General features: G+C 40.7%; 5 protein-coding genes and 3 long non-coding RNA genes across 20 annotated transcripts in view; 5 read left to right on the top strand and 3 right to left on the bottom strand.

Moving 5' to 3' along the window:
* LOC120540797 overlaps nucleotides 1–8800 on the top strand; it is a 39718-nt gene extending 30918 nt beyond the window's left edge. The window contains exon 4 of the long non-coding RNA XR_005635870.1: nucleotides 8763–8800. This is a non-coding gene — a long non-coding RNA (uncharacterized LOC120540797). The remainder of the gene's footprint in view (nucleotides 1–8762) is intronic.
* The window catches only part of si:ch211-225b11.4 (thyroid adenoma-associated protein homolog), a 53179-nt gene extending 23570 nt beyond the window's left edge, over nucleotides 1–29609 (bottom strand). The window contains exons 1-22 of one of the 4 annotated variants that reach the window (XR_005635869.1): nucleotides 29328–29608; nucleotides 27400–27580; nucleotides 25973–26056; nucleotides 25820–25847; nucleotides 24098–24252; nucleotides 21873–21995; nucleotides 21151–21271; nucleotides 20848–20990; nucleotides 20066–20150; nucleotides 19589–19725; nucleotides 19307–19504; nucleotides 12501–13230; nucleotides 12136–12288; nucleotides 11642–11751; nucleotides 11389–11549; nucleotides 6207–6382; nucleotides 4667–4852; nucleotides 4277–4425; nucleotides 3209–3352; nucleotides 2367–2471; nucleotides 1707–1907; nucleotides 1241–1391 (exon numbers count right to left, since the gene is read on the bottom strand). Coding sequence is in view for 3 of the 4 variants with exons in the window: in XM_039771855.1 (XP_039627789.1) it covers nucleotides 1241–1391; nucleotides 1707–1907; nucleotides 2367–2471; nucleotides 3209–3352; nucleotides 4277–4425; nucleotides 4667–4852; nucleotides 6207–6382; nucleotides 11389–11549; nucleotides 11642–11751; nucleotides 12136–12288; nucleotides 12501–13230; nucleotides 19307–19504; nucleotides 19589–19725; nucleotides 20066–20150; nucleotides 20848–20990; nucleotides 21151–21271; nucleotides 21873–21995; nucleotides 24098–24252; nucleotides 25820–25847; nucleotides 25973–26056; nucleotides 27400–27580; nucleotides 29328–29449 (3643 nt within the window). In the remaining variant the exon portion in view is untranslated. Of the gene's footprint in view, nucleotides 1–1240; nucleotides 1392–1706; nucleotides 1908–2366; nucleotides 2472–3208; nucleotides 3353–4276; nucleotides 4426–4666; nucleotides 4853–6206; nucleotides 6383–11388; nucleotides 11550–11641; nucleotides 11752–12135; nucleotides 12289–12500; nucleotides 13231–19306; nucleotides 19505–19588; nucleotides 19726–20065; nucleotides 20151–20847; nucleotides 20991–21150; nucleotides 21272–21872; nucleotides 21996–23521; nucleotides 24253–25819; nucleotides 25848–25972; nucleotides 26057–27399; nucleotides 27581–29327 lie in introns of those variants that run through there. The other 3 variants (XM_039771855.1, XM_039771857.1, XM_039771856.1) reach the window with 3 other exon arrangements.
* Nucleotides 29610–35403: 5794 nt separating this feature from the next.
* LOC120540796 (homeobox protein goosecoid-2) lies at nucleotides 35404–42510 on the top strand. Its single transcript, XM_039771860.1, has 3 exons — nucleotides 35404–37435; nucleotides 38853–39100; nucleotides 39209–42510. The coding sequence occupies exons 1-3, from the start codon at nucleotides 37177–37179 to the stop codon at nucleotides 39308–39310; spliced, it is 609 nt and encodes a 202-aa protein (XP_039627794.1). The 5' UTR covers nucleotides 35404–37176; the 3' UTR covers nucleotides 39311–42510.
* Nucleotides 42511–43389: 879 nt separating this feature from the next.
* Nucleotides 43390–55439, top strand: ess2 (ess-2 splicing factor homolog). Of its 2 annotated transcripts, none has more exons than XM_039771862.1 (10): nucleotides 43390–44212; nucleotides 45608–45776; nucleotides 47053–47142; nucleotides 47509–47681; nucleotides 47961–48078; nucleotides 50357–50490; nucleotides 52330–52432; nucleotides 52922–53031; nucleotides 53402–53517; nucleotides 55035–55439. In XM_039771862.1, exons 1-10 carry the CDS (start codon nucleotides 44072–44074, stop codon nucleotides 55309–55311), a joined length of 1431 nt encoding a protein of 476 aa, XP_039627796.1. In that variant the 5' UTR covers nucleotides 43390–44071; the 3' UTR covers nucleotides 55312–55439. The 2 variants fall into 2 exon arrangements, with proteins under 2 accessions (XP_039627796.1, XP_039627797.1); XM_039771863.1 differs by having other exon boundaries at nucleotides 43392–44212; nucleotides 47512–47681.
* A 3235-nt stretch (nucleotides 55440–58674) lies between these two features.
* Nucleotides 58675–93826, top strand: dgcr2 (DiGeorge syndrome critical region gene 2). Of its 2 annotated transcripts, XM_039771864.1 has the most exons (11): nucleotides 58675–59027; nucleotides 77309–77431; nucleotides 81829–81957; nucleotides 82961–83171; nucleotides 85514–85590; nucleotides 85717–85899; nucleotides 86338–86427; nucleotides 87693–87896; nucleotides 88261–88413; nucleotides 89182–89418; nucleotides 90638–93826. In XM_039771864.1, exons 1-11 carry the CDS (start codon nucleotides 58943–58945, stop codon nucleotides 90871–90873), a joined length of 1728 nt encoding a protein of 575 aa, XP_039627798.1. In that variant the 5' UTR covers nucleotides 58675–58942; the 3' UTR covers nucleotides 90874–93826. The 2 variants fall into 2 exon arrangements, with proteins under 2 accessions (XP_039627798.1, XP_039627799.1); XM_039771865.1 differs by lacking the exon at nucleotides 86338–86427 and having other exon boundaries at nucleotides 58676–59027.
* A 2393-nt stretch (nucleotides 93827–96219) lies between these two features.
* LOC120540802 lies at nucleotides 96220–126895 on the bottom strand. 7 transcript variants are annotated; one of them, XR_005635876.1, is made up of 5 exons: nucleotides 126554–126895; nucleotides 116560–116736; nucleotides 100485–100591; nucleotides 99261–100272; nucleotides 96220–99150 (listed from the first exon to the last, which is right to left on the bottom strand). It is a non-coding gene; the product is annotated as an uncharacterized LOC120540802 (long non-coding RNA). The 7 variants fall into 7 exon arrangements; XR_005635872.1 differs by lacking the exons at nucleotides 116560–116736; nucleotides 126554–126895 and adding an exon at nucleotides 102165–104999 and having other exon boundaries at nucleotides 96221–98564; nucleotides 98664–99150; XR_005635874.1 differs by lacking the exons at nucleotides 116560–116736; nucleotides 126554–126895 and adding an exon at nucleotides 102165–104995 and having other exon boundaries at nucleotides 96223–99150; nucleotides 99261–99735; nucleotides 100215–100272.
* On the top strand, nucleotides 125096–154761 carry car15 (carbonic anhydrase 15). Of its 2 annotated transcripts, XM_039771868.1 has the most exons (9): nucleotides 125096–125216; nucleotides 125333–125495; nucleotides 135976–136011; nucleotides 141200–141370; nucleotides 143536–143681; nucleotides 148321–148413; nucleotides 151253–151319; nucleotides 152908–153074; nucleotides 154417–154761. In XM_039771868.1, the coding sequence occupies exons 2-9, from the start codon at nucleotides 125426–125428 to the stop codon at nucleotides 154615–154617; spliced, it is 951 nt and encodes a 316-aa protein (XP_039627802.1). In that variant the 5' UTR covers nucleotides 125096–125216; nucleotides 125333–125425; the 3' UTR covers nucleotides 154618–154761. The 2 variants fall into 2 exon arrangements, with proteins under 2 accessions (XP_039627802.1, XP_039627801.1); XM_039771867.1 differs by having other exon boundaries at nucleotides 125096–125495.
* A 43183-nt stretch (nucleotides 154762–197944) lies between these two features.
* Nucleotides 197945–198764, bottom strand: LOC120540372. Its single transcript, XR_005635797.1, has 3 exons — nucleotides 198753–198764; nucleotides 198470–198637; nucleotides 197945–198004 (listed from the first exon to the last, which is right to left on the bottom strand). It is a non-coding gene; the product is annotated as an uncharacterized LOC120540372 (long non-coding RNA).
* Between the last annotated feature and the right edge of the window lie 43736 nt (nucleotides 198765–242500).

A 242500-nucleotide genomic window follows, 5' to 3' on the forward strand; every position in this document is an offset into this window, starting at 1 on the left:
CACTTAATACTGTGCAAATAAAAGTCAAAATGTTTCATACAGAGCACTATATAAAGACTGGTACAGAAATGTATATAGAGATCTATGCACCCTTATCTGTACTTTATATACAGTATAAATATATTTGAAAGGACGCACGTACACACACACACACACACACACACACACACACAGTGATGAGTGTGTTAGAAAACATCCAGGGGCATACGACTGTGTACAGGTACATAAATAATATCCATTCTTCTATTAATATCAATGTATGTTTTATACACAAAGACCTAGAAAGTCTTAAATAAGATCATGACATTATGTCAATGTCTGTGTCGTGTTGTGTAATGTGGTAAGCATTGTATAAACACAAGCTATATAACTGAAGTAACTGAACAAAGAGAACACTTATTTATGGCAGTCAGCTTAATTTTGCTCTTTCACTTGAACTTTTCCAGACTGTATACTAATAAAATAGTAGCACTTCAGGCTTACATTAAATAACAACAGGATTGATACTGCAAATTAACAGCTTAGCAAGAATTATATGGGCATTTATGTAGTTAAATATTTTAGTTAAAGATCTAAATCAAGGACAGCTATATTAATGTTTTTCTTCTAAGAAATAATTCACAAAGAATTGTATTAAGATATTGTACAGTAGTATTATGTATAAAGCAAAAGGGTATGCAAAGTAGTTTGTTGCCAAGAATTTCAAAGCTTGTAAACTATAATCTTAACATTTTTATAAAGCTACACATCATTTGTTAAAGGGCAATTAAAGAATGTTTCATTAAAAAGCAACTGGTTTCAAAACCCAATGCTGTGAGATATTGCCTGGCCTCCCTTAGTCTCTATGAAGGTTTTACTCACTCAGTAGACAAGGGAAAACAGACCTGCTACCCATGGAAAGTAGTTCCCTCCCCATGGCCGGGAAAATACAGACAGAGTGAAGCTATCACAAAGTGCTCCCACATTCACTTGCATTGACTCTTTCTTTCCAAAATTTGTGCATGAATATGGGCGTAAGAGATTGTTGCAGAATTTAATTTCCTTCCAGGAAAATTAAATGGATAAATAGATTCATAATTAGATGTATAGGATGTAATATGGAGAGTATACTTGCTATTAAAAACACTGTTGTAATAGCGGAAATTAGTATAATTCTGAATTTTTTTTTTTTTTTACAATTGCACATTTTTCTAGTTTTGCACAACATTAGTTAAAAAAAATAAACAATGAATTGACTCACTGAAAAGCTGGAGAGCTGCGTTTCTCATCGCCCAACAAGGAGAACTTAGCGCATTCAAAGAAAGCACCGTCATTGGCGTAGCAAATTGCAGCACAGCCACTCCTAATCCTGAGCCCCGAACCAGAGTCTGCAGCACATGTAAGGAGCAGACCTTAAAAAGAAATGAAAAATTAAAATGGCTTTTAAAACATTCCCAAGGCCTGTTAAAATGCTTACTACAATTGAAAGTTTTAAAAAAGCAACCATATAATTCCGAGACTATTGGTATATAAAAAAAACACCCCCACACACAAAAACTGCAAAACATGCTACATTGGCTTGATGCAGGAAGAATCCAACTTTTTCCTTATTTTGAAAAAATGATGTCGGTGTAATAAAGCCACAATTAAAGCTGCAATAGGTCAAAGTGCTACTTATCAAAGAGAGATGCATTTACAATAACGGGTCTTTACACCATGAAGCTAACCTGAGGCAAGTCCAAGGTTTGGTCCCATTCTTTAGGCAGAGGGGTATTTGCCACTTCTAGTAACATCTTCATGCACAAAGACAACAGTGGACGAGATCTGCTGGGGTCTTCACCAGTAATGACACACATGATAAGCATGGGCAGCCCTGCAGCACGTCGAGTGACAGAGGTGTTGCGAGGCATTTTCAGAACAGAAAGAGCCTAAAAACAGATACACAAAAATGCTTTGTACAAAGTGCAAAAACAAGGTCCAACCAATCAGTAATTCACAATCATATATATTTAAAGATAAAATTGCTATGAATAGTGAGAAAATCGCTATATAAAAAGTAAAGAATTTTTATAATTATAATAAAATAATACATAAATAAGGGCTACTTGGAAGAATGACTACTTTCCATTTTTCTAAAACACAGCTAAATTTTATTATAAATGTATTGGATCAAATTAAATCACTGTTGAAAAGCAAAGGATAAATAAATACAATTTAACTAATAATCAAGTTTCTTTTCTTAAGTTAACATTCTTACACTTGCCATTTGTAACGCTACTAAGAGACCACACTAGTCAAAATACTCAGAGGTGTATAGTCAACTAGCTAGGAGAAGCCATCAGACGTGAAAGGCAGAAACAGACTTCACATTTTTCTGTGAGGCTTACCTGCTCCAGGATTTGTTTTGGGATTGCCTGTATTTCCTGGTTTGAATGATTCAGAAGAACAGAGCAGAATTTAGTGAATCCAATACAACAGCCCTCCACAGCTCCCTGAAAATACAAAATGTTTTGTTAACCCCTAAAGCTATGGTCATATTGCAGTTTAGAATGACACACTTCTGATTTCTTTCAGGCATATGTGATTGTTTTAGAGCAGTGTGTAAAGCAAAAAAAAAACATGAGATATGCAGACCACCTTCACAGAAACCAGTTTTACCAATTAGCATAGCAACAACATGGTGGTCTAAAAAGCTTCACTGCTCTGCCTTTATTTTTGCACAAATTTGGCTACTTTCAGGACATGTAGTTTTTAAAATATACCCAATATGAGGTTTGGCTTTCTTGTAAATATTAGCTTTAATAATCAGAACCTAAACAAAATTGATATCAGCCTAAAATAAGGAACTGAATCAGTTGTAGCATGAATATATGCTAACAGGAAGGTGAAATCTGTATAATCATAGGTATTTCACATTGCACAAGTATTTGTAATTTATCTCAACACAACAGTTTAGCTCACATGTGTTATGGCAGTTTTAGCATTTCAAATTGGCTCTCCAAGCCAATTCATCTACAGCTTTCCTAGCTTACCAAAAAGGAATAATCTTGCATTTTGTGTTCACTGGATCAGTGGAAATGATAAGAACAAATTTTGTGGACATAATTTTCCTTCTACTATTCAGAACCAATGTGCCAACATTTCAAGTTACACAGACAAGGCACAGAATTCCCAAGCTCTCCTACACCAACCCAGAGAGAGAGAGAGAGAGAGAGAACCTTACTCTTACCCAGTGTCGGCACTTTAGAAGCAAATCTTGAAATAAATTAGCAATTTTCTTCAACATGTCCATTGACAGCAACAACTCCAGAGAATTGACAGGAGTCCCTGATAGTGATTTGTCTACCAGTGTACCCAATAAAATTCCAATTTCCTTTAAATTTAAGGTAAAAGGAAAAAAAAAAAGTTATTAGTGTAAATTAATTATAAATGTGTATTTTGACAATTTTTGAACAATGGATAGCAATCATGTATACCCGGTTATAGAATTTCACAATTAGTATTGACAGAATATTTACTATAGTTGATTCCTGATAAATCAAGTGTGTTAATCGTAATATACTTTTTTTTTTTTTTACTGGGGTTAGGAGAGTTAATCCTTAATACCAATTACTCATCTTCATTCAAACAGTTATTCAAACACATGCTCTTGAGGAGCAACGGTTAAGGATGTAGCTACTTATGTGTGATTTGACTAGTGTCGTGTAAAAGGTTAGTTCCAGCCTTGCCTTACAATTTATAAAAACCACACACACACGGAAGAAAATCTGTGCAGACACAGGCAGAATGAGTGAACTTCAGAGACAGCGTGGGACTTGACCGCCTGACATCAGATACAATGCAATTAAAAAAATGTTATTATTAAAACGGATGTGAATGGCTCATTAACAGCTTAATATATTTTACCCGATCCCACTGGCATAATAGGAGAGAACTATATATAAAAAAAAAAATATGTTGAAGATTGTATTAAACAATGGACATACAGAAGTTCACATACAATTAAAATTTCTAAATTCTAGAAAATCCTTAATGCAAGAAAGCTACAAAGTACTTGTAAAAATATATCAATATTAAGCAATAGGCATTTTAAATGCATGTGGCATTTTTCACTTTATACAACAAAAATGTTTTTGAAAACAAACAATATGTTCTTTAATAGTAAGAACGAGACATGTTTTTACAAGTAAACCAGCAGCATTATTTCTCTGGGCGTTTTTTTTTTTTTAATACATCTTTTTAACACAAATTGCCAAATTTTGCTAATGAGTGGTGTTAAGGGTAGTTCTCCAATTACCTTCACAGTCACCCAACAACACGTAAGAATAAGGCTGTGATCCTCTGAGAGTAGCACAGAATCTTCTTCTTGTAGTTGGTCAAGTGGTTTTCCTTCAGCAATCAAGGAATAAATTGCTTTTCCCATATCAGCAAAGGAAGGAGGTGCTTCTGTAAACAGAGCATAACTTACAACTGTCAAGAAACTCTTTCAAAAACATTTACGTTTTCAGTACTTCTGCATTCAAGATAATGTGTTACTAGAATTCTTAACACCATAACTTCAAGAAAATCCATCTACATAAGAATTGCGGCATTACTAAAATATTAAACAAATACGGAGGTTAGGTCATTACTGTAAACCAGGCTAAAAGTTTTTACTTTAAACCAATACCCTCCTCCCCCCTTTTACCTTGAGGATTTTCAAGGTCACATTCTTTTCCATAAAGGACTTTCAAAATGAAAAAAGTTATACTGCAAATGGTCCCAAGTAGTTTGTCAAGAATATCTGGTACATCTGGGGATGTCTGTCTTTTCTGAATGGATACCAGCACATCAGGGACTTTAGCGATGCACCGCTGGAGGGCAGCAATAACACCTTTGGAAAGAGGGAGTTGAGGAGAGAGATAAAATACCATATTATTACACAAATGCCATCCTTTTTCAAAATCTAGTCTCTCAATTAGTTTAGTTTTAGTTGAGGTGAATAATAGAGACTACATAAACTAACTTCGCTTTCCAAATAAACATAATGAATGTATACAAGATAAATTATCACTGGAAATAGACAGAGGAACAAAAAAAGTTGTTTAATTGAGTACCTTACTGAATTGTTATAAAATACAGGTACAATAAAATAGATTTACCCAAACATCACACAAACTAGAAACTGCAGTCAGTTCTTTAAAATTAAAGACTAAAATCAATTGTCATTTATTTCATAAAGCAAGGTAGCCTTTTTAAAGCAGTTTTCAGACATTATAATGGGATGAGCAGGGACTAATAGAAGGGCTGCTCATCACAAGAAGCAATCTGTCCTTTCATGACACAGACATTAACAACAGGCAGCTGCACTCACTAATAAGTTAGTAATAAACCTAACCCAGTCATAATCTACTATAGATATATTACAATTCCCTATCTGGAATTAAGACAAGCAGACAATTCGCTTTACGCTTTGTTCTGGTCACTGGAAGTAAGCAAGATGGTAAAAAGGCTTTGAGACATTATGTAAATTTTTATGCAGTCCTGCTTTACCTTCCATTGCACTGTATGCCGTATTTCCCAGTGTCTTTTCCCAATATTCAGCTGGTGACAGCATTCCTTGGTATATCTGTGTGAACACCTAACTGATAGTATATGGTCTGATGCCTCAGTTAAAATAGTCTGGAGGCAAGGAAAGACTACGTACTGTAAAAATAGTCTCAGTCTTCTTACCATCTAAATCCAATAAAATGAGTGCTGGTACTGTTAACTTTGATTTACCTTACATAACATGAAAACGAGACGGAGGAAACAGAGAATTTACATTTCCATGGATTATGATTCCTTCATTGCTGTGGCAGCATGATGTGGGTCTCTTTGCAGGCCTTTTACGACCCAGAAATCTGTTTGGTATGCCTAATCTTCCAGTTGCTAAAGTTAAGTCAAGTCTTGGTGCCTTAGAGAGCTACATTACAACTGCTCTCTCAAATTCTGTCAGGTTTTTACAGTCCTTATTTAAAAGTATCTGGTAGTTTACACTTTGTAGGTTCACAAAAGAGAATTCCCGGTTTGTGCCTGCCCCCCAAAAGGAGGCACAAAGTACTGGCTGAAATACATCTATGTGCGGTAAACTAAATGATTCTTTCTGCAAAAACGGATGCAGAGTTGTTTGCACTAAAATATTTTTAAATATTCTTGAAATTTAATCCATATCATTCAGCCCTTATCCTTATGTACAATTCAATTACCGTGTAAAGGCTTGCTCCTTGCAGCCAGTAGCATATCTTTTTTGGCCAAATTGTAATGTTCCTCCAGCTCCTTAATGAGGTACAACAGAAAGAAAACAGCTTTGTTCTCAACTGAAGATGAGGCTTCTTTAGTATTTTCAGAGGAGTTCCCAAGGAGGAATTCGAGGCTTCTTGATCTGCAATACAACACGCAATCTGTTACTAAACAACAATGATTTAGTCTCTGAAGATATTGCCTTACATTAATTTATCTCCTTCTGAACTGTAATACTGGAAGCTGTTAAGTGAAACAATTGATGTAGTATTTGTCAATTAAGGATGCTCCGATTGATTGGCTGTTGAAGGAAATCAGCTGATTTTTCACTATTTAAAAATAAATAAATAAATAAAAATAAACAAAACACACACATACTCCGATTGGTAAAAAGGCAGATCACAACAATATTTTCAGCCCCTTCTTTTAGTACTAGGGTGTTGTATCGTGTTGGCCATTATGGATGTAGTAATAAATTAAGCAAAATGACACCTTTTATTGGCGATCTAAAAAGATTACAGTATGCAAGCATTCGAGAAGAAGGGGTCTGAGTTGCCTCAAAAGTTTGCATATTGTAATCTTTTTAGTTCGCCAATAAAAGGTGTCATTTTGCTTAACTTCTCACTAGTCCTTGTTTTACTAAGCTTTACAGTATGTTAGTTGCATTGCTCCTTTACACAAGGTATTACAAACAAACAGCAGTGAGTGGAAGCTTGTTTTAGCAGTGAATGAGAGGCAATTGAAATATTAGCCTTTACGCTAAAGAAACTGGAGTAATAAACTGGAAAGTAAATCGTAGATGTCATCCTGTGCAAATACACAAATGGCAAGAAGAGTTACTTTAAGGAATTAAACCTCTGTTTTTTCCTTTAGATTAAAAACGGGCACTGCTTTAGTTTGGGCATTGAGCTCGTTTAAAATGTAGCAGCTTGCACTGTTAATTGGAAAAAGATAAAGACGATTTTGAAATTGCTACTTAGTAAACAATAGGCTTTTTTTTTTTTTTTTTTTTAAATTTCTACTGTGTATTTGTTGTTGTGTGTCATACATGTGAATTTCCCCTTGGGATTAATAAAGTATCCATTTTTAATTATACCTCAAGAATTATGAATGTCTAGTTCAGCTACTTGGAAAAAAAAAAAAAACCTGTATACATATAGTAAATATATATATTAACATTAAAAAGCTGTACAAAACTGATTTAAAATGATTAAAACATAAGTGAATGTATATTTACATTTAAGTGGTTTTAATTGCCAACATCAAATCGATTGTGTGAGTGTATATATTGTTAGACAAATGGTGGAAACTGCTGTTTTTAATTAAGCCTTATTTTAGATAGGCACACTACAGAAAAAAAACAAATGACAGACTAATTATGAGAAGCATTTTATTTTCTTTTATTCCATATGTATAATGGATAAATATGTTTGTACATAAAGTATGTTTAAGGAAATTTCATTTTAGTAAAATGAATGGTCAATGAATAATAAGCCTACAGAATTCCATTTTGTTAAGCTGCAGTCTATAGTTTAACTTTAAAAAATACACCAATATAGGGCATAAAACATCTATCTAGTTACGTCAGATTTGTCCAATCAATTAACACAAAGTCAGTGATCAGTATTGGCCTTAAAGAAATCTAATGAAGAATCTGCAGATGGAATGGAAGAGACGTCAATTTTAAATACAACCAGCATATGTGCCAAATGAAGAGCACTGCTTTACAATTAGTTTTCACACTTTTCTCTTAATATGTTACACACTATATAAGTGGTGACTTTCAGATGATAAAAGTTTGCTTCTCTTTCTAATCTTACTATTTGAAAACGTACTGTTAGCAAATCCTGAAAACACAGTATCTTCCTCTATTAATAGCATTGAAGTTGCATGCAGTACATTACAGTACCGTAATTGTCTTTCCACTTGAAAACTACTATCAAGCAACTATTTAAGCATTTTTTTTAATTTAATTTAGAATTAACTCTGTCTTAGCCCAAACATGTTAAGTGTTCAGCACCACAACAGAACCTAATTTGAGGGAAATGTTCACATATAGCAAAAAATGTCCTTAATGACATTTCCCATGGCAACATTTGATACTACCCCTATAATACAAGGAACATGGTTTTGCCTACAGACATACGACTTTGTACAAGTTAAAAACAGATTGGCGTTTCTAAAAAAAAAAACCTAATTAGACAGGCATGACTACATGCAGCTAGTGAAACAGAGTAAGCGTATAGGACAGTCAAACAGGAAGAGGATCAACATGGACTTCCTTCTCTAGCCTGAAGCCAAAGTCCCACCACCACAACTCATGAACAGGGCTGTTCTGAGCCAGTGAAGGAAGCGGATGGTGATATCTGCTTCAAACACTACTACACAGGGTAATCCCCAGTGCAGCAAATATTTAAAAACACATGCGCATGGGAGGCAGCTAAAGGGCTTGAGTGAAGGCAGTTCTGAGGCATGCCGGGATGTGGCAGAGTGCACCAACTCTTTCTCTCCCTTTCCTGTAGGCCCTTCCCGGGAGATTCCACCTGGCTCTCTTGCCGTCACTTCCAGGACCGAGCCAATGGAAGGAGACCTTGTCGGCTCTGGCCCCTATGATGTCACGTCCGGGCTCAAACCAATGATTGAAGAACATGGGCCCGATCCTTACTTCCTGTCTTCCCCCTTAAAAGCCTGCCCTTTTTCCCCTTTTCCCTCAATCTCATTCTGAACTCAGTTGTATGCACATCAGTGCAGTGTATTTGATAAAAAAACGACTTTGCAGCCAGGATACCATAATATACCGATTTCTGCCCCAAAACTTTATCTGTTTGTGTCTCATTCTTGTGACACTATATAATTGACTAAGTCGCCCGACCATGGGATATGCACGACAGAGCCCCGCCCGCCAACTCTAACCCTCCTCCTGCGTCCACCCTCACTGTCGAGGCATGCACACTGCCTGCTCATGTGCCCGCCCCCAACACCTCACCAAACACATGTTTACAGGCTGGATACAGTGATTCCCATCTGCAACAAAAGTCTTTTTCTTAGATGGTCCTGCAGGAACAGGAAAAACCTTTGTCTACAAAACCCTGATTGATACCATCAGGGCTAGGAAGCTACAACCATGGTCCTGCTTTAACCTCAAAACCGGTCCCGCCCACACGCAGCCGACACATTTCTCGATTCCTATTTGTCCTCTTCCAAACCCCTCCCCATGCTGCCAGAGGCTCCTCTTCAAAACTGTCTCTGCCCACACGCAGCCGACACGGCATTTCTCGCCAAACTTCTCAAGTACGCTTACAAAATAAAGCGAAAATGTACTTTTCCAGCTAGATTCCATGCTCAGAACCATCAAACGCTTCAATAAATCATACAAACACATGCAGGACATTGCTCAGTCCAATCCAACAGCATCTGTACAAATGCTTTTCGAGGAAAACCCTAGGCAAGATTTACGACGATACAATGCCCCGACATGTCACACCAATGTTGAAGCGATTTTCATTGGAGAAGATGGCGAACCGCCTGCCGAAAGGGACATTTGCATCTGTCCCATAGGCAACTCCTGTAGACAGATTTCCACGCTCAATATGAACTGCGATCCTATGGTTTACCCACTTTTATTCCCTTACGGAGACATTGGCTGGCAGAAAGACTTACAACATGTTCCCGATAAAAGAACCGGCAAGCAAAGAAGGCTTACTCAATGCCAATTTTACGCATACAGATTAGCAATGAGGAATACATTTAGTATTTTGCACTCCAGCGGTGAACTATTCCAACAGTACGTTGTAGATGCGTATGTTAAAACGCAGGGCACGCATCTCAACTATCTCAGATTAGATCAACAAGATTTGCGCGTGGAACAATACAAAGGACTGTCAGACGCACTGCAAGTAAAGGCTGAAAATAATGTACATGTAGACAAAATGATCATATTAACGCCCACATTTCCAGGAAGTCCAAGATACATGCAACAAAACTATCAAGATCCCATGGCCATAGTACGTAAATTTGGACAGCCTCATTTATTTATCACTTTCACATGTAATACTGCTTGGCCGGAAATTCTACATGCACTGTCGGATACCCAAAGACCAGACCACAGACCTTATATTGTAGCACGAGTCTTTTGGATTAAACTGCAGGTATTACTTAGAGACATTCTTAAACAACATCTTTTTGAGTTTGTTATTGATTATATTTGTGTAATCGAATTTCACAAGCGTGGCCTTCCTCATACCCACATGCTGTTTACTCTTCACAATAATTCTAACAACCAGTCTTCAGCCACGGTCAGTTGTACGATGCTATTTCTAGGGTTAGATCTTTCGACTCATTATCGGTCGTCACCACCAAAACACCTATTCACAACTGCATCTTTCAATAAGTATTTATTTCTTCTTGATTGCTGAATTCCTTTCTCACCGTTTTCCATTCCTATTCTTACACCGCCGTATGCTATGCCGGGCTTCAGCTAGTTCACTAGTTTTCTCTTTAATAATAATTTTAAAATGTAAATAAATTTAAATACATACAAAAACTTTAATAACTACTTTTGGAGTAATCTCGCTCTGTCACCCTCTCTATCTGTGCCTATGTATCAAGGTTTCAGGACGCAAGTCTATAGACAGAACTCTAAAACAAACCTCTTGATGCAAATGAAACTTAGTACAATTATAGCATTGTAAAGTGGTAGAATTATACATATTGTAATCACTGTTGGTTAGGGAGATTCCATTCTACACTGAGATTATACCATATATAATATTGCTCTATCAAATAAAGTATTGTGACATGTAGAAGATTTAAAAAGATCTTTCCCAGCATAAAACTGTTATATGCTGGACAATAGATTTTATGCTCTGCTGTCACTTCAGGTAAAGTCGAATCCATGTAAGTGTAATTCATGTAAACCAAGGCTGCGAGATAATGTACTGAGTCAAATTATTCTTCACTCCAGCTTAGTACAGTTCATAAAGAAATTAATGGGAACAAATTTATCTAAAGCAGGCTACATACTGTAAAATAAATAAATAAAATAAAATGGGCATCACCCTGTCCACTGCTACAGGCACAGTCATTAGGAGTCAACAGCAAAAAAAAAAAAAACAAATTTCACAAAATTTACCAAAAATCACCTCTTACTTTTGAAGAACCAACTGCATCATTAATGCTCCTGCTTCAGCATCATGCACCCGGGGACTCAGCAAGGCCCTGTGAGCTTTATCAACAAGTGCTCCCATAAAGGTCTGTGGCAGGTAGCAAGGAAAGAACTTTACAAGTAAATCTGCCGTCATTTCTCTTATCTGGGGAAAGGACAGGAGAAAAATGTCAGTGCTTTAAGGTAACCCAGAATTGTCAGTATAAACTGTATTCAAAAGAGGCACACTCGGTTTACCTCATTTGTACTGTCCTGTAAACAGCCAAAGAAAACCCAAAGGTTTACTTCTGAAAAGAAATCCCAGTAACCCCTTTCCTTTGACCAATTTATGAGGGCTGAAATGTCCACTAAACACAACAAGAAAAAGAAACATCAGAAGCAGTATCCAGCACTTAGTTCCAAACAGATGTATCTGCTGCTATTAAAATTAAATTACTTTAAATGATGTTAATTTTAACCTAAACAGGTAAATCTCACTTCACGGTTGTTTAAGCTGCATATAGATATTCTAATAAGATATCTAGAATTGAGTCAAGAAACAGACCAAATATGGATTCATCTTAATAATACTCCCTTAAATTCTGCAGGTATAACTTTCCTCACAAAAACTAAGATGGCTACATTTAAAAGTGGTCTACAAAGCCAAGGTTTGGACTCAAGTCAGCTCATGCATACAGAAGTAGGTTGAGCACTGAAGAGCAGCCCCAAACAAAATAAAGTGTTATGCTAACCAGGTGGTTGTCCTTTTTTCTTGTCTGGCACCCAGCTATCTGTACACGTCTCCAGCACGGCAGATAGAAGTAGTAGTGCAGTCTTTTTCCGCTGAAAATTAAGGTTGGGAGCCAGAGAGGATATAGATAACTGAACCAGCCAATCAACAAAACCTGGGGAACATAAACCCATATAAACATCACCACCAACCGAGGAAACATTTTTATGATAAAATGGCATGCATTATGTTTGCTTGCATCTTTTGAAATACTATGTAATTATTTTCAGATGACCCAAAAAACATGGGCATTGTCAATGTCATTAACATTGAGAGAGAGAGATTCAACCCTCCTTTGGACAGCCCACATTACCCCTGGGTACTTACCTATTGCCTGAATTAGCTCATTGTCCAATGCACCACTACCTTGTGAGCTCTCCTTTCTTCTGTTTTGTGCTCTTGCTGTGCCGTTTCGAAGATGAACAAGACAGCTGTCTCGGATTCGTACCAACACTTTTTTCACACCCACCTGCAGATGTTGTCGGAAAGGTGAAGATTCACAGTTTAAATTCAATGGGAGAAATTCCTTCAGTAAATCCAGCTCCTGCATGGATACTGGTTGGTTAGTCTTGGGACAGCAAGAAAGGAATCCCAGCACCCCTAGACGCACACTTTCATCCAATGAGTGCAGGCAAAGATGCACTTTTTCCAGTGTGGCACCCTGCAGTATCAGACTGTCAGCTCCCACTGATCTTTGGGTCTTCAATATAGTCATTAAGGCACGCAGGTGGCCAGGGTTTACTAGAGTAAAAGTATTGCACAAAATATCAAAGGTTTCCGGAAAGGTGCGTAGTGTACAGGGAAGAAGATAGTTGGCAGCATTGTTGTGCATTAGGGTGATCTCAGAGGTCAAAGCTTCAGATAGGGTAGACAACCAGGATGCAGCCCAGTGTGCCGCCATTTCAGTTTCAGACAAATTAGCCTCTCCCCGTTTCCTCAGTTCAAGTCTCTGATGATGGATCATTAACTTATAGACTTCAGCTGCACATGATGTCAGGTATGTAGTGGAAAGACTGTTCAAAAGCTGACAAGGCAGTTCTGGGAATATTTGTAGAATCTTACAAAAGAGAACCACAGACACTGGTTATTATTGGATACAATTAAAAGATAGTATACAGAAAACAGTGTTTTACTATTTTTCGGTTGTCATTAAGGAGTTTTTAAGCAGATTGTCAGTACTACCCTGCAACAGTGAACCTGTAAAAACATTTGTACTACAGAATGAACATAATACACTCTCGCATAATATACACAAAGCATGGATTTCCCTTTGGGGACTCAAACTACTATTCACAATATATGAATGTAGCTGTATCTTGTATAGCTTTTGTATACTTCATAGTGTTTGGAAACCGCAGCAATTGCAAATTTTTCCCTTTTTGATATCTACAGGAAAAGCGTAAATGAGAATTCCCTTACACTGGTTTGATATGGATCAAAAAGATGAAGCAGCTTGTGTGAGGAGTGCTGCCTAAACTGGATTTAGCACATAACTTTCTCAAGCTTACAATCAAATTCGGGGTTGTAGGGAGCCAGTCCATGCATGGTTGGTACTAGGCATAATGGCAAATCTGGAAAATGGCCATGAGATTGTAAAACTCAAAGAGTGTGGCATGACCAATTAAAAAAATAAATAAATAATATATACACATACTATATACATACACAGACTATATACACATACACATATATATAGGTCCGGGACGCCCAGGTGGACCGGAGAGCAGCTTGTGCCTCCTCCAGACAGCAAGGGGCGTCCGTCCTGGTTATGTTGGGGCCTCGGGTAGAGGGCTTGGAAGCCCAGCCCTGTAGGGACCCGTGGCCACCGCCAGGCGGCGCCCCGGTGCCTGTAGAAGTCTGGAGCCCAGCACTTCCGCCACACCAGGAAGTGCTGGGGGGAAGAAGACAGGGGACACCCAAAGGGCTTCCAAGTGCGCAGCCGGCACTTCCGCCACACGGGGGTGTGTCTGCAGGAGATTGCCGGGAAGCAGCTGGAGCCCATCCGGGTTACCATATAAGGGGCCGCCTCCCTCCAGTCAGTGGTAGATGTCGGGTGGAAGAGGACAGAGCTGGAGAGAGGATGGGAGGCGGCCAAAAGAAAGGCATAAGGACTGCGAGGCCTGGACAGTTGGGGGAACGGTGCGAGAGGCACTGGGGGTGCACGTGAGCACTATTTGTAAATATTATTATAAATAAACATGTGTGTGGTGGAACTTTGTTGTCCGTCTGCCTGTGTCCGGGTTCAAGTTCACAATATATATATATATATATATATATATATTGTAAAGGATGAGAGAGACAGTAGAAGTGTTGGGGTTTTCCGCCCCGTATATTGTACACACAAAAAACAGGTCAAAATCATAAACAAACAGTTCATAACGACACCGACTCCTGGCGTCGCGCCATTTTATTGGGGAGGAGCCGGAAGTGGAGGAATGTCGGGAAGGACCGCAAGGGAGGATGGGAAGGATGACGTCAGGGCAAGATGGCGGAGGAAGGGCGGAAGTATCGCACTGCGGTCATCCATGCCTATGGTGCAGGACGGTCTTTTTTCCTATGAGGAAGCAGAGGGAGAAAGTTAATACCCCACCATTCCCTGGCGGCGAGTGGTTTCCCAGGTGCTGTCGAATCAATCCGCTGCCTCCTACTGCGTGCGTGACACGATCCCCCTTAGCCCAGGACCGCCAGGTCGGGCGGACCTAACCGAGAGGTCGTGAATACGAGAGGGCATCGGCATTGGCCTGAAGGGTGCCCCGCCGATAAGTGACAGTGAACTTATACGGCTGTAAGTCCAGGAACCACCTGGTGACCCGCGGATTCGACTCTTTGTGCAGGGACATCCACTGAAGTGCAGCGTGATCAGTCACCAGAGCGAACTCGCGACCCAGCAGGTAGTACCGGAGGTGGGTCACTGCCCACTTAATGGCCAAGGCCTCCCTCTCCACTGCCGCGTACCGGGTCTCCCGGTCCATCAGTTTCCGCTAAGGTACATCACAGGGTGCTCGACACCATCGACGCTTTGGCTCAGCACGGCACCCAGGCCTGTGTCCGCGCCGGTCTGGAGAATAAACGGGAGCCCAAAATCGGGCGTCCGTAACACAGGTGCCGACGTTAGGGCCTTCTTTAGGTCACTGAACGCGTGTTCTGCTTTGTCGGTCCACACCACGTATAGGGGAGCGCCCTTTTTTGTCAGGTCAGTCAAGGGTGCTGCTCTTCGAGAAGCGGGAACAAACCGGCGGTAGTAACCCGCAAGCCCCAAGAAAGCCTGCACCTGTTTCTTGGTACTCGGACGGGCCATTCTAAGATGTCTTTCACTTTGGAGCTCTGTGGCCGCACCTGTCCTTGTCCCACGAGGTAGCCTAAATATTTGGCCTCCTTTAATCCAAAAACACTTCCGGGGGTTTATGCGGAGGCCGGCTTTAGCCAGTGTTCGGAGGACAGCTGCGACCTGCAGTAGATGCTCCTCCCAGGTGCCGGAATAGATGACAACGTCATCCAGGTAGGCGGCGCTATAGGACTGGTGAGGCGCAGCACTCTATCTACCAGACGTTGGAAGGTCGCCGGGCCCCGTGCAGCCCAAATGGGAGGACCTTGTACTGCCAGTGCCCGCTAGGGGTGCTAAAGGCCGCTTTCTCCTTTGCGGATGCCGTTAAAGGAATTTGCCAATACCCTTTGTCATGTCAAGGGTAGTCAGATATCGAGCCGCACTCCAGCCGCCAAGGAGGTCGTCAATGCGGGGCATGGGGTAGGCATCGAACTTGGAGATCTGATTCAGACGTCTAAAGTCATTACAGAACCTCCAGGAGCCGCCTGGCTTGGAGACGAGGACAATAGGGCTGGACCAGGGACTATGGCTCTCTTCAATTATGTCCATGTCCAACATACGCTTTCACCTCCAGTTCGACCTCTGCGCGCTTTGCCTCCGGAGTCGGTAGGGCCTCTCCCGGACGATTACCCCGGCCCGTGACTATATCGCGGCTCAATCAGCGCGTCCGCCGGGTGACTCGCCACTACCTCGGGATGGCTCGGAGTGTTTGGGCTAACTCCTGCCGCTGCTTGGGGGTCAGCTCTTCGCCGAGGTTAAGGGCAGTTGTGCTTGTGAAAAGGGAGAGTGACCTACGGGAGCTGGGAAGCTCCTCTCTATCTCTCCAGGGCTTTAACAGGTTGATATGGTAGATCCTCTCACTCGGTCGACGGTTGGGCTGTTTTACCAAATAGTCGACGAGTCCTTTTCTCTCCTTAACCTCGTAAGGCCCTTGCCAGTGAGCGAGCAGCTTCGAGTGGGAGGTCGGGGCGAGCACCATAACTCGGTCCCCGGCGGAACTCCCTGAGGACGGAGTTGCGGTTGTAACACCGGGCCTGCGCTGCTTGCGCACGAGTCACGTGCTCTTTTAGGAGGGGTCTGATCTTTGTGAGTCGGTCGCGCAGTTGCGCCACGCTCAAAATATTAGAGGAGGGAAGAGCCTCGCCTCCCAGCCTCTTTTAGGATGTCGAGGATCCCCCGGGGTTGTCGCCCGTATAGTAATTCAAAAGGGGAGAAGCCCGTAGAGGCCTGGGGTACCTCCCGGTAGGCAAAAAGCACGAGCGGGAGGAGCTGGTCCCAGATCCTGCCGACTACGCCAGTTGTAAAGGATGAGCAGAGACAGTATGAAGTGTTGGGGTTTTTCCGGCCCCGTATATTCTACACACAAAAAAACACAGGTCAAAATCATAAACTTAGAAGTTCATAACGCGACACCGACTCCTGGCGTCGCGGCCATTTTATTGGGGAGGAGCCGGAAGTGGAGGAATGTCGGGAAGGACCGCAAGGGAGGATGGGAAGGATGACGTCAGGGCAAGATGGCGGAGGAAGGGCGGAAGTAACGCACTGCGGTCATCGATGCCTATGGTGCAGGACGGTCTTTTTGCCTATGAGGAAGCAGAGGGAGAAAGTTAATACCCCACCATTCCCTGGCGGCGAGTGGTTTCCCAGGTGTTGTCGAATCAATCCGCGGCCTCCTACTCGCGCGTGCGTGACTATATATATATATATATATATATAGCGCTGGCATATTTATAAGGACAAAAAGTACTAGGCTGAGGTATGCAGTCATATATAGTGGGTACAGAAAGTATTCAGACCTTCTTCAATTTTTCACTCTTTGTTATATTGCAGCCATATAATTTTTTTCCTCATTAATGTACACACAGCACCCCATATTGACAGACAAAAAAAAAAATTTTTGAAATTGTTGCAGATTTATTAAAAAAGAAAAACTGAAATATCACATGGTCCTAAGTATTCAGACCCTTTGCTGTGACACTCATATATTTAACTCCGGTGCTTTCCATTTCTTCTGATCATCCTTGAGATCACCTTCATTTGAGTCCAGCTGTGCTTGATTATACTGGTTGGACTTGATTAGAAAAGCCACACACCTGCCTATATAAGACCTTACAGCTCACAATGCATGTCAGAGCAAATGAGAATCATGAGGTCAAAGGAACTGCCTGAAGAGCTCAGAGACAGAATTGTGGTAAGGCACAGATTTGGCCAAGGTTACAAAAAAATTTATGCTGCACTTAAGGTTCCCAAGAGCACAGTGGCCTCCATAATCCTTAAATGGAAGATGTTTGGGACGACCAGGACCCTTCCTAGAGCTGGCCGTCTGGCCAAGCTGAGCTACCAGGGGAGAAGAGCCTTGGTGAGAGAGGTAAAGAAGAACCCAAAGATCACTTTGGCTGAGCTCCAGAAATGCTGTCAAGAGATGGGAGAAAGATGTAGAAAGTCAACCATCACTGCAGTCCTCCACCAGTCAGGGCTTTATGGCAGAGTGGCCTGTCGGAAGCCTCTCCTCAGTGCAAGACACATGACAGCCCGCATGGAGTTTTCTAAAAGACATGTGAAGGACTCCGAGATGGTGATGAGACCAAGATAGAACTTTTTGGCCTTAATTCTAAGCGGTATGTGTGGAGACAACCAGGCACTGCTCATCACTTGTCCAATACAGTCCCCACAGTGAAGCATAGCGGTGGCAGCATCATGCTATAGGGGTGTTTTTCAGCTGCAGGGACAGGACGACTGGTTGCAATTGAGGGAAAGATGAATGCGGCCAAGTACAGGGATATCCTGGACAAAAACCTTCTCCAGAGTGCTAAGGACCTCAGACTGGGCCAAGGGTTTACCTTCCAGCAAGACAATGACCCTAAGCACACAGCTAAAATAACGAAGGAGTGGCTTCCCAACAACTCTGTGACTGTTCTTGAATGGCCCAGCCAGAGCCCTGACTTAAACCCAATTGAGCATCTCTGGAGAGACCTAAAAATGGCTGTCCACCAACGTTTACCATCCAACCTGACAGAACTGGAGAGGATCTGCAAGGAGGAATGGCAGAGGATCCCCAAATCCAGGTGTGAAAAAACTTGTTGCATCTTTCCCAAGAAGACTCATGGCTGTATTAGCTCAAAAGGGTGCTTCTACTAAATACTGAGTAAAGGGTCTGAATACTTAGGACCATGTGATATTTCAGTTTTTCTTTTTTAATAAATCTGCAACAATTTCAAAAATTATTTTTTTTGTCTGTCAATATGGGGTGCTGTGTGTACATTAATGAGGGATTAAATTAATTTAAATGATTTTAGCAAATGGCTGCAATATAACAAAGACTGAAAAAATTCAAGGGGGGCTGAATACTTTCCATACCCACTGTATAAGAGATACACATCATAGAGGAACCAAAACTGATTAGAGGTGGAAACATCAAAAAAGGTAGAAGGTAGAGTCATTGCAGTTCTTACTTACGCTTGTAGACATTCATGACTATAGTGCATCTAGAACAGCCATTTGCAATGTGGCGATTTTAATACTGTTATTTTTACAAATGTGTTAATTGATTGTTATGGTCCTTAAACCAGATTTTTTTTTTTTGGGTGGGGCACAGGCACTTTAAGTGAATCACTTAAGGTCATATAGGATTTTCATTATGTGCTTCTAACACTCCTGTAATATCTAGTTAATATTCCAAATTTGATCATACATGAAATTCAAGTTTATACTCTATAAGATTCTAGTTACCACCTTTGGTTTTATAAATGCAGTGTGGAAATTTTTATTTGTTTATCTGTAATATACAAGAAGCAGCATTGATACTTGCCTTACTGGTACCCAGATATGGCAGCAGAGCACAAAGTGGAAAGTACTTTGCTTTGTTTTGCCATGGTAGTGCAACTACCCGACAAAGGAAAGAAAAATAAAGTGGTCTTTCTGAGTCAGCAAAATGTTCACATTCTAAGGTGTAGATCTCCAAAAGCAAACGAAAAGAGCTGTGAACAAATTCTGAAACTCCTTCTACCTATCAAACAAAATATAAAACAAATAAAAAAAGACATCAAAAAGTTCTGTTTACACCACAATAAAGTATAATATCATATCTTACTGGGCTTTCTGCATTGTTCCAAACAAGTTCGGTCACAGTCAGCAGCAAAGTAGAATCTTCCGATAAAATGCACACTCCTGTCTCTCGCCAAAGATCAGGCAGGCACTCTTTCAAACGCTTCAGCCAAAGAGATAGTACTTCATATATTCACAAATTAGTTTATCCATGTGCCAGATTAGAAAGAAAAATACATCATTTTTACTTCCTTAGGTAGAAAAGACATTACATTTAATAATTACTGCATGGAGAGCTTACAAAAAGGCTAATGCCTTTATATTTTTATATTGTCCATTATTCAGGATGATGCACTATAAATTATGTGATCCTTGTTTCTAAGATTGATGAATAAGTATTCTAATTTAAGATAATTAAATTAAGCAAAATTTAAAAAAACGAGAGAAAAAGAGACCAATATTACATACAGACACACAGACCTAACACAACCAAGCAGTAACTTGTAATACAACAAATTATTACCTTGAAATGTATAATAATGGCAGTCAAGATTCTGTTTGCACAAGTCAGCCACCATAGGAAACACCATATCCAATAGCAAGCAGCCCTGTAAAGGAATGATATTTGACTAGCATCACTGTTATTAGAAAGACGACATGTACGGAAGATAGATATACAATAACAATTACCCATAATAAAAAAAAAAAAATTATGACTAGTACAGGAGTTTAGTTAACTTATTGAACAATTAAACCCCAAAGATCAGATATAGCCATTCCTTTTGTAGACTAATTTTTGCTTATAAGCGGCATCTAGCAATTTTATTTACCCACTTTTTCTACTATGGGAAAGATAGGCTGTATGAGTTAAACTGGATGAGATGACACAACCAATATATACTTTCCCCAACACAGATTTGCTGAAATCTATACATACACAGCATCACCTTATGGTACATTCACACTCTTATTCACAATTACTGTGTAAAAACAGACAAACTTAACATTGCTTCAGACTGGACAACCAAATCAGGGAACATCCCATAGTAAAAGAATTTTGAGACAGAAATGCTACCTACTGCATCAACATTCTTCCCATGCTTCAAAACAAAATGCTGATTTATAAAGATATCCCAGATAAATCCAAAAATGTAAAAAATGTTTTGGCAAAATGGGAAAAATACACTAAATATATATTATGTGCCTTTTCAATAAATATTTTTTACTGTTAAATAAATTCTAATATTGCTAGTGTACAAATAAGTAGCCCAAGCCATTGAAAACTAAAAGATGGGAGAAGCACACCTGAATTGTGTCTATTCGTCTGACCAAAATATCCTTCCTGCCACAGGTTAAAAACGCCCTTGCAATGGCCAGTCTCTCCACACCATCCCTCTTCTGTGTAGAAATGCTCACCTCGAGGCCTCCCAAATGCAATTCTGTCATTCCTAAAGAAACATTCAAAATCCATCTTGCTATAAAGAGAAGCAACCAAGTACTCTAAGTGGGTCTGACATACCATTTGTTAGCATTAATAATCTTTTTAAACTTAAACTGCAATTATACGCACTCAATAATCCTAAGCATGCCATTACAAAATGCACTTACGTTTTTGTACAAGATTTAAAAGACTGGCAGAAGCTTTTACTCCAGCCTTCTGCTCAGGAGCAGTATTTATTAGCATCACTAAAGCAGTGCCAGCCAGGAGCCTGGTATCTCGATTGGAAGTCTAAACCATAACACATTTCAAAAAGAAATATTAATTCCTAGGTCAACAACAAAAAAAAAAACACTTAAAAACACACAACAGTAAAAGACCTTTTATTGAGCCGTTGACTTTTGAGGAGTTAAAATGTAAAGCAGTAATGTTTTAGCTTATTTTTCTACTTAGGTCTGTTAACTGGAATTTTGCTTAATAGCCCCATCTTAAAACAAGTTCACAATTTAACAAGTCAGTATATAAAAAAAAAAAAAAAAAGTTAAAAAATAAATGTTGGTGGGGCTGTGATAGAAGATTTTATACTTATACTTAAGTATTGGTATGCTTTGGTACAGCATTCAGGACAAAACCAAGCTAAGTAGCTGTTTACCAAGAACAGAATCAGAGACTGTGGGAAAAGGCTATTGAAATAGTTATTAACATTAAAAAGTTTTTATAGTCAACAGATCTCGGTATCTGGAGCCATCCTAATCACAAAAGATGTAAGACACTGCATTTTAGATTTTATACACACACACACACAGTCACAATCATTTATACAACACAAATTTGCATAGAGTTACGAACAGCAGAACTCTGCAAACAGGCTAAAAACCAAAAGGAAAAATACCTTCCCTAAAAGGACTTCGACCAGGCATGTGACAATGCTGTGTATTGTGGTACTATTACTCTTCTCTATCCAGACTTGCCTGCTCACCTCCTCTGAAAGCAGTTGAAATACCTGCAGGCATATCTGTAAGAGATACTAAGAATGTTAGCTCAGTGGAAACTATGCAGAGTATCTAATAAAGAAGTAAATTTAGTAAACAAATTTCCTTTACAGTTTAAGGATTCTGTGATAAAAAGAACATATTCTGCCTTATTTCTGTTAGGAAAAAAACATATTCTAATATCACTTTGGTTAAAACAGAACCACTTTGTTTTTAGTCATGCACAAAAATTTACATCATCACATAAAAATCTACTTGAGCTCCATTTCACTATTATAATCTCATCATACACAATCTCAACTGTGCATTTCTTACTCAAATGGAATTTTGGGAAAGAACAGACAGGGAAGGTTATTTGCTCCTTCTTTCATTTTCTCATTCCTCTTAGTAGTCAGTACATCTGCAAACATGGCTTCACTATGAGCCACAATGTAACAACACAGAGTTCCCAACTACATAGTACCAAGCAGAAAACCAAAAAAAAAAGAATGTGTGCACAATCTTTACAAAATACAACTATCAAACTTAAAAAAAAAAGGATTTACCATATGTTCAAGAACTTTTGACAGGTCCTCTCTGCCTGGGCTATCAGTGACCAACGTTTGACTCACTAAAAATAAATTAAGACCAGGGGCTCAAGTCTGACTCACTCCTTTATGTACCCATAGTGCTTTTCAGTGGTTAACTCACATCACAAAGCGAGTCAACTTAAACCTGAGGAAGCAATTTTTACAGCACTGACAAATTCCCAGAAAGATGAAAAAGAAAGACTATGATGGAGTTCTAGTCTGAATGTACTTTACAATTTGACAAAGTGGTTTATTTTATTTCAGAATTATCTTAATAGGTCATAGTCAGCACTTGAAAAAAACTTATCATACAATTAACTGTAAGATCATAACGGTTTCTCAGAAATGGCAATATTTACTCTTGCAGCACTGAGGATCCCTGGAAGGCAGATGTCATCAATGTAAAGCACATGTAATACAATGTGTCCTGATGGTGCTTTTACGCACCGATAGGCAGATTCTTTTCATTAAAAATGGGATATAGTAATTTATAGTCATTTTTCAACATTTTGAGAGTGTGGAATTTTATTGCATTAACATTAAATAAAATAATTTGTTGCAAATGAACACTTTCAGATAAGCATGTGTAATATATTATCATGTGTTAGTATTCATTAAAAGGAGGATTGCTGGGGCATACTTATCCCATCACGTCTCCTAGAAAGTATCTGTATTTAATAGGCAATTTGTATAGTTTATTTTTATCGTCATTATTTAACACTTTAATTAGTGCAGGTGGCACTAACATTTATCTTCTACCTCACTTTAGCTGAAGTGCTGGTATAATAAATTTAACAGAGAATTTTACATTCACTCAGTAGTTATTGATGTATGGATGGGCATTTCTGAAAAATTCTGTATTTAGATGCTCATATATTGAAGATGAGGGGTAACCAAATAACTCCAGAAAAATAAACATGCTGCAATTTCTGGACCAGCAGTAAGGGTGTAAAATTGAATTCCCAAAATATAAAACTCACATCCATTTTGCTGAATTTAAGGGTGACACGCAGACTGAAGATTCAGTGTGCTTCCCAAGTGAAGACCCACTCATTGAAGAATTACTTTCCAAACTGAACAGATTTTTGCACTTTTGAACTATCACTTTTTAGCAGTAACCTAAAGAGACCATCTGCCGATTACTAGGTCTTCCTTTCAGTGTGGACCTTGATGATGGAAGAAATCAAAAGGGTGAAACCAATGGGGTGATAGTGAAGCCCTTGTACCTTCCAGAGTATTTAATAACAAGACAGTTATGCATTTCAGAATTCACTGGCCTACTACATAAAAGGTATTGTTGAACAACATGTACAGAAATAATTTTTCCACTGCTGCTTAGACAGTAGCTAGCAATTGTTAAAAAAGAAATGTGTACATTAAACTTTACCAAGAGAAGCTTTGACTATTGAAACCTGCATAGCGCAGATGGCAATTATTACCCCCAATCCAATTCAACAGACAGAAGGAAGAACAATATAAACCTTTAAATGTGTGGACACTGTCAAACAAACAAAAATCACTGTGTTTCATTTTCTTATCCTAAATGAGGCAAGTACCTTAACAGAGAAGCAGCACCACTCTTCATCCTGCGTGACCACCTGCTCCTCCTCCAGCACCCATAACAATGTGTTTGATATGCTAGATAGCAGTAGCGGAAGGTTTTCCCTGCATACCTCGCGACCAAAACAGCTCTCTTCCAGATACATGCATGCTTGTAAAATGCAAAAGAAAAAACAATTAAAACGTGCTATTAACATTAACAGAATTTAAAGATCACACATACTGTACAAAATTAAACATCACATACAGTACTATGGCACATACACTCTAAGGTGAGCATTCAATAGAAAGCAAGGTGCACACACAGTGTACTCATTCACCCAAGGCATTATGATAAATGTTACAGCGTACTCTTGGTTGAGGAACATCCATGGCATACAGAGATAAGTATTACAGGGGGTCCTCGGGTTACACGTTTCGACATACGTTTCAAGTTTACAATGCTCACTCCCATAAAAACTTAAAAAAATTGAGACATAAGAAGGAATAAAGGTAAGGATTTTTTTTTAACACTCATTTTTTCTGTTATTACAGTACAGTGTACCAGTACAGTATATTTATGTCAGGCTTAGATTTTGTGTTTTTATGTTCTAGATTATGATTTTGCAAATGTGTTAAGATAGGTAAGTGACTAGGCTAGAGTGTGTTTCGACTTACACCAAAATTCGGGTTACATAACTGTTGTAGGAATGAAACTGTATCGTAACCCGAGGACCCCCTGTATAGAGAAACAGCAATGTAACACTAGCAATTCCAATATTAATTAGATTTTTCACAGTATTTTACAGAACTGAATATAAAATTCTAATACTAACTTATAAAACTTCAAATGGCCTTGCACTACAAACTACATCAAAACTACATCAGTAACCTACTCTGTCACTATGCGCCTGTTTTCCAACTAAGTTCCATAATTTGTGGCCATCGCATTGCGCTGCAAACGAACCTGTTTTTTTATATTTTTTTTTGTTTGTTTGTAAACTACGGGTGACGGAGCATTCTGACTGTGGAATGACCTCCCTAAATTAAAAATCATCAGTGGACTTGATTCATTCTTTTAAAAAACTAAAAACTAATTTGTTCAGGAAGGCATTTAACTTAACCTGACATTCTGGCCCTTCTTTCAGTTCACCTGCCTGTCTGTCCAGATGCCCAGGAAGATGTGCTCGCACCAAAAATTATGTTATTTGTTCAGGGTTTTCTTGTGGTATCTTGTATTTCATTCTGGTTTATTGACTCCTGTTATAATTCAATGCTTTGTTTCTTGTGTTTATATTGTAGTGTTTTATGCAAGTATTATTTGTTTCCAATATCATATATGCCACCCTTTAGCAGTACAACCTGTAGCTACAGATAACCTCTAGTCATGCACCTTGTACTGAAAGCCATTGGTGGCATCTATTCATACATTCTCTGAATCTAGTTTAGGATCATAGGAAGCTGGAGCCTACCTCTGCAACACATGCAAGGCAGAAATCAACCCTGAATGAGACCCTGGCCTACAACAAAGCATATTTGCTCACATTGTTATATCTGGTCAATTTAGACTTAATTAATCCACCAAGTGGACCACTGCTTCTAAACATTTAACCCTAAACCTTCAGTTTCTTTCCATATATTATATGTATGTATTTGTGTCAAGTATAAATTAGAAAAAAAAAAATCTTTCTAAAGGTGCTTAAAAACTGAACACTTGTTCACAAATAATTTTTCCATACCTGTCTGGAGGTCTTTGATCAGCATAATCTGGGGGGAAAAAAAAAAAACAAATAGCCTTAGTTCTGTTAATCTTACAATGGCCAAAAATACAGTCATAGCTTTTAAAACAACCCAAGATACTGTTAAATGATATATGTACTTGTCTGTCTCACTTTGTTAGTTTGGAGAACTGTGCATAGTCTTCTTTTTATGTCCGCTGTCACAACTGGTCTGTCCTCTGAAATTTTCATAAGTAACTGGGTTTTTGGGAAACAGTATAAAACATACAGAAGTTAATTAATTTGGTTCTGTGTTACAAGTTATGCATATATACAATGTAACATTTCCAAGTCTCCAAGTCTTTCATACACACACAAAGGATGAGCCAAAATGTTATTACAACAGAAGAGAGGGTATACAGAATCGATTTTTTTCCACTGTGTTTGAAAAACGATAGCTTCAAGGTGGTGGCTCTCATTAGCGATACACTCTTCGAAACAATGTCTGAATGCCCGCATGAGCCGTTCGGCATCCATGATAACGTGAAGGTTTTAAGGTCGGTGTGTGTATACCTTCGACTTGAGAGCCCCACATGAAGAAATCGCATGGAGCGAGATCAGGCGAACGTGAAGGCCACCCAGAATCGCTGTGCAGGGAGATCAGCTTCCCCGGAAACATCTCCGCGCCATGTGAGCTTTTGCTCCATCCGGTTGGAACCAGGCATCCACCACATCCATTACTTCCAGTCGGGGCCGCTAAAAGTTGTCTAGCATTTCAATGCCACGTTCTGAAGTGACGGTGACTGTTGCATCCCCCTCCTCAAAAATTAGGGTCTAGAATGCCAAATTCTGCAACTGCACACCGAACTGTAACATGCACACTGTGTCAGGATCTCGGATGAGGTTCACGAGGGTTGGTTTCAGCTCAATGGCGAGAGTTTTGCATATTTACGCAACCATTCAAACGGAAAATCAGTATGCCTTATCGCTGCGCATGACGATGGCATCTTGATGAACGGTTTGCAGAATGTTCACTCAACTCTCTCAGCGAGTTCCTGCACTACCATCATTTTGTATAAATGAAAATTGATGTCCTCAGGCAAAATCCTCCTCAAATGCCTGAGGCAGAAGCAGGTTTGCTTGCTGAACGTCTAGGAGACTGCAAAATTGATGTCCTTACAGCTTGGATGTTTTCAGGCGTTCGTACAGTTCGAGGACGGTATGGAGATTTTCTGTTCAATGTTGTATCCATCTGTCTGAATGTAGCCACCCACTGAAGAATCGTTTACCGATTTGGGACGTCACCATTGGGAGGAATGATGAAGTGCGTTCGGAAGGCGCGTTGCGTATTGATGATGGATTCCTGGTTTAGAAGAACGCTTTGACAGAGAAAGCACGGTACACACCGGACCAAGGTATGTTGCCGACTGAAAACTACAATGGATCGCCTATCAAAGGACCCCCATTCCCCCCAAATCTACTCAGCTGCCTCTACCTCGCACAGTGACCTTGACAAATGTGGTACTTCATTTTGGCTTACCCTGTATAATCACACACGCTTTAATTTTAGAAGACAGGAAAGAAACGTTGTATACACACACCTGATTCAGTCTCTGAAAAGCAGCTGAATAACCGACTGTTTCTAACTGCATCGAGACAATAACATGTGCCATTGACAGCATCTGACCGTCATCTAAGGTGTGCCATTCCTCAGTGGAGACAGACTTTACAAGACGCAAAGCTTCATCAAGAATCCTTTCCTTACAACGTTTCACAGAGGCCCTGAAATAGAAATAGTGCAGAATTACAAGTGACCACAAAATACTGTTATGTCACAATTACATTTGAACCTACACTTAGACGATAGCCTACTCTAGAAGACGATACACAGTCTTTAAAAACACTCCGCCATCTACTGGTACTTTAAAATACAGCAGTTCCCACCGTTTAAGACAGTTATTGATACAGTACTGCACTTTCAGTGCTATATTAAGATTAAATTTAATGGGAAACATGAACTAAATGTAATAGTGTAACAACTTTGAAAATGCTTTACAAATACTGTACAACTGTTACACAATACAAAATGCAGTAAAAGGAAATACAAAGTAAACAGACTAAGTATTTCTTGAAAACTAAATAAATAGTCAAATTCAAAACAATGGCACTCCATGCCCAAACATTGAGATTAATAGGTTTTTGGACTTAACTTTACAAACATCTCAAATATCTACAGGATGTAAAAACTACACAGGAGCTATATGCATTGGTATTTCGTCCAGAGATTGTCCCTATTTTGAGCCTAATACCCGTCTTTGGTCCCTTTGTTGAAATAACCAGGAACTAATAATAATGAATATTAAGAAGGAAAGACCCTCCCCTTTACCCCGTGTTAGGATATAACCGGTTGGAGAATGACGAACACTACAAATGAACACAACTCTGCTAATTTCACTACAGACACTGTCACCAATGCAGATGCTTCACCCTTTCACTTACTCAGTCCACTTTATGATTAAACAAACATGATTATATCCATCTATTTTCCAATCCCAATTTATTCCGAGGAGGGTTCTGGTGGAACTGGCACTTTATTCCAGCAAGGAGCTAGGCAGGAACAATCTATAGACTGGGCGCCGGTCCATTAAAGGCTGAACACACGCACACTTGAACCAATATCACCTAACCTGCAGGTCTTTGGACTGTTAGACGAAAACCATGCACATAAGGGGAGAGAACATGCAAGCCAACGCTTGGAGGACCGTGGGCGTGAACCCCGGAATCCTTTTTGCGAGACATCAGCGCTAGCACTTTGTCGCCCGTAGTTACGTACAACAAAATTGAAAATAAAAATTATGCAACTTTCTTTTTAAACAGTTATCAAACTACATGCCTGTGTGTGTGGTACACGAACTGTGTCTACAGTTACACAGGTGTTATTGTATATAGCGCCTTTTACATGCCACACAATTACAGAGCACCTTACAATATTTTAGTCATAAGCGCCCTTCCCGTGCTCAAATACAGCACACATATATAAGGGCAATACAAATTAATTAACATAAGTGGTAACTCGGAAGAACAACGCAAGAAATGCCTCCCCGTCTGATATCTGGCACACATCGTACTGTAAATCACGCTGGAAGGCAGGAGCCTCTCCGGGCAGCACGGCGGAGTGAATACCTGATCGGGAGAAGCTCACGCGAAGCTGCGATACTTTTAAAATGTTGTCTGGTATGGTGAAGAACTCGAAACCCCGCGGTGTTGCAAACACACTAGATATGCTGTCAGCACCACCGAAATGTGGCAAAGTTCAGACTGCAGAAACATAAGCGTCTTGTGTGTTTCTTGCTGAAGCACTCGCACTAAAAAGGTTCTTTTCGTAGTCTGCATAAGCCAACTCCGAGTCACCTGGAGCCGATACTCATATCATCATCACCGAAAAAAGTGCGGTTTAAAATATCAAATCATTATTTAAACGGCAAATCGCCACGTGCATAAGCTGTCAGGTTCATTTATAGCCGTTTACCTTGCAAAGTCTTTTAGCTTCTCTATAAAGCGAACAAGTTTGGACTTGAGTGGTTCGTCCACATCTAGTTTCTCATAAACGCCGTCTACAGTCGGCCACTCTGGAGGAACTCCCAACAACATGGCTCACTTGAGACTGTAACTTTACAAATCAAAACACATTCTAGCCTAATATTTAAGTGTCATTGCAGCTGTTCGAAACATTAACGATTCACTCTGGGGAAAACAAGTAGACACGCGTGAGGAGGGAAGCCTCTTAATGAAATCCAGAGTGGAAAATGAAGCGAAAAGGCGCAACCAGTTTATTCACAGCGCCATCTAGTGAAGCGGCTGGCTTGGATGACTTGCGTGCTCTGCTTTGGAGGTGCGCTCCAGTTTACGCTGCTGCTTTGGGAATGATTTATCACAATCCGTGGTCTTTTTGAAAATTCTGTCGCATCATATTAATTTCTGGCTCATAGAAATATACAAAGAAGGGTATGTTTTGACCCTTGCTCGTTAATTTCTGTACACCCTAGGCAAAAACAGACTCGCAAGAAAGCTGACGCGCTGTTCTTTAAGTTTATTTTAATGTAGTCAACGTCTGTCGATTTCTTATTTTTATTAGTATATAATAAAACACGTAGATCAAGGCTAAGAAATAACTAAGTTTTTAAACCTCTGCTTCACGTTCCACACTGCTGCTGTCTGTACGCTCCCTCCGTGTGTGCTACGTTTTATCTCCACGCATTCCCATTTCCCTCACCATCCAGAAAAGCACAAGCTTGGTTAACTGACCCGTTATGCGTGATACTGATTGCGTGTGTATGTGTGAAAGTGCCCCGCAATGGGCTGACGTCTCGTCTGAGACTGGTTCACACTTAGTATCCTTGCTGCTGGGTTTGGCTCCAGCCAGCTGCGACCCTTATTTGAATTAAGGCGTCTCGATGATACACGGTTTAAAAAAAACAGAGTTTTTGGAGTGTGATCTGTCTGTAAACGTTTGTGCCTCATACTACTTGGGATTTTAGACACGTGTAGCACAGTGGCTCAGTGGTTAGTGCTACTGTGTTATGAATCCTAAATCCTGCGCTCGTGAGTTAACTGAGTGGCGCACGTCCAGCGTGGAGTTTCCTCCCCCACACCCAAAGAGGTTATCATCAAATGAACTGATAATTGTGAATGTGTGCCTGATGAGGCCCTGCATGGAATGCCCCCCTGTCCAGGAGTGTTTCAGATGCAGTCAGTTAATGCTGATGTCGTTCATTTGCCCCTCTGGTTTCCTATCGCTTCACGCGCTCCAGACTACTTCGTGCCCGTGCCAGGGCATACGAACCGCCAGCATCGCCTCAAGCAGCTCACTCTCCCACTTTCTGCGCGCGTTCACCACCACCCCCCTTTGTATAGGATGGCCCAGATCTAATTATGCAAATTTCATTACGCAATAACTTATTAAGGCCCGAAGAAGGGGCCTGAGTTGCCTCGAAAGCTTGCATATTGTAATTTTTTTAGTTAGCCAATAAAATGTGTCATTTTGCTTGGCCTTTCTCTACATTCATAATGGCTAACACGGTACAACACCCTAGAGTATAGAGAATTAAAAAAAATATATATTTTTTTGTTGCCGATAGATGGCAGCACCTGCCCTGCATTCCAAAATGTCGGGGAGACGGTTGTCAGTCGAACAGCGGGTACGATGTATTCGCCTTTTTTATAATTGTATAATTAGATCTGGACCTACCCAGTACATAAACTGTGTACAATACTAAAACAACAGTAGAGAACGTTGTTAAAGACAAGTATTTGATGAGGATTACATAAACACAGACCACCGGACCTATAACTTGAAACTGCATAGCTTCCACGGATTGTAAAGAAGCGACGAAAATAAGGGACCCCATTAATATAAAAGGAGATTAAGAAAATCATACTACCCCTGCAATAAATGCGAAAACTAACGGGACAAATTACCAATAGTCTCTTACAGATTAAAATCATTGAGGTGAAAGAGCGGGAGTGGGAGGAGAATGATTCCTCCAGTCCAGTCCAAGAAGCTTAAAATATATTGAAGAAGAGTCTATACTAATAATGAGGGGTTGGGCGAGCAGACTCTGTGTAAATTCAGAGGCGATATGTTCAATGAACTGGGCATCTTTTATGGCCAAAATAGCAGAGTCATTTCAACCACGAGGTGAAGTTGCTTGTGACGAGTCTGGTATCTCATCAACCCTCCATCCTCCATCCAACAAAGTCCACCTGGATAGTACATGGCATTGTTTCTGATGGCCCTCCTGCAAACCTAGCCTTAACGTTAGTGTAAATTTGCGAAGCTCTGGAGGATTGCCTGTACATTTTATTGGAGCCCCTTAGAGTGAACACCACCTACATGGGGTTCCTGAGAGGAGGTTTCATTCTGGACAGATATTTATTTGTTTGTGAGCCGTGTAACCAAGGACATCAGCGTGTTTGCGCCTTTTCATCTGGTTTTATTCTGGTCATAGGGATTTTTGTATTCGACATTCCCCCAGAAAAGCAAATGGTTAGGTTAATTGGCAGTTTCAAGGGAGACAGCTGTGAACCTGTCTGAGTGAGTTTGTATTGTGACCGACTGTAGCTCTGGATTGGTTTAAGAGTACTATGTTATTATTATTAACAAACAATATAATACATTCTTAATGACCAGCAGTTCACAATATCTAATTTAAAACACATCTATGTATTTAATGCTGGCATTAATAAAGTACACAAACAGTGTTTATTTAATTTGCGTAGAAGTACAGTACCTTCTCACACAAGGTGTTTTACAAAGCAAGATAATAAAATACAAAACAAGATCATTCATCCACATTTTGAACTGACCAGTTGCATTTCAGGGTCACAGGTTAGGGCCAGATTATTTTTAGAAGCATCTTTAAATTGTTGAAAGTTTAAAGATTGCAACAAATTAAAATTAATTGAAGATGTCTGATTAAGTTGATTGTTTTAAATATACTAATTTTAAATCGAGCCAGTGTGGCTATGTGCGTATATGCAGTGGACTTGCATCCTCTCCACACTGGACTGCTGTGTTGCTGCCTGTGCTACCAGGATAGACTCTGACATCCACAACACTGTCTTGAATTAAGAGGGTTGGCAAGTGGATGAAGGGCTCAGTATGATCATCTGACTTGCTATACGGCTCAACCAATCCAGTCTCGACAACATACTAGTCAGTTTTAGATCATCTGCTGGGTGCCTTGTGCACCCTGTGCTGCCAAGGCAGGCCATCAATAAAAATGTGGGTTCCAAAAATGGATGATTGGATTATTGGGTCTTTGTCTATCTAGTTGTGCTAGGACCCTAACCTTTTCACAGACTGTTTAATTTCTTTTCAAAGTGGCTCTTGATCCTGTAATAGTATGCTCTTACATCTGTAGGCCTTTTCAGCCATCTCATCCCATACTGTGACACTCCTGAAGAAGACACTAACTTAAGATAAAGATGATATGGAACAATGGTACAGTGGCTGTGTGTAGATGGTTTGTTCTTTCTGTTTGTGAGGGTATTTTTCATGTTTCACCGATACGTCTCTCATCGCACAAATATTAAGTGTTTGGTGAAACATAATCAGTTGGGTTTACTTAAGTGTGCCTTAAGATGAATACTGGCACACCATGCAGGTTTGCTTTCTGCCACATGCCCAATGTTTCTTCTCCTCTTAACTCAAGCAGCTTCTGAAAACCAGATGGATTGATTCGGCTGCATTACTTCTCATATTTCATACCAAATTTCTTCTTACTAACCTGTTATTAAGTACCCTCCATCTACCCATTTAACGCAGGTCATCCTGGCAGAATGCAGCCCGTCATTCCTGAATGGGGTGCCAGTAAGCTCCACTTCCTGATAAGTCTTTCTTGGTGTATAATGTGACTCCACTTGAACCCTATGGTGTAGGAAGATATGCAGCCAAGCCTGGTGAAATTGCCTTATTATGTATCTCCTTACATCTTTTTCCCCAAGTCAAAGTGCCAAACTGGGAAGTGTTTGATGGGTGATGGGGTCAGGGTGCCGGCCATTTAGTGATCTTGCTTACTCCAAATTCAGGGATATGAGGAGCCAGCATTGAGCTCAGATCAGATGGACGCCATCTATTAAGGATCATCTTCTGGTAAATCACTCTGTTTACACTGTAGCCCTCTGGCTCCACTGTTGAGGTGAATTTCTTTTTATTTTGCACAGGCCTGGGTGCCAATAAGACAAAGGTACACACGTGAGGAGTGCTGGGTGGCTGCTTGAGTTGTGATCCCTCACACCTAACAATTTGTTTAGTCAACCTGTTTAATCCTCGTTTAGGTGCACACCAAGCGTCAGTCCTTCAGAAGGCAGCTAGCTGAAAGTCACCTGGAATGGCCAGTTAATTTTAGGATCATAAGAGGGGAACAACAGAGTCTAAGGATCACTTTAATGACTAGTTTTTTAAATGATGCTCATGAATTTGCCCTATTTTCATTAATAAAGTGTGAGGTTTGTCTCGCGTCGATGGTGCCTTCCTCATTTTGTCTGCATAAACACTTTTGATGTCTGCAGTTGGCCTACTGCACTTCAAGTCTCACTTTAAAACTGTAACTGGAAATCTCTGCACACAAAAGAATGAGCGCATAAAACACTGACTTTCTATAAGCCCTTATAAGTACCAAAAGCAAAAAATAAAATAAAAGAAAGTGAAATGGGCTATTGCTTTACTTTTCTTATGGTAGCGGAAGGATTGCATTTCTTTGGAGCTGAAATATGCCTTTGTGGAGTGCGAAGCCAAAGGAGATTAGTTGATATTAATCCCCTGTAATGGTTTTACCAACATTTGAACCAATACCCAAGTGATAAGAGGTTTTCCTTTATAAATCACAAAGTCTTTAGATAGCATCTACACAGCCTGAGTGACTATTACATCAGGAATCCGTTGGCTATTAAACTTCGTTGAAAGGGGTGAAAAGATATTTATTGTTATCAGGTTTTAGACCCCCTTCTCCTTATCTGAAAGGCTTAGCGCAAGATTTTCTAAATCCAATAATTCTTTGATAAAAAGGAGGTGTATTACATTCTATGAAATAAAAGCCGTGGTACTGAATACACACAATCAGAGTTTACCCTGGAGGACCATATCCTAATAGTCTGAAGAAAATCCCAGGCAATGTGTACATTTGTAAAAAGGAAATATCTTACACGAGCATCACATCTGACAAGATTCACTGCGGATGCCATCGATCGGATACTTGGAGCAGTCAGATTTTGAGATTACTTTTCATTGTGTACTTTGGTTGTTTTCTTCCCTGTCAAAGGAATAAAAGCATCTGCAAGTCCAAGTCCAAGGCAGACAGATGTGCATATAAGAGCTGGATATATTAGAAAGGAATTCAATTGATCAAAATGCCCCATAAAAAGTGTCATCTCTAAGGCCAATGCTGCTGGGAAATTAGAACTGGTTAAAGTTACTTCACCATGCTATTGGGCAAATGAAAATACCCGACCCATAAGAACAGAGCATATCTGCCACATGCACTGACTCTAATACAGAACTGCATAGAACGAGTAATAATTACTCCCATTCGCAGTAAGCAGTTTATTTCAAATTTCACATTGGTGCCACCTTCAGGGCCCCAGGCTGCTACTTTCTGTATGAGTTTCCTTCCAACAATGCAACACCATTAAGTCCATGAGGATCTGTAAACTGCCCAGTGGTGACTGGGCATACCCTCAAGTGTGGGTTTCTATGATTTTTTGCTGCATATATGAACTCTTGACTGCATGCTGTCCTACAACAACTCACAAAAGAAATGTATGGAACATCCTTCCAGAATCCAAATCCAAGCGTTTCGATCATGGGAAAGGTGCTATATAAATAAAATGAATTATTATTAAAGATGGTACTTTTTTTAGACTGTGCACAAACAACATAATTAAATATAACAAACAAATAGTGGAAGTAGTAGAGTGACATAATTTCATACCGAGTACATTGCCATTGTCTGGTAACATATGGACATTATATGTAAATGAAAAATAAATCTGAAATATAATTATAATCTGTGTATAATATTAGCATTTGCTTTGCTGTTTAATTACGTTTAAAGTTAAAAAAAAAAAAAGTAAGCAAGTTCCACAAAGGAATACACATTCATGAAGATCACCCCTGCAAGAAAGATGGGTATCAGCAATCTTGTTTATGGAATTATCTGTAAAAAATTAAATAAACAACTAAAAGTCATAAAAATATTGAAGAGGCAGCTAAAAATCACCTTGAAAATAAAGTCTGGACCTATATATACAATACCTGAAAAATATCCACCAAAATGTTAGTATAATTAATTAATCGGTCAATTGCTATTTATCTGTATCTTTATTTTCTGTGTCTTGTTTACTGTGATAATCATCCTGTATCTCGTAGATTTTTAAGTTCTGTTTCACACCACAAAGGGAGCTGATCATTAGGACATCTGAAGGAATGGCTGCTGAAAATGAGACAGTGCAGTCCTCTTTGAATAATAAATTTAAAATCAGTCATTTCAAGAAGTAAGATCCATTTGCAACACTTAAATCAGTTTGATGGTACCTTGATAAAAAGTAGCAATTTTCCCAAAAACATGAAACCTTCTGTGTAATTCCAATCTTTTGAATGCTAGTGTAAACACACACATGCATTATATACTGTATATATATATATATATAGAGAGAGAGAGAGAGAGAGAGAAGGCCGTGTGTGGCCCCCAGTCACAGTCAATGCAGACTTACTCCACGCTCTGGTGTCCATTCTGTGTGTACATTTCCTGAAAACCTGAAGTCGAGTTTTAGACCCTTACCTTATTTATTGAAAAAGTGAAAAGGGCTCAAAAAATGGAGAAGTGGATATAAAGTAACATTTATCAGCAAGCCACATACTATTTGATTAAATCATGAAAGCTGTAAAACATAGTAACTATAATGTTTTCCTTTATACGATCTGTTCACGCAATTTATGTATTGTATTTAACAATAACAGTTGAACTTCAGATTTCTAGAAAAAAAAAATATTTCAGCTCCGGAGATCTCTCTTCGAAAAGACTTCATTGCGAAGACTGAGAGGACGAGGGTCTTAAAGCTGTACCGTTAATCCTTTTGTCTATTAGCATAAATTATTTCTAATCCTTCCCCGCATTAACACACTTTCGTGGGTCGCCGCTGATCAAACATCCGAGGCGTAGAACTGTGGGCCGCCAATGGCCCATGCTGAGATCGCCGTCTTCCCGCGCCTCAGATGCGGCGCAGATGCGCAGTCGGCCGTCCGCCGTCCGCCGTATCGTTGCGGCCCCGCTTACTTTCCCTCGTGCAGGACGAAGTCTTTAAAACAGTCTACCTGTGAAAATCAGAGGCCGACAGGTCATGTTGGGTTTTCTTTTTCCACCACAGTAAACGCATACCCCCTGCTAACACCTCCACAATGCTGATCTTTATTATAAATCGCTCTTCCTAATTTAAGAGAGAGAAAAAAAATCTGATTTACTTTTGGAAAGCAATGCTACAGGATTAGTGAAATCTCCTATCCTCACTAACCCCTTAACAAAACTGCTGAGATTAGCTGGAATTTATTTTCTCTTGCTTTATGTTTTCTCTTCAAGGGATTATGATTTTTTTTGTCAACTTCACTTATAAAGGGAGTCAGCGATCCAGCGGAGAGTAAAAACATCAGTGTTTCCCAAGGAGAAGAGCTCCTCTGTATTATTTCCGCTTATTACTTGACTTTAAAGACTTGAAATCCGTCAGCATTAGAAAACACGAAAACGTTCACATTTTCTCAGAATGGTTTATTAGTTTTAAATGAGTTCGAAAGACCCTGCAGATCGGATGTTCTTGATGCGGGTATGGCTAAAACGGTCAAAAAGAAGTTCTCGTTCACCATTGAGGAGATTCTTGCCAAACTGCCGGAGTCAGACGGGGGCCAAGGGCATGCTCAACGGCCCCTCTCCCTGCTCTGCTTTTCAGGAGAAGAATCCCGAGAGGAAGTGATTGTGGACGTGCACCCGAGCACCACCCCAGGGGACCTTCGGGACGGGGTCTGCTACTGCTGCTGTTGCTCCCACCGCGGGAGGGCGTCCTCACCCGATTATCCGACTGTGACCGGTGAGTAGCGGCGTTAAGGAGCGGACAGGGGCGCGAAGTGGAGGGTCCGCATGGGGTTATAGTAGCAATACGTGGGTTCAAACCCGCTACGGACACTGTGCGCCCATAAACAGGTCACCTCACCTACTATGCTCTGAAAAGAAATGTAACAAATTGTATCTCACATTCTGTTGATCAACATGGATTAAGGTGTCAGTCAAATAAGTAAAGAATAAAAATAACTTCGAGACGAAGTTGAAAGAAATGTGTTTATAGAGCCTTTTCTTCGATGCACTCGTTTTTTTTTTAATTATTTCAAAAGAACACTTGTTCAGCTAAATCATCCATTTATTTATTGAGCCCACGTTTTCTAATTGTCGGGCCCACCTCGGCGCTGAGCACCCGTCCACACACAGCCGGCGTATTCAGCTCCATACTGGCAATGACCGCTGGGGAGCCGGAGAGTCGAGCACTTGCCGCCGCGTTCCAATACAGCGCCTTACGCTCGAAGTCATCTTGTGCACTGATTCGCAAAAGGCTAGTGTACCAGCGAAAGTTAGATGACGATGTCCGTCAGTCATGATGATCCAGAACAGATCTATGACTGTAAGCCATTCATTCGACTATTTTATTACGCCCTGTAAATTCAGGTGGACAGCATCTGACGTTAAGGCAAAAAGCCGACCAGAACTGGGGGCAGCGCACACTCACACGCCCACCCATAGTGGTTAGATAAAGAAAGCGATAACAAAACTACCAGTAACTTGCGCGGATAGGTGGGTTCAGCTTGAGCTAAGTTTATTTAAAATAACGAAATTACCAACATAAACCGTAAAGCCGAGCAGAATCAAATTCAGACCGAAGCGCCACCTTAACATCACGGCGAGGAGGTCGGAATGGCCATAAGTGAGCGTCTCGAGTCCGTAATGCTTTGAGAAAGTCATTATTTGTTGGTTCCCTTGGTACGTCGAGATCCAGTGACACTTTTAAGAATATGAGCGACACGCACCCCAGGGTATGGAGGGAGTGTGGATGATCATTTTGAAAGGTCTACTGTAGTTTTCCAGTATTTCTCCTTGTCGATGCGAATGATAGCCCATCATTCGCGATGCAGGCGGCAGACCACCAAGGCGAGATGCTGGATGAAAGCCCGGTGTCCTCAGAAAACTTGAACGCATAGATGGGGGACTTGCGAATTTTCCGCCAACTCCGGGGCTGTTTAGGCCCCAACGATCCTTTTGATATTTTATAAGTGTAGGTGGACGGGTGCAAAAGCCCAACAGTCTTCACATTCAAATATGCTTCTTTATTTAATGAATGTACCGCAAGATCTCCAGTGTTAAACCCATTAATCTAGCAATGGCGACTTTGCTGTGCTTGCCAATTCCAGACAGTAAATGCATGAAACCCTACATGGCGCCCCTCTTCCTCCCCACAGCCTGCAAACTGCTGTGGACCAGGCGGCTCTTTCCGAACGCCGGGGTCGCGGACTCCCCCCGAACGGCCGGTCGCATCGAGGAGCTTTTCTTCAGTCACATCCAGCGGAGGACGAGGCGCCACCGGACGATCTTCACGGAGGAGCAGCTGCAGGCACTCGAGGAGCTCTTCGACCAGAACCAGTACCCCGACGTGACGACCCGGGAGCAGCTTGCCATTCGCACGCACCTGCGGGAGGAGCGGGTCGAGGTATGGCGAGAAATTTACCAGGCCAACATGATTCATTTTTAACATTCGCCTTGTCTGTAAATTCGCAATGAAAAGATCGCTCTGAATGATTTTACTCCTGTTTTTCAGGTGTGGTTCAAAAACCGAAGAGCGAAATGGAGACGGCAAAAGCGAGTGTGCTTGGCCCAGGAACACCAAGAACAATGGAAAATGCTGGAAAACTCGGACTGACAACTCATTCGTGTGAATAGGAGGGTCTGCCAGCATATCTATCTGCATCGTTCAGTCTTTGTAAAGTTTTATTTATTATAGCGAGGCAAATAAAGCTACTGGGAAGCCTACATCCTGAAGTCGTTTAAGGAGTGCACTTGCAACCCCATTGATTGTGTTACTTCACCTGTTAAAAGTCTCACCAAGTCAATATGTTGTTAGTTGTGTAGGGTGCGTATGGTGGCGCAGTGGTTAGTTCTATCACTATTCTTTTTTCCACTTTTTTGTTCATCTCCCCATATCTGCTTCTTTCTCATCCAGCTGAGTACACCCTTAAAAATGCCAGTTCTTTAATGCGCTTTACTTGGCTCTGTGGTTCCTCATTGCTTGAGGAAAAACCATTTTATTCTGAGAAGGGAACTTTGCATATGAAATTGGTTCTTTGGGGTTTGAAATTGTGCGGACAAAACCAAAATTCTAAATGTGTATTGAGCTACCAAGCAGGATGGAACAGATCAAGAAAACCTGAACTTAGTTCGTGTGACTGTATACAGAGACAATGCTTTTAAAATCAAGGGCCCTCTGAGGTGGCACAGATCTAGTGTAGGTTATTTATGAAGGCTGTTACAGACCTCTATAATTAAAGGTTCCTTCTGGGTTCTTCATAAGGATAGTTGTTTTGGGAGCTAAAAATAGTTTCCCTGTGTCATCAATCTAAAGAAGCACTTTGGCACTTTTTATTTTAGTAGAGTGTTGGTTAAGTTGAGTGATACCTGCACATTGGCACATATTGAGTAAGCAGATGAACTGTATGTGTATGTGCCTAACACAGGACCAGCACCCAGCCACTGATGGGTCCTGCCTCGCTGTAGTGTTGCTCCAGTTACACAGAACCTTATCAGCTGAAATGAGAAAATGAAAGACCTTAAAATTGGGGGCTATGTGTGAAAGCCTCAGATTTAAGATTCATTAGGAGGCCATGATTTGTTAATAAAACACATGTAAATGTGTAGAGATTAGACCCACAACACCTCAAATGCCAGACCCTCCCATTGCATTGGCAATGTGGTATTCGTATAAATCTATGTGAATAACATTAAAAAATAAGCAACATCCAGCATTTATTAAATCATATCCCATCTATCCATCCATATGTCCTGCTTAGGCCAGCCTAGCAATTACAGTGCACAAAGTGGGATTAATCCCATAGTAATGAAACATCCGTTAATTTTCAAGGTAACAATGTTGGGAGCAACAAGTAACACGGCAGGCGCAAGAGGCTGATCAGTTTCTGAGCTCTTGGTTGTTAAGTGACCCAAAGACACATCCTTAGGAGGAAGTCTGTGTTAAAGTTGGGTCCTCCACTGCACCACTGACCTTTCAGCCTGGCAGCATTCACTTCAGACAGTGGGGAGAAGCCGAAGGAAACACTCAATGGGTACACTGTGGGCCTGCCACCCCACATTTCCAAACACATCTGTAGGGCTAACTCGGGGTCCTTTATGACCCTGACTGCAACACTTGTAACAGAAACAGAGAAATGGGTGTTATAAAGCTCTGGGACATCTTGGGATGCAAGTCACATATTCCTACCATTATACATGCCTATTGTCTCTCTTCTCGCCAGACAAATTAAAATTGTCCAGTTTCTTAGTTCTTATGAGTTTAGTGTCCCCTAACCATCCCAAGTGCTCCAAGTTTCTCGATCTTCAGGCTTTAAATCCCTTAGCTTCCTTTGGGTATCTAACTGCTTCTCAACTCTCCTCCTCAGTGCTTTTATTTTGCCATCTAGTCCAGGCACTAATAGCAGTACCACACATCTTTACTGAACTTTATTTGTCATTTTGTCATATTGGGTCCTAGGGTGACCTAATTCTCCCCTTTATACTCTTTATTATGTAGACCTGACCAAAATGCTTCTGAATCCCTGATAATAGGCCTCACATAATCCAATAACATTTATATATATGACTTGAGGCAACGAGACAGAGTAGCAGAAGAGGCAGGAGATTAACTTACATATTTATTCATGCATTACAGATGATAAGTATTGGTTAAAACAATACAACCTCATAATAAGCTACCAGGTGGCTGTCTGTCTTAATGTCTTTTAGTCTCTGGTCCAATTTGGTCTGGCATGGCCCTTGACCTCATCAGAGAGATTTTGTCAGGTTGCAAAACGTCAGAGAGAGAGCTTCACTTTAAAAAAATCTTCTGGCCGCTTGACATGCCTCTCACATAAGTGGGTATGTAGTTCCCAATGAAACAGCTCTGGTACGATTCAGCCCCCATTCCAGCCCAGACTTTTTTTTCCCGGTGGAGGAAGGGACACTGTACGTTGGTTGTGCCTATCCCTTCCATTCCAGGCCATGCTGGCCTCTTAATGGCCTTTCATCTCAGCCCACCTGTATTGCCCCGTCGGTTTTTTACATTTTTTTTCTGTACTAGTTCTAATCTGTTTGAAGTACAATAATTGGTTTCTGAAGTATTACTTTTTTAAGAACATATTTTTATCATAACATTATTACACCAACCTCATGATAAATGCCAACTCAGCACTGTCCTGCCAACTAGATGTATTTTTTTAAAATCAGTAAGTAGCCTTGGGTAAAAGCATCTGGTCAATAGTGATTGTAATTTTTTTTATATAAAATTATTGGATTAAGTGGAGATGAGAGAGAATGAACATATAGTAGTAACATGCTGGGACTTTCCCAAAAAACAATTCAGGGTGCTGGAGACTATTCTGATCGTACAGGGTGCAAGGCAGGGACCAGCACTAAATGCAATTCCAGGCCATCGCAGGGCAAATTTCTGCAACACTCAAACGTGACCAGTTTAGAAATGCCAATAAACTTAAGACACCCAGGTCTGGGATATGGGAAGAAAACCAGAGCACCTCAGGGGGAGAACTGGCAAACTCCACAAAGACCCCAACCCTGGGTTGGATTTGAATCCAAGATGCTGTGTCCACGGGGCAGCAGAGATAACCAGTGCAGCACCATGTCATTAAACCTGAAAGTTAAGTGTTTTCTTATCTTTAGTGATTCTCAGTGCTAAAAAATGGCATAAATGTTATATTCAATGGCCAAATTAGTCAGTAGCAAATTCAGATGCCAATTGCATTAAAATCTGAACCTGAATTTGGCAAGCATCCATTATCCATCCATCCATCCATCCATTTCCTAACCCGCTGAATCCGAATACAGGGTCACGGGGGTCTGCTGGAGCCAATCCCAGCCAACACAGGGCGCAAGGCAGGAAACAAACCCTGGGCTGGGCCCCAGCTCACCGCAGGGCACACACAAACTCACTTGGGACAATTTAAAATCGCCAATGCACCTAACCGGCATGTCTTTGGACTGTGGGAGGAAACCGGAGCACCCGGAGGGAACCCACACAGACACAGGAAGAACATGCAAACTCCATGCAGGGAGGACACAGGAAGCAAACCCGGGTCTACTTACTGCGAGGCAGCGTGCGCCACCATGCTGCCCATTTGCAAGATGGTAAGAGTATGAAATCATACAGTTTACATTTTGTGGGCATATTAAGTTATACTTTACAGTTATGTATAAATTAAAATTTTGCACAATATTTCTATCATTTAAATCAGTAGTACTAGGGTAATCATATTGTAATCTTTTTAGTTAGCCAATAAAAGGTGTCATTTTACTTGGCTTTTCTCTACATTTAAATCAGTCAAATGGGTTTTTATACCGAAAACATTCATCCACATCCTGAACATTGTTGTAGGGAATGGTCATGCACAGGTTCATGTATTTACGAACAAACAGTGGACACTGCGCCAAGTAACTGGGGGGCACTCACACCACCAGCACTTTGTGCAACAACCTAACCTGCGGAGTCATGACGAAGACTCTTTGAATCGCTGTCCATCACGCTAATGACGGACCTATATAACTTGCTTAATTAGTTGGTGGGTGACATAAATACAATTTAAAAGACTTTATTTCCTATACTTTTCTTGTCCGGGAGGTGGCAGTAGTGGTGTTCAGCTATAATGAAAAATGAAAAAAAAAACTTCAGTTTTTACTCTTCGTAAGAAATTAAGTTAAATAAATGTATTTAAAAATCTAAATCTTTTGGAAAATGCCCTTTAATTAATTTCACTACGGAGTAGACATTTGATTCTTATCTACTACAATAAAATTCTTCATATATCCTGAATAAACGCCAGAAGCGCTCTGGCATAGTGATAACAATAACGATGTATTGAGCCGCAAAGTGGCTCTTTTAACTCCGGCACGTCTCCTATTCCCCCCGGGAATTTAACCCCAAACATCGAGACCAAGCCCTGTAGTATAGAAGCGATCCCTTGTAATTAACGATCACAGAAGGGATGCCTAGCTTCACGTGCTATCGAATTAAAGCTTCCTAGACGTGCGCATGCGTACAAAGAGCTGACTCGCTTAGAGGGCGGAGCCGCTTGCGGTAAACAGCCCATGGTGTCGTTTTCCCAGCTTACGGCAGGTGGCAGTAACGAAGCCTATCATTAACAGAACTACTTTTCCCAAAATGCATTTCGTGGTCGCGTCCCTTCTCCGTGGATTTGGAATACTGTTCTCCTCATTGACATGGGTTGCCGTTATTTGAAAAGGGCTGTACTTAATTTGTCTGCTTGGTATAGGGTGTGGATCTGCTTTTGACTCCGATCGTTCTGTCTTTATATCAGCCACATAGAAGATTTTGACTTCGCTGAAAGAACGCTTGCTACACAAACGAGGCCTGAGTATTTGTGAGAAGCCTGGGGCTTTGGTGATGGCGCTCACCGAAAACAAAGAGCCGTCTGACGGGGCGTTGGTGCTGGTGCGGCCAGGCGGCACTGTCTCTGTTTGTGCATCTGCGAAGGAACAAAGAAAAACGAAAAGAAAAGTGCTCGACGAGAACTCCTATATTGAAGTGAGTAACACTTAACGCAGTAGCAACGAATTGCTGTCAGCTGGAGATGACGGCGCTGTTAGATATAAGAACATCAACATCCTGAGGGGCACACTCGTGTGTTCTGTACACATCGGGCTTTGGACACTTAAATATTTTTTCTTTGCAATGAAATATTTAACAGAAATATTATGTCTAGAAAGGCGTTTAGATGTATTTTACCCCTGAGAGTACCATGGGATCGTGAATAATGTAAGCAAGAGGGCACAATAAGTCCTGTGTGTGTGTTTTAATTTTTGTTTATATACTATAATTTATAGTTTATAGATGTCAGAAAATGTTCAGTTAAGAAAATACAAATGATTATAAAAAGAAAACAAAAAATACATACTTGCATGAGGAGCATCAAATCTGTAACGCGCAGTGTGTATTTGTGAGTTTCTTTCCTCGTTCAATTCCACCCTCTCGGTCCAATCTCGGGAGAAGTTTGTCCACATACACAGGAAGAGACACCAGATTACTGTGGACCCCAGCAGTTTGCCCCTGGGGGTACCTTTTGGGTCCTTTTTACTGCAGTAAGTTTTAAAGACTGCGCCTTTTCCAGGATTTTGAGCCCTGAAATAATCCACTTTTGTCATCTGTGGCTGATGGTCCAGTGGTTGAGGCTGAGGTATTTGGGCAGGAGTTTCTCATCCCACAGGTGAGTTTTAGGCTGGCCGAGTGTGCACTACACCAGACACGTACCAGTCAGCCGGCCTGCCTGCATAGACACTAGCTCATCAAGACTAAGAATTGGAAGAAAGACAGTAGAATATAGATGGATGGATGAATGAATGCAGCTGTTTCTAATGAAACTGAAATAATTTAAAAGGATATCTTAATCCACTATCAAAAAGTAAAATGTGTACTTGTGGGAATTTTAAATATGACAGAATAAGTAAAATAAGCAGAAGATTAGATTAAATTGCATACTTCAATATACGCAAGAATTGAGAAAGTGGATGAAGGGAAAGCTTGTCTAAAATCGGGCCTGAACACTGAAATGGTCTGAGTGGTTAAATGGTTTAAAATGCCATGCACTGTTGTATGACATTGTGTTTTTTTTGTATCACAGTGTTGGGGTCTTAATTGTCAATGTGATTCACAGCAGGGGTTCCTTTGTTTGGTACAGTTGTGTCCTTGCCATATTCACTGGGCATAGTTTGTACGGTTCAAAGACATACTGCCTTGTTGATGGACGATTCCCAGTTGTGTGTCCTGTGATCCATAGTTGGGTCCTGTTTCGGAACAATTTGCTGCATTAAAATATTGATAGATGTTTGTATTAATGCACCTATGCATAGTTGAATAAATGGAGTACATTTTTTGTTAGGTTGTCAGGTTTGTTTAATAAAAATTAACATTTTTCTTTTTAAGAGTTTAGAGAAGATTATTCAGAAGGACTTTTACCCCGATGTTGCAAAACTACGGACTCAAAAGGAATATTTAGAGGCAGAGGAGCATGGGGACCTGGAAAAGATGCGAGAAATTGCAATCAAATTTGGTTCATCCCTTGGCAAAGCTTCTGTACGTTCTTCCGCACCGTGTAAGTTTTTTCTTTCCTTTCTTCTTCATTGCTTTAGTAATAATTCTGCAAAAGGAGTGACATAATAAATTCAACGAGATTAGAAAATCTGGATTAAATGTTGTATAGTGTATTCAGTAATATCCATCTGTTAGTATTTTTGCAAATAAAACCCGTTTTTATGTGATATGAACCATGAGTTCCCAGAGTACAGAAGTCTTTCAAGTGCAAATCCTAGGTGGAGTTTAATTCCTCTCCCTGACAGAGGGAGGCGCTTGATAATCCAGGAGATCCTTGGAGTCAACAAGAAATACAAATTAGCCAGTCGAGGAGACTTGTGTGTCTGTTTGGGTTGCCTGATGATTGTCTTCTACATGACTTGATGGGATGAGACCCTGGGGAGACTACGGGGCTCTGAAGGGGGCTTTATGTCTCATCTGGCTGTGGATAGAAGCTGAAGGACAGGAGGTCCAGGTCCTTCCTGCTCAGCTTGTTGCTGCCATGACAGACTGTTGAAACTGGTACTAACTGTCACTTGGTTATGTTATTTTATTATTATAGCCCCAGTTTTGTAAAAGTAGTGACAATATGGCAAATAAGAACAAAGATGAGTGCTTTGTACATTCTGTTCACCCTAACTATATATTGAAAGCACTGGAGGTTCTGCTTTGTGAGTTTGTTTGTCTTTTAAATATACATTTGTGTCAAATTTGATGACTGTAACATGCTCTAAAAAAGCTGGAGCAGTCGTGTTTACCACTGTGCCAAAGTGACGCAAGCTGGTTAAGTTTAGCAAGTTTTATTATTTAGAATTTTATTCAGCATGACATTTCAGGGGGCACCATAGTCGTTAACACTGTCTTTTTAGCAGCAGTCATTAGAAGGAGAAAACCACAACAGCTGTTGCTGTCACTTAGGAAATCAGTGTGTGAATTCAATTCTGAATTAATTTGGTCATTTTGTAAATGGCAGCAAGCAGAGATTTCATTGTCAAAGTGTGTGAGGCCAGCTGAGGCGAGAGATGGCAGGCCCAGTGATTTGACACTCCCTACTCTTAAAGCACATAATGGCACATCATGAGGCAGGCGCTGTTGTTAGTTTTATAGTTTTAATATCTTCACAGTCCAAGCATTTTGAACCTACAGCTACGTGTTTATTGGGTCACACCTGTATTTTAGTGAGTGAGCGATTTGTCACTTTGTGGGTATGTTTTTCATTAAGTAGTGTATGGACATTTTACAAATCAATGGTCATTTTTTTTTCTTGGTGTCACTCATGGGTTTATCTTCTCTTGCAGACGTCACACCAGCTACATTTGAAACTCCAGAGAGTCACCTAGCGTCCCCAGCGTTAAATGTAAGACGTGGAACGAAACTGCTTGAAGAAGGTACGTCTTTTCATATTTAGTGTTGTAAGGTGTTTATGTCCTCTTTGTAATGTTTTATTATGAACGTTAGTTAACAATATTTTAATATGAAGTTGTGTAAAAGAAATGTGAAATAATGGTCCAAAAGAGTAACATTAAAGCTAAGCCTAATATACATGAAATTAGGATTTTTCAATACATGTCTAAATGCTGGCCACTTTACATGGTCAGTGACATTGCACAGCGTGATGAGTGAAAGAACTACAAATAATAATGGTTTGGGGCACAATATGTTTCTGTATTTATGTCACATTCTTTGTGAAATATATACATTTCATACTTTTAGAAGCCTGTTAGTATATATAGTATTCAAATATTTTTTTTTAGTAGATAAAGAAGGGGAAACTGATGAAGAAAAACAGTTGCCCTCATTAGACTCCTTCTTAGCTCACAACACAAGTGAAGACAATGCCTCCTTTGAGCAAATCCTGGAAATTGCGAAGGATAAGGAGAAAACAAGACATGCATGGCTGTATGAAGCAGAAGCAGAGTACAAACAGGTAGCTCTACTGAAATGATTTAAAGACCTACTTAAAAAAAAAAAAAAAAAATTTAAAAATCTAACTTCGCAGTTTTTGATAAATTAGAGTGTTGTCTTTATTTTGATGTAATCTGTGGTGCTGTTTTACACTTTTGTCATAATTAATTGTAAATTATTATTAGAGACTGATGCTGCATGTTCATTAGAATCCATGTGACTTCAGTATGTAAATCTGTCATATTTATAGATGAGGAGACAGTTAAGCTAATAACTACATTTCTAATCTGTTTGATTTCAGAGACATGATGATAATCTAGCATTACCATCAGCTGAAAAACAAGCAATTGAGTTTAGAAAGGCAGGAATTGAGACTTGGGAGTATAAAGCAAAAAACGCCTTGATGTATTATCCTGAAGGTAAGTAAGGGTGTCTTTGTAAAAATGTTAAAACTTCAAAACAGGGCAATAATCCAACGTCGTTCTTCATTCCTTACATTTATGTCTACTTGAGAGTTTTCCCAAATCCCTTTTACTTTTTAAGGACATGTTGGTCCTCTCCCTAGCAATTCAGTATTCCCAGGGTAGGCTACTGTCCCCAGCAAATGTCCATTAGGGAAAATGGATACCTGGAGAATGACCGTGATCTCTAGCACTGCTATGTCTTCTACTCTGTCTCATGACATAAGTGACTTTGCTGGCCCCAATGCATTTATGTGCAAATTATTTTTCATTTCAATTCATCCATATATTGTACAGATTTACAGATAGAAGTAAAATAAATATCTCTAAAGATACAAAACATTTTAGTGCTCTTAAACCTTCAAGGTAAGTAAGACAAGGTAAGGTTGTTAGGTTGGGGGCAGTGGCTCAGTAATGGAGGATATTTGAGTATTTTAAAATCAGTCTCATTTACACTATCCTAGCATGCATTTATTTGTTTTGGAAACTTGTTTTCTTTAGTGAAATAATGTATTCTAATAATAAAAAAAACTTCTCTTTTAATCCTAAGCGATATTTTATTTATTTAATTTTTTTTGTTGGAAGAGCAGTTTCAAGTGTACGTCAATACAGATTCAAGCACTTGAGCTATACTGTTTTTTTGTTTGTTTTGAAATATTCTAAGCATTTATACAAAATAGCTGTTATTTTAGACCTCGAGAACAATTTACAGCCTGTAGATACAAAGCTCTAAGACTTGTGATTGGTGGTGATAAAGTGGAAAATGTAAAAATATCATCTACCGAGTTTAGTATGGAGAGTTGGACTTACTGCTGCCACTGCTGGAAAATATAAATGGGTTTGGGGACAAGCCCCCTGTGTTACATGAGGATGCCCTTTTTGTTATTGATCAGGACAATTTTTCAGTCATCGGTCTCACATTTCCGGGGACATTGTTCTGAAATTTAAACCAAAAGAAGTAATCAATGTCAAAATGACAAAATGAAGACCGTTTTCTTTTGAGTGAACGAGTTAGTTAATCTTGTGAGTCACTGTGTTGTATTGTGTGGCCTATTATAATATGACCACGCTACTTTTCCACTTCTCAGGTTGTTTACAATTTATTTTCAAAAGATTTTAACTGGAAGGTAGTACTGTGGTGGGCAGCGACAGATGGATGCTTTGCTTTGGGACCCTCTGCTCCAGCACTTCTGATCTCCACTGTAACTTCAGTTTAACTGAGTGCTGTTTACATGAAAACTGCACTCGGGCCATTCACCCTGAACACAGAAGCATATCATTCCCTCAGGAAAAAACAGAAAAGAATCTTAGATAAAAACTAATTGATTTGGTTTATAACTATAAACATATCTCAAGAATTTTTTTGTTTCCTGAAATTGGATACTTTTCCACTTGTAAACAGATGTATTCATCGAGTTTTAAGGGTGGTGTTTCATTGTACCTCTCGTTCCACAAAGACCACAGGCGAAGACTTATTTTTTTTTACCTATAAGTAATGCATCATCTAAACACACAAATAAATGCATGCCATGATTGTGAAAAATGAACGTAAGCCTTTATTTTGAGACGCTATCCAGCCCACATGATTAAAATATAAAACTGTTAACCCAAGTCAGTCAATTTGTGCAGAACAGTGAGAGATTATCCATTAATTGTAAACATTTTCAAGTCCAAATGAGAATTAAATATAGTGCTCCTTCTTGTAATGTATTTATGTGGATGGTTCTAACAAAATTAACAAATTGTCTGATTTGGTTTGCTAGGTTTTTTATTTTGATGGGATGTTTGCTGTCAGTCTTTGTTCTTTCCAGTAGATTTTGTGCAGTTAGTTATGCACAATTTTGCTATTTCTTGGCTACATATGGATGTTGCATTTTGAGTGGTTTAAAAAGGTACAGAATATATGAGGCATGAAATTAAACAAACTACGAAAGAAGCTGTGATTTATATAGCAGCTAATGCACAAGAAATGATCAAACGACAATGTTAAATATAACAAAACACTTAAGAAGTGCAGAAAGCAGTTGGCACCATTGTCTCTTGAAATATCACTTCAGTGCTGCTTAGGTCTTAAATATATGCTGCCTTGCTTTGCTGCTAGTAAATGCAAAATAAATAATTAGGACCATTAGATATTAATTATATTTAAGGTAAAAAGTACAGTGATGAATAGTAAATAGTTGTTAATTATGAAGATAGCTGTAACAAAATGCTGTTGTTTTTTACCTCTATGTAGGTGTTAAAGATGAAGAGAACATTTTCAAGAAACCACGTATAGTCATGCACAAAAATACACGGTTTCAGACGGACCCTTTTAGCAAAGCCTTAAGTAAATCCCAGCTGCAACAGGCCGCAGCTCTTAACGCCCAGGTTTGTTGTCTTTTATTTGATCTTTCTTATATTAAAAAAAAAAAAAAACTTCAAATAAAGTGGTCATGAGTGTGTCTGTGATGAACAGCACCCCATCCTGGTTCTATGCCTGAATTGTCACCGACGCCTTAAGGTTGAGCTTGGCCTGTTTTGGCTGTGCACCCTTCACTTCTTACCTAAGCCCATGTCAAAGAACAACAATGCTTGAATAAGGCCAAAGCAGTATGTTTTATTTAAGACTAATTTTTGTCACTTGAGCTTTTTTTTTTTAATGTTATATATATATAGTATTTTATATTGCCTGTAGCGTTGCGCGATATACCATTACTCTGAAAGTACAGAATTACCCATTTTTTTTAAATTATTTTTTAAACAGTATAATATCAGCATTATGCTACTTTTGGTACGGACACCTGCTCAGCGCCAAAGTGATGTGTATATGGACATGTACTTCATGGTACCTTAGACGTGGGACTGCATGCTGTAGTGAGCTCTATCACCTGTCGCTCCCCTGATAGCAGGTGTAATTTTTTGTTATTGGGATTCATGGACAGGGCTTGAAGTACTTCCAGAGGGGATGGCGCAGCGGCACAATCTCCACTTGAGCTCATAGGGGCAGCGCTTATTATATACTAAAGGTGCTGACCTGATGACTTCTCATAGCCAAGTAGTTCTAATGTGGCAAAGACCATGAATGTGCATTAGTATTCAGGATGACTTAAATTCATGGATACAGCTTTGAAATCTTTAAGATCCCTACTGTATTTATGTTACATTTTTGTGGTTATATTGGCCGTTTCTTTTAAACTGTGTGTGTTCTGATCACTACTGAGATAGCTGGAATAGTTTTGCTATTTTCCATTTGGCTAATCAGCCAAAATTTGAGTGCCCTGTTCAAGTTAAAAATGTCAATCTTAAATTAAGCAGATCTGGTAAACTCTAATCACTGGCAGGTGTACATCTGAGAAAAATAATTATCCTCTAAAGGCCGTGTCACATTACACATCTTATCCGGCATTCAGTCAGACTTAATGTACACAATTAAGCAGTCCTAGTGTGCTCCTGAGACCACCAGTGACTCGTCCCAACATAATCAAACAGGTTTGGTTTTGTCTTATGTCATAAGGGGGACAGGCTTTGTGTGTATGAGAGCTGACAGTCAGTTAGCGCCCACCCGGAAGTAGAATGCTTACAAGGCAGCAAAGAGGAATAAGGAATGCAGGCGTTTTCGACCTCACAAGCCGAAGAGGTGCTCGTTTGTCTGATGTCTCATATTTTATGTACCCCATTATTGGTGGTGGGGGTTGGGGGCAAGTTCACCATACCTACAAACCATTTGTATAGCATTAGTGCTGTCTGAAAAAGGGCATCCTTTGAAAATGTGAAACTGTGGTGAAAAGTTGTTGTGTAATTTCACATGCCCATCCATGCTGTGGTGACGCGATCAGCAGCTGCAGTTGTCAATGTTGGCATCCCCTCTGACCAGAAGTCACGTAATGGTTGGATCCTGCCTTGTGCCCAATGCTGGCAAGATGGGCACCAGTGCTTCATGTTCCTGACCTGCATAAGCATCTTAGAAAATGAATGGATGGATTTTTGAATTAGATAAAATGCTAAAGATAGACAGCACTACTGTATCGTACCTCATGGGCCATCCTAAACAGCCTCTGGAGTGAAGTTGTGCTTCTCATTTAACTGTGTGGTCCCACGTAGTCTGCTTCATATCTTGAAATAGACTCCCTTTCAAATGAATCGATATTTTAGGATATTTGTATAACGTGTAACAGCCACATTGCTAAAGATAACGTCTATTAATTAATGTGATATTTTGTGTTTTAGTTTAAACAGGGCAAGGTTGGTCCAGATGGTAAAGAACTCATTCCTCAGGAATCTCCCAAAGTTAATGGATATGGATTTGTAGCAACACCATCGCCTGCACCAGGTTTTGTATTTGTATTGGATTAAACATTCAGTTTTATTCACCTGATTTAATTTTGCAAGTTAGTGCAGAGTTAACAAATTGCTTGACTACATATAATTTCAGGATTAAAAATGTGTAGCTAGCCCCCTCTAACCAAGAGCGTACCATTCTATTATATGGACAGAAACTGTGCCTTCTGTTGACATTTTAAGTGACTTTTAAACCAAGCCGATTCCTCAAAGTCATGCAGGCATTGCACAGGCTCTATATTGGCTTCCGTAGCCAAGTGCTGTTAGGCAGTCTGACCCAAGATTTGGTCCATGTGTGGATGTGACACACCCTGGTCAAGAAGACTGGCATTCAGTGTAAAAGGCTGATTGAAACAATTTTGAAGAAATTAGGATAATTGATCATAGGAGGCACATGAAAAAAATGTATATGTCAGCAAAGACCCTGTAAATGTTCAAAGAACTCCTCATTAACAAAAAAACTCTCATTGGTGCATTGCAGGAGTGACGGACTCTCCTCTGATGACCTGGGGTGAGATAGAAAGCACCCCCTTCCGACTGGATGGCTCTGACACACCATACGTTGATCGAACTCCTGGTCCATCTTTCAAGGTGAAAATGATTTGTACTCATACTTGTGGAGTGAAGTTCAAATATGTGTCCGTTTACTAGTATAATGAGCAGCAGTCTTCAGTGCCTAATGCTGCACTTCCTGAGTGACTTTATTTTCAAGATGTGTTTGCGGAGTTTTTATATTTGCAGTAACAGCACCTGAGCTTGCCGTCTTTAGCTGTGTGAAGTCATGTAATGAAAAACTACGTAATTAGATTTGATGCATCGCTCTTTCACGTCTGTCTGAGTTTCAATTTAATTTGTTTATGCAGATGTCTTACATATTTTGTTTATTCATTTTTATTGCATCAGTGTTAAAGAGTGGTAGCTAACCACTTGTTTCTCACACTCCTCTTCTCCTAATTCACAGATACCTGAACCTGGCCGCCGAGAGAGGCTGGGACTGAAAATGGCTAATGAAGCTGCTGCCAAAAACAGAGCCAAAAAACAAGAAGCGCTTCGCAAAGTCACAGAAAACTTGGCAAGGTCAGCATCTTATCTTAATGTGAACAGCATACTGAGTTCATTTTTAGTACTTGGGATCTTTCATTCTGTTACTTGATTGTAATTATGAAGTCAATTCAATCGTTTTTATGTAACTGTTTAATAAGTGGCAGCTAACACTGAATTTGGTCATAGTGGGTGCAGGCTACCAGCTAGGACTATGAAAATGAATATTTTTAAGTACAGAATTTTGTTTTTTTTAACTTACTTTTAATCTAGAAATATTCACCATGAGTTTTACACTCCACAATTCGTGTTGAAGGCGGACATCTTGTAAATGTAGTATCCTAGAAATAAATCACAAATGCATTTAATCTTCTTTAAATATCAGCCTCATTTGCAAGTTAAAATAGTGGGACCAACATAAACGGAGTAAACTAAAACCAAAGGTTCAGTATCTACAGTGTAAATTGCAGCATGATTTCCTGAAAACCTCTTCTTTATACGTATGAATACAACATCCATAGAAGACTTGAAGCAATGTGGTGTTCTTCTCGGTAAGGAAGAGCAAAGGCCCAGCTGAACGTTTGCACACCCGTTTCAAAGAGACTGCGAAGATCTTGAGCAAAGCCATTGTGCTCTAGTAGAGTCATGAGCCTATTAATTAATATGAGAGAATTACATAAACTAGTGCACTCTTTAAACAAGCCATCCAGATTTTTCTTATGACTGATTTGTATTTAAATAATTACAATTTATGGTTAAGCAAATGACTTTTAATAAGTGTTGTAATTGTCATGTATATGCTACAATTTGTTCTTATTGACTTTTTTCTGAGTGATATTAAATAAGATTTTAAGTAAATCTCTCTCCATATAGGTTTCTAAAAGTTTTAGTTGTGTACGACACATTGTAGGGTATAAACATTCCAGATATGCTTACAACATTTCTACAATTTGTAGCAGTAAACCTTGACAGGGCCTGAAGCAAGAAGCATGTGGTTGCTTGACAAGTACTGAGAAGTATTTTATGTCCTTTGCATTTTTTTCTAGTGACTGATCAATACTTAGGCATTTTTGAGTTGCATAACAAATGCCTTCTGTATGTGAAGTAGTTGGTTAAAGTAATGGCTTGTGGAAATGCAGCTATGTGACTGATCAAACTGTTAGGAGGCTTGTGAGGAAGTCTGCACTTTAGGCCTTACTTAGAGAAAAGAAACAAACTGTCTGTAGGTTATTTGTCTGTACTACACTTTGAAACATATTTATACTGATCTTTAAAATTCAGCTTTGTGACATGAGAAAGAAATCGGTGCAGAACAATAATTATTTCTGCAATTCTACAAATAAATCTTGCAACTCACCATTTGCCTGTGCCGTAAGGCCCGACAACAGAAATGGCTACAAAGCTGCAGTAAATGTAAATCTCTTAAGATGAAATAAACATGTCATTGTGACTGCTTTAATCAAAGTATTGTTAGTCTAATCTGAAATATATGATTTAATAAGTACATGGCTATAATAAATCATACTTGTGCTTTGCCTCCACCTCTCCAACAGTCTTACACCTAAAGGGTTAAGTCCGGCTCTGTCCCCAGCACTGCAGAGACTCGTGAACAGGACGGCCAGTAAATATACAGACAAAGCCTTGAGAGCGAGCTACACTCCTTCTCCTGCGCACACACCTTGCAAAACCCCAGCAGCGGGCTTACAGACTCCAAGGGGCACGCCGACGCCACGTGGGAGTGATCCAGCAGCCAGCACGCCAGATCCTGCTTCCATCACTGATAATCTGCTGCAGCTTCCTAAAAGGAAAAAGGCCTCGGATTTCTTTTAACCTGTTATTGATAAGGAATTTCAGTTCAAACTCTGAATGACCCCATTTGTTCATTCTGTAGGACGAAAGGGACTCGTCATGGAACACGCAGAATGTATATTGGTGGCAGGCTATTGCGACAACAAAAATTGGTGGAAAAATTGCTTGTGAATATTTTGGCTTTTTCTTTTTTTTTTTCTTCAAAAGACATTCAAATGTGCATATATAAACTTATTGAAGACTGAAAGTTGTTTTATTTTGGATAATATCCATAAAATAAATGTAAAAAAAAATTGTTATTAGCAAATCTCTTTTGGGGACGGGGACATCCAACCTGCTGTCAGTGAGTGGTGATTCTCACTTCCCCCATCGCAATAGTGAAATTTCAAATATTGAAAAATTAAGATGTCAAATGGCCACATAGGAACCAAACAATGCAATGTTCAAAATCACACAGCAAGGTGCATTGTAGACGTTGTGTGCATTTCAGTCATGTGAAAAGAAGCCAGATAGAGCGGGATTCCCATGAGGCTTCAGTGCGACTCACTGTTTCAGATCCTGGATGTGCTTCTGCTGTCCAGTGTGCTTGCTTCATGTTTGTCTAAAATCCTTTATTTTTACAGATTTTGATTCTTTTAACAATGCTTTCCATTTATTTCAACTGTTGCACAGGAGAATCAACACACCTTCTAAAAAGGTAATTCTACTTTTTAAATGTGAGCTATTTGCAGTTATTTAGTATTGATTAACCATGTATGAAATGGTCCTCGCCAGTTTGATCAGTCTGACTGCTTCAGGCATCTTGACGTCTCTGTTTAGCTCTTTGGCTCCAGAACTAGGTTGGGCTGCAGTGACCACTGCCTTCTCTCTACATACCTATAGACAGAGTGTCGGTCTCTGCTTTTGGCACATTTTATAGAGTTTTTAAAGCACAAATGTTACTGCTGTACATTAGTTACAGCTTACTAACAGCAGATAAAGTAAATTCTTATTACCTCAATGTCCACAGAGATGTTTCAGAAGTGAAGTTATTAGGATTCTGTACTGGTGTGCTGGAGGTGTTTCTGCACAAGGCAGAAGATTACCCGATTGCAGTTGTGTTTGATAAATGCCCTCAAGCTGAAACTGCATGATTATATTTGTAGTGAGACGTCAAGCAAAATGACCCCTTTTATTGGCTAACTAAAGAGATTCCAATATGCAGGCTGTCAAAGCAACTCAGGCCCCTTCTTCAGCCGAGATGTCATACAGAAACTGGAATTCAGGCGTTTATATACACACTAGGACAGGAACAGCATCGGAAAACATGGAAGTGAGACGTCTTGGAGGGGGCATGAGTTGCTTTGACAGCCTGCATATTGGAATCTCTTTAGTTAGCCAATAAAAGCGCTCATTTTGCTTGACGTCTCTCGACATCCGTAATGGCTAACCCGGTAAAACACCCTAGTGCTATGATTATATTTGACAGGCTAATATCTGTAAAGCACAGTGTTCATTTTCTATTAAAATATTCATTTACAGTTTCATTTTAATTCCATGCATTGTATTCTAGAAGTTAATTTGTAACCCAGAGACTTTCAAGAATAATTAGTGCAAGGGGAGTTTTGTTATAGCTTAGGAACTCCCTCTGTATGCAGCAGTCGCAAACAAAGTGCTTGTATTTCATAAAATGTGACAAACACACAGTGTTCTTTTTCACTAAGGAAAAAGTTAAGTTGCATGTCCAACCTGAATAGTTGCTAGTGTCCTTTTTTTCTGGTACAAAGCTGCAACACCGTGATTTGTACTGCTCAGTTGGCAAGGCTTGGTAAAAATGACGAGCAAAGAAAACAAAGTACATTGTTGGGGTTTTCAGTGCCAAAGCCACCTTGAGCGTGTGCCTCGGTGTGCCAGTGGCTCAGCGCCTTTTCTTCAGGTGTCAGACAGGAACAGAGTGCTGACAGACCCCATTTATGCAAAGGCTTTCACCCTCTCTACAGTAGTAACGTGGAACGTTTTAGTTCCTATAAAGACAGTTTGCTGTTGATTTACAAATTTAGTTTTATGATTTTTGTTGGAAAAAATACCATCTTGTATTTTCTGCTTTTAGTAACCTACAAGTACAGTTAGGTATTCCCTTTGATGTCATGTTACTGCCTTGCTTTGTTTGATCTTAATTCTTTGTAAAAATGCTTAGAGTTTTGCCCTTTAGCGAAGCCTTACATGTGAGATTAAATACAAGTAGTACACATTTGTAGTTGTAAGGAGGTAATATTCTGAAACGTCAATAGTCCAGTTGGAGCAGTTGCATCTTAAGAGTTAAACATTTTAAAATGCGATTTAGTTTGCAAAATCCTCATGCTATGTATGGTAGGAGATTGTTCCAGAAGGTGGAATGGTTGTGTCAGAGTGGGTGGGCCCCGTTGTGCCCCTCGGCTGCTGTCGTTCCCACACGAGTGTATGCAGTGTGCTCGAGTCGTGTCCTGTTCAGGGTGCGATGGGTCTTGTCTTGCACTTTGCTGTGTTAAGAAAAAGCGTCAATTGTTCTTACTTGCCATCTAGAATAACATTTAGTAGAGTTATCACAGCACTCTATTCGAAAAAGGAATGAATTTCTACGCATCTAATAGAAATTCCTGCGTCAAATTCAACCTTATACCAAAACCAGTTTAATTTCCAGATAGCTGTAACAAAATACAGAAACTGGGAAATAGCAGCTTGTTTATCACAATTAAGAGAAGTGAACCTGCAGCCACAGGGGGTCCTGAGGACCACTGCCCTATATACACTTGTACATTAAGTGAAGGAGGATCTTTGTAGTGCCACTGTCCGTTCCTTTCTAACTTGTTCATACACATGCAGTCATCACTGTGCTTGCCATCGAGATGTTCCCCGATTCCTTTCCATGACGCGGTTGACTTGATGTTAGTTTAAACAAACCTTCATTTGGCTTTTTACAGCAATGCAATAAAGTTATGACAGACAACAAATTCCACCAGGAGGACTAAATAAGAAAGAAAACCCCGTCACCGCGTGGCATTACACTGCATACTGTGAAAGGGTGGCCAGGGGGCTTTCCTTAGAGCACATCTACTGAATGAGTCGCTGGCTGGTAGTCCTATGTTCTGGCGTGTCACAGAGAGGATGTGCAGCATGGCTCATCCTACCCCCGTATCTTTTCTAAACTATTGCAGGAGTCCCAACTTGCAGACACACATCGCTCGTGATGACTAAACCTACAAAGAGTTCTCCCAGCTCACGAGCCTCACCTTGCGCGCTCCAGCCGTCCTCGCACTCATTCCTGGGCGACTACCCTCTGAGGTGCGTTCGGCCGCGCGCACGCCGCGTATGTGAATGACCCGCCTTCTCCTCGTGATCTGATTGGCTTAGCTTCGTGTTTCCAATTGTTGTGAGGGGAGGAGGAAGCCATCTTGTTTTCCCCTTACTCTGGACTATATAGAGGAGTCTTGCAAGACGCCAAGAAGATTGGGGTTCGGGTTTAAAGTTGCAGTCATTTCTGCAGACACCCAGTTAACCTTCACACCAGTAAAGAGAAGACTGGATACGATTCAGGACTACGGGCCACGGAAGCGGAGGCCTAAACTAAAGCCTGGCAGACCATTTACGATGCTTTGATTTACCTCTTGTGTAGAGTATGATGAATGGAGGATAAATGTTGCCCAAAGCTGACAGCAGCAGTTTTGTCCTCCTCCTCTCGCTTCTCTTTACTCCGAGCCTGACGGACCCACCACGCGCAGGTAAGCCTCGGCGAGCGTTTGGTGTCGTGCGGCCTGAGGACGCTGGAGGGTGCGGTGGCTCGTGCTCGCTCTGCGCCGAGGGCCTTTGTCGTGACAGTTAAAGTCGTAGTGACATGTTGCTCGGAGGATGAGCATTTTAGGCTTAGGCCTCGGCTGGGGCCTCTTGTGTAGCTGTGCGGCAGGGGGGCTGCTCGAGAGTCACCCCAAGACGGCCTGGTTGCGGAGGAATGCGGCGGCGGACCGCCTTTTAAAATCTTCGTGAAGTTTGAGTTCTCTGAAGTGTAACCTCGCGTGCTGCTGTTCGGTTAGAAATCGTCGAATTGCAAACACGGCTTCCATCGGGATAAAGTGTTAGAAATATTTACATGTTTTTGCTGATTGGAGTCCGGTAATTTATTCGCAAATAGTCTGATTTGCATAATCGGCCCTGCTGGTGGGTGTGTACGCGGTGGTCTTGTACTTCATCAGATGCCTAAGTCAGTGGCTGTAGCTACAATGTACACCTGGTTTTAAGTTTCAGTTTTTACAAACTAAATGCCTCGGGGGGGGCACTTGCATCATTGTACCCCCACCTGAAAAGTACACGACGTAGTACTGCAGCAGTCTCTTTATATCTTAAAGGATTCGGCGACGTGCAGGTGGTTTGTTTGCAGTGCGTACAATCCTAACGCATTATGACCTTATAGCCGTTTTAATGCAGTCCGTTGTCGTGTGCTTGGGGTTTGGCTACAGATTTCGGGCATCATTGCAGGTTCCCAATTGGCTCCAAAAAGAGTGCAAAGGCCACCCCTTCTCAGTTGTTTTTGTGCTGGCTGGTCAGTGATCTGCACGAGGACCGAACAAACCTGCTGACCTGCGCCATGTTGCTGCCGGGTCGGCTAAAGCCCCCCTAAGCCTCAGTTGGTTTAAGCTCTTTTGTTAATTGCGCTTGTATGTGGGGCTGAACTTTTTAACACCCATTAAATTCTTCCTTTTCATTCATCTGCAGCAGTAGTTTTGGGCTCTGGGGTACATTATGGGGCGTTTGTCTTAATTCTCTTTGTTGCTAAGTGTGTTTGACTCGCTCAGTCATTCTGCACCACTTGATAGTGTGGACATTGTGTTTTGGGATCATGAAGTTGAACATAAGCCCCAGTGCACTTTTATTGAAAGGTGAAAGTTTCTTTAATTCTGCTACAATCATTCATTACATCTTGGTCAAAAAAATATTGTAAAGGAGATGGTCGCAAAGTCGGTTTTAGGGACCCCATATGGTTGAAGTTTTGTTCCTGCCAGTTTTGCCATCCCATTTTACCCCTGATTGATCTTAATTAGCTGGTCTCGTTTTTTCCTCATATTCTTTGCTCAAAAAAGTACAGCAGTGTTTAGAGGTATTTGTATGTTTGCTATAGCTTTAAATGATTTCTTAATTTGCCCTTTTCTTTGTAGTTTTCCCCTCTTTAATTGCATCCTGATAATGATGGCAGCAACCAACTGAGCAGTGCTGAAAGGCTGCAGCTACCTCAGTGTCAGGCCCACCGATGTGTTCATTAGTAAGTAATGGCTGAAATAAGTAGAACACTTCAGAAAAGCACGATTGCAATCATGAGAATGAAAATCCTAAAAATAAAGTTAAAAATAATCACAAAACCATCCACATGCAACGCGACACATTCTAGTAAAGATTAACCAAACTCGGTTTCTTTTGTAACTTGTGCCCTCAACCCACACGATACAAACTGGAAATAACAGCTAGCGGTCCAAGTGACAGCACTGGATTAAAAACCTGCAACCACATGGGGTCCCCAGGGCTGAGCATGGAGTTCAGTGGTTCACAACCTGCAAAGAGTTAGTGGGTGCCACTCGAGGGCACAGACGGCACAAGAAAGAGAGAAGAAGAACTGTTAGGGTAACTTGAGACGCTTCCAGGAGATGACTTGGGACTCAGATTGTTGGTGTCATTTAATAAACGTCTATAATCCTGAGCGTTTTCTTAAGGTTATAGTATTAGTTGTGTAATAAGTGCGTGGCTCTTGTAAGCTTTGCCAGTGTGGTGTTGTGACTGTCACTTGAGTGAGTGGTGAGATTTGCTTGTCAGCCTGGTGCCTTATACGGCTGTGATGGAGGAACAGAAGATTCCTGTTTGTCGTGGCTGCAGTTGTCCATTCAGCCCTCCATTTTTTTGACAGGTGTTTCCTGTAGAGGAGTGCTAGGAGTTGTCTATCCTGTTTCTAAACTGCCACACTGGCCTGGCATTTGTTATTAATATTTTGAAGTGTGTGTCTAGTAATTTAAACATGTTCTCACAGCAGTGCCTAATCTCGGGGACCTGAGTTTGCGCTCCTGTGCCGTGCTTCATATAACAGTGTTACTACTCGACAAGCAGATGCTGCATAGTTTGGCTCATTGTATTGATGTTTCACTGTTCACCCCATTCTGTTAACAATTGTTACTTTGGTCATGTGAAATGCACATTTGTATTTATTTTTTTAAATATGCAAACAGGAGATGTGTACAGACCTTTAATAATACTAGGAGGGTTACATGTGAATATGATGATGGAAGGAAATTGAATTTAACAGCTGCTTGGGTAGACCTGGTCAAGCATTCCTGTTCAGACGCTTCCTTGTACATCTGTCTTATCTGTGCCCGTCACTTTCTAGTGGTTTACAGTGTGATGGGGCAGCATTGGCTTGAAATACGATGCCAAAACGGAGAATCCTTTTAAGTCTGCCCTGTCTGTAAAAGATGATCATTTATTTTGGCCATCCTTAAATCTTGTAAATTATGATATTCATGTCTTTTGAGGCCTCCTATACACACACAGTAGGTTTTCATCTTTTGAACCTTTATCCCTTGGGCTTCTGTTAGTGTAATTCTTTTGAAATATAAATGTTAGAAACTTTGCAAAAAAGATTTTTTATTTAATGTCTGTGGTTGAAACTAGACTGTAATATTTGGAAATGTCTCCTATTGTCTTTAACTTGGATGACGTAAACCAAGCTTGGTTATGGGACAAGTGAATGATCATTTCAGATGATGAGTGCCAATCTGTCATCTTCATGGTTCACACTTCATCAGTTGGTACAAAGCCTGGTCTGATCAGTCCAAAATAATTCATATATAAATCTACCTTGATTAAGATTATCAAAAACTAGGCTGACCCGCCTTTTAAGGTGACCGATGTTTAAGTTGACCACTTCTTAAGGCAATTCAATATGTAGATCAATTTGACATTTTATACAAACTCATTAATTTGGTTATATTGCATTTGAGCGGTATTACTTTAATACTCGTAGTTTCTGTTATTTTTGTGATGAAATTTAAACTTTTTTTCTATATTAAGGTCGCCCTTTTGAACCCCCCTGATATTTACTACACGGTGAGGCATTTGTACTCCATCAACATTAATTATTTCCAGAGACATCATTGTGTCTATTTTTCCAGCGCATCGCGCCCAAAAGCAAGGGAACGATGGGAGCACCAGAACTCTGCTTACATCATGTCGCTTCGTACCGCAAGCTGCAAGTAGTAAGTCTGTGATAAGCGGAATACCACTACGCTTTCCACTCACGGGACGGAAGGACAATCCCAACTGCTTTTATATAGAAGGATAAGTCCAGGGCCAGCTGTGATTTGACGGCTGTCCTTCAGTGCCAGCTTTGGTAGGTCATCTGTGTTGGTGAAGAGAGGAATGTGCCTGCCTTTCAGATGGTCTCAGGTTTACAAATCTCTGACATTATTCAAAATAACAACAGAACTGAGGATGATTTAACGGTGCACTGCTCGGTCATCCTCTCATCTTGCTCTGTTCAGAGAGCTCCTTCCAAATCCCTTTAGCTCTCTGGGAGAATGACATCTTATTTTATATAACATTAGAAACCATCCTTGTTGGAATGTCCTAACGCTTTGTTAGTTTGGTTCTACTTTGGTAGTAATTTAATATTAAGGAAAGAGGAAGGCCCAAGAGAAGGTTTATGGATGTGGTGAGAGAGGGCATGCAGGTAATGGAAGTAACAGAACAAGATGCAGAGGACAGAAAGATATGGAAGAAGATGATCTGCTGTGGCAACCCCTAATGGGAGAAGCCGGAAGAAGAAGAAGTACAAAGTTGCTGTGTTTAAATTTTTGTGATGTTGCAGCACAGTATCTTGATCTTTTTTGCTCTCATGGCTCTCTGGATTGAAGGGGACAGGTGGTGCCATTGATTTGAATGTAAATGTGTGGTCCTCGGATAAACTAAATGTGTGCTGGTGTTGTGTCTGTAATGTGATTAATAAAGTTAATGAAAAGGGGAGAAATCCTCGAAAGGTTTGAAGCCTTTCTGTTTAGTTTCTGCTCGTGAGAGTCTGCAATTCATGGAGGGACACATGTTGCCTGCTGAGTGAGGAGATGACCACTGACTTGGTGGCATTGTCAGAGTCCGCTAAGCTGAAGCCCTCCATGTGTGCTTGCTCTAAGTTGGAGGGCTCCTGTGAACGTTGTGGTTAGGGTCTGAGTGTGAGGTTTGTCCTGCCTCTTGGCCATTCAGGCACCAGTAGCCTTTTGTTTGGTTAGCCAGTCTGTGCTAATTCTAGTGTTCAGGTTCTTGTCTTCTAATTAAACAAATTTAGCCCACTGTTTGTTGTGCTTTCTGCTGGTCACTTTCATTGTGATGTTTGGATGTAACGGAGTGCTAAGTAAATTTTATGATGATGAGTCGTTCACTGGCCGATGTGTTGTGGCCGAAGTGTGGTCTGTCTGATGTGCATGCCAGTAATTTGCACGTAAAGAAAGCCTGGCACCCTCCAGTTTAATCGAGTGTGGTTGTTTGGTAGAAGTGTATATCTTCAGGTCAGCTATTTGGAGGATTTTTAGTGAAGTGTGTTTCTGTTTGCCAGTAAAGCCTGTCTGGAGACCACTCGTGAGGCCTGTGCTGCTAAGACTACGGCAGCCTGCCTGTTCAGACCCGTGTTGCTTGGCTCGCTTTTGGTTTTCAGTTTGCCATCTGTGATGTTGTCACTTTCAGTGCATCTTTGTGATTTCTGAATACATTTTACAAATTAGTTTTTGAAATATAAATCAATGGAGCACAACAATGGAACATTTCTGTTTAATAGCATTAGATTTCTTTATAAGAAGGAAAAAATCTTTAAGCACTTGCATGACTCCCTGCCCAGGAGAAGTTTCATGTTTGAATCCATTGCAGGTCATAGATGTGTTCATATAATAATCGGTGTAAATTACTCTTAGAGTTGTTGGACAATTGCACCATGGTACCTTTTTGTTCAGAATTTCATACTCTTTTAGTTATCCTCTTCTTTTCTAAGCCTTTGTGTGTCTGTAGGCAGAATCCAAAGCTGCTGCCGCCTGAAGTTCAGATCGGACTGTGGAGCTCAAACAGGGTGACCTTGTGCCTTCATTTGAGAGCTCAAACATGGAGGCAGGAAGGACCCTCTTTGGCACTGAAGTGCTTTAGTGTATCAAGGGCAGTAATGGAGAGTGGATATGAACAAGCTGTCAGGAGATGGCAGTCGCTAAAGTCCTGCAGTGGTACGTAGCGAAGTCCTAAGTTAGGCGATGCGTATTGAAGATTTCTAGCTGCCCTCTGTAGAGCCTCTGCGTTTAGTTCCCAGGCAGCGTCTGCACATTCTGCCCTCTCTTGGATCTCCAACAGGCTCCTTGGGTTAATTGGTGCCTCATACTTAGCCAGGTAGGCATCATTGTGCCCTCAGACAAACCAAGTGTAGAAGGTGGAGGCGAACGTGAGCTCAAAGTGCCTCCTGTTTAACTCTGAAATGGCCAGGGGACACTGCAGGTGTTGTGCCATCGTCTGGCAGGGCTTGCTACTCCGATTTATTGTTATGACTTCAGATATGTGTCAGAATCTGTCGGTTAATTTCTACTGCATCTGAAATGTTCTGCTTAAAATAATTTGACAGTTGCATTATCTAAACACTGCGGTGGGCTGGCGCCCTGCCTGGGGTTTGTTTCCTGCCTTGCCCTGTGTTGGTTGGGATTGGCTCCAGCTGACCGCTGCAACCCTGTAGTTAGGATATAGCGGGTTGGATAATTAATGGCTGGGGGGAATATTTAAAAAAAAAATATCAAGGCAGCAACGCCTGCTGAGTAAGTCAGATGATTTTTTTTTTTTTTTTGCCCTTTTGCTATGAAAGGGTAACTTGTGTCGCACCACATATAAGGAAGGAGATGCTGTTGAGCGTTTGCTGTTGCTTTGTGTGTAACTCCTCCTCTTCATTGGCTTGCTTTTTGATGTGGTGGCTCAGGTCCATTTGCCTTTGGTCAGCCTCTCCATGCTAACAAACTGTAGTGTCCTCGTCTGTTTTATTTGGCCGCTGACTTGCGCTTTAGAGTTTTGTAGTGCAGTATTTACTTGTCGCACAGAGTTTACAGCTAATTATGTTTTGTGCATTTGACTGTAGAAGTGTTGTAAATTAAAGGAGAGAACAGTGGACTGCGGCTCCTCTTGGACCAGATACCTGTGCACTGAACAGGAGTTAATGGGCTCAGTAGTTCAGTGGGAGGGTAGAAACCAGAAAGGCTTTGCAGCAGCATGTTGGTCTGATCATAAATCGACTTTGGCTTTGTGGATACACCAGTCTCTCCTCTTTTCTGTAGCACCTTTGTATGTTGGACACCTTACAGGAACATCCTTCAGGCACACGTGCTTTCCGATATACAGCATGTCACATGGGTGTTTTTTTAAAGTACTTGGTGATTATATGGATTACTGTCGCTAGCCAAGACACTGGCAGCGCAGCAGCGAATGGCTAATTATGCAGCTACAATCTTGAAACAAGCCTTAAAGGTGCATCAGGAAACGGGACACCCCATGAGATTTTAACCAAAGATTTCTTACTAAGAGAAAGGCGTTTATTGATGTCAGAAAAGTGTAATGCAACAAAAAAGGAGTTCCTGTTCATTAACTGATGTCATTATTCTTCAGTCTACTGTTTCACTGTAATCTTTGAAGAGTCTTTTAGTGCTTGTAGTATTTAATAATAAAATAAGAAATAAAGCATGTTACGAGTCTCCCTGTGGTAAAGTTCAATGTTTAGGCCAGTCCCCAAACCCAGTTTATACCTAATGATCTAAAGGAGATCTTTGGTTTGCTACGTGAATTTGAAGGTGCTGTTGGTGTCTTGTACTGTTGCAGTTGAGCACAGGAGACCACTCATGCTAATTGCTTTAGAAAATGTTTAAAACGTCTACGAGATTCCAAAAACCAATTATCTTGGGGCAGGTAGTTTACTCTTTGAACACCCCAGTAATCTCTGTCTAGCATTTCAACATCAGTACTGTAATTGATTTAATTAGAGATAATTTGTGCCTTTACTTTGGGCCTCTGCTTAATTTAAATGTGGGGGCCATCAGTGCGGTTTGATCTAACACCAGAGTCAAGGTAGATGGCGCTATCAGCAACTTTCTGAGTGTCTCTTTGTTGTCTCTTCTCTTCTCTCCCAAAGCTTCAGCCTCCATCCTAACAACACTTAACACTCCTCACCCAGCAGACGTTTGTCACACTCCTGATTTTGTAGTCTAACATTTTGTTTTTTTGCCATTCCAAGCCCCGTATTGTGCATCTGTCTGAAAATAGATAAGCATTTTTATTTGTGGCTTCTTTTGTTCGAGACTGTCTCACTAGGCATACCTTCCTGGTTCTGGTAAGGGTGTGCATTAGAATAGCTGACACAATACACTGGTAAAAATGTCAACTGGTAGGAATGTTTCCTCATTTTTATTGTGGTTGTAGATCTTGGAAAGCTGCCTTTGTCGCTTGTCACCAAAGAGATGGCACATGGTGGGGTGTCTGTGTTCCAGTACATTGTGACACAGCCTCCCTGTACCCTCCTGACTTTGAAGAGGACTCCCCTCTCCCAGTCATCAAAACGTTCACTTTGAAAAGGGCCTTTCACCCACCCTGGGGTCTCTGAAGGAACTGATGAGAAGCGGTCATTAGTGCCACTGATGATCGCGATGAACCAATACATATATACATACGTTATTTATCCATTCCTAAATAATTAAATGGGCAGACTATTTCGTATCAGTGCAATACGCTGTTTGTTAAAACGGATGACTCCCAATCTTACGTGCGTGGATATTATGAACTATCGTATCTGTTCAAGTTCTATTTAAATTTTAAATAGAAGGAATTTTTATTTAGTCGACAGAATATTATTCGTGAATAAATCAACTCAAACCTTAAACAACTTATAATATTTTGCTCTCCATAAAAATATATCCTGTCAAAATTATACAAATTCAAATATGAACATGCTGCATAACAAAACCTAGAAATATAAATAAAATGTGTTCTTTTCAGCAATAACAAATCAAATCATTCAGTTGTCTTTGCTCATATGTCATTTTAGAGCTGGACGCCTGGCATCTTTTTTTGGCCACAGGTTTGTTTCTGTTTGGTGTGAGGTTCTGTGTTGTGGAGATTCTCAGGATGGATTGCAGGTGCTCATCAGTGAGGCGACTCCTGTGTGCTGTTTTGTTATTCTTTATCACTGAGAAGAGCTTCTCACACAGATATGTGCTACCAAACATGCACAAGGTTCGAGCCGCATGTAGACGGACTTTTTTTGTTCTTCAAAGTCACCAAAGCGCCGTGCAAACTCAGTGCGCTCAGTTTATCAGCAAAGTGCGTATTTGGGAACACCGTAGTGACGACTTGGTTTAACATTACTTGGTAACAGGGAAAGTGGGGCAAGTTGCACTGGTGCATTTGTGTCTCCCATAAAAGCAGCTTCACTTGAAATCACTTTGTGATTGTGCACGGGTAAAAACGTCCGCTGAAGTGTCAGATTCTTATTTAATTCTTCTGCTTTCTGTATCTTCTGCATTGCATTCAGGTCTTTCAGGTTACCCTGATGTTTTGTCTCATAGTGCCATCTTAGATTAAATTCTGTAATTACAGCCACATTAGCTCCACAAATGAGACACACGGGTTCAGTAAACATATACTCAGCCTCCCATCGCTTTTTAAAGGCTCTATTTTCAGAATCAACTTTTCTCTTCAGCATCGTGTGAGCTAGCTTCACAATAACTTGCAGCATCTTAAGGTAGACTTGATTAACGCGGTAACTGTTCGGCAAGGCAGCTGAAGCGCTGCATTATGGGATCTGTAGTTTATTGTGTTACCAGCGCTTCATATACCCGGGCCATTAATAACAATAATACAGTATATAAAATGATCTCGGGCGGATATAATTACGCCGGGCGGATGTGGCCCGCGCCCTTGAGCTTGACACATATGGACTAAATAGAACTTGAAAATATATATTTTTTAAATGTGATCGCAATTCAGATAGAGTTGACGCAAGACTACAGCCTGCATGCCTCAATAAGTCATCCTCCCCTCGCTCTTACTTTTTACCGTTCATCTAATGAATACACTGAGTATGGCTTTACCAAAACAATCATTGATGGCGAATAAAGTATCCATTATTCATAAAGCTTCAATTGGTGATCTGTTTTTCTATGTTAACCGCATATTTTTTCATGCGTCTCAAACCAAGGGGATGCGAGGCTAAAATGAATCGTAAAGCGCGCGTACACATTCAGTGCACCCCCTCTCGGGAATCGAACCTTGGACGCCGGCGCTAGAGGCCAAGCCTCTACTATTGGCCACGGCGTGGTTTGTCTATTTGAGCGTAGCAGTGTAATTGGTTTTGTTCAGCACTCTTTGGAACTGTTGCTTTTGTCTGCGCACTGCGTCAGTTCACGTGAGCCGCTGAATATGGTTTTATATGTCACTCGCTCGCTTCTAATTGTTTCGCTGCCTTCTTAATTATATAATGTATGTTTTTCTTCAGCGGTTTTTGGAGCTCTTCCTGGTTTTTTACGTAATGCATGATTACGTGAGAGGCGTGATGATGTCACACGAAACTCCGCCCCCCCCACGACTTTCGAGCTCGACTCCATTACAGTAAATGGAGAAAAACAGCTTCTAGTTATGACCCTTACGTGTAGAATTTCAAAATGAAACCTGCCCAATTTTTGTAAGTAAGCTGTAAGGAATGAGTCTGCCAAATTTCAGCCTTCTACCTACATGGGAAGTTGGAGAATTAGTAGTGAGTGAGTGAGTCAGTGAGGGCTTTGCCTTTTATTAGTATAGATGTAGGAGAAATTGTGTATTTTTTAATACATAACAGTAGGCATTATGTTTAAATTTTTTTAAATTTATTTATTGCTGGAGCTTTGAATTTAGAAAGCAAAGTAATGGAAGACTTTGTGTTTCATGCAAGTAGTGATGCTGTGTTTGCTCTCCCTCAAGTTCACAGAAATCACAAAAGTGTTTTTGTAAATCTTGGCAAACTCTGAAGTGCATTGAAGGCAATGGGGAAGGACTAACTGAATTCCATTTGAGTGGACTGTATAAAGGGTCTCTGAGGGCCATCCATACTGGACCAGGTTATTGTGGCCAAAAAGGGGAGCCGAGCTGTGCAGCAGCAGTGCCAACACCTGCACCACCTTTCCTCTGTGAGATCCAAGTAACAATGACCCGGTCAGAGGTGCACACTCATAGACTTCATCAAAACAAGGTGGAAATGCTGAAATTGTAGTCAAAAACAAAAAAATATGTAGGCCTTATAAAGGCAGAACATTCAAAGTGGCGATTCACGATAGAAACCGCTGGCTCGTTCTGTTTGAGTTTGAAGCTCTCCAAACTGTCTGTCTGTTGCTTTGCACTTTTCCTTCTATCAAAACTGGCCGTGTAAGGCTGCAATCCTAGAAACTACTCAAGAAAAAACTGAAACGTAGAGATGTTGGGTAATTGAACAGAACCTCTATGGGTGTCTCTCTCCTAGGAGGATTCATTTGTCGACGTGCTCGCCTCGCCCTTACCCTGACTCCATCTCTCACTTCCAGGGTGGGCACACACATCTATCTATCTATCTATCCTGCTACATAGCTAGGTATAGAGAGAGAGATATAAGAAGATAAAAATATTTTGTAAATAGAAATCTTTTTTTGTTGTTGATTCCTAGTGAGCTCCTGTGTTTTAGATGGGAGTTTGGCTCCTTTAAGGTTTGTTTTTTATCTCCAAGTGTCTCATTACGGGTGCAGAGGGCAGACGCCTCACTAACTTATACTGGCATGGAACTCGATCGACAAGCAGAGAACTTGTTACTTATGTTGTGTAAGTTTCATAAAATTTTAATTGTGAACCTTCATCATTACCTGTTCTACCACACAGTCGGTAAATCAGATGACGAGCGTCGTGTGGCCAGGTCAGCGTAGTCCCGCCAGTGGTGTCTGTTAGAGCTCCTAAAATTCTCAGTAAATCGGCTGCCAGTGATGCTTTATTGAAATTCACTGATCAACACTGTTCATGAATTACTTTTTATTATTTTTATAGTTCACCAGCGTTTATTTCTGTGAAATGTGGATTTTGAAGATCAGTCATGTGAGAGATTGGTCAGTCGGGTCACTTTAGCTGCGCCACTGCTCAGTCCGTGCAGACCTTCTGCATTTCCTTTGGTTTCCTTCATCTTCATAAAGTCCTAATTAGGTCTGCTGGTGTTTTTGGTCAAAGGAGAGTAACTCTCTGCAAAGGTGGTGGTCTTGTGTTTTTATCTTCATTTAGTGTTTTATGCAGATAATATTTTGTTTTCAGTCTTGCATATTTGATCTGTTTTTTTTTTTTTCTTTTCACTGTTCTGAAATTCTGTGAAGCACTTTGATCATGAGAAAGGAGCTATCTGGGTAAAATGTATGACTTATTGGTGGTGGGTGTTAATATTATAAAAAGAAACCTCCCAGTAGAATTACCCACTGCTGAGTCTGCCAACAGAAAACCCTGAACTGGAGTCCACCTGAAAAGCCCTGCGCCTCGACCACTCTGATGGTTTGTGCCCACACCGTCCACCCTGGACTCCGGCCGGTAGTAATGATGTCCGAACTGCACTTTCCTAGTTTGTCTTCTGTTACTGGTTTTCTGGGTGTCCATAACTGAAACTGACCATTCTGTGCTGATTTTATTTTCAAATTGTTCCATTGTTGTTTTTAATTCTGGCCGTCCATTTTACTGGTTCTTCCCGTGTGTGGCTGTGCTTTGAGCCACCTTGTGAAATGCTGTATCGGTTAAAGACTGACAGTTTTTAAATACTTGTACATGCCATTTAGTTGGCCTGGGGCGGTTCTGGGGGTCACTCTTTCACAAACGTCAAGACCTGTTGTCTTATTTTGGTTTGGCTTATCTGTGGCTTGTAAGTAGCTAAACAGAAAGAACACACATTGAAGTCATGGGGAGCACACCTGTGTTGTAAATGTGCCCTAGTGAAGGGTAGGACCCCCTTTACTTGAGTCCTGCTGCACCATAAAGTGGGTGACAAAAAAAAAAAGGAAAACTGAAGCAGAGAAGAGCACAGGGTGTAATGTCAATGTTTAGGCGCAGGTTAGACTTCAATACGAGCTGTTGCTGTCATCAGTGTCTGAGCTGTTCGTTTGTCATTGTCATAAAATGTTATTTAGTAGAAAAACTGACAAGCGTTAACAACTTAAAAGTATGGCAAAAAACAGGAATATATGTGTATTTCCTGTGGATGTTGGTTTTGGTCTACTGCTCTTATCTGAATGGAAAAGGAGAAAAGAGCGGCTCAGTAAACCATGAGATCAGTCCGGTCAGCTCGGGGGGGTTGGGGGGGCAGGCAGGCAGGCAGGCAGGCACTGGTACAGCACGTTCTCACCCACCACATGACGAAACCACTCGGGATCCTGGTTGGCAACCCCCAGGCAGACAAGCGGTCCAGTCATACCCTCTGGAAATGATCTGCCTTAGCCAGGTGTTAACATGGGAGTCTCCTTGGCCTGGTCCAGCTGCTCGGGTCCTCAGTAATGGTGGTCCTGTGAGCTGATCACCATCGGGGATTGCGCCTCATAACAGTAGTGCTGTAACTGACACTTCCTCGCAATGCTGGTCATGTGCCTCATTCAGGACGTTGTGAGCAACACAAAATCAAACCAAAGGTACAAAAGGATTCTCCCAAGAGACCTAGTACTTAAGGAACTCGGTCTTCATCTCAGGTCACTGGATAGCATCCATGTCTCGCAACCATGTAGAAAAACAGGAAGCACCAGGGCTCTGAAGACTTGAGGCTTTGTCATTTTGCAAAGATAAGATATTGGGAGTGCCACACACCCTTTTCCAGTAACCTCATAACCATCCGGCTCTCCCAGTCCGTCTACTGACTTCATAGGAAGAGTCACCAGAGACATGAATGTCACTGCCAAGGTAAGTAAAGAGCTCGACAAGGTCGAAATTCTCTCCACTGCTGGTGGCCGTGCCCAAGAGGTCATTAAAGACCTGACTCTTGTTTTTTATCAGGACACTTGCAAGCCCAAATACGCAGAGCCTCTATTGACTCAGTGAAGATCACAGCATCATCGGAAAAGTCAAGATCAATGAATCTTTCTTCAGCAACAAATGCCCCCCACAATGCACTCTAACAACAGTTTTATTTAATTGGGGGCTATGAATGTGTGGAGTTGAATCAGAGGGCTGTACAGAGGTGTTCATGTAAGCTTTGATTTGAGAGCTCAGGTGTCCGAATATCTGCAGCTAAGTGTGGAAGGTCTGTTTGTGCGAGGATTGAAATGTTCTCATTTGGCACCGAACCCCCTCCAGCTCAGGGGGTCTTGGTTCTCAAATGTTCTTGAATGTCAATGATATGGCGCTGGTGATGCACCAAGTCTGTTTGTCCCTCGTTGGTGTTGTCTGCTCTGTGAGTTCGACTGTTTAAAGAAAACCTAAAATCATGAAAGTGAAACAACAAAAACATTTACTTCTAGAGCACATTTTTATACAAATGATGAACTCAAAGTAATTGACAGGATGAAGAAAGAGAAAAAAATAAGAAAATAGAATTAGGGAACACTAATTAACAGAATAAAAGTAAGTTCATGATGGCCAGGGAGGACAGAAAAAACAGCTGGAGGGGGATAAAAAAAAATCTGCAAGGGTTCTGAGGCCACGAGACCACCCAGCCCCCATAACATAAATGACCTCAATCAGTCTTAATGGTTTTCAGGGTTCACATGGAAGAGCTTGATGAAGATGACGGTCATGTGGACCTCTGGCCTTTAATCCATCAATGTAAGGACATCACGGTGCTTTGATCAGGTGGTGGTGGCGCAGATCACAGAAAACCGGAAAAAGAACAGAAGAGAGAGTAGGGATTATGGAGCCACCAGGAATGATATTGAGAATGAATTGAATATACAGAGCATCAGGATTAAAGTAAGATGAAGCTCTGAGAGAGCCAGTTTTTTAAAGTGCCCCACCGTATCAGCCTGATGAATTTCTCATGGTCTGCTATTCCAGATTTGAGGTGCCTAACAGCAGAAGGCCACCTGCCTTCACATTTTGTCTCTTATTTTGAATGCTTTAGTTTTGCTGTAATATTTCGATTTCTTTGTCTTCTGTACCTTATGGAAGTTTGTTCCTGCCACAAACAAAAATCGTTTTGTTTCACAAAGATATTTCTTGCTTTCATTTGCAATGATATTGTAGGCTACAGCTGGTAATACCTCGGTTCTTCTGTAAAACAGTGCCATAATGTTTTTGGATGACTATAATAAGCTTCTATAATTCCTCTTAACTTGTCCTCCTAATCACATTTTTTTTTTCTTTCTACATTTGTGAAGATTGCTTATTTGAATTTCTATTATCCACAAAAACCCAAATTCACTCTGAAAATGTGCAAAGGGTTGAAATGTAAATTCATTTTTGGTGTGGGTGTGTGGTTGTAAGGTGTATAACATGTACATCCACATACAAAGTAAAGTAGTACTTGATATGCCCCTTCTTTTAAGTTTAGCTCTCGGAATTCTAAGCAGACCCTCATTTGAAGAACTAAGGTTATGATTTGGAGTGTAAGGTGAAAGACATTCTGAAATCTAAGATGAAGTGAGATTATTGAAGGCTTTGTAAACCATAAGCAGTATTTTAAAGTCCACTCTAAATGGCATCGGTCACCAGTGTAGTGACATCAAAACTGGAGAGATGTGCTCGGATTTTCTCTTCCTAGTGAAGATTCTAGCAGCTCCATTCTGCACTCATTGTATGTTGTGTTGTTTTTTTTTTTTTTTATGGGTGGTCCTGAGAGGTGGAAACGTTGTTGTTGGTTTTTCTTCTCTAATCGAGTTCTCACGCTGTTCCAGCTCAGTGCAGCTTTAGGAGTTTGAGCATCAAACATCTCTCTGATATTTATGAGTCCCTCCAACATTCTATATAAAACTTTAGAAAAGTGAAAAATGTGAACCCGTTCACCAGGTCTATGAAGTAAATGCAGTATGCCATCTCTGCTCAAATAGCAGTAAAGGCCTTTTTGTTTTGTCACTCACGAGTATCGTATTTTTAAGGAATGTCCGTCTTTTCCAGGGCCAGGGCTGGGCCTGTTGGCAGTCTTACAATGTGGCAGTGGAATGGCAGTCATCAAGTCTATGGGAGAACATTTGCGCTAGTGGTCTTAATGAAATGCCACCTGCTTGGTGCTTCTACATTCTGCAGACCCCACTTGGCAGCGCTCTGCGCTGGCCGTAGTTCAGCCTGAGAGTTTTTTGGCACGTTTCTAAACTCCTCATTTTCAGTTATTTGGGAAATTTGAAGTCGTGAGTGGACCTGCACTTCAGCTCTCCTACCACACGAGTTCAGGCCGACATCCTAATGCACCGCAGCAGCGTCTTGCCACGTCGATGTTCATTTGAGCCGCTTAACCAGTCTGCGGCCAGCTGTGGAATCCTAAGATGACGGCTGTCTGCTCCTGAGCTTTCCAGCCTGTGCTGCCTTAAATAGGACCAGTGGAATTCAAGGCAGTCCTGCTACTCCATTGAAGGGATTACATTTCACAGCTGACAACCACACAGAGTGGCCTTCTGGGGGGGCATGAAACTGGGCGTGTGATACGGGGTATAAAATCTGAAGCCTTGTTAACATGGTGGCCATTTTCATATCCGAAGTGACCGTGGGCTGTAGGTGAGCCGCTGTATCCTCATCCTTGGTTTACAACTTAAAGTACCCCCACTTAGGGAAGGCCTGTTGGTGGTGTTGGTGTTCTTGATCTCTTTACGCTTTTTATTTCTTTCACTCCTGTCATCTCTGCTGTAAAGATTCATGAGCTTCAGTTTTTGAATGAAAATGCACTCTGAATAGCTGTGTGCCCCTGCCCACCTCACCTGTCTGTGCCCCTCTGGATTGCAGTCTGTTCCCTCTCTGCTCCAGGGTGCGCACACACACACACATATGGGGAACGTCCCTCCATTTTTTTCTGTCACTATGTGGCCACTGGCCAGCTAACTTTTCCTCTATCTCACCCTCTGGGGCTTGGGGTCTTGTTTTAGTTAACCTTTTAATTGCTGACGGTGGGCCGAGTCACTCTTTTACCTGCTGCTAATGTTCTTGAAGCGCCTTCTTAATTCTCCACGACTCTTGTCCGTGAGTCCAGTGCTTGTCGACCTTCACCCCTCTGACCTGCCTGTATGTTCTTCCTAACGCACCCCATGTCCCACTTCTGAGCACAGACACGGCACCAGTGACCTGTTTGACAGCCCAGCCGTGATTCCCATGTGCGATTGTGTGCTTTGCTCACTCCTTTCCTTGTACAAATGCCCACCGTTCTGAGACAGTGTCACTGACTGACAGTTTAAGGGTGCGGAGGAATTCTGCAGTTTGCAAAGAGAGCCCACAATCCCTTCAGCTGCTACTCCATGGCGTGCTTCACATTGCTTCTGTGCAGCTGAGGGGGAAGAAACAAAAAGGGCACACGATTTCTGTTTCGTTCATTTGTTATTCCTTTTTTTTTTTTTTTTTTCCTTTCCCCAAGTGTGGCGCTTTTTAGGAGCCGACACTGCAGGGACCGTCTACATTGGAGTGTCAGTGTGCAGCAGCTAAGGAAGTCAGCGGCCCGCAAAGGCAAAGCCCCTCGGCTTGGAGCCCACAGTTCACTCGAATTGTGGATGAGGTTGTGAGCAGCGCTGCTTGTTGACCAGCCCCAAGTCGGGGGGCCGTCTGCTGTGCTTTCTCCTGCACTTTGTTGTGTTCTGCTCTGAAGGGCCATGGAAGTGAACAGTGGGCCACCAGAGGCCTGGCAGTGCTGCCACCTGAATTCTTCTTTTCCGTACTAGTTTGCCACCTTTATTTGTATATTAAAAATAAAAAGCGATGTACGGTTGATGTGCGATTTCCCAGTTGTATGCAGAGAGTAGTGAGGACCTCTTGACGTATCGTCACCCCTCAGAGGGTTTTCTGCTCCCTGCCGGTAATCTGGTAAAGCAGATGCGAGGTCTGAGGTGCAGAGTACGAGTGTGACCCCCTCGAGCCCACCCAACGTCTCCACTGTCTGGCGCCCACAGATGATAGACTGCAGTTATTGCATTTTGTGTTTGTGTGTTGCTGTCTTGTTTCCAGAACACCCGATTTCATTGATTTTTGCGTGTCTGATGTTTTTGGGGGTGTTCTCTATATAATTGGTGACCTGGGGTCCTGTTGTGGCTGGCGCTGTTCCTTCAGGGCACAGACGTCGAGGTGTGAATGCCACTCTTCTGTGCCATCTGTTTTGGTTTTGCTCGTTTTCTCGGTGTCTGTTGTCAACCCCCATCTCCAAAGATGGCAGAGCTGATCAGCAGAACATTGGCCTCTGTGTCTGTGTGGTGCCCGAGTAGACCTTGCACTGGAGTGGCACTCCAGATGTGCCCATTTTGAAACTGTTGTGTTGCTGTCTCTTTATTATTTGTTTGTTATTTTGGTGAATACGTGTAAACAGGCATGTGGGTTCCTGGTCTTTCTGTAATGTAGCGTCCTCTGTTTAATGTGTGCCCTCTTGCCCAGCAGTCAGCAGTTGTTCCACTGCCATGACATTCGCCAGGTGGGCATCGGGTAGCAGATGTCGTGGGGGCCTCCTGTGTTCTTGTGCAGACTGTTTGAAGCCTGGTGGCAGAGCAGGGATGGAGTGAAGCCCTTTCTGCTGCTGCCCGAGCCTCACTTCATGTGAGCAGACGTCCTCCTGAGACTTTGTTGTCCTCCGTGATTTCTTGGTGCAGTTGTGTCAACTTGTGGAACTGTAAACTGGAGAGTGATAAAGAACATGCTGTGTAGTTCTGAAGTTAAAGGGATCTGCAGGTTTTAAAGAGTGGGGAAGAAGCCAAAACAAAGGGAGTCTGGGGCTTTGGAGCTCTGATTGCTGTGTGCTGACTGTTTGTGCCGTAGTTTTGAGGGTGGGATTCTGCTTTTCCCCCGTAATCTGCTGTGCACTTTCTTGCCCTCTCACTCGTGCTTCCCCCTCTCGTTTCAGATCTCCGGTGTAACCAAGACCAGTTTGCCTGCCGCAGCGGTACCATCCAGTGTATCCCCTTCTCCTGGAAATGTGATGGCTGGCCTACCTGTGAAGATGAGAGCGATGAGATGGACTGTCCCAGTGAGTGACTTTATGACAATTCCTGCTCCGTGTCTCTCACTCCTCTCTTTTAAACTTTGCTCCCCTGCAGCTTCTCACAGGACATTTCAGCCCAAAGTCCCTCTTGTGGTGTTTTGTCATTTAGTGTGCAGTCTGTGAGTAAAGACGACCAGGGAGTCACGAGTAGCTCTTGGAAAGCTTGTAAGTCCTTGAGGTGCTCCTCTGACTGAACTACTTGTTAAAATATCTGAGTGTGTGTGTGTGCGTTTTTTTTTTTAATTTGTTGCTCCAGTTCCTTCTTTAAGAACTTTGTTTTAATGTAATGGCTGACATTCACCTTAATTATTCAGTTTGATATTAAAGCTTTCTGTTTTATCCCCTTTTCAATGAAACGGTGCATCTCCTCCTTCTTTTACCCACCAGTCAGTTTGTTGGCTCTTCTCTGAACTTCATGAGTGCTTTAAATGTTCTGGGCCTGCGTAAGTTCATTCCATCATTGGACAGAAATGTGTGGGTTTTTCTTTTGACACATTTTACTAATTTTATTTGTATGTCTTCATGTTTTCTCACTTTTGTGTGGGGAACCCTGTGTTTGAAGCATCATCAAACAGTTCTCCTGCTCCTACCAAGTTAGTTCCTTTTCCTTCAGATTTTTTTTACTTTATCCATCCATCTCCACTTTGGCCTCCCTCACTTTTTCTTCCCCTGTAGTTCCATTCCCATCACTCTTTTCTCCACATATTCATGGTCCCTCCTCATCACATGTCCATTACACTTCCACCTAATTTTCTGGACTTTAAGACATCTCTCCCACTTTTATTGTACCTCTGATTATCTCATTTCTTATTCTGTCCTTTTGTGTAACTCCACACATCCATCTCAATATTCTCATTTCTGCCACATCTAACATCTTCTCCTGCACTCCCTTTACTACCCACTCCATACATCATTGCAGGTCTTACGACTGTCCTAAAAACATTGCCTTTAACCCTTGCCTCAATTCTTTGATTTCACAATACTCCTCATACCTTCCACCAATTGTTCCATCCGCACTACACTCTATGGGTTATCTCTGCATCCAGTTCTCCATCTTGAGTGACCACTGATCCTAGATATTTAAATTTAAATAGTTTTCCCTGCAGGCTAACTACTTAATTATGATCATTATTACATATCATATACTCTGTCTTCTTCCTGTTTATCTTCAACCCTTTACCGTTCAAAGCCCTTCTCCATACTTCCAACTTCTTCTCTAGTACTACACAACTCAGTGTTATCAGGAAAAATACAAGCAATTTGTCTTTTATCCCATGACTCAGCACATTCATAAGCAGATCAATGAGGTAAGGACTTAAAGACCCCTTTGCAGACCTCCTCTAACTAGGATCTTATCTGTTACCCCAACACTGCTTTTAACTAAAGTCCTCACCCCCTCATATATATCCTGGACAATCCTCACATACTTCTTTAGTACTCCTTTCTCTCTCACGTGCCTCCAGACCACTTGATGTGGCACTTTCTCCAATTCAATAAACACTATACAGTATGCACACCTTTCTGTTTATCTTGATGCTTCTCTATTAGCTGTCTTAATACAAAGACCGAAACACCTGTTCTTCTCACTGGCATAAAAACAAACTGCTCCTTCCTTATAGGGGTCTCTTCCTTAACCGTTTCCTAAATTTCCATTGTGTGTGATGTCCACCTTATTCCTCTATACTTTCCACGGTCCCTGACGTCTCCTCTCCTTTTCAGTTCCTCCACTCCTCTGGTATTCTCTCCTCTTCACAGATGTTGTGCATTTCATCCCACGACTCACCCACTCCCTCTTAGACTCTTCCACACGTCTGCTGGTGTTTCATGTGGTCCTGCTGCCTTTTCAGTGCCTCCTTTTCCTCCTCCTCCTCCTCCGTTCTTGATACTGACCAGGCGTACTGCTGTGTGCCTGTTTCATATTTCCTCTTAAACTCCAGTCCTGCAGAGTGTGTGCGTGTGTGTGCGCGCGCGCACCAAGAAAACCGAGCACCTCCGTAAAAGCCGCTGTTTGTGTGGTTGTTTGATTCCCTTTAGTGCACACTCTTGCAGTCCCCTCATCTGTGGCCATCGCCATCTTAAGGCTCTTGTCAAGTCCAAGAACTGCTGCACAAGGGCCTCAGTAATATCTGCATAAAGTAATATTTCTGCTTGCATCTTCTTAAGAATAATCCATCAAGTCATTGTTCAGAGTTTTAATAGCACATGATGAAGGTCCGACTCTGTCATGGGTGGTTTTCATTTACACCATCAGCCCACAGGAAAGGAGGAGACGGGAGAGTGAAGTCACGAGAGCCCTCAGTATGGCGGTCAGGAGACCAACATGTTAAACTTCACTACAATACTATGACATGTGATGGGACTCCAGTATGAGGTGCTGAGTCCCAGTGGTACAAACTTTAACAAAAGGCCGCCAGCCAGGCCTGTGCTTCGTCATTCCGTATTTTGCACTCTTCTGTAAACGTATGCGTAAACATTGAGGGAGCGAGAAGGTGATTGTGGTCCTTGGTGAACAATTGTTCAGAGAGGTGACCCAAACTGAGCACTGACACAACTAAAGGCTTTACATGAATACGACTGCTCGTTGTGTTTAAATGACTGTCCTGCCGGTGAGCTTCTCGGTGGGCTGCACTGCTTTTAGATGTCCATAATACACACCGCGTTACTTGTTCACACCCAGAGGGGTCCTTCCTGCCACCGTTGATGGTCTGAATAGTTACAGCACCTTGTTTAGCAAATGTGATGAAATACAATTTTAAACTCACTAACAGTCGAGGGTACGAAGGACCTCAGTGCTCCAGAGGAAGGGCACAGAATAAAACTGGCCCACCGGTAAATCTGGAGTGTCAGGGAGGGGGGCAGATTGGCCGTCCTACTTCAGATTTATAAATTAATATTTAACGTTTCCTTTTTTTTTGTGTATCTTGTGGTTTTCCTTCCCATTTTGAGTCTGTTATTTACGTTGCCATCTTGAGTGGCTGGACGGGGGGCTCCAAGTAGATGATGCAGACTGTAGAAGTGATATTGTGATGTTCCCAGAATAAGGTGGTCTTCAGTTCTGATGTAAATGGCAAGCCTGAAAGTGGATGTCTTGTGTTGACAGCTGATTTACTCTCAAGCCCCACATAGGTGTCCTTCACTCATGCGACTTACGCTTAACTTGCGCTGTGCCAATTTCGAGTGTTCCCTTAAGCTTACCTACAAGACCTTGGGATATGGCAGAGAATGGGGTTAGGGGGCCACTTGTGAACAATGACCTGGTGATAGCAGAGTCTGCTCCAGGAGGTTTGCTGTCCAGGTGAAGCTGTAAAGGTCAACCACCCACCCAACAAAACGAGGTCTAAATAAAGTTCTGTACAAAAGAACAAATCCCTGAAATTCGGAGCTGCGCTGGTCTTGTCATGGAGATGCGAGTTTCTAAATTCCGGTCCGCTGCACTCCAAGTGGATCTACAGAGAGCAGCCACGGTTTGTCTGTCGTTTGTGAAGGTGTGTCTTTAGCTGTGCACCGTGCTGCTTCACATTTAAATTACACGACTGGGGGGTAGACTTGGTGCCAAACGGTGCGGTAACTGTGATGCAGCACTGACACCGCCATCTGCTGTCCAAGTGTAGCATTGCTCCTCAGCCTTAAACCTGCTCCATAGAAAGGATTGGGCTGGTGGGGTCAGTGGGGTCAGTGTAGTATTGTAGTCGTCAGCCCGCATGTCCTAACATTCTAGGCATGAGAGTTCGAGGTGGGGATGGTACAGTAATGTCCACACCGACTACGAGTGCTGTCCTAAAGTTGTCCTCCTAGTTAGCAGGCAGGTATTTGCTCATCTTTCTGATGTCTTTTCACAAATCTCTTTTGGGTGTAAAATCTTGAACGCCACCCCAGGTCAGCTGTGAGGTCTGAGATCTGTGGACTTGAGCACCACATTTATATTCTCTACCTCTTTGGCCTAATAACAAGAAAATATGACCGCATCGGCTACCCTGGTATGTCCAAAGATTAAATCTGCATGACTCTAAGCTGCGGGAGTGCCGCGGCCCCTTGGGGTGAGGCCAGCAGTGCGCTCTTTAGAGGAGTCGGTTCTGATGAGTTACCTCTATGCCAGGAGCCATGCTGAGAATGACATGGCACTTCAGGCTTGTCTCTTCTCGTGTGACACAGGGGCCTCCTTCATACTCTCTGAGAACGACCTGAATTTGGTTTTGTTATTGTAGACGTCTGCGGTGTATTTTTACAATTTCACATATAAAATCTCAACTCTGTCTGCCTTATCCTTCATAAGGTGGTCCACTTGATGTCTGTCCAGTGCCGTGTGTGGGCAGCTGCAGGCGAGTCCAAATGAGACCTCTGAATGTGGCCTGTTTTTTTTTTTTTCCCCCCTCCTACTGCAGGTGTAGCAGGGGATCAGCGAATTCACCACGTAAAGGAGAGCGCAGACAGCAGACACCCACATGGCAGGCCTGCGGGGGACGCCACTCGTTTCCACACCGTCAATGTGGCTCAGCCAGTACGATTCAGCCGTGAGTTGATTTAACCGCCGTATTACTGTAGCGCTTCATATGTCGTTCTGATAGCTTGCCAGACTTTTCAAGGTGGGTCAGAACAAAATGGTAAACCTTGGCGCAGGTGTCAGTCCGTAGAGGAATGGTGGGAGAGGGAGTGTTTGAAGTGGTGGGCTTAACAAGTCAACACAATCCGTCAGCCTGGGGAGCCCCAGTAGCTACTGGTATTTGTTCCAACCTGAGTCACAACTAATGACAATAATTGAAACCAATTGTCGTCTTTAGCTGTTGTTGTCTCTCATTCTGCATTCAGAATACAGTTTTTGCTGTAGCTTTAAATGCTTAACTGTCGTGGTTTTTTTTTTTTTCTTATTATTATTTTGCTGTTTTTATGTGGACTCTGAGTTTGGTATCTTTTTATTAAAATGTATCAAATGGAGTGTCTGTGTGTAAATTATTTTTTAACAATATTCTGATTTTCATTCTGCTTTTCTAGGTGCTGTGCTCATTTAATCCATTATTGAAGTAGTTGCAGCCTTTCGTCATTCAGTCCCCGTGTCTGCTTTAATTGTTTTTAACTTTCATTGTTTGAATATTTTGAAGGGAGCAAACTACACAGAAAAAGAGCAAAACAACAGGAAAAAAACAAAAGACAGTTCAGCAGTTGAAGCTGTATTAGAAACAGAAGCATTTCTAGATGTCTCATGCATGCAGAAATCCTACTGAATGATTTTCTGAATGCAAAATGAGAGAAAATAAAGAACAGCTAAAGAAGATAATCTTTTATCAATTATTGTTACCGATTTTGAATCGGGTTGGAAAAAAGACCTACAGCCGCTGTGGGACCCCTGGGCTAAGTTTGGGATCCACTGGTGGTCTTTAAATGTTTTAGTGTCGTCAAAATAAGAGGTGAACGAAAATAGCTGTTTTTATTCAGTAGTGTCACAATTTTGGCTTTCTCCGAGTTTTGTCATCACAAAAGATGAAATGTTAATGGTAATGTTTATGTTGTTTCTTCCAGAAAAGTGTCCCACAGGGTGGCATCACTATGAGGGGACCGCGAGCTGCTACAGGGTTTATTTAAACGCCGAGAACTACTGGGATGCTGTGCAGACTTGTCAGCGAGTCAATGGGTCTCTGGCCACTTTTGCCACAGATCAGGAACTGCGGTTCATTCTCGGAGAGGAGTGGGATCTGGAGGAAAGAACGTTTGGGCGGAGAGACCAGCGCAGGTAGGTGGGCACCTTGACAGGGGTGTAGGAGGCAGGAGGGTCACAGAGTGCTGAATTTGAGGCTCTTGATGTGGGGTGGTGAGTACGAGTAGACCACCTGCACTCTTCATGCTTGTGTCTGTTCCTTTTGTTCTGTTTAGTTCTCCCTCACACTTTACTTTTGGTGTATTTCTAAAATCATTCAGATGGTCACATTTTCAGATCTCTCCATGCTGTAACAGTGCATGTGAGAAGTGAGCACACAGTGGCACTTGAACTCTACGGAAAACGACCCCAGCCAGCCCCCCACCCCAATCCATTCAATTTTTTAAATTGTCAGACATCTGTTTTAATGTTATTTTAAGTGTTATATATCAGTGCATTTTAATAATAGCTACCTACGAGCAGCACCTGGAATTGCACAGGCGAGTCCTTTTGAAGCTCGGCCAGCAGGTGGCACTGTCGCTCAGACTGTAGTGAAAAGGGAAATAAAAGGACCAAAGGCACTGAGAGGACACGGGCCACCGTCCTCTTGTGATCAGACGTGTTTTGGCAGAGATTGGGCCACGCTGTGTGTACACCTGTAGACACACACACACACACAGAGCGCTTCTGTATCCTGCATTTTCAGACAGTGATGGCTAGAGGTTTATGTTCCTTCACCACAGATGTGCGGAGGCAGACAGCCCACTAGAGCACAAAGGATCAAGCACATTTAAAGAGATGGAGACCCTCAAAGCCTCTACTTGATGTGCTTTTACCAAATTCTGTGACGCCAGCTTGATGTGTACTAAGATTATCGGCGCTGAACTAAACTGCTCATGACCCCTTAAAGTGCAGGGACCAGAAGTCCACAAAGAGATTCCGAGTTTACTAATTTTCTGCCAGCTAAAATCCAAAAAGACAGACATTTGGCATAAAGAACCAGAAACCTTTAAATACAATTTAGAACTTTGTCAAATTATAGCAGTTTAGAATTATCAGATTACATTTTCTGCATTTATTTGTGTATTCAGCTGAGCACAGACAGGTCAGCATTTGGAGGGCCAGCTAACAAGACCTGATGCTCCGCCACTTATTTTATTTTGTGTTTTATTCAGAGAGTGCATGGAGTCAACAAACACACCGTCTCCTGAAAAGTAAATGCACAACAGCGAGAGATGCTCACTTTATATTCTTAAAGTCCCTTTATATCACCAAGCTACCCAATGGTGGCTTTTGTGTCCCTTCTTTTGGACATTTAGATTAAGAGCTCTTATTGCACCTCATCATCCACTTGACTGAAGTAATGGCTTTCATCCTCCGGTCTGATAATGGAGCAGTGGTCACTTGTCCATATAGCCAGTAGTAATGGGGGACGAGCCCCACGGCAGCTGAACCCAATAAGTAAAGGGTACGTGGAAACGACACTCTTGTGTGCACAAGTTGTCATTTAAAAACAGAAGAATACTGGAGACGCCATTGCTGTTGGCAGCACTGTGTTGTTCACCGGCCCTTGCTTTGCCTTTGGCTTCACAGATCCAAACTGCAGTGGGTTTTGCCAGAAGATTCTGTGCAGTGTGATGTGACCCGCACCGTCGGTTCCAGAGCCCAGTTCCATTTGTACTTTGGCTTGTCACAAGTGAACACTCTTTTGTTTTACCACACTTGTCACACAGTTTCTAGTCATGTGGCTGGTCTTCACCTGTGTGGCACAATGTATTCTGTCTCAAGGTGTGGCAGGAGAGTTTCTGAACCAGCGTCTTCCACAAGAGATACTGGCTGTTACAATCATTTTTTTACTGTTAATTTCGAATTCACTTTGAGCACCGTCACCCTGGCAGACCTGCAACACGTAAAGCTGTCGGGCATCCTCTGTGAGGAGGCGTTGGTGTGTGTGACCCTGTGCCCACTCCAGAGGCCAGTGCAGCTTGGCAGAGGTTACACTGCACCTCATCCTTATCCATTTTATTTAAAAAGAAATAAATAAACTCCATTCTCCGCAATATCTCAGACTTGCCAAGGTGCAGCCCTGCTGGTGGCCATTTTCTTGCTTCGGCTCAAGAGTGGGGTGGTAGGTCAGTTTGGGGGTGAGGGTGTGCGGGTGTGGGTTTTATTTTTGAATGTAAATTCCTGAGGAGTTTTCATCTACAAATTGAATAAACATTTAAATGTTTTATTAACATCCCTGTGGTTGAGTAAATTGGAGACTTCAATAGGCCAAGAAAATCCTGAAGAGCCAACTGCTCCTGTCGTGTTGGTGTTTACTGTGGTGCTCCATGACTGAAGGTCCCGTGGTCGACACACCACTGCATCCTGGGACCCCTTGACGTGACTGATAATGTCGGAGGGTTTCATGGGTTTCTTTGTGTGGTCTTTTGTAGGCTTTGGGTCGGTTACCTGTATGTAATTACAAACCGGAGTCACTCCTTGGAAGGCCGCTGGGAGGTTGCATATAAAGGTCAGCTGTTGTATCCTCCTTTTGATAGTATTGGCGTTTTTTTAAAGACGATGCATAGATAATAATAAATCTGTTGAGCAGCAGTCTCTGTTTGTAACACCGATGTTAATGTTACTTTTTCAACAGGCTCAACGGAGGTCTTTTTTCCACCTGAGAAGGTTCCAATTTTTGGGACAACTATGCCTGACCATGAAAATGTTTTGTGTGCGCAGCTCCAGTGCTTTCGTTTTCCAACCATTCGTAACAATGGCCTCCACAGCTGGTATGCCGAGTACTGCTATGAAAAATCTGCTTTCCTTTGTAAAAGAAGTAAGTTGTCCGAATACGGAGTCACCGACGCCTTGCGTGACTTGCAGTTGTTTTGTTCTTGCTCGTCGGCATTGGAGAGCTAAGTGTAAAATTGGTGAAATTGGTGCCTCCACATTGACCGCTTTTACAGGTTTTATACTCTCTGATACCAAGACGAAGTAAAGGAACGCGCAGTGAGAATACAGACGGGGAATTCAAATACTGACAAAAGAAACTGTTTTATGCACTCACTTTGCTGCGCTTCCAGATGTTTCACCCAAGTAATTTTATTGCTGGGGGGGACTCCTCAATACGCAGAATAGGAAAAAAAAATGTTGCATATTGTTGTGGTAAAAAAGCACATTTCTTACGTTTGGTCCTGCCAAGTGAATGGGAGATGGTTTATCTGGAGGGGTGAACCTGTCTCGTTGATGATGATGTCCACTTAATCCACTGTAGGAAACATCAGCAACCATGAGGGGAAAAAAGGAAGAGAAAATAAAAATTCTTCAGTGAGGGTGAAAAAAAAATCCAAGCCCATGCAACACAGTAAGTCTGAAAGCAGATGGGTGAAACATTTTATCTTACAGGAGTAAACCAAGGCTGTGTCGAGTGTCACTTCCTTGGGGGCTCAACAAAACTTGATCGCTGTTTGAAGTACTGTTTACATTAAATTCAGCTCTCTCTCTGTCATAATCCAAAACACAAAAACCAACCCTGGTGTGAGTGTCTGAAACTCTATCTCCTCCACGACGACTAACACACGCCGCTCCTTTCTCTGCCTTTTCTCCTCCTCCTCCTCTAGAATCCTTTTATGCAGCAAAGTCCCGTCGGTGTACACGTTTGTGACGTCACTTAAGTGACGATGAGGACTACAACGGGGGCTATGCTGAAGTATAAAATGAATTCTAAAGCTCTTGGTGCTGTAAAGCTTGTTAGTGTGCGGCTCTGTCGGTTTAACGCTTTCAGTAGAACCGCTTGGAGCTTTTTACACAAATGCAGCATTTCTTTCTTTCTTCTGCTTCTGGACCTCCTCTGAATAAGCAAGGAATGTCCTCCTCCCAGGCACACTTCATGCTGAAATGACCTTTTTTTTTTTTTTCCTCCCCAGATGCGATGTTTTAACAGCTGCACCTTTTTGCGATGTGTAGTTCTGCTGTAGACGCATTTCCATGTCATACACTTAACTGTCTGAATGTGCTTCTTGTTTTTCTCTCGCTCGTAATTCTTAACAGATTAACGGTTTTAAATATTTGCGTGAAAGCAGTATGCAACTTTTCTACTCTATTTGCTTTATTTATTCTTTGAATTTTCACAGGGAGCCCAGTGTTAAATACAATATATACTTATTTGTTATTCACGTGTGTGTGTGTATATATATATATATATATATATATATATATATATATATATATATATATATATATATATGTATATATATGTATATGTGTGTGTGTGTGTTTTTTTTAAATCCTGTTTTGCATAAGCTGCTGTTTTATTCCTCCTTACCTCTCATCCAAGTGTCCTTCTCTTCTAGTCTCTGTGAAAAGATTTACACAATTGTGAGGGATCTGTTTTAGTCCAAAGGACAGACCTCTGACTCTGCTCTGTTTTTAGTGCGAACTCCTCTCGTGTTTGTGCAGATGTGAGTGTGAGGACGTCTGATGGCCTTGTTTAGGTCCTGCTCTCCATGTGTCTCTTCAGCACCCTGCTTTTGTATTGCCTTATTTTGTACTTGGTGTTTTTTTTTCCTTCCACCGACACCCTTTTTGAAGTGCAGGCTGCTGTGAGGTTTCCTTCTGTTACTTTTGCAGGCCAGACCTGTGTAGATATTAAAGATAACATTGTGGACGAGGGCTACTACTTCACTCCTAAAGGCGACGATCCCTGCTTGAGCTGCACGTGTCACAATGGCGAGCCAGAGATGTGCGTGGCTGCACTTTGCGAGCGACCCCAGGGATGCCAGCACTACCGGAAGGACCCCAAAGAGTGTTGCAAGTTCACCTGCCTTGACCCAGGTAACAACAAAAAAATCATTTATGTGGATCAGATACTGCATGGCAGTTTACAAAACCCCTTAAAAGTGGAAATGTCGTGCGCATTGGCTCTCCGGGTGTGCAGGGACCCACAAACTCCTACGTCGTGTGGTTTCTTTTCTAGTTGTTTGGTTTAGCAAGTGTTTAATAAGGTGGATTCAGTTTTAGTTTTGCCTTTATTTTTGATATTTATATCAACTATTTTGGTGTGTTACATCATTTTAAAAATGCCTACCTGCACTTTCTTTTAAACAAATGTGTGAGTCACTGTGCATCTTAACTAAATGGGGATAGCAGATGAGCGGCTGTAGAAAGTGCATTGTGTTGTGTGTCTCGTCTCCTTCAGATGGCAACAGCCTGTTTGACTCCATGGCCAGCGGAATGCGCCTCATCGTCAGCTGCATCTCTTCGTTTCTCATCCTCTCGCTGCTGCTCTTCATGGTTCACAGACTTCGCCAGCGGCGCCGCGAGAGAATCGAATCCCTCATCGGAGGAAACTGTAAGGTTTTGGTTTGTTTTTTTCCTTTAATGGAGCTTCTCTGCTCTTGTTCTTCATGTTTTTATACTCTTCAGCATCTCGTGTTCAAACAACAACACCGCCTCTGAAGCTGACGTGTTGAGGTACAAGTCTGCTTGTGGTAGGAGGGAGCAAACAAATGAGATTATCCTGTTCCATGTTCGAGGCAGTCACTCGTGCCTCACTGAGACTTTTCTGTGTGTGTTAAATTTACACAAGGCCACAGTATAATGCTGCTAAAATGTTTTGTGTCCGTGGGTCCTGTTGATGTCCAGGTGGAGTTTGAATGTTGTTCCTTGGGTCTTTGTGGTCATTGATATCCGTTTAGTGAGGACACAGTTGACAGCTCAGCTAAGCATCACTTGTAGAATGCACAATATGGCTTCCTTCATAACTCTGATGGGCACAAATACAAACCTCTGAGCAACATTTAAACTGCTGCAGTACAACAGCTTCTGTAGCTGAACAGGTGAACAGCAGAAAGGTGGTCCGCATTCTAAAAACTGGTCAGAGTGACGCGTTTGTTTGCCATTCAAAGAAACCACCTTAGGAACATCTGCTCCAAAATACTTTGAGCAGCAACCGTAAACGCAGAACCAGACCCTCCCCTCTTGTCATTCACGTGAGAGAGTTGCGTGTTTTCTAATTAAATCTGTATTTAAGGTGGTGTTGTTTTTTTATATATATAAAGAATGTTCTTAGGCCTTCTGTATTGTGTTTGTACATCAGATGCTATTTTCCACTCCACAGTGCATCACTTTAACTTGGGGCGCAGGATGCCAGGTTTTGACTACGGTCCTGATGGGTTTGGCACGGGTTTGACTCCACTGCACCTCTCGGATGATGGAGAAGGGGGAGCGTTTCACTTTCATGACCCTCCTCCTCCGTACACAGCCTTCAAATATCCAGATATTCAGCACCCGGATGACCCCCCTCCTCCTTACGAGGCTTCTATTAACCCCGACCGCATGCTCTGTGTCAGCCCAGGTAATTTCATTTTTAAAAGTTAATAAGCCTGCAGTGCTGTGTGTGTGTGTGTGTTTCTGTGTTTGAACCCAGAAGCTATGATGGTGTGTGCAGAGTTAATCTTGGGGGTCAAAGTATGTAAATGGAATCATTCTTTGTTGGGCCCCAGATATTTGTGATTTTGTGGCACTGAAGTGTTTTGTTAACCGGCACCTGAATACCAGCAGCATGGTTAGTGAGAGTGACAGGCACATGATAAAGATGTGTGATGATTGGAGTTGATCATATGAATGTCAGCACCACCATACGTGGATCAGGAGACAAAGTGAGGCAATAAAAAAAACAGGGACAGCTTGTCAGCCATGTCTTATTAAAAAATCCAATCGGATCTACCCATCTAACCATATACCACAACTGGAATTCCTAGGTGGTCCCTTGTTAACTGACCTGTGGATGACTTGGCAGTACGGCTCTGACCAGATGGTGGAGCTGTGGTCCTTTCGGTCTTCTTTTTTTCTCCTTTTATCTCGACTTCATACTCCTAGAAATGGAAAGGCGACGGCCGTAGGCAGGGCTGTCTTTGTTATGTCCTTTTCACAATTGGCAGCAGAGGTCTGGGATTACGTTTGGACGTTTACTTGACTCAAAAACGAAGCACTGCAAGGGCACGACTGATCTGCAGATGGACTGTGGATGATCAGATTTATAAAACATATATTTGAGAAAGCAGAATGTACTATGAAGAAATGAAAGGAAAACCTTGAAATATATGAAGACGCTTTAAGTAAGCATGCTATCTAAAACTCGTCTGTTTGAATCTTCCTAAAACAGCCCCTTGATTTGTAGAGCAGTAAAAGTTAGCACGGCCAGATGCTTTTGAACCACGTAGCGTTCAGACCCGCTGTATGTGTTCATTTTATATATTCCAACAGGTCGGCGTGCAGTAAACTCCTGACTCCATGGGGTCTAAAGCCACCCCCTTACAGGTATAAAGCAAAGCTTTAATTTTGTGCCTCGTACCGTCTACCCTTGGGATTATAAACCGATGAATATTCCTCATGGCTTTTAGGACACAAACCCCCTGATGGACGCTGCTGTGTTTGCTTGTCCTTAAGTGACGCGTCTTATCTTCTCTCCATTCTGATCCTCCATTAAAATTTACAGCTGTTTTTAGTTATGTGGTTACTTTTTACTTTTGACTGAAATGCAAGTTTGCTTTACAAAACTTTTTCTATTGCAGGTGGCAATGGTTCACAGGTCCATCAAAACATTCAGCCGCCGCCGCTCCCATCAGGCAGTCTGTGCCCGGAGATGGAGGAAAGCGCACCTTTAGAGCAGTCCTCGGAAGAGCATGAAGACTCAATTGACAGCAGCACACTCCTCGTGCCCCCTGATTCACCAAACGATGAACCCACAGTGACAGAGAGTGCAGTAATGAGCTGCACCAGTAACTGCTCGCTGAATACGGTCGTATAAAACCAGGAGACGGTTTCCTTTGTCGTGGAATGGTATAAGCGGAGACGCCTTTTGCACATTGCTCTCCAGAGACCAGGAAAAGCACCGGTTGGAACATCTAATATTTTTTTAAAAAGGTTTTAGTTGCATTTCCAGACTTTTTTTGATTGCAGTACTACTTATCCCCCTCCCATCACTTTTTTTTGTGTGTTGTGTTTTTTGTTTGTTTTGGCTTTTTTTGTCTTGTAAATACAATGAAATCCCTTCCTGTTTCCAGTGAGGAAACAAAGGAGAGTTGTTAAAGACACCACGGAAAAAAACGGAGCCGCTCTTGTGTCAATTCAGGAAAAACAAACTCTGAATTTGAACGTGGAGTCTGTGACTGAAAACACGAGGACCTAACAGTCGAGAGAAGACGTTTACATGTGCTTCATACATCCCTTTCCTGCTGCGAAAAAACACAAGTTAACGAAGGCCTGAATACGCCATTTTTGTTTTTCCGTTTTCCTTTTGCTCTGCGTCCGATGAACTCCTGTAAAGTCCAGCAGAATGTTGGTTTAAAGAAAAAACAACAAACATTAACCCCCCCACACACCCACCATCTTAAGATCCTTCCCATCTAATTCTTTGTGCTGCCCAACGTATGATTTATTTCTCATTATCCCCGTATTTTGGAGGAAAAGAAATACACTCTGTACGTGTCGGAAGGCTGCCTTGTGCTGCAGTTTGTTTTCTCATAATGGACCGCAGATCTGTGACTTTTATCATCACAGCGTAATTGACCTCCTGGATGGAAATGTGTAGAATAAAATGAACGAACGGAACTCCTGGCTGTAAAGATGTCTGTGATGGTGTAAAACTGAGCAGGCCAAGTGCTTCTGGTCAGTTCTGTTGGATTTCAAATGCTTTGTAATATCTGTGACTTTAGAGGCAGACTTGTATTTTTATCCTGTGTGCGTTTTTTTTTCTCCCCAGTCCTGGATTATTCCAAAAGTACCCTTTTATTTATTATGCATTACACTTTGTGGACGTAGGTTTGCTATGTATTAGTTTTAATATGTCACTGAAAATGGGAGAAAAAATTGTAGACTGCAGAAAATGAATGTTTGCCAGGCTGGTAGGAGGGTTAAAAACAAGCCTGTGTCAGTGTTGGGTTTGAATGCGATTGCAGTGCCAGTATCGCTCGCTCTCCCTCCTCTGATTGGCTGGCAGTGCTGTTCTGTATAATGGCTGTCGCCTTCGCTCTACTTGCTGACTGTTTAGAAATGTCAACTTGAGTCAATGGTGAACCCCTCTGGGACAGACATTTGTACCTGCAGCAGTGTGCACTCCCAGCCAGTTGGCATCACTTCGACCTGTTATGTGTGCGGAGGGGGGGACCGGACCGGACCGGACCGACTGTATGGGGAGGCTTTGATGTATTGCAGTGTGTGTAAAGTTTACATGGCAGCACTGCTGGCAAAGGGCAGAAGAGGTCCTGGACCCTGATTGTGTGTGTCATTTTGGCAGATTTCAGGATGTGCAAAAAAAAAAAAAAAACCACAAAGCTTACTGGTTTGTAACAAACACAAAACTGTAAAATGTGACTGTGTGTGTGTCAGCCAGGCACAGCTGACAGGAAGAAAGGTACTTGGGTTTGGTTTTCTTTTGCCGTCCCCCCCCCATGTTACTTGTAGCCCCCTCCCTACTCCAAACCCACTAACGATGCTTGTATTCAAGAGACATTTTCCAAGGCCCAGAGTGGACCAGGACTGTAGGTGTGCTCGTCTGCTGCCGTGTCCAGGGCTCTCTGAGGGGAGTCCAGCAAACCTGTTCTGTTAGTGGTGTGTGTTTTATTTTTTCCTCTGTTTGTTTGTTTGTACATTTTAATATTGGGCACAGTACAGTATTACATGAAGCTGAGTAAACCTTAAAAGTAGCCACACAGAAAAAAGTGAAGTTCTGTATCAGAATGCATTATTAGAGTGAATGAAGCAGTGTATTGATTTTTAATTTGTTGAGCACATGTTTTAAAATGAACTGCAGTAACATTCGCCTGTGAAAATGTCGGCCAACATCTTGTGTGGACTTTCATGTAGCAGTTGTGTTCCCTTCATCCATGTTGGGTTTGTCTGTCTGTTTTTCTGTTCTGGGCTCTGTATAGATAACTGGAATGGAATTATTTTTAAAATATTTGTAATACAGCAGTGTATATAAATGTGTGCATTTATTTATACTGTATATTGTTTATGGTGAGGGGATTTATTTTAAACTGCAGTGGCTTGTGGGTACTGAGGGGTCATGTGACCTGACTGTCTGGCTTCATTAGTGGGCAAGGCCCAGAAATACCTGAGTTGGCTCGTCGCATTTATCCTAAAGATACTTTAATTTTATGGAGGGTGTTTGTATTACAAATATTTATACTGTGTACAGAAGCAGACTGTGAAGATTGTCAAATACTTCTCTCCCACTTGTATTGTTAAATGACAAACGCCCGATTCTCATGTAAGACACCTTATTGAATAAGTGTGTGAAATGTGCAAAAAGGAAAACCAATGAAGAATTAGTCTGGCCTGGTGTACGATGGCGTCGAGAGCCGAGGGTTTTAATGTTGGGATTAATTTCACTTCTCAGAAGTGTTGGGTTCTAGAATTCATTTTGTGTCAATTTTGCAAGATAGGATGTGCTGCTACTCTAATTGCTGATCATTTTATTTCTTTGTAAATTGTCATAATAGTGACTGTACTGACCATCATGTAACATCACAGGAAATATTTTTACATTTATTGTGAAACAAGTTTTTGGCAATCATGCTAGTGGGCAAAAAACAAACCAACCCAGTAGTGCACCCCCTTGACGGGACACGTCGCCACTGCTAACGCCGGCCGCTGGGGTGTAATTAGGGGTGCGAGAGCAATTGAAAGAGGCACTTTTCAGCCCCTAGGGGGGAAGATGTTTATCCTAATGCCAAATAAACCAAATTATGAAGACAAATTAATTTTGCATTTAATATTTGCTTTAAAAAAAAAAAACAAACCCGTGAAAAGATTTTAAAATACAGTTAATGGTTTGATTTCTGAGTATTTCCTCTTGTTGTTACAACTCTTCAATTTGCCAGCACATTCTGTTGGTTTATGTTGTTTGTTTAAAAGCGAACTCTGAAGTCCTGTTAGTCGCTCCTGTTGTGCTCTGCTCTGCCAGCTTTCAAGCCCCTCTGGTCATCGGACACACGGGTGACGAGCAGAACAAGATGCAGTAAGGCCTCCCACTAAACTTATTTCTGTATCTCACAAATTGTTGTTGGATTTGCAACTTCTTTCCAGATGCTGGGGATTTAAAAATGTATTTTAGGATGCAATTGTGTCATTTTTTAAGTCTGAAAACTTTGCCAATTTGCTGTTTGCGTTGGTAGCAGAAGGTTGCAGATGTTTGGCGTTTTTTTCACAGTGGTGCATGTATGTATGTATGTGTTGCCTCCATGCCCAATTCAATGTATGTTTTTCCAGGCAACGCACCAGATGATTTTCCAGATTGTGTTTTGTCTGAAAGTGGCGCCTCGCCTGTAAGGCAGCACTTCAAGTTCAATCTCAAGTCTCTTGTCCGCGGTGTGCTTCTCCTACACTTGGACAAGTTCTCTTTGCTGACCATTGCTATTCCAAATGTAATTGTTGGTGTTTCACTTGTATAAATACTCCATGTTTAACTCTGACTAAAGACCCTCATTTAAGACCAGGAAGTTGCTGAACCCCCATCCGTGTGTATCCACTGTAGCTCAACACCATGGACCTGTAACGCATTCATTCCATTTGCTGTGGTGCTCGTTTTATTGCTGCTGTATGGTTTGGTTCTTCCTCATCTGTTGGAGTGAATTCAGGTGACCCGGACTTTCTCTCTCTAGCATCCATAATGGGTCAGAAGAATGTGGCATAAAGGGCACAGGGGGTTAAACAAACCAAAACCTTTTTTGTTTTTGTATTAGTTGTAAATTTTCAATGTGAGCTGTAGTAATTCATGTTTTGTGGAGCTACATGACCCTCCTTGCTTTTGTTAAGCTCCACCAAGTACCATTTTTGGATCCATCCCACACCTCCAGCCTGCAAGGAGGAAATGGATGTGAATTTGGCAAAGGATTTAAGTATCGGAAGTAGTGTGGCTGTGTTAGTGAACAATTTAGGGGGGGCAGGTGGAGTCCTGTGATGTACAGGAGTGAGCACTTTGAGCAGCAGCAGACCCCTCGCGTGTACAGTCAGTGCCCCCCTTTGCCTGCCTGGGCTCCAGAACTCCTTCAAAGGCTCTTTGCTTCTATTCTCAGTTACAAATGTAATTATTTCTTTCCTTGTGTTTCACACTAATGTCTATTTTTCTATTCTTCCTGATGCTCATTTACTGAGGTGTTGGCTTTCTGGCCTTTGAATGAAATGTTTGCTTAGTATAGCGTCATTAGCTCTGCTGCATCTCTCTTATGCATTATAGCCCAGAGAGAATGTCCCTTCTTAGGTGACTGAAGGCCCAAGTAAGTCACCAATGGCACGACCCCCACCCCAAAGACCACTAGGGTAAGCCCATCTCCTTTCATAGGATGCCTATTGACCTATGACTTCTCGATCCTGATCTGTTCTTATAAAGGAGCTCTAAAGCAGGTGCAGCCGGGAGTGACACCAGCAGTGAGGTTCACCTTCAGATGGTACTTCAACCTGTACAAAGCTCAGCCAACTCCTACAAGACTGACCAGCAAGGTGTGTAGTCACAGTGCAGGTGACACTTCATCAACAGAACACGTTGAGGAATGTTTTAGTGTTTCCAGTGGCTGGAGATGGTCTCAGCAATGGAGAGAAGAGTGCTGATGACCACAGGGTGATAGATGGCAAGTTTAAACCAAGACTAAGTGTCCAGCCAGGGCAGGGCTCCTTTTGATCTTGTCGGCAGTGATGGCAAAGGGAAAAAAAAAAAAAAATGCTACTACGGTAAGGACGTTGTACAGTTTGGTCAAGCCAGGGATTGCAGACATTGATTTTGGCAGCCTGGGTCAGAATGAATGACTGCTCTGTTTTGTGAGAACGGTCATTGTCTTGTCATCCTGTATAATGCATCTTGGTGAATTTCATGGTAGAGTAAGTACAACTGCATGGACACCATTCAGCTACATGCCCAGCTTGAGTGAAGGAACATGCTCCTTGGAAATCTGGAGTGCAGCAAGGAACCGGAGGACCAGCAGTGGCAGGAGGACATACTCTGGATTAGAAAACAAAGTCCATCCATGGAACAGGATTTAACCCTTTAGAGTTTCAGCCAGTTGAAAAACAGAAAGGGACAACATTCTCTGAACCTTGGTTTGATCTGGCACGCAATGAAAGCTGGTGGCAGTTCTTCATTGCCACCATTAGCCCTGCTTCAGATCTGGGAAGAGCTCCTCAGAAGCCAGGACACGTCAGTAGGATCATGTTGAGGATCCTCCCGGCCGTTGAAGGCAAACCGTGAGCATCTGGTTCTGTAGTGGCTACGGTGATAACAGAGTGCAGCCCCCTTGCAGATGGTCTGCTTGTGTGTTTTCTGGGTGTGGTACTTTGTTTTCCATAATGCAGGTGGCAACTTAAGACACTGAGGGCAAAGCATCAGCTTGTGGCTGGAATGGTCACTGTGCCAACTAGGCTTTTGTAAATGCTGAAGCCATCCTACATCCCAGTGAGCAGCACTGCCATGTGTGCTCCTGAAAAGGTAAGAAGGCAACAGACGCAGGCTTCCTGAAATTCTGTTACACGAGCAGAACCTCCAACTCTTAAGGGATGTAGAAATTTTACAGTCCAAGCATCTTGTTTTTAAACATTTTTATTAAAATACAAAGCAAAAGGTCCCACCAACAGAAACATCTCCTAGTACTCGCTAAAAAGGGAAAATATTGATCTGTGATGTTGCAGGTGTTCCAGTACATGCTGAAGTATGTTAGTACAGTCTGTTCACTCACAAAGTAGTGCCAACTGCACTCGGGCCCTCTGCTTCAGTTGGTGTGATCAGGCTCACAGCAAGGGGACTCGGATCGTCCACATTCGCTAGCAGGGGCCAAACCTGAGCTTTCTCTGACCTACAGTCGTCCATCGCTGCAAAGCCAAGTGCTTGTGATTTTACAGATGTGCTAAGAGAAACTCTTACCTGAAATAGATTAAGTTCTACCATCAGGTTCTCCTGGTGTCTTCCTGGTCTATGCCACTTTAAAAGTTTGTGCCCTCATTCATTTGACAGATTCTTGGCTGACATGGTTGGAGATTTCAGCATCGCTGCCGTCTAACCAGACTTGATATACCCAAGGTCCTTGTGAGCAGTCTTTAGTGTGGCATCTTTCAAGATCTGCCAGTGCTTATTACTAGATGTTGAAGGAGCTCCTCTGAGTGCTGACAAGCTGTTGTGCAGAAATGGGTCAACCTTTGTCTAAGAGGAAGAAACCTTGGGTGACACAGCGCTGACTTCAACTAAAGATGATCAAACTGTCAGCTGAGGAATCATGGTGATGTTAAAATCCGATTGATGCAGTCAGCAATAAGATGCTCATATAGGTATTGGGGGAATATTTGGAAGATTTAGACTCTGAGGTAAGCTCAGTGTGCCCAGGCAGCAGCAGTTTGAATTGGTATTGCTGACCACTTTGGACAAACCCCCACTATCTCCTGTTGAATGAAAGCAGATTTGTCAAAAATCTCCCATTTTTTAGTTGATCTTGCCGTTTTAGGGTCCCCTATCCCAAAAGCAATGGTGTGGGTCTGGGTGTGTGTGTGTGTGTGTCACAGTTTAAGGACAGCTGAAGAGAAAAGTCCCAAACTCTGTGCAGTTAGAGATCTAGTGCTACTTCACATCACCAAATGGATTGTCGTCACACTGCCACTGCAAAGGAAGACATTTATCACTGGTCTGTCACACCGCGTCTCCCACCTTCCACCTTCCACCTTATTCCTATTGAAAGGACAGAAGTTCAGGCCCTGTAAGCTTCAGTAGCAATGTTCTCAATTCACAGCACAGATACAATCCACGATGATGAGGAGCACCCATGGCTGCAGAGGAGCTGCTAAGAGTGAAGATGGAGTAGGCTGTCCTTCTCTGCTTTCACGGCTCTTGCTGTCAAGTTGACTCATCTGCCTGTGCCATCTGTGGTGGCCCTACATGTCCACTGCCAGCATCGCTTGGGACTTGAACCACACTAGCCCTTCTGACCCATCAGCAGGTCTGTCCCCGGAGCAGCAGGGTTTTTCCATAGGTTTAGAAACACTAACTGGCCAGGCACAATTCAGTTGCAGATGTCTCCGTGATGCAGAAGAGTGCATTCCTGATGGAGATCACCCGCTGCAGATGGAGTCAAAATGGTGCACTGCTTTCACCTTTAACTGGCACCAGTTTCTAAGAACAGGTACATGTAATACAAACAGCAGCTTCTGCAGTTGTCCCAGAAACAATCCCAACTTCCCATAGACCTGATTTGTTAAAAAGTGGCACACGTTGACAATTTGTCGGCACAGTTTCATTGATGTAGTCTTGAGTGCACTGTATCCATTTTTGAAATTTTAAAAGCCAAGGCCAGTCTGCAATGTGGTAGCACAAAAACAAACTACTTTAAAGTTTACCTGAAGTCGGACAGGTCACTTCACCTTAGAGATGTTCCCGTTTTACTTTTCTGCTGGCACAACAGATCCCAAACACAGGTAGGTGTCTGCGCCAGCTCACTGCTCCTGCCACCTATCTAGGAAGGACTGCAAGAGGAAAGGAATTCTGTAAGCATAGCGGCAACAGGTACGGCTTGTGCTCTACGCCACTGGTGGCACCGCAGCTCCACAATTTATCATTTTTACCTTTAAATCTCCATCAGGTAAGCCTTTCCAAAATGTTGTGTTGAAGTTTGAACCACACTTGGTAAGTAACGTCTGCTCTCGGTTAACAGTGTTAGACTGTGTCTCCATTTGCCAGCTTGTTGCATTTTAGGCCTTTACTGGAAATCACAGCTGCTGTGTTATTTTGTTGTCATTTGTCACTGGACGCCCAGCACTGTGTGCCTGACAAGAAATCCTAAGTTAAAGTAAATGAGAACAGTGACCAGTGTGGGGTTCTTTCTAAAGTGGTTTACCTTCATTTTAGTGCTTCTGCACTCCTGGATGAGAGCCCCTCGCTGCTGTGTGTCCTCACTTGAACTCTTGAGCCTTTGGTGGGCTTACAGCAGGAGCTCTCCGGCTCTAGTGATCAACTGGGCCTGCCTCTTAGTTTCCGACTTGCTCCAGTCTGCTTATTACATGCCTCACTTGGTCACCTTGCTCTGTGTGGCTGTAAAATGGCCAAGGAACACTGCAGATGCAAGAACAAAAATGTTAAGTGAACACCTAAAACACTGCTGAACGTGGCAGAACTGGCATTTGAACCAACAGCACTAACCACTGTGCCACCTTACCACCTACATTTTGCTTAAACTCCTTTGTTTTCCATGCTGAATAAATGAGCCTACGGAAGAAGATTTAATGAGCTGCACCAATGGGCCATTTTTCTTAGGTATGTTGTGTCGTTCTCTAATCAATGAATTGCCTTCACGCTGCAGGGTTTCCTTGGACATGGTGGTGGTCTGCTAATGGGAAGCTGTGCTGTAATTTATACGACTTCAGGCTCAGGCCTCTTTCCCCAGTGTCGTCGCAGTGCTTTGCTGCAGTACATGCTATAAAAATGTCAGCCGTTACCCTGATGTCACAGATATTAGAACAGCCACAATGGTGGGGTGCAGGGAGCAGATGAGGGGGTCTTCTTGTTGAGTCAACGTACACTTCTGGCTGTGGTTTAGCGATGCTCTGTATGCCCATCTTTTGGCTTATCACCCATAACTGATGCTTTATATGGCACACTGTGTGCCCCGAAATGGACTGGCAGCCCGATTGTGGTTTTCTAGAATAATTAAGAAAAAACAGGCCAACGATCATTATGACGGTCTGCTTTTCCAGGGAAAATCTAAGCTGCTGTGCTCTTGTCATAGTTCAAGTAAACGAACAAACCAAATGATCGGGCTGAGCTTATTAAAAAAGAAATGCATTCACACCAGGCCTTGGAGATTGATTCCATTGATTTTTAGGGATGTCTGGATCAGCAGAAGTGTTGCTCATTTCTCAATTAACTTGTTAAAAATACTTTTGCAGGGCTAGCAGGCTATTAAAGATTAAGCATGCCAGTGTAACAGACACCTTCACCCCAGGAAATGTGCTTCTAGAGTCTGGTAACGGTAGCAGGCAGATTGTGCTGAACAATGGGAATTAGCCGACCTGTGACTTTAAGGGACCATTACGGAGATTGATGCAGATTGTTTATTCTAAAGGCTTTAAGATTGTGGTGGCAGAACTTAATCCTTCTCCTTAATGATCAAAACTAACCTCACCCGTTTGAATCTTCGTTTTCTGTCTCTCCTGAAGAGGACCATTATAGTGTTTCCTATTCAATGGAACAAAAATGGAGAGTCCTATAAAGTGAAGCAGCAACCCAAATAACTGATCTCTGCAACATGTCTGACAAACCAGGCAACAAAACGTCTGTGAATGTCCCACAATCATTACGCCAAAGCACTGTCTTCCATTTTACTGTGGTGACAGGTGCCGATTTACTCCGCAGCTCTTTAAAACATTTTCAATGACATGTTGGCCTACCTGTTGGTGCTGTAACTTGAGTCCTGGGGCGTTACTTGTAACTGGGCATGGATTTCCTTCCCCTATGCTGATCGGCTGCTGTGCCCGCTAAGAATGGCTGTAGGTATCTAGCAGAAAAACAGAAGTTCAACAAAGAGGTATAATAATCTGGAAGCGCTCAGAGTAGTGCATGCCAAGGAATTTGTACCATCACACCATGTTCACTGAATAATGTTACGGTGCCTCAAGCTACAACCACTTCATCCTTAAAAGGATTCCTTAAAGGATGAAAGGAGGAAGATGAATTTCAGAAACAAACGTAAGAAGAACTGTAGTGGTGAGTAATGTGCCCTTTTGAATTTTCTTTAACTTGGTACTCGAGAAACAATGCAAAAACTATGGGGAGATCAGCCCCATCTTTCGACTGCTCCCGTTAGGGGTTGCCACAGCAGATCATCTTCTTCCATATCTTTGTCCTCTGCATCTTGTTCTGTTACTTCCATTACCTGCATGTCCTCTCTCACCACATCCATAAACCTTCTCTTATGCCTTCCTCTTTTCCTCTTCCCTGGCAGCTCTGTCCTTAGCATTCTTCTCCCAATATACCCAGCATCTCTCCTCTGCACATGTCCATACCAACACCATCTTGCCTCTCTGACTTTGTCTCCTAACTGTCCCACCTGAGCCGATCCTCTAATGTCCTCATTTCTAATCCTGTCCATCCTCGTCACACCCAATGCAAATCTTAGCATCTTTAACTCTGCCACCTCCAGCTCTGTCTCCTGTGCCAACGTCTCCAGCCCATATAACATAGCTGGTCTCACTACCGTCCTGTAGACCTTCCCTTTCACTCTTGCTGATGTCTGTCTGTCACAAATCACTCCTGACACTCTTCTCCACCCATTCCACCCTGCCTGCACTCTCTTCTTCACCTCTCTTTCACAATCCCCATTACTCTGCACTGTTGATCCCAAGTGTTTAAACTCACTCGCCTTCACCAGCTGCATCCTCACCATTCCACCCTCTCATTCACACACTGCTTTAACAAGCCCACGGCACCAGAGACTACTTGGAAAGTTGGAGCAGGTAGAGAGGGTGAAGGCCCTGCATGTCTCTGTAGAAGCACCAAGGAGAAGTGTGGCACTCGTATTTAGATGACTGGGCCCTGCTGCCAATTGCCTATAGTGTGGCAGGCCTAGGACTGTTTTGGTGAACAGTCACAGTCACTCGCATCAATTTGTAAGGAAAGAACACAAATAGGTTTTAATCTAGTCTAGCACGGGCAGGACGATCAAGGGGCTAAGGCAATGACCCCAAAACCCAACATTGACAGGTCAGTTCCTTTCTCTGCCATGGTGGTAGTTGTTACAGCCTACCAAAAGGCCTAGGGCTATTTAAATAGGCCGCACACAAGTGAGGTGGGTGGGGACAAAACACAGGAAAAAAAAAAAAAAAACTAAACCAGCTCAATAAAAACAGACTCCATTTATTATCAAAAAGAAAAACTCAAAATATAGAGAAAGTTACACAAAACAGAAACAAGGCAGAAGACCACCACCAGCCAAGCTGTGTGGCTTACAGAGTTGACTCAGCTGGATACACACACTCCTCACATTGTTCACACAGAGGGCTAGCATACAACAATTACATTTCTTTAATCAAAAGCACAAAGGCAGGCCATCCCTCCCTAACTCTTCATACCTTGTTCAGTCCAGTCCAGTCCAGTCCAGTCCAGTCCAGTCCAGTCCAGTCCAGTCCAGTCCAGTCCTTCTCCTCTCTTCTCACACTCTCACCTAAACCCCACAGACGCTTCTTTTATATTCAACACCCCACCCACAACTCAACAGGTGGGTAATTAGGGCAGGACTCAATTAAGTCATCAGCCCCAAATTAGAGTTTAACAAGAAGATCCACAGGAGGTCGTAAGCGTGGTATGTTGAGGAAGAGCGCACAAGTAGTCGTTTTAGATGACGCCCAGGATCGACCCATGGACTAGGATAGACAGACCCTGAGACCCAAGGTTGGTTGTTCAAATCCAACCATGGTCCTCTGCCAATGCCTAGATGAGTGGTCCAAGCTGTTCTTCTGTTGAAGTGTTTGAGTACAGAATACAAATAGCAACTTTAGCCTAACACCAAAGGGGCTCTGTGGCCTAGGAGGTAAGGTGATGGACCCTGGAACCCAAGGTTGGTGGTTCAATTCCCAACCAAGGGTCCCCCAGAGGAGCCAGACCCCCCACCCCACCAGGTGAGTGGCTGAATCTACTCTTATGTTGAAGTGTGTGAGTAGAGAATACAAATAGCAACTTTACCTGAACATCAACAGAGACCCATGGTCCAGTGGGTAGGACTGCAGTCCCTGAGACCCAAGGCTGGGGGTTCAATTCCCTGGCCAACCAAAGGTCTCCCCACCAATGTCCAGGTAAGTGGATGAAGTTAACTCTTATGTTGAAGTTTGTGAGTAGAGAACACAAATAGCCATTTCAGCCTAACATCAAAGGGGACCCGTGGCCTAGGAGGTAAGGTGATGGACCCTGGGACCCAAGGTTGGTGGTTCGATTCCCACCCTCAGCCAACCAAGGGTCCCCCAGACCCCCACCCCTCCATGTGAGTGGCTGAATCTACTCTTATGTTGAAGTGTGTGAGTAGAGAATACAAATAGCCACTTTAGCCTAACATCAAAGGGGACCTATGGTCCAGTGGGCAAGACCACAGTCCCTGAAACCCAAAGCTGTGGGTTCAATTCCCACCTCTGGCCACAGCACCAAAGGTCCAGTTATTCTTCTGTTGAAGTGTGTGAGTGGAGAACACAAATAGCAACTTTACCTGAACATCAACAGAGACCCATGGTCCAGTGGGTAGGACTGCAGTCCCTGAGACCCAAGGCTGGGGGTTCAATTCCCACCCCTGGCCAACCAAAGGCCCTACCACCAATGTCCAGGTAAGTGGATGAAGTTACTCTTATGTTGAAGTGTGTGAGTAGAGAATACAAATAGCCATTTCAGCCTAACATCAAAGGGGACCTGTGGCCTAGGAGGTAAGGCGATGGACCCTGGGACCCAAGGTTGGTGGTTCGATTCCCACCCTCAGCCAACCAAGGGTCCCCCAGACCCCCCTCCATGTGAGTGGCTGAATCTACCCTTATGTTGAAGTGTGTGAGTGGAGAATACAAATAGCAACTTTACCTGAACATCAACAGAGACCCATGGTCCAGTGGGCAGGACCGCAGTCCCTGAGACCCAAGGCTGGGGGTTCAATTCCCACCCCTGGCCAACCAAAGGTCTCCCCACCAATGTCCAGGTAAGTGGATGAAGTTAACTCTTATGTTGAAGTGTGTGAGTAGAGAACACAAATAGCCATTTCAGCCTAACATCAAAGGGGACCCGTCCCATGGTCCAGGGGATAAGACCACAGACCACAGTCCCCAGGACCCAAGGTTGGTGGTTCGATTCCCACCTCCAGCCAACCACAGCACCAAGGGTCCCCATAGCTCACCCACCAGGTGAGTGATTGAAGTTACTCTTATGTTTAAGTGTGTGAGTAGAGAACACAAATAGCCACTTTACCTTAACATCAAAAGGGGCCCATCCTGTGGTCCAGGGGATAAGACAGCAGACCCTGAAACCAAAGGTTGGTGGTTCAAATCCCACCTCAGCCAGCCAGCTAGGATAAAGATGTCAGACACAAGATGAGAGATCACCACTCTTTTGCCCCCACTGGTAGAGAACACTAACAGCACACTTACCTTCATTTTCCAGTAGCTAACACAGCCAAGGTGATAAGGCATCGCTCCTCCACCACACCCCACCCCACCCCACACTTCAGCCAATCATTGAAAACATCAAAGTAATCCAAATACACTCAGCCTGGGCTACACTAGTGTTAGTCCCCACTAGGCTGATTCCCATCAAGTACCCATCTGTCACTTACCACCACTGCTCCTTTCTTGTTCCTGGGTCTCTGTGGTAGCCTGGTGTCCATTTACTGTTGTCTGCACATGAACACTCTGCTCCAGTATTTGGTGGGCTGCCACTGATGCGGGTACCTCTAACTGATAAGCTTCTTGCCCCCACAAGACTAAACATCCCACCCAACACCCTCTATCAGCAACTTAGAAAATCACCGCAAAAGGGTTCAAGGCTGAGGACAGGAACAGACAGGAGTGACAAGACAATGAGGGACACTTCAGGTCACGTGTGTGTGTGACCTCCTAATGACAGTGCTACTAATGAAGGGGCACAGATTTAGCAAACAGCAAAACACTTAAACCGACTGCTGAGCAAGGAGGCCAGTGTGACACTGAACAGGAGACACCACATGCACTAAAAGGAAGAAACGTCAAACACAACACTGCTGTCGATGACTGACATGCCATCTATGGCTCGGACTTTGGACCTGGCCAGCCCGGCCATTGTATCTCAGCGTCACTTGTCTAAAGCTCTTCAGAAACTCAAACACTTCCCACTTTGCACCACACGCACATTTAGGCCCAAACTGAATGCCAGCAGAAACACTGTAAACTAATTAGACCGGAGACACCGGATTTTAATAGAGAAAAAAAAAAACAAAGACACATGGGTCTTAAAGAGGGGCCAGGCACTCGTCTGTGAACTCAAGAGCAGCAGCCCATTAGCCACTCAAATGGTGAAACTGATGACAGTGTAACAGTAATGGCAGTCATTGGAGCCCAGCTGACAAGAGATGGTAGTGAAGTGAACATGTGACCAGCTTAAGTGCCCACATACCACTTGTGCATCGATTCATGGGGCACACTCCAACAAGGAGCTTTGCTTTACACAGTTGTAAAACGTAAGCATTTAGACACTGTCACATTACTGTGGACCTACTCGCAAGAAATTAAAAGGACACAAAGGACAAAACCAGAAACAGCCCAAGACCGAGAAGCCTAAAGTCACCTGAGCCTGCACTGCTCTGCCCTATTGAGCTCCCTTTCCTGAACGCAGTATCAGACAATCCAAAGTGACAAAACAAAAACAAAAAAAAAAAACCAACACAATTCACTTACTGCTTCGGACATCTCAATGAACCTTGACAGAAGCAATCTGGAAAAAGAGGTGCAGTGCCATCTGCATACAACACCGTGTAGTGGGCTCCATCCTTAGACACGGCATATCAGTAAAGGACAAGAGGGAATCAGAATGCCCCTATTTGTCCGAATTGTTGGTAACTCTCCTGTCATCGTCCCCATCATCAACTGCTCATTTGCCTATAGTAAGAGCTAACCATGCTACCTGTTGTGTGTTACAAGTTGTGTAAAAATATTTGAGATCTCTTGCCCTACGTGTGTCTTCAGTGCCTTTTGTCTGGATATCCACCTGCATTTCTTTCTGCATCTTTCCAAAAATCCCAATTCTTCTTCACCATCCACTTCTTGTGTATACTCTCCAGTATTTCCTCATTCCACCACCAGGTTTCCTTTTCCTCCTTCCTCTTTCCAGATGTCACACCAAGCACCCTTCTTGCTGTTACCTTTACTACATCTGCTGTAGTTTTCTAGCTGTCTGGTAACTCTTCACTGTCACCAAGTGCCCGCCTTACTTTCTCCGTAAACTCAACCTTGCAGTCTTCCTTTTCAACTACCACCATTTGATCCTTGGCTCTGCCCTCACTCTCTTCCTCTTCTTGATCTCCAACATCATCCTACAGACCACCATCCTATGCTGCTTAACTACACTTTCCCCTGCCACCACTTTGCAGTCTGCAATCTCCTTCAGATCAACTCTTCTGCATAGGATGTAATCTACCTGTGTGCATCTTCCTATACTCTTGTACGTAACTCTATGTTCCTCCCTCTTCTTAAAATACGTATTCACCACAGCCATGTCCATCCTTTTGGCAAAATCCACTATCCTCTGACCTTCATCATTCCTCTCCTTGACACCATACTTACATCCTCGTTTCCACTGTTCCCTTCACCAACATGTCCATTGAAATTCACTCGAATCACCACTTTCTGTTCATCACTTCATCCAACTCACTCCAAAAATCTTCTTTCTCACCTATTGCACACCCAACTTGCAGTGCATATGCACTAACAACATTCATCATCACACCTCCAATTTCCAGCTTCATAATCATTACTCTGCCTAACACTCTTTTCACCTCCAAAACACTCTTGACATACAGTGGTACCTCTGATCATGACCGTAATTCATTCCAAAACTCTGGACGCGACCCGATTTGGTTGTGACCTGAGCGTAATTTCCGCATAAGATTGTATGTAAATACAATTAATCCATTCCAGCCCGTACAAACTGTAAGTAAGTATATATATTTTTTAAGCACAAAAATAGTTAATTGTACCATAGAATGCACAGTATAATAGTAAATTAAATGTAAAAACATTGAATAACACTGAGAAACACTTGAACAACAGAGAAAACTAACATTGTAAGAGTTTGTGCTAGACCCTTATGAACCACTCGCTGTAAACACTTTTTTTTTTTTAGGAGTTTTAAGCACAGGGGAAAAAAAAAAGAAATTGCACGTCTCTTGTGAAACTTTTCAAACCATCCTGTACTGGCTTTAAATGCCTCACCTTCACCACTTGAAGAAGGATTTTTTTTCAGTAAATCGCCATGAATCTTCCTGGCTTTCTCGCATATGATCACCTCGCTTATGCTATCCCCTGCTAGGTGCTTCTCGTTCAACCACACTAGCAACAGTTTTTCCACCTCTTCCAGCACTTGAGGCCTCTGCTTGGTTAACATTGTAACTCCTTTTGCAACATCAGCTGCTTTGTTAGGCCCTGTATATGCAAACAAAAGAAAACTGAGAATGGGAAATCATTGGCACTTACGAATGCGCATAGGGAAACTGGCTGCTAGTGTTTTTATTCGCCACCAGAGCATGTGGTCGTGAACAGATGCAAAATTTTGGCAAACTTTTTGGTCATAACCTGATTTGTACGTGTTCAGAAACATTTGTGACCAGAGGTTCTACTGTACTGTTCCTTCAGAATAACCCCTGCTCCATTTCTCCTCACATCCACACCATGATAGACCAATTTGAATCCACCTCCGATCCACCTGGCCTTACTCCCCTTCCATTTAGTCTCTTGTACGCACAATATATCAACCTTCCTTCTCTCCATCCGTGGATCAGATACTGCCATCATTCAAAGTTCCTACCCTCAGTTCCACTCTCTTTACCATCCTCCCACCTCCAGACACACCTTCCCTTCTTCTTCGGCCAACAGTAGCCCAACTTCACCAGCACCCTGTTGGCTAACAGTACTGGTTGCGGCCATTGTTAACTAAGGCCTTGACCAATCCAGTATGGAAAGTTGTATTGTTGTCTGCATGTTTATCTGGCAAAATTTTACACCGGATGCCCTTCCTGACGTAACCCTCTCCATTTATCCAGCCTTGGGACCGGCGTGAAGAAACACACTGGTTTGTGCATCCCCTGTGGCTAGGTTAGGATGAGGTCAGCACCTACTGGCTAGAAACCCTTCCATTACAGAGTGTTCAGAGGTGCTCTTGAGGTTTGTATGTCACCTCGCAGCTAAAAGACGTTCACATTTATTTACTAAACAGATGGGGTTTTAGCCAAAGCAGCTTATAAAAGCAGTCTGTAAAAATCACGTTAATATCCACCTGGGGGCTGCCTAGCACAAGTGTGGCAGGAATTGATCACAACAAGTGAATAACCTGCAAGTGAGTTACACTTTCCTGGGTTATAAAAACCAAATGGAGATGGGATGCTTGTTCCACCAGCTAGGAGCTGGGCAGAGGTGGTATCACCAGACCCAACTGGTCAAGAGGAGCACAGGATCTCACAAGTCTCCATGTACAGAGGTTTTGCCCCATTGATCAATTTTCTGTCCGCCCTTACCTGCTTGAGCACCAACCGTGTTGCTGCATTTTGAATCATCTGCAGCAGCTTGGTGACAGTTTCCAGTACTCCTACCAACAGAAAGGTGCAGCAGTCCAGATGTCACCAAAGCCTACAGCAGGGGAGGTGTAAGTACTCTGTCAGATAAGGTCTAATCTTGAGGAGAAATCTGCAAGAGAGAGAAGACAGTTAGTGCATGAAGGACAGCAGCTCACCAGCCCAAGACCAAGTACTGACTCGGTGCCCATTAGCTAAGCCAAGCAAAATGGAGAGAGTTATGAATTAACAAGAGCTGGTCCATCTGGATGAGGTTGAGCAAGAGATGGTGTTCATTTATCCAGATTACAGCAGTGGTGAGACTTGTAGAGGTTCTACTTGATAGCCCAGCACTGCTAAGAAAAACAATGGGACTGGATATTAGGGCCAAGTACCAATCCTCATGCCACTCCTGTGCTTTCCTTGACATCGCCCCATGCCAGGCTGCACTGTAGGATCTGTCAAAGACATAAGGACTCCGACCACCTTAGGGCTGTCCCAGTGAGGCTGGGGTCACAGAGGATGGCAAAAAAGATCAGGTGGTTGACTTTGTCGAAGGCAGAAAAAAGATTGAGCAGGAAGAAGGTAGGTGCCATTGAGTTGGCTAACAGCCTGCTGTAAAATGGAAATAATGGTAAGTGGCGCTGTCTCTGAGTAATGGCGCTATCTGAAGCCTAACTGCTTAGGAGCAGGCAATCTGTCCTGGGAGAAGAAGGCGCTTTGTTAGAAACTGGTCTGTACTTAGGAGGCTGAGATGAGTCGTTTTCTTGAAAAGGGGGACCTCTTAGGGACTGTTTCAACAATTCAGGAAAAGTGTCTGTGCTGACAGAGGTGTTGATGAGGTGTGTAGCTCCAGAAATGAGCGAGGGAGAAATAGACCAGAGGAGATGTGAAGGGTTAGGGGCAAGGGGCCAGGCAGTGGGGTGTCTAGAGTGATGGACAGAAGGGAGCAGACTGGCAAATAGGGGTGATGACAACTGACTGCTGCTGACAGCCCCCATTTCCTGAAAAATGGGTTGCAAAGTCATCAACAGTCAAGGACAAGAGTTGAAAGTAGAGGTCAAGTATCAGAAGTGGTGCTCCATCAAAACAGGAAAGTGTCCTTTTCATTTCTTAACTGTATGTCCTCCTTGTCAAGTAACATTCAGAGCAGAGCTGAGTCTGGCGAAGCAGAAAAGTAGACAGACAGACAGAAAGAGAGGAAACCTAGTGGGGTGTGGAGGAAGAAGGAGATTATCCTGACCTCCCCAGGAGCAACGCTGAGTGCTAGCTTGATGATGGCACCGATTTCAAGTGAACAGCTGCAGCAACTGGAAGGGGATTGGTGTCTCCTGGTGGAGCCTTTTTTCTGCCTTGTAGTTGGGGTGTGGAATTGTGTTCAGGAGTAAACGGGGAGCCAAACACTTGCTCACAGTAGAAAATAAAGATGGCACATAGTGACACCTCCAATCTGCTGCCTTTGCAGCCATCTTGGGCAAAAACAGAAATCAGGAATATTAGCCAGCATGAAAGGAACAGGGCCATCACAAAGCACTAAGAGGCCAAAGCCACCCAGATGTCACAGTGGGTCAGATGAATGATGCAGACCATCTCCTAGATAGGGGAGCCCCAGTGATAATCATACAACTTGCAGTTACACTGGCGGACATGTTGCTCCCTGTGATCTTTCTCACAACATGGCAAATACAAGAAACCTCTGCATACTGGAACTGGACTTCACTGAAGGGGTTATTATTTTCTTGGGTAGGAAGGCCCGGCCACTTCTGTGTAACCACGGGCAGAGGCGGCATTAGTTTAGCACACAGCCCAGACAAACCCGTCTGCAAGACCTCTTGTCACAAAGCAGTACACCCAAGTTGCTATTAGCGATGGGGTGTTACAGGAATACCAAGATGGATTTGCCACCGGCACTGAAGATCTGAGGTGAGCTTACCTGGTTTGGCTTGAGGCTGACACACAGATGACCCAGCAACCCCAGTTCAGCCAACGAAACCTTCATTGAATTTCTGTGGCTCCTTGTGCTACCAGAAAGGTCACAATGTAGGAAACTCTGGATGCATGTAATCAACCAGACCAGAGCTCTTCTGTCAGTGATAGTGAGGAAAAATAGTGGCTGCTGCCTTGGGAAGTGAAGAACCTTGTCTTGACAAATCCTTGGCCCTCAATTCAGGTGGCTCTTCTCTTGAGGTGAAAAGTAGACAGGTCCTAGACCATGGAGTAGACAGTGCAGCTGCCACCTTATGGACCATATACTGGCAGGACTTCCCCAGTCACACTGCCCAGGCTGCTTAGATGACTTGCTTGTGTATGGAGAGTCGCTGGTTGCCATGCCAGAGGGATTGAGGCCTGTAAACGTGAAGCCGCACCATGAAAGGTACCTTCAGCTAAAACGAGAACTGACATTCTTAGGCCATTGGGTCAGTTGACAAACCATTTACGCTGAGGGTGCTAAAGGGGCGGTGATCCCCGGGAGTAGCCACTCCAACACAACAAAGGACTGCAGTGTTCTAGGACAGGCTACAATTACAACAAGGTGTCCAGAACATCAAGATGGTATCAGCCCACATGCCACTGTTGGAGATCCTGTGCAAATGAAGTACCACAGAAGCCAAGTGGGTCACGCCTGAGAAGCCCAGTGATTCGCCCTTACCTCAGCAGAAGGGGACCTGAATGTTGGACACTGCATCAGGAAGAAACCAAACTGGGCACAGTGTGGTGACAGCTGGAGTCCCCCGGAATGCTCGCTCTGTCTTTAGTGGTTGGTTTTTGTTCAGTTTCTTTTTCTTCTTTCTTTTACCTTGGGGGTTGAGTGGCTTAAAACATTGTTAGCCACAAGGATGAAGGTAATAAAGAGGAAGGAGCCATGCTGCCACATGTGTCTGGGGACAGCAGCATTTCTTATCATTGTTTCTAAAATTAAAAAACTTAACGGAAGAAGAGGAACCACTTGAAGCATTAAGCGTCTTTGGAGACTGACTGGCGAAATGGAGGAAGATCAGCCCTGAGCATCATTGTCGTCATCGTCTTTGTTGTGTGATGGAGGAAGTTGAGAATGCTGAACACCCCTTTGTTACCCTGGGGCTTTTACAGTCATGGAAAAAACATCTTGGGCACAGCAAGACGACAGGATGGGTGTGAATCGTCTGCAGGTTGTTCCGAGTCCGTCCTCACACCACGCTAGCATTTTTGGACTAGAAGACGACAACATTTACCATTTCCCCATTCAGTTACGTGTCACAGACCTGTTTTTACCAGCTTGGACTTGCTTTCCTAAATTCTCTGAGAGTTATTTTTGGATCTTATTTTGTGTTTTGGACATTCGATTTAAGCTGGGGTTGCTGCCCTTTCTCAACATGTCTGCTGAGAGAAGATAAATGGAAGGGAGGGGTCCACCTCTCGCATTCTCATTTTTCCTTTGGTTGTTTTACTGTAGTTGTTGGTGTCCATAAAAAGATTCAATATAAATCATTTAATTGTATTTCTTGAGTTTCAGTCTGTTTCATTGCTTACACATGCTGTTAAGGGGGCAGGGACATTCACACTGCACGACCCTCTGCCTCAAATATAACTAAAGATGACTATGATCCCATGGGACAACCTGGGCATGTCGTGACAATGGCACAAGCCGGCACATCAAAGAGCCCCAGACATTGTGACATGGGATGGGAATCCCAATGCAGAATATGTTGGGCCACAAAAATGTAATGTGCCAGTGTTGACACGATGGGGAAAAACTTCTGACAGTGCCACAAAGAGTAGATGACCCCTGAGCAATCTGTTGTGCCCCTCCAACAGTGTCAAGTAAGGGTACTCATGGAGTGGCTGAGTAAGGATATGCTGAGCCCATTTACATAATGCACCTGTGGCAACCATTTCACAGAATAGCAGGAGGCTTTGCCACTGCCAGATCAGGAGATGGTGACAGGGGTAGAAGCTTTAAGCGAGGAGATGACTGGCAAGTTTCAGTAACAAAAGTTTAGTTCAGGCCACATGCAACCTCTTCACAGCCAATTTTTCCAAGGTATGTACACAAAACGTGACACCCAGAAACCCACAGCCTGGCACTTCACTCTTAAAGTGATAAACTAGCACAGGATGACCACTGAGCTTGCTTCAGTTAAAGGGCAAGACCTGTGCGACACAGACCAACTTCTCCCTCTGACCATGATGGCACATCACACCCCAGTGCAGGAATCCCGTAACTGCTCACCTGTACTTCTGATGCTTAGACATTTGGGTGGCTTCTGGGCAGCACAATGAAGAACTCTGAATACGCTTGATGGCTACAAGCCAGAATTGATGCCACCCATAACTTTATCAGATTGCCGTTACAGGATGTGGGGCACACCCAAAAAAGACACCATGACTTAATGGATAGGTGCAGGGTCATCCCTTCTCCACTGGTAAGCAGCCTTCAGAGGCGATCAGTTGTTTAAAACTGGAGAGAGGGTGACAGTTCACTGGGTGCAGCTATTGCCCTCAGATCAGAAGGTCTTTCTACAGCAGGAGCGAGTGACTTCCCGTATGGCAGCACCAGCCATGGAAACCAAATGAGACCAGCCAGCTTGAGCCCAACCCCTACAAACGATGATGGAGCAGCACAGCAGCATACAAAGAAGACACCCAGTGCAGCGTGCAGAACTCCTGAACACAGCAGCCCTCTTGTGTAGGCTCCACACCTTACGAGGCATCTCCTGAGGCCGGCAGCAACAGGCAGTCAGTGTCTCCGTCCCAAAAAGAACTGATAAAGGGTTCAGCTAAGGTGCTGCTGGCGTCCATGTCTCAGTCCTTCGTCCACCACATCTCAACTTAAAACAGTACTGCAGCTCTGTGTTAGGGTGACAGTCACTGGGGTGGGCTTGGGGATAATTGACCATCATTTTAAACCGCAGTGCCTATCACTGAAGAAACAATTAAATTAGTAAAAACACACTTTACCATAAACAGTATTGTGTTGACCTGTGGCCTGCTTGTTGGTTCCCCATTACAGACGTATCCTCACTGCCAGTCCTGCCCCGACTCTCTGTTGAATGCCCACTGCAATAACACCCCGTTCACATCCCTCCCACAGCTTCCTCCCAAGAATCCTTGACCTTCTCTTATTGAAATTAATGGTGAAAGATATATATGGAACTTCTCAAATGCAGTCAGACTGATGCCAACATGGTGTTCCTCATTCTTTGCTTTACTCAATAGCCCCCCTTGCCCTAAAATCCACTTCACTAAATCTGATCTGCCTTGTAAATGTTAAGGAGGATTTCCAGATTTACATTCCAGAGTGCAGAGTGCTTTCCTGCAGGTGGCTTCTTTCTCCCACCTGATAGGCACAATGGAAATTCCCAAAGCAGACAAAACCTCTCTCTGTTCAAAGGACAAATCTGACCAAACAACACCAGGGATTGCTAAAAAGGCCAGCTTTGGTGCCAGACGTCCTGGGAACACTAAGCCTAAGCGTGAAGAAGTGATACCAGCGTGTAAGGCAACACCTGCCGGAGTTTTTCGACTTACTGACATATAAATTGGGCTGACGGGGTTTAATCTGAGGTGTAGGTCTCGCCTCTACGATGGGTCACTACCTTGGCATGGAACTGTAGGATTTCCCACAGAATTACATCTGGGGCTTTACCGTAAACTAAAGCCCTTCAAACTTTCTCCATCTATTGCAGTGGGTTTCTACATTCAGGTTTGTTTGTTACAAGATGCCTTTCTTTTGATATCAAAAGTATTGAATACAGTTTGAACACAAGCAATAAGAATGATCTGACATTAAACTCACCGTGCTAAATTATAATCTTGTGTACACCGTGAAACACCATAAAAGGTGCTCTATAAAAATGTGCAGCGTCCACCTATCAAACTAGAACTGTCACCAAAGTGGGCAACTCAAGATGCCCGAACTCAACCCATCTGAAGTGCGCAATTACAGACCCATGTCCCTCTTCACCTTTCTATCGAAAACAGTAGACCGCAGGGTCTCTAAACAAACGTCTTCATTTCTACTAAGGACATACTGCTTGATCCTAATCAGTTGGGCTTCAAGAAGGGCCATTCAACAGAGACGGCTTTACTTACCATTGCCAACACATCGTGGCAGGCTAGAGTCACCAACATATCTTCTATCTGTATGTCCTTTCCATACGGTCAATCACCAGATCCTCCTTCCACTCTAGGACAGATCCTACTGTGGTGTCCTGGCCTGGAGGGGTGTCAAGGGTGCACCAAGAAAACACAGGAGTGGTGCTGGTGCTGGACCCTCTCCTCTTCTCCCTATACACCTCCTCACTGGGCTATGTCATTTGGCCCCATGACGATAACCAACTGTACCTGTCATTCCCTCCATAAGACCACACAGTATTAGCTAGTCTTTACATGGTTGCATTGATATCGAGACCTGGATGAAGGGACGCCATCTCCAGCTCAACCTGGCACAGACTTACCTTCTTGTTATTCCAGCTCATCCATCTATTCAGCATCCCACCTCTGTTCAGTGTGGCTCATTATGGCTAAAACCCACCAAGTCAGTACGCAACCTTGGGCTTGTGATCGATGAATTTCATGGAGCTTGTTGGTAACAGTCTGTCAGCCTTGCAGGTTCCATCTGTACAACATCTGCAAGATCAGAACGTTTTTGGCAGGGTCTGCAGCACAACCCCTGGTCCAAAATTTGGTCTTGTCACATCTGGAGTGCTGCAACTCTGTGCTGGCAGGTACACCAGCATGTGTCACCAAGCTGCTGCACTTCTGGTGTTCAGCCAGGCGGGATGGCACACTCCACTCCTCTTTTTAGGTCACTGCATTGGCTCCCCGTGGCGACACATATCAAGTTCAATGGATCAGCACCCACATATATGGAAACACCTGTGAGGTCTTATGTTCCTTCTCAACCACTCGGATGGATCTGCTGTGAAGGGTCATCTGATGGGAGGGCTGTCCACCTTAATGTGTCTGAAGACTCTTGGTTAGTGAACTTCTGTCTTACTGATTACCTCCTTTATGTTTTTTTTTTAATTCTGGGAAATCTAACTCACTTGCATTTTGTTCTGAACACGTCACTTTGTGGTGGTCAGTTTTGTCACCTTGTTCTGTAACACTTGTTTCCATACAGACCCCAGTACTGATGTTTACTCCATCATGTTGACCTCTAACTAAGTTGCTTTGTATAAAAACATCTGTCAGTAAATAAGTGTAAATGTAATTAATGTAACAAGTTGCCCAAAAGCAAACGTTTTTTCTGATCTTTGCAACTATAAGACATACCTATTACATTACCTTGAAACTGCAGTTCCAATTCTTGGCCAGTCGGGGGTAACCTGGTTTTCATTCCAACTAAGTTATTAGTCAGCCTTGTCTTTAAGTGGTCAGCATGGCAATTTAAAATACAACATTGAATAACATTGTCATGTCCTATAACAAACCATGCAAGGAGTGCTTTATGGCTCACCGCAGGCTTCTAAATCAGCCATGGACCAGCTTCCACGTGCCAGTATGTCAAAGCAGCCAACACAAACAACACAGAAGAGAGGGGCTGGGACAGCAGGCCCACTTGTCTGATGTCGGATCACTGGTTCAGAAGCTGACTAGCCTTGGCAACAGTTCAGGGACCCCACTGTTGTATTCCAAAGTCGCAGTCACCAAGGCTACACTGAAGGTCCAGGTGGGAGTTGGGTGGCACGCTGGCCTTGGTTGCATTGCCTTGCTCTTTTTGTTTAGGCCTCACAGGTGTGGTGACAGGCTCACATTTTGATTTCTGCTGTCTTTGCTAACCATATACGTATGTAAAACCTTTTTTTTTTTATTGCACCCTTATTAGCCTATTAAATAAAAAATTAAAAGTTCACTTGATTGAATGTACATAACCCCTTCATTTGTCTTGTCTTTGAACAATAACCTAAAAACTAAGCACTGTAATCAGATTAAAGGACACCATCCATCTTCTAACTTGCTAGGCCAGTTTAGTGGTGCAGGCAGCCAGTGCCCAGCTGGCAGTAACTGATATAAGGTGTGGGCAGGGCTCTCAGACTTGTGTTCACACACACAAACTGACACTCTCATTTGTGGGGAGATCATGCATACTCCACACAAGAAGAGAACTAGTTGGGATTTGAACCCCAAACACCCAATCCGCCCATACAACGACGATGGCGATTAAATCAGGTTAGTCTTCACATGTAGCCATAACAACTCTTGGAACAAGTAACACTCACCAGGGCAGTGGCGGACTCCCAAACTGCTTCTGCGGTCAACAATTGACTGGTCATGGTGCCATTGGGTGACGGTGTGCGGCATGCTGGTCAGCCACCCCAACTTGAACCTGGAGCTCGAAGGCAGTAGTGGCCCAGTTCTTCTTCGGCCAATCCTATTTTTCTCACATGCATCCATTTCTATGAAGAGAATAATGAAGATTTTTTTTTAAATTTACATTTAAAAAAATATGTCAAGTTAAAAGTCTACTGTACGGCCTCCCCAACTTTGAAGCAGCGCCCTTTGCACTTGTCCCAGACATTTCTAAGTGCCTACTGCATTTGGAGCCTTTCAATCTGAAATGCACTTTACTGCAAATAAACCATTTTGTGTCGCCACATGCAGGGTTACTGCCCTTTGACCCTTGGCTGTCTTAAGTGGGCTTTGTGATGAATGCAGGAGTGAATGTGGCGTCCGTCTCACTTGCTGGTGGTGCAGGGCCTGCAGCAAAGCATTGTGGAGGGCGGAAAAACTGCAACTGCCCGCCTCTGCGGAGAAAGTAAGACATTTGACAGATGAGAGGAGACCATTCACTCCAGCAGGCTTGTTCGTTCAGGTAATAGCTAAGCTGTCCCAATGTCTCAGTTGAAGTTTTATTTAAGGTTCAAAAGGTTTCTGCTTCAGCTACATGTCTTAGTAGAGGGTTCCATGGTTCCCTGCCTTGCCAAGACTGAAGTACATAAAAAGATCTTGCAGCTTCCCACTTAGTGTTACTAGAATTGTGAATTCCTTACATCCATGTCTGACCAACATGAAACACGTCACCAGTCTCCACCCCACGATGAACATGAATGAGTTAAAACATACAACCCCTACACAGCCACTTAGCATCCCACTGGGTGATGTGGGCACTGATAAGAGTGCCAGTCACTGCACGCCTCAACAGGGCTTTTCCTGGCTCCCAGCCTTCACTGCTTGGGCACAACTCCAAAGACGCCATGGGCGCCTTATCTGCTCAGTAATCGGAGCGCCTCATTGGGCAGAGTGCCACGATGCTATCGGCCCACTGCTGGAAGCAGATTCTCTTTATGCAGACGGAATCCAGTGTTTGAAAAGGGCAGCCCAGCAGTTTAGTTCTTGGGAAGAAAAAGAAAAAAAAAATCCTAATAAAGTGACTCCCCCAGGGGAGCTGCAGTGAGCAGATATCCGAGATAGAAACCCCTTCAATGCGCACTTCCATTAGCTTGACTGACTAAATCCGAGCTGCTCTTTCCTTCTCTAATCCATCATTTATTCATTTTAAACACTTGTCTCCCCGCTAAATCCTCCTGTATAAATATACAGAAACTCCTTTAGAATAAATATGAACTTGGTCATACAGCAGACCCCCATTTCACAGCAGGTATTAATTTTCCATTGTTGACCCCTCAGCTGCGAGAATGCCTGGCATTACCTATAATCTCAGAATTGTCCTCCACAGATCAGCAGGCTAAACATATTAAAACTCAACAGACGTACAGCCACATCGAATCTAATGAGCCACTACTGTGACGTGGCCTTCTAAACAATGTCTGTCACCGGTGGGGGGGGCGTTCAAACACAAAACAAAAGAAGGGGGGAAAAAAAAGTCTGTCATAGGTATGGTCATTCATTTTATGACTCCAGATACAGGACAACAGAAGCTATCCTGGGAAGATTGAAGACAAGAAGGAAACCATCCCTGGTGGGACAGTCGCATCAGGTATAAGGTGGAAACCAACCCAGGTTAGGACCAGTCATGGCCAGGGAGCTCGTCTGTTGCAGTGCACACAGGCCTGTCACTGGGCACACTTACACACAACACTCCATCCATGAGGACCACCTAATGCAGGCTGCACAAGTCATGGCCCCCCTGCCAGGTCCAGACCCCTTAGAAGTGCTTCTGTGAATGTTCAATACATTAGCACCATGCCCCATTTCATCGAAGACTTGTGCACTTTTCCTTAAAGTGGCACAAACTGCGCATAAAGCCACAGCCAATACTTTACAAATAACATTTATGACGCCTCTTCATAATTCAACACCCCCTAAAAATAATACCACTAGCTGTGCAAATTTGAGAAGGTTACAACTTTCAGAGTACACTTGCAGGGAGAGAATAAGCAGGCGTGACATGTTACAGAGTTAGTCTGAACTTACAGACCTGAACTGTTAGTAGAAAGTGAAGAAAAGTCTGAGGGGGGTCTGGCATCCTTCTAATAAGTGGACACCAACCCTGCAAAAGGGGTGACACCAGTGACATGCAGTGCCCACTAACATTTGGATTCTGTCCACCCTGGAAATGCAGCTAGGGAGTCTGCCAACATGAAGAGGGCTTGTAACAAACTGCCATTCAGCTAAAGTAAATGGAAGAGGTGACAATATGTTCACCTGTTCCATTTCAGCAGTGACCATCGTGACTGGTGTGGACTCACGAGGTTGGTGGTCACCTCTGAGGCCCTCGCCTCTCTCGTCAGTAGGACACTGGAGACTTTCTTGACACAGTCTTCAGTCAGGACTGACTCAACCCTGATGTGGAAGAAAAGAAGGTCACTTTAGGAGAGGTTGGCCCTCCATGACCCTGAATGTGGGTGGGAGAACTTCATGTGAGTTTATATGCAGAAGTCATTTAAACTTGTGTACGTCCCCCGTTTGTGACCAAGGATCAGCTGTGTTTAATACACCACAACTTGAACTTGGCCTTTTTATGTTTAGCCAAGTCAAAACTTTACTTTCTTTTTAGTTTTCTTTCCTTTTAAACATTCTGGTGTATATTTGAGATGGTTGTTGCTGTTTGTTATAATATAAATATAAAAAGCCAAATTTCACTATAGGGACAAGTAACATACAATCTCTCCATCTGTATTGAGTGCTGGAAAACAGGGAGGGGTCCACGTGGGGGACTTCTGTTTTATCTGCTTTGCCCTCCCCTGTCAGTGCTCTGGTAGGTGTGTGAAGCACAGTCGTTTGGACTTCTCTGAATTCTCATTAACTTTATCCATGCCTTTGGAGCGATGGCTTTGACACAAGCCTATTAGTCAGAGGCAATGGTGGATCTGTAGGTGGGGCTTCTACCTCAATTTGTACCTTCTCCCAGTGTCTGTGTGGTTTTCTTCTGGCTACTCTGCTTCCGTCCATAATCAGTAAGGAATTGTGCTCTGATGGCCTTATAATACTCCATCCAGGGGATCTCTGAGGAGTGAAAGTCAGATTTATAAATGCTGCCGAACATGTCGCATGTTGGTCAGAGATGTAAGTAAGAAGTGCTCAGTGCATGTGACAACACCACTACTGCTACTGTAAAAAAAAAAGAGCATTACCATCCAGACATGCATTTGTACCAGACAAAGAGGTCCTGGTCTACTTTTAGACATCAAATAGTTTAATAAGAAGTAAAGCAAAATAGGAAGTTAAACTGAGGCTAAAAGTGAACACATTGCAACATGGTTTACATAGAAATAAGAGTTTTATGGCCAGATATGAGGACTATTTATATCTCTCTGAGTGACCAAGTCGATTTGATTACAGATCTACATTGTATAGAAAATTTCTCAAAAACTTCAAAAGACTATATTGAACAGTTATCTTATCAAAAGATCTTGACCATTCTCATTCATCCTCTCCCACTAAATGAATCTTAAGCTGGACAGGCCTGGTAATTGTGACACTGAAGATGACCCACTTAAAGTGTTCAAATCCTGTTTCTTTCATAGTGGATATATAAACATACAGACTCCATTTTCTGCACTATAACTTGTTTGAAGAAGGGGCCTGAGCTGTCTCAAAAGTTAGCATACAGTATTGTAATTCAGTTAGCCAATAAAAGGTGTCAATCTGCCGCACATCTCATTTTATCTATAATGGTTAACACAGTACATCACCATACTACTAAAAACATCAAAGAATTAAAACAATATTGCTGTCACACCCCTGAAGGTTGAAGAGAGGCTCTGAATAGATCAAGAGGATGTTAAACAAAGGCACATCCTAACGGATTGTTTCCTCACATCAAAGGGTTAAATTGTTTCATTCTTTTTATAGCTACAGTGGGGATTGTTTTTCCATGACTGGAGACTTTGGTTGTAAAATGATGAAGATGAAACCAAAGAGCCCAAAGTGGACAAGGCTTTCCTTGTCTCAGGCTTTCCTCAGCTAGCAAACATGTCTCATTGTGACCAGAGAAGATAAGTACTTAGACAAAGATAAGAAAAGACCTGCAAGCATACGACCTTAACAATACAGAAGTCAGAAACAATGGTAATGGCAGGAATCAGAATGTTAAAAAAATATGAAGTGACAAAGCCAAAATGCTCCAGTCTACTGGAAGTAGCTAGCATTAACTTTCTGTCATGGTAATTTACTCCATATGCTTGGACAAAGAGAGATGTGTGCTGTTATCTTTATAGCATTTGTATGATACACCATTGATGACAGGTCATGTGACCACTACGACAATATGGCAGTACACATGAATATAACATACAATAACTGCAATGTTGCCTGTGCACAAAATAATAAATTAAATATATTACCCCCAAAAAATCATAGTATAATGAACATTATTGCAGAGCAAGAAAAATTCACAACAAATACAGACCCTGTTACCATGCTAAATCCTCTTTCCAAAATAGGGCTGCCTTTGTTGCACTCACTGGTCTAATTAAATTCTTTTGTGCATCTAGAAATAAAAATAATCATTCCAGCTGAGAAAACAGAATAAGGCCTGAGAATGGCCAACACAAACCTGTCCTGCTGTTGGAATTGGAGCATGGGGGTTTGGGCCTCTTACGTTCTAACCACAAATAAATAAAGTCCACAGTGATCGGACAGACTCACTATGCTCTCTAATATATTCATCCCTCATCCCCCAGGTTTGGACCCTTCAATGGAGATCACCAGCTTCAGTGTTGCTGGTGACTCTTCAGAATTTGAATAGTGCCTTGTGTAAGCTCCCTTCACTTCCAAGTTTTACTACCCATGACACCTGAGAGCAGAGGGAGCGGCAAACCTCCATCCAGAGCAGGCTGAGTATCTCACAGGTCAACAAGGCCACAAGTGAGGGATATGTCTGACCATATTGCTTCTTGATAAATGTATTATAATACAATAACAGACTGGCCCATTGTGCATGCATATTGATGTGGTCAAGAGTGTGGATTTTTGAGACCTAGCATCCCAGACAGGTTTGACCATTATCTTCTGTCTGAAGCTGGTTCAGTAAAGGGAATAGCAGTTTCAGATCCCTTTAACAGCGTTTTGATGAACAGTAAATTGTGAAGTTTGAAACACTGCAACTTAATTAAGACAAGTTTAAATGTTTACAACCAAAACTCAACTTCATAATGAGTGCAACTGAAACGATTAAAGGAGTCCGATCGAGGTCACAGAACGGTTTCCGAGCAATTCTGCCACCAGGGGGCATCTTCTACCAGCGATAACCTGAAGTCGCAGAGCTTCAGCTAAGTAACACCAACGAGGCGAGGATCGCTCAACAAAAGATGCTGCGCACCAGCGGGCAAATCCTGTTGAGGTTCAAAAGGCTGTAGCAGGCAATCCGCATCTGACACCAAGAGTAAACTTAACATGGAAATGAACATTCGGCCACCGCTCTCCTATGCCACAAATGCGCCACCTATCCTCCGAGTTCGTTTTAACAGCCACTTTTCTATTATTTACCTTTCTACTGTAGAACTTCCTATTATAAGGTTACCAGGGACGGACCCGTGTTGTTTGGACGTGTGCCATTTAGCTGAGACCCCCAGGACAAGATAGATTTGTTAAGATCCGCACCGTGCAGTACAGTTCCTTCTCTAAAATGACCCTCTCCCCGTATAGCTACCTTTAGTAAATTTAATCAAATTGACGGCTTTACATAACAGAATCTAACAGCATTAATACAAATGTCACTGGTATCGCTCTAAGGCATTTGATTGACACTGAAGCTGCCTACGAATGTCACTCCAGTAAGCCTTAGTCGTCCTTAGTTTTGCGGATTGTTGACGCTACCACCGAGCTCAAGTTAACGTTCCTCAAAATGAACACTTTTTATACTCGGACAACGGCACAGTTAAATGTATTCAGCTTAACGTTAATACATTTCCAAATTAAACTGCACATTACTGTTTTTTTCCTATTCAGGGGCGACAGCTGTCCAGAATTGTGCCTCTAATTCCCGAGGCAATTTCCTGGCAGTCTAATTTATTTTGCATAAAGCAGTGCACCCATTTATGAGGTAACTGTTACCCCACACCTTTTCAGAGTCACACAGAAAGTTCACGACTAACGCATTTTTTCCGAGCACCACGGCTGCTGTGCGGTGTTGTAGGCTTGTTTATATTCGTTTTGCGTTTCATAAACCTCCCGCACTCGGCCCACCCCGCATCTCAAAGGGTTTTTTGATTTTTTTTTTTTTCAAACACTAAGGTTCTTATAACTAGGGCTACGTTTGAAGTGTAATTATAAAGTAAGTGAAAAGACATGATAGACAACTAAGTTTGTGGTTTTAATGCATAGTATCGATTTGCTACTGTAAATGATGTCTTTGCGGTGTTAATAACAGCCCGCCACTCCACTCACCGCAGTGCAGGGGACTTGGTAGCGGAGTCTGCTCACATAATTGCCTTAAGTTATTTCAATATTTTGTTTTTGCAGGGTGTATGGTGGCGACATGGACAATAGGTTGACTGGTTTATTAGAGGGCAAGGTCGCCATTCACCCCGAGAGCGCGTCTTTGGACAACGCAACCACCCTGCAAAATGCTGATAAAATAACTCGGAGTGGGCCCGTTAATGTGCCACAGGCGGATTACGAGTTCAAAATCAAAAGTGACAAAACAATTCAAGCGTCACAACGCAATCCAGTAAAAGCCCTCACCTGCCATGAATAAAGTGGTCTCGGAAACTGAGGCTTACAGACACAAGGGGACTCGGCAGGCAGCTTCATAAAGTGACCAGTTGAAAACTACATATTATTCCGAAACCCCAGATGATAATGTCAAATAAATTAGCACTGCTTTCTCTCATTCGGTGTATTTAGTGGGCATGTAGCCTTCATCGAAAGCAGATCCTTATTATTAATGCACAATTGCATTACAAGAATTAAACAGAACGAAGAAACGTTACTTAGAGGCTGCCTGGTGTGCTGTTCGCACGTTCTCCCTGATTCCACTCACATACCTGTTTAAGCGACTGACACACCGTTCAAGGTTGATATAATGCCGGGGAAGGTTGCAGTCCCCCTTCACTTTAGTATGTGGCGCTGTCTATATTTTCTGAACTGTTTTAATGACATTACATTCTTACCGCCCCTTAACTGAATTGGGGTCACTGGGGCCTGAGGCATATCTTTGCAGCACACTAATTTTATAATACACATGTATTCGTTTTATTTCCTTGTTAATAGAGACTGTTGTTTGCACTTAGAATTGTGTTGATTTACAGATTGTCCGCAAACTTGCTTAATCAAACTGAGAGGGGGCTGGAGCCTATCCCAGCAGCGCCAATCCCAGACGAGATGGGGGACCAACAATGAGGACTCAGGGCCGATCTGATATACAATACAATAAAATTTATTTTTGTATAGTCCAAAATCACCCAAGAAGTGCCGCAATGGACCTTAACAGGCCTTGCCTTTTGACAGCCTACCCAGCCTTGACTCTCTTAAGAAGACAAGGAAAAACTCCAAAAAAAACCCTTGTTGGGAAAAACTGGAAGAAACCTTGGGAAAGGCAGTTCAAAAAGAGACCCCTTTCCAGGTAGGTTGGGCGTGCAATGGGTGTCAAAAAGAAGTGGGTCAATACAGTACAATACACAGAACAAATCCTCAATACAGTATAAAAATAAAAAAAAATACTACAAGTATGGAGCAGAATTTAATAGTAGATGATATCACATAATATGATTTGGATTTGATATGATATGTGCGTCCATGGGGAGGTCAATGGGTGAATGAGCAGGTTAAACAATGGACAAAGACTTGAAGCAGGGATTTGTTCCAACCGGCTTTTGAGTTTACGAGAATAGGGGATGCCCGGTGGCGCATTATTCAGAGCAGCAAGTGTTGCCAAGTGTTCTGCATGTGATTGGTCATATTCTGCGATGACTTGTGTTCACTTGTTCGCTTAGAATTTATATTCTCACAAAGGCTGTCGCTACATGTTGGACTTCCCCCTCATCCCTTCAGTAATTGAACTTGGAGAAAATGCATAACTGCTGCATAAAAAGCAAACACAATTCATAGTCAAGACACTATATGGAACTGTGTGATTTTTTTTTTGTGCGGACGTTGCTTTCGTTTGTGTTACTATGGTACCATAAATTCCAATTTCTATTCAACATTTTAGGGTGCGCCACATAAATAATTATATCATTCACATAGTTTTTTTTCAAGCACCATTCAACATTTGTACAGAAGAAATCAAAAGAGATCACGTTTAATTAAATAAAAATTTGCATTATACAAGAAGAGCGGGGAGGAGGTGTCTGAAGCCTCAATGCTGGTCCAATGGCCAGCTGTCTGAGTGCCCTTAAGTTTCTCAATAGCCCGAGCATCTGATTACAGAACGACGCTCTGCACGCAGCGGGTCTTCTTAGGTACTCCGGCAAAGGGGGCTCGAAGGTGAATGAAGGAGCGTCAAGGAACAGCGGAAAACACCGAGTTCAAGGTTAATCGTAAACCGCGGACTTTGTTCGGCCGATTTTGCTTCCTCATGAATATTTAACAAGTAACGGTTCTCCCAGCCGTAGTAGTCACTTCTCTATCCTGTCGCTTCTATAAAAGGCTCCTCGTCCAGTATACAGAAGAGCAACGTGGGTGAACCGAGAAGACATCGAGTCCGGGCTCCGAGTCTCGAGGATTTTGTACTAAAGCAAAATGTCAGTAATCGTGACAGCTTCCCTAACTTTTCTCATGCTGCCTTTGATGTGCCAGTCATCTGAAAGTGGTAAGACTTCCGTATAATGTATTTCATTTTTTTTTCACATGCTCGTTTCTCGTTTACTCCTGTACAGCAAGTGGTTTCTTGTCTAGAAAGGTTAAAAAAATAAATAGCGTAAGCAGCCGACAGATCTCTCAATACTGCGGCCGGATTATAAAGCGCGAGTGATTAATGCTACCTTGGTCCTCGTACGAAACAAGCGGAGCGACTATAATACTTCATTTTTAAGATGGTGTTATTGAATCATCATGATATGTTATTAAGTTAATATCTTCATCCATATTTCCATAACCCGAACAAGTCCTATCTCAGTCCAGAGTAATAGGATGCCGGCGCCAACCCTTGTAGTATATGGTCTGAACAAACTCGTGAAGGGACGCCATGCGCTCTTTGGGGGGACGAAAAGCGCAGTGCCACCCTACTTGTATAGGAAATGAAAGCTCAGGCCCCGGGCTAAGGATTATTTTAACAATCCACACCGTTACCCCCTGCCGATTCTTTCATTTGTATCCTTCAAAGAGACTACTCAGTCCTACATTCCCTTTTGTCCCGTCTTCCACTTGTTCTTTTGTTTAACAAATTAAAATATTAATCACAGTCTCCTTTCTCACCATTTCAGTTCACCTGTCATCAATGCTCACTTCATTTCTTTCTTCAGTTCTCACTTTTTTTTGACGCATTCATGAGCAGTATCATCTTACTTGTGTATTCTTTTTTTGAAGCCGGACTTGTCTCACGTTTATTTCTGCATTTCCACAAGAAAATAGGCATACAAAAGCCAATGGTTTAATTATGGGATGGGACAGCTTATTTTTAAAGCGTAAAATCCTAACGTTCTTCATTGACTATTATTTTTATTTGCAGGTTTTCACATAATCCGAAAGTAAACATGCGAGACATATTCTTATAAAGTGCGTTTTGAATGCGCGCGTCTAATTCTGTCTGTGAGTCTTATCGAGTACTGCGATTTAACTGACGGCATCTGCTGGATTGCCCCCCAACACCCTGGGTTATTTCCATTCCTGTAGCCAGTGACGCTAGGATAGGGTTTGCCCAAGACTCACCATTTTATTAAGCGGTTTTCCGGGTATTTTCAAGGGGCGGCAGAGGTTGGCTCTACTTTCTCCAAGCTCGAGGCGCCTGCGTTGGCATGCCGGTTCGATCGGTATGCGCGCAGAATTTTCACTTTCTCCCATTGTCTCTTTCCATCGCTGGGTTTCTCCGGAATCCCCACAGCGGTTTCCACTAACTCCCCAAACCGCTGCGTTAATCGGTGACCCGGTATCAACGGGGTGTGCCTTCTATGGACTGCATGATGCCCGCTTTGCGCATGATGCCTTGAGGGTCAGAAAGTGGGCGGGTGAGTAGATTTCACTGTGTCCTCCTCAGCCAAGCCGAATTGAGAATTTCCGTCCCCCTATTCTCACCGTTTATGATATTTGCTAAAGAAACCTTCCAACATAATCATCTGTGACAATAACAGCTTGTTACTCCTGCAATCTGGACAATCCAAAACATTGTCGGCGCTTAGACTTGCTGCAGTGATTCTCAGTACCGCGCTTATATCAGCATTCTGCACAGAAGACAATAATAACACTATAAACCTGTAATCATAATCTTTACGTAGATGGGGAAGCGCTCAGACTACCACACTATTTTCATACATTTATTATACAGTGAACGTTTTAGAGATTGGCAAAGGAACGACCTTATAACGTTGTTACAGGAATAAAAGCGGCAGCTCCGATTACAAGTTCTGATGGGTCTCTCGTCTTCGTTAAGTTTTCCTTTCGATTATATTCACACTAGTAAATGAACACTCTGTTCATCCCGCTTATATTTTCGTGTAACACCATAAGGTTTGTTAGATATGGCAGCAGAGTGGGTAGAGTTACTGCCTCGTTGCCTTCTGAATGGGGTCGACATGTTCTTCCTTCAGCTTCACGAGCTGTGTATTTTAGATCACCCGGCGCCTCAACATCGCCCCATTCACCGGGCCTGTGCGCGTTCTCCAACTGTATTTTTAACTTCTTTCTGAAGGGATAAGCGTCGGCTCCTCGCGCCCTTGTATTGGACCAGGCGAATTAAGACTATGCATGAACCGAATATCAAAGCTGTCTTTGTTCGTTTGTTCACAGTTAAAACGTTCTTCTGGTTACAGTTACCTACCATACATGAACTTATCTGATCTCTGTATGTTCTCTTCATAAAGTGGGTGTTTTTGCCGTCACTCATACATTTCATTGGACACATAGAAACATGCAAGTAAGTAGCAAAGAAAGATGGATGGGCGGTGGATTGTGTTGCCTCTTTAGGGATCCAACATACTCGGTTCGAATACCACGACCGGTTGTCGTTTGTGTGGAGTCTGCACATTCTTCTCACGTGTTCTTAAAATTTCCTTCCACAGCCCCTCAAGACGTGCAGGCTGTGTTGATTGGCGATTCCAAATTAGCTGAGTGAGTGTGTGCGTGGGCGGATCCAGGGTGGGTCACCTCACATCCCTGAATGGAGTCAAGCTGGTCAGAGAACGTTATGTACGAGGGACGCGCCGGCTGGCGCACAGCCCTATGACTGAGCGTGGAAGGAGTGCTCCACTCCTAATCGGAGACTGGTAGCGCGAAACTCGGAATACAGTTTGAGGCTTCCAAAAATGAAAATGCGGGTTGAAGGCGGAAAGATGAATAATTTAACAGCTCAAGAGTTTCTGCATATGCAGCTCAATATACATCAATCACTTCTGCTTTGTGCAGCGGGATCCTCTGCTAACATCACTCTACTTAACTTATGTACGGATATTTATATCCTCATTAGGCATACAGGAACGCACTTGGTCTAGCCATATGCCCCACTGCCTGCCTGTTTACAGTAATTGCTAACTAGTATTTAACACGTATTCCGATTTGTTTCACCGCCTGGTGTTACTTTAGTGCTTTGACTAATGTGTAGGATGCAGGAGGATGGCGGTGAGTCCATTCATCACTTAAGTAGGCAGCCGCTCTCCCTGGCACAGCACACGACTTTCACATCCCCGTCCCTGATTCAGGAAATACATTTAAAACCACAGCACTCGGAGGGACTGCACGTACACCAACTCGTCAGGATCTTTCCAGCCCTACAGCACATTTTTTAAAAAAAACACCGCTTCTATAAAGCCGAGATCAGACATCCACTTGGGCGGTTAAACTGTGCGGCTTAAGACTCACTGGATCTACTATTTTTATTTTAAATTCCAAAGTCTCTCGAAGTACCGCTTTTTGAAACGAATCACATCATCAACATGCATTTTAACTGAAGGAAACAAAAACAAACTTATTTAGGGTTATTTTATAATGATTAACAAGGGATGATCACAGGGAGACATAAAACAATGTCAACAAGTGATCCTCGATTTTCTTTATTTACCAATTATCTTTTAATTTCATTTTGAGAAGACTTGGATGGATACTAACCACCAATCTCTTTCTCAGTCTTTTGACTCCCAAGACATTACTTTTTAATTACAGTTGTCACTATATTAGTGATAACACGAAGATGCTGTGTCATCCAATCACGAAGGCAAAAGCACAGCTAGTCAACACTACACCTCAAAAAGAGTGAGCAACACATCCGAGTGTTCAGACACTGCTCTGCTTTACACGATAACCAACTTCACCAAATGAGGCAAAAAATAAATAACTAAAATACACCCCTTTATAGAAATCTCATTTTATTTCTGGGTCAGAGAAAGTCAGAGCTGGAAATGTATGTAAAAATTACCTCCTGGACAAATAAAACCTTTTCCACCTTTCTCAGTGGATGTCAAGTCTGCACTTTTATTCAAGTAACACCATTTCCATATTTAAAACCACTTTGTTTTTCTAAGGACTGCACTCTGTGGAATCTGTCTATCCAACTTTGGTGCATCCTTCTTATATTTGGATGTCAGGCCACAATTTTTAATTGAAGCGTGAGAATTCCAATTTAATGGAAGATCACAGGGACACATATATATAAATTGTGAATTTCCCCTTGGGATTAATAAAGTATCTATCTATCTATCTATCTAAATGATACGGCCAAGTAAATAGCTCTTCATAGAAGTCCTGACTGATACAGAGTGAGAGTCTTTCTGGTTTGGTTAAATAATCTGGAATCACAGACTGTCATGACTATTTAGTCTTCATCCTTGATGCTTCCACCATATTAAAAGGTACTGCTAAGCTTCCCTTTTATTCTGGCAGCCTCCGAAGAGTTCAGCTACCTATTCTTTGGATGGAGCTCCTTTACAGTTCCTGCAAGGAGGTATTTATTTCTGTGCCCCATAAATGATAAATTGCCTCCACCTATCCCTCGCCTCACCTGTCACTGAACTTGGAAGGCTAAGGTTGAGCATTTGAAAAAGGTGTTGCCATCTTAACAGTCCTCTTAACATTCTAACCATGCCATATTGCTCTCCTGTGTTGTTTTGAATAACATTATGGTGCCCTGTTCTAAACTGTCTCGTCATCACTCACTCCCTGAATGATGTCCTCCACAGAAATGTGACACTTTGCACTCTAGTCCAGAAGTTTGCAAAGTTCAGTCACACTCATTGATTCATTGTGTGACTATAAATAAATTACAGTACCTGCCTGTGTTCCAGTTTTATTTAGTTGTATTATAATCAGATATTTTGGATGTTATTCACTAAAGAAATGTTTTAGAGTGAATAATGTTTGGTTGTTTTTTGTTCATAAAATTAATATCTATATACATTACTATATAATTAAAGGCAAGAGATATGAGATACTTATATAAGTTTATCTGTTATCCTATCATCCATTGACATCACAATGGATTAAACATTTAAACTTTTCTCCCCAACTTAATTTCTAAGTCTTTTGCCTTCAATTGTATTCTTGCACGCTTATATCAAAAACTTTAAAACCATAGTCATCTGTCCATCCCTCTATTCCCAAGACTGTTTAATCCATAGCTAGGCATATTGGGTGCAAGCTGTGGCCCAAACCCAAACCACATCTACATAATAATTATTCAGACTGTGCCAATATACCATTAGCAATGCAGCCAACACAAAATTCTTGGGAGTAAGTGTAGTAAGTAAAGGAAGCCCATACAAATACAAGGAGGATGTGAACACTCACGGGATGGGTCCATGTAGATGTGATGTACTGTCCTAGAGTTACTTCACCACAACCATGTTGTTGAAAGATAGAGTTGAAGTAGAGGGCGCATTTATCACTTTACCAGATTAGAAATGTCAAACTACAGAACCTTAAAATACCAAGCTAAATAAATGATTTGGAGAAAGTCAAGAATTTAGAAATATGAAATAAGTTCACCTCACCTCCTCATTCCTCCATTTTCAGTACTTGGATTGATCCATCAAGTATCTGAGCCAGTTAATCCAATGTAGGCTTGTAGAGGTCCAGATCCCAACTACACTGGGTACAAAGCAGGATGATAATATACATCATATAATGGTAGTGATGTGTACAGAATACACTCATATTCTTACTTGCATGTCTGACTGACATGACATACATCACCACTCTCCAGCACCATGATAAACAAGAAAGGTTTAAAATGTCAAACTTTAACAGGCAACACCAATTAGCTTACTTCATGTTCCCTTACGTCTGTTGCTATGCTCAACACAGCTGTGTTAAAAATCAACAAGTACAACTCAAGACACACTCAACACATACACACGCATCGAAATGAACACAGTAACATTACATCTACTGCAGCAATGTGCTTATTGCATTTTACAATAAAACAAATTCTCAAAAAAATCTTTTTTTGTAAGCATCTGTTGGACATCATCATGCCAATATCTCTAAAGCCTTAAAGCTTCATCTAACAAATTGCATTTATTGTATATATAAAATGAACGTCTTTTTAGAATTAAACCTTTTTCTTCTCCATTATTTTATATTGATTTTGTTTTTTTAGTATTAAAATCATACTAGAAAAGTCCCTCCACCAGAGATATTCATTATTTAAAAATTCCATCTTATTAAATATGTAAGAAGCTCTTCTTATCTCACATGCAAAGTTGAACTCCCCTAGGGAAGAGGTGGAGGAATTGCAGTTCATTTGGCAAAAGGCTTAAAAATGTATTGAGAAAACTGATTGGCTTTTGTGTTTGACTCTATACAATGTTTTTAATTTAAATATGGCTATACATCAGACAGCATTCCTGAAAACCCTTCAGTGTTAACAAGGGTAGCACAGTGGAGCCACTTGACAATATCAGAAAAGCATGCCAGTCAGTATTTGGTGTTTTTTTTTTATGCACACACATATATATTATGTATTACCTGGTAGGTGACCACCCAAATAATTAGATTGCAATCAGACCTGTAGATGTAATAACCATCGTAAACCTGATGAGCCCCAATTACGGTGAAACATGCGTCATGTACTCTTTGTATTATTTGCAGCTGAGAGGGCATGGAGGATTTCTGCCGATTGGCTGACCAACCAAAACCTTTACCTTGTAGGTTACCACCCACATAATTGGACTGCGATCAGAACTATATACACACACACACTTACAGTATAATTTAATTCTCACTCTAGTCACTCATAATAGAATTGCATTACTGAAACCCTCCAGACATTGAGAGAGAAAAACAGCTCTGTGGTGACATGGGCATGAGCATGGACACAATCCAGAGGACAGCTGTAAAAATAGCATAGGGCTAAAAAAAGAAAAGCAACGGGTAGAGATAACTGGCCTGAGCATCTCATCCTTGTTGCCCTCAACAGATGACTGTTGATGACAGAGTGACAGCTTCAACATGACCGAGCATTTTGTTAGTGTCTTACTACCTTCTGTGTACAGACATACTTGATTTTTTTTGCACTTGCGCTTTACTCAGACTAGTGTCTCCACGCACACATTTTGCTATTTTGCTACAAGACATTTGACAAATCATGTGTGTCAACTGTACAGAGGGACCGGAATATCAATCAGAGTTATAGGTCGCTGTGATATGTCCTTTCTTCAGGAACAAAAAGTCTGAGCTTTTTTTATTTTAGTAACACATGCTGTTTGGTCAGATAGATGCACGCAACTCTTCTATGCACAAATTTTAGTGACAACAGATTTGTTTTGTAGTGTGTTTTTTGTGATGTTAGAAAGACCATGGTGAATGTAATTATTGCATTGCCGAGAATAAAACTATTTTAAAATGATATCACTAGTCTAATGTAACAATATCAAAAACCATGTAAATATCAAATACAAGTATACAAAAAGCATAAAAATTAAAGAGGTCAATTAAGGTAGATTACAACAGCAATTAACACAATTGCCTACACATATAAATCTCTTTCATTTCTGCTCTATAGTTCTGCCTATACAGTTGTAACATTTTAAGAAACATTGTTAACAAAGCCAGTCCAACTGTATTTATAGCTTTCAACAGGGCAATTTAGGAATTGCTGTCACCAGATATTTGCAGATGCACTTCTTCTCCCTGGCACTTGGGGTCCACTGCTGTTGCCAATTTCCTGTCCAGCCAATTTCTTAATTAGGGACCAGTTTATGATATTAAGATAAAGGATTTTTAAACCAACAGCCTATTTCTGACAACCAATGAGTATATTGTGTGTAAACTAATATTGCCTGGTAATGTCTTAATATTTCAAAACATTTTATCCAAATAGCTACAGATAGATAGCTTGCTAAGATGGTATGGAATTAGTCTTTTAATCCCTGTCTAAGTTCTTATAAGTACAGGTGTCTTATCTGACTTCTGCAAGTCATCCATGCCCTCTCAGAAATCACTCCCTGCTCCCAAAGTTTTCTGTTGATGACATCCTTTGCCCCAAAATACCAATGAAACTATTTAATTAAATCTGGACATTTTCAGGATGCCCTCAAGTCTTCAAGTTGTCACAGAATGATCACACAGAATTAAATGCAAAGAGATAATAAATTATGTATAATGAACACATAATATAGCTATGAATTTTTTTTCTATGGGGCATCCACCCTCAAAATCCGTTTTTTCAAAGTTAGGAAGTCTCTATATGCCTCATTGTAGGTTAACAAAATGGAAATGAACTAAAATTAAGTAAAAGTACAATGTAAGTCAATTAAAATCATCCTGCAGAAATACATATTTGATAACTGAAACACAACACGCCCTAACAAACACACTAAATGCATTCATACATACATACACTCCTCTATGACTTAAGGTGTCGGAACTGACTCCTGTGCATCAAAAGAAATGACTAATAAAAGAAGTAAAACTCCCACTGCTGGTAATTTCTAAGTTAATATCCACAAAGCAGACATTTAGCTGGTTATCTAAAGAAGTGATGTAGCAACAGCAGCTGCCTTTTAATGAAGACATTTGTTAAAATGAAAAGCAGGAGCAGTCAAGGGGCCTCAGGACCAGGGTAAACAGGGAGAGACATATTTTCTAACATCCACATTCATTACCACACTTACCAGGGTCTGGGTTGTTATTCATTCTAAGTCTTTGCATTTTGATCATTTTCATTTTTAATCTAATACTACCATTTTTGAAGGTACCCAAAATGTCCTTAAATCTCCTTAATGAACTATAGCAGTTCAGACATTGACACTATGCTCCAACACAGTGTTTTAACAATGAAAATCCAAAAAGAACAAACACCAAGTTTTCCCCAACACAACTTGTCTTCCTGGTGGCTTTATTTCATGGTCATAAGAAGAGGGATGAAGAGGTCTCATTTATTATTGGTCTTAAGGACAGGAAACAAAATTCTCACTTCCAGATAGTATGTTCATATTGGAAGTCATGGTTTCATAGTGCACAATTTTGTGTATATACACATTTAAAATTTGAATAGCTGAAATAATTTATATCATATAAAGAATTGTAGGGGGTACTCATTCTCAAACCCCTATAAGCATCAGAAAAGTCAAAAATGACAAGAAGGAATCAATAAAGATTCAAAGCCTCACAGAACCTACATATAAACTTGTATGTCTCAGACTATCATGTAGGGTGACTGGTTTACTTTCCTACAAGTACCTTACAAACACTCCTGCACCCTTCCCTCCTGCCAGTTTAGCCTTTGCCAATAACTTGCCTCCCAATTCCAATTTTACCTAAAACGATCAAGACCTGTCTGGTGTACCCTAGGAATCAATGTCAAGTTCCCAGATGCCATATAGAAGCCATGGACTCTATGCAGACAGCTACTTCTAGCGCACCACCATGCTTTTAACGGCCATAGACAAAGACAGCTGAAGTCCAGACAGGCTGCCCTGCCCAGCAGTAATTGAAATCCAAAGTGACCTGAAATGATCTGTGGGACTCTCCATATTTTAGTGAATGTTCTCCACTGCCAATTCCTAATAAATCTTTCCAGTAGTGCCCCCTGGAGGATGGGTCACCCTCTTATACAAATGTTATATCAGAATAACAGCAGTTACAGGATGGAGCAGAGTGTGTTGCTAAGCTGTAGTAGATGGGGTTTGACATTGACTTTGCTTCAATCAAGAGAGTGCTGGGATAGCTGAAGCTTTTGAATGGTGCATTTTGAGTATGTGAAAGGGCTGAATATATATCATCGTTAAGACTGGCTGTTTTTCATAACTTAAGTGCACACTCTCGGACGACATACTTCATATCTCTAGCAGATTAGAAACAGTTCTAATGTAATCAGACAGTTATTCTAATCACCACTGACCTCAACTTTTAAAAAGACAGCATAGTTAGGAAGTAATTGTGAGAAGACAAAAAAGCTATGTGGTTTATTTAATTTTCATAAACATACATAAATGTTGTCTTTTACTTATTTTACACTAGGGGGTTTCGCTCGCCAATCCCACAGGCCTACTCTATATGCCAGCCACTTTACATCTCTGCCACTCGCATATGTGGATTTCATTTTCACCAAACAACAAATCTTTTAATTCATTGGGAAGAAACACTACTTTTTCCTGATGGCAACATGAATTAGTCGATCTACAAGTCTCCGACTTAAAGTTTAAATCCGAACAATATATTTGATCTCTTTTCCCTGTTCCGTTATTTCACCAAATAATAATTTCTGCTTGTTTGCACTAATGTGATCTTTACTATCATTTTTTGAGACTTTCAAATTTTAGTACTTTCATTATCTCTAACTTTCTCTGCATGTGTAGCGTGCCAACATTTGTGAATTCTTTACGACATTCTACTTTGTCATCTACTCTTTGTCTTTTATTTTCGGCCCCGGGCACGGTTAAATCTCTTGGCACAAAGTCTTGCGGGACATGAAAGCATCTCTCTGAAAAAGTCATGTCTTGTCCCAGGATTTTTTTTATTATAATAGAGAGATATTCTTTAACAGTATACAGTCACTAATTTCCAAAATAAATATCAAAAGGATCCCTGCATGAAGGAGGTGGGATAACTTGCCAACACAAATGCCAAATGTAATCTTTATCTGTTAGGTTTTGATTTAACTAGGTTTACAACACTTCATTTTGAAATATTTTCTTTTTTTATAGCAAAGTGGTGTTACAACTCACAGAGCAAAGACTGTGGTAAGTAATTTTCAATTAACTCCCTTATTGACTTATTGGTGTATGAAGATTTGATTCAAGTGTGTCATTACTATTGGCTTAGTAAAGACTTGCTATGGAAAAAAACAATAAACTATGCCATATAAAATAATGACAGACTAAACAAAAACTTTCTTAAGCACTAAACTGTCACTCAGGTCCTGTCCCACACTGCTTCACATCTTCATATGGAGCAGCTGTCTTTGAACCAAGGCCTATGAGTCAATAAGCCGCAGTTTATCCAGGTGAGCTATAGGAGATCCCTTTTGTGCAGTGGCAGTGAAGGTCCCAAGTTCAATTCCCATTGCTGGTAACGGTGGCTGACAGGAATCATCACCTTGAGTGAATTCTTGAGCAGACACAAATGGCACCCTGACCCAGATCCTTTCATGAGAGGGACTAGTGTAAAGTGAAAGGCAGGCATACCTGATAGTGTGTGGAACCTGGTGTCACTTACAATCCACCCTCAAAACATGGTAACCGACTGACCACAAGAGTCCTCCTTTAGCTTTTAAACTGGCTACCCTGTTTTTTAATGACTTGGAGGTCCTGGATTTTCAGTTTTCCCCTCCGTGTGTGGATGTGAAACAGAGAGGGCAATTGCCCAGGTGGATTTCTTGCTGGTAACATATAAACAGCTGTAATGGACTGAGCAAACAGTTTAAATTAAAAAGTGATGTAGCAATAAATTGCAGGAAACAGATAATTATGTTGGACATGTTCAAAACAGACCTCTCCACATGTGCAGACAAACAAGATGTATGCCCCTGTACATTGCATCAGGGTCTACCAATTTGTTGTTAATGTTTCATTTTATGAAGCATAAACTTATTTTGCATGTCAACATTGCTCTGAAGGACTTCCGTTTCCTTGGCCTTAGCTCACAAAAGCAGATCGACTGGCATGCATATCCAGATGAACAAGCCATCATGCTGACCTGATGAACAGGAGAAAGGATGAGTGAGATGTCCTGTGCGTCAGAGTCTTTATTAAAAAGAACGTTAGAGCAAAGTCAGGTATTTATTCTTTAGGTTTAAAACATTTGTAGAGGTTATTGCTTCGGATTTACTGATTTTCGGATTTGTGGAGGATGCTCCATTGCAATGATGGGTGCAACAACAGACTGTCACCAAAACTCTGATGCAGACATCCTGGTCTCAAATGACCTGAGGGGACATAAAACTGTAAATGGAACACCCATGAGATTTAAATATATTATAGCAGAGGCAGGTACAATTATACCACTAGACCAGGATTTATTAAATCAGTCCGGTCAGCTCTCATTGAATTCAAAACTGCAGCAAAGGAAGAACTGAGAAAGGGATGACTTTGGGAAAGGGATCTCCAAACTTTTCACTCTAGATCTGCTTTACAAAAATTGAGGGTGTTGCCTTTCATAAGGGTAAATGAACAACCGCTGGAAGAGACTCTGCATTGGATCAGGTCAGTACAACATCAAATTACTTGATGAAGGTTGGGAGCACACACTGATAGCACGTTTCCACACCCACCACATGCTGAACCACGAAGATTGGGACCCGAGTGCAGTGGGTGACACCTCAGCACCACACTGGAACAGTGCATGGTATTTTACGGTAGCTAGAGTGCCAATCCTGCCACCAACCTCCAAGTTTTTACTGTAAGTTAGAGGACCTGCTTGCAGGGCTGGATGCAGATTAACATCATACCCAGAAAGATGGTAGGATAGTCAAAGAACAATGACCAGAACTGAAATATGAGTCATAGGCTGGGAAGTAACTGGCCTTGTGTAGGTCTTCTGTTTCAAACTACTTTACTGTTCAAATTTATTAACCAAATTTTTTTTTATTTGTTTTTTCCTTGTAAATTTTAGACTGGTTAGCATAATTACTATTTGGAATTTGCAATGCTTTATACTGGCATTCCACCCAGGAATATATCTTGCTATACATTCATTGATACCATGATAGGCGCTAACAAATCTGAACTGGATAAGTGTGAAAAGGTTCAGTTACAGTTATACTGTTATGTGTCAGTGAAATGACCTGCTGAGAACTTGGAGAGGTCTCTGGAGGAAAGAGTTAACTGGTTCAACCAATAGAAGAATAAAGAATGTTTTAGATCCTTTTGTACACAGGGGTGTAGTGTTGTTCTGTTGTGGATATTAATTACGGCACTTGCTCTTTCAGCTATTGGTTTTGGTGTTATTTGAGCATTCCTGCCCGAAACTGGAGTCATACCTGGCAGGGCCGGGTTTGTTGTTGTGGACTTATTTAATGTAGATAATAATTTTAAATCCTTCTTCTCATGCAAGGTGCTTTGGGGCTTTTATTTTTGAATTAATAAGCCTGAGATATTTTGGCACCACATCTAGGGCATGGGCTTACCTTGTGCTGCTTAGTTAGGCTCCAGCACTCCTGAGACCTTGAACAACACAAATTATTGAGTAAGTAGAGGGACAGAGAACTTTGGCACAATCAGGACCACTACATTAATAATTATTTTATGCTTATGACAGGATACCACCTACAGTGTAGACCCACTTGGTCAAGGCTGAGGCCCAAAGGTACAAATCAGATAGAGATGAGATATCAGTAATCACACACCAGATCACACTCTCTGTAAAATAAAGCATTAAAGGAGGTGACTACTGTATGAACATCCTATCACGTTAGGTTAAATAGACTTATTATCTCAGTTGGAAATTTGTGATTTATTATTATTACTGAGTGGATGGAAGATGCAAAGTTTTAAATTCAAAGATCTAGGCAATGACATTGGATGCTTGCCTTTTATGATGGGAACTTGAGTAATGAGACAATATTCTCACAAGCAGTGTGTCCTCCTAGCGTCCAAGGATTTACACTGTAAACAGCAATGCCTGCTTACTCTCTACTACTGACTAACTATGTCCCTAAGTGAGTCTTTTAACTTTTTCATATTGAAAGAATTAGGCTACTCCCATAGAGTGCCTTGCCATAAACACTATATAAAATAACCAGGAGGTGGCCAGACTGGCTGACATTTATTTATTTTGCTGGAATGTACACTATATGGTTGCCAGTTGGATCCTATCACTGTGTGACCCTGACCAAAGTATCTTACTTTGCTAATTTGGAAACAATCGTGCTGTCTGTACATGTACTGTACCTTCAGAATACCTTGGCATAGTCTATGTTTTGGAAAGGCAATATATATACTGTATTAGAATATTGCAAGGCTGTAAGCCCCTTAGTAGCCAAGACTTTAAGCCATAAACAATAAAGTTGCTTTTCAGTCCCCACCACTATCTCATAATGTAGTCCTAAGTAAATCACTTAATCTCCTAATATAAAAATATAGTACAGTAACAATAAAGTACCTTTGCAAAGTTTGTCTAATGGAATAGAAGGGGATCGCAGTAGTGTAAGGTGGCAGTGCTTTGAAAGGGTAGAAAAGAGTCTCTGCTAAGCTAAATAAACCAGCACCACAGAGTGAACATAAAACAGGAGGTCCGAGAGCTCAAGAGTCCTGCCTGTGCTTCAGGACAAATACATTTAGAGGCTTTCACATGTTCTGAGGAGTATAAACAAGTGTCAAAAAGCAACTGTGGACATAAAGCAGGCCATCAAACAGTCAGCAGCAGGTGTCCGGACCAAGTCGAAGTGCTGCCTAGTGCATTATAATCAAAGGGCACTGCCAACAATTTCTAACATTGTAAATTGGTGGCAGACGTAGACTTCAGCCAATTGGGGCAGTGGCATTTTTACTGTTGTCTATAGTGTTGGAGTGAAATCTCACTGAGAATGTCTGTAATTAGTCCTAATCTGATTAGCATAGGAGGACACACGCAGAGGAAAGGCAGGGTAAATGATGAAGGGTAACCCTGGAGAATTCTTGGGAGGTCCAGAATGTCAGATCACCTTTCATACAAACATGTAAAATGTATATACAGTAATGTACATTGTTTCTACATATTCCAAAGCCATTCATTAGGGTCCCTCATGAGCTCTCCGAGTATATGGTCTTTAACTAGGAGTAACATGGGAGTGGCTGCAGTGAATTACATCACTGGCAAAACAAAGGGGCCTAAGTTAGGAGAGCCAGTACTTTCTTTTCAAGTTTTCAGTATTCAGTATGAGCATGTTATATAACACAATTGGGAGTGCCCAGAGGTGATGGACTGTTAGTCACATAGATGACCATGTTTCTGAGCTTGGTTGTACCTCTCAGTGCTTGGGCCTTGGGTCAGTTCTTGGCTTGAGTGCCTTCTGACCACAGTTTGCATGCTTTTCCTATGTCCACTTGTATTTTAATTTAACAAAAGTATGTAGAGAGTGCCAGTGCTTAATGTGACAGTGCTGGAGATGGTATTTCTGATTAAGACTGTCTGCGGTTTCTGTCAGGAAGTACAGGATTCAGTTGCATACAGAAGTGTTGTAGCATTTATGACCTAACTTCCTCATGAGCTTCTAAGGGATGATGATGGTAAGTGCTGAACTGAAGTCTATGAACAGCATTAAGTATAAGTGTCTCCTTATCCAGATGGGACAGGCCCAGATGAAGGAGTAGATGATATGTTATCCTGAGTGGAACGATTTGGGCAACAGACACACTAGAGAGAGCCAAGTGATGATGGAAATGTGGCTTTCAGGTGGCCTAAGATTGGCTTCTCGAAGCACTTCATGATAACCAGTGTGAGTGCTACAGTGCGATAGACATTGAGGCAAGAGGCAGAGGACTTCTTCGGCACAGGTGTGATGATGGCGGTTTTGAAACACTTTGGGATGCCTGCCTGACCAAAGAAAATGTTGAAGATGTCTTTCTTTTAGAACAAATCAGTAGGGATGAGCAGTAAGCAGACAGAGGATCAAAACCTATCTTACAGAACAGAAATAATAATGAAAAAATGTATTTCATAGTTCTAAAAGTGTAATCATAATAGTGGTGATGGGTGTAACTGCCAGTCAAACTTAATCATTTGTACAACTGCCCATACTAATTACCTATCCATGTTGAATACATGTTGGCATCAAGATTTTTTCAATACACATAAGATATTATGAAATCTGCTTTAAATTTTTGGCTTTTCAGCCTTTTAGTATAATGTGAATGGTCTCCTGCAGTATATCTCTAACAGGATGGCTGGTCAAAGACAACAATAAATATTTGGCAAATCTCTCTGAAAAGACAACTTTTCCTTTTATTTTAGGTGCTTCTAAATGGAAAGACATAGAGCCCACCTGTGGAGGCATTAAACAATCACCAATCAACATTGTGCGAACAAAAGCACAACGGAATAACAGTCTGGAGGCATTTCAATTTATCGGCTATGACACTGCTCCCTCCGGGAAATGGATAATTGTAAATAATGGTCATGCACGTAAGTTGTTCACATGGAGATGCAATGTTCCAATTAAATCTGAATGAAATGTGTGTGGAATACAAATGGATGCACAGATGAAATTAATTTCAGATTTCTTGTGATTGTGAGCTAAGACATGAGGAAGTTCTTAAAAAAATTCAATTTTGATTCTCCATTGTGTTAGCAAAATGAGTCTAGAAACCACAAAGAGGACAGTTGATTTCCCAAATTAACTTTGATTGTACCAATGACTTTGTAATTATTCTGAGTTATGGATTTTTAGTACTGTAATAATAAATCTTTACATTTATATTGCACTTTTCTCACTACTCCAAAGCACTTCAGCGAGTGGGAAGTCACATCAACCACCACTATTGTGTAGCATCTACCTGGATGATGCAATGGCAGCTATTTTTGCAATAGTACACTTGGCACACCTTAGGTGTTAGGCAGTGAAATGGTGAGAGAGATTAGAGACTGGGAATTATTAGGGAATGAGTAGGCCACGGTGGGTAATTTCACCTGGACATCGGGATACGCCCCACTCTTTATAAAGGATGCCTGGGGAAATTTTATGTTCACAGAGAGTCCAGACCTTGATTTTACATTTCATCCAAAGAAAGGCACCATTTTTACAACTCAGTGTCCCTATCACTACACTGGGGCATTGGGATACACATTCAGAAAAAAAAGGGTAAGTACCCTCTGCTGGCCCCACCACCACCTCTTCCAGCAGCGACCCAAGCTTTTCCTAGATGGTCTGCCATCCAAGCAATGACCAGGCCCGAACATGTGTACCTTAAGATGGATGACCTGTTCTGAAGTGTATGTGGAATGGCTGCTGGAAGAGTTTATTAGTGCTATTTTTGTTTGTGTTTTTCCCATTGTTTATTCATTTTAATACTGTGTTGGTAACACTGCTACAGCACCATCTTGGTACGTTTTCTGCTGCAACTGCTGCCATATTGTGGTGTTTTCATATGGCAGACACCATGCTCTTTATGGATACGACATCCACTATTTGCTTCATGACTGGGTAATTTTGTAATATGTGGCATCATCACTCAGAAACTATTTAAGATGGTATCATGGTACTATCCATTATTTCTGTGTTGGGGTTTTTCAAAAAAAAAAAAAAGTAAATTGGAGTATTTCCACTTGTTTGTGGCTTTGTTATTTTACTTTATGATTTTGTTTCTCATTCTTGTTTTGGTTAACCAGCTTTGTTGTCCTTCTAGTTTAAAAACTCTATCCTCTCACCAACTACAAATCTGCCAATCACTTTTGGCAAGTTCTATTTTTATACATCACTGTAGAATAATTTCCCTCTGAAAACCTGCTAAGTCCTAGTGTTCATAATAGAATTCCTCTGGTGGTGCTTGGTGTTTGCTAGTAGGGGCTGCTGCACCACCATACTGTCCAGCTCAGCTCATTGCATCTTCATCCAAAGGCTGACATTAATTATGACAACACCAAAACATTCTTAACCTGAATAAATTCAAAATAAGTTTGGAACACAGATATTAAAGACTTAAGCATAACAGCAGAATTAAGGAAACCTTCATTTACAAGTACCAGACAAGAGATGGGCCATAAACCCTGGTGCTCCCCTGCTAGTCACAATGGACTGGGGATATGGGGTATATCTGGCCCTTTAAATGGACACTTGGATTTAGGTCTGCAGGGACTTCTGAGGTCACTCGAGGGAGTTCTCTACCTGGATGATATCAGTAATTCCAGAGGTCAGTTTTAACCCCAAAAGCAACTAGGCCAGTCAATCCAGAAATGCTCTCAGGCTTTAAAGTAAAAGCCTCCTCTGGTCAGACCATGAGTGAATATGGAGCTGGATGGAAGAGTCTGGTAAGAGCTTGACTGGTGAAAGGAAGAAAGAAAAGGAGGAGCAAGCTGGAGAACTGAGTTTCAAGCTCTATCAAATACGCAAGTGGGCTGCCACAACAGGGAAAAGCCTGCCATTGTAGGCCCAGAGAGTCAGTTTGTTGAATTATTTTTATTGGCTACTTTTTGGTGACAAATAACCTATTAATAAATACCCTTTTTGTTATTTTGGTGTCTTTTAGCTTTATTTTGGAATCAGTCCCTTCTGCCAGAGGTTTAATAATCTCTGGCGAACTTCCATTATACTTAAATTAATCTGTGGCTTTGTTTTATTTTGTGCTTTGTAGTTCAAGTAAACCTTCAAGGAGAAATCAGCATAAATGGTGGTGGACTACCAGCCCGGTACAATGCACTACAGTTCCATTTTCATTGGGGTGGAGAGAGCAGCAATGGGTCAGAACACACCATTGATGGAAAACAATATCCAATGGAGGTAAGACAGAGGTGCGCACAACCTGCATTTTCAACTTGCTACTTTAGAATATATGATACGTACAGCACAGGTGGCCATTCATGGTCCTGGATGCAGAGTTCCTTAATTTAATAAAAGTCAATTTCTTAACAGAATTTTACATTTAAACCAAAGGCTTTAACCAGTTTGGCTTTGACATGTCTTGATAATTCAGCAAGACCCTTATTTCTGGCCTGTATTTTAATGCACATGAGTCAACTCCATTTGTATTTGTGGCTTCATTTTACTTCACTTGTCTGTTAAGAAGTTTATGTTCTTCATTTTCTGTTGTCCTTACCAGTAGGCTGTTGAGGTTTCAATAGCAAAGTAGTCAACAGATGACCGGCTAAATTTCTACCATTTCAGATGTGTGTGTGTCCACCATTTGACAGCCTCTTTAAAAATATATTTAAAAAATACAAGTTAATAAAATGCAATTGGGGTCTGTTAATCCTCTCCATCCTGCATACATTTTGTTGATTAGCAATGGCCACTGCTGCTTCTTAGTTGGAGAAGTATAAGTAAGGTATACACTTGATTAAGTATGATTAAGCAGGACTATTTAAGAAGATTGTCACCTTTTCATTATTATTAGTGTCATGTTCATCCAAGGCGATGCCAGGGATCAGAGCACAACATAATTATTATAATTTTTTTATTTCCCTTTCATGTGCAATTGAAATCTACTGTGTGTAAAGAAAGTATTATTAGGGTCAAAATTTTATTTTTGGATTTTCATTGGATTTACATATTCCTATGTGTCAGGATGCTAATCTGTAGACATATTTACTGAGATTGAATTGCTCAGTCTACATGATATGTGGTTCACTTATTAATACGGTAAAACTGTACAAGAATCTAGGTGTTAAGCAGAATCACTCCTGGAGATTTTGCTGTACACATATACCTCAATATATAATACTAATATAATAGTAAGTGACTGTATTTTTAGCGAATTTTCACATTGAAAAAATGAGAAACTCTTTTTTATTAAAAATATTTGTTTCTTGATGAGGGCTTTATTTTTCTTTGAATGAACTTGTTTCAATTAAAAGTCAGATTTTCTCATTTTTTCAGTGCAAAATGCTGGTTCTTCAGCAAACTGATTTTTTTCTAACCCTTCTTTCTAATTTTTACAAGTGGTGCCAATAATAGTGGAGAGCACTGTATATATAAATAAAACTGCTTAACATTTTTTGCACACATTGTTGCTGTAATAGTTCCTCATGATCCTGAACTGCATTAAGCAGGCTTGGGATGCTATAAGCATGTATTTAATATTTTCACTGTGACAACTTTCATAGCATTGCGTACATTTTGAAGTACTTTATGACGCCATTCTATATATCTTTATGTTTGTATAGCCGGAAACCAAACCCTACACTATTCTTGTTATGTTTTGCCCAAATCTAGATGGATCAAGATTTACAAATAAGTAGCCTTTTGGCAATTTAGCTATTATGTTTCACATATAATACAAGTATTTTCTCTCATGCTCCTGCCATTATCAAAAGAAGAGCTGTGACGTGAGAAGCTGTCTGGGAAACAAGACCAGGGCGATCTTGTTATGTTAAGTTCTTCAATGGCCCCTCAGTTACCATTAGCACATAAAAAGAGGAGAGCCTGGAATGCTTCTTGGAAAGTGGTCAGTCAAAGGCATCAGTGTTAGGTGTGGAATCGTTAAGAAGTGTAAAGTAATGTAATCATTAACTGGGCGCTACTCTGAAATGACATAATACCTACATGTCATGATTACAAGTTTTGGAGGTGGCAGAAACCATTACCAACACACACTAGTTTGCATGTACTTTGGAGAAGCGGCTTTCTCTTGATGACCTTGTAGTAACCAAACAACAGTCTAAAGCTATTATGCCAGGCAGACTGGTAAAGCATCATTGCTGTAGCGTGAGTGGGGCCAACAGGATCACTGTCTGATCTGTTTTATCCAGTTCTCCTCCAGCTTTTCATGGCCTGGTGGAATTGAGAAATTAACACACAGGTCCTCCAATTTCCCTATATGTGTTAACTCAATTGGCCTTCCTAAATTAGCCTGAGATGGATGTTTACATGAGAGCTCCCTGCAGTCGACTGGTGCACCTTCTTATAATTTGTTTGTAGTTATGTATGCTAAATGTTGTGTATCTTTTGTGTAAAATGATTATAATTTTCTGTTGCTTTCATTTTTATGATATAGTTGTGGCACCATTTTTTTGTCATGACCACTGATATTTTAGGTTGTATTCTTTGAGTACTACCATGGTGTTACTGACAATGATGCTGTTTCGAATCATGAGACCAAGTTCCAAAATACATGTGATATCGTTCCAGACCCCCCCCCGCGATAGGTGAAAATCCGCGAAGTAGAAATCATATGTTTGTATGGTTATTTTTATATATTTTAAGCCCTTGGAAACTCTCCCACACTGTTTATAAATATTCTCTGCACAGTTATACAGTAAACCCTCGTTTATCGTGGTTAATCCGCTCCAGACAGATGAAATTTCCACGAAGTAGGATTCTTTATTTATAAATATTTTCGCAGTTAGAGCATAGAAAACCTGTTTACGACTTTCTAAATACGATTTTAACATTATTAGAGCCCTCTAGACATGAAATAACACCCTTTAGTCAAAGGTTTAAACTGTGCTCCATGACAAGACAGAGATGACAGTTCTTTTTCACAATTAAAAGAATGCAAACATATCTTCTCTTCAAAGGAGCGCCGTCAGGAGCAGAGAATATCAGAGAGAGAGAAAAGTAAACAAAAATCAATAGGGCCGTTGTGCTTTTAAGTAAACGAAGCACCGCGATAAAGCCACCGCAGTGAAGGGATCAATGTGAAGGTAGTCTTTTCAGCATTTTTTACAGGAGCGACCGTATCTTCTAAGCAAACAGCCTCTGTGCAAACAGCCCCTCTGCTCATACCCCCTCCATCAGGCGCAGAGAAAAGCAAACAATCAAAAATCAATACGGGCTGTTAGAGCTTTGAAATGTACAAACGTATATCATTGAGGAGTTTTATTTAATATGTAATACGTGCTCCGATTGGGTAGCTTCTCAGCCATCTGTCAATAGCGTCCTTTGTATGAAATCAACTGGGCAAACAAACTGAAGAAGCGTGTACCATAAATTAAAAGACCCATTGTCCGCAGAAATCCGCGAACCAGCAAAAAATCAGTGATCATTAATTAGATAAAGCCTTCTTAGTAACAGTTTGGAGCTCCTTTATAACTTTTTAAAACAGGTGGTTCCTGAGTAATGTGTTGGTTGTGCATTCCAGGTCATTTGGCTCCTTCCGCTCAGGCCCTTCCTAGTTATTTGAAAATTCTTATTTGTACTCCCTTTGGATTTCTGTTTCCTGATCTGTTTATCTTTTAGTTCTGTTTAGACAGGCATATTTTCAAAATAATTTGTCCACAATATTCTCTGACTTTTGCCTAGTGCTGGATGAATGAACTTTATCACTGTGTGATCCTCTATTGGAAAATATTGGATAAGTATATTTACAAGGCGCACTTGAACAAAAGTGATCCTAATGGACATGGGGGGCCCAGGCAGAAAATCCCATTCTTTTTCTAACTGAAGTTCTTTATCATTATATTACCGAGAACTCATTTTAAATAATCAGACATCAATCAATAAACATTTTACAGAATACATAATTTTTTTGAAAAGGTTTATGTTAATAAACAAAATTGACCCCTGAATATAAAATAATTAAACCAATCTCTAATTAAAATAAAAACTTTTTTAAAACTTCTACATAATTACAACTCAGGCAAGTTATAGCCATTCTGGAGATGCCCATTGTACAGGGTGCATTTAAGGGGTTTGCAGATTATCCACTGGATATTTAGTTGGGTTTCATTGCCATTGCCAATTTATTGGAATGGGTTTAGGATTTCTTTTCCCATGTCACATTATAAAAACAGAAAATACTGAGCTTCCACTTTTCTGCACAACTACAAATGAAGCACCCCAATTCCTGTATTTATATGTATTTGGAGAAGGGTGAGTAGGACACCTGAATATGCTTACAAAATTTATGCCTATGCTAAGGAGTCTTACTATTTTGGAAGTTGTTGAAACTCTTTCATAGTACATGACATTCTCACTCTCAGCACTAAACCTACCAGGATTGTATAACATGGTGATGAGGCCAGTTTAGAAATTAAACAAGCTGTTAAGAATCCATCCAATTTCTCTTCCATCTTTATCTTCTTTAAGCTCCAGAGTCTTCAGCAGCAATGGCCTCTCCACAATATAGTCACAGGCAATTGAGCTTTTCCAGCCATCTAGCCAGCCCTGCTGTCTTTCTTTTCAGTGAGTCAGCCAGCAAGAAAACCATGGAGGAATTCCAGGCAAACTGCTACAGAGCTGAACCTGTGCTCCAAGTGCTGTGACATGGTGTCATCTGTGTTCTCCTCCTGGTCAAAGCATAATTGTCATTTTTCTGTTTTTAATTGGATGGCTTAGGCAATAGCGAAAAGATGCTTTATATAATGGGGATAATTTCAGCTATGATAAATGTGTCCTGCAGCTGAGCCTTAAATGTTAAAAATTTCTATAAAGCAGTGGTGGCAATTCTGTAGAGTTAATTGTTTTGCTTGTTTTCTCACAGCTTCACATTGTCCACATGAATTCTAAATATGATGCTGTACATGATGCAAAAAAACATGAAACTGGCTTAGCAGTACTAGGATTTATGTACAAGGTAAGTTCTTGAAATTCAAACACGCTACTATTGCTGTGTTGTATCTGACATGGCATGCAGCACATACGTTCAACCAAGTCAGCTGTTAAGGTCTTTTATTGTTTCCTTCTATTATATTTTGTTTTTTAATTACACAGCATTCAGTGATTGCTGGAAATTTTACTGTTGGTTGCACATACTTGCTGTCGAAAATGAACAGTTCCAAATCTGGCAGCCAGATCTACATGCATAAGGAAATCATTTACATTGACTTTTAATGTAGGGAATGAAATTCTCTACAATAAGTCCAACCATTTATGGGTATTGGGACCGAGGATCAGAAATCATGCATGTCTGCAACTCCTGATTTACGTATTCATCAAAAAGATGGCACCTGGCAGTTTTCCACATCTGTATCTGTCAGTCAGTCAGTAAATACAATCCCCCTTCTATCCATATTTCACAAACAGAAACCAACTATTTTCAATATTAAATATATGGTTGGCTCATGGGCCTGGTATTCAAAACCTAAATGCTTATCTGGGTGGAGACTGCGTCTATGTAACTTGCATACATGAGCCACACCAAGGTTGAGTAATATGCAAATATGCAATCCATTCTCCTCCTGCACATAGCCTCACTGTTGTATTCCAAGTTTTGGGATCCTGGTTTACCTTTTATTCTTTAGAATATAAAAACTTATTGGGGGTGCCGCTTTCTTCTGCTTGTTTTGCATATCTGCAGCTACTGTATATTGTTTATGCCAATAATATCTGTTGCTAGTTTCATGATTGGAAGTTGCCATTATGTGTGACTTCATTACATACTCCCTTATTACTAAGATAATGCAGCAAGGACTTAATCTTTGTATTTAGCTCTTTTATAGTTTATGACCATTTTACTTGTGTTTCTTCAACTATGTTTCTTGTTTCAGTGTATTGGGTTTTAGATGATTGCTACTTTTGACTTTACTCTGATATTCTGTTCCTTTTGCCTGTCACTGACCTCTTCTCTAGTCTGTTCTGCCTTTTTGCCCTTTTCTTAGGATTAGAGAAATTTAAAAAATTAAAAAAAAGACAATAGTGTATTGACCCTTTCAATTACTACAACTCTGTTAAGTGTTCTGAGACAGTCAGCTTGTGTTCTCTTGCCTATCTCTTTGACTTAAATTATTAACTGCCCTTTTTGGTGCCTTTCCCTGATCACACCACTTCTTTTTTGCATCTCTGAGACTATAATGATGCTTGGGCTGTACACGAGTCAGGGGAGTGCAGTTTTCATTACAGAATGTACAGTTCTTTCCAAATGTCTGTAAAAAATTGTTTGATATTAAATATCTGTTTCTAATATAGTATTTAACACTTCTTCATGTCACTTTCCTTTGTACTATTTTCCTTGAACCTGCCTAAATCATGTCTGCCAAAAAGCAGACAGAGTAAGATGAAACTGCTCTGGCTATTATGGGCCTATGATGCAATAACAGGTGTTCTTTAGAAAGCACCAGTCACCACTTCTAGCAACACAGACTCATGGCGACGTGCACTGGCTTTTCTCTGTGTGTCATGAGTCTAGAACTACTGATCAGTGTTGAATCAAAGCCAAAGTGGACTGAGCTGCAAAGAAGTGTCCAAAACAAATATTAGTGTAGACAAGGCCATCCCAACCCCACCTTCATGCAACTGAGATTTTATTACCTCTTGCATGCTGCTGACTGCAGTGACTTGGCGCTGCATCATTTGGCTAAAGGGTGAGAGCCTGGCTTTCAGGACAAGGCTGTTTCCTGTCTTTCCACCCACTAAAATGAATGACTAGGGAGCAGTAACTTGGGTAATGATAAAAGGATAATAGGAGGAGAAGAAAATTATAAATGGTAAATGGATTAGAACTCATCAAACTTAACTTTATTGTTAAAGAACACTATGTCCCATTTTGTTTTTGAAAATCCAGCTTTCTACCATAAAATGCACACAAAAACAGCAAAACACTTGAGTTTTCAACACTTTCTTTTTAAATTCATAATGTAAATTACTAGTGTAGGCAGAGTTTCCTAGTAAGTGCCAAAAAGAAAACGAGGTCTTATGTTAATCAAACGCCTATAGTGGGAAGCAAAAGGTCATTTTAATACCCAATAATTGGTCTTTTCAGAATAAGGGGTTGTAAAGACCTGGGGGCACATGGCTCCCCAAACACCTGACACAACAGTCACAGGCAGAAGTCTTTACATGCAAATGTTAATTACGTGTAGAAGCACTTTCCCTCACTGCCCCAAGGAATGCACAATACAATTAAGCACCAAAGACACAATGCAGCACTGTACTTTTCTTCTTCTTCCTCCTCATCCTTGTCTCCCTCTGTTCTTGACCTCCACAGGCAAGCTTTGTCCACCTCCTCTTGACTCTGGCTTCTCTCTGTGAGGGAGTTGGCTCCATTTTAAGCCGCACCCAGGAGAATTCCAGGTGGTTCGTTAGGGAGGTCTGGAATGATCTCCAGGTGCAGTGGAAGCCCAGGGTAGGGCTCTGCAGCTCTCACACCTTCCCCTGGCAGCATTCACTGAGCCCAACAAGGTTGTGCAGACAAATAATAATTCCCATACAACCCTGTGGCAATAAGAGGCACTGAGGTGTCCCAGCCAGGTAAAGTTGCTGGCTGTCCTTCACAGAGTAGAAGAAGCCCCAGTGCCAACACAACAGAAACAAATGTACTATGTGCTTGTAATTTGTAAGTTAATTTGAATATAGTAGCTAATTCATAAAGAGAGTGCAAGATGCTGGATTTATACCAGTTGTTTTTATCTCTTGCTATTGCATTTGCATGTTTGCATACAATAACTAAATCAAGTATCCATTGTGTTCTTACACAGATAGATGATAAAAACAACACCAACTACTCCACCATCACTTCAGCTCTGCGAAATGTTTCATATAAAGGTAAGCACAAACTGGTCATGTGCACAGTATCAAGTCGTATAGCTTTGAGGCAGCTGGCTTGGTTTTCGTGATATGAGGACTATAATGCCCTTGACTTACTTCACAACTAACTCGAAGAACATACACCATCTACTAATATGGACGTTTATGATTGCCCAAATAGTTAAGATTATATACTTGACTGGTTATGCAGACTGGAAAAGAAAGCCCATGGGGACATAAATACTGATATCAAGTCTGGCAACCTCTACATCCTTCACATAACCAAACATTGCCTTATTCTGTTGTACAGGACTTACAGGACCTTGCGTTATGTGGCCCTTTTCTGACCTCCAGCAAATCACAATTTGATTGGGTGGGATTGAGAATGTTATGGTACATCTTACAGATGTGTGTGTGGAAATTGGTGTGAGTTAGTGTTAATCTAAGTGTATGTTACAGTGGTCTTGAAGAGAAATGTAAATATTTACACAGAAATGGAAACAGGTACCCCAAGCAAACGTCTTCTGTCTTTGATGGATTCTGTTGGGTTTCTCAAACTGGTTAACCATGTTTTCATTTATGCACATTAGATCTAGTTTTCATCACTTATCTATTCATCTTATTTCAAAACGGTTTCCCCCAAATACTACATTTTTCAAACTACACCCTTAAAACATATCTTTCCTTACTCAGAGTATCTGTATTGGTCCAATGTCAGTCACTTAAAGTGTGAGTGTGAGTGCAACCTGTCATGAAATCACAAATGCCAAAGCTGCTATCTGCCTTGTGCATATTGATGCCATGGCCCCTATTAGGGATGCCCCGGCCGGGATGCCTTGGAGGACCGGAAGAGGATGTGCGCCCACCTTGGACCACTTGGGGGCCACAGGTAGAGGGCTTGGAAGCCCAACCCTGTAGAGGCCCGTGGTCACCGCCGGGGGCACCCCGATGCCTTTGTAACCCTGTACCTCAGCACTTCCGCCCCACCAGGAAGTGCTGGGTGGAAGAGGAGCAGGGACACCCGGAGTGCTTCCAGGGGTACAGCCGGCACTTCCGCCACACGGGGGCGTGTCGGTGGGAGATTGCCGGGAAGCACCTGGAACACATGCGGGTGTGAATAAAAAGGGCTACCTGCCTTCATTCGTGGCTGGAGTCAGGAGAGAAGGAAGGAATGAGCTTGCTGGAAGAGGCAAGGAGGCGGCCTGAAGAGAATAAGGCGTTGTGTGGCCAGGACTTTGGGGGTTTGTGTGCACTTTTGACTCTGTAAATAGTTGTAAATAAACGTGTGGTGGTGGAAAAACAACATGTCTGCCTGTCTGTGCCCGGGTTCCGTTCACACCCCAAATTTGAAAAAGTGGTTCTCATGAATGGAATGAATCTAAGGATGGATGAATAGATGTAGAAATGTTACCGAAAATGTTCAATATCAGCACTGCTTCTCATAGGTCAGAATGCATTGTAATGGATTGCGCCATAAAAGTAACTATGTAAAAGTCAGATTGATTCATCTCGCTTTCATGGTGTACAATACCAGACCTGTTGAAGCCACAGTGGGTGGGACTTGTGCTTTATTACTAACAGCCTTCCTTTTCACTCTCTGTCACAGCTAACCAGGTGGAATTAGCCTCCACATTTCGACTAGACAGCCTTCTTCCTCCATTAGAAACTTTAACCAGATACTACCGCTACTATGGATCTCTCACCACACCTGACTGTTCAGAAGCTGTAATCTGGACGGTTTTTGAAGAACCAATATCTATTAGTAAGAAGCAGGTAAATATGCATCTGTTACTGCCTTATTTAAAGGAGAAGTAGGGAAGGGTGGTACATCTTAGGACTGTTCATTAACCTTTAATTAGTTTTATTTCTCATCAAAAAGAGTTGCTCAGAATGCAACATGCAGTAATGGATTTGCCAAAACATGTACGACAAAGCACAGTAGTTGCAACTGAAAGAAAACGGATGTCTTGCTGATTTAGTTTCGTATTCATGATCAAAGCAAGAACATGTTGTTTGAACACTGGAGAATGGATTGCTTGTAAAAGAGGAAAGCCAGGCAGCTGACTTTAAATGTATATATGGAGACAGTGTCAGACAATTGGTAACACATTTAAATCACTGATGTCACCACTGTGCCTACAGAACATGTGTCAAGAGCATCTGCCCATTTTTAAAATTATATTTTCCATGAATAATGTTTTTCCATTGCTATTTTGTTTCTTATGCGTTGCCCCATTTTCTCATTTATGGCAATGACACTTGAAATGGAATTGAATAAGAAGCGGTGATAGCAATTCACATTTTCTAAGTTTGTTAGCAGGAGTAAATAAAAACAAATAGCTCTGAAACTGTAGACTAAATTAAGACACACAAAAATAAAGTATTTTTCATTAAAGTCAGAAAAGATGTTCAATTATGAAATGAATTCAAAGGAAAACCAGCAATCCCAGGAACAGGGTTGGGAAACACTTTAATGACACCTTTACAGCCCCCAAGTGTGTATAGAGTAAAAAGGTTATCTCAAATTTTTTATACTTAGAGTGGAGCACTATCATCACTCACATTGCTTTACAATTGACCAAACATTAGCTTTATGCTTAGTATTGGTGATTTCATTGGAAATTGGTGAAGGGTACAATCCCACACACAAAAATGTTTGCCCATATGGAGAAGGAGTATTGGCTGAATGGACAGAAAGAAACCAGTTCTAAAATTTTTACTGTTAACTTAAATACAGCAGCCCACCTTTGAGGTTCTAATAGTGCAGGGCAAGGAAGTCCGCCAGTTATTACTTGCTTGTTTTTAAGTCTGAGCGGCTAGTTGTGGGGTCAAAGATGTGTGAATGACCTAAACAAAATTACTACCACCAGGCTGGGAGGTTCATGGACATATAGTGGGAACCAGCGTTCTTTTAAATTTATTATCATGCTTCATGAATGCCAATAATTATTCAATAAAAATAAGGGAAATAAGTAGGTGCAGGAGACTATAAGACTGGAACAGCCACATCTAGTGAGACATGAACTACACTTTATCCAGCTAGTTTTGTTAATTGCATTTGAGTCCCCTCTGTCTTCACATCTTTAACCCTTTGTTGTTTTTCATTTCATTTCAGTATGCTTCATTTGTGAACTCAATATTTTTTTCCTCTGCCACGGAACACCCAGTCAATATGCAAGAAAATTTTCGGCCTGTCCAGGAACTAAACAAGAGGCAAGTCTTTGCATCCAAGGATGCGACTGATAGTAGCTGCAGTGCTCCGTCTGTCAGTCTGCTCTTGACCATTCTGTCAGTATTGGCAATCAGGCTTGTTTGAAACAAAAAGGAAATAGAAAATGAAGAAGGACAGAAGGAGTGGATATCTGCTTATTTGCTAACAATATTGGTAGTAACAATTGATGTTTTATATGTTTAAAAACTTTAAGGAACCAACAATGCCATGCTGTTAAAAAAAAAAAAATAACACACTTTATATATATATATATATATATATATATATATATATATATATATATATATATATATATATATATATATATATATATATATATATGTATGTACACACACATTTATATAAATATATAAATATAAATTGAATATTTGTAAAAAGCAAACCTGTAAAAAGCAAACTGTTTTAATAATAGTATTACATATAAATGAATGTCTATATAATCTTGCACCAACAAAACAAAATATTTTGCCTAACTGCACTGTTTCCTGTTTTATGTGGAAGAGAGATTTGTTTATTTCTCATACTGTTAATGTCAATAGATAACATATTTAGTTCTAAGCCAATCTAGTTGTGCATTTGTGAATTTTGCCTTTTGGTCTTTTATATAACACCTCTAAACAAAACGGCTGTTATTACCTGGATCCAAAATAGGAAGATCAGATAAAAGATTGAAAGAAAGAGGAAAATCTTGTGCTCTTCATACCTGACCTCTTCTTTGAGCCTTGCTATAATGAGTTCCCGGCTCCTTCATTTTTTTGAGATATTCCCTTCTCTGGCAAACACAAAAGATTTGACTGCCCTTTCAAGTGGGAAGAAGTGATTTAAGAGGATAACATTGTTCATCCCCCTAAAACTAATTAACTGTTGTATGTGTATGTGTATCAATATATTTGTTTGCATAGGAAGGCAGCGTGACCTAGTGGTTTAGGAGTGAGAATGGGAATGATTCAAGTACTATCTCCATCACTAAAACAACTTGTGACCCTGATGAATGAATTTAATCTGCAATTGTAAAATAAATTTCAAATTAACAACTATAATTTTATGAATAATACCCTTCTATAACAAACACCATCCCAATACAATTTACAGCAATTATAGATAAACATTACAATTTGTACTAGTGTTATGTACAGATGGAGCACAAGTTGACAAGATGACTTTCTCAGTGTCACATAATGAGTCAGAGGTAGGGTCACTATATACATTATTTATTATATATTACATCTATGCTTAACAGCAACAGTATAAACTACTTGAAAGCAGCACACATCTGCTACTGTTACCTGTGTCTCCAGAATTTGATAAAAGCCTTTTACATCTGCCAGCTTGCTTTGTTAGGGGTTCCTTTCTATTTGCATTTACAGTTACATTTATTTGCCTGATGCCTTTTTACAAGGTGACTTACAACATTTGAGATACAACTGGGTATCTTTTCTTTTTGGCAGGTGAAGCGAAATGCCCATGGTTTAGAAATGCATTTTACTTACAAGTTCAGCTTATCAATGAAAATGTGAAACCACAGACAAATATACCTACTAAACACTGATGTTAAGATGATGCCCAAAGAATTCAGAAACAGAATTAGTGCTTCTGTCATTTCGGAAAATCAAATGGGATGTGTTCAATATTGATTATCAAATCCACAATGTGTTTCAAAAATAATGTGTAAGAGTCTCCTGCAGCTGCCTCTTGATCTAAAAAATGATAGAACTGAGCTACTGCTCTCGGTTTACTACACAATTGTACCACAAGGTCATAAATGTGTGCATTATGAGGTTGTGAAAGAAATAACAAAAATATATGGTGCCGGTTTGCTTAGTCAGGATGGGGGAAAAGCTACCCAAGTTTCTCATTATATACACTGCTCTGGTCACCAGCCTCCATTAAGTGCAGTGAGCAGAGATTTGTATGTGGACAATTAATTTGCATTCTCTGAACATCTTCATCTATCATCCCTGGCTGGAACCTATTCCTATAGTATTGGGCACAGATCCATTGCAGAGTTAGAGTGAAATCAACACACCAGTAATTTCTCGATCAGGTATCATAATTGTATAGTTTCATGTGAATGATAAAGCCACTCAGACATGGAAACAAAGTGCAAACTCCATACAGGCTGCAAGTGGAATTTGAAGTATGAAGCAACAGAACTAACCATGGAGCCATCAGGCCACTCTGCAACAAAAATAAAAAAATAACATTAGTTCCAAACACTACAAATGCTTCAAAAGAATACACCTTTAGATAATCCCAGGCCACTCTGGAAGTAGGACCTTTGAATCAATTGGTCTAACTCAACTCAGAACTTAACATTGTCAACTCTGACTCTCTGTAATGTATCCAGATCAAGACACTACTTGTAACAGAGGCCTTCAGGCTTTGAGAATGTCTCCCCAGCTTAATCCTCAGTCTTTTAGTCACAATAATACGTAAACCTCTATTTGGAATAATACCTGATGGGACATTACAATGAACTTCCTTGATTAAATTCAGGGTCACAGGTAACCAGGGTTGTTAGAGAAAACAACCCCAAGTCAACTGAAACACACATTCAGACTGGGCCAATTAGGAATCACCAATTAAACTAATCTGCATGTCTCTAGGGAATTGACAGAAAACCCCTAGAGAAACATGGAGAACATGCAAACTCGACAAAGATGATGACCAGGCCCCAGATTTGAGCCAAGGACTCTAAATCTGTAAGGCAGCAATGCTAAACACTATACCAATAGTGTTTTCCACATAAACCCATCCTCAAGATAAAGATAAGCAGTGTGATAAATGGATGTTTCAATCTGCTTTGGGCTTGATGCTACCATGTTAGACTCCTTTTGTAACACAGAACTGAATAAGTATATTCAGAAAAAGACCAGATTGATAGAAATGAACATAATCACTGAAAACTTGTTTTGTTTATTGTAGTTTTACAAGCACAAACACCACCACCAGATAATTGATGGCTGATTTGCTATCTCTGCTTTAGACCTCTGGAAATGCCTAAAATTGATCATAAGATCTGATTTAGATTCAGAGGATCAAGGGGTTTTGGGCAAGGAGCCCAATAAAGAGGCCTCTAGTCTTGCTGTGGGACCTCCTGCAACCCTTTCACCATATCCCTGTGTTGTTTTAGCCACTTAGAGTTTAGGACTTTGGTTTCAGTACATGTGTCAATTATCCACTTATAATTTATGTATAAAGAGAGTCCAGAGATTGTGCAACATTATTTTTGGAAGCAAGTTTGTCAACATGTGGCTAACAAACCTTCCATTTTGGGCAAGATTCTGGTTTTAAGAAACCATTGGGAAAAACAAGAGATTCTGCAGGAGGAGCTCCTTTGTCTTTCAATCTGCAGGAATGGCTTTTCTAAAGAGCATTTGAGCTGAGCTGCATAGCTCCTTCTCACAAAAGTGAAATTGTTCTCGGGTCTGCCCTGCTTGCTAACACAATCACAGTCACTTTTGTTATATGCAAATGAGTGCCCCTCTGGAGACTTGAGGATGAGAGAATGGCATTGACGCACTGAAGGAATGCTGTGTTACAGACAGTGCATGTCTCGACACTTACACCAGCACCCACATGCGGAATTCACAGCCATACTGGGCTGGGGTTTGCAGCCATTTTTGCATAGTACACACCTTGTGATCCTGCTCTCCTGAGGAGAGTGAACACCTACCAAGTTAAAAAACAAACCAGAATGAGATGCCACTCCTTCAGAAGGCACATTAACCCTTATGCATATACATGCCAATTAACTTTCAACCTTGGGATTTTGGAGAAGAATATAAGATTCATCTAATTATTTATAAAAACTGCCTCAACCTTGAGGGACCACACTTGCTCTTAGCCAAAATACAATTAGCAATGAACTTAAGACAAATATCTTTTGGGTGGTGGGAGAAAAACACACATTGGGAAAAAAAAAATATGGAGAGAAGAACAAGTAAACCACGCAGACATTTAAACTGTGGCACCTACAGCAGGACTTTGGCAGTATTAACCTAATCCTTGCTCAAAATATAAAAAAGGAAATCATACTAAAAAAAGAAATGGACAAACAAATTAAAATGATAGAATCATGAAACAAAATGTGAAGGGACAGGAAACCTAGCCCACATAGAAAGATAATCAGAGGTTTCTTATGAGTACAAGATGGAGGCGTTCAAATACTAAGAACTGGCCTAAAATTATAAAGTCTAGTCAAATAATATGGAAAAATTATAGATAACATTAGAGGAAATAATCAGGCAGATAAGCTGGCAGCCTAGTGCAAGTGTTCTCCACACGCCACTGGTGATAGCATGATTAAGAGGAAGTGCCCTGCTGCCCCTTTCACTTTAGTCATAGCTTTTTTTTTTCTTTTTTGTTGTTTAACTGTTTTGTAGAGGCATTTTTACCATGGAAATCCTGGTCTTGCCACACATACTTAAGAGAAGGACACTTTCAAAAGTGATGGCATCTCTTTAAAAAGATATGCAGAAGGTATATATGTGAATGAGACACAATGAAGCACTTGCAGCACTTACAACACCTGCTCCATGTTGCAAAAATAAAAAAAACAACCAAATCGACCACTGAATTGCTTAAAAAGGCTCACGTTCAAGGTGGAACTGAAAAGCTGTGGGTGCAAATATATTGTACATAAAGGGGGAAAGTGATGGCAGAACACTGTAGGGTCCAAAGGCCTCCCAAGCAACCCAGAAACAGGAAACCAGTGCCAGTGACAAAGTAAATTTCATATTCCAAAAAGAAATACTTTTCTTAATAAGAAATTGTATCAAGTGTACTATGGAAAATTAGAAAAATAGATAATATGATGACAAAGTTATGTTTGCTACAAACATTTTAGCAATATGCTAAATTATTCAAGGGAGTTATTTTGTTTTTGCAAAACATCATCATCTGCTGAAGGATGAGGCAGTGTGCCCTTAAAGCAAAGATGTCTACTGCTGTTTTAAGAGATTTTAAAGTATTTGTTTTCTTTCCTTTTTTAAATATTTGTTTTAAGGATCTGAATTCAAACCCAATTACTTTGGAGTGCTGATACAAAATTAAACTAATATCAGTCTTCACAATTTACATCCTGTTTATTTATTCTGCAGCACTGATAATCCACACTCAGCAATCACAAAATTGACATTTCCACTGCACCTGAGTTACCATAAAAAAAATCTTCCTCCTTCCTGATTTCTTCTGTTATTGGAAAGGATTGAAACTGAATGTTTTCAGGTCCTCAAACAAAACTTACCATTAGGCAAAAGACATCTGAGTGAACAAATAAGTAAAAAAGTGTTATGTAATTTATTTAATTAACACATGTATCTAACATCAGATGACACTGTGTGAAAAAATAATACATCCTCATTAAATCAACCCATTTTAAAAGGTATACAGTAATTCAAGTCAGCTAACTGAACACAGCCAGCCCTGCCCAATACAAACCTCTCTTATTTTGACCCTTACCATCAGAGTGATGTTGCCAACAGAAAAATTCAACAAATACTTAATGCCACGATCAAAGGAATTTAAAGGAAAGAGGCCAGAAAAATGTTGATTTTATCAGTCTAGAAATGGCTACAAAACAATCTCTAAAACTCTGGGACTCCACCAAACCACAGTGACAACCATAATCTGTAAGTGAAAGCATTTTAAACAGTACAGAATCTTCTCAAGGATGGTCAGCCTTCCAAATTTACTCCAACAGCACAGCATAAGACCATCCAGGAAGACAAAAAATTATCCTTAAAAAACACATCCAGTGAACTGCAGGTTTCTCTGGCCTCAGCAAAAGTCAGCATTCATGACTTAATAATCAGAAAGACATTTTTTGAATGATATGCATATATTATATCCAAATATTATGTCAACAGTCAAACGGTGGTAGTGTGATGGGGGGATACTTTGCTGTCTCAAGTCCTCAGTGTCTTGCCATAACTGATGGAATCATGAATTGTACATGTTATCAAAAACTCTTAAAATGAATGCCTGACCTTTTTCCCATGAGTTGAACTTTAACTGGATCTTGACTGTGATCTAAAAGACAAAAGCAAGTCCACATAGCACTGCCTGAAAAGAAGCAAACTGAAATTTTTGGACCAGACTAGTCAAACTCTAGATTGAAAGCCAATTGAGGTGCTATGAAATTTACCTAGATCTGTGACTAAAAGCAGCTCTGCGAGAAAGAGTGGGCTCAGACCCCTTCACTGCAGGAAAGACCAATGTTGAATAAGAGAAAGTGTTTGAATGCAGTCATTGCAGTTAAAGTGGCACAAGCAGTTATGAAGTGTAATGGGGGCCATATTTTTACACATTGCCAGTTGCTGTTAGATAACCATCACAAAATTACACAAGCAAAAAAATATGTATTTTTTATTTGTTCACTGAGGTACCCTTTATCGTATATTAAATTTTGTTTTAAGACCTGCTAACATTCAATGTCAAAGACACACACACACACAAACACCTACACGCAAGTGTAAAATTTGTAGTAGAGCCTCCCAGTGATTACAGTTTAGGATACAAATCCATTTACACCTTTGGACAAACTCCTTCACATAGAGGAACAGGAGCCCTGGTGAACTTTTCCATATTCTGCCATTTATAAAACCACCAGTAGCAGCCGTAGTTCATGCGGCAGCCTCTAAAAGTTTCCCTTTTGAGTTCTTGTTCCATGTATAGGGGTTATAATTCATTGCAGACACAAACCAAACGCTTTACATTATTTTTATTATTCCTCCCCAGCCCTTCTTCTCACCTATATCAAAGTTAATTAGCCTCTTCTACCTAGACAACCCCATACAAGCAGGTAAAACCATTATGATGCAAGCTACATTATATCACCAGCACACAAAGCATTGTATGTTTTAAAATGTGTGCCACAAACGCAAATTTCCAAAGTTAAAATTTGAGTCTGTTATTAGTACAGAGGACAGGGAAATTCTCACTTGCACATCATATTATTATGTGTGGTTTTTCAAACAGACTTGAGAGTAGATTGAGTGTCCAAGCCATAGTGTGGTTTGGATTTAGGTAAAAAGGGGAGTCAATAAGTGGATAGGGTCTTGTACGTGATAATCACAAGAAGCCTCCTCAGAATTCGCTATTCAGAATTCCTAACCAATAAGGCACAAGTTGTAATTAACACTTTTTCTATTTTTGTTGTAAATCCTTGTAGGTTTCTCTAGCCCAAAGCTATTGCATTCAATGTTTTGGATGATTCAAATGGAGACAAGAGTTTCGGCACACAACTGCCTCCTTTTGAAATGAAGAGATGACATCACATCACAAACAGGCAAGATTCCCATCAACAGTGTGGTGGTGGCAATAAAAAAAATCTCAATATGTTGGTGGCTGCTAAGAAAGCCCCTCAATAATGACATTCGAAAGACATCACAAGCATTAAACATTTAAACTAATATTAAAATAACACGTAAGTTCCAAAATAAAGACGGATCAGGGCATTCTCAGATGATGAAAAAAAAAAACCAGAAATAAGCCTGAAGCAAAACAAATCAGCAAATTAACTACTGAGTCCCTGATATTAAGGAAAATGTCATTACTCTCCATTGTCAGTTTTTAAAATTCAACAGAAGAACTAGTTGGTAACATATTACTTTTTTCTGATTTTTATGAGCAAATATTCTTTTTGCAAAGGACATAGCTCCTCCACCAATCTACCCCTTTACAAGGTCACAGAGTGGTGGAACACTGAAGAAGTAGAAACCAATGCTGGGCAGGGTGCCAGTCCAGCACTGGCGACCCATACAAAGTTAACCTTATTTCTTATTCGTTAGGAAGTGGCAGGAAGAAAGAATGAACGAAAAAAAAAATCTGCCAGCAAGCAGAGAAGACAATCACGAGAGGAGACGTTGTCTTTAAGCAAGCCAAGATCAAATTTAACTTGAACCAAAAATCAGTCAAAAAGACGTGCTTAAAATTCATTAAACAGAAAAACAAACTTTTAATTCAAAGCGCTTAAGTTTACAGAGTTATAAAATAAGGACACAGGCGACAACATTTTATCCCATCTCTCCAATGACTTCACATACCAAAGGATTTAAGGTCATTGCTAGGGAAACATATTAACAAATGGAAGCGGCCATAAAGAAACATAAATTAGCTATGGAACAGCATAACATTATTTTAAAAATGACTGAGAAAAATTGAAATAAGAAAAACAACAAAATAATAAAAAATTCCATGATCAAAGACCCATAATGGATGAGAAAAATCTAAGAGAAATTTGAAAAGGTAATAAAAAATTAAACATAAAATGCCATATTAACACAATTGAACACAAACAGAACATGTAAATATGAGGGAGACAGTGACCAGGCCAAGAATTGAACCGCTAAGTAACAAAGTGATATAAAGGAATGAAATCATTAAATTTTATCTGCAGTGCCTACACTTTCTCTTCTGAGACAATCCATTAAATGATTTCCTTGGGTTTTTATGTTTAAAGTTTGTAAACGGATATGTAGAACATATAGGAGTGTAGAAAGTAAAAGACAGAGATTCCACTCAGTTTGTCATCAGGAGTGTCAGGCAGTCTACCTTGGAGTGACACACTGCAGAAGCTCCAGTCCCCAGAGAATGAGCCCCTCCTCCCCCCCACCCCAACAAAAAACCCTGGGCACTATTCATCTTTTGACTACAGAATAGATCTTTTCTCTCACTGTTCAAACTTTGCCAGTCGTCTCCGGAGAGTATGTTGGCTGCTTTGTGTAGCTTGTTTGTTCCCTATCTTCACTCTTTAGAGAAGAAAAGACAAATCCATTTCTTTTGAAGTGTTAGGTCTACTCCACTTTATACCATCCCTGGTGTGTTTGCAGCACTAGAACTAGACAGCTTTAAGCTGGTATGTTCCTCCTTCACTCAAAACACTATAGGGAGCCCTCAAGAGGACTAAAAAAGAAAGAAAAAAGAACCATTAAAATCCTTTTGATCATCAAGCACCCTTGAAGGGGCTCTAGGACTACATTAGAAAATGGCTTTTAAATTGTAAACATGTTTGATTTGTTTTAAACTGTGGAGAGTAAATGTTACAAAGTTAACAATGACATTATGACATAGAGCCTCGCAGTTAGGAGACCCGGGTTCACTTCCCGGGTCCTCCCTGCGTGAAGTTTGCATGTTCTCCCCGTGTCTGTGTGGGTTTCCTCCGGGCATTCTGAAAGTTGAATTATTTTAGTGTCTTATCTGTGATGTGTTTTTGTTTTTACAGTCTGTTACTTTGTGGAGCAGTTTTTACTTCGTTGCTAGGGTAACAACCCTGTAGTGATTGGCTATAACTTCACAGAGTCAGAAGGTGTGAATACCTTATCAACCACTTTCTATTCAGCCAATACTGTTGGTACATAACAAAGGATTAGCATGTGGTCATTTAGGTAATGATTCCTAGTAAATTAATTTTGCTCCACATATTTTTGACAACAATTTAAGGTTATGATTTTGTCGTGATTAAAGTATTTAATTGACGTTCCTGTTATGATTCTTTGCTTGTCTTATTGCCTCATGTCTCTTCTTCAGGTCCTGTATTTTAACAATCTCCATCACCTTCTCCGTATCAGATTACCAATACAGTTCCTCTGTGTTATGAGACCAGTCCAGCTTGTCAGTGATGTGGACCCCCATAGTAATTGTAGCAGTGCACCACTCTCCACATCCATATCCACGCTCTGAGGTTAACTTAATAACCAGTTCTTTGAGTTGCAGACAATTCTCTTTGCATAAGAAGGAACATGAAGAAACATGCAAATATAACATAATGCTCTTCTGTTTCACAAGGCATAGTAAAATAAATCTTAGTAAGAGAACAGGCATAGGCTAAACATGTAAATGAGATCCAGAAGTCATAGATTGACATAAAAAAAAGGTTCAGAACAAGAGAATAATTTTTTTGTACAGTGAAAAAATGGTTTATCTGTGAAACTCGGCTAACCTGGCACTTCTGAGCAAGATCTATAAAGCCTTTGCTCTGATGATGTCACCTACAGATGCATAGAAGTGAGTTCTGAAAACCATTACCAAGGAAACTGCAAATACAAAATGCTTTAAAATACTGGTGCTAAAAGGGAAAACAAAATGTAAACAAATTACATGCTTCTTAATTAAGTCAGAACACACCATTTCTGACCACATATTCGAAAATATTTTTTGTGCGTGAAATGTCCAGATTCCATAGAAATATAGCCAGGAATAAATTTAGAAAAGATTAAATACATTTCTAAAATTAAAGATTGCAACAATTGTCTTCCTACCATGCTGGCCAGAATTAAACAATAACACAAGAATCGCCTTGCACATTACATGACAACCATCCCAATTTTGGGAAAGATTCAATAATCACAAAAACTGTTCATATTTCAGACAGATCTTAAGCAATTATCTTCCTAAATCATATAAAGTGAGCTATGTAGTGATTAATCTTAACCTCCATGATTTACTCACAGACCAGTCAGAGCCACCTCAATTTTAAATGTTCAGCATTTATGACTCTATATCCTGTAGTATGGGGAAACACTAAGATTTTAATAGGCAATGCACAGGCAGTGAAATACAAACAAAATAAATTTAATAAACATGGTAGCAAAAAATGAAGCCTCTTTAGCCAAAAAAGATGGACGTTTTGTATTTTTCTCTATAAAATAACACAAAGTTTGGAGAGTCAGTATTTCCCAAAATGTCACAGTAAATCTGTTAATTTGAAACGTTCTTTGTGGACATAATTTTCTAGTGTGTGTGGAGTGTCATTTCCAACACCAGACTACAGAACAAAAAAAAAAAAAAGACAAACTGGTGAAGTCTTTTGTTATGCGAGTGGTCTCTCATACTTTCAACCTCACAATTTTGTAGTCTCTACCAGGTATTGCCAGTTGGCTGTATTTCTCCCCAAGGCATCTTGACAATGTGCTTGATAACTCATACCTCATGACATTCGATAGCATGGCCAATTACAACTCTATTCTGTGCCCAGGACATGTGAGGTTCCCATATCTCTTCATCTACCTACTCACTGACTTTCTTTCATGTTCCATCTCACATTGGAAAAACCCACCTACTGCACATTCGCTACTTCCTAATAAGTAAACATCTCTTACTTTCTCCCATTACCTTCAGTTGATTTAGGTCACTTCTCAAATACTGTAACACATTTAATATAAGGCAAGAGGGTCTGGCGTGGGCCATACTTAAAGATGACCTTCACTGTCCAATGGTGGTGTCCATCTAAAGGGCAGGGTGATCAAACTGGAGGCAGCAAATCAAAAAAAAGGGGGAAATAACACATGATACAGTTTAACATGAAGATTACTTAAATGTCCTCCAGGGCCAACACCTTGTCCCACGGTCAATTCTTGTACCTGCTGCTTCTGGAATAAGCAGACCCCTACAGCCAATTAACCTGACCAAGTACATGAAGAAAAATGATGGCTAGGTTACATTTATTCTAATAAGGGAAAATAATCAATAGCGGGATTAATTTACTTCAGAGGAAAATACATGTTATTACACCTTAGATTTAAAACTAACAGACAAAGTAGAAATTATACAGACTCAAATTTGTTTTAATTAAATGTAAAAATAAAGAAAGCCTTTTTATATTTCAAACAAGATTACATTTTGCCTGAAGAAGGGGCCTGAGTTGCCTCGAAAGCTTGCATATTGTAATCTTTTTAATTAGCCAATAAAAGGTTTCATTTCGCTTGACTTTTCTCTACATAAAAAAGAAGTCCAGAGGTCCGGAGAAGAGCGACTAGGCTGATTCCAGGTCTACAGGGGTTGAATTATAAGGAAAGATTAAAAGAGCTGAGCCTTTACAGTTTAAGCAAAAGAAGATTAAGAGGTGACATGATTGAAGTGTTTAAAATTATGAAGGGAATTAGTACAGTGGATCGAGACTTGTATTTTAAAATGAGCTCATCAAGAACACGGGGACACAGTTGGAAACTTGTTAAGGGTAAATTTCGCACAAACATTAGGAAGTTTTTCTTTACACTAAGAACGATAGACACTTGGAATAAGCTACCAAGTAGTGTGGTAGACAGTAAGACGTTAGGGACTTTCAAAACTCGACTTGATGTTTTCTTGGAGGAAACAAGTGGATAGGACTGGCGAGCTTTGTGGGGCTGAATGGCCTGTTCTTGTCTAGATTGTTCCAATGTTCTAATGTTCTAAAGAAACTTGTAACAATTACCTGTCTGGGCAAAAATGTTTATTTTTTCTAACCCCTGTGTATGTACTATAACACCAGACATCACTTCCTGTGTCAAATCAAGAGCCATATTATACTGTATATGAAATATTCTATCAAATTTGGCAATGCGTCGTATGAAAAATGACCCTGCCTGGCACAGGCTCCAGAATTGGACTAAATGGCTGCAAATCATGGATGGATGAATGGTAGCACCATCACTTTCATTTCAAATGTGGAGGTGGGGTGATGTGGTTATTAGGGGCCATGTACAACCAAGTAAAGCCCCACCCCCCCAAAAAAGATCTTTCTTTAATCCAGCTCTAGACTTAAACAATTTGTGATCTAAAGCTTGGTGGCTATGGTTGTGATCTGGAAGATGCAGGCTCACACTTCTGACTCAGACAAGTAAGAAAATTACAAGCTAGTTGCTAGCATACAAAAAAAGTGCATGAATATTCAGAAGATTATAAAGTGCACAAAAATGAAACTTAGAAGATGGAATTGGGGACGGTCTGGTTCAGATTACTCCACTTAAGAATGCAGATAAATAAAAGAAAAATCCCTGTTAATTTAAGGTGCTGAAAGGACGGATTGTTCTCTTGTGTGGTATCTGGGATCTCAAACATTTTGTTTTAAGATTATGAACATTACAAAATTTCAGGGCTTGGGAGGTTTAAAAGATTACCAAATTAATTGTGAACCCAACATGAACTTCCACTGTCCAAGAAGAGTAACATGAACTCTGCAACTTCGGAACAGAACCGCAGAACACACAGCGAGGCAACTTGTTGAAACTGTGCCTAAGAAGAGCAAATGAGGAAGATGAGATGGGGGCAAAATGAAGTGAATGAAAGTGATAACTGCATGAACTATGCTGCCCAAGGCTTAGGGTCCAATTTCTTCTTGTCTACAGGTAATTAGGCTTTTCATATAAGAATGGAATGATTGAAAGACGTGGTGGTATTGCGGCACAGCACTTAGTGATGCTACACCACACTTCAAGCCCTGGGCTGATGTCTGTAAAAGGGGGCTTGGAGAGCTGCTCTCCTTTAACACAATCAGATAAGGCACCTGCGTTTTGCACTGTGAATTCAGTGGTTACATTTCACACCTAGTAACCCAGAGAGAGGAAACACAACTGTGAAGAACACCTCCTGAGCTAACTTTCTGTCAGTGACAATTGTCATTACCAGTTAAAAGGCATGGTCTCACATAACATAAGCCATGAACACATTTAAATAAAGAAATTGCTAAAGGAGGACTATCAACAGGAGGATAAAGCATTGGAAGTACACTAATAATAGTGTATCTATCCAAAAAAAGTAAAATTACAAAGAACAAAAACAATCGGCATTTTTAATGTGGCATAAGGGTATGAGATCATGGGAAAATTTTTTTTTTTTTTTTTTTTACAACTTGTTAATAATTCAGAAAATATCAACGTATCAAAAATAATTAAATTCACTGGAGCTATGCATGCAGTGCACCATTACTGTATACACTTTCATAAGCATGTTTTGTTAAAATCAGTTTATTTTTGTATAGCACTCTTCACCGAGTACAGGTTTAGAATACTGTAACAAGTTCACAGTTAAGATACAAATTTTGCAAATTACACAATAAGCAAACTGAAATTAGGATAAACATGGAGTAAGACAAAACAATTTCTAATTGATTATCACAAACAGATCCTGACAATAAGTGTCTATTAACATTAAATTAGAAATACGGCCAGTTGAAAATGGAGGAAAAGGAAAGAAAATCTTCATTCAGCAGCATTCATGAAGACAAATTATCATGCGGTGGTCCAGGGTTGGTTATAATAAAGACTGACTTCCCAAACTATCATGGACAGTTGACAGTATTAAAGAAGTTTATCAAAACTAGATCCATCTTTTTGTTTATCTAAGACTCAGAGAATATTGAATAAAGCATATAAGTGTGTTTGTCATCAGCATAGCATTCATTTATTGTTGCAAACATATCATAAATCCATACTTTACATAAACACACACACATACATAAACATATGGTAGTCTCAGTCAGGGCAGCAGGAGGTAGGCTTGTGGGCCTACACAATTGCCAATATATACAGTTTAGAGATCAGATAAAATGTCTGTGGATGCCTGAGGCGTACAGCAAATGTTGCTGCCATGCGACCATGTGAATTCAGATTTGATTTTAGATCACTTAAGGTGAATACATTCCCCTCATGCTCACATAAGTATTCCCCAACCACTGCTTTCCTTCAAACATGTAATTCTACCCAACCTCAGACTGGATGGATATCCCCTTCAGGGTTGGTTCCAGGTTTCAATCAGATACTACAACGGAAGGCTGTACCAGTGCAAACACTTGAAATTAAAATTAGGTGAAAATTTTCAGCCAAGCCAAAGCACAGTCCCCTCATATGCTGAAAGTGCACACAGATTTTTCTTCCCTTTATTTACACAAAAGAAAATTTCTCCAAGACTGACACAAATTGAAGTCTGCCAGCACATTTCCCAAAGGAGTCACAGAGACACAGGCAATGTAACAAATGGTTGCTCTGCAAGGAGATCAATAACAGAAATGTTGCCATTTAAAGATAACAAAGACTTTAAAATGATATATACACTGCACAGAAGGAAAAACTGTCACCAATGGAGTAAAACAAAAAAAACAAAAAACAAAAAAGAAACAAGATCACCCAGGCAGAAACAAAACCAACCAACCAAACCAGCCTCAGAACAACAGTACTGGCAATTATAGGATTATTTTACACTTTCCATCTCTTATTCTGTGTTATGTAATGTGGCCCTTGTGTGTTAATAGCAACCGTACACTGTGGATCACCAGTCCTCACTGTGGGCTTTAAGTTCTTTTTGTACCATGAAGCCCACACATCACAGATGCTTTGCAGAGATTACAGTAAAGCACAGCAAATTATTGCCTTCATTAAAACTCTTTCAGAATTCCACTCAGGAATGTGCCAGCTCACTCATTACCAAACAAGAGTTTTTGTAAGCTAAATTTTAACTTGGGATCAAAAGTTTCCGCACCTATTGTCTTAAGCTATCAGATTTTGTTTTGGGGAGGGCCTGTGGCTTTTCAATTTTTTTTTTGTTAACGGAACACTCCCAAGACAGCAACCCAAATCTAGCCTGGCAGTACAGTCCAAAGGCTGGAGGTCTTTCCGAAAATGCCCTTCCCTGTATTTACCCTTTTACTAGTGCCCATGCGAGCACAAGACTGCTGGCTCCATGGTAAGAAAGTAAGGTCATTTCACTTCATTCAAATCTTGCTTACTTTGCAGCTGAATTTGTGGAGGCCTTGCTGTGCTTTCTCGCTGTGCTGCTCCCATGTTTCGGCCCCCCTGGGGACAAGCATCCTGGGATCTTTGGGAGTTTGGTACTCTGGGATGCCAACACTTGAAAGTTGGGGCTGTCCAGCATCACTAGGCTGTTGTTGGTCTCTCTATTGGGCTCCAGGGTCTCGGATTTGGAGCGTGGCCCAAGGTTTGAGGACACAAGCGACTTGGAGGTCAGGCCAGTCATAGTGCGGAAGAGAACTTTGCTTTTACCTGGAACCAACGAAGGCACAGAACGGGACTTCTTGCCGTCATCCAGGCCTTTCTTGATGAACTGCTGTTCCTCTTTAATGTTCATCTTCTGTAAGACATTCTTCCATTGGTCAGGTTTTCTTGTGGCACCTTGCTTTGTCTCAACTCTCTTTCCAGCGCTGTCACAGTATTGGCGCATCTCAGTCCTGAGACGGTCTATTTCCTTTTGAAATTCACACCTTAGACTTGTGATACTAAGCAGAAGTTCTTCTCTCAAAATGGTCATGTCACATTTTTCATTTACATCTTGATTTTGGGCTTGTTCATCCAATTTAGAGTCTTCTGCTTCATCGTGAACACCTTCTCTGGAAGCTCCCTGACTCTGCAGCCTGGTTCTTTCCTGTTCTGCCTGAGTGACTCTTTGCACAACACCCAAAATTCCCTTTTTGTTTATATCCATGCTGACCTGAGCCCTTATTTGCTTTGTTACTTGTGCAAACAGCAGGTTGGTTCTAATAGGACGATTGTCATGACTGGACTCGGAGTCTGCCATGCACTCCTCTTTTTCTGTGCTTTCGATATCAGAACTTTCTTCCAAATTGACACTTTCACTTTCAGCCCCTTGCAAACTCAAAGTCTCCACTGTGGCCTCACTGCCCGATTCTGTGTCCACAACAATGGAGGGCAAAGTCTCAATGCTTCCAATTTCATTTTCTTCTTGGTTCACGTCCATCGCTGTTGTTTTTTTTTCTCAAGTTGCACCAGCTTCTATAAGGTGTGCTGAAGTGATGATCTTTTTATTAGCGTTCTGCATACACCTCCAGTGAAGATTTGTTGATCAGCCAATAAATGCAAGCTTAGGCCTTCTGGGCTTTCTTCTCTGCGTAAAGAGAAGCCAGCACACCTCTAGCTAGAGCAGACAGAACATGGGGAGCCCCTGGGGATATCATTTGCATGGGTCTCATTACTGAACAAAAGAGCTAGAGAGATCGCAAGTTCATCTCTAGTGATTGCAATGGTTACAGAATGTTTTTATACATGGAGGAGGCATCCATGATTGCAGTACTTTAGTCATAACAAGTTGAGCTGAGCTTAACCAGTCTGAAATGAGAGGAACATGCAAGGTGACCCATTTGAAGAAAAAGAAAAAAAGATTTGTGTCCCTTTCCAGGTGATCAGCCTTGGCAAAATAAGGTGATATTTGTGCCAGATACTGAATTAATAATGGTTTGGGTACATTAATGGTATTTTTCCAAGGACTTCCAAAGCCGTCAATCAATCAATACTTCACAGTAAAATATAATCGATGTACCCCACTGAAATGGGTGACATCCATTTGTGATCCCCAGGACAGCCACTCTGGCCAAAGGTTTAACATTTTGGACAATTCAGTACTATGGACAAGCTGCCCACTTTCCTCTTCCTATCTGCTAGGTTGATTTTTAAGGTTTCCATAAGAAATTATATAAGTATTTTACCCTGGGAGATTCTTGGTAAGTTCTTCTATCCTGGTGACCTTGTGATCATGGCAGGGTCAGAGAAAGACTTACAGGGAAAGATGAATGAGTGAAGGGGACCTTGACACAACAAGGACTGAAGATAGATACTGGAAAATGTGATTATTAGCAGGAGGAAATGGGAGAAACACTTGACACAGAGTAGAGCAGAGTTACACCCTAAAATAAGTAGAAGCTGAAATACTAGCGGTCAGTTGAAACCCAGGTGGGGAGCTGTCAAGTGAAAATAGGTGAGACAATTAAGGCAGCATGGAAGAAATGGTAGGAGGTGCCAGGATGATGTATAATAAAATGTAAAGATCTATTTAATTGTAATGAGGCCAGTGTTGATGTACAGAAGAGAGACATAGATAACATAGAAAAGAGAGGAAGAGACCTTCGAAAGACGTGGAATGAGTGCTTAGTTGGGCTTTGGGTGTCTGTCTGTGGGAGAGAATGAAGAATAAAAAAGCAGAAAGTCTTTTAGTGATAACAGCAGTTGCACTGTTCACAGATAATGATAAAATATTGAATATTTTCAGGTTAGAAGCCTTATCGGTATATAGCATTGTTCAGCAGAACCTGAAAATATGCTAAATGGATAAGAATAGAGAATAATCAATACATATAGTATTGGTCAATAGAAAAAGTGTATGCCACTTCTAGAGCCAAGGAGTGTCATGAGAATATATTAGGCCTGTTAGGAGGCTTCAAAGCTAAAAACCTAGTTAGCTCAGATGTGATGTTGACTCTGTATCAGGGAGAATACCTCCTTGTTCCGCTTAAAGAATAGCATGCAATCATCATAGACCCAAATGATGAACTAGGAGTCAATTTCATGTATGAGCTTTAATTCTAAAAAGAACACATTCCCAGGGAGCATGTACACCCTACATAACATGAAACGAACAGTCTGGAGATAAAGATATGAGGATGAGGGAAAGACAGAGGAGACTCATCAAATTAGAAAATTACTAGAAAATTATAATAGTGGCGAAGAATTTTAAACTGGTTACTCTGACTAGACAATTCAGTTACAGGTCCTCAAAGGCCAGTGTCACCTTTCTGACTTTGAATATGAGAGAAGAGCTCCACACTTAACAAAAACAATTGCTGTATTTTGTTGCCTTCAGAACGTTAAATTATATGATTGAGGATGATGGTTTATGCAACTTTCCTGAGACAGTGAAACAAAACACTTTAAAATTTTAATTGGGAACAACAAGATCAACATGGAGCACACCAGTATCAGCATATTACACAAAAGCTAACAAGCAACATGGAGAACAACCATGCAATACAGGGAGTGCAGAATTATTAGGCAAGTGAGTATTTTGACCATATCATCATTTTTAATGCGTATATTCCAACTCCAAGCTGTATTAACTTGAATGCTTATTGGATTTAAGCACGTCAGGTGATGTGTATTTGTGTAATGAGGGAGGGTGTGGCCTAAGGAGATCAACACCCTATATCAAGGTGTGCAGAATTATTAGGCAGCTAGTTTTCCTCGGGCAAAATGGGCCAAAAAAGAGATTTAACTGACTCTGAAAAGTCAAAAATTGTAAAAAGTCTTTCAGAGGGATGCAGCACTTTTGGAATTGCTAAGATATTGGTGTGTGATCACAGAACCATCAAACATTTTGTTGCAAATAGTCAACAGGGTCGCAAGAAACGTGTTGAGAACAAAAGATGCAAATTAGCTGCCAAAGATTTGAGAAGAATCAAACGTGAAGCTACCAGGAACCCATTATCCTCCAGTACTTTCATATTCCAGAGCTGCAACCTACCTGGAGTGCCCAGAAGTACAAGGTGTTCAGTGCTCAAAGACATGGCCAAGGTAAGGAGGGCTGAAACCCAACCACCACTGAACAAGAAACATAAGTTGAAACGTCAAAACTGGGCCAAGAAATATCTGAAGACAGATTTTTTCAAAGGTTTTATGGACCGATGAGATGAGAGTGACTCTTGATGGACCAGATGGATGGACCTGTGGATCAGTAATGGGCACAGAGCTCCACTCCAACGTGGAGGTGGGGTACTGGTATGAGCTGGTATTTTTAAAGATGAGCTAGTTGGACCTTTTGCATTGAAGATGAACTCAAAATCAACTCCCAAACCTACTGCCAGTTTTTCTAAGACACTTTCTTCAAACAGTGATACAGGAAGAAGACCATGATTTTTATGCAGGCCAATGCTCCATCACTTGCATCGAAGTTCTCCACTGCGTGGCCAGCCAGTAAAGGCCTTAAAGATGAAGGAATAATGACATGGCCCCCTTCCTCATCTGACCTAAACCCTATCGAGAACTTGTGGGCACTTCTTAAACGCTAGATTTACGGGGGAGAAAAACAATACACCTCTCTGAAGAGTGTCTGGGAGGCTGTAGTCACTGCTCCACAAAAAGCTGATCGTCAACAGATCAAGAAACTGACAGACTCCATGAATGGAAAGGCTTATGACTGTTATTGGAAAGAAGGGTGGCTATATTGGTCATTGATTGATTGATTTATTTTTTTTTGAAATGTCAGAGATGTTTATTTGTAAATTTTGAGGTGTTTGTTTATTATTCTCACTATAACAGATGAAAATAAACAAGTGAGATGGGAAAATTTTCATTTTTCCTTTAGTTGCATAATAAATCTGCACACTAATAGTTGCCTAATAATTGTGCGCACATATGTATTCCCCTGATGATGTTCACACTCACATTTCCGTTGTGAAACATTCAGGTTTCAGGTTTATTAACATTTTGGATTGACTGATAGCACTGTGTTTGTTCCATATTAAAATTAATCCTCAAAAATACAACTTGCCTAATAATTCTGCACTCCCTGTAGTTGGTGCTGTTGTTGTAAAAGATGAGAATGTCATAAAACCTAGCTAGGGCAACAGTTATTCAGTTGTGGATAACAAAGTTGTTTGAATTGTACCTTCTTCTGAGTGCTCATTGGTTGTAAATTCTCTGTCACACGAGACTTCTGCTAAAATCTGCAACAAAATCAGACAAGGTATGCCACATTTCATAACTTCCAGTCACAGGCACATGCTGCTACTGTTCACAACTGGCCAACAGTATGTAAATGAAGGCTACAGTTTAAAAACCACAGGAACCACTATGCAGAGGGGTCTATTGTTACTGTGCATTGTAGTAATCGTCATATTGTTATGTGTACAGAGTACACAGTATATTGAAATTCTTATGTGCATGTCTAACCAGCATGCAAAATGTCACCATTATCTGACAACAGGATATGGAGTAACATGCTGAATACTGTTTTATTCTTATAATTATTCAGGCAGATCATTACAATGATTGGCATAATTAGTAACACTTTTTTTGTATTTTTGACACATTAACTGTCATTATTAGGAAACAATTATCTTTCATCCGCATTAACACTTTTTACATCTACATTTACTTTGCAGAAATAAAAAGAGCCCAAACAGATTTTCTTATCATGTAGACTGCCTTATTAGTGCACAGCCAAAAATGTGGCATGCATGTCAAACAGACTACAAAAAAAAAAAAAAAAAAACTGTGCCACCTCATAGAACACAAGCTGTTAAACACAAATTACACATCAAAATCAATCAGCAGTGTTACAGCATCATGGGGAGCTGCGCTATAACTTTAAAAATGTACAGAATTTAAGTATCCTTCTTAACCGAAGGTATTTGGCTGCTAAACCTCTGACCAAGGCCTGCATTTTGTGCTTGAAACCATACAATTCAAGCAGGACTACTGCAAGCTCTCTGTACAGGAAACTTCACAATTACAGATTATCCAGTGGGTCCGATTTGGTCGGACTTGAAAAGGACAGATTTGATTGGTGATTAAACCCTGTGGGCTGATGTACCTAAAAAGGTTCCTATGTGTACAGTGCTTGTATAACTTACCACAAGACCATAATCACAAAATTCAGGACAAATTCACATATTTTCTTAAGAATAAGTCATACAGAACCCAGTTTATGGGTGATACACTCATACAAGAATGTTCTGATAATTCTTTATGTATAATATGCTATCGTGGCTGTCCGTATGTCTGTCCAGGATTTTAAATCACCTGTTGCCTGCAACCTGTTTGACCTACTGACCTGAAATTTGGTACACATATACTACATGACGTCTGCTATCTGTCATCCGTCCGTGGTGATTGACCTCCAAGGTTATTTGTCTTTTTATTTTAAATTTCTTTTTTAATCAACTCTTGGCAACGGCCAGCAGGGTGGCCGTGTGGCACATGCATACGAGCATCGTTTTCATCCCTATCACCTTCACCGTCACTACCCCTACCTCTTCATATCTTAAATCATTGCTGAGGCAGATTGAAAAATTAAGGAAAACGTACTAAGTAACTGCAACACAAACAATGCAAAAAGATGCAGACGAAAGAAGAAAAGAAGCGGGGCCCCAAGGGTGGAGAAAAGAAGCTGCAATCGCATCAACTGCTTAACAAACGAATGATAAATGTACAGAGAAATAGTAGGAAAACTATTAATGCTCAAGTCAAGTGTATTCACTGCATGTTATTGTGCAGTGCACCGTTACTGGTATGTGATATTTGGTTACCCTCGAAAATAAGACAGAGTCCAGTTTGCTTGTTTAACAAGCTGGTATTAAGGTGTTTCTAACTCCACCTAAATGAAGAGAGGATCTTGATCCTGTCAACACACTTCAAAAGTTCCAATTTAAGTTCCCCTCATTAGCCATCTTATGCAGATTGCAGTGAGGATTTGGTGTCTTGCTCTAGGTATTCACTTTTAACAGAGAAAACAGTTCCTCACCCAGTCTTGTGCCTTAACATGTCTAGTTCTTTTAACACTCAGACAAACACCTAGTGATCTGACACATCACTTTGTAACCCAAATCTCACACTCACTCTAAATGTGGTACTACAGATATTGAATATGATTTGAATTTCTTTTGGGCAGTTTTAAAATGTATACCAAGGTACTACACATTTCCCTCCCAGATAGCAAAATATATTCCACAAACTTTTTCAAAGTGGCTCACACCTCACTAAAACAATCATTTATCTAATTGTTGTTCATATTCTCTTCAAGATTGTGACAGGAGAGTAGCATTTTTAAAAACAACATGGGGAAAAAACAAACAAACAGTGGAATAAATACACAAAGTATTTCAAATCCTACTAAATATGGCAGTTATTATGCTGAAAATCAGCCTCGAATGATGACCAATAACACTAAGAATAAATTCAAGTCTCATAAAGGGGATAAATTTATCAGGTAGTGAATTTAATATAATATTCCTAGTGACAATAGCATATTGTAAAAGTTACACATGTTCTGGTGTAATCCAATACACAATTTCTTGTAACTTGGGTGAGTAAATGCTAGTTGTCATTGTTTAAAACTGTGCACTTTATATTTTAAATGGAAAATGTTAAAAGCCGGCTTTCCCCACACAAATTCTGCAGTCATAGTTCCTTCACAATATTTATTTAATCCACAACAGTAATTTTTAAACCTGACCTCCATCCATGTGGAACATTTTCTCTACTTTTGAGTAGTTTCTATCTCTTATCTACTTCATGATGCAGTTTCTGATATCTTGATTATCAAAAACTTTGTTCTTGATTTCAGGATTGTGCAAGATGAGGTTAGGCTTCAGGATGTTGAAACAAATTATGCTGGATACTTTACTTTCATCCCTGGTGCCCGTTGCCTATTCCAAAAAGTTTGATAACTCTGTTAAATAGGATTTGTCTTTCCTAAATCCACACTGGCCACCCTTTAAATTAGTATTCTCATCTAATTTACTTCTGACTATAGGTTCCTTTATTTTGCCCTGGACATGGTGCATTGGGGCTTATGGGTCTATAATTACTTAGACCTGGTTTCATCTCATTTTTTGTGGAATTGAGTTACATGGACTTGCTCTCCTGCCATCTAGGCTTGTTCCTGGCACTAAAGCAAAACGGTCAGAGGATTGTGTTTTTTGTTACCATGTAAGTGTGTGCCATACAGTAGATTTATTTTTAATTCTTCTTTCCATTGATTATCACAGGATGGTGTTGTTGGAAACAGTGTAAAGAAGTCAACTGAAAATAAACACATTGATCAGGACTCAAATTAAAAATGTAAAGACTTGTTTACATAATGCTTGATGTTTACTGAAGATTACTTTTTTTAACATAGTATGTAATCAATGAGTACTGCAATCTAAGCTTGTCAATTTAACTAATATCCAAGCATAGTGGCACAATGTTAGTAGTCACATAGGTGTAAAATCCTGGCCTGGAGTGCCGCTCTTGTGGAGTTTATAGGGCCATAGTGAAAGCACTATGAAAAGTTTTCTCCCAGTAAATCAGTTTTCTAAAAGTTGTACGATCAGCCATATGGAATGATTGACAAGTATTAATTGTAGGCGAGTGTGCTTAGTGATGCTTTGACACTAATAGTTCAGAAACAGTTGTTTCCTTGCCAGTGGGTTTAAATGATAAAAGCAATGAGCTCTTCAGCTTTGTCACTGTCTGAATTTCCTAACATGAATGATATCCAGCTGTACATTTGTTTCTTTTATCCATAAACGTATTCCAATGCCAGACTTGTTGCAAGCAACACATTATCCAGTTAGCAAAACATGCAAGGTCAGAAAGGTCAGTCCAACAGTAGACATGCAAGCAATATTTACGGCTTACAACATTGCTTAGAACAAGTATTTGATTTTTTATAGAATGTTATATAATTAATATGAAATAAAAATTACCTTAGGTATAGACCTAAGATTGGATGTTTTCCAATCTCAGCACAAACCCTCCATGTAAAGCCAACTGAGTTACCTAATCTCCATGTAGAAACACAAGAATAACTGTGTTATACACTTCTGACTTATAATTCACTTTACACAAAAGCATAAGTGGTGCTTTACAGTGCTACTTCATGGATTCAAAGTGCCGGGTTCAAGTCATGCACCTGCTTGATGTCAGTGTGAAGTTTGCATGTTCTCCCCTGTGGCATCCGGCCGGGACGCCCAGGAGGACCGGAGGAGGGCTTTTACCTCCTCCAGACCGCGAGGGGGCGACCGCCCTGGTTATGTTGGGGGCCACGGGTAAAGGGCTTGGAAGCCCAGCCCTGTAGGGACCCATGGCCACCGGCAGGCGCCGCCCTGGTGCCTGAACAACCCTGGAGCCCAGCACTTCCGCCACACCAGGAAGTGCTGGGGGGAAGAAGACAAGGGACACCCGGAGGGCTTCGGGCAGCCCGGCACTTCCACCACACTGGGGCGTGTCTGCGGAGGAGTGCCGGGAAGCAGCTGGAGCCCATCCGGGTTCCAATTTAAGGGGCCGCCTCCCTTCAGTCGAGATCGGAAGTCGGGTGGAAGAGAGACGGGCTAGAGAGAGGACTGTAGGCGGCCAGAAAGGCTTAAAGACTGTGTGTGAGAGGCCCGGACTTTGGGGGAATCAGTGCAGGAGGCACTGGGGTTTGAGTGCACATAAATAACATTGTAAATATTGTAAATAAACCGTGTGTTGGGTGAACTTAAGATGTCCGTCTGTCTGTGTCCAGGTTCAAGTCCACACCCCCTGTTCCCAAACATATGCAAATTTGGTTAATCAAGGACTCTAAGTTAACCTAATGTGAACTCTGTAGAGAACTGGTGCCTTTCTAGAGTCACTGAGCACGTTTGAAAATATATGAGGTAAACATTGAATAATGTATTTACGGTGCCAGAGCCTATCCTAGCAGTAGCCAGCACATGCCAGCAACCAGCACTGGATAATGTGCTAGTCCACCACAGGGCTGAACACAAGGAGTACATACTGTAACAGAAAACCAGGGTGTCAAAAACATGTGTCAGCATATCCTTACCTTAAGATAAATATAAAAATTAACAAAGGGCCATGCATCATCTAAGCAGCTGCTGTCCACATGGTACTGCCTCTTATTTCATCAGAATTCTTCCCAACATTGAATCTCATCTGCTGCCAAACATAACCCAGTAACAAAACAGCACTGTGTGGATATTATTACACTTTAAAACAAGTGGCTTTCTTTCAAACCAGTAGTGGTCCTTGGACACGTTAATGAGACCTCTTGATACCTAATCATAACTGCAAAGAGTGTAAAGGGGAAGCCTGAGATTTTGTCCCTGGGGAACTCCTTTGAGTTCAAGTCACCGTACTGAGTGCTTCCTGGCAGGCAAAAGGAGGCAGAACATTTTGTACATTTTGAAGACTGACTGCACTGGACTATGTCATCCAATTGAACCCCTGCTAAAAATCGTTTGCATGCAAGTTTTATTATAATAATAATAATTTTTTATTTATGTAGTGCCTTTCATATACTCAAGGACACTTTACAATTCAATACAAGACAGTAGAAATTAAATACATGAAGAAGAATAATACTCATTGAAGAGATGAGATAATTATAGATTAGCACAACAAGAACTGGAAATTGAAAACAGATTAGCTGGCCGATGAAAGGGCACATCATGTGCAAGGCCTCCTCGTTAGCAGGGGCAGGAAAAATATGATGATATCTTGTAAAAATTTTACAATATAAAAGAAAGGCAATCTGTACAGAAGACTTGAATTAAACCAGGTCAACTAATTTAAATGTGTTAACTGATGGGAAACCTATCAAAAACACACAAAGAATTTCTCAGAGATGTACAGGATCCTCTTCTTTTCGACAAAACTAACATAACTGTCTATAAACCGTTAAATCCCATGCATGGTCATGAAGCCTGGAGCCTATCCCATTAGTCAGCATTAGACATAAGGCAGGAAAAAGACCTAGAGAAAGCACCAATTCATCAGGGGACTCACTCACAGACATACTCATACAGGATACAGGGTGTAAGTACTAATTACTTTAACAAGCAAGTATTTGTAAAAGTACTTAGATCAAAACCAACACAGTCAAAAGGAGAACATACAAAGTCTACATGGACAGAAACTGGATGCGGTGTTCATGTGAGGCTGCGGTACCAACCTTTAGGTGTAAAATAAAATCACTGGTATATGGAGCTCCACTGCAATGAGTATGACCCTATAAAGATTAACTTAGTGGCACCTAAGCTTACAAGAAGATCATTAATAATCATTTCAATACATAACAAATAGTCTGACAAAACTACAAGATGATGTTTCTTTTTGAGAGATAAAAAATAAAATTGTATTGAGAATAGACTAGGCATTTTCTTTTAGCTTTTTAGTTTCACAAGAAGGAAAAGAAGTAAAAAAGAGCCCATTAATTAAAATGTATCATTAGTCAGAAAGCTTATGAAAGTAATATTTGACTGCAGACTATAACAGGGAAAACTTTTGCACAGAGCCACAGTTGCTAGCAATAGGCCAGTTAACATACTGGTAAAGGAAACTGTGAGGAAAGATTTGAACACTGGTCCTTGAGGCTGCAAGGCATCATCATTAACACTGATTGTGTGTGCAGTATATATATTGACATAATTATACATGCACAAACCCCCACATATACAGATATACTAGATATTCCCATACATTCAGGCATAGATCATCTCTTCCAATACTGTATATACACGCACACACCAAACCAATTTGGCATCAACTGTCCTGCGGTGGGTTGGCACCCTGCCCAGGATTGGTTCCTGCCTTGTGCCCTGTGTTGGCTGGGATTGGCTCCAGCAGACCCCCGTGACCCTGTATTCGGATTCAGCGGGTTAGAAAATGGATGGATGGATGGATGGTTGGATGTCTTTAAGATGTGGGAGAAAATACACATAGACACACAACATTCACACAGACAGAAAACAGGCAGGGAATCAAAAGCAGTTCTCGGAAGCTGTGTAGCTACAGTGCCACTCACATATTCAAATTCACTTCCACGAAATGTACACTGATGGTGGGTATCAGTTAATCCCATTGCTAGAAATGATTCGAATTACAGCCAAAGAGAACCCCACATACAAAAACGCCACCCAAATCCTTTAAAGGAATTGGACAGTTTGCAAATCCAATGCTTCACAGCCATAGCCTGTGTATAATTAGCATAAAGTCTGGTCTCAGAATAAACCCTCCCCCCAGTCTTTCTTGCAATGCAGGTCTAAAGACGCCACTGTATTAAATGGATTGCGACTGTAAATTGGTTTGGATTAGGCATGGTACAAGTTAAATAGTTGTTACATTCTTGTAATTTACTGCAAAGTATCATCTGCATGCTTTTCAGCCAGAGCAGATTTCCTTTGTTACACCTACTGCTGATGGAGCCGGAATCAACTCCACACAACCCCAATATTAAAAAAAAAAAAAGGTTTTAGAAAATGTACGAATCACTCATTTTTTCTTAATTTTCTATAGGGCACAGAGGTTATTGTTACTGCCTTACAGCTCTGGAGACCCATTAGGTTCACATAGTTTGTTAAAGTTACAACTTACCCTGGAAAGTGACTGTAGATAGGGAATTAGTTACCTCAAATAATTCATTTTTATTTTAAATTTATCGTTATATAGAGTTCTCCAATTTTATATTCATTTATCTTGAATGTTTGAAATAGATGGAACCTGTGAACTGGAGTACAAGCAGTCTTTTAGGGTAACATGTTTCTAACTAGACAAGGCTGGTGGGAAGCCACAAGGGGGCAGAACTTCTATCGCTAGGATTATGGGTAATCATATGACATTGGGTATTTTCATAGTAGCATTGTCTTGTGTGCAGAATACAGTAAAAGCCTTACCTACATATCCAAAAAAATACAACAATTCACCACTGTCCAGAATAATGATACACAAAAAGGTCATATTAAGAGGACAATCCCAGTCCATATATAGTCAAAAGTATGTGGACACCATTCCAAAACAGTAGCACATATTGTTACCAGGTGTATCAAATCAAGCATACAGCCCTGCAACCTCCATTGACAAATATTGGCAGTAAAATGGGTCATACTGAAGAGCTTAGTAACTTTAAACATGGCACTGTCATAGGATGTCACCTCAGCCACAAGTCAGTATTTGAAATTTATGATCGGCTAGATCTGCCCTAGAGCAACTTTACACAACTTTTTTGTGAAGTGTAAGTGTGAAGGAGCAACAACATCTCAGTCAAAAAATGGTAGACCATGTAAGCTCAGAGTGAGACCAGTAAGTACTGAAGCACATAGAGCATAAAATTAAACTACATCTAGAAGAAACATCAGCAAAAAAAACTGTGCGTTGGGAGCTTCAGAAAATGGGTTTCCTTGCCCAGCAGCTGAGTGCAAGTTTAAGATCACTATATGCAAAGTCAAGCACTGGCTGGAGTGGCATAAAGCATGCCACCGTTGCACTCTAGAGCAGTGGAAACATGTTCTTTGGAATGATGAATCACACTTCAATATCTGGCAGTCAGATGGATAGATGTGGGTTTGATGGATACCAGGAGAACACTGCCTACTGTGCTACATCGTGCTAACTGTAAAGTTTGATGAAGGAGAGATAATGGCAGGGTTTGGGCTAGGCCCCTTTGCTGCCGTGCAGAGTACTATTAATGATACAGCATACAAAGATATTTTTGACAATTGTGCACTTCCAACTTTGAATCAACAGTCTGGAGGAGGCCCTTTTCTGTTCCAGCATGAATGTGTGCAAAGCCAGGTGGTCCATAAAGACATGGAGGAAATTGAGTGGTCTGCACACAGCCCTAACTTAATTCTAGGGTGAATTGGAACAGCGATTGTGGGCCAGGTCAGGTCCAACATCAGTACCCGAAACATAAATGCCCTTTTGACTGAATGCGTGCAAACTTCCAAAGATACTCTCCAAAATCTTCTTGAAAACCTTCCCAGAACAGTGAAGGCTGTTATAGCCAGAAAGGGGAGGTGGGGTAACTTCATATTAATGCCCATGGTTTAGGAATGGGATGTCCAAAAAGAAGATATAGGTGTGATGGTCTGTTGTCCATAAACATATGGCCATATAGTGTACATGGTTAAGTCTGCCATAACCAGATTAACCAACATGAGGAGAAAGTCAAAAGGTTACCTGCTGCTAGGAATAAATAGGGGTAATAGTGAGACACTGTGTTATGTGAAAATACACATAATGGTTCAATATTAAATAAATCCAAAGCAGTTTAGGTTGGGCAATTCTTATTGTGTTCTTTGCCCATCTGTTGAGTTCACGTTGCAAGAGAGGTGCATTGCATTTTGCCCTGAACTCCCTTATACTTATTTGGGAGAAAGGCAGCAGCATGGTGATGTTGTGGTTAGTGCAGCTGCTCTGCAGCTACAGCATCTGGAGCTCAAACCTCACACCCTGTTACTGGCTGTGCAGAGTCTGCATATTCTCCCCATTGTCTGTGTTTGTTTTCTTCTGGGTACTTAGTCAGACTTTTCTCGTAAATCACAAAGAACAGTCACTATGCTTCATTAGTATATTGTCCAAGTCTGTATGTGTGTGTGTGTGTGCACTCTGGGAACCTGTCCAATGTCGGTCCACACTTTGTTCCTAAAGCTACCATGATAACCACTGGCTCCCAGTGACCCTGAACTGGATAAGCAGGAAAGTAAATGAATGGAACTCTGTAGTAAAAGAGGTGGGCACCACTTGATTGACTTAGTGGGTTAAATAAGGTCACTTCTATTTATTTAGGAGCTGAGTAGTTGTCGACCCTGCTAAGGACCTTCTATTTACAAGGTGAATAAAACCCAACATTAAAAAAAAAAAATCTTCCCATCTCAATATTAATAAAATACTGTACATTCTTTTAAATATTTTATACTAGCTGAGTTACCCTGGTGAAAAAGAGGAATGATAGAGAGTAATTAGAAATGATATACAGTACTAGAAAAATGTCTTATCCATAAATTGGTTGCATTCACTACATAACTAGTTTTAAAGTTACAAATTTGTTTGCATCAAAAGGAAAAACTACGGTCATTGTATACAAATAACCTAAAATTGCAATAAATATTATATTGTCACAATTGTGGTGGCTTGGGGACATGAAGGAAATAATGAGAGAAATTATTGAAAGAAAAAAGTGAAATGTAATAGGTAGAAGTTGAACCCAGAATTCTTTTTTTATATATATATATATATATATATATATATATATATATATATATATATATATTTTTTATTAATTTAATTGAAATCCATACAAATCAATCAAGTTTTTACAAAAAGAAAAACTGAGTTAAGGACAAATCGATCCCCTCCCCTGAGAGAGAGAGAGAGAGAGGCAAACAGCATGAAATTTAAGGCTTGTAAACATACCTAAATTCATAAATTCTCTGTGCTTTATGAGCTTATTTTAAAATATTACTGATTAGATCCTGCCATGTTTTGAAAAAAGTCTGTACGGATCCTCTAACTGAGTATTTGATTTTTCCAGTTTCAAATAGTATAACACATCAGTTTTCCACTGACTTAAAAGAGGAGAGTTTGGGTTCTTCCAGTTTATCAGAATAAGTCTGCGTGCCAAAAGTGTAGTGAATGCAATCACAATTTGTTTGTCTTCCTCCACTTTAAACCCCTCTGGAAGAACCCCAAACACAGCTGTTAATGGGTGAGGAGGATTGTGACACCAAGGCTGTCTGAAAGGTAATCAAAAACTTTTTGTCCAGAATAATGTTAATTTGGTGCAGGCCCAGAACATGTGACCCAGTGAGCCTGGGACTTGGTTGCAGCGTTCGCAGGTTGGATCATGCCCTGGAAACATTTTGGAGAGTTTTAGTCGAGACAGATGTGCTCGATATATAATTTTGAGTTGTATAATTGTATGCTTTGTGCATATGGAGCTCGAGTGAATTCTCTGCATTGCTACCTTCCACTCCTTTTCTGATATATTGATTGAGAGATCTTTTTCCCAGCGTCCTCTTGGATCTTTGAAAGGGAGGGATTGTAACATGATTTTATATATTGTAGAGATGGTGTCTAAGTCCTTGAGATTGAGCAATATTTTTTCCAGCATGGATGAGGGTGCAAGATGAGGAAAATCGGGAAGGTTCTGTTTAACAAAGTTCCTGATTTGAAGTAAGTGAAAGAAATGTGTAGCTGGAATGTTAAATTTGGAATGTAATTGCTCATAAGATGCAAAGACGTTGTCTATATAAAGATCTCTAAGCAAGTTAATTCCAAATTTTTTCCAGATAGTAAAAACTGCATATGTTTGCAAAGGTTGAAAGAGGTGGTTCTCTTGCAGAGGTGCCACAGATAGAAGCTTCTGCGTCTTAAAATGTTTTCTACATTGGTTCCATTTTCTAAGTGAGTGAAGCACAATTGGGTTATTTGTATATTGCCGATAACGTGTGTTTATTAGAGTACAGAGAAGGGAATACAAAGAAGTACTGCAGGATTTTACTTCTATTGCGGTCCAAGCCTGTGTATGTTCTTCTATTTGTGTCCAGGTTCTTATTGCTTGTATATTTTCTGCCCAGTAATAAAACTGGAAGTTAGGTAGAGCCATGCCGCCTTCTGCCTTTTGTCTTTGTAGGGTTGCTCTTTGGATGTGTGAACCCAGAATTCTTGCTTAAAAGACATGTGTGTTAACTACCAACACCACCACCACCACCACCATCACAACCTGTATGATGCTGTTTCTCTGTTAACAGATCACACTGCCCTGTAACAGACCCCAGAGCAGGGCAAGGCTGAAATAATATTTCAAAAATCTGACATATGGTAAGAAGTACATGCGTGACAAATTTTAGGTCTGTGGCTTGAAAAACAAGGTTGTGCATGAAGAACATAGTGCTTTATGGATATAAAGATTATGGCACCTAGAAACCTGGCATAGCTAATAGATGGCACTGTGACAACCCCCAGAACATACCATAATAATGCTGTTGTGGTAGGCCAGTCACCTCACGAACAGCTTTTGGCAAAAGCCACACCTTCAAACTAGTAGTTATGTACAGTTGTAGTGGCAAGGCAGACTTTCTGAAGGGTTATCAGACTGCTTGGCTCTCAGTGCAGCTTTGCCACCTCTTTAGAGTACCCAGGGGGCCTGAGCTCCAGGGACAGCACCACCAGAATCTCCCAGTGGAAACCAGGCTTTTGGAGAGACTGTGCGGACAGCACCACCAGAATCTCCCAGTGGAAACCAGGCTTTTGGAGAGACTGTGCCTTAGAACAATTCAGCAATGAAACATGCTGGCATGGAAAAGGTCACCCCATTGGTAGTCATCAGATTCTGAACAGTAGCACTCAGCTGTTTGCATCAGAGTCAAACAGCTGTGCAAGCACAGAAAGAGAGAGAGAGACAGGGAGTGTGTTCTGCAGGCAAAAATTGGTTTCTGTACTTTTGTTCTGTACGGATTGTCATGCGCCAGTCTGAGCCAAGAGCTGTGACAAACACGCCTGCTGCTGGCTTGGAGTTCAAAGCACGCAGTGAAGTCATGGGGCAGCTGTGCATAAGAATTTACAGAACTATTAACACATCCATGTGAGGTGGTGTGTGAGGGGCAATGTTGGGAGTGTAGAGAATAAGGCAACCCACTAGAGTAGTTATTTGGGATCAATTTTTTATTTTGTTTTACTGACAAATCAATAGACTAGCTACAGACTGGTAAGCATTATCTAAATTTGATTACTGAGGCAGTCCTTTTTGCTGTTTTTTTTATTTGCACACCTTTAGCTCTAAAAATAGACAAAGTACAACCAGGATAGAAGGTTCAGGAATCCTAGAAAGTGCTTTAGGCCTCACAGCTCAAACTCTTCTGGCAATGTCCTTCTACATGCTCTTAAAAGAGCGCAAACGGTCAAAATGAGTTCATTGACTACTTGGTGGCTTTACAACACCTCCAGTTGTTGGCCATTGGTGCTGCAAATACACTGCTAATTCTGGATTCAGAAAATGAGCTGCTTATTGGTACAGAGAAAGAAGGAAAACACACACACACATATAAGAGTGAATTTGAGAAGGCACATAGGTGAGTCACTCCACCAGATAATCAGGGACATACAGTATCACCAGTGCTAGAGAGGTCCAGGAAAGAAGATCAGGGTGTTTTATGTTTTGTATTGATGTGAGCCTCAGTTTTTGATGTAAAAATGTGACTTTTCTTATTGTCATTTTTACCAGACTGGCATAAGCTTCATAAACATCATTATTTTGTGATTTTATTTTTATTGATGTTGTTGTTATTTTGACTGTTTTTCAGCTTCAGCACAGCCATATTATTTTGTAGTATTGCCACCCATTGCCAATTACATTATAATAACACCAATAAGTACATCATCTCAAGACACATTTACAAGGAGGTGGTGCCCAGAGATTAGTACCCGAGCATTCTCTTTATTCTAAGGTTCCTTTCATTAGAACCAAGAGAAACATCTATCTAGCCTAAAGAATTTACACACTGAGAATCTCACTAGCAGTACTTTTGTGTTTCATACATTTGTATAACTGATCCATGACTCATAGTGGTGGTGTGGTTGGAATCAGACAGGCCCACCTGATATCTAATGATCCCTTTCAATCATGTGTCCCTATTCACAATTTTTAACCAACACCCAGAACTTCAGGGGTCAGCTATATCAATGGAAGAAATTTGATCTTAAGTGTCACATGAAGGACTCACTTAGACAATCTTGTTTAGTTTTTAAGGGAAATATACGCATATTTTAGGGTTATTTCTTTAGATGATGTTAATGGCTCATTGAAACATGCAATACTGCTATTTGACTATGTATGGATATGTAAGTGTGACAACACTTAAGGCAAAGTAGTTAAGGAAAGAGCCCACTGAAAAGAATATTCAAAGCTAAAACCAAATCTGTGGCGTCTTCTGCCTCTTCATAAAAGACCAGTAGTGAACTTTTCTCCCATCTCATCCCTCAACAGTTGTCCTCCCTTATCTGGTTACCTCAGATAACCACCTACCTACCCCATCAGTTTTCCAAGGTGCTATTCTAGCTTGCTCAGGCTATTTAAAGGTTGCAAAAAATTTTTTGAACAGTTCTGACCTTCACTCCCTGAGGAGTCTGCAGCAGCTTTGTTGCTGGAAGTGGCCCGATTAACCCTTCCACTTCCAGTGACGCAGTTTCTTTTTTTAAAGTCCAAATGATAAGAGCCCTGGAGCAGCAGCAGGGACATGTGCTTGGACCTTTGACTTCCACTTCAAAATGCCAGAGAAAGCTACACTTGCCTGCCCTTTTCAAAAGCTTCATTTCTTGGCACTAGGACAGAAAAGAGCACTGACTGTTGTAAACTGTGCTCCTAACTTAAATGTAATACAACACTCAAAGAGAAAACACACATTACACTATAAATGGTGGTCTTTCTCCTTTTCCTAGCTTAGTATCAAGACAGACTTAAAATCCAGTTCTCTAAGAGAAAGGAGAATACTCCTAATCCCATGAGTGCCATCCAGAAAATTGGAACATTAAAATAAACTGAAAACACCCCACCCAACATTCTTCTCCAGCCCCATTTGCCTGAGAGGCATAAAGTCTTCTAACATGTACCTTCTATCCCTTTAGCCATTCATTTGCAACTAGCCTTTCAGACTTTGACTGGTCCATCTGATTGACATGAGGGTCTGTCCAGGTCATAACTGTCCTACTATAGTAACACAGCAAGAATGAGGCTTTGGGATTGTCATGAATCAGTGTTTAATTTGCCAAGCCCCTGTCTACAGAAGGATTTGGACATTACCAGAAGATAATGAGGTACTAGTATATTTTAGAATATGAACACATAGCTTCTTCTCTAATTTAAAAAAAGCAACCCTCTTTCTTCATATTAACATGCCTTCTTTAATAAAAAAAGGGATGGCACTGGGGCCTGTTTACTGAAATAAAGGATCATATTTAATAAAGGATATATTTAATTGGGGTATGGTGGTGATAGTGGTAGTGGATTGCTTATTTATTACATGTGGAGCCTTGAAGGTACACTTCCAGGACTGACAGTAGGTAATATTACCACTATTCTTGTGACTTTTTGTAAGGAAATGATGCTCCTCTGACAAAATATGCACTCTCAGGCTCCATTATGTTTGCAGCTCTTTCCCCAGCTAGTGGTAAATCCACTAGTTTGCAATGTTAGGATGAGTTATAGGGGCAGGGTGTAAAGCGTTTTTTAATAGTGCATGCAATAAAAATTTCTTCTAAAAAACTTCTAATTTGGAATCCATTATATAATTACAGGCTTATGCAGATTTGTGGTAGATGAAATTTAATGTCAGTAAATGTAAAGTATTACACAAAGGAAGTAAAAATGTTAGGATTGAATACACAATGGGTGGTCGGAAAATCAAGAGTACAGTAATCCCTCCTCGATCATGGGGGTTGCGTTCCAGACTCCCCCGCGATAGGTGAAAATCTGCGAAGTAGAAACCATATGTTTGTATGCTTATTTTTATATATTTTAAGCCCTAATAAACTCTCCCACACTATTTATAAATATTCCCCGTACAGTTATACAGCATAAACCCTTTGTATTCTCTTAGGTATTAGGTAAGATTCATTGAAATTATGTATGTAAACACACTGTTTATATACAGTAAAACCTAAATATTATTTTAAAGATATCGAGTGTCTCCGATATCACGTTACAGCCATTACGATAGACACCAGCAATAAATACGTACAATGCAAGAAAAAATGTATACAGTAAATGTGTGTACAGTGACACTAAACGTACGTACATGTACTAAGTACTGTAAGTAGAAAATTAATTATGGTTACTCACCAACAATGACACGATGACTTGTCCGATAACAATGAGTTTAATTTTACTGCACAAAAAAGGAGAGCGTTACAGCCCTTCTAAAGGAGTCTCTTCAGGCGATTGTGTAGCACTGCCATTGTTCTTCTTCTGGCAGTCTTCAATCCAAATCCCTAAAGCAGATTCCATCCAGACTACTGCCTTATTACATCCACTTACAACTCGTTTTGCACCCTGGTTAAAAGGACACTGCAGCTGTAGATCTTATATTCCTTTCCTACATTTTAAATAAAAAGAATCGTAGCCTCATTGATGCTGTAATGGCGTCCTACAGTGGTGTAGCTTTTCACTTCCTTCAACAAAGCCAAAACATTTAACTTTTCGGCAATCGTTAACATCTTCCGTTGGCGCTTGGGCACGGCCCCTGAAGTAGTAGCAGGAGCAGATCGTTTTGGAGCCATAATGAAGGGCTTGACTATGCACAAAGATAAACACAAAAGAGCACAAAAGTTAACTCTTTACACAGCAAAACACGTTGATGCTGAATGAGCGAGACGAGACTTCCTGGTTAACACCGCATTCAGCACACAGGAACTTAACTGCGTGCTCTGATTGGTTAGCTTCTCCGTCATCCGCCAATAGTGTCACTTGTATGAAATCAACTGGGCAAACCAACTGAGGAAGCATGTACAGGAAGTAAAAAGACCCATTGTCCGCAGAACCCGCGAAGCAACGAAAAATCCGCGTTATATATTTAGTTATGCTTACATATAAAATCCGCGATAGAGTGAAGCCGCGAAAGTCGAAGCGCAATATAGCGAGGGATTACTGTACACCTTATGAGAAGGACTTAGGAGTCATAGTGGACTCTAAGCTATTGACTTCCTGACAGTGTTCAGAAGCCATTAAGAAGGCTAACAGAATGTTAGGTTATATAGCGCCTTGATGTGTGGAGTACAAGTCTCAGAAGATTCTGCTCAGACTTTATTACAAACTGGTGAGACCTCATTTGGACTACTGTGTGTGCAGTTTTGGTCTCCAGGCTACAAAAAGGACATAACAGCGCTAGAAAAGGTCCAGAGAAGAGCGACTAGGCTGATTCCAGGGCTACAGGGGTTGAATTATAAGGAAAGATTAAAAGAGCTGAGCCTTTACAGTTTAAGCTAATGCAGAATAAGAGATGACATGATTGAAGTGTTTAAAGTTATGAAGGGAATTGGTACAGTGAATCAAGACTGTTATTTTAAAATGAGTTCATGAAAAACACGGGGACACAGTTGGAAACTTGTTTAGGGTAAATTTCAAACAAACATTAGGAAGTTTTTCTTTACACAAAGAATGATAAACACTTGGAGTAAGCTACCAAGTAGTGTGGTAGACAGTACAACTTTCAAAACTCAGCTTGATGTTTTGTTTGAGAAGAAATAAATGGATAGGACTGGCGAGCTTTGTTGGGCTTAATGGGATGTTCTTGTCTAGATTGTTCTAATGTACCAGGGCCACCAGGAGACACAATGCACCCTACGATGTCTGTTTTGATCCGAATATCCTGAGATACTTGCAGGGCTAGTTTCAACATAACCCCACAAGTGCATATACCTTGTAAATTACTGCTCTGTGACACTGCTCATCAAGGCTGGAGCTTAGGGATGCTGCTGATGGAGCATGGCCTGCTATGGTGTTAGCTACAGCATAAATCTGCTAGTTACTCAACACAATTGTTTCTGAAACAAGCAATTGATTGGAGAAAACATAAATAAGGCAAAGGTTATAAAACAAAAGTTGTAAGTGAATAAAAAACATTTAAGTCAAAAACCTCTTTTGCAATAGCATATGATTATGTGAGATTTTGCGGTAATCACAAACCCTTTGCTAGATTCTTTTTAAAACTGAACACTTTCCCTCCTTTGAGCACCAGTTGATGAAGTTGTAACAAGTCTGGATTGCATGCAAGAGACAAGAGTCCCACATTAAAGTAAGTCAGAAACATAATGGTGACTAGATTAAAAATATTCTTTCGTATATTAGTCATCATCAATATTGGTCAATCTAGAGGATGCCAGTACTGCTATGTAACAGAAGTTAAGAATGTGTACACAGAGAAGCTGATGTTTATATAGGTCTATAGGGATATTATTGTGTCAGACCTTTTAGTTTTACAACTGCCTTTCACCAGCCACCAAGCCAGAATAATCTCAGCAAGGTGAAAGATATCAAAGAATGAGAGCATACCATTGTGGTGTTATGGGTCCACAGCTCGTGGAGAAAAGGCCATTGATTTTAAATAAATAATCACCGCACCCGAGGCGGCTTCGTGAGGGGTTGTTGTTGTAGCGAGCCGCGGGGCAGTCGTCGATGTGGGCGTTTCTCACCGTGTGCACAGGTGAGGAACTGCCCACATTCGTGATTGCTCCCGTGGCTAATGCTGCAGCTGTGATGGCCCCTCACGTTTTTTAAAAGAAGCGCAAGTCGGTTGGGGAGGGAGAGAATCGATTGGAGAGAAAGGAAAGGAGAGGACGGAGGTTACAGGGAGCGTGGAAGCAAGCGGTGCAGGAGAGAGACGGACACGCGGAGCGTGTGGTGAGCGCGCGATCGGCGCTCGTGGGCAGCTGCGAGGAAGCTGGGTGTTGGGCCGACACCCAGGTGTTTGTGTAGATGTCGCTCCCGCTGAGTGATCTGGTAGCGGGAGTGACAAGGTGAAAGCGACGGGCCGCAGAGAGGCCATGGAAAAGGCAGCGGAAGTCGGGAGACTTGGTGATGGAATCCCCAACGTGGGCGACCTGGCCGTTGAGGGTAATCAAGTCTCGGGGACTGGGATGAGTGCCAGACCGAAGCCAGGGATCGGGAGGTCTCCAGTCTCGAGCGTGTGATGTAGGAGGGCAGCTGCAGAGAGCGTCTTGCCTGCTGCTAAGCCCGTACGGGATAAGCAGGTGAGACGCATACAGAAAAGAAGCACCAAGCTTATTTGTTGTTGTTTTTAAAGACAGCTTCCTGATCATTTTAACCTCTCGATTTTAAGGATTGTTTTTCTATTGAGTTTTAACCCCCACGTGTTCTTTTAATGGATTATTTATTTTATTGAAGATCTGCACTATTTATGGAACACTGTTTTTGTTGACTGTTTTTAATAAAAGCACTTCTGCACTTTTTACCTTCCCCTTGCTAAGATGCTCAATTATTGCCTCCATTGACTAGCTCACTCGGCAACATTATCGACGGTGTTGGGTTCGAGTGCTTCCAATAGCAAAGGGAGTGTGGAGCCAGAACCCACATCGTCACAACCATAAGCGTGTTTGTGTCAAATCATAACACGACAATTCTTCTAACTTAAAATGCTAATAAGTAATATTATAGGTAGAGATATTACTGTCACATGAACACAGAACAGTGAAATTCCGACTTGCATGTGCTAATCAACATAAGGCATAGTGCCACACACCAGCTCCATGATTTTTGATTAAAACTACCTTTCCTACAAACTTCTGTATTTCTTACCTTAAAAATCTACAGACATATTTGTCATATAGCAAATGTGTTTAATAAGGCTGACCTATTATATGGTTTTGCTTTAATCAGATGATATAAAACAATAAATTTCAAATGATCTAAGAACTGGATTTTGAGATTATATTGTATTTTATTAACTTCTAGTATGGTCATGGAATTCAATACCTATTGAATGTCTATTCATTTTTGAGACCTCTCTATTAAAAGAAAATATTTGTGTTTAAATTCAACAATCCTAGCACCGCTGTCAGAACCGGCATTAAATTAAAAAGGTTTAACACCTCTTTTGTGTCAAGTACAATAACGTAATCCATCCCAGAAAATACTTCAGTGTTGCAACTTGAGTAAAGGCTGGCAAAAAGAGATTGAATTATTAGTGCTGTATGTAATAAACAGGAAAGTGGATTAGCTAAACCAACTTCTCAGTTAGGCACAGTGGGCAGCTAGGTTTTTGTTTTGCTTATTGTATTTAAACATTGTACCCTCAAAGCCCATTATTTTGAGACTAGGTTGCTGTTTGCCCCTGTAACAAGCACATCTGAAAAAGCCCTGGGAAAAACTGCAGGGGTCAGGACTGGGCAGCGGACTCTGGTCTACCTGAAATCTGTTTGACTACACCAACCCCTTACCCTCTCTTTCTCTTTAACAGATAGCCCCTAGGATATTTGCTCAGTATAAGAAGTAACTGTGAACCTCACTTAATAAAACAGGCACCTGTTACCTATACACTGTAAACCCGAACAAGTTAGCAAAACAAAAAAAAATTGAGGCAATAAGTTGCCACAAAAAAATTAAGTTAATTAACTTAAAATGTTAATTTTTCAAGCCTATTTTTTTGAGTAAGTGACTTGTAATATTTAACTCGGGTTAAATTAAATTACTGCATATTTATACTCAAATATTTTAGTAATACGTAATAATAATTAAAAATGTTATTCTCAGATCAAATTAAGAAAGTGTAACTTAAAAATTTTTAATTAAAGCATTGCCTATTTCGAGTTATCTAAACACAAAATGTATTAGTTGTACTTACACCTTTAAATAAATAAAACTCAGGCATGTACTGTTATTCAAAAGTTTTATTTGAACATTCACTGCAACATTAATAAATTGCTATTATAAAAATACATAACATACACAGACATAGTGCAACAGGTTACATAAAATAACATATCCTTCTTTAAATTTTAACCCTTTCTAATTCTTATGGCTACCTCTACATCAGTGTCAGATCAAATGTTCTGGATTACAGGATTTTAGTGTTCCCAATTGTGCCAATATGCTACAGATTCTAACAATTTTCAGACTGAAGAACAATTTAATATGTGTACATCTTAGACTTCCTCTCATCTCATTAAGAGTATTAGATTTGAAATTGTCTTTTCAAGTTAAGAAACTTTAAAATGACACCAACAATGGATGAGACTACAGGCAGCCATGAAGTAGTGCATGTTATTTGAATTATATTACATATTAAATGCACATATTGTTTATGAACATATTAAATTCTTCCAAGTTGAACAAAAAAGTGAGCTCAGTACACTGGTTCAAACTCAACATTTGTGGTGAGACGGAGTGAAACAGGCAACATTTAACAACTACTGTGACTCAGTATATTACATATCAAACTAAGTGCCAAAAGTGCACTTTTTCAATTCAATTCTTTTAAGGCTAGACATCACTTTCTCAGATCAGTTTTTAGGTATATATCATCAAATCATTCTTTAGAGTCTGCAGTCTGGGTGACAATTTGCCATCTTCCAAACTAAGCAAAATCTTTTGAAAGAATTCAAAAGTGTTTGTTAGTCCTTTGGGATAACTAAGATGCAGAGCATATCCTCCTGACTACCAGTAGTTCAAATTTGTCCTCTCTGGAGGACATATGTAAACCTGAATATCTCCAACCCACTGCATACTACTGAATTAACTCCTTTTGCCATCTACTGAGGACATTTAGGGCTTTTCAATGATGCCAAATGTGAAGGGGTGGGGCTTTGGTACCTTTCTCTTTTCATTAAGGAAAATGGCGTCCATCACTGCAGGCACATTTTATGGGAAGAGGAAAAGTAAGTGCATTGTACTTTTATTGAGCAAATTCTGGCTTGAAATGTTGGTGGCATATTTAATGTAAGTCTTTAACAACACATTTAAACATTGTCTGAATAATTTTAACTGTATTTTAGTGTAGTATTTATGTTAAAAATGTCCTCTGTAGTGGACATTTGTAGTTATTTCCTCCACTTTGTTCTGAATCCATGACCAGAAATCGGTTTTACAAGCTGAGAAATTCCATTAAGATCGCCAACGACCTTGATGTTCCAGACGATGAAAAAGAAGTGATCTCTTGTGGAGAATCAGGCCCTCTTGACCAAAGTAAGGCAAGGATGTCTAAATCTGCCTAGAACAGGAAAATTGTGCATTGATGAGCAAATGGTTCCATTTACTGGTCGCTGCCCAGTGCGCCAGTATGTACCGGCAAACCATACCCAACTGGACTGAAGGTGTTTGTCTTGGCTGCACCAAATGGTCTGGTCTTGGATTTTGTAGTCTACCAAGGCAAGACTACTTTCAGAGATACAGGAGGAAAAGGCATTGGAGAACAAGCTGTTCTTCATTTGGCAGAGTCTGTTCCCCAAGGAACCCACCTGTTCTTTGACAGGTTCTTTACAACGTCAACCTCCTCGACACCCTGATGACAAAAGGGCTGACAGGAACTGGAACCCTCATGAATAACAGGGTTCCAAAGGAGTGCAAGATCATAGGGATAAGCCCTTCAAAAAGAAAGGAAGAGGGACATCAGAGATGGTAGTTAGACGAAACCCTCCTGAACTTGCTGTCATAAAGTGGTTGGACAACAAGCCAGTTGTCATGGCATCCTCTGCCTATGGCATTGAACCTCAGGACACACGCAGAAGATGGTCCAAGAAAGACAAAGGTTTGTCCAGGTGTCAAGGCCACTGGCAATTGCTGAGAACAACACCAACATGGGTGGTGTGGACTTGGTTGACCGAATGTTGAGTTTCTACAGGATGGCCTCTGCACTCGGAAATGGACAGTGCGTGCAGTATTCCACTTTTTTGACTTGGCAATCACCAACTCGTGGCTTCAGTATAAGAGTGACTGCCAGTTTCTGGGGAAGAAACCACTGAAGTTCCTTGACTTCAAACTGCTCCTTGGTGAGGAGTTGATTACCCGGGCTCAAGCAGGAATCGCAAGTGACAGCGAAGATGACTACACTCCCCACGCCAAAAGTGGAAACGGCAGCCAAATGCAGCTCTGAGACACTATGGCGCCATCCATCTTCCAGAGATGGTGGACGAAACACATGCATCAAGGTGTCGCAGATCTGGCTGCAAGAGCAAAACATATGTGATGTGCACGAAGTGCAAAGTATTCCTTTGTGTTTCCAAGAAGGGAATTGCTTTTGAAGTATCATACCAAATAAGCACAACAAAGCAAAATAAAACAGACAAACAAAAGTTATGATTGACAGTTATGGATGTTAAACTCATTCTTATGTTGACTTTTTTGTATTTTCTTTGGCACTAACTGATTGCCATCAAGATTCAGTTTCACATGTATGGCGTTCCGATGTCCACTGTTGTGGACACATGATATCTGGAAAATAAAAACTTTTTTTTGAAAAAAAATGTTTTCAGTATTCTAATTACCCTACAAAGATTAGAGAATTTAAAAAAAAATGTGATTGGACAATATTTTTTTTCCTGGTAGTCAGGAGGATATATGAGACTGAACATTACCACAAGGGCATCCACAAACCTGGGAAGAGTAATTACAACTTCACTTTCAATAACAATCAAGACATTTTCAGATTGGTAGTGAACTGGACTGCTGGTGTTGTCCCTGTTCAGTGTAATAAGGGCCATAGGTGCATTCACAAGCTCTGCCTCATCAATGTCCTGAAAGAAATGGAAACACAGCTATTTCACAATCAATAACTTAAAAGAATACACCATCACAAGCAGGAAGTTTAAAATCTAAAATGTGTGATATAAGTTTATAACCAACCTTGCATGTCCTCAAAAATCCAGACCAATCCTCTCAGAAACACAGGAAGTGCATGGAGAACAGTTGTACGTTTTGTGTGTATATCATGTAATTCCTAAGGAGAACAGAATTGTAGACAGAATTACATTTTATTGTATAAATTAAGTTCAGAATTTAAACACCAGCTAAGACTGTCTAAAGTGAAAGTATAACATAAACTAAACTGAACTAAATAAGAATTAGGCTTAGTTTTTCATTCAAACTGTGTCCAAAATATGGTGACTAAACCAAACATGAAGCCCTGCATTGTGATCCAAACAATATTACCCTCTTAGCAGCAGCAAATAAAGGTGTGGTCAATGGCCTAACCCCGAAGCATCCTAAGCATTATGTGGGCCATGAAATACACATGTAGTGATATTCTGTAAAAAGACAAGTAGCCAATGATTTAGCACTTTACTCAAAATAAGATACATACTGGAACAGCATTCCACAACAGCAACTAATAACACACATACAAGTTGGCTAATTAAAAAGCTCATATTTCACTTCTGTAACTTTGAAATAGGCAGTGTAGTACCTGTTCGTCATGGACTTTCAAAATGCCAGCCAAAGAATCTGCAATCTTTCCAGTTTTGGATGCCTTCTGCCTAAACAAGGTCATCAAGCGTGGGATGTGACGATCAAGCTCTGCATAGAATATGTTGCGCAAGTTCTGGTTTGTGATCCGCTGGAATTCTGCATACACCTATGTAAACAGTAATAGAACATCAGTACATATTAATTCAATATAAATATTATTTTCACAGAATGGGGCATATAAGCACTGGAGCATCATTGAAACAGCAGATAAACCATTTTACCTCAGACTCTATGCAGAGCAGGCCAGAGGTCCAGAATTTCTTTCACTGGTGGGCTGAATTGGATGATGGTCTGTCGTCTCAGGGCAAATGTGGTCTGCATCATCCTTCCAATCAGAGGTAGATTTCTCTCAGTCTTCTTTAGCTCTTCAATGATCTGTTCCCTCAAGCACTCAAGAGATGTGGAATTTTCTCCCTTGGGAAAGTTGGGCAGAAAGTTAACCTCTGCACGCTTGGGTCTTTTAATACCAGAGTGTGGAGATTCATTGTCAGGATTATTTTGGCTTCTTTTGCCAGCATTTATAGAGACTTCAATGCATCCTGCCCTTCTCATCTTGTTCCTGTAATTGCCCATTTTAAACAGCAGGCTGTTCTTCCAGCCATTCCATCCAGTGTTAGACCCTGCTTCTTTCAAACACGGATGTTTTGTGACAAGTGCTTCAGCTACAAATGCAATCTGTTTGCCACTTGGGTAAGCAGAGAAGCCATAGATAGTAGATGCAAGCTTATCCAAAATATCATGTTTTTGGTCTCTTGTCAGTTTAAGAGGTCTCCCAGTCTTCTCAAACTCTGCATTCCCTTCTCTAAGTTTTAACTCAACATCAAAAGAAAACGTAGGAACTGGAAACAAATCCAAAGGCCATCTAGTTAAACGTTCAGGGCTTGATACATCTGACAGTATTTCAGTAGATGCAACAGAACTAGAAGAACTGAAATCTTCTTCAAATGTTATATGCAAAACTGATTTTTGTGGCAATTCTTTGATGTCAACCAGGGAGGTAAGTCTTCCATCAAAGTCTGGATCTTCATATTGTAAGGTGAACTGAAGATCCAATTCCATTTGTTCTTTTATAATCTTAATCAGTGCATCAACAGAGGCTGGCCGTGAGCTGAGCTTTAATTTGCGTGCATGGTTTTTCTCAACTATCCAAGAATCATCGTTTGTGAGTCTTCGCTGCCATTGTACTATAAATTTATCAAAGAAAAATAAAATAATAATTGAAAGAGAATTTGGTAGTTTTTAAAAAGGCACAAGTTATTATGTACAGTATAGCCAGAAATGGTATAATTTACATTATCATCCACCATGGAATATCTCTCAGTTCTGCATTAGTTTTTCATTATAGTATCAAAAACTAACAAATACCAACACTAAAAAGATAATGTGACAAGGAGCACAGTGTCAGGAAACAAAGATGCATATGGCAGAGCAAGAGCTGGTGAGAAGAATCTGATCAACTCTACATTGGCAAATGCCAGGTTATTGTGTGTTGTATAGTATTTATAGAGTACATTACCAAATAAATATCATGAGCCCCTTCATTAGTGAGGTTAAGGTCAAAAACTGACAAAGTATAGCTTTTAAAGATTAAGATAACTGAAAAAAAAAAACCCAAAAAACTCAAATATAACTCTGTATTACAAAATATGATGCAGTTATATAGAATATACACTGACCACATTAGAACTGACCAAACAAAAGTTGCAATTACTTACTATTTAAGGTTCCTAATCTTGCTTGAGTGGTATGAATCTTTTTGGAGTCAACAGCAGCAAACTTTCAATTCTGTATGCAGAAAAGGTGACTGTATCATTGAGATCAGAGAGCAGGTGAACAGACAAGCCTGTGGGTGTGGCTGACAGCTCATAACAGTGAAAATGTTCTGAATACCATGAATCAAAATCATTACAAAGAAAGCAAACTACGTGGTTCACTATGTAGAGCTCAACAATTTTGGTAAATTTCGCAGTCCCCATTGAATCCAGCAGATACAAACATCCCACAGGAGTAGTCTGTGCCATCAATTGTCACCATTCTGGTACTGTAGACTGTGTCACTATCTGTTACATCCCTTAAATGTAACTGAGCTATCTGGGGTAGTGATGACACCAAAACCGAGTCAACTCTTGATATCTGTATCTTTGGCTTGAAAATGACGGTGCATGAAGATGATATGCCATCATGTTTTGATGTCTAACTGCAAGTGTCTTCAAAATGTTTCTAAAATTGTGCACATCTTGTACAGCTCTTTTAAAAAAGTGATGCTTAGCCTCAAACCTCATGGTCCAAACATGCACAAGTGGTCCAAAGCACTTTATTAGATCTGGATAGTGCTCCAAATAGTGATGTTTAGGAAGCAGCCTACAGTTAGGGAAGGCCTCTTGCAATGCCTGCCTATGATCACTGATTTTGCATTGAAAGTAATCTAACATTTCATTGGTGAATGATGGGCACAATGCTAGTTCCACCACTTCCTTTAGATCCATCAAAACTGCCCATATAGCACTACCTTCTGGCACAGCACTACCTACAAACAGTGGAAGCATTCTTAGTAGAGTGGCATTTTCATGTCCATTACCTCCAATTGTTCTTCGAGAGAAATGTTTTGGGAATTGGATGAGGTTTATCAGATTTATCAGTGTGCTGGTATGGGAAGGATATAATCTTTTGGTTTAAATACTCTAAACTGAAGTACTTCAACTGGATCAACTTTTTTATGCAAAGAGAAAGTTCAAAGGGAACAATTCCTCCAAAAGATCATGTAGTACATCCGGAGGAAACCCTGTGATAGGATGGAAGTACTGTAACGACTCACGCAGGACACATTTTCCTTTCACACCAAAATGGCTTCCTAATCTGTCATTCTGTAACACAGTCTGTACATGAAGGTCATGACTGCCCTTGTTTCTTGCAGTAAACTGACCTTCTCTGACTGCTGTGTTTTGAAACTGTTCATTTGTAGCCATACAAAACCTGCAGACATATTCTGATCTGAATGACTGTAGAAATCCACCTAAACCATGGGCAGCTAGATTGTCAGCACAAACACATAATATGGTGCCCTTTATATTTTGACCAAGAGATTCAATAAAGACACCATCCTCTTCCAAAGTGCGAATATCACGGACCAATGGTGCAAGTGCTGCTGAGTAACCATAATTCTGGAGGTCTAACACTTTTACTAGCAAAGCTAGTTGTATAGTGTGCAATGCTGACCTGTATTTTGGGGGCAAATTGGCTAGGACCCAGTATATTGCACAAAGTTTGTGAATTTTACGAGAAGTCCCAAGAGGGTTAGCAATTTCAAGATCATCAATATAAAGCTGAATGGAAAAGCTGAGCTCTTCTTTTGAAAGTAAGATGTTGTCACAAAAATATGAGCCATCTTGGTATGTCTTATAATGGTTAAGGTCGGTGTTATGTTCTCTGATCTTGCTGAGAATGTCTGTTTGTTTAAACAACTCCTGAAGCATTGGAAGAACTGGAACATACATTATTGTATGACCAGGTTTCTCTAGCTGATACTCAACTGGCCTTACAAATGGGTATCTATTCTCAATAAATGTTCTCCTTCGTTTGGAAGACGACAACTCTGCACCTTCTAAAGTAGAACTAAATAGAATGTTTGAATCCATGACTGCTTTGACTACTTCATTCAGAGTGGATTCTGTAACATTATGACCACACCTCAGCAAAATGTCATTAACTGATGACTTTATCAAGGGCTGGGACAATGAAAAAAATTGATTCAAATGGTCGACTATTTCTTGAGTACCTATGTCTGAGACATGAAGTATAGACTTCATCTTTAAAAATAAAGAAGCTAAATTAAGCTTCAGTTGATTTCTTAGTTTGTCATAATTATCACCCTGTTTGTCATAATCATCCTGTATTTCTGTGCTCTGGGAAGACAACTCCTCCTCCAAAGCACTTGACTCTTTAATGCTGATGATGCCACTGCAGAAATCTGATGGAAGGTTATTTTGATGTACTCTACTTTTATGAGAATTAAATGAAGAGTACACATTTGTACTATAGTTACAGTCCCTGTATGGACATACCACCGTTTCATGGTTTTTTAAATGTCTTCTGTAGTGACAGAGTAATGCAGATTCAGAAAATGGTTGCTGAAATGTGCACATAGGACAGCTGAATACTGCACGCTCATTGTGTGTGTAACTGCTGTGTTCATGATATCTTGACAAATGAGTTTTCAAAGCATTCAGTGTCTGAAATGTGCACATGCAATTATCATACAGGCATGGTAGTGGGCTGACTCTTGAAAAATGACTGTGCTCCAGCCTATAATGTTTAAATAATTGGGTTCTGGAGCTCCAAACATCTGAACACAATTTACAGCCCCAAGCCATTCTAGACACCACAGCATGAAAACAAATTAAAAAAGATTATTTTTGAGTGTACGTTTTTGTTATGACAATAATTGTCAAAATGAAACAAAGATTCTGAAATTTACAATTATTTTTAAAATGTATCAATGTAATCAAATTATCAAACCTGTTCACGTAAGCACTGGCAGCTCTGTGGCTCAGCTGAACACGAGTTGATTCTGTTTTAATGATTTTTAAAACAGTTTTTGCAATGTTTTCAACTGCACCTCACTGAAATACGTAAAATATTGAAACTACCTCAGTAGAGAATTCAATCCATACCTTGTAAATACCATTACTGCTGCAATATACACACCTTCATTTCAGATCTTAAAAATACATAACCGGTTAGCAGGATCCACTTCAGTTCGCTTCGGAGCTTCTCAAAATGCACGCTCCACTTCCAACAAGTATTTAGAAAATGTAGAAGAAAATCAACGAGCTTTCGCGCTTTCAAGAACGACACCACACCACCTCGCCACTAACATCTAATTCATGTCATTAAGTACCACCCTTTGAAAGTCACAGCGTGTTGCTGGTAATAAGCCACTTATCGATAACCATAAAGAAACTTTGAACTAGTTGCATTAGCGTTATAACGTAACTTACGTGATACCGTTAAAATGATAGAATAATTTAGCAAGAGCCAAAAATTAGCGAAGTTTATTGGCTGTTCATCCACACTTCTTCAGCTTGTCTTTTTTCTACCACAGAAATATCACGGAGCTATTGCAACGACAAGGTCGTCAGATAAAAAGACACATACATTCAGTTTTGCACAATGGACTCATACATATCAACAAACTAAAAAGACAATGGTTATTTTTTAGTTTATACAGTATTATATATTATTACAATAAATACTTACTCAGCGTTTTTCCGTCTTTCTTTCCCGCGTCGCAGTGGTGGAGGCGCATACAACAGACGTAATAACGCAGACACATTAACGTCATAACTCGAGAATTCACAGTGAAAGTGGCTTTATAATTCTGAGTATAAGATACTTAATCCAAAACTAAGTTGTACACCATCAAATAAATAAAGTTTACAAAACTCAAAATTATATTGCCAGTTAGAACAACTTTATTTTTTTAAGTTAGTTGAACTTTTAATAAAGATTTAATTTTACACAAGTTAAAAGAACTAAGTTATTTGGACTGCAGGGTTTACAGTGTACCAGAAGACTTTTTATTAATTTTTGCCTTTGATAATCACTTTTTTAAAACTATTAAATAGTCATATGTAAAGCTACATGAGTGACAAGTATTAATAGTATGGTACAAGAAAAGCAATGTATTTTTGAGCTAAACAGAAAAAATATCCTGTCAATTAAAACATCTACAGTATAACAAAGAAAGTAGGAAAAAGATATGTTTTCGAGATGGGGCATTATAGGAGTCGTATACTTCCTCAGACAAAAGCTGATATTATTACTAATTATAGTCCAACAAGCACTGACATTTAAAGCAAATTTTCACTGCAGCATATTTTGGAAGAATAAGTATATAGAAGGATTATTTCTATGAGTTAAGCAAACAGGAAGATTTTCTCTTCAGTGAGAGAGCAGGATTCATTTAGTAGCTATAGTTCCTAAAGGGAATACTGTCTGCTGGAGATAAAAGAAAAGAAAAAAGCTGGATAAACCCACAAGAAGAAAGGTGCAATGGGCTAGCTGAATACTGAAAGGACTTTCTTTTCAATATGCCTATTGCCGCTGATGAGAGTACTAAACTGAGCTTTTCACTGTACAATAGACTTCAACGAATATCTATATATATAATTCACTAAGGGTACGTAAGACAGTGAGTGCAAGCAAGACAGAGAGCCCTGCCCGCCAACTCTAAGACCATGGGATACGCTCGTCAGAGCCCCGCCCACCAACTCTAACCCTCTACCACGTCATGGGGAACGCATGACAGAGCCCCGCCCGCCATCTCTAATCCTCCTTTCGTATCCACCGTCACTCTCGAGGCTAAAGAGAAGGCTAAATCAAACAGCAATAATTAGCAAACAAACAAAGATAACTGGCAGTAACAGTGCAAAATTCACAATTGGTACGCCAGTGTGAAAAGATAAGTTTTGAGGGTAGTTTTAAAATGTATTATTGAATCGAGCTGATGTATATGAGAGAGAAGAGAATTCCCGAGTTGAGGAGCACTATGACAGACACTCGAGCTCCCATAGCACAGAGTTTGATGTGTGATACAGAAAGTACAGCTGCAGATGAGAATCAGAGTGAGCGAGAGGAGTGTCAGTCTGTAGGAGATCAGTGAGGCTGTGGAGAGCTTTAAATGTTAAGAGCGGGTATTTAGTATTGTATTCTGTAGTTAACAGGGAGCTAGTGAAGTTGAGAAAGAATAGGTGTAGTATGTTCATTGGATTTAGAACAGTAGGTAATCATCCTAGCAGCAGAATTTTGAACAAATTGTAAGCAATGGATACGTTTTTGTGGGATGACAGATAGAATAGCATTACAGTAATCTATACGTGAGGTGACTCGGGCATTAACCAATACTTCAGTACCGTGTTGCGTAAGAACAGGACGAAGTCTAGAAATGTTTCAGAGATGGAAGAAAGCAGTCCGAGAAATGTTACTTATACGGGAGGAATTATTTAATAATAATAATAATAATTTAATAATTGCCATTATTAGTGTATAAATGGATATAAATAATTGCATGTAAGCGATTCGCCAAAATCTGTTGTATGTAAATGATAGTTTAAAACGTTATTGTTTTTTCATCAGAAAACCCGGTTTCCACGTCTACCTGTATTAGTTTAAATGGCACTTTTACCACTCGCAATAGTGCGGGCGAGATGACTTATCATGTCGACTGGGCAACACAGTGAATGCGGCACCTATCTATATCTATACTAATAAAAGGCAAAGCCCTCACTGACTGACTCACTCATCACTAATTCTCCAACTTCCCGTGTAGATAGAAGGCTGAAATGTGGCAGGCTTATTCCTTACAGCTTACTTACAAAAGTTAAGTGGGTTTCATTATTGAAATTCTACATGTAACGGTCATAACGGTCGACAACGTCCGCCATGTTGAACTTTCTTATTTATGGCCCCATCTTCATGAAATTTGGTAGACGGCTTCTCTGCGCTAACCAAAACCGATGTATGTACTTATTTTGGTGGTATGACACCACTGTCAGCCGCCATATTGAACCTTGCAACGTCACTAATTCTCCAACTTCCCGTGTAGGTAGAAGACTGATCCCATCTTCACGAAATTTGGTAGGCGGCTACCCTGTGCTAACCGAAACCGATGTACTTACTTATTTCGGTGGTATGATGCCACTGTCGACTGCCATATTGAACTTTCCAACGTTACTAACTCTCCAACTTCCTGTATAGGTAGAAGGCTGAAATTTGGCAGGCTCATTCCTTACAGCTTACTTACAACAGTTAAGCAGGTTTCATTTCGAAATTCTACGCTTAACAGTCATAACGGTCGACAACGTCCGTCATGTTGAACTTTCTTATTTATGGCCCCATCTTTACGAAATTTGGTAGGCGGCTTCCCTGTGCTAACCGAAACCAATGTACATACTTATTTCGGTGGTATGATGCCACTGTCGGCCGCCATATTGAACTTTCCAATGATCTTTGTTACTTATGGGCCCATCTTTAAGAAATTTGGTATGCGGGTTCCCAACACTAACTGAATCCAACTTACGTACATACTGTATATACGTCCATAGCCTGCAACTCGGTCACCGTGTGAGGCGTTGGGTCCCCCATCCCAACGCCTCCCACGTTATTGGCTGCCTGTCTATATAAGGCCGTCCGTCGCTCCGGTCTCTACATTCCCTTCCTTGCTTCGCCATTGGATTCACGTTCCGCTGATAACTACAGCCTTTTTATTTAATCCACGGCTTCTCCGCTGTTTTATTGTTCGTTTATTACGATTATAGTTATTGTGTAGGTGTTTTAGACTTACTTTACATTGTTCTGGTACCCATTTCCTTTATCTTTCCAACCGTACCCCCATTAACATGTCTATCGAGGTGATCACCATCGATCAAAGAACTGTCACTTACCAAGTGGTTTCCATGCCCAGAGATGGTGCCTGCCTTTTCCATTCTCTTTGTTACATATTACACGGCCATATCAGGCTCACTCTTGATATCTGGAGGAACATTGTGTCTTATGTATTGAATGACTGGGACAGGTTCAAGGTGTGGACTGATGACGGTACAGGAGATAATTATACTACACAGGAGCACTATAAGAGTGAAATGCTTAAGCCCTTCACCTATGGTTCTGCATGTGAGTTGATGGCTGCCGCTGAATTGTTCGGTTGTCGCTTCCAAGTGTACCGAAATGACCAAATATTTTACACCTTTTGACAACCGCCAATGCCTCTTAAACATCTTAGATTCACAGGTGACAATTTCAGTAGTGGACACTTTGATGTTTATGGATGTTTAAACTCTCAAAAGCTGGATGCGAAGTTATCGATGAAACTGGTTGTATGCTTACAACACAAGTCCTGCAAATACTGTTGTAATTGAAACAAACCATGAAACTCAAACCGATTATTACAGCAGCAATCCAAGCTGTGAGATTTGAGACAAGATTACTTTTCACATGGCCAACTGTACATTGCATGCTCATGAGTAAGCTCAGCGCACAGCTTGGTCATATTACAACCGGAGGGCCGAACTGACAACGTGGTATACAAAGAGATCCTTAACAAATAATTATTCGTATATTTTCCCTCAGTTTGAAAAGGTTTAATTTTCTTCTTAATAAAAATTTTAAGGCAGTGCTTCGCCACTGCGAAGCGCGGGGATTTTGCTAGTCTATATATATAATTCACTAAGGGCACGCAAGACATATGTCTATGTTTTCCGTAGCCTGCTACAGGAAGGTATACTCTCTCGACCATTGGCATTGGTTTAGCTCCTTGTTATTTTCGTTATACTGCGATGGTGGTTTCCTAAGCCTTTGTTGTACTGAATTACTTTCTCACTGTTTTCCGTTCCTATTCTTACACTGCCGTATGCTACGGCGGGCTTCAGCTAGTATAGTATATGCTGTGTACACGAATTCTAAAAATTACCACACCATTCTACATCAAAAAAAACTAATACGTTAAAATTCTGAATGACTGATTTACCATTTTATGGTATTTTTCATTCTTTTTCTGAATTTAGAAAAAAATGGCTTTTTCTTCCACTGGTTCCACTATTTTGTGCTGTTTTTCCATTATCATGGCTGTTTACTGTTGCTGCCCGAGCTGGTATCATGCGATTCATGTTACACTGTATGTGAAATCACTAATACCAACACCATTTAAGAGGGTGACGGTGAGTTCATGTTACTCAGGAATATTCAAACAAACAAACAAACAAACAAACAATCTAACCTTGGATTTTTTTTTCCTGGTTAAAAACAAAATTTCAAATTTGGATTAGGAGTTTTGTTTCACATTTCAATTTTGATTCCCTTAATTTTTAACATCCCAGTAATAAATTTAGGCCTGTTTTGCTTACACCACTTTCATAGCTTGCTCCTTTCCCTCATCTCATTTTGCCAGCTCCCAGTTTGATGCTGATAATCTACACTGCATATTCTACATTTTCAGCATTAAAGAACTGTTACAGAAATGCTTCTTAAGTATTTTGAATAAAAAAGTCATTAGATACTTCACTAGAGCAAAACCTCTAATTAGTGCATGTTAAAAACAAATGGCCTTAAAAGGGTATAGAAGTTAAAGATAGTACAACAATGTATGCTAGACTGTAATTTATATATGGGAAAAAAATTGCCTCACTAAAGACAAATTCAGCTTTTGCTTTGATTGCCGTGTGTCTTTCTGTAATCCTTGCAAAAAGATAACACAAAAAAACAAAATAAAACAATGACATAAAAAGCAAAAAGATGACTGGACTGATATGAGCTCTGAGGGCAAAAAGGTAGCACTCTTCTAAAGGCTTCTAGTATAAACACAGCAAACACAGCAGGGACAAGCACAACTCCCGGCCCACCACAAAGAGTACAATTCTCCTGCAAACTCCCTCCATTACTTGTGCTGCTCTCATTTGCTAAGCCTTTTGGGTTAGCTTCCCAGGAGACAAAACAAAGCAAGAGCCAGAGTGTGGCTGCAGCATTTGAAACAATTTGCTCTCTGTGTCATTAGAACTAGGAGAGGTAAGTCCCTAAAGATACACCTGGCAAGAGCAAAACTGCACACACCATGCAAAAAATTAGAAATCAGGGGTCAAGGCAGGTAGTGCTACTGTTCCCTGCTCAGTGCAGCTGGCATCTTTAAACTAAGAATGCTAAATTAGAGAACACATAATGCACACTGCTAAAAGTGGACATTTTAATCATGTAATTTTTGCTTTGTTCCACCATAACCTATCGTATAGGGGGAAGTAGCGAAAGCTTTAGATTTATATATATATATATATATATATATATATATATATAAAAAATCCATCTCCAGTTTTCAACGGATCTCGACATTTTAGGATATTTCTGATACTGAAAACACTGATATCTTGATGATGGCTAGACGTCTGTGTGTGTGTGTGTGTGTGTGTGTGTGTCAAGGTTTCTCAGAAATGGTCTATAGTTAAAATGGCTGGACAGGAAAATACCAAACTCGAAACTTAAGCCTGTTATGAGATGACAATGGGCTGATTACTTTTTGAGCGAAATCATGCAAGAGAAAGAGGTACTCTAGAGGAACCCTCAAATACCATCATTCTGCAGTTCATTAGGAATTATTTTCCTCAATTGCTATCGTATTGGCCTATTTTATGATAAGAAAGATCAGCATCAGAGTGGTATATAATTAGAACTTCCAGGACTTGGTTCCTAGAGATCAAAGCCTACTGATGCTCACGTATGAATTTCTTAATTCTCCTACAGTAATATTGTTCTTCCAAGGTGAAAGAGAGCAGATGCAAAAGAAAAAAGCACCAGAAAATGAGGAAAAAATTTTAAGTCAGAAAACCAGTAGGGTTAAAAACGAAAAGCAGCTGTAAAATAACCTAAGAATATTACATAATTCAAAGCTTTTAGTCAAAAATAAAAAAACACCCAAAGGTCGAACTCTAAAGAGCAAAAGGCCAATTAACTAATGCCTCAAAGGTTTGTACAAGTTGTCCATGATGTTAGAAGTCAGCATTATGGTATCATTGAAATAAACAGGGTTGCCATAGTAATGTCACACAATGCCACTTCTGGACACCATATACTAACAATGAAAAAGCTTAAAATGCCAAAAATGGCAATGCCCATGAAAAACCAAAAATGGTGGTATAAAAATAATAACAAAATAAGAATAAAAAAATAACACAAATGTACAAAACCTAAAGAATAATACCAGATGTCAGATATGTACCTACATTTTCATAGATCATCAAGCCCTTACATGGGACATCAAACAGAACTGCTAAGTTTTTGGATTAATAACACATATGTCCATGGCAGCTGTAGGCTGCCAACATTGCATTTTTAGATCACTGCTGCTTCACAGCTTCAAGCTTGTGTTGTGTTTACATGGGGGTTGATGTCGACAGGGTGACCAGCTGTATGGAGTCTGCATACTCTGTACATCCCTAAAACACATTAATTAGGGTCACCGGTGACTCTAAACTGGCCTTATATAAGTAAGTGTGAGAATGTGTGAAGGATGTTGGTTCAAATCCAACTTGTAACCTCCATCAAGCAAGATGAAATGTCAGCATCCTATAATTTGGAATTATTTTAAATGAGATTAAAAATGGATGAATTTTTTTCCTGTCAGTCAGTTTTGCTCTGTGATGCTGCACAGTTAAGTCTCCATCACATTTCACAACTTTTCTAGTGATTTTTAGTTGTATCTTTCACTTAGATAATCTTAGTGAGTCATGGACGCTGTAGCATGCACCTGGAAGTCACAGTCATGTAGTGTGACATCCCCAGCTATGAGACTAGGCACAAGAAAATTGAACAGGTGTGACTTTGTTGCAGACTGCAGGGTTGGGCTAATGTGTATTTCTGTGACAGATGACAACCATTTCACACTTAGCTGGAAGTACCACACAATGCATATGGTGCCCACAGATAGAAAACAACCAAATAGCATATTTAAGAAGAAGAGGAACAGAGAAGAGGAAGAGCGGTCTCAATAAACACACACATAAGGTAGGTGTTCTGGACTGCATAAGCAGAAAAAAGGTTTGTGGAGTCAGCACAAATCTGAATTAGGCATCTTATCTTTATCAGACCATGACAGAGTGGAAAAGGAATGAAAGAAAAAATGTTCCACATCAATTGGCTACCAAAATGGGTCAGCCTTATGATACTTTCACAGTGGACCTTGAAAGCTATGAGGAAGCTGTATAATCCAGCATTTCCTGCAATTCATAGCCATGCTATCAGACATCCTCAAGGCAACAAGATCCAGTAAGTGCAGATATTAAGTATGATATGCTCTCTTACTTTAGACTGTGTAGTGTGACATCAGCTTTAAGCTTCTGTTGCAGTTTAATGGGTTAAAATGGCAGCACCAGCCTACAGGCAAGGAGAGATGGACCAGTATTATAAATTTTCAAACCTAAAGGAAACATCCTGAACTACACAAATAGCTGCTGCTCTTCCAGAACATTATTTCATTCTTTTTTCAATTTTTACACATAAGCTGCATGAATAGCATGTGTCTTTTGTTAGAATAATTGTTTTTGGGTGACTTAGCAGAATTTTAATTACCAGTTTCTGATCAATTGCTTGAATACCCTAATCACATTATCCAATAAATTTAATTAAGTTTCTCTAACTGAGGGGACCACAAAAAGATATAACAAAATAATTCCTTTGGGTCACTTTAGAAGGGTCTGTGCCATGCTTGGATGCTGAGGCAAACGACCAAAAATCTCTAGGAAAAAAACCCAATTACAGGATGCAAAGTAAATTAGCCACAGTAGTTGAGGGGGCTCATATAGTAATAATTGATCAAAGTGTTTTGGTTATGTGCGCTCTGAGGCCCTAAGGCCAGCACTTAGCAAAACATTGCTGGTAAAGGAACTTCTAAATTGCTTCATGTTATTGACTGACTTTTTAAGGTTGTGTTGCACATCTAATGAAGTCAATTCTTGTCTGTGCCCAATGAGCTTTAAACGGTTTCTGAACAGCTTGGGCTATTAGGCCCATTTAACAGGCCACATGATGAGAATGGGTAGTTAATGATCAGCTGCCCTACACACGGTCACTTGCAATTTTTCCTGGTGTTAAATTTACCTTTCTATTTACTTCTTAGCTGTAGGCATTTTTTGGAAGAACAGCCCAGTTACAATACTTTAAGCAAATGACAATTTTCTCTGGGAGTAGATAGTAAATGTATAATTAAAAACAAAAAAGCTAAAATAATAATACTAGGCATCATGAAGGTCATCTGAGCTAATAAAGATTCTATGTGTTGGTTTAACCCCTCCTCGAACCGCCGCCTTATCGTGGTGAAGGGGTTTACGTGTCCCAATGATCCTAGGAGCTCTGTTTTCCAGGGCTTTATGCCCCTGGTAGGGCCACCCAAGGCAAACTGGTCCTAGGCGAGGGATGAGACAAAGAGTGGTTTAATAGACCTTCTATGATGAATAAAAAATTTGGACGCCGTTTTCCCTCGCCCGGACGTGGGTCACCGGGGTCCCTCTCTGGAGCCAGGCCTGGAGGTGAGGCTCGATGGCGAGCGTCTGGTGACCGGGCCTGACCCATGGGGCTCGGACGGGCACAGCCCGAAGAGGCAACGTGGGTCCCCTTCCCATGGGCTCACCACTTATGGGAGGGGCTAAGGAGGTTGGGTGCAGTGTGAGTTGGGTGGTGGCCGAAGGCGGGGACCTTAGCAGTCTACAGAAGCTGGCTCTTGGGACATGGAATGTCACCTCTCTGAAGGGGAAGGAGCCTGAGCTAGTGCGCGAGGTCGAGAGGTTCCAGATAGATATAGTCAGGCTCACCTCAATGTACAGCTTGGATTCTGGAACCAATCTCCTTGAGTGGGGCTGGACTCTCTACCACTCTGGAGTTGCCACCGGTGAGAGGCGCCGAGCAGGTGTGGGCATACTTATTGCCCATCAACTTGGAGCCTGCACATTGGGGTTTACCCCAGTGGACAAGAGGGTAGCCTCCCTCCGCCTTCGGGTGGGGGGACGGGTCCTAACTGTTGTTTGTGCGTATGCGCTGAACAGCAGTTTGGAGTACCCACCCTTTTTGGAGACCCTGAAGGGGGTGCTAGAGGGCATACCTTCTGGGGACATCCTCGTACTGCTAGGAGACTTCAATGCTCACGTGGGCAATGACAGGGAGACCTGGAAGGGCGTGATTGGGAGGAATGGCCCCCCCGATCTGAACCCGAGTGGTGTTTTGTTATTGGACTTCTGTGCTCATCACGGATTGTCCATAACGAACACCATGTTCAAGCATAAGGGTGTTCATATGTGCACTTGGCTCCAGGACACCCTAGGTCTCAGTTCGGCAGAACTTCGACCATGTCCCGAGGGAGGTGGGGGACATTGAGTCCGAAAGGGCCATGTTTCGTGCCTCTATTGTTGAGGCGGCTGACTGGAGCTGTGGCCGTAAGGTGGTCGGTGCCCTTCGTGGCGGCAATCCCCGAACCCGTTGGTGGACAACGGCGGTGAGGGATGCTGCCAAGCTGAAGAAGGAGTCCTATAGGACCTTTGTGTCCTGTGGGTCTCTGGAGGCAGCTGATAGGTACCGGCAGGCCAAGCGGAATGCGGCTTCGGTGGTTGCTGAGGCAAAAACTCGGTCATGGGAGGAGTTTAAGGAGGCAATGGAGAAAGACTTTCGGACGGCTTCGAGGAGATTCTGGTCCACCGTCCGGCATCTCAGGTGGGGGAAGCAGTGCAATGTCAACACCATATATGGTGGGGATGGTGCGCTGCTGACCTCGACTCGGGATGTTGTGGGTCAGTGGGGGGTGTACTTCGAAGACCTCCTCAATCACACGAACATGCCTTCCAATGAGGAAGCAGAGCCTGGGGACTCGGAGGTGGCCATCCCATCTCTGGGACTGAAGTCACCGAGGTGGTCAAAAAACTCCTTGGTCGCAGGGCCCCGGGGGTGGATGAGATACGCCTGGAGTTCCTCAAGGCTCTGGATGTTGTAGGACTGTCTTGGTTGACACGTCTCTGCAACATTGCATGGACATCGGGGACAGTGCCTCTGGATTGGCAGACCGGGGTGGTGGTCCCCCTCTTTAAAAAGGGGGACCGGAGGGTGTTTTCCAACTACAGAGGGATCACAATCCTCAGCCTCCCTGGAAAAGTCTATTCGGGGATATTGGAGAGGAGGGTCTGTCAGATAGTTGAACCTCGGATTCAGGAGGAACAGTGTGGTTTTTGTCCTGGTTGCGGAACACTGGACCAGCTCTACACCCTTAGCAGGGTCCTGGAGGGTGCATGGGAGTTTGCCCAACCAGTCTACATGTGTTTTGTGGACTTGGAAAAGGCGTTCGACCATGTCCCTCGGGGAATCCTGTGGGGGGTGCTCCGGGAGTATGGGTTATCAGACCCCCTGATAAGAGCTGTTCGGTCCCTGTACAACCAGTGTCAGAGCTTGGTCCGCATTGCCGGCAGTAAGTCGAGCCCATTTCCAGCGAGAGTTGGACTCTGCCAGGGTTGCCCTTTGTCACCGATTCTGTTCATAACTTTTATGGATAGAATTTCTAGGCGCAGCCAGGGTGTTGAGGGGGTCTGGGTTTGGTGGACTCAGGATTGAGTCACTGCTTTTTGCAGATGATGTTGTCCTGTTTGCTTCATCAGGCCGTGATCTTCAGCTCTCTCTGAAACGGTTCGCAGCTGAGTGTGAAGCGGCTGGGATGAGAATCAGCACCTCCAAATCCGAGACCATGGTCCTCAGCTGGAAAAGGGTGGAGTGCTTTCTCAGGGTTGGGAGCGAGATCCTGTCCCAAGTGGAGGAGTTCAAGTATCTTGGGGTCTTGTTCATGAGTGAGGGAAGAATGGAGCGTGAGATCGACAGGCGGATTGGTGCGGCATCCACAGTGATGCAGGCTCTGCATCAGTCTGTCATGGTGTAAAAGGAGCTGAGCCGTAAGGCAAAGCTCTCAATTTATCAGTCGATCTACGCTCCTACCCTCACCTAGGGTCATGAGCTATGGGTACTGACCGAAAGAACGTGATCGCGAATACAAGCGGCAAAAATGACTTTCCTCCGCAGGGTGTCTGGGCTTTCCCTTAAAGGTAAAGTGAGAAGCTCAGTCATCTTAGAGCTTAGAGTAGAGCTGCCGCTCCTCCGCATCGAGAGGAGTCAGATGAGGTGGCTCAGGCAGCTGATCAGGAGGCATCCTGGACGCCTCCCTGGTGTGGTGTTCTGGGCACGTCCAGCTGGGAGGAGGCCCCGGGGAAGAATCTGGACATGCTGGAGGGGCTATGTCTCACGGCTGGCCTGGGAACGCCTCAAGATTCTCCCGGAAAAGCTGGAAGAGGTGGCCAGAGAGAGGGAAGTCTGGGCCTCTCTGCTCGGGCTGCTGCCCCCCGACCCGAACTCAGATAAGCGGAAGAGGATGGATGGATGGTGTTGGTTTAAGCTGCCATTTCTGCCAAATTCTTTCTTGTGGAAACTGCAAACATTAATTTATTTTAAACTCACCCAAAATAATCCCTTGACGTTTTCTTCTCACTAGAGGCCTGCAAAGCTTATTGCTATACTTTAAACTCAGTTCTCTAGAGTACACTGGAATATTTGTTGGAAGGATGTTACAAATATCATCTTCTTCTTGCACTGCCTCTAACTCATATGTAAGTATAACATGCCTTACCCATAGAGTAATTCAGAATACAAGAGGGTTAGGCAGAACAGTTCAAAATTAGTGACACAAAGGAAGTCAAGATAAAATTAAAATCTCGATTGAACTGAATGGGAGGTAGGGAATGGGAAATGAAACATTCAGGAATTAGAAAAATAAGCATAGGTTAACAAAACATAAGAGCCAAAAGTACCAAAAGAGCAAACCAGAAAGGCTAACCAAAACTCAAAGTCAGAATACAATGCCAGAAAATATCACTAAAATCTTCTATAAGAGTCTTAGGCTTTCTCTAACACTAACACAAAACGCGTTCAGATTCAACAGGGACTATGTGTCTCCATCTATTATGGGTGGGACTTTGTTGACCATGCAAACAGCAGAAATGACTTGTGTTTGTCATAGCATGGCATTTGTACAGCACTGTTATGGTCAGGCAGAATGTTAGTGGCTGTGAGAATGCAGCTAGCTTGTAATACTTTGGAACTCTGAAATGGTGCTGAATATCTGTTAACGACTTGTTTACTTTGCCATTCTCTGTGATTCCTAGTCATGTAATCTGACGAGATCAGGAACTGTAGTTGTCAAGTATAGCACCCCCTTTGAACAGAAGTCACGTAATGTGTCAACATCTTAACTGGCATAGTGATATTTAACAATATCGGCTGCAGCCATGTAAAGAAAGACACCAAAAGGCAGTAGCCGCCCAAATTTCAGAATCAGAAGATTGCATTTTAGAGTAAAAATTAAAAAAAAATTACCAAAACAATTTTAAAAAGTCAAAAGCTAAGAAGATTAAAACCAATAATACAGCTCAAAGTACAAAACTGAACATAACTGAACCTGAAAATAACTGAACTCCAGAGAGAGAGAACAGAGACCAACCTGACTGTTCTAATGATTATGAAGAATAGATCAGGAAAACTTAAAACTTTGGAGGCACCCAGTTTCAATCACACTCTCCTCAAATGATCACAAATGAAGAACAAGGAGGCTTTGTTACATGACCTGTATTGTCAAATCAGGGTGTCCAGAACTTAATTGAGAGGTTCTGGTTTCAACGTTGCTATTTACTGGGTAACATAATAGTCACTTGTAAATATGAACAGTTAATACGTAAACCGAAAACCAATGAGACCAAACTCTTTAAGGTTAAACTAAACACAAGGCTTACATACTAAGGGAAGAAATGGAGTTTTGAGCAATCCTCTACACAGTGGGCTGAGTCAGAGTCAGTCATAGGGTCAGCATCTGAAAGACGATATGAAGAGGTTTCCAGCACTTTACTAAATAAGCTATATAGCTTATTTTGAATGAACCACATTTTTACTGCCTAAGCAAATAAGAACATCTTGTCTCAATGGGGATTTCAATATTGAACCACTGATTCTAGCCCCTTTAACCCCTTAAATACAGAGGCTCAAGTAAAAGAAGCAAGTGGGTGCAATGACTTAGTTCACTGGGTATAAAGAATAAGAGTCTGAGTTTGAGTTTCATTTTAAATGTCTTAGAAGAGCACTATTACCAGAGGTGTTCTCTGAAAATCAATGGTCCCAAGGCAGAGTCTGGCAAAAAGATGAATAGTCTTTCATTAAACTGGAAGCAGAATGCAGGGAAAAAATATACAAGTGTGTCAGGGATGCATTAAAAATTAAACTTTGGCAACACACAGCGCTCCAAACACTCCTGCCCCCAAGTGAAAACAATACAGGATGATTCACCAATTACACTAGAGTCCATTTGTAACTTTAAAAAGATGCACGAAAATGCTACCGACTGCAAGCAGAAATGAAGCTAAGTAACAAACCTCTGGCACAAAAGCTTAGCCCATTGTTCACTGTAATGGTAAGCAAGAGAGTAGAAACCTTTCCACATGGCATGCTATGGTTGGTCAAGACAGCTGGAAGGATAGGCGGAAGACAGACAAATAAGGCTGTGCTATACTTTTCAAATCCCATCCAGCAAGTCTGGCTTATACAATGTACATAAATTATTTAAAAAATGTTACTGCATATTAAAAAAATAAAAAATACAACATTATATGCTACTGTGTGAAGTAAGGTGTAACATAACAGATACCCATAAAAGGTATTTTTCCAATTTGAAATAATAGATATTTAAAGCCACTGTACAATAGACAGAAAATATGAGAGGCACTGTACTGTATTAATGATAGAACATGAAAGGCATTAGAAAGGTTGATTCAAAAAGAACTGAACACTTTCAAAAATACATTGCTCAATAATTAAGCGTCACATGAACATGACCACAACAACAACAGCAACATTTATTTATATAGCACATTTTCATACAAAAAAATGTAGCTCAAAGTGCTTTACAAAATGAAGAATAGAAAAATAGGAGACACAATAAAAAATAAAAATAAGTCAACATTAATTAACATAGAATAAGTAAGGTCCGATGGCCAGGGTGGACAGAAAAAACAAAAAAAAAAACTCCAGACGGCTGGAGAAAAAATTAAAATCTGCAGGCATTCCAGACCAAGAGACCGCCCAGTCCCTTCTGGGCACAACATAACATAAATGAAATAACCATTTAGTAAAGAAAGCCTCAAGGTTTTCTTAACATTACAAATACCCAACGTATACTATACGTCACCCATGCAGTCTATTTCAACCCTGAGTCTTTGCAGCATAGCACTGTTGATGGTTGACACTTCAAATACAATGTATTCTATTAGTTTCTCATATGCAATTACCTGGAACAAAATTAAAAGTAACTCTACAATTTGGTAGGAGACGAGACGTGATTTTCTTGGAGACACTTTAATGTCCCGCGAGACAAAAGGACAGTTGCTGTACAGGCTTTTAAATGTTCAAAGTGCTGCACAACATGCAGATCATGCAGCACGGCAGCAGCAAGCCAGCAACTGATCAAGCAAAGAGGAGGTTAAAAAAATGTATTTGTTTTCCATTGTATCAATGTTTAAGAGGGGGTTTTGGCAGAGCAACCACAACTCCTTAGCATGCATTCAGCCCCCCTCTTCACAACATGAGCAACAAAGATGCGAAGTGGCTGGCGCATAGCGCGCCCTGGTTGGGGGGCTAAGGGGTTGGTGAGCAAAGCATGCAGGGGGGCAAAGTCCCCTAGTCTATATAAAAATGAAGTGCAATAGATAGATAGATATTAAAGGCAAGATGCAGACAGATAGACATGAAAGGAAACGTAAAGATGATGAAAGTTGATAGATGGACAGATATGTAAAGCACTATACAATTTCACAACCAGTCATTTTTCTTTATTTTTTTTTATTTATATCTGTCAAACTATTAAACAGTGCCTTTCATATCCTTGTAATCAACAGTTTGTTATTTTTTTTTTTTTTCCAATCCAAAACCTCCATTCATCTCCTTTTCCTAATGCATTGTCAATGGGCACCAATTAACGCATGGTCAAAGCTCCATTGTTAAGCCACTGAGCAGCACCAAATGCTTCTGAGTGTTTTTTAAAATAAGGTACACTCTTTAGGGATTGCTGGAGAAATCAGGTTGATGGCTGAAGAGAAGCCACAGACACAAGGCAGTCTTAAAAGATAAGACAGGTGGTGTGAAAGAGCTGTTGGTCAGGGATGGTCACTTGTTTGAGTTAATTTCTCCATAGGATTGGTTTTAGTTTATTTACTACCACCAACCCCCCCTTCTATTCAAAAGTTGTTCACATGCATTCCTTAAAAAATTGCAGCCTTTGAGACCCAGCTTTAAATTGTGCATGGCACCCTCTGACCCCATAATTATATTCAAACAGAAACTGGCATGCTTGCCGAAAAACAGGAAACTCCCTGAGCCAGACAAAAACATTGGTATCCCATAAAAATAAAAAAAAAACACTTGTGCATACAGCCTTTGGACTATGCCAGCAAGAGGTGTATGCCGAGATGCTGCAAAGGAAATATCAAAAATGGCAACTCAAATCCCAGCACTGACTCTGAACAAACTACTTTACTCACATGTTCACAAACAAATCAACTCTCTGAGTATAATATGCAGTATGAGTAATTTCATCATGAAAGGTGCTGAAGTCCCCAACCATCTGTATGACTCACTAGTAATTAATGGCTCAGTTTGCTGCACTGAAGCATTTTGCTCAACTGGGGCTTCAGAATTCTAAGCCTGGTAATCTTGTTTCAGTTTCTAAGAGGTCAACATAAAAAACAAAAACAGACTAATCCCAGGACCTTATCACGCACAATCTTGCAGTATGAATTATAAATAGCATGGATAATGTGGCGTCCCTCTGCATCCTGGTTCATTCCACTGAGGTATGGTGAAAGAGGGAATTATCTTAAAAAGTAAATCCTATTGATTTCCATTGGACAAGATAAAATTGTGTCATGATGGAGCACAACCAAGAAAAGGGTACACAAGTGCCACCTACAGACCCTGCCACACTTGTCCAGATTGTCATTTTGATACAATGACATGGAGTTACACTCCAAAACCTGAATTATAATAGAGGGAAACACACAGAAGATGAAAAGAAAATAATGAAATGACGGGAGATCTTACTCGCTAAATTTGGACCAAGGATTATCCATTCATTAATTATTAAACAGTATTGGGCACAAATAAGAAACCACTCTGAAAATGGTGTCTCTCCATCAATCAATCAATCAACATTTATTTATATAGCACATTTTCATACAAAAAAATGTAGCTCAAAGTGCTTTACAAAATGAAGAATAGAAAAATAGAAGACACAATAAAAAATAAACATAAGTCAACATTAATTAACATAGAATAAGTAAGGTCCGATGGCCAGGGTGGACAGAAAAAAAAAAAAACCTCCAAAGGCTGGAGAAAAAAAACAAAACAATCTCTCAATCACTCACAAAAAAACAATTTACATTTCTCAAGTAACTGGACATTTCAGTCTTTGGAATATAGAGATAACCAATATTTACATGCAAGGTTATTATCATAAATGAAAACTAAAATGAAGACGAAAACTACTATTAAAATAAAAGATTAAATAAAATAAAATGCTAAATGACTTAAATCAGTGTTTGTCACAACTGGACTTATGGATGTGCTAACCTGAGCTGCAGCAGCTCCAACATTAATCAAAATATATGAATAAACATTTGTTCTTTGTTTTTCAAAGCAATTTTCCTGCCACCAGACTTTTTGATTGAGTCCTTCTTAACCTTTTCCCATCATCTCTAAGACAACTCATCCACCACTAACTGCACACATATCATCATTCCCAAGTGTACTTGTCTGCAGTGAACAGCAGCTGTTGATATAGAATTTTCAGCAACATTACAGCTGAATATGCGTGTCAAAAATAGTGACAGTTCTTCAAAATTGACATTGGCAGCATGATTCTAGTTCTGACGTTGGTGAAACATATGAAAGGTCAAGATATTGCTCAAACGATATATTATCATGGCACTTCAGAAAGTGTTTTTTATTCCAAGAGTGCTGGGCAACTTTAAATTTTGCTGTACACTAGATATCAAGGTTTCAAGGCAGATTTACCAGAAACAGAATAACCCTGTAAAAAAATTCTACTCTATTAATAAGTGACAACTACTATAGGTGTAATTGTGTCAGTGCTTAATGTACAGTGTGTGAGCAGGAACTGATACAGCAGCACAACATGAAATCAAATTATAGATGCACATGAGGACTGATGTCAGTTGTAACAAGCTATTGTTCTTCTTTGCACTTCCTGTATTTTACTGAGTGATTCAAAAGCCACAAAGAGTCAACAAATTGGCCAAAACCTAAATCTGATGATTTAAGCTATGCCCATTTTTGTTTTCTTTTTTCTTAGTTTTACATTCACAGCTGAAAATATCTGATTTTGTGAAAATAATTTAACGCCAAAATAATGTTTGAGAATATTTTTCGCTTCATCTTTTCATTCTCCTCCTCTCTTGTTATGAACATTTGGCACATGATGTATAATTATGTTGCTCACAATCAAAGATGCTGTTTCTGCTGTTTTGTGGCTGTCCATACACATATTGTATTCTTTCACACTTTGCCCATGGGCAACTTGCTGTTTTTGTGTATTGGCTATTCAAGTCTCATATACCCCTAAGCCATGAAACTTCACACTAGTTTTTCTGTGGTGTCCTCAGTACACCTAGGTCAGTCCCAAAAAATATTCAAGCCCAATGGTCTCCTACCGCCCAATTCCCCACTGGGTTTTCATTATGTGTGTCTGTTGGAACACAACAGAATCTATTTTCCTGATTTTTCAGAAGTCTGTTGACCTTCGGGTGACAAAGTTCTCTATGTAAACATTTTTTGACTGAAACTAATTTAGCAATCACATAGACAGAGGAAAATGACAAAGCAGCCCAGTATGCAAGATTTTTTTAATACAACATTGAAAGTGACACTCGTAAGCACATTATCTTGTAGCAGGATATGATGTGCACAGTACCAATTGAAAGCACTACAAACCTTAAAACTGACCTACAGTTATTAGAGATTGGTTTATGGCCTATTACTGGCCACAGAAAAGGAAAGGATGAAGTGTTAACAGTTACAGCACACTTGCATGACAATAACAGTTGAAATCATGTTTGCAAAAAAAAAAAAAGGCAGCAGCTTGGAGAACAAACTCAGTCAAATACAAAAAAACATAAAGGGGCCCCTAATATCTCTTTAACAATATCATAATTACTAAAACTAAAACTAATAAACATATAAAAGTAGAGATTTTATGTTTGTATATAACATATACATATTTTTATGTTATGTTTCTGAAATAAAAACTAATTGTAATTGTATTTTGTATTTTATATATGATAAATAAGATAAACTTAAACCCCATAGTAGAACTTTGGTGGTTATTGTATCCACTCCAAATCTCTTCATCAGCACTCTGTGTCTTCGTCATTTATACTAGCATGGTATGCAAATGTTGAAGATGCTATAGAAAATGAAGGATGATGCATTAACCAAAGTGGCATCTATTTTAGTTAAGAAACAATCACTAATGAGTCCTCTGAAAACATGCATTGAACACTGACTTAAAGTTTAAAGCCATACATTCTGCTCATCTACCTGGGCAGGATGCCAAATTACAGTCAGGCTGGCCTTTTAACAGACTGCCTTGCTGCTAAAGTGTATGCTATCAATAGCACAACCCTTCATCTGTCTAGGGATGTGCACTGCTTGCTTGGTGCTTATCAATAAGTGCTTATTGATTTTAGAGTGGGTGAGGGATGTCCTACCACACCTTCTCATCAATGAGAGAGTGGTACTGGAAGGCTGCAAGTTCAAGCACTCAATAAAGGGCTCTTCCAAATGTTGCTGCACCTGGCACGAAGAGGATGAGATTTTCAGACTGATACACACGATACAACACCATACTTAACTAATGACCACTGCCTTGCAGTATTTGACCCATATATTCAATTCAAGATTCTGGTAAGGAATTAAACACTTATGAGAGCCTAATTGATAGTTAACCCTTCATATTCCTCCTTGTCATATTTAACTAATAACCTCTTCCCTGCAACATATGTCTGCCATAATCAACCATTAGCTAAGGGACTTGTCACTTACAAACCAAGTTGATGCACATTTGATACAGTATACTATCGATAATTATTTACAAGACAATTCAAATCCACCAAATACAAGTATTGAAATATCTGTAAACAGGCAGAGAATAAAAGTAAAACGAGGAAAAAAGAGTTAAACAATGAAGATAATTCCACAAATGGACCAAATTAGAATACAAAAGACATTAACAGCATACCTAGAGACTTATATTATAATGCCATTTTGGCTTTGCTCTACGTCACTCTGGTTTGCATGACTTGATGATGATGTTCTTTTTGGGAATGCCTGGAATAATTGCCAGCAAATAGGAAGCTGTGTGTCAGGAAGAATTTATGATGGTATGGAGTTCTGAGAGAAAGAAATAAACAGCTATGGGAAATGGTGGGCACATTAATACACATCTATACATTTGATTAAACACACAAGTGACTGAAAATCACCCAACACTCATTAAAAAAAAGCCCACTTATTCTTATCGGGGCTGCAGGAGCTACCCCAGAAGCACTAGGTGCAAGGCAGAACACAACCTGGAAGTGAATGCCAGCCCATCACAGGGAACTCAGTCACCAGAATGCAATTTTCAGTCTCCAGTTTTAAAAAAGGGAAACTGCTTTAAGTGGCTATTAGTGTTAAATGTTTAAAATTGTTACATTAAACGTTATGCTAGATATCAAACACTCCTCATTCATGTTGGAGGAAATTAGCTACATTTACACTATAAAAATTCATACAGGAGCTGCCACATGTTTCTAATTTACTGCATGTGTAAATGCCCCAATTAAATGTAACCAAACATTTTGATCATACACACTGGTTAAAAGATATCAGTTGTTTCTAATCTACTGTCCTGATTCAGATTAAAAGGCCATTAATTGTTCCTGTTCTGGACAAGGGCACAGTGTAAATGCTTCTGACCCACATCAGATGCACTTCCACATGAAGTTGTTTAAATAAAGTTCACTCTGATACAGTAGCCTAATTTACTGATTAAAATTAGGTGATGCCTTCAAAGCTCTACCAAACCACATCTTCAGAAGCCCCACAAACAGTCACAACATAACAAACTAAGAGAATAAATGAAAGAATTATTTAAAAAAAGCTTACTTACTACTGGTCTCTTCTCATATGTTTCTATAAAAGGAGTTCAAAAAAGGATGCTTTGCACCAATGTGTTGACAGGAAGTAAATTCAAGGGGTGAAAACAGAGCAAAGAGAGTCTGAAGGGCATGTTCACAGCGGATGTGATCAGGTTAGAGTGGAAACACAACTTTTCACACTGAGTGATGTATGGTTTCAGTCCAATTGTCATGTAAATGCACTAATATGTTAGTTATTCCTAAGCATAGTGTGTCATGTGGCTCAAGAATTTTGTCATCGTTCAATTAGTAATTTCTGCTTAATTACTCTTTATATCAAACTAACAATAATAAAAATTGACCATGTTCTCTTTACCTTTTGTAAGGTATATTAGCTGACAGTATCACTGCTGTGCATAATTTTCAATAGCGTACTATTCAATACCATAAGTACTTGTGGCTTAGAGAGCAACTCATATTCAGACTGATAAGACACAGGTGTTGACAAGAATGGAGACAACGGTCAGTCTTTATGATCCACAGATGGTCATCAGGGACTGGCCAATCACTTCAATCTGCAAATCAGATATGTGATCACCCTAAACAAGGAAGAGGACCTTGCCAGGAAACAAGGGAAATAAATAACACACATCTGAACTGCTATTTACTGCTGTAAATTAACACGGAAAGGATGTTCCAAGCAGCAGAGCAGATATGGCGTATTACTGAGAACATAATTCAGAAACCTAAGTAGCTGTAGTGATCATGGAGGACCAGAACAGAGGGCTAAAGTGACAAGAGTCACCGTGGATGACGATTACAGACTGGGCATTGCATTTAAGTAATAATAAAAAAGATGAATATACTGTAGCTATTTATCATACACATCTTTGTAGTATTAATATACAGAAATACATTTGATAATTTTGTCCTGCCTGGTCACAGAGGACTACAATGGCAGGTACTTAAATATGAACATAAGCACAGATAGAAGTACCCCCACCCTTATTATTACACACTCCTAAGTAACTAAACAAATAGTAAAATAATTTACAATTCATAACAAGCAAATGGAACAAAATTAAAGGCTGGCAGTTAAGATATTATTTTGCACTGAATTTTGAACTGTAATCATAACATCCAGTTCAGGGTTTAAGGGATCTGAGTCTATCCCAACAGCGACTGGTGTCAGGTTTCTGTGCACAGATCTGAAAATGATAATCGCACTCCAACTTTTTGAAAGCAACAGGTCAGCAGTCTGCATGTCATTGGTATTCTTGGTTGTCTATTATGTCACTTCTGTCTGGTGAATTAATTTTGATACATTTTGCGCATTCAGGACAGATATTGATACACAGACATATCTGATTTGAATCTCCTGCAAAACTAATTTGAAAGATCAAATAAAAAATATCAGACATAAACCAAAAATCAGAAACCAAGTCACTGTTACTGCTTATACGGACATTCATGTGGACTCTATGCAAAGCCTACTCTGTAAACCTCTAATATGGGATATTTTATTTATCAAATTCAAAACAAAGCTTGTAAAATTTGGGGGCAGCGCAGAGGTTACTGCTGCCCCACAGTTTCTGTTTGCATGTTCTGCTGGTGTGTGCTTGGGCTTTCCTCTCAAACAAATAGGTGTTATGTTAAGTGACGATGCCAGATTGGTCCATTATGATTAGCAAGTGTCCAATCCACAATCTGATCTTGCCTTGTGCCCTGTGGCTTGTTTTCCATACCTAGACCTGTATAATGAAGTCTCTGATCGTGATGATTTTTTTCTGTTAGACATCAGTGATAGTATTTGCACAACATGTGCATGTATGCTCAAATTACTATACTGCCAACCTACATGTTTCCATTGCGGTCATCTACTGCCATCTATTGTCAAAACTTCACATTGCTGTCTCCCAATTAGTTTAGTGTGTAGAGTGGATCACAACGCTAGATCATCCTTATTTTGACTTCTTTTTAAATTTCCTGCATTTTAACATTCACAACCCTTAATTGTTTATTTTCCCTAGCCACCTGCCAACAGATGATTGCTCACCTCATGAGTCTCAACTCCAGCTCCAAGAATGACACCATTTTTACTTCTATTAATTTCTTAACCAGAAGGCAATTCTTGGTGTTAATGAAATCGATTATATAATTCATTGGCATCCTAGTGTTCTCATTTTGCCACATAACAGTGTTGAGTTTCTTGATATTACAGTCCACATGTTTTGTGGGTCAGAACAGATAATATTTCTCAGGGCTTCACTTGTTCCTTCTCAAAAATGTTATTCAAATAGGCAGTGTATGATGGAAACGCGTGTAAATTTGTTCAGTTTAGCTGGTCATCTGTTGCAGAAGTCATTCATGTAGTGCTGGTGGAAGCCCATATTGATCCCTAGTTGGGGAGTTAGTGGTATCACCCAGTGTGTGGAGCACGGACCCCTTAACTTTCATAAACGGCACCCCTCATGTGACGCTGCCCTAGGCAGGTGCCTACGTTGCCTAACTTGCACAACTCTATACCTGCCATTGGAAAGACATCCGAGATGCTGGGAACCTATGAATCAAAGAATAGAGGAATTATTTTGTTATGTTAGGTTGCCCAGCACAGAAACAGGAGGGGGTGGACAGCAAGTTGGCTGAGGACTCCAGGACTGTGAATGTGCTTGACTTTGTCTATTACAGATGAAGTGGACCCACTCCCCTGAGGGATATTTTTCCTTTAAGGATGCTGCTGACTGGAGTTTTTGCTCCAGAAAACACAGCTCCTAGGATCATACAGACCACACCAAGATAAGGTAGCGATTCATGGAGGGGGGGGATAGTCATTGGTGATTACAATGGTATTTTCGAACCTGGTGGTGGACACCAGTGGAAAAGGGAGACAGAGTGAAGGAAAAGTCTTTTCGAGCATGGTTAGCTTATATTAGTAGCTAACAGATACCAACAGGCCAAACAGGATGAGGCAAAGACAGTGGTGGAAGCAAAAACCTCTGGTATGGGAAGATTTCAATGAGACCATGAAAAATTACTTTCGGCCATGGATTTCATCCTATGCACAAAACACTGGAACCAGCTTTTTACCCTCATAAGGATTCTGTATGGTTTGGTGAAGTATGACCAACCAGCTTAAAGGCCTTTTGTGGACTTGGAAAAGGAATATGACTGCATCCCTTGGGTTGTTCTGTGGGCCAGCTATTGCAAGCTATTTGGCCCCTATACAACCAGAATTAAAGCAGGGTTCACATTTCCAGCAGTAAGTCAAACTTGTACCTGGTGGGTGTGGGACTCCACCAGGGCTGCCCAATGTCACCGATTCTGTCCAGACTTTTTGGCCAGCATCTCTACAAGCAGCCAAGGAGGGAAGGGTATACAGTTCAGTGGCCTAAGGATCACATCTCTGCTTTTCGTGGATGATGATGTCTTCATCAGGCTGAGACTTCAAACACACTGGAGTGGTTTGCAGTCAAGTCTAAATGCATGGCTTTCAGCTTTAAAAGGGTGGTGTGCCCTCTCTGGATTGAGGATGAGGTGCTACCTCAAGTGGTAGAGTTAAGTATCTTGGGATCTTATTCAGAAGTGAGGGAAGAAGGCTGATCGGAGCAGTCAAGCGGACATTGTACCTGTAAGTTCTGATAGAGTCAAAGGGCAAAGCCCCTGAGTTACAGGCCAGTCTACAGTAGTGGCGAAAAGTTTTGGCAGTGACACAAATGCTGTGTTCTGCAAACTTTGATGCTTCAGCACATTGATTCTTCTACATGTTTCTATGGTATACTGAAGGACAATTACAAACATTTCATAAGTTTTAAAGGCCTTTATTGGCAAACACATCAAAGTTATGTAGAGTCAATATTTACAGTGTTGACCCTTCTTCATATCTTCTGCAATTTGTTCTGGCATGCTGGATATCAGCTTCTGGGCCAAATCCTGACTGATGGTGATCCATTCTTGCCTTTAAGTGCTTGGAGTTGATCACAATTTGTGGGCTTCTGCTTGTCCACCCACTTTTTGAGAATTGACCACAGGATCTCAATGGAATTAAGATCTGGAGAGTTTGTGGCCATGGCTCCAAACTTTGAATGCAGTGATCTCCAAGCCATTTCATTATTACTTTAGCCTTGTGACACTGTGATCCGTTATGCTGGAAAATACACAGATCATCTCCCAGTTGCTGGAAGAAGTTGCTCTTGGTGGACGTTTTGATACCACTCTTTATTTATGACAGTGTTCTTGGGCAGAATTGTGAGTGGGCCCACTCCCTTGGATTCAAAATATCCCCACACATGGATTGTCTCAGGATGCTTAACTATTGGCACGACACTGGACTGGAGTAGCATTTACTTTTTCCTTCTCCGGACAATCTATTTTCCAGATGTCCCAAACAGTCGGAAGAAGGATTCATCCAAAAAAATAATTTTGCACCAGTCTTCTGTTGTGCAATCCTTGTACTTACTGCAATTTAGTCTGTACTTGACGTTTTTCTTGGAAATAAGTGGCCTCTTTGCTGACCTTCCTGACACAAGGCCGTTGTACTCACACCCACCTGCTGCCAGAACTGAGCAAGCTCTGCACTGGAGCAACACGATTCTGTAGCTAACTGCTCACTAAGAGATGGTCGTGGTGCATGGTGGACACTTTTAGATGATCAATATTTTGCCAGGGCCAAAATAAGTGAAAATAGATTTTTGTGATAAAGTCAACTTTTTATGTTAATAAAGCTCTTTGCAATTAATTAATATGCATCTGACCCTTCTGCACAGTAATGTAAAAACAATGTGAATTGCCACCACAAAAACTGAAGCTGCAAATTTTGCAAAATACAACATTTGTGTCACTGAGAAAACTTTTGGCCGCTACTGTATGCTCCTACCCTCACCTATGGTCATAAGCTATATGTAGTGACCAAAAGAACCAGATTGCAGATACAAGTGTCAGAAATTAGTTTTCTTTGAAGGGAGTCTGGGATCAACCTTAAAGATAGGGTTAGAAGCACTGATAATCAGGAGGTACTTAAAGTCGAGTTGCTGCTCCCCTGAATCAATGGTAGCCAGTTGAGGTGGTTTGGGAATCTGATGAGGATGCCTCCCAGGGGAGGTGTTTCGGGTATGTCCAATTGGGAGGAGATGCTGGAGAGATTATATCTCTCGGCTGCCCTGGGAACACCTTGGTACCCTACCCTACAAAAGGAGTTGGAGGTGGTAGCATGGGAAAGAAAGGTCTAGGCATCTTTGCTTAGACTGCTGTCACTGTCACCCAGACCCATACAAGTGTCAGAAAATAAATGGATGGATGGAAGGATGGACTCACTAAGACACTAAGGATTTACAAACTACTTTTATTTTTACATATCACCAATCACAGTTAACCCTGTGCCAAATACTGTTTACACATAGTATTTATAGCATGTAATGCAAAAAGAGACTGGTTAAGTGGCTTCTTCAGGAATATATAAACAAAAATAAAGAAATGGCAGAAAAATGTTAATTATATTAACAGTGGTGAACAAATGTAACACAGAGCTTTGTATTTGTCGTCTGGAAACCTAAACACTATTTATGAAATTTTCCATCCATTTTCTGAAAGCATTTTTTCTAGTATATGGTCATGGGGCGCTTAAGCAGGAACAATGCAGAAACAAACCCTTGGAGGGAATGCAGCATCTGGCAGAGCACATTCGTGGTCTTCAAGGTCTTTAATACACATGCCTACATGTCACCCACATCAGACTCACAATAACATAGAAGTAACATGCAAACTCCACAGTGAAGGCTTTTTCAGCTGGAAATGATAACAAGGCAGATAATGTTAAAGTGGATGGCACCAACTCCAGGTGTTGTCCCCGACTTGTGCCTGAAGAATACTGGGATAAGCTCCAGCTTCCCCATAACCCTGCCCTGGATAAGTGGGTTAGAAAGATGGATAAAGTGGATGGATGAATGGATTTTGCCACATCACAGAACTGATTTTAGCCTATTTTTTATCTTTTGGGAATACTGTACAGCATATATAATTTATGTAAAGTTCTTCATGTAACCAGCAGAGGTCAGTGCTGCCCATGAAAAATGGGTAAAGGTTACCTTGCAGTTTTATTTTTAATAAAGAAGCATAACAAAATAAACTTCTGTTCATTGACTGAGTATTTTAATTTTTAAAGGATGGTTCTCTAGTAAGTTATGAAAGGTCATAAAAGTGGTCTATCAATTAGCATAACTACTGATGCATATTTATGTTCAACTGATCCAGTCATATGTTTTCTATTTCTGAGTTCTGAGGAACAGCAAATAGGTTCAAGCCAAAAAGTCCTGGACATGCCGCTCTTTATTCTTTGTCATGCCACAGAAGATCTGCAAATCTGCATATCATCAATTCCACATTTTGCATGGGCAGCTCTCACAAATCTGCAGTTTAAAAGTCACGAAAGGATTTCAGTTTTGTCTTCAAATTTTTGTTTTGAAATTCAGGTTTCCTCCAGGATCCCAAAAGATGTGCAGGTTAGGGTTAACTGGTGAATCTAAATTAGTAATTTTACATTTTTTTTAATTTTCAGATTTTGCTATGGTTATTTTTTTATTTTTAGTGCCTGTTGTTCCTGTGTTTATATCCTTTGGACTTGGACATAATAGTAATTATGAAGGAGCAAATTAGAAAGACATGCCTAATAGTCAATTGGCAATTGGTTGATTTCTACTTTGTTGCCAGGATAGGCTGACGTGAAATGAATTGGATTACACTTTTTTGAGAATGGATGTACATAATGTCAAGTAATGTATTTTATCCTACTTTAAGAAAAGAAAAAAAAAAAAAAAAAGGTTAACTTACAAGAGACATTAGGGAACGAGATTTTTGAGCGCAAAAGGTCACATATCTCTGGAAGTAGCTGACACAGAATGTGACCCATGACCCCCACAAAGCTTTGATATTCTGCCGGGCTTTTCCATCCCTGCACTGAGTGGACTATAAACCACTTGTGGATGTTCATTCTGTCATCTTGTTACCTAGTGAATAGCCTTAGGCAACTGTCTGCTAACACCCTTCCAAGTTCTGCTGTTAAATGGAGCCCTACCTCTCTTTATTTGTTCTTTCCCTTACTGTTATAATTAATTCAGTATTGGTATATAATAGAAGAAAAAAAGATCACAAATATATTCTCTTGTTCTCTGCTATTCCATTGCATTTGTTGAAGCAACTCAAAATTAATAGTAATGTAGCATGACTGTAATGGACAGCATAATATTGTGACTATATGGAATTTCCTCGCCTAAAGATTGCATTACATGAGGTGGTGAATGCAGCATAGAATATTACCAGCATTCAGTGGCCTTCTGTTAATGACATACTACAGTATATCCAATACTCACTGCCTTACTAAGTCAAAAATATAAATGAAGGACTTGGACAATTCTGTACAGTTACTTTTTTTACTCCTTCCATCTGGCTAACAATTCAGGACCATTGTTCTAACATCAGTAGATGCCCATACAGTTTCTATCCAGTTTTTTAAAACTACTCAAAAGACGAAATCTACTGTATGTTGTATTCTGTGTATGTTTTTTTAAATATGTGTGTATTTGTTGCTATTTTATCACTGTGACATTTCTAAGGAGAGTTGCACATAATAATTTCATTGTACTATGTAAACATTACAAAAACATGAATTTGAACTATTGCTAACTGAGCTCCTATCTGTGACTAATTATGTGACCCTAGAAAATTCAATTTGTCTCTGTGAAGGACATTTGTAAAAATGTAGACATCTGTAGTGTCCCCAGATGTTGGTAAGTACTCAGAGTATAGGAAAGGGGATCTTTAAATAAAAAATTATTATAATGTATTACTTCTATGCACCCAATGAGGATGATAAGAACTTCATCCAAAACATATTTGCATCCATTCCCAATGTGAACACTCATAAAATAATAATGGCTAGGGACTTTGTGTTTTAAATCCAGACCTAGATAGGTCTCTTGCCACAGGTGTGTTCGCAACTAATTCTGCAAAAACAATTACACAGTTTGAAACTGATCACTACTTATCAGACTCCTGGAGATTTCTAAACCCAAACTCAAAAGCATATTCCTTCTGCTCACCAGTGCAATACTGTTACTCAAGAACTGATTATTTCTTTATAGATATGTTATCTCCGACCAGCCCCTTTGATCATGGCGCTAAAATCATAATGTCCCACTTACTCATCTCAAAAACTGGCATCTTATCTTGCTCAACTGGAAGAATCCTAGATCACCACTTTTAACTCAGTGGGTAACTGATGTTTAACTCTGTTGGCCTAGCTGTCTTTCTCACGGGTTGTGGCTGATTTGATTCAAACCTAGTTTTGTAAAACTTGACTTGCTTGTATGGAATGTTTTAGATTTAAAATAAATTCAATAAAATGTAAAAATAAATAAATAAATAAATAATGTATTACTTAGTTTCAGTTTAGAAGCTTCTACTATTAACTTTAGCTGTGTGTCTGAGGTGAATGCTTCTTATATGAGCCAACTTGCTACTTTTTTAAGCTATACTGAATGTTTACCTGCATATTAGTGCATAACCTATAGGAGGTTCTTACAACCCCATCCATCCATCCATCCATCCATCCATTATCCAACACGCTATATCCTAACTACAGGGTCACGGGGGTCTGCTGGAGCCAATCCCAGCCAACACAGGGCACAAGGCAGGAAACAAACCCCGGGTAGGGGACTAGCCCACCGCAGGACACGCACACACACTAGAGACAATTTAGGATCGCCAATGCACCTAACCTGTATGTCTTTGGACTGTGGGAGGAAACCAGAGCACCCGGAGGAAACCCACGCAGACACGAGGAGAACATGCAAACTCCACACAGGGAGGACCCAGGAAGTGAACCCGAGTCTCCTTACTGGTTTATTTGGTATATTCTAACTATTTCTAGCCTCTCTGACTATAGATTAGCCTCAGTTAGTGATCTGCCTTGCTGTGTGTAAGGCATGGTAGGTACACAGTTTTAAATTGTGCCTTACGTGCCCAATAGTATGAAAGTTAACCTTCTTCTTGAACATGCAGTGCCATATGTGTACAGCGTACTGAAGGCAAAGTAAATAATCTTTAAGTATTGAAAAAACAGTTTGACAAGAAAAGCTAAGTTTAGAGAAGAGAGATTTTTTCCAATTTTTTTTGCCTTTTATTCTACATGTGTAACAAACTTTTTTCTTGATTCTTGCATGGACTATTTGCTTTGAATTTTTAATAAATCTTTAAAAACTGTGACGGGGCTTGGTGTCCTTACCTAGCCAGGACACCCCTGCACACTATATTCAGGGGGAACAGCCATGGACATTGCAATACCCCCTCTGGACGTTGCAATACCTCCCCCTGAACGCTAGTTGTCCACCTCCTTAGGGTGGAACAGTGTCTCGGGTTCCCACAGGTCATCCTGGGAATTGGAGTTGGATGCAGCCCTGTTGGGTCCCGCAGGTACCGCCAGGGGGCGCTGTACTGGGGACACCTGAGCCCGTGTGGGCAACCAATTCGTCATACCCGGAAGTGCAGCTGGAAATCATGGATCAAGCACCTGGAGCACTTCCGGGTGAACTATAAAGGAAGCCAGCGACCACCACTCAGGGGCCAGAATCGGGTGGAAGGAGGACAAAGCTTGGTGAGGAGTGGTGGAGTGAGAAGAAGAGGAGAAGAAAGTGTTTATTGTGTGCTTGGGACTGTGTTGGGTTAGTGGGACACGGGGAAGACATGTCTCACAGCTGAAGAAAGATAAAAATGTACTGTATTTAATTTTACACGTGCCTCCTGTGTCGGGTTGGGAGCTATATAGCGTTTTTCTAACAAAACAAACCTTTGGACTGTGAGATTTACTTTGGCACGTGTTTGACCCATTTTTGATCCTGCCTTATACACCAGCAGCTACACTTCAAGAACATTTTTCTATGCTATTATCTCCAGACTAATATTATAGCAGTGTCAATGAGTTGATCCATCTTCAAAAAGTTGATCACTGTGTGTGACAATTCGTGATTCTATTACTTTTTGAGAAAAATGTTGTGTGATTTCTGATCATGCTAAACACACAGATACACTGGTCAAGGTTAATGGCAATTTAAAAATACACTGTTACACTTTTTTTCTAATTAGCTGTGAACCACCCAATCTCACGGAGATTACACTGTTGGTGAGCAAGCCAAGAGTAGGGAAGGCTGCAAGGACTGGTGTTAACCAGACTGATCTTCTCCAGGCTAGTGGGCAGGCTATTCTCCTGGCATTGCAAGCAATCTTTGCAACCATTTGGGAGACAGGTATCATCCCAACTGACTTCTCATCCCTATCTAGAAAAGGAAGGGTGATCGACTGGATTCAGGTAACTACATGGGTATAATACTGCTCTCTGTGCTGTGTAACATGTAAAGTGGATGAGGAGAAAAATGTATGAATAAAAAAAGCCATGTCCACTGTGCTCACTTCATGAACTGTGACAGCTTTATGTGCTTTGCAATGGTTTCCAATGCTCTGTAATTAAGTCTAGTTCTGACTGCCTATCTGAAGACTCTGCTTGTTTCCCTTGAAGAAGATTTCTCCATGACAGGCACTGTCCCATTTGTTAGACATTCAATACTGTAATGCTTTTGTTAGCTTCTTTCTCATGTTATCTAGGACCTCAATAATGTTTTGAGCCCACCGTTTAAAGCGTTTAAGCAATTTGATGAGAAAAGGAACTCAGACCACAAAGGGGGTTGTTACACAGTACCATACATCTAATTCCTCCAAAATTACATTAAGTCCAGTTTTGAAAATCCCCAAAGTGCCACTCTCTACCACACTACTTGGTAAATTATTACAGGAGTCAATTGTTCTCTGTGTGAACAAACTTTCTAACATTTATGCAAAATATACCCTTAACACTTTGCATCTGCGTTCCTATTGGTCCATCCTTCTAAATAGACACAGGCTCAGAAACTCTGACACATAACCCATTTTTTTCCAGGTGGAGGTTATTTTGCATAATTTTTAGCTATCAACTAAGTAAATCTCATTGAGGACATTCATTACTGAAAACATTTCTGGCATCATGGTTTGCCCTACAAAGTGGCTCTGGCAGCACTTAAACGTGTCTCATAACTACACAGTAATGATAATTATTATACCATGGTTCTAAGCCCTAAGTAGATCATGATATAGAAAGAATAACTAAAATACACATCTAAATTAGATCCATTTGATTGATACTATTGTTGTCAGTCTCCTACCAACACAGGATACACTCCAGTACTGAGATTGTTTATTTATATATATATATATATGTTATCATATTACAGTATACTGTATATCTGAACGGATGTATTCAAACCAATGTATATGAACCAATATATATATCTGAACCAATTTATATATTTATGAACCAATCTTTTTTCCTGAACTGCCCCTCATATATATATATATATATATATATATATATATATATATATATATATATATATATATATACAGTGCATCCGGAAAGTATTCACAGCGCATCACTTTTTCCACATTTTGTTATGTTACAGCCTTATTCCAAAATGGATTAAATTCATTTTTTTCCTCAGAATTCTACACACAACACCCCATAATAACAAAGTGAAAAATGTTTACTTGAGATTTTTGCAAATTTATCAAAAATAAAAAAATCTGAGAAATCACAGGTACACAAGTATTCACAGCCTTTGCCATGAAGCACCAAATTGAGCTCAGGTGCATCCTGTTTCCCCTGATCATCCTTGAGATGTTTCTGCAGTTTAATTGGAGTCCACTTGTGGTAAATTCAGTTGATTGGACATGATTTGGAAAGGCACACACCTGTCTATATAAGGTCCCACAGTTGACAGTTCATGTCAGAGCACAAACCAAGCATGAAGTCAAAGGAATTGTCTGTAGACCTCCTAGACAGGATTGTCTCGAGGCACAAATCTTGGGAAGGTTACAGAAAAATTTCTGCTGTTTTGAAGGTCCCAATGAGCACAGTGGCCTCCATCATCCGTAAGTGGAAGAAGTTTGAAACCACCAGGACTCTTCCTAGAGCTGGCCGGCCATCTAAACTGAGTGATTGGGGGAGAAGGGCCTTAGTCAGAGAGGTGACCAAGAACAGATGGTCACTCTTTCAGAGCTCCAGAGGTCCTCTGTGGAGAGAGGAGAACCTTCCAGAAGGACAACCATCTCTGCAGCAATCCACCACTCAGGTCTGTATGGTAGAGTGGCCAGACGGAAGCCACTCCTTAGTAAAAGGCACATGGCAGCCCACCTGGAGTTTGGCAAAAGGCACCTGAAGGACTCCCTGACCATGAGAAACAAAATTCTCTGGTCTGATGAGACTAAGATTGAACTCTTTGGTGTGAATGCCAGGCGTCATGTTTGGAGAAAACCAGGCACCGCTCATCACCAGGCCAATACCATCCCTACAGTGAAGCATGGTGGTGGCAGCATCCTGCTATGGGGATGTTTTTCAGCGGCAGGAACTGGGAGACTAGTCAGGATAAAGGGAAAGATGACTGCAGCAATGTACAGAGACATCCTGGATGAAAACCTGCTCCAGAGCGCTTTTGACCTCAGACTGGGGCGACGGTTCATCTTTCAGCAGGACAACGACTCTAAGCACACAGCCAAGATATCAAAGGAGTAGCTTCAGGACAACTCTGTGAATGTCCTTGAGTGGCCCAGCCAGAGCCCAGCTGCCAAAGGTGCATCGACAAAGTATTGAGCAAAGGCTGTGAATACTTATGTACAGGTGATTTCTCAGTGTTTTTATTTTTAATAAATTTGCAATATATATATACAGTATATATGTGCGGACTGTAGGGGGTGGTGTCTTATAACCCCAAACATTAATCCAGGAGTCACAAAAAAAAAAAAAAAAAAAAACAAAAGCTTTAATAACAAAGTCTCACTAAGACATAGAGGGGAACAATGAAATTCAGCCAAAACAGATAATAATAAACATCTTTGCCCGAGGGCTTAACTAAACAATGGTAACCCTTGGCTACACTGTTAACAGGTTTCCTTTGCTCAGCTTCCACTACTAAGGCATCCTTCCTCCCTCTGTCCTGCTGAGCTCTTGATATTAGCCTGCTTCTCAACACTATGGTCTCTGAGCAAAGGAAGCATTGTCCATTTATACACTTCCTCAGACACCTTCCAGGCATCCTGCTCTAAGCACCTCAGTTGTCCCAGCTGGCATCAGTCTCTGGTGTCATATGTGTAGGACTCCTCCTAGCAGCACCAGCAATTCCTACATGTAAGCGACACTACAGAGGTATATTGGAGAGGACCAGATTTGCTGTTCTTCCCAGTACATCAATGAGGCCAAAGAATATCATCCATCACACGTCCTGTAATATGGCTTACATTATTAACTGCAGGGTTTTGAAAAACCTGTGGCTATGACGGTAGTGTCCCCAGTTGATTAGAAAGTGTACTGCTACCCAGATTAACGTCACCATATATTTTATATATATATATATATATATATATATATATATATATATATATATATATATATGCATGTTTTATTATTTCTATTTTCTATATAAATAAAAGCTTTCTATAATTAATGAAATCATAACAGTATAAATAATACCAGGTCCTGCAAGGTAGTTGCAAAAAAAAAAAAAACAAACACTTAAATTGAATCATGGGGTGCTTGTGATTGACTGAATAGCATATTTAAAAAGACGATGGATTCATACTTGAATTATGTAAGACAGTGGAGTACTTTAATTAGTTTTTCTTAAAGCAAGAAGAAAATGCTAAGCAGAACTCTAAGGAACACCATTTTTAAATGCAGCTGTTATTTTCCATTCTTGAACATTTACTTTTACTCTACATTTACATTTTAGACAGATAACCAGTTCCTTTTCTGTGCAGATTTTTCTTCCGTTTGCTAAGGACAGATGTGAGATTTATGATGTGACCTCACCAATGAATGTTAACCATCCATCCAAATTCTGCTGCTCAGCCTCTGTCACCAAAGGCCATATATAAAGGCAGCTGGCTCCAGTCTCCATGACAGATAAAACAGTTTTTTTTTATTTAATTTGCAGAACTTCGGATACTTTTTAACAAATCTGCAGTGATCACCAGCAGATTATGGATTGGGGAGAGGTGATGTGCTACTTCTGCCCTAGTTCCTAGTTCCTAGTACTGGCAACAGAGTATTTCAGAAGGCTGCTTAAGACAAGCAAGACTCAATCTCTCTAAATCATTAACTGACTGCCATTTGTTTTTTTTAATCATTTATTACTTAATAGCACATTGCTAAAGATTAACTTAGCTTTTACGTTAAAGAAAAGTGTATTGGGGGAAGATTACCATGTAACATTTTTCATTATTTTTTATTGGAGAAATACTCCACTATATACATATGGCAGTTCCTTGTACATTCCACTTTTTTGGTCTACATTAGCATTGTATAGTTGGGCATTTCTGCCTTGTAAACTAGAATTTGTTATATGCATTTTTATGAGCTTTAAAGTATTTATACTATAGTGTCAACTTTATCTATTAAAATTTGTAGAATGGGTTTTGATAAATTTCAGTCAGTCTTATGCTTGTTATTTTGTTTTGCTCCAAAATATATTCTTTTCCCTTTGTTAACTAACTTGGAAAGATCCTTGCTGTGAAAAGCATTGTACAAAATTAAAGATTCTGAGAGGTCAACACACCCACTTCAGCATCCTGGTACGAATAGTTCCTGATATCACATAGTTCCCTTGCACTGACAACAGACTTAAAAAAAATAATGAAAAATGTTACATGGTAATCTTCCCCAAAAACACTTTTTTTGAACCTAAAGCTAAGTTAATCTCGATCAATCTCCCATTAAGTAATAAATGATAAATTAACAAATGACAGTCAGTTAATGACTTTGAGAACATTAAGAGCCTTGTTTGTCTTGGCTAGAAGCTTTGAAGTGAACTTGTTACAAAACTCTATACTCAAGTGAAGAATACTATAAAAAAATGAACGAAACTGACTGCATTCTAACTTGACAAGGAGTGATAAAGTGGATTTTTGAAATTCTATTTTGATCATCTCTATCTGAAAAGCCTGAAATGCTTCTTGCAATACTTCCCTATTGCTAAATAACCCACATGGCTCTTACACACAATATCTAGTGTATGCAAGTTTATCATGTTCGTTAACTTTATTTTGGGTCATTATTCCCCCGGGAGGTTACAGATATATTGTTGAAAGGGAAGGATTTCCAAACCATAATAACTACTTGATGAATGTTGTAAACCATTCCAAGCCACATGGCAGGTCATAGCTTTTTATGGTTAGTGGCACATCCCCCACAGGCATAAAGAAATGGAGACCCATATCTGATTATATTGTAGCAGCGGGCCAACAGCTCCTAAAACAGGAAAATGTACTTGTTTATACCAAACAGAGATAGAAACTTTTTATACAGTATTACCCATGCTGCAACAAGTCTGACAGTGTAAAAATAAGCTTAATCTTATACTATATGATTTTTATTTGTATATTAAAATTGATGCTTAATGTTTCATCAAGTTTCAATGTGATTCATTTTGTAATTTACTATTCAAATGTGTGTTGCACATGGCAAGGATCCTTGGATCAAATTCAGCTCCCATTCATTATATGTGTGGAGTAACATATTCTAATCTGCTTGAATGGGTTATCCTCCCATCTTCCTAAAAATATCCATTTTTGGTTAATTGGTCCTGTGTGAGTGGGTCCTATGACAGAGTGGAGTCCTGTCCAAACATAATGCTTCCAGGACACATTCAGGCCCACCCTGAAGTGGAGGACTAACATTAAGAATGCATGCATTCAATTTGCATTGTTTCATAGTGCATTTTTGTGTAGTTCTATTTGATTGTAAACTACATTTCATTTACAGTTGCAACTACTTTCTCAGTGTTTGGATCTGTTTCAAATATATAAAAAAATTGTATTATATTTTCCTAATGTAAAAATTCCTTGAGATTTACTGTACTGTAGAAATTTGTCTTATAACACTATACTTTGTGCGGTTTATGGATGTGGTGGGAGAGGACATGCAGGTGATGGGTGTAACAGAACAAGTTGCCGAAGACAGAAAGGTATGGAAGAAGATGATCCACTGTGGCAACCCCTAACGGGAGTAGTCGAAAGAAGAACACTATAATTTGTGTCACTCTATGAAATGTTCTAGGTAAAATAATAAGAACAATATCGACTTCTGTATATTGCATCACATAAGCTTTTGTGAAATTAAAAGCTCAGAACTTCAATTCAGATATGTAACATGTTCTTAGTAATGCTTGTCTAATTCCCACCTGTACAGAAACATAACACACCATTCTGAAACCTGCTCAACAAAGTTCAGGATTGTGGGGGGGCTGTTGGCACCAGGTAGAAAAGAGGAGAAGATGCCAGTCCATCTCATAAGACTCTCAGACAAACACACACACACACACACACACTTAAAACATATCAGGCCAATTTGCACAAAAGGCACTTTTTGGGGTTGTGTCTAGAAACAAATGTGTTATCTTTTTGTAAACTTGTATCCAGGAGCAACACTAACCACTGCACCACTGTTTCACGCTAATACTGTATCTATCCTATTATTTATACTCTGGCTTCATCTTTAAGGTTGGCTAGCAATTGGAAAGTTGAATGAATAATTGTTCAGAAGTAATTTTATTTACATTTTTGGAAGATTCAGTTAAGAGTAAAATGAAACATATAAATTTATCATAACCTTAAATATCCTGTTCCATGAACTTGGGTTTAATAGGAAATTTGGTGAGTTTGTTCAGTGATGAATTACCCTGTGTGCCATGAATCATTAGTTTCCCCCAAGAGAGAGACAGAGAAACAAATGCTTTTTTAAGATAACAACAAAGGCAGACAACAGGACCTCTCCCCCTTTCTGATGTTAGGTTATAAGTGTGTTTGTAACAAAAGCAAATTCTGCTCTTTAGGAATGTGCTTTATTTGGCATTCTCCTTGTATTTACAAACTGTGAAATAAAGACGGCAAACAGGCCACCAGTTAGTGCATGCATTTTCTCAAAGAGACCCCCAATAATGGGATGTTTGGAAGTTTCTCTGTTCTTAATTAACTTGACCTCTTCTGTGTTGTATTGGAGGTTGATTTGCAGTCGTCTTTTAAACACACAATCCTATCAGAAACCACTTTTGTGTTTTTTTTTTTTCTTCTTCATGTTAAATGCAACAACCTTGACCCCCACCCCCCATTAATCAACACTATTCAATAAAAACAGAGTTTAATTTAAGTGTGAAACCCGAGACCTTTCTCCTGTGAACATATTTTGAGTTAACAAGATCCAGCAAGAAATACAGCATATTTTGACTATATATGAGGTGACGTTTACAAAGCACCAGAGGCCGAGCTGCACCCGAGGCCCAGGATATCAAACACTGACTGAAAAAGTCATAGATTAATGTGAATAGGACTTTACATTATTAGGAGAGACAACATGCAACTGGTAATTAAATGAAATACATAAGAAATTAAAATATTTGGAGAGCTTAAAGTGTATGTGCTGCATTTTAAATGGATTAGTGAAGTCATAGGAGAAAAAAAAAATTGTTGACATGAGATTTTTTTAAAGCTATGTTTACAAGACAGCTAATGTACAAAAAGTTTGTGATCTGCAGGTCTGAACAAATGAGGATGGTAACGCAACAAAAAGAGGATTAAGAAGTAGTTAAAATGGTCCATTGAAAAGCTAGAATACCCGAAATGTTTGTTTTGTGTGTGTGTATATATATATATATACATACAAACTGGATTCCAAAAAAGTTGGGACACTATACAAATCGTGAATAAAAACTGAATGCAATGATGTGGAGGTGCCAACTTCTAATATTTTATTCAGAATAGAACATAAATCACAGAACAAAAGTTTAAGCTGAGAAAATGTATCATTTTAAGGGAAAAATATGTTGATTCAGAATTTCATGGTGGTGTCAACAAATCCCAAAAAAGTTGGGACAAGGCCATTTTCACCACTGTGTGGCATCTCCCCTTCTTCTTACAACACTCAACAGACGTCCGGGGACCGAGGAGACCAGTTTCTCAAAAAAAGAAACGTCCCTTTTTCAGGACTGTGTATTTCAACATTAATGTTTTAAAAATCCAAATAACTTTACAGATCTTCATTGTAAAGGGTTTAAACA

This window comes from Polypterus senegalus, chromosome 12 (genome assembly GCF_016835505.1).
Source record: "Polypterus senegalus isolate Bchr_013 chromosome 12, ASM1683550v1, whole genome shotgun sequence".
Lineage (NCBI taxonomy): Eukaryota > Metazoa > Chordata > Cladistia > Polypteriformes > Polypteridae > Polypterus > Polypterus senegalus.

What these genes read in the sequence shown, in the direction of transcription:
- LOC120540796 (XM_039771860.1), top strand. Translation starts at nt 37,177, where the DNA reads ATGGCTAAAACGGTCAAAAAGAAGTTCTCGTTCACCATTGAGGAGATT. An exon ending in CGATTATCCGACTGTGACCG is followed by an intron (nt 37,436 to 38,852) that starts GTGAGTAGCGGC and finishes TCCTCCCCACAG; the next exon opens with CCTGCAAACTGCTGTGGACC. An exon ending in TGCGGGAGGAGCGGGTCGAG is followed by an intron (nt 39,101 to 39,208) that starts GTATGGCGAGAA and finishes CCTGTTTTTCAG; the next exon opens with GTGTGGTTCAAAAACCGAAG.
- ess2 (XM_039771862.1), top strand. Translation starts at nt 44,072, where the DNA reads ATGGCGCTCACCGAAAACAAAGAGCCGTCTGACGGGGCGTTGGTGCTG. An exon ending in TGTACGTTCTTCCGCACCGT is followed by an intron (nt 45,777 to 47,052) that starts GTAAGTTTTTTC and finishes CTTCTCTTGCAG; the next exon opens with ACGTCACACCAGCTACATTT. An exon ending in AACACCATCGCCTGCACCAG is followed by an intron (nt 52,433 to 52,921) that starts GTTTTGTATTTG and finishes GGTGCATTGCAG; the next exon opens with GAGTGACGGACTCTCCTCTG.
- car15 (XM_039771867.1), top strand. Translation starts at nt 125,426, where the DNA reads ATGTCAGTAATCGTGACAGCTTCCCTAACTTTTCTCATGCTGCCTTTG. An exon ending in GTGCCAGTCATCTGAAAGTG is followed by an intron (nt 125,496 to 135,975) that starts GTAAGACTTCCG and finishes CTTTTTTTATAG; the next exon opens with CAAAGTGGTGTTACAACTCA. An exon ending in CTCACAGAGCAAAGACTGTG is followed by an intron (nt 136,012 to 141,199) that starts GTAAGTAATTTT and finishes CTTTTATTTTAG; the next exon opens with GTGCTTCTAAATGGAAAGAC.
- dgcr2 (XM_039771864.1), top strand. Translation starts at nt 58,943, where the DNA reads ATGTTGCCCAAAGCTGACAGCAGCAGTTTTGTCCTCCTCCTCTCGCTT. An exon ending in CGATGAGATGGACTGTCCCA is followed by an intron (nt 77,432 to 81,828) that starts GTGAGTGACTTT and finishes CTCCTACTGCAG; the next exon opens with GTGTAGCAGGGGATCAGCGA. An exon ending in TGCTTTCCTTTGTAAAAGAA is followed by an intron (nt 85,900 to 86,337) that starts GTAAGTTGTCCG and finishes AATCCACTGTAG; the next exon opens with GAAACATCAGCAACCATGAG.